General features: G+C 38.4%; 6 protein-coding genes across 15 annotated transcripts; 2 read left to right on the forward strand and 4 right to left on the reverse strand.

The window, feature by feature from the left end:
• Nucleotides 1-17377: 17377 nt before the first annotated feature.
• Nucleotides 17378-37151, reverse strand: MRPL30 (mitochondrial ribosomal protein L30). 3 transcript variants are annotated; one of them, XR_016395337.1, is made up of 7 exons: nt 36904-37036; nt 32320-32397; nt 30807-30887; nt 21162-21308; nt 20880-20953; nt 20618-20801; nt 17378-19963 (listed from the first exon to the last, which is right to left on the reverse strand). XR_016395337.1 is itself a non-coding variant. In XM_022599306.2 (6 exons), exons 2-6 carry the CDS (start codon nt 32368-32370, stop codon nt 20669-20671), a joined length of 486 nt encoding a protein of 161 aa, XP_022455014.1. In that variant the 5' UTR covers nt 32371-32397; nt 37044-37151; the 3' UTR covers nt 20579-20668. The 3 variants fall into 3 exon arrangements, 2 of the variants coding, with proteins under 2 accessions (XP_022455014.1, XP_022455015.1); XM_022599306.2 differs by lacking the exons at nt 17378-19963; nt 36904-37036 and adding an exon at nt 37044-37151 and having other exon boundaries at nt 20579-20801; XM_022599307.3 differs by lacking the exon at nt 17378-19963 and having other exon boundaries at nt 20579-20801.
• Nucleotides 37152-37260: 109 nt separating this feature from the next.
• Nucleotides 37261-47761, forward strand: MITD1 (microtubule interacting and trafficking domain containing 1). 2 transcript variants are annotated; one of them, XM_022599007.3, is made up of 7 exons: nt 37261-37450; nt 43462-43563; nt 45176-45312; nt 45396-45482; nt 46535-46650; nt 47402-47462; nt 47564-47761. In XM_022599007.3, the coding sequence occupies exons 1-7, from the start codon at nt 37300-37302 to the stop codon at nt 47657-47659; spliced, it is 750 nt and encodes a 249-aa protein (XP_022454715.1). In that variant the 5' UTR covers nt 37261-37299; the 3' UTR covers nt 47660-47761. The 2 variants fall into 2 exon arrangements, with proteins under 2 accessions (XP_022454715.1, XP_089778791.1); XM_089922665.1 differs by lacking the exon at nt 37261-37450 and adding an exon at nt 39938-39995.
• A 6871-nt stretch (nt 47762-54632) lies between these two features.
• LIPT1 (lipoyltransferase 1) lies at nt 54633-60959 on the reverse strand. Its single transcript, XM_022599006.2, has 2 exons — nt 60851-60959; nt 54633-55857 (listed from the first exon to the last, which is right to left on the reverse strand). The coding sequence occupies exon 2, from the start codon at nt 55854-55856 to the stop codon at nt 54735-54737; it is 1122 nt and encodes a 373-aa protein (XP_022454714.1). The 5' UTR covers nt 55857; nt 60851-60959; the 3' UTR covers nt 54633-54734.
• A 2486-nt stretch (nt 60960-63445) lies between these two features.
• On the reverse strand, nt 63446-79992 carry C13H2orf15 (chromosome 13 C2orf15 homolog). 2 transcript variants are annotated; one of them, XM_089922668.1, is made up of 2 exons: nt 78752-79992; nt 63446-66563 (listed from the first exon to the last, which is right to left on the reverse strand). In XM_089922668.1, the coding sequence occupies exon 2, from the start codon at nt 66491-66493 to the stop codon at nt 66218-66220; it is 276 nt and encodes a 91-aa protein (XP_089778794.1). In that variant the 5' UTR covers nt 66494-66563; nt 78752-79992; the 3' UTR covers nt 63446-66217. The 2 variants fall into 2 exon arrangements, with proteins under 2 accessions (XP_089778794.1, XP_089778793.1); XM_089922667.1 differs by having other exon boundaries at nt 63447-66560; nt 78752-79990.
• TSGA10 (testis specific 10) lies at nt 79927-184340 on the forward strand. 6 transcript variants are annotated; one of them, XM_022598999.3, is made up of 20 exons: nt 79927-80031; nt 92187-92315; nt 101988-102203; nt 109403-109468; nt 110493-110660; nt 111236-111391; nt 117571-117741; nt 117825-117902; nt 119075-119226; nt 138940-139055; nt 141727-141881; nt 145833-145888; nt 147013-147181; nt 150768-150878; nt 154469-154654; nt 162638-162847; nt 174885-175087; nt 177000-177104; nt 177282-177431; nt 181898-184340. In XM_022598999.3, the coding sequence occupies exons 5-20, from the start codon at nt 110610-110612 to the stop codon at nt 181920-181922; spliced, it is 2094 nt and encodes a 697-aa protein (XP_022454707.1). In that variant the 5' UTR covers nt 79927-80031; nt 92187-92315; nt 101988-102203; nt 109403-109468; nt 110493-110609; the 3' UTR covers nt 181923-184340. The 6 variants fall into 6 exon arrangements, with proteins under 6 accessions (XP_022454707.1, XP_022454703.1, XP_089778789.1 ...); XM_022598995.3 differs by lacking the exon at nt 79927-80031 and adding an exon at nt 80108-80291; XM_089922663.1 differs by lacking the exons at nt 79927-80031; nt 162638-162847 and adding an exon at nt 88267-88980.
• On the reverse strand, nt 85895-86561 carry LOC111187383 (large ribosomal subunit protein uL13-like). The gene has a single exon (XM_089922666.1). It carries the CDS (start codon nt 86536-86538, stop codon nt 86185-86187), a length of 354 nt encoding a protein of 117 aa, XP_089778792.1. The 5' UTR covers nt 86539-86561; the 3' UTR covers nt 85895-86184.
• Nucleotides 184341-216432: the final 32092 nt, after the last annotated feature.

Below are 216432 nucleotides of genomic sequence, written 5' to 3' on the forward strand. Positions count from 1 at the left end.
CACGTTCTCCTAGAAGGTGTGGTTTACCCACTGCCAGGGAGCTGGGAAAGTCACTTGACTCCGGGCCTCTGTCTTCCCTGTCTCCTGCTCAGTCTCCCTCACATCTCTGTTCACTTGGTGGATGAGTGGAAGGACGGGTATAGTCATGGAAATTTCTCACACTGCTGGTAGGACCCGTGTCAGATTCCCTCCTCCCCTCTGGGAAATGCGCTTTGCCCATTTCGAAAATATCTCTTCCACTTCCTGTTTCTGGAGCTGCACAATGTGCTCCGTCTCTTCCTTTAGACAGAAGTTTGAAGACAGTCCATCCTGGAAGAAATTTTCCTCCTTGGCCAAATCCTTTTTTCCCATTTCCTCAGGAAGTTTGGGAAACTGGCACCCATGTTCCCAGTCCCTGGCTTCGCACTGACCTCCCAAGAGCAGGCAGACACTCTTGGATCTGCTTGTCAGAGGCAGAAGTGGAGCAAGGAGCCAAGGTCACCCATTGAGATCACGTGACATGTTGCTATGGGAATCATGTGAGAGTGGAATGAAGAACAAAGAACAGAAGGCTCAGCGTTGCAGGCAAACAACCAATCCAGGAAGGGCAGCTGCTAGTATTTCCTGTTTATTTATCTTTTTTAGACTAAGTATCTGTTTCTTGTTCTCAAATTTAGAAGCTGTTTGCCTAGCACAATTTTAGATACCCAGAAACAGTCCGCCAAATATATGCCTCCAGTACACCTTGGGGGTTCATTAGATTAATTAATAGTGGTTAATATATGCTTTGAAATCCTTTTATTAAAAGGGCCACCTAAATCCCAAGTACCATTATAATCAGGCCTAATGAGGTCAGTGGTTTAAAGAGGGTTTTAAAGCATATATAAAGCTCCTCCCAGATCAGTGGTACAGCATGAAGGTGAGAAGAGGCAGGTGAGTCTGCATGCTGGCATTTAAAAGGTCCTCCACAGCGGGAGAGCCACACTGAAGGCAGCAGATTGAAGCCAGGTGCTCGGAGATCTGTTAATGGATTCTCAAACTTAAACCTATGTTTTAGGAATAAGGCCACCACTTTGTAAAATCCTGACAGGTTGCTGCTGAGTTCGGAATACCTTCTGGTGAGCCATTCTGGGGGTCTTGGGGAGGGGCTTGGGGAGGATTAAGCCTATGGCTTTGCCGTTGGTTGAGTGATGTTCATGACAGCAACTCCGAGCAGTATTTTCTCGCAGGCTTCATGTGAGTGATCATTGTGCCCCGCGGGCACTTCTAGGGGCTCACGCTCCTTCAGCCTTTCAATGAACCCTCGCCTGCGTTCCCGCCTGTACCATGGTTGCTATGGTGCCATCGTGACCATGGAGACCTCTGGTGCTACCTGTGATATCACAGGGTGATTGCCGGCAGTGAGTGTGAAGCCAGGCAAGCATTTGGCTAGCCCCCTTTCATCATTTTCAGATTCTTTCTTAGGAAGGAGCTTAATCCTGAGAAGTTCATTATTACAGTAGTAATATCAAAATTAAAAATGAGAGAAAACCAGAATCCTGACTCCCCCATCAAGCTGCTTCTTTTCACTTTCCCTTCATCCTTTCCAAACCTGGTTGAGAGGTGTTTATTTCTACATATTGAAATGATTGCTTAATTAAAATATCAAATTCTGGCTTTGTTTTTTCGTTTGTTGTTGTGTCGACTTCAGGTTACAGCGTGAGCATTTTAAGCAACGCTCTCTGTACGTCCTCTCTTGTGTAATTCTGTTCCGAAGTCTTCTTCATGTTGTCTCAGTATTAGCATATCAGAGCTGGAAGCAACTACAAGGTCAATCTAATCCTACCTTCCCAATTGACAGATCAGACAACTGAGGCTCAGCAAGGAGGAGAGACTTCCCGAGGGCCCAGGGCTAGGTAGTGTCAGACCAAACTCAAACATAGGTTGGCTGACTTCTAGTCCAAGACTTTTCCCAATGCACCAGATGTGGCAGAAAAGAGAACAAGAAAGAAAGCAGAAGTGGTATCCATCTGGGGCTGAGGACCTTTCTGGGTTTATGCGATCAGAGACCAAAAAATGTCCTAAGGGGCTTCCCTGGTGGCGCAGTGGTTGAGAGTCGGCCTGCCGATGCAGAGGACACGGGTTCGTGCCCCGGTCCGGGAAGATCCCGCGTGCCGCGGAGCGGCTGGGCCCGTGAGCCATGGCCGCTGAGCCTGCGCGTCCGGAGCCTGTGCTCCGCAACGGGAGAGGCCACAACAGTAAGAAAAACCGCAAAAAAAGTTCCTAAAATGGTTGTCCCAAGCCTGTGGGCCACAGTCAGACCTGTGGCTAACGTATTAAACTTTGAAAAAGGGGTCTCTTCTGGAGTGGAGGAAACAGTTTATTTTCTATTGGTGTAGGCATCCGTGGTTTTGAAATGTTTGCTGAGATGGATTTGAAGGTCTTCAAGTCTTACAAATTCTAATCAAAGAAGCCAGGCACTGCATGGACCCTGCTCTCACTGCAGCCATCATTTCCAGAGAAAGCCACGGCGGAACCATCCGGCAAGACGGCTGGGACCACAAAGGACTTAAATTTGGCTTGATGCAGGTACTCAGCTAGAAACTTTCAATCGGCCCCACTTCATCCTTCCTCACAGAAGCTAACCCAAACTGGAAATCTATCTGCATTTATCCTAGGCTTCAAAACACGGGTACTTGCATAATTTCCACTGGGATTTCTGTAACATGTCAAGATATACCAGTTATTGGATATCTTTTTTTAAGTATCTTATGAGTTTTGCAATTACAATTTATAATTGATATTATGCAATGTACTTAAATTGAGAAAATCTTATAAAGGGTACTATTACAGGTATCCCTTTGAGGTTCATGAAATAGTAAATTTAATCTGCGTAGATCAAAACATTATAATGAAACCCTACTTGAACCAACTTGTCCTTTAGGCAAATTGGAGGAAGGGGACCCAAATTATCAGGATATTTGCTTCCAGGTTTTCCCCTATTCTATTCTATTCTATTCTATTCCATGCCACACGGCTTGAGGGATCTTAGTTCCCCCACTAGGGATTGAACCCAGGCCCCGGCAGTGAAAGCACTGAGTCCCAACCACTGGACCGCCAGGGAACTCCCCCAGGCTTTATTTTAAATTGTCTGAGAAACCGAGACTTCTAGCCTTCCAATTATTTTTGACTGCAAATATCTAGACTTTGGGTGCTCATTATTTGTTTTGAAACAACTTTTTTTTTTTGTGAGTGCTTAACTAAAACTATGCTACATCCACTTCTCCCAAATCTTACTGTATTTCTCTGATTCTCTTTTCTGTGAAAGGACTTGTAGAATTGATTCTGTGGGAATAAAGAAAAGGGATAAGGCCAGTGTCTATGACCTTGAACATAAGGAGGAGAAATCAGGACAGCAGAAAAATGTGTTGCTCCATCCAGATGTTGACATTCTTACCTGAATTTTCTAGCTTGATAAAAAAAATCCATCAGCCTGTTGGTACCTGGGGCAGCAAAGCACACCTTTTGCAGGCTGTTGGGATTCTCACAGACAGAATTAAGGCAAACCAGAAAAAATTCCCCACGTGGAGTGTGGCTCAATACCTCAAAGGTAGGCCAGTGCTTTGTTTAGAAGAGCAGTGAGTGAGAGCCCAGAAGGCCGGGTGTACCTTGGGGCTCCCTGGGCCTGTGCCCATAGGGTCAGCAGTGGGCCTGGGAGGACCCCTAGTGCTCTCTGAAGCACTGAGTTCCTTGGAGTGTCCTTCGTGCCCAGTTTCCATTCCCCTTCTGCCAGATGGTGGGGGTTCTTGTTACATCTCATTGGTTATTGAGCCATTGAGTGATACCTTGAGAGTTAGTGTGATTGTTTAAAAGAATATGTTTGCCTTCCTCTGATGGGTTTTTTTTCCCTGGTGCAAGAAGCTTTTACCCACTTTCTGAATTTTTTGAACACATTTTCACTCTCTGAGCATCCTCAGTGACACCAGGGCTTTAGGTACCATGATGTGTCCAGGTGGAAATCCCTGCTAGGCTGATCACAGACCCCCTCAGGTTCAGCACCTCCCAGACTGAACTAACTCACTAGCCTCTCACTATAAACTTGCTTTTTCTTCTGTATTTTCTGCCTCTGTGAAAGGCACTATAACATACCCAGTCATTCCAGCCAGAAAAAAACATATTTTTTTCTTAGGTTCTCTGGTTCCTTCTCCCTTCGCATCCAGCCATACCAATTCTTATTAAGTCTGCCTCCTATAGGCCCATGGTATGTATATACCTCTCTCCTTTTATGGCCTTAATTTCAAATAAACAGTTTTACATTTTATGGCCTTAATTTCAAATAAACAGTTTCTATTTTCTATTTCAAGGTCCTTGAAGGCAGGGATCAGGACCAGGGGTCTTTATCTCTAGACATCCGAGCAGAGCACAATTATGGTAAACACATGAGTAACTACTGAAGATTAACCTTCTAGGGGATAATACACATATGCTCAAACATGCATATTGCACACATACACCTACAAAGGAATGAGTATGTCTTGAGCATCATTGTGCACTGTGCGCTCAGTGTGGCACACATCCTGGTCCACAGTAGGTGCTTAAAACATTTTATTGAATGAATGAATGAGTGAATAAATGAGTGAGTTCTTGAATGACTGAGAGAATGTTACAAGCAGTTTTAGACTGAAGATTTACTGGGGATCTAGTTTTGCCAGGCCTGCACTAAATAAGAAGCAAATCTGACTTTTGCAGCAAGAAAAACAAAAGTCTTCAGAAAAAGAGAGAGAGAAGGAAAGCAATCTGGAAGTTTTTCAGTGATTCTTGAGGAGATGGATCCTTTCAGGAGGAGAGGAAGGGGGGAAAGAGGATCTGGGACTGTCTGCTTTGGAAGATTTCCCTGGAGGGCTGACATCCCGGGAATGCTCATATCTTATTTCTGCTGAAAGTTAATCTTTCAATCTGAACCTCTGGTTTCATTTCAGGTGGTTTCTCAGCCTTCAAGTCAGGAACTGAAGCCACTGCCACCCCCGCGGACATAGACTGACGTCATCAGTGATATTATAGCTCGAGCTAAATTCTATAAGAGACACGGCTTCTAGGCAAAGCTCTGTGGGTGGGCCAGGTTGGCAGGTGCTTAGATGGCCCCTCTTTGAGGGTTTGATATGGTTGTGTTGTACCCAACACTGGCAAAGGAATGGTCGCACTTACGACAGAAAATTCATTTCTCACTTTTCTTCATGCAAATAAGCATAAAAAAAGGAAAATCCACCCAGTTCACATTACGGTTCCCATGAAATATGCATAAACATACGCATAATTATTGTGCAGTAAATGTAAATGTCATAGTAAGTGACATATTCTTACCATATTCTTAAGAATAAGTCCACATATTGCAGCAAGGCCTCATTTTAGTCCATGATTTCTTTTCTTTACTTTTTTTTTTTTTTCTTGGTTATACCACATGGCATGCGGGATCTTAGTTCCCCAACCAGGGATCAAACCCATACCCCCCTGCAGTGGAAGCGTGGAGTCTTAACCACTGGACTTCCAGGGAAGTCCTAGCCCATGATTTCAATGCCCACCTACTCCCTGTCTTACCAGAATTGCTAACAGGAAGAGAGCCTGACCTGAGCCTTTGTCCTTTTCCTAGTAGCTGCTCAAGCTACTAGGGCTTTGCTTGTGAGGAATGCCTGACTCCCAAGCTGGTCAACCTGGGAGGCCATGGAGAAACCAGGCTGGAATTCTAGCTCCCTGGGTACCTGAGAGCCAACTGTGGTGAAGCGGATCTTCCTCAAGGGACGTACACCGTGTCCCTCAGGCCCACACCTACCTCTTGTGCCTTCTTCCTCTTGTTTGCTGAAGATCCAGGGACTGGCTTCTTTTCTTCCCTTTTCAGTAGTTGCTGCCACACGATCTTCCAAGAGGTCCATTCTCCACCAAACATGGCTGAAGATAAGCATATAGGAGCCAATTTTGTTATTGTTCTTTAGGTGTAAGTAAAATTAACCAGTTCTGGAAATTTTAAGCAGTAAAAGGAAATTACCAAAAGGCTATCAAAAGGCTCCCAGAGCCAATGAAAGGCTCAAGAACAAGAAGAGTAACCAGGCAGCTCTGGGGTCTAGGTAGCAGGAAGCAGTTGACCATACTTTATAGCATCCCTACTGCATGAATGAATTAGCACTCTCACTGCGTAAATGAACTCCAACGACCTTTTCTCCCATTCTTTCATCATTCTGCTTCACTTTTATAGTTCCAGGAGAGACTGATGGACTTACCTTGGATCATATACACACCTACAGGCTGGCTGCTTTGCCTTTTGGTCTTGCCCAGACCACCCACAATGGAGAAGAGACATTCTTCCAGAAGGAAACCTGATGCGGTTTGTGGCTTTACTTCCATACTCAGAAGAAAACACAAATAATATGTTGGAATGTAAAGCTCTCAAAGTCCCTGCCGATGTGGCCCCTGCTGGGCCTTTAGCTCCCTTCAGAGATGTTCAATAAATGTTTCTACACATCACTTCTTTTTCTGAGGAGGAATCAAAATCATACCCACCTACCTCTGAGCCCCCTTGGAGAAAGCCAAGTAAACCCTTCTCTGCTCAATGACCTCTCAAGCCTACCTGCAGATTTCACCCAGGCAGAACTGGGACCCCTGTGTTTCACTGGGCAGAGCCTATGGTCAGCTGGTGAGGCAGCCCTGCAGCATGTAGACCAGCATCTTTTATGATTGGTTGAGGACCATGCTGTACCAGTTAAATACTTTGATTATTATCTCTGCATGTGGGCAATCCAGGACATTTTTAGATGTTCACTTTGCTCAAGAATGATTTCTTCTGTGGGAGAAATCACAGCATGTACTCCATCTAATTGCCAACTCCTTCAATGTCACCACTAAAGCAAAAAAGTACACCCAGGTGAGATAATTTCCAAATAATTTGAAAAACAAGAAATAGTATGATGACTCATACTCTGAATCTATTCCCCCAGTATTCTTTTTATGACTGAGATACCAGATGTTCTAGAGGAGAGTCAGTATTTAAGGTGTCTTAGTTTGGTGCCCATAGAAACAGACCCTGAAACAACTTCAGGTGCAGGTGGTTTATTTGAGAGGTTCAGGGAATGCTGATATGAAGTGGCTGGGGGATACAGGGAAGGGAAGAAAGCCAATAAAATGTGTGTCGTCAAGCCGGCTACCACAGTGGGCACTGGAGCTCAATCCTCCAAGCAAACGCTGAGGGATTGTGCAAAATACACTGCAGAATTATTATACACAAGGGCCAAGAAGCTGGGGTATTTATACATCAACTTCTAAGAGCCATTGACTGGGGTATCTGCCTGTTGGGAGGAGAGCAGCTTAATTCTTTGCTCCTCTGGTCTTCCATGCAAATAGGTGGCACACTTTTCAGAACTTCCAAGGGAATGAGACCGTTGACACCGAGATGCAGATCCTGGCAGATGGAAATCAGCTGAGCATCCTGAAATGTCTAGGGATGTAGGAAGGCCCCTGCTTGGGGGTGGGGTGCAGAGCCTCTCTTTTCTCCACTCTTCAAAACACTTCTCTTCCCTCCCTCTAGCCTAATACCCCTTAATAACTTCACGCTTTTAAAAACAAATACCTGGAACAGAGGCTGACCTCAGTCAAAGGAACACAAAGGAAGGCCTGGCCAATGAGGGAGAGAAAACGCAAAAAACAAAACACAAATTAAAGTCTCAAAGGAATTATCATGCCACGTGGACATTCCTGCTGCTTGGGTTCACTCAGTAGGTTCCTCAAAAAAGCTATGCTGTTTACTTTTAGTAAGATGAAAAGTTAAAACTTGGATGAAGCTTTGAAAATGTGAAGGGCAGAAAGGGATGGGAGAGGCGTGGTTTCTGACTGTGGCTTTGAACTTGAAGCACCTGCCTGACCCCCAGGCTCTGGCGTCCTGAGATGAGCTGCACACAGGGAGCGAGCGGAGTCTGGGTATGGACGGTTTGCTGCTCATTTCTGTTCCACCTGCTTGTCTTTCTTTGCTGGTTGTCTGGGGGTGAATGCCTACTTGACTGACAAGCTCTAATTTAAGGGCAGCAAAGAGTAGCAACCCCACTCCAGGGCTTGGCTTTGCCAAATCCATTTTGAATGTAGGAAAAATAGCTTTTCTCATTTTTAAAGAATGAAGTAAGTCGCTGTAGGCTGTTCGCTGTAATTTGAAACTGGCCAAACTATATGGAGTGTTCTAGGAGCCACGACTGTGAGCATGTCGTCTCACCTGTTTGATCACACCAAGTCGATGCCATGAAAAGCTATGGGTTTGGCTTCTCTTCGTGGCTCTACATGGCTCCATTCCTAACCACATCCTCTTCTATCCTGCCTAAATTTCTCTCCAACTATGTCCTTCACTCTGTCTCTCACACCCTGGTCCTTCCTTCTGCAGGATCTATGCTCCCCCACCTGTTCCCCAGGTCATCTGCCCCTTCTGAATTCTTGGGTCTACACCAACCTCTCCATTGCTAAGGCTCTGCCATGGGCTTGGCGTCCCCTCTCGCTGCCTCCATTTCCCAGCCTTCTGTCACTACTTCCTGTCTCTTTCCCGCACTGGATTCTAAAATGAAGACAAAGATGTTTTACAAAGTGAACTCTTAGTTAAGTTATCGTTATTATGTGTTATTTCCAACTTAAGGAATTGGAGCCAGAGAATCTGGATTAGCATTTTCACAAGTAAAGAACAAAAATTCCTTATTACTTACATCTTTGAGGATTGTTTGAAGTTCTCTCTAAAGAGAAGAGTCCCCTGCTCAGGTGTCCTTTGAGCTTTGTGTCCACTGATCTAAAATAAAAATGATCAGATAGAACAATGTGTTTCAATATGTGTCCTTATACTTTATGAAAGTTATAAAAGCATAATAATTAGGTTAAATTTGATGATGTACATACATTTTTACTTTGATTTTCTTGCAAGAATATAATGAACTGATCTTGGGGTTGTCCTGGATTCTAGAATGTTTTGTCAGAGTATCTTAGGGGAAGAAGATACAACTTAAACGCAATACAGTTCTGAAGGTATTGTTGTGGGGTTTGTGGGTGAAGAAAACACAGCTTTCCTTACAGCTGCTCAACACCATGGTGCTTACAAAGACTTTCCCCTAGGTGCAGTGCATGGGTTGTTTTAGTTTTTTTTTTTTTTTTTTTTTTTTGCGGTATGCGGGCTTCTCACTGTTGTGGCCTCGCCCGTTGCGGAGCACAGGCTCCGGACGCACAGGCTCAGCGGCCATGGCTCACGGGCCCAGCCGCTCCGCGGCATGTGGGATCTTCCCGGACCAGGGCACGAACCCGTGTCCCCTGCATCGGTAGGCGGACTCTCAACCACTGCCCCACCAGGGAAGCCCGGTTGTTTTAGTTTTTATCTATCTGTCTATGCTCTTATTTACAGAGTAGTGCTAAGAGGTAGGGTCTGTTCTCATTTCATCTCATTCTCAGCATACTTTGAAGACAGGTGAGGATCATGAGGCTGTGGAGTCTGTGGATGGTTCTGGGTCTTGGGGTCTTCTTGAGGGATCTGGGGAGAGTGTCCACTCTGGAGATCTCAGGACGTCTTGACTGTCATCACCAGCGAAGACCTCTGAAAGGTCCTGAGGTCCAGTACCCACAGTGAGAGCAGAGTTGGAGGGGGAAGTTGTGAGAGCCACAGGTATCTTCAGAGTATGGAAGATGCATTCTGAGAGGAGAGAAGCCTTCTGCTCAAAGAAAAGCCAAGAGCTGAAGGTTCACCCGAGAGTGCGTGCTCTGTGGGAGGTAGCTCAGCACGGGGGTGGGGGTGTGGTCAGAAGGACATGAATTAGACCAGAGTATGGAGTACATCCATTAGGGAATAAGATTAATTTACCAACATTGATCAATATTCAATGAGTGAATCCGCCTGCATACCTTTACTGATAAGACCCCTTTGCACGCAAAGCTGCTGTTGAAACAACAGGAGAGACCGATAGAGGACCTCCTTAATGGCAAAGTACATTCAATTATTAAAACTCACGATGATGAAGAAAACTGAGCCATAGCTGCTGTAGGTACGATATGGACCATTTCGCTTAGACATTCTTTGTTCTGTGTGCAGCTTCTTCCCTTTTCTGGGCCTGGCCTCAAAGTCTTGGCCTGTTCCCTTCCGGTGCAATGTGGGGGCCTGGAGCTGGGTCCGGAAACCTCCATGTGACCACTTTGCCGGAATTCCCAGTAGGCAAGTTCGGCCCTGAGGAGAGTAACTCTGCCCCGGCCAACACACACTCTCATTTCTCTGCCTAATTTTCAGCTGGTGTTTGAGAAGGAGGGAACTGGATGGGTGTTTTGGTGATCTACACAAGTTCGAGATTAAGGGAGCATCAGTGATAACCTCCCAAAGAGGGAAAAATGATCTCAGGTGTGAATAGCAACTATCGTGTTTGCACAGGGGCATAAACATTTTAGGCACCGGACACCCCAAGTCAGCTCACAGATATGAGTCCACTTCGCAAAATTTTTAAATCAAGTCTTTCCCGTGAGATCAAATTCTTACGGACATGGCAGGGTTATGGATCTAATTCAATTGCATAATCGCTCAGGAATTGAGCCCTACTCTGGGGGCAAGCCCAGTGCTAGCAGGTGTCGTCTGCCTCCCAGGTGCTAATAGTCTGGAGAGTAAGGAGGCCCACTTCCCAAACTAGGACGTCAAGGAATCTTAAAATTCATTGCCTTCCTCAACACTTTGGCAAAAGTAGGGGCCAGTCCAAGGTTCACCCCAGCAGCCTGGATTCACTGACAGCCTGGGCCTTAATATGCTAGGGGCAGAGGTCAAATGGTATAAAAAGGTTAAGTGACTGTGTTCATTTCTGAAGGAAACATACTATCACCATTACTAGCAATAAAAACAGTGATAGCTACTATCTCTGGGTACTGAATCAGTTGCTTTATATTTATTTCATTTAATTCCCATGATAAAAGTGCTATTATCATCCTCATTTAATGGATGAGAAAACGGATAAGACACAGCAAAATTAAATTACTTGCCAAGTTCCCACAGCCAGTACTAGGGTTTGAACCCAGGGATGCCAGGCTCAGTAGCATGTGCCCTTAATCCCCGTGATGTCCTATGTGTGTAGTAACAGTGTTATGTCTGCATCATGGATTCCCCAATTCCCACCTCTGCCCTCACAATTTCTAGTTGACCCCATAAGGTACGTACGTGGCTGATTAAATGTCTGCAGTAACGCAAGGGATCAATCAAATGTTGGTTGGAAATTATTTCTTTCTCTGAATCTTTTCTTCCCTCGTACGCCTCCTTCATTTTGTATGTAAAACAAAGGCCTACTCAGTTTCAGACATGTATAATGTTGTGGCTAATTCTGAAATGTAAAATACAACAGCTTATAAACCCAAAGAAACCTTGTCCTCCCCCAACCCCTTCGATCAGTCACCCTGGAAATTTCCAGCATAATTTAAAACATTCTTCTTTTGGAATTGCCTAGGAACCAATTTTAAATTATCACCCAGGAAGGCAGATTACCTGTGAAGGTAGATGTGATATCTGGAAACCCCCAAAAGTTCTTTGGAGTCACATGTTGCAAAAAGCTAACACACAAAGCACCAGGTGATTAACCCGGGCAAGGTTGTTTTCATTCAAATGTAGAGGTTTAATGAGCCTGATTTAACTCAGATGGACACCACACTGGCCCAAAGGAAGCATTTCCAACCTGGTGGACTAGGTAGGATCCTTCCCAGGGTGGTGACTCTGAAGAAAACATACTGAACTTTTATCATGGGAGCTGAATGAGGAAATAAATAGAAAGCAACTGATTCAGTGCCCAGAAACAGTAGCTATCATTGTTTTTATTGCTAGTAATGGTGACAGTATGTTTCCTTCAGTGCCCTCATGCAGATGGGCTCTTTAAAACAGATGACATAGAGCACATCCATCAAAACTTTCTTAATTGCACATCGCTACTAGTGAAGAATTTTTTAAGGATACCCGAATATATTTGTTCATTTTACAAATTTCCTGTATCCTGATATTTTACATATATTATGAAATATTACAAAAATATAAATTTGAAGGATTCGATGAGAAAACAAATGGAAACAGAATTTCCAGTACTTATTTCCCTCACCCCAGTGTACCACGCTCTCTCCCTTGGGTATGCAAGCTCCATTTTGGAGACAGCACCCTCTCTCTTCTCCTGTCCTCAGGGGTCACTGCCTCCGAAAAGACTGAAGCAAAGGATCTTGGAAGGATGTTAGCCAACAAAGCCAGCATCCAAGAAGCTGGGAAATGGTTTTGTGTGGACTCAACGACCATTGCGGCCATGACCTCCTGGGAGAGCCATGCTGGGCGGGTCCTCAGAGATGCCTGGGGAGAGACAGGAAACGGATTTGGATTCGGGCTGATGCAGGTAGGACAGCAAAGCCGTGCAGCCTGGTTCAGTTGGCTGTTGGATTTTGGCTGTAAAACATCACAGGAGGTTAAGGGACTGTTTTATTTTATAGCACAAAAATGATCCCAACTCATACTCTGTGGCAAGTTTTAAGTGGGCAAAATGTGCCTTTCCAGGTCCCCTCTTTCAGGGCCTCTACCCTGCACCTCTTCTACCCAATCCCAGCTCCCTCCCTGGGGCACCACCTCCCTCTGTGCTCCAGACAGGCTGTTGCTCCCTGAGAACCATCACTTTCCCACTTGCTTCCCCCATCAGACTGAACTGATAACCTGAGGAGAGCAGAGAGTGGCTTGGAGGTAACTTTTCTGAACAGCTGCCCCTTCCCTGAGTATTCCTGAAGACTCAAGGCCTTAATTCGATGACTGCATTTCTTTTTTTCTTTTATTCATTTTAGTTGTTTTTTTTCCAGTTTTATTAAGATACAATTGACATACAACACTGTATGTTTAAGGTGTACAGCATGATTTGACTTACACATACTGTGGAATGATTAAAAAGTTTATTTAACATCCATGATCTCACACGGATGCACATACACAAAAAAGAATTTAACGTGATGAGAATTTTTAGGATCTACTTTCTTACCAACTTTCAAAATACATCAACAGCAGTGTTAACTATAGTCATCACATTGTACATTACTTCCCTAGTACTTGTCTTACAACTGGAAGTTTAGGCCTTTTGACCACTTTCATCCCATTCCCACTCCCCCACCTCTTGCCTATGGTAACAACAAATCTGGTCTCTTTTTCTATGACGTTTCTTTTTAGATTCCACATATGAGTGAGATCATATAGTATTAGTCTTGGTCTGACTTATTTCACTTAGCAAAATGCTGTCAAGGTCCATTCATGGTGTTGGAAATGACAGAATTTCCTTCTTTTTATGGCTGAATAATATATATATATTGAATATATATATAATGTACGTATGTATATATATATATCTATGCTACATTTGGTTTATCCATTCATCCATTGATAGACACTTAGGTTGTTTCCATGTCTTGGCTATTGTTAAATAATGCTGTTATGAACGTGGGGTTACAGAATAGGCCCCCAGAGACAAAGTGGTGTCTAGTTGGGGAACAAGAGTGTGCTCTGGTGGGAGCTGGGGAGATGGTCCACTAGGACTGTGGTCCAGGGGCCAGAGGGCTCTGGCGTCAGAAAGAAGCCCAACGTTGATGGTGAACAAGGGGGAAGTGGGGAGGAGGTGGGTCTAAGGACAGAGAAGACCCCGGTAGCCAAGACGAAGAAGCCGGTGGGGATGAGTGGGAGTGAAAGAGGACAAGTGACAAGTATGAGGACACAGTGGCCAGGGGACTCCGGAGCAAAGTGGTAAGGCCAGCTGTGGGGGTGGGAATGCCAGTGAGAATGGAGGGGCCTTGGCAGAGACGGCCCTGGCGGCAGAACAAGAGCCAGTGATGCGGTGGAAAAGTGTGGTGGGGGGCAGGGCCCGATGGTGAGGAGGGAGACAGTGAGGGAGACCTGCCCGGAGCCTGGATGGCAGCAGTGAAGGGAAACGGGCCTGTGAAAGGCACTCCAGCAGAGGCTGGGAGACCTTGTAGTGCCCTCTGAGAAGGTGGAGGCTGGGGTTATGGGGGCTCAGAAAGAGGACAGTGAATGCTGAAGTGGGCACAGAGGATGCAGTATCTTCTCCAAGCTCCCCAAATAGCAGAATGCCAGCTTTGGAAGACAACCTGTATGTACATATATGAAAACACCTCACAGCCAGGATAACGACACACAGTTGCTGACAGTTGCCCTTATCAAGGAGCTTGCCCGGAACTCCCTGGGGCTGCAGGAGACAGGGTACAAGCCTCAGTTAGGGCGGAACAGGGGCAAGGTGTCCTGGCAGGGGTAGCGGCACCTGACGGTTTCTCCTGTCCTGTTTCCTGCACCCCATTTCTCACCAAGGCTTTATCCCACATTCTCTTCCCTAGAGATTCCCCTGACACGTCAGGCCAAGCTGTCCTGAGGCCCTGGAATTTTACCAGCCTTCCTGGGAAAAAGGAACACAGAAAGCAGGGAAGTGATGGACCTCCTGCACAGAAGAGAAAGCAGGACTGGCGCCACTTGTTTTTTTTTTTTACATCTTTATTGGAGTATAATTGCTTTACAGTGGTGTGTTAGTTTCTGCTTTATAACAAATCCACTTGAGTTTTTTTCTGGCAAGCTCTCCAGGCTGGGAAAACAGAAGACTGGGTTACCTGTGGTGAAGGAAGGAGCAAAGAGATACTCTAAGGAGGTCGAGGCTGAGTAGAATGATCCTTAGCAGCTTAGACCCGAGAGCCACAAGAATTAGTATCGGGAGTGCAGGCTGGCCACAGACCACCAGACACACCTGGAGCTGGATAAGTTCCCTTTATTGCATCTCAGGAAAAGTCCTTTGGGAAGGACTTTAAAGGATCTGGGCTCTTATTAGATGATTTTGATGAGTGTTCAAAGCATGGTTTGCTCTGGATTGGATGCTGTCAGGAAAAGAGAGATGGCTCTATGATTGGTGTCTTCATGAATCTCATCTAGAAGGTGAGAGGCATGAAGCGAGGCTAAAGCTGTGTGATGAGAAGCAGCAGGCCCCACATTACCCAGAATAGGGGATGTGCCTCATTTTTCCGGCTTGAACAATGCTTGTGTTTTCGTCTGGGCTCGGATGTGATTAGGGAGTGAGCTTGTTTTCGCCTTGATCCATCAGTTACAGAGCAGCTTCATCTGATGTTGGTGACCTGTGAAATTGCTTACGTTCAATAGGAAACACCTGTCAGTGCTGGGCCGGCTCCTAGACACACGGAGGCTTTCCAGGCCAGCTCCTGGCTGTCACAGCTGCTCTTCTCTAATGCCCCTCTTCAGCCAAGGGCAGACAAAGTCAGACCACAAGGCATCAATCCACGACGTCCGGATTTTTACTGGTCAAGATTTTGTCAGTTAAGACCAGGAGGATGTCCAGAGGCCATAGTCTTTGTTGGACTAGGGCCAGTTGTAGGATGAGTTGTTGAGTCATCTGATGTGCCGACGGCTGCACGGCAGCATTTAAGTTTTTGGACAGGATGAACTGAGCAACTGTAACACAGGCAATGACCAGAAGCAAAAGGATCATGAGTTTTGTGACAAGACTTAGAGCCAGGGTCCCAGATTATAAAACCCAGGCAATGAAAACATGTCCCAGAATCCAGCTGGCTCTTTTAGAGAATCGGATGGATTTTTTGTTTATCCTAATATCCACAGTTGTGCTTGCCCTGTAGTTCATAAATGCAGCAAGAAGTACAAACCACCCTCCACCAGCTTAGAGGAAATCAAGGTGTTCAAAGGGGCCTTGAGCATCCTGTCCAGTCTTGTCAGAATCTTGTCAGGATTGTGTTGTTGGCAGGTAGGACGTGCAGTGGAAAAATCCTCAGTGGTATCTTGAAAATTACCCTACTAATGCTGGTTCAATACTGTTGCCAATTTTTCTCTGCTTTATGGGTAATATCACTACTTTTTGATATTTTTAATATCACAATATTTGCTAAATTTCACTTTTTATCACGGTCACCTCCTTACATATAGAAAAGCATGTCAAAGCTCTTTAATTCACTGTCAATGTTACAGGGGCTCCTGTGATGGGCATTTGTTTCTAAAGCATTTCAATGTCATGGACTATCTCCAAATCATCTACCTATCCTATCAGTATATTTACTTTTGTGATTTGGCAGATCTGGGAGAGGCACTGAATGGACACAGTTTTTGAGAAAAGCTTATAATTCAAGGGTAAATTTGAGTCTGATGACACTTTTAATTTTACTTTCTAAGTATGAATAATCTACATACACAATTAAATCAGAGTTATCCAAGGGAGTCTTCAGAAGGTCAGTGCAGGGTATACATAGTTCCCTGAGGCAAGCAATTATGGGCTGTTCCTTTGTGGGAGAGGGAAGGAGGTGGCTGGGTTTAGAGAGGGGCAGTGATGCGTGATGGAAAAGCACCAGTACTTCCTAGGTTAGGTGACTAGCTGAAAGATGCTGAGAGCTTACTGTCAATGGAAGAATCTATACAGCACAGCATGGGAAACCATTAAGATGAGTGGAGACCCTAGAACTAAACCAGCTGAAGTTTTCACACTTTTGTTGTCACTGCTGTGGTTCTTAGACAAGATGGATATATATATGTTTTGGCTACTGGAGCTAAAGAAAGACTGAAATAAGCAAAGGGCCTCTGGTGATTTCCATTTAACTGAAGCAGTTCCCTAGTGCCTGTTCAGATTTATAATAAAAGGAAAGGGGGTGGGGCAAGGGGAGGATCTGTGAATCCAGAACAATGGAGGAAACATTTGGAAGATAGTTTTATTGTACCAGTCTTTGTGTCCAAGGACTATGTTTCTTTTAACTTGAAAAACATATTCATTGAAAGATATTTAATAGACCTTACTTATATATAACTAACCTAGGAAGATCAACTCCTTTTTTAATTTGTCAGGATTGTTTTAACAGTAAGGTTGGTAGGGACTTCCCTGGTGGCGCAGTGGTTAAGAATCTGCCTGCCAACGCAGGGGACAGTTCGAGTCCTGGTCCCGGAAGATCCCACATGCCGCGGAGCAACTAAGCCCGTGCACCACAACTACTGAGCCTGCACTCTAGAGCTCGTGACCCACAACTACTGAGCACATGTGCCACAACTACTGAAGTCCGTGCGACTAGAGCCCGTGCTCCACAACAAGAGAAGCCACCGCAATGAGAAGCCCACACACCACAATGAAGAGTAGCCCCTGCTCGCCGCACCTGGAGGAAGGCCGCATGCAGCAACGAAGACCCAACGCAGCCAAAGTATAAATTAATTAATTAATTAAAAGAAAATAAGCTTGGTAGACAAAACTTCTCGCAATAGAATTGAAGTTTGGAGAACCTTTGGACAACCATTCCTATTGCCCTTACTTTTATGTGGTTAACAGCGAATCTTTATTTATGCCATTGAACGGCCACTTTAGAAAATCCACAGATAATGCAGGCATAAAATTCATCCTAACAATTTTATTATTTTGAATCTAGGTATGATTTTGGGAAAGGCAAAATGAAGACTAGTTTTTATAGAAGACAAGATATGTGATAAGTACCCCAAAATAGGAAATAATTTGATGAAAACTACCTTAGTTTACCCAAATTCTATTTTTACTTTTATTTTACATTATTCATGCACAGATTGTAGTAATTACTAATATACCTTTATATGCAAGTATTTAGGCATGTGTAAATATATTTAAGACATTTAAAGCTTATATTGAATACCTATAGATTTAAAACATAATTTATCAGTGTATTAAATACAAAATGTACATATCACTAAATTTACCATGTTAATAAGCAGAAAATCATATCCATTATGTTAAATACATATTTGTATTTCTCTGTAATTACTGTGCCTGGTATAATTAACTGTTTATATTCTCTTGAAGTGATCAACTATTTTTTTTTTCTCCAGAAAATTAGAGAACAGAAAATGAATTGTTTGGCTATTTTTTTCTCCATGAGCACTCATTTCATATCATTTTAATAATTTTGAGGGAAAAAGAAACATAAATAATATTATTCAAAGGCATTTTCATCATTTGTTAATGGATTGCCATTCTGAGAAATAAGGGTAAAAGTTTTATTTAGTGACTAATGTTTTGTATCAGTTTCTTATTTAGAAACTGTCCAGACTTCCAGTTTTAATTAATTCATTGTTTACCAAGGTCTTAAAGCTGAGAAAAGCTTAAATGTATAAAACAGATTTTGACACATATACATAAAAAGAGAGCGACAGATGGTTTAGACAGTAACTTGGACCCTTGATATTTTTATCAAGCTGTGTGATCAAAAAGCCAGTACTTAATACTCCTCAAAGTATAGAAAGGAAGGAGAGTATATTAAATATTCTCTATATTAAATAAAATGGTCTTTTTTTTTTAAAGACAAATAATGTCTTCATGGAGGTTTCTTCACTGTTTGTTCTTTTTTGTTCTAAAGTACCTCCCAAACATACAATCTTGCTCGTGTCAAAAGCCCCCTAAAATGGCCAGTGCAATTCCAAATTGTCCTTGGTGAAACTGTGACAGAATGATAAGCATACTAGTTAGTACTGTTAACAAGAAAAGATGAATATAATATGTGTTTGGCCTGAAAGAGGCACCATTTAGATTGAGAAGACCTTGAGAACTGGAATGGCCCTTAAAAAGAGTGCTTGGGTAACTTTTGTCTCCCCTGAGCCTGACCAAAGGCCAATGGTCACCAAGGAGTGGCCAGAAAAACCTTCTGAAATAGAGCAATTCTCTGAGACACAAGGACAGGACAGAAGAAGTCCTTGTAAGGTTTGAAATGATGGGAGGCAAAGGAGTACCATTCTGGGGAATCCCCTGGGTGCAACTTAAGGATGGACTGACTGGGTTTGGCAGGTCGACTTTATAGAGGCCTCCCTGATCCTGTCCCCTGGTGGTCACACCTTTGTGGAATTCCCCTCTTCCTTGAGTGTGAGCTGGACCTGTGACTTGCTTCCAACCAATGGAATGCAACAGAGGAGACAGAATCTAGGCCACTGCATTTATATGATTACCTAAGAGGGTAGCACCCATCTTGCTAAAGTCTCTCACTCCAGTGTTGGTTTTAAAGAAGCAACTTGCCATGAATTTTATAACCACAAGGAGATGACTTCTGCCAACAAGCTGGGAGAGCTTGGAAGCAGATACCTGCCCTGTCAAGGATCTGAGGAGAACCCAGCTTTGGCTGATGCCTTTTTTGAAGCCTTGTGAGACCCTAAGCAGATTAGCGGGCTAAGCTGTGCCCAGAGTCCTGACCGAGAGAAACAGCAGGGTGATGAGCATGTGTGGTTTTAAGCGGCTGAGACTGTGGTAATACGTTACGTGACAACAGAAAACAAATGCCCTAGCCTATGCTCATCTCCCTACAGGCTTTTCCTCTTCTGGGCAATTTCATTTCTAAATATCCAACTTATCATTCAGATATTTTCCTCTAGTCATGAGCAGCAGAGGTTAAAATTACTTACCAAAGCTTTATTAGACTCTTTGGGTAAAAATTAACCAATGGTCTTTTCCCCATTTTAAACATTAATATTAGTCTAGTAAAAGAGGCAGAAAAACATTAGCAGGGGCTGCTTTTATCAATATTTATACAGCTGGCCTCAATCCAACTCCAGCAAGGACAGCTTCTGTTGAGGCATACAGGTCTCTCTCCAGTTAGACCCAGCCCTTCGAAGTTAGTGTCCTTCTGCTTTATATCCTCTCCAGGCCGTACATATACTGGATATTCAATAATTGTGGAATTGAAAGTGTGATTATCCTGAAGCTTATTCATTAATGATATCTGGCTTCACTTCACACAGCACTTCTACTTGATGCCAAAACTCTATGACAGGACAGATGCTGGGACCATAGGCAGTGAGTATGCCAATGTCACTGCTGCCTGAGTCAAATTTTACGAGACAAGGAAAATAAAGGGCAACTAGAATTCTGAGTCCTCAGCACCAACTTCAGTTAGCTGCCACAGAATTTCCCGGTACTGAACCTCTCTTAAAATTCTTACTTCTCCCCACCACTCCAGGTACCTGAAATAGAATAAAAGGAAATAAAACAACTTTCCCTAAATGATTTTTCCCTTCTCTTTTTTCTTTTAAATAGCAACGTCAACTGTTGGCAGAGGTTTCTAGGAATTCAAGGAACATCAATAAAGTTTAGGGCAAATGAGATTTATAATTAGAAAACAGATACTATTTTGGGTATTAAATTTAAGGATAAAATGAAGCCAAGTCCACATACGTATTTATAGACACCACAGCACAGAGCAGCCGGTCCAGCTGCACCCAGTGTCTAATGCTTCTGGCTGTATCTCTGTTCTCCAGGGGAACAGACTAAGCTCCTTTAGGGCAGGGACCACATTCTGGTCAGCTCTGGATTTCTCCAACACATAACACACTCTTCACTCAAAGGGCCACTCGTAGAATGTGTTGAATTCAATTAAACGAGAAAACAATTTTTTTAAAAAGTTAACGACGATTGCTAAGGTGACATCTGAACCCACATGTTCAAACATTGCCATCCTTACCCATTTTCCAGTGAAACTACTGGAGGGAAAGGGGACAGAATTAAACCAATTAATAGCACTAAAACCTCCAAGCCTACACCAAGGAAGAATCACACCATGTTTAGCCAGTGAAAATGACTAGAATTTAAAACATATTTTAATGAGAACACTTTCTCACCATCTTGAAATAGAAATGACTTGCACTTTTTACTCTGAAGCCGCGAGGCCATCAGGACTTATTCACTTCCTGGTCCGTGGGGTTCTGAAGCCACCCCACCACCAGCTCTCCAGTGCTCTTGAGGCACGTGCTGGACATGTCCTCCTCTCTTGGGAGACCTTGTGGCAGCTTCAGGGGCTTGATTCTGTGACATAAGGGAATGCTTTTAGAGTTATACTAGGTAACACGTTTTAAGAAACTGCTGGAATAACAAACAACAAACCTTATCAAATGTTTAACCACTTTCAGTTTTGCATTCACCGAAGGGATATTCTTGTGAACTTGAGGAGTATGTGCCTACAAACAAAGGAAACAATGTTATGGATCAATTTCAAAAGCACAGATGGTCCCATGTTACAGGAAAAGGTTAAGGTGTAGGCTCATTCTGTCTAAATCAAACTTCCAGGTATATTACGTGAAATCATACATTTAAACAGAAGTTTTACAAGTGGAAAATTTAAAGCAAATTTAAACAACACTAAAGATGACTAAAATAGTTACATACTTTTTGTAACCCAAGCATCTTTATTATATCTTTCTCCCAATATGGACGTCTTTTTGTACTTTTTATTCTGGTAACAATATGCAGTTTATGAGGCTGCTGTGGATCCCCACCATATTTTTCATGATCTTCAGGTGAAGGTTGAAAAACCTGGAAAGGAAGAATTATAAACGGTATATTTTCAATTTACACAGCTTCTATGTGCCTCCTTTATTTTTTTTTCCTTAAAAAAACTTCAAACAACTACATAATGATTTCATCCCTAATAGTTCTATAATCCTCACCCTCAAATTGAACATTTCTACCAGTCTGATTACTCAGATAGATGGAATCTAAGAATTTCATACTCTAAGAAAAATACCACACAGGCAAGGGTTTGTTTTGTTTTGCTTTTATTAAGAGAAAAGCAGGAGCAACCAGATGACACTAAAGAGTTCAAATGTCAAGAGAATATGTTGCATTATATGAGCTGGGCCTTGGGCTGCATCCCCTCCCCCATTCAAGTAGGGGGACAAACAAAAACTTACAATAACACATGAGTATTATAAAAAGTACGTATTCGCTGCAACCCCGAATAAGGATGTATGTACAACACTATTTGTAATACTGAAATTTTTTTTTTTTGTGGTACGCGGGCCTCTCACTGTTGTGGCCTCTCCCGTTGCGGAGCACAGGCTCTGGACGTGCAGGCTCAGCGGCCATGGCTCACAAGCCCAGCCGCTCCGCGGCACGTGGGATCTTCCTGGACCGGGGCACAAACCCGTGTCCCCTGCATCGGCAGGCGGACTCTCAACCACTGTGCCACCAGGGAAGCCCAATACTGAAAATTTTAAAGGCCACATCTATATTCCTCAAGAGAATAGCTAAATAAATTATGAGGCATACATTCTAAATAAAACTAAAAATAATATAACTAAATAAGATATGATGCAAATAAATTATGATGAATCCTACTGGCTATAAGGCTACCGTTAAAACAAAGTTTACTATCTTTGTAAGTACTAACATTGAAGGATGGTCATAATATATTGAGCAAAAAAACCAAATTTCCACACCACTGTGTAACAGGATCTTGTATTTGTTTCATCTACACCATGATGAGTGTGTATATATGATATATTCTGTAACTACTAATTCTAAGAATATGATCCTAAATTCTATTTTTTCTTTTTCACATCTTTATTGGAGTATAATTGCTTTACAATGGTGTGTTAGTTTCTGCTTTATAAGAAAGTGAATCACCTATACATATACATATATCCCCATATCTATTCCCTCTTGCGTCTCCCTCCCACCTTCCCTATCCCACCCATCTAGGTGGTCACAAGGCACTGAGCTGATCTCCCTGTGCTATGCAGCTGCTTCCCACTAGCTATCTATTTTACATTTGGTAGTGTATATATGTCCATGCCACTCACTTCATCTCAGCTTACCCCTTCCCATCTCCGCAACTTCAAGTCCATTCTCTATGTCTGCGTAGTTATTCCTGTCCTGCCCCTAGGTTCTTCAAAACCTTTTTTCTTTTTAGATTCCATATATATGTGTTAGCATACGGTATTTGTTTATCTCTTTCTGACTTACTTCACTCTGCATGACAGTCTCTAGGTCCATCCACCTCACTACAAATAACTCAATTTTGTTTCTTTTTATGGCTAATATTCCATTGCATATATGTGCCACATCTTCTTTACCCATTCACCTATTGATGGATACTTAGGTTGTGTCAATGTCCTGGCTATTTTAAATAGAGCTGCAATGAACATTCTGGTACATGACTCTTTTTGCATTATGGTTTTCTCAGGTTATATGCCCAGTAGTGGGATTGCTGGATCATATGGTAATTCTATTTTTAGTTTTTTAAGGAACCTCCATACTGTTCTGCACAGTGACTGTATCAATTTACATTCCCACCAACAGCACAAGATGGTTCCCTTTCCTCCACACTCTCTCCAGCATTTATTGTTTGTAGATTATTTGATGATGGCCATTCTGACTGGTGTGAGGTGATACCTCATTGTAGTTTTGATTTGCATTTCTCTAATGATTAGTGATGCTGAGCATTCTTTCATGTGTGTGTTGGCAATCTGTATATCTTCTTTGGTCGACTTAGGCCTTCTGCCCATTTTTGGATTGGATTGTTTTTTTGATATTGCGCTGCATGAGCTGCTTGTATATTTTGGAGATTAATCCTTTGTCAGCTGCTTCATTTGCAAGTATTTTCTCCCATTCTGAGGGCTGCCTTTTCATCTTGTTTATATTTTCCTTTGCTGTGCAAAAGCTTTTAAGTTTCATTAGGTCCTATTTGTTTAGTTTTGTTTTTATGTCCATTTCTCTAGGAGCTGGGTCAAAAAGGATCTTGCTGTGATTTATGTCATAGACTGTTCTGTCTATGTTTTCCTGTAAGAGTTTTATAGTGTCTGGCCTTACATTTAGGTGTTTAATCCATTTTGAGTTTATTTTTGTGTATGGTATTAGGGAGTATTCTAGTTTCATTCTTTTACATGTAGCTGTCCAGTTTTCCCAGCACCACTTATTGAAGAGGCTGTCTTTTCTCCATTGTATAGTCTCGCTTCCTTTATCAAAAATAAGGTGACCATATGTGTGTGGGTTTATCTCTGGGCTTTCTATCCTGTGCCGTTGATCTATATTTCTGTTTTTGTGCCAGTACCATATTGTCTTGATTACTGTAGCTTTGTAGTATAGTCTGAGGCCCAGGAGCCTGATTCCTCCAGCTCCGTTTTTCTTTCTCATGACTGCTTTGGCTACTCGGGGTCTTTTGTGTTTCCATACAACTTGTGAAATTTTTTGTTCTACTTCTGTGAAAAATGCCAGTGGTAGTTTGATAGGGATTGCATTGAATCTGTAGATTCTGTTGAGTAGTACAGTCATTTTCACAATATTGATTCTTCCATTCCAAGAACATGGTATATCTCTCCATCTGTTTGTATCATCTTTAAATTCTTTCAACAGTGTCTTATAGTTTTCTGCGTACAGGTCTTTTGTCTCCTTAGGTAGGTTTATTCCATGGTATTTTATTCGTTTTGTTGCAATGGTAAATGGGGGTGTTTCCTTAATTTCTCTTTCTGATTTTTCATCATTAGTGTACAGGAATGCCAGAAATTTCTGTGCATTAATTTTGTATCCTGCTACTCCACCAAATTCATTGATTAGCTCTAGTAGTTTTCTGGTAGCATGTTTAGGATTCTCTATGTATAGTATCATGTCATCTGCAAACAGTGACAGCTTTACTTCTTTTACATTTGGATTCCTTTTATTTCTTTTTCTTCTCTGATTGCTGTGGCTAAAACTTCCAAAACTATGTTGAATAATAGTGGTGAGAGTGGACAACCTTGTCTTGTTCCTGATCTTAGGGGAAATGGTTTCAGTTTTTCACCACTGAGAACGATGTTGGCTGTGGGCTTGTCATATATGGCCTTTATTATGTTGAGGTAAGTTCCCTCTATGCCTACTTACTGGAGGCTTTTTATCATAAATGGGTGTTGAATTTTGTCAAAAGCTTTTTCTGCATCTATGGAGATGAGCATATGATCTTTATCCTTCAATTAGTTAATATGGTGTATCACACTGGTTGATTTACATATATTGAAGAATTCTTGCATTCCCGGGATAAACCCCACTTGATCATGGTGTATGATCCTTTTAATGTACTGTTGGATTCTGTTTGCTAGTATTTTGTTGAGGATTTTTGCATCTATGTTCATCAGTGATATTGGTCTTTAACTTTCTTTTTTTGTAGTATCTTTGTCTGGTTTTGGTATCAGGGTGATGGTGGCCTCATGGAATGAATTTGGGAATGTTCCTTCCTCCACAACTTTTGGAAGAGTTTGAGAAGGATAGGTGTTAGCTCTTCTCTAAATGTTTGATAGAATTCGCCTGTGAAGCCATCTGGTCCTGGACTTTTGTTTGTTGGAAGATTTAATCACAGTTTCAATTTCATTACTTGTGGTTGGTCTGTTCATATTTTCTATTTCTTCCTGGTTCAGTCTTGGAAGGTTATACCTTGCTAAGAATTTGTCCATTTCTTCCAGGTTGTCCATTTTATTGGCATATAGTTGCTTGTAGCAATCTCTCATGATCCTTTGTATTTCTGCAGTGTCAGTTGTTACTTCTTTTTCATTTCTAATTCTGTTGATTTGAGTCTTCTCCCTTTTTTTCTTGATGAGTCTGGCTAATGGTTAATCAATTTTGTTTATCTTCTCAAAGAACCAGCTTTTAGTTTTACTGACATTTGCTACTGTTTCCTTCATTTCTTTTTCATTTATTTCTGATCTGATCTTTATGATTTCTTTTCTTCTGCTAACGTTGGGGTTTTTTTGTTCTTCTTTCTCTAATTGCTTTACGTGTAAGGTTAGGTTGTTTATTTGAGATGTTTCTTGTTTCTTGAGGTAGGACTGTACTGCTATAAACTTCCCTCTTAGAACCTCTTTTGCTGCATCCCATAGGTTTTGGGTCGTGTTTTCATTATCGTTTGTTTCTAGGTATTTTTTGATTTCCTCTTTAATTTCTTCAGTGATCTCTTGGTTATTAAGTAGTGTAATGTTTAGCCTCCAAGTGTTCGTATTTTTTAGATTTCTTCTTGTAACTGATATCTACTCTCAAAGCTTTGTGGTTAGAAAAGATACTGATACAATTTCAATTTTCTTAAATTTACCAAGGCTTGATTTGTGACCCAATATACGATCTATCCTGGAGAATGTGCCATGAGCACTTGAGAAGAAAGTGTATTCTGTTGTTTTTGGATGGAATGTCCTATAAATATCAACTAAGTCCATCTTGTTTAATGTATCATTTAAAGCTTGTGTTTTCTTATTTATTTTCATTTTGGATGATCTGTCCATTGGTGAAAGTGGGGTGTTAAAGTCCCCTACTATGATTGTGTTACTGTCGATTTCCCCTTTTATGGCTGTTACTATTTGCTTTATGTATTGAGGTGCTCCTATGTTGGGTGCATAAATATTTACACTTGTTATATCTTCTTCTTGGATTGATCCGTTGATCATTATGTAGTGTTCTTCTTTGTCTCTTATAATAGTCTTTATTTTAAAGTCTATTTTGTCTGATATGAGAATTGCTACTCCAGCTTTCTTTTGATTTCCATTTGCATGGAATATCTTTTTCCATCCCCTCACTTTCAATCTGTATGTGTCCCTAGGTCTCAAGTGGGTCTCTTGTAGACAGCATATATACAGGTCTTGTTTCTGTAACCATTCAGCCAGTCTGTGTCTTTTGGTTGGAGCATTTAATCCATTTACATTTAAGATAGTTATTGATATGTATGTTCCTATTCCCATTTTCTTAATTGTTTGGGGTTTGTTATTGTAAGTCTTTTTCTTTTCTTGTGTTTCCTGCCTAGAGAAGTTCCTTTAGCATTTGCTGTAAAGCTGGTTTGGTGGTGCTGAATTCTCTTAGCTTTTGCTTGTCTGTAAAGGCTTTAATTTCTCTGTCGAATCTTAATGAGATCCTTGCTGGATAGAATAATTTTGGTTGTAGGTTTTTCCCTTTCATCACTTTAAATATATCCTGCCAGTCCCTTCTGGCTTGCAGAGTTTCTGCTGAAAGATCAGCTGTTAACCTTATGGGGATTCCCTTGTATGTTATTTGTTGTTTTTCCCTTGCTACTTTTTTTTTCTTTGTATTTAATTTTTGATATTTTGATTAATTTGTGTCTTGACAGGTTTCTCCGTGGATTTATCCTGTATGGGACCCTCTGTGCTTCCTGGAGTTGACTGACTATTTCCTTTCCCATATTAGGGAAGTTTTCAACTATAATCTCTTCAAATATTTTCTCAGTCCCTTTCTTTTTCTCTTGTTCTTCTGGGACCCCTATAATTTGAATGTTGGTGAGTTTAATGTTGTCCCAGAGGTCTCTGAGACTGTCCTCAATTCTTTTCATCCTTTTTTCTTTATTCTGCTCTGCAGTAGTTATTTCCACTATTTTATCTTCGAGGTCACTTATCTGTTCTTCTGCCTCAGTTATTGTGCTATTGATTCCTTCTAGAGAATTTTTAATTTCATTTATTGTGCTGTTCATCTTGTTTGTTTGCTCTTTAGTTCTTCCAGGTCCTTGTTAAATGTTTCTTGTATTTTCTCTATTCTACTTCCAAGATTTTGGATCATCTTTACTATCATTACTGTGAATTCTTTTTCAGGCAGACTGCCTATTTCCTCTTCATTTGTTTGGTCTGGTGGGTTTTCACCTTGCTCCTTCATCTGCTGTGTGTTTCTCTGTCTTCTAATTTTGCTTAACTTACTGTGTTTGGGGTTTCCTTTTTGCAGGCTACAGGTTAGTAGTTCCCGTTGTTTTTGGTGTCTGCCCCCAGTGGCTAAGGTTGGTTCAGTGGGTTGTGTAGGCTTCCTGGTGGAGGGGACTGTTGCCTGTGTTCTGATGGATGAGGCTGGATCTTGTCTTTCTGAAGGGCAGGACCATGTCTGGTGGTGTGTTTTGGGGTGTCTGTGACCTTATTATGATTTTAGGCAGCCTCTCTGCTAATGGGTGCAGTTGTGTTCCTGTCTTGCTAGTTATTTGGCATAGGGTGTCCAGCACTGTAGCTTGCTGGTTGTTGAGTGGAGCTGGGTGTTAGGTTTGAGACAGAGATCTCTGGGAGAGCTCTTGCCGCTTGATATTACATGGAGCCGGGAGGTCTCTGGTGGACCAATGTCCTGAACTCGGCTCTCCCAACTCAGAGGTACAGGCCTGACACCTGGCCAGAGCACGAAGGCCCTGTCAGCCACCCGGCCAGTTACGTGGGGAGTTTCTTGCCTTTTGGGAAGTCTGAGGTCTTCTGCCAGCATTCAGTAGGTGTTCTGTAGGAGTTGTTCCACATGTAGATGTATTTCTGATGTATTTGTGGGGAGGAAGGTGATCTCCACGTGTTACTCCTCCACCATCTTGAAGGTCTCTCCCCTAAATTCTAAATATGATTCTAACAATTATATATACATGTGTGTGTATTTTATATATATATATATATTTATCCTTATTTGTACAAAGGTGTCAAAAACATTAGGTCAAGAGTCATACCTCTGGGGAATCAGACTGAGGAAGGCCAAAAAAAAAGATGGTACTTTAATCAAAAAGGATATTATTCAATCATTAACTTATCCACAGAGGGTTCACATTACATTGCTAAATGATGAAAGCAGCTGGAGAAGCATTATAGGCAAGATGATGCACATCTTCAAAAATATTTAACAGAAAAGTATGTGGAGGGTGTTAGCAGTATTTGCCTCCAGGTGGGTAGGATGAAGGGTATTTTTCTAGAGATTTTGATGGTGTAGGTGCACCAAAGAAAAGGAGAGAAGAATTAAAGAAATGGTGTGAGGAGCATGAAATATTCAGGAAAAGTAAGTGGTTCTGTGTGACTAAGGTAGAAAAAAATAGGAAAAGCAATGCAGGGCGAGAAGTTAAACTAAGCTTAACTATGCTTAGTCTTTAGAAATTCCCAGAATGGATATAAGGTTATTGGAGGTTTGAAGCAAAATGACATTTCAAAAATAGATTCAGAAAGAAAACTTTTTCAAATGAACTGGAGGTGGAGACAGATACAAGGAAACTCAGGAAGCACTTAGAGCCATGGTTTAAGAGTCTGAATTACAGCAGCTGTAACAGAAAGAGGCTGATTTGGGGACTTTAGGTAATAAAATAGATGGATTTGTGGTGGGTGAGGGAGAAGATAGGGTTGAGATTGACTTAGAGCTTTCTAGTCTGGGAAATCAGGTAGAGGATGGTAGCATTAACTGACATCACTAATACAGGACAAGCACCCTCTTTTAGTTTGGTTGTCTGGAGGACAACCTCATTTGTAAGACAATGAGTCTAATTTTGGATAACTTGAAATACCTACAGGTTATCTAAGCAGCAAGGTCTAGAAACTACAGGAGAATATAGGAGTAAGTTCAGAAGATAGGCAAAGGGGCTGGAGATGCAAATCTCAGGGTCATTTCTATAAAGTTTAAAAGTTTTCATGCTCACTACAACCAGTGATCAAAATCACTCCCCCCACATTTTAAACAAATGCTAACATCTGTATCTATCATTTCTTCCAGAAGTTTACAGTCTAAGAAACATGAAAACATATAAGACAATGCAGTTGTGGACCATGACTTGAAAAAAAAGAGATTTCTGATAAAAGAACATCAAGCACATTAAAGGTATCTAAATAGTCAATGGTAATATTAGTTTAGCTTTTAAAAAAATCAGTGGAGAATGGTGGTTACCAGGGACTAGGGGGAGAAGGTATGAGGAGTTACTGTTTAATGAGTACAGAGGTCCAGTTTTGCAAGATGAAGCATTCTGGAGATGGTGGCTGTGATGGTCACATGACAATATGAATGTACTTAATACCACTGAAATGTACACTTAAAAATGTTTAAATTTTATGTTGCATGTATTTTACCACAGTACAAAAAAATTGGAGAAATCAAAATAAAACAGAAATCTACTGAGGGCTTAGTCAGTGTTCTCTAAAAGAATCATAGGTAGACACAAATCCAGCAGAGAAGAAGATCCAAATTAGCAATGGCTGATAGAGAAAGTGAAAACCAAGAGCCACACAGACAGTCTGAGCAGGAGGAAGAAACACTGTTTTCTCAGGACAATGGTGATATGAAAACACAAAGTATCAAGGGAAAAAGCCATAAGCAGGAATAAACAGATTCTGAGACCAAAACCCAGTACTTAAAAGGTCAGTGGCACATATTTATTTTAAATAATCATTTACATAAATCCTACTATGTTTAATTTAAAAAAAATTTTTTATTTTTAAACTTTTTATTGGAGTACAGTTGATTTACAATGTTGTGTTAATATCACGTGCACAGCAAAGTGAGTCAGTTATACATATACATATAGCCACCTCTTTTTTTAGATTCTTTTCCCATATAGGCCATTATAGAGTATTAAGTAGAGTTCCCTGTGTTATGCAGTAGGTTCTTATTAGTTATCTATTTTATATATAGTAGTGTGTATATGTCAACCCCAATCTTCCAATTTATCCCTCCCACATAAATCCTATATTTTAAACTCTACACTTCTACCTATACCCACAAATAATTTAACATGAAAGTTTTCAATATTACAAAAAGCGGTACCTTCAAAACATAATGTAACAGGGAAGAGAGAATTCTGACTCCATGTTGGTTCTGTTTCTTTTACTTTAACCTTTGCTTTTCGTTGCTTTTGTTATAGCTGTAAGCATAGATAATGGCCTGGCACAAGGAACCCTGCCCCTCTGCTTGATAAACTAAAAGGCCTTTGTTCAGCTCACAGACAGACATTCTGACCCTGACCACCTGTGAATGGCTACAGAAAAGAAGAAATTAACACATCCCTTCCCCATGCAGGCCGAGGGAGGAGATTTTGCAACACAAATGGCCTTTTTACTTTACTTCCTCACCTCCTCCCCCTGTCTGTTCTATAAAAGAAACTGGCATCCTGACCCCAATAAGATGGTTTTTGGGTACACTAGTCCGCCATCTTCTCGGTCTGCTGACTTTCCAAATAAGAGTCGCTATTCCTTGCCTCAACACCTCATCTCCCGATTTATTGGCCTGCCCTGCGGTGAGCAGAATGAGCTTGGACCCGGTAACAGTAACATGTTTTTCAAAAACAGTAACGTAAAAACTTACTTTATCTGGAATTCTTGACTTTGTAAATTTGTGACGAATCCAATCTGTACAAACAAGGGGCTCCACACCTTTTGTCACCATCTAAAATATGCCATAAAACATTTGATTTTTAGAACTCTATCTAGTGCAGAAATCATAATCTACCAATTTTTAGGTGACAAAATCTGTTCTCACCTAACCTGTAATTATTAAACATTTATCTCAGCCCCCTAGCTGAATGAATACATCTCATCTTACCACTAACATGAAGAAAAAACACATTAAATATAAACTTCTAGACCAGCAGTTGGCAATATTTTTCTGTAAAGAACCAGACAGTAAATATTTCCAGCTCTGGGGCTACACAGTTTCTGCAGCCAAGTCTCAGCTCTGCCACAGCAGGGCGAAAGCAGTTGTTGACAATATGTAAACAAATCGGTGTGGCTATGTTTCAATAAAACTTTTACAAAAATAGGTGGTGGGCTGAATTTGGCTTGTAGGTTATAGTTTGTCAGTGTGCTCTAGACAACATACGATAATTCAGCTTCAGCAATACAGTGTAAAAGAAAGCCAAAATGAGTTTCCAGTTTTCTTTCTAGTCCCAAGAATGCCATCAACTCCTGTTTCCTGTCTCTTGTTCCCTTTCTACAATCTTCCAGTCGTGTTTCTCTCAGGCTGCATAAGAAAAAGGATTCACTGCTAATCCTTCATACCAGGAAACTCCTGTGGGTGGAAAATAATCATTCCCTTCATGCCCTCCCTGTACTGCAGAGATGGTATAAACAATGGGAGAATAAGCAGGAGGGAATTGGGGGTTAGGGGGAGACTGGTGAAGGACATGGGCTTTGACATACCAGGAACATTGGGCCTCTAATCCTGCTCTGTACTTACCAGCTGTGACATATGAGATACTTATCCTCTCAGAGGGTCGGTTTCCTCAGCTATAAAAAGGAAATAATACTTACCACGCAGGATTAATCTGAGGTTAAGGTAAGTGTGTAAAGCACCTGGCATTATTATTATCTAAAGGCAGCAGCAGGTCCTATCTAGACTCTGGACCTCATGAATAGATTAGGCTGCACCACTGAAATTTCTAAAAGAAAGACTGGAAGGAAATATATGAAAGTACAAACATTAATGGCCTCTGGGAAACTGTTTCTCTTCTTTCTGCTTTTCTACATTTTTCTAATTTTCTATTACTGAGAATGGACTCTTCATAACTGAAGGAAAAAAAAAATCTAAAACTTTCAAAAGATTAAGGTGGGCCATGGGGAATCAACACTAGCCATTTTTTACCAGCATTTTCTCCAGAAAAAGGTCTTTTGTGATTTCAGATCTTTAGGGATAAAACAGCAGATAAACCACAAATAAAATTAACGTTCAACATTAAAAAAGTATATATATATATATATATATATATATAAAGAAACTTAAAATTTTAACTTGCCTGTATGTTTTGTTAATTAGAAAAGAGAGAAAAAGTTCTTAAGGAATAGGAAAAAAAAAAAGATCATTCTTGAAAAGAAATACTTACTTGTAGTCTGCCTGGGGGCCTCTGAACTATTGAGCGCAAAATCCCTGCCATGAGTGTGGTGACTGTTTTCCTTAGGGGCTGTGAGAAGTAGAAAACAGATCTGTGGTCAGGTATGTCTTAGAAATGGATAGCTCAAACTGAAAAACTGGATGAAGTTTAACAGCAAAATCTTGATTGTTTCAATACACTAAGGACAAGAATTAAGTTACAATAGATGTTTTATTCAGAGTTCAAGAAAACCACAGGAAGTAGTTATACATTAACCATATCCCATTTTCACCAGAGTTAAATTACACCCTAGGCTGATTCAACAAAAATAGGCAATGGAGGTTACTATCATTTAAAAAATCTTCAACAGCAAGGGCAGATATAAAGAATGCTTTGCTATAGAATCAAAAAAAAAAAATTAAAGAGCTGGAAGGGACCGAAGAAATCCAAACTCCTAATTAGGACTGACAACGCTCTTACTTTATTTATGAGGAAAATGAATCCCAGAGAGTTCAATCATTTACCGAAGGGCATCCAGCTTTCAAGAGAGTATATGGTCTGGAACCCAAACCTCCTAATACCTAGTCCAGCATATTTTCACTAAGTCATAACACCCTTCTGTTAAATAAAGCAGAATGTTCTTTTTTGCTTATTTATATTTGTAGACTATTCTTAACGAACATGCATTGCATTTATAAACTAAAGGTCATGTTTATTTAGACACAAAACAATTATAGCCTACCGACTTAAACTGAATGCAGAAAGATTAAGTTCATGAACTACATGTATATTTTGGACAGGTTACTTAATTTGTACGTTTCAATTTTTCCCCCCAAAGAATAGAAAAAAAAAAATACCTATCTTGCAAATGAATTACTCTGAAAACACCTAAAACAGTACTTGGCACATAAGAAGCCCTCAATAAATGGTAGTTTTTACTATTATAATATCATTCAATTATTACAAAGCTATAATAAGAATACCCTAACATGCCAAAATAGGGCAAGTACTGTATTTCAGTGCCCACCAGATTCTGGCTCACTCGAGCTCTGCAGGTCTTTCCTGTGGTGTGGACAAAGCAGTGAAGCTACTGGGATCAATGCGAGATGTCCCATTAGAAGGGCCTGACTTCAGAAAAAGTCTCAGCAACCGAACCAGTCTCTCAAAACTAATTACGTATCAGTTTTAGAAGAGTTAACTACTATATCCTTATGCCCCGAAAACAAGAATTTTGTTTTGTTCATCTTCTACTCTCAACATCTGGCACACCATCTGATGGACAGTAGGCACCCGTGTTTGTTGATGAATGTCTGAATCAGTTAATGGGTTAGATCCATGGTCCGCTCAACTCAGAATTCAGAAGTACATCAGAATTTCATAACTGCCATTCGGACTTCAGACCTCAAACATTACAATACAGCAGAGCAATTTCTAGTTCACATCATCCAGTTTGCTTGGCTGGTTGTTTAGATCCTTTGTATCAAGGCTTCTTTAGAAGAGACGCTTAATCCTCCGGCCCTCCCATCAAATAGACAATGCTAAATTATTTTCTCTACCATACTCATTCCTCCCAAGTTAAGCGTTAGGTACTAACCCAATTTATTTAGCTTCACTCTTTGTTAAATCTTTCTCTTATCCCTTAGATTTCAACAAGAGCCTCCTAACTGGCCTTCCTGCTTCTATTCTAACTTCCCCAAGGTCTTTTCTCCACAGCAGCAATCATCTCATTAAGTCCGAAATCAGATAATGTCAACTCCTCCGCTCAAAACCTTCCAATGAGCCAGGTTTCTCATTATCAGAGTAGGAGGTTACACACAGGCCAGAGAGGAAGGCTACAATGATCCATGTGATCCAGTGACAGAGGATTAGTGTTGGAACTCATGTTTAGCTTAATACAGATATGATGCATATAGAAATAATTATAGATACATATACACACATGGGTTAGCTGTTAGCCGAGAGGACCTAAAGGCAATGGCATCCCAGTAGCGATGAGCTCGCCCAGTGCCCAGATCTTAGTTTCTAATGGCATTCTCTAAAAAAAAGAACCAGGACTCCTTGGAGAAATGGCTGATTATATGGCTGTAGCAGGGAATATATAATGATGAGTCTGGAGCACCTAGTGCTAGAAAGGAACTACTCAAAAAATCAAAATGATGGGGGTATGTCAAAGGGACCAGAAGCCAAATGAAAGAGCTCCCAGTGGCTACAGCTGAAATAATATGAGCAACAAAATAAGTAACAAAGTATTGGCTTATAATCCAAAACATAAACTAACCATGAGTCCATACTGATATAAATAGATGAATAAATTAATGAGGGAGAAGAACAAATCTCCCTTACAGAAGAATTTCAAATAATTTATGTAGACACTCCCCTCTCAAAGAGGTGGAGGAAAGCTATCAACCCTGAGGCACGGGCTATGCTTAAACACTTGCTATCAGAATATAGCATAGAAAGGGGGGAAAATACCGTTACATTAGAGGAACCTAACAAATACTATGTCATCGAGGTGATCAAGATTAACATCAATTGTGATAAAAGTCAAGCTGATAGCATGTATCCTTGATATGATGGAATGAGAATGGCCCTTCACCTCTATGTCTTCCTTCCAAAAACCCCTAACACTTCTCTAACAGAAAAATATCAGACAAACTCCAATTGAAGGACATTGTACAAAATACTTGACCAGTACCTCCTCAAATACCTGACTGCCTCGAAACTGTCAAGGTCATCAAAACCAAGGAAAGTCATAGTCAAACTGTCATAGTCAGGAGGAGCATTTGACAACTAAACACAATGTGGTATCTTGGATGGTATTCTGGAACAGTAAAAGGACATCAGGTAAAAACTAACAAAATCTGAATGAAGTATGACCTTTAGTTGATAACGTATCAATATTGGCTCATCAATTATAACGAATGTACCATACTAATGTAAGATGTTAGTAAAAGGGGAAACTTGGTGTGGGGGGTATGTAGGAACTCCATACTATTTTCATAACGTTTCCATAAATCTAGTTATTCCAAAATTAAAAGTTTATTTATTACAAGACTAAAAAGCTCCAATGCCTCTCCATTTCAATCAGAGTGACAGCCAGTGCTAAACCCCCGCCTTGAGGACACCACCTCCATACTCTTGGTCAATCGCTACACACACTGGCCCCGTTGCAGGTCCTGGAACCTGCCATGCAGGTATACTCCCCTGACTGGCTGTTCCCTCTCCTGGAATGCCCCTGATATCCATATAGTTAACTCTCTTACATCCTTCAATTTCTGGCCTAATTCTCATCTTCTCAATGAGTTCTACCCTGATTCCATTATTTAACATTTTGACCCACACTACAATTGTCAGCACTCCCAATCTCTCTTACTCTCCTTGATTTTCTTTCCATAGCATTTAACATCTTCTAACATAATTTAATTTTTTGTTAGGTTTGTGGTTTATTGTCTGTTCCCATCCAACAGCATGTTGCTTCCACAAGCACAAAGATTTTTAAATTTTCTTTTGTTTTAGGCTTGCTCTGTCTATTCACAGATGTATCCCAAGCATCTACCTAAAGCAGCACTGCCATGTAGCAGCCACTCAGTTAATTTTTGCTGAATGAATGAAGTGTCATTTACATACTTCAGAATGTGTGACAGTCAAAAGTTGTAAGTTTCAATAAAGGTTATTCTTAATAATTAGGCACATAACTCTTGGACCTTGAAGCAATTATACTGTCTTTCACCGTACAATTAAGTTTCTCTTGCAAAGACACAAAAGCAGGAAAATAAATGCACCATATGAGAAGGATGATCCCATTTCCATTAATTAAAAAAAAAAAAAGATGTCTGTGAATGTGTGTGTAAACAGAGAAAAACTCCGGAAGGCTATCAGAGAAACGTTAGCATACCCAGGGAGAGGAGAGCTGGCTACCAGGGCTATTTCCGCCCCTCCCCGACGTCCCACACCCCCCGTAATGTCTGATAGGTTTGTTGTTGCTCTTTTACAATGACCATGCGTGTAACTGTTGTTTAAAAAAAACTAATTCCTTTTCTAAAGAGACATAATGGTAAATGGGGGGGGGCACTACTGAAAATGCAGAACATAGGATTTCCCTTTCAATAAATCGACATCTCTGAAGGCAAGAAATGTCTCTTGAACTCCTAATGCCTTCTAGGCAGACGTCCGAAGTGCCTCTTGGAATAAACAAAACTAAACAAAAAACCGCGGAAAAAGCAGCTCTGGGTAGGTGGCGATCAAAACGCGGTTGCAAAATCACGGCTTTTAGTAAAACGGTAAATATTTTAACTGCCAACTTCAGAGGATTTACGTTCTAAAACGCGGCAATTTTTAAATTAGGCAATTTTGTATCTCCATCAACAATTCAAGTTAGGCTGACCCCAGAGGAAAGCCGAAGTTATGCATAAAGCAGAAGCACAGAAAATGTTAAAACATACTTGAATTCCCTTTCCCCCCAGACTGCCCAGCCAAGCCGAGCTCTGTCCTCGAGCTCCAGCAGGCGGGGCTCCACATGCCGCGTCCCGGGATTCCACAAACTGGGAAACGGGATCCAGCCGGCCAGTGGCTTTTCGGGAGCCCAAGGGACAGTACCTGGACGTAGTTCCATTCAGGTTACTGTGACCCGTAAACACAGAACCGAATGGAGAAAATCAATCCGCATCTGCATAGGGTTCCCAGATATGTACTCCTGGCAAAAATGCACTACTTCCGGCCACTCATTCCCCACTCACCAGCAATTCCTAAATGTCTTTCAGCCTGAAGCTCACCACTCAGGGGAACCGGAACAGAGAAAGGACCCAGAGTGCCACACTCAAATCCGGCCTTCACAGCGCACACACCCTGGCATTTTAGTTCCGGCCGAGTCCCTCCCACTCAGGCATCATAAAAAGAGAGCGCAGGCGCATTGGAGTCACGTGACCGCTCCCGGCAGCGCTGCAGACCCGACAGCCTAGGGGGAGGTTGGGGCGGAAGGGAGTTGCTGGCATTATGGCGGGGTCTCTCCTGGGCCAGGACTCTGGAAGCTCAGCTGCAGTTACTGTGATAAAGCGGGCGTTGGAACTAGAGTCCGAGTCCCGGTACCCGCAGGCTCTGGTGTGTTACCAGGAGGGAATTGATATGCTCCTGCAGGTTCTGAAAGGTGAGCAGTGAGCCGGGGAGGGAGGACTAGAGGAAAAGGAGCTGCAATCTGCTGTGTCTGGGCGGGAGTGAAAGATTAAAACGCTTACTGTGCACAGCGAGAAAGCCTTAAAATACAGAACGTAGGGTAGTTTACAGGACAGGTGGACTGATTTCTTTGATATCTTTAGTAGATTGATGTTGTCAATAAAAGAGGGATTACTATCCTAGAATTTTAAGAGACATAACCAAATGTAATAGATAAGCCTTGAAAGGATTTGGGTTTGAATGAACTGTAAAAGACGTTTTGGGATCAAGTTGGAAAGGTTGAATATGGATTGGGTAGCATTAAAATTAACTTTGTTAGGTAGTATGGTATTTTTCGAAATCTGTTCTTAATTTTAGAGATGAAGCCTGAAGAAGTGTTTGGGGAAGAATTGTCATGATGTCTGAATTTGATTTTACTTTAAAAGAAAGTTGAAGCAAATATGGCAAAATGCTAACAATTTTTAAATCTAGGTGGTGGGTAATAAGGGTGTTCGTTACACCCTTTTCCTTACTTTTCTCATTAAACATTTTAATTAAAAAAAATTTTTTTTTTTGTCCGTGACCCGCAGCATGTGGGATCTTAGTTCCCAGACCAGGGATCTAACCCGCGCTCCTGTATTGGAAGCGCGGAGTCTTAACTACTGGACCGCCAGGGAAGTCCCTTCATTAAAAGTTTAAAAAAATATTTTTTTAAAATTAGAAATGGGTATACTGACATTCGGTGTGAGAAATGTATAGGATTGTGAGAGGAGACAGTTAAGACTTTCTGTTACATGGTTATTCAATGTTGAGAGGTACACAGATAACCCTTAACACCCAGTACAATCCCTGGTAGGTAGTAAACACCTAGTAATTATGTATTAAATTGACTTAAGGCCAGCCCCTGCTCCCCAGCCCCTGGGGCTGTTAGTCTGGCCTCAGATCTCCTCTCTGTGCTTTTTAGCCTGAGTGTTTCTGATTTGTTTCAGAAGCTTTGAGATAGTAGAGGCTGCTTTTCAATGTTCAGCACTGTTCTCAGAATGGTAAACCTCTACCTTGGGCAGGGACCATATGATGACGATGATGACGGTGATGATAATGAGAGTAACATCATTTGTAAGTGCTGAGTGCCAGGCCGTGTGCAGAGCACGTTAAAAGCATGATCTCAATTCATTCTTACAATTGCCTTATGAAGTAGGTGATGTTATCCTCATTTTACAGCATAAAAAATAAAGTTTGCTTTCCAGTTCTGCCACAATTGGTAGAGTCACAGCTGAAACCCAAGGCTTTAAAGACTCTACTGACTCTCAGAAAGAGAGATGGTGTACATTGTTCGACTCTGAAGCAGCAGCATCACAGCGGTTCTGCTCCTCTGTGCTCCACTGATCCTGTGGGGCTTAGAGAGACAGTGACGTGATCTTGCAGGTTAAGATGTAAATGCAAATAACTCTAATACAGGGAAGAAGTGCCAGGAGCCATATGGACAAGTGCAACGAGGATTTAAACAGTTAACAGTCATTGGGGGATGGAAAGGTGTGGGTGGCTTTTGATAGGGGTTTTGGAGGGATGAGTAGAATTTCAGAAATTCAGCTGAAAGTGTTCCAATTCTGTCTGTACTGTTTTACCAAACAAGTGGCATAGGTCTGTAGAGAAAGAGTGAGAAGTAGAGATTAAAGGTAGACTGGGGCTTGGAGCACACTGCAGATGGCCTTGGCTGCCAGGAGATTTTAACTCATTCCGTTGACAAGGAGAAGCCATTTAAAGTTTTTACAAAGGAGTGATGTAATTAAAGTTGCATTTCAGGGCTTGGCTCTCTTAGGAATATGCTTTTCTCCCAAGTATTTGCATGACCTACTCCCGCTCCTCTTCCAGGTCTTTACACAAATACCACCTTATTTGTGAGGACATTCTCTGACCCCCAGTGTAAAATTACAACCCCCATCCCAGGACTCCCTTATCCTTCTTCCTTGCTTTATTTTATTTAATAGCACTTACCACAATCTAACATACGTGTTTTACCAATTTATTTATTTATTTTAAATCCATTCATCTGTCAGTGAACACTTAGATTGCTTCTACCTTTTGACTATTGTGAATTTCCCATTGCTTATTTATTTATTTGGCTGCGTTGGGTCTTTGCTACTGCGCATGGGCTTTCTCTAGTTGCGACGAGCAGGGGCTATTCTTTGTTACAGCGCGCGGGCTTCTCATTGCGGTGGCTTCTCTTGTTGTGGAGCACGGCCTCTAGGCATGTGGGCTTCAGTAGTTGTGGCACGCGGGCTCAGTAGTTGTGACTCACGGGCTCTAGAGCGCAGGCTCGGTAGTTGTGGCGCATGGGCTTAGTTGCTCCGTGGCATGTGGGATCTTCCCGGGCCAGGGATTGAACCCATGTTTCCCTGCATGGCAGGCCCCCCTGCATCCCATGTGCCACCAGGGAAGTCCTACCAATTTATTTTTATTGTTGTCTTTCCTCTCATTTGAATGATAGGGGAGGACTTAACTGCTACGTCTCCAGTGCTTAGAACAATGCCTGGCATGTGGTAAGTTCTCAGTAAATATTTCTTGAATAAATGAGTGAATATGGCAAGAGCGTAGGAGAGTCATTAACCTGAAGATACTGAAGTCAAGCAGACCAACTAAGGAGCTCCTGCAGAAGTCAAGATGAGAGGTGATAAGGGCCTGAATGAACCAGGGGGGCGACACCAGTATTAGGAAAGGGAGGGAACAGTCTGGACATTGAATTACTGGCACTGGCACGTGATTAGATGTTGGAATGGGAATTGAAGATGGCTGTATGATTTCAAGCCTGGAAAACCAAGGCATGTTTGAAGAATGGGTCTATAGTATCAAACTCTGATCAAGGATGATTAAGAAAGGAGTACTATATTTGTAGAGGACAGGGAAAATAGAGTATATTTATAGGCAGGAGCAAAGTAACAGTAGAGCTTAAGAAAAGAGATGTTAGATAAAATGTTCTAAAGGAATCTGAGAGGGAGGCGTATGGAAAAAATTATGTAGGTGATAATCATATTGACATTTATTGAGTATTTCCTACACGCAGGTCTCTTCCATAATTAATCATCTCCACAACTCTCTAAGGTACTGTTACTCCTTCTGTGCTACCGATGAGGTTGCAGAGAGGTTGAATAACTGGCCAAGGTCACACAGGCAAAAGTGACAAAGCAAGTTTTGAACTAGAACAGCCTGACTCCAGATGCTTTGCTGTTAACCACTTTTCATACTGCCTCTTTGTAAAGAGTCTGTAAAATGCTGAATCCTGACGAAAAGTTCAAAGTCTTTGAGTTTAGAGGAACATATATCAACGTAGTGGAAGAGTATGAGTTCTCATATCACCTTAGGACAAAAAACAGGATTCTCCACAAGAGATTTATGGATGATATATGGGTATATTAGGATTTTCTTATGCTACTGTAGTATAAGCATGAGAAAGTGGGGATCTAAATGATATTAATTTTGGCAGTAGAAGAACTTGAAAGGGAAGGATTTCAGTAATTATATGGATATCAACAAAGGGTTGGAAATAACTTAAATACCCCTGGGTAGGAGAGTGGTTGCATAAACCATGGTACAGCCAAACAATGGAGTACTATACTGCTGTAAAGAGGGTTGAGCAAAATCTTTGTGAAGTGATATGGAGTGATTCCCAGGATATATTGTTTGGTGAAAACTGCGAAGGACGAAGAGTAGCTATAGTATGGTAACCTGCATGTAAAAACAAAGATATAAAAAGATTTTCATATGTCTCCTCATTTTTTGAAAAGAAACACAGGAAGGATAAAACCAGAAACTAATGAAATTAATTAATATGCGGTGGGTGGGAAAGAGGTGGAAAGAAAGGAGAAATGGGTGTAGGGTAGCAGGATGAGGAGGGAGTGAATAACTTCTCTAAGTTATTCAATTGTTATACATAAGGGAGAGCGAAAGAAACAGGTAACCTAAGCATCTTTGGAAAATAGTATTTTGGCTGTATTCTGTAAAGTTAAAGACAAAGTGAACAGTATACAAACATTGTATTATTTTAATTGGTAAATTATTTTCTCACAACGGTATGGGTTAGGAATTCTCAAACTACTTTATGTCTATACTAGGCTTGAACAAGCCAGTAAATATATTGTGGATAATAAAAGAAGTTACAGGTAAGGAAAGGAGGAAGGCTAGAATGAACCCTATGGGATCAAAGTAATCAGCATGAATTCATGGTTTTTAATATAGATACAGATGGACAGACATAGAAATAGAGTTGTACGTGTGTGTTAGTAAACCTCCACGTACTTTCTACCTGCATTGACGGAAAGGGTCTAGAGGTAGTGATAAGACTCCCTGAGTAGCAGTGAGCAAGTTAGTACCCAAAATATGATTTCTTGATACCATTCTCCAATAAAAGGAACCAGGGCTCCTTGGAGAAATGGTTGATTCCAGGGCTGGGGCAAGGAAAATAAAACATTTTGCACCAAAAAGTAAGGAAGTGCTCAAAAAATGATGGGTTATGTCAAAAGGACAAAGGAGCCAACATGATGGAACTCTTAACGCCAACACTGATAAAATTTGAGCAAGAAAGTATTGATAGTATTGGGTTACAACCCATAGAATAAAAGATATATCCATGAGTCCATATTGATATAAATCAATAGTTGAATAAGTAAGTAGATGGGAGAGCAGAGACAGCTCTTCCTTACAGTGGAATTCCAATTAATAAATTAAAGAGGAATGATGGGAATAGAAAATCACCATTTGGCAAACACTGCAGTAATAATCATCGCAGGCAAAGACCATCAACGGGTGCTAAAATTAGCGGATGAAGAGTGGAGAGAGACAGGATATCTTCCCACAAGATAGCGATTCCATACAAAAGAGAAAATAGTGATTTTTGCAGTGGAGAAATCTGTGAACTCCACCTTAACCAAGTGACCAAAGTCAGCGTCACCAGGAATAAGACACATCAACATCGTGTACCCACTGAGAAGGGCGCAACACTTCTGTGATTTCCTTGCTAAAAAAATGCATAACCTCAGTCTGTCTGATCATGAGAAAACATGACAGCGCCAAATGAGAGACATTCTACAAAATAACTGACCATGTACTCTTCCTAAATGTCAAGGTCATAAAAGGCAGAGACACACTAAAGGAACTGTTACAGATCGTAGGAGGCTAAAGAGACATAACAACTACATGGTATGTGGGATCCTGGACCAGAAAACGAACTTTCCCACTAACTTTCTTTAGGTTTGTAGATGAGCTAATAGTGTCGTGTCAATGTTAAGTTACTTACTCTGATAATTGTACCATGGTTGTGTGATATGTTAATACTAGGGGCATCTGGGTGAAGGGATTCTGTGCCATTTTTGTAGCTTTTCCATAAATGTATAGTTAATTCAAAATAAAATGTTTTAAAACTCAGGGTTTAAAAATAAAATTATAATGGAAAATAAAAGCAATATTAAAAGGGAGGAAGGAAGGAGCCAGGAATTGATTTGGTGACTGATTGGGGGTGGGGCTTGCAGTAAGACTTTATTGATAATGTATATTCAAAAATACCTTCCATTTTTGGGGTGGCTGGGAAAATGATTCAGCATAAACCATAAAGGGGAAGTCTGGAACAGATGCTGGTTTTGTGGAAGAAAGATATTGTTTGCTCTCTTTTGATTATGCTTAGATTTCAAACTTATGGGTAATTAGGACAAAATAGTGCTCAGACTCAGTGACATGTAATAAGCCACCTTTGTTTCCTCACCAGAGTTGAAGTCTCAGCAGTGAGACATGGTGTCTGAGTCCCCACTCCTAAATAAAGCTGCTTCAAGTGCTTAGTGAAAAAGATGAAGGCCCTACATAATCAAGCTAAATTTGGGCCTATTATTTGTGCATTTTAGGACCAAGACAGACCATGCCAAAGAACAGGAAAGCCGTGGAAAATGGGAAATACTGCTTGTACCAAATAGGAAGCCTGTTTTGAAACTTGAAAGTGTATTTTTTGTTTTTAATTTGTAGGCACCAAAGATGTAACAAAGAAATGTAATCTCAGAAAAAGAATTTCTGACTACATGGATAGAGCAGAAAACATAAAGAAATACTTGGATCAAGAAAAAGAAGGTAAAGAGGCTGTTTTGGAGAGTATGTGTATGTGCTCTTGTGATAAAGCCCATTTCACCCAGTGTTTCTGGCTGTGCCCTTTGGAGCTTGCAGGTCTACTCTGCATTTCCATTCGTCTGTACACGAGCTGTTCTTAACCTTTTTCTTCCCTGGTGGGGGGAAGGTGGGGGTCAGATACCCTCCTGAGAATCTGAGGACAGCTCGACGTACTGCAGAACTTTGCATGCCATTTTAAGGAGTTCATAGATCCCCGTGAAGCTTATGTGTAGACTCCAGTTTAAATAATACTACAGAGGAATACTGAATATAAATCCTGTATTTTATTTGTATTTCCCTTTATAAAATGACCGAAATATTAAAGTAGCTCAAGAAACTCCTGGGACTTCTTTGAGATTTTCGTTGTGAGTCAAAACATTTCAGGAGTTAGGTATTCCTAATGATTAGAGGTGCAGGAGGTATGGTTCCCTATTTATAATCGGTTCTCTACTCATGAGGATCCGGTTTACAAACATATAGAAACGAATGGCCATTGCCACCTGAAGTGCACGGCTGCTGCTTTCTACAGTCAGTGGAACTACTGCCCTCAAAAAACCCAGTGCCCCCAGCCCTCAGCTGCTCTTTACTCCAGCCCTCTCCCCACCTCTTCCTGGTATTCTGTACTAGTGCACACTCTGACTACCCCCATTGAGGACCTCTGCTGAGTGGGAATAAAATTGTTTCCTTCACCCCAAATTGAAATCTACAATGCAGTTTCCCTCTAAAACGTGGATGAAATATAGTACCATCAGCATTGTGGTTTGAATACTGTCGGTTAATTAACCTGTGTGGCTAGCTTGGCTTGAAAACCGATGCACGGTTGGTAACGTTCTATCTTTGGAAATATTAGGAACAGAATCCAAACTACTGGTTTTCAAACAAGGTTTAAAAGTGCAACCACCATATAAATTAGGAACTGCCATTAAGGGTCATATTTTTAAAAAAAAGGTCTTCGATAACTTATTCAATAATTAGCCATTTTGGATAAACACAAACAATGGAACTACCCTGCTGACGCTGTGGCATTCTAGGCTTTGGCTTGGGTTATTAAGAAGTACTATAAATTTTTGCTTAACACAGTCTCTACAAGTTCTAAGAAAGACTCCTAGGCTCCATACTATTTTGCATTTATATATTTAATACTTCAGCTATTCAGTTGCAAGACATAAAAAGACTTAAATCTGAAGAGAAGGACCAGATGGCCACTGACTCATAGCTTGTGGTTCTACTCATGGTGGCAGGAATATTAGATATCTTTGTACATATGGTTCCCTCTTGAATAAACTGCCTGGTCTATAGGATTTAGTTCAAGAACCTGTTCCAAGAAATCCCTGGACTTTCCCACTTGCCTGGCCTCCATGAAGGCAAAAAATCCCACATGGAATTTACCTTTGCGGGTGTAGCATCTTGCAATGTGCCTGGCATGGAGTAGGCATTCAAAAATGTTTGCTGACTGCACAAGTTAAAAAAAAATTAACTTGTATCTGATGCTGATTTATTACTGGATGCAAATATAGTATGTATAAAAAGAAAGGAAGTAGTCCCTGGTTTTATTATGGAAGCTTGTGTTTTGTAGCTGGAAAATATCACAAGCAAATTAAAATAGAAGAGAACGCAACAGGTTTCAGTTATGAGTCACTTTTTCAAGAATACCTGAATGAAACAGTTACGGAAGTTTGGATAGAAGATCCTTACATTAGACACACTCATCAGGTAGGTGAAATGTACTCCCGTACGATGAAACGTTATTGTTTTAAATGTACGAGTTAGTAATAACGCCTCCTAATGTCTTTCAGCTGTATAACTTCCTTCGATTTTGTGAGATGCTGGTTAAGAGACCATGTAAGATAAAAACTATTCATCTCCTCACCTCTCTGGATGAAGTAGGTATCTGAAGGCATTTACTGTCTCTTAACGTCATGAACTTTACTCAGTTGCAGGGTGTAGTTCGAGGCAAACCTGGACGTCATGCTTCAGCTAGAGCTGTTTCACTGGGAATGAACTTATTCTCTTAACAACCGGCATAAAACACCTTGGGAAAAATGCTGTTGATTTCAGTATGTCATATCTTGTATTTGGCCACTTTGCTAAACTCTCTTGTTCAAGTAGTTTCTCAGTTTCTTGGATATTCTATGAGGCAATTACACTGTCTGCATTATTGACAATTTCTGTCATCTTGATTTTGATTTAAATAGGAATGCTTCTAAAGAATTCATATTTCTAGGATTAATTTGAGAAGAAGGAAGCCCCATCTGAATAACGAAACAGCACCATTAAAATACATTTTATTTATTCTTTAATTGAATATAGGTTTATTCACTTTCACTTCCTTTTACAGAAAAACTAAAGATATCTGGGTTTATTAGTAAACGAGTCCTGTGCCATGCTGAGAAATTTACTATGAAAAAACATGCATCTCTAGAAATTATAAAAAATATTTACAGGGCGCTTCCCTGGTGGCGCAGTGGTTGAGAGTCTGCCTGCCTATGCAGGGGACACGGGTTCGTGCCCCGGTCCGGGAAGATCCCACATGCCGCGGAGCGGCTGGGCCCGTAAGCCATGGCCGCTGAGCCTGTGCGTCCGGAGCCTGTGCTCCGCAACGGGAGAGACCACGACAGTGAGAGGCCCGCGTACCGCAAAAAAAAAAAATAGTTACAGATTTGCCAAGCCACAGAATGCTAATGTAATAAAATACATTTTAGCAGATAGGACAGAGTTGTGTTATGTTCACGTTAGAGGAAAAAACAATTATTTTGATAAAAACAGTTGCTCTTAAACTACTTCATCTTCTTCGGTTGCTTGTTTGCAATAATGGACAATGAAACTAGTATAGAATCTTTTCATTTTAATTCACCTATGATACACATTGCATAGTTTAGGAATAATTTAAAATATTAGTAACTGAGGCAAAAAGTTGTATTTTTCCTATTAACAGGGCAGTGGGAAAGAACAGCAAAGTAGTGGCCTGGAAGAAATAAGAGAGTCACTCAGGAATCATGGAGTGCAGTTGGAATTAGAATACTCTTCTGTGATACACGACCGGGAAATTAGGTTAGTGTATGGTAATATTTTAATTTTTATGCAGTTGAAAAATACTTATTTTTATTTCTCATAATAAGTTATATATAATTACAAATAATATTCAATTTAAATATTAAAGATTTAAATAAAGCTCAGTTTTCATATCTTTTCACTTTTGAAGAAAAACAAAACCTGGCTTATTTTGTCCTGTATGTGAGTTTCCTACTTCCTAATGGAATAAAATTTACATGTTCTGTGTCATGTGAGAAGAGGAAGTACTTTTCTGTCATTCAGCTATACACAGTGTTATGGCATTGGGATAATTTCCTTTTCTAGTGATACTAATATTTATTTAATGTGGTTTTACTTCTCATGCTCTTTTAAATATTCTAGTAGACATGACAGGACGTTGTGTCATGCCTGCCAGGGCTCCCCCTGCTTATGTCCCCCACCTCAAGGCAGGGAAACCCCTGAAACATCACCACAGTCTGCCTGAGTACACTTGGAAGCCACTTCTTAGCAGAACTGGGAAGCTTTATCAGCAAGGTGAAATTCAGGAGGAAGGTTTAATTGAATTGTTAAACTCTTTATCAGCTAATGGATGTTTTGTTTCACTGTAGACACAGCCCATAGGTAAACCCAGGTTTGGTTCAACTCTTGCCACTGGAGGAAGTGATTTTATTTGTTAGGGGGAAATTTAGCTGACACTTAATACATTATAGCTTTGGTCATTGTCTGACTTAAATGTCTGGAATGTAATACTATATACTAATTTCAATAGGTTCAACAATGGATGGATGATTAAGATCGGAAGGGGACTTGATTATTTTAAGAAACCACAGGTAGGATATAGTCTTATGAGTGACTGTGTAGCACTCTTTTTATTTTAACAAAATGGCTTTGGTCCTTTTTGTTAAAAAAATTTCTTTTCTTCTCTTCTTAGAGTCGTTTTTCCCTTGGATATTGTGATTTTGATTTAAGACCATGTCATGAAACAACAGTGGACATTTTTCATAATAAGCACACACAAAAAATATGATGGGTAGTAGCTTAATTTACATTATATATTTCTATTTTAGATGAATATTGGATTTTTCCTATAACGTAAGAGTTTAACAATAAACTTTTACATTTCTACTAATTTATGGATTCATTGTTCAGTTGTGTGACCAAATCCTAAGTATTTTTATAAATACATTACTCAGTAGAGTTATAGTGTTTCAAGTCATATGGTTAATTTAAACATTTTACCAGATTTTCTCTATTTGACTGTTGGAGAGTGAATCAACACGTAATGAGCACCTATTAAGAAGATGAATTGGATGCTTTAATCTTGCCCCTGGGAATGTAGGGTCCAGGAAGAAAAATCATGAATTAGAGTACTCTTAAGAGACAGATGGGCTTGTGGGTCTAACAACCAGAAAAAAATAACCACCGATAATTTTGTTACAATTAAGTGTCTTTAGCAGACATTTACCTATTTACATATATATATATATATATATAAATAAATGTTTGGGCATAAGAATGGACAAATAAGTCACTGGGACAGAATAAGGAATCCAGAAACACACCTGAGAGAAAGTGGATGTGTGTATGCGCACATAATAGATAATAAAGGTCTTTCAAATTAGTGGGAAACAAGTAGACTGCCAATAAAAATTTGCAAAAGGTAACATTAGATCTCTACCTTATGCCACATAGAGAAATTATTCTAAATGGCTTAAAGAGCTAATGAAATGAAATATTCAAACACTTTTTTTTTTTAAACTCCACTGAATGTATTAAGCATAACACAAAACCCAGGAATTATCAAGGAAAGTAAAGAGCACATGATCATATAAATATTTAAAACTTGAATAAAGGGAACCATAAAAAAGTTAAAAACATATGAGATCAAATTTACAACATATAGGAAGAGGGTTAATAGTCCTAACATACAAGGAAGATTGCCACATTTTCAGCAAGTTTGACCTGACCAAGGATTTGGTCCTTTGAGCAATCTCTCTCTACTGGGTTGTTCCTGCGGTACATACATTCCCATCCAGATACACCCTGTTTCTTTGTTCTTCATGAACAAATTTCTTGGAGTTCTCTATACAGTTTTTTCCCCTTTCCTCACCACCTATTCACACTTCAATTCACTTCTATCCGACTACCCAGTCACTCCACTGAAATTGTTCTTATCAAGGTCAGCAGTGACCTCCATACCACCATATCCAATGGACACTTTTTAACCCTCGTGTTACTTGTTTCGGGAGGATTAGACCTAGCTGGCCACTCCCTTTTTTTTTTTTATAATTTTTTTTTATCATTGTGTTCTGAATTCACAGCATTTTAAAATTTATTTATATTTCATTTTATTTATTTTTGGCTGCATTGGGTCTTCGTTGCTACACATGGGCTTTCTTTAGTTACGGCGAGTGGGGGCTACTCTTCGTTGCGGCGAGCGGGCTTCTCATTGCGGTGGCTTCTCTTGTTGTGGAGCATGGGCTCTAGGCACACGGGCTTCAGTAGTTGTGGCTCGTGGGCTCTAGAGCACAGGCTCAGTAGTTGTGGCGCACACTTAGGTGCTCCACAGCATGTGGAATCTTCCCGGACCAGGGCTCGAACCCATGTCCCCTGCATTGGCAGGCAGATTCGTAACCACTGCGCGACCAAGAAAGTCCCTGGCCACTCCCTTCTTGAATCTCAACTTCCATGTAACACACTTTGCTTCTCCTCCACCCTACCTTTTAAATATTGGAGTTCTCCTAAACTAGGTACTAGGCAGTAAGGCCACGGCATTGGGAGGCCCGTGTACCACAAAAAAAAAAAAAAAAAAAAAGAATTAACATTGTGGAAAAAAAAAATTAATAAATAAATAAAAAAGAATTACACTTGTGGCCTGATAATTAGATGTTAACGTGGCTGCAGCTTTAGGAACTTGACCTAGTTGTGTGTACCTTCCATGTTGGCTGGGGGAGGAAGCACTATCAGGTGTGAGGAGATGGACGGGGCAGGATCTGCCAGACCAGGACTCCCACCTTCTCCCCTTTTTCAAAGGTGTGTGTTCTGTTCCAGGTGTAGTACCTGGATGGGTCTGGTTTGCAGCAGGACATCAGCATCCCAGTGGAGAATGAGTCATTCCTCCTCATACAGGGATGCAAAGTAACTCACCCATCTTGGTGGGACCTCCCTTTACAAATCCCATTGCAAACTCCCCTGCCAGGTGTGATGGGGCTTGGTGTTCCCGGCAGCATAGCGCGTAGATCCACAGTGAGAGGGAAATGGCTGTCTCCTGCAATTTCCATACCTCACTGTGGGTATTGTGTGTCTAAGCAAGGGTCTCCCATCTGGCCTGTGGGGCAGCAGGCCCTACTGGTTGATCACTCAAATGTCTTAAAGCCTGGGATAGTACTTTAGTCCATCTGGCCAAGGTGGTTTTTACCTGTTAGTAATTCAATCTGCTGCTTTAATGTTTCATTCTTCCTTTCTACCAACTCTGCTGGTTGGAGAGACAGAACCTCCTTCAGTGTCATGTTCCTTCACCCAATCTTATGTTGACTGAAAGAAAAAGGCACAACATAAGAGTTGTTAGTTTCAGTTTTATTCGGAAAACTTAGTGAGGACTATAGCCTGGGAAACAGCCTCTTGGTAGCCCAGAGGGGACTGCTCCCCAAGACACAGGGGAAGAAGCCAGTATATATGTGATTTTGGCTGGGGAAACCGTGCAGTGAAGTATACTTCTCAGTAAAAGGTTAGTGCTGGTCGTGAGGAACAGATATATTAGTTAATGATGTTAGTGCTTTTTCTATGTGTGCAAAGATGCAAGAATCTGGGTTCTCTAAAAATCTTCCTGAGATATATCTATCTAAGGGGCCCGTTTTTCCAAAGCATATATGTTCTCATCCTGTTTTTCATCCTGAATTCCTTTCAGGGTGCACCGTCAGTCAGCGACTGCAGTGGCTAATGACTTGATCCTTGTAGAGCTGGATGGTGGGCAACATTCTTTGTTCTACACTTGCATATCATGACCTTTAAAATGTGACTGCCCAGTCACTGTCTATTGGACAAGGGTATCCATAAATGGTACTCAGCTTCTCTAATGCCCTTACGGTGGCAGCCTGCTTTGCATGGCAACAGGGGAAAGCTTGAGTGAAGCCAGACCTGGTGGCCTCCTGGTACAGGAACAGTGGGCAGAACATACATTCAAAGGACAGGGGAGGAGGTTAGGAGCCTCTGATTGCCTGGGTCCAGTTTGAAGGACAACTGGCGGTCACATCCTCTTGATGGCCTCCTCCAAAAGGTGGGCTCCACCTCCCACCAAGATTTGTAAGTTGGAGGATTCCCCAAACGTAGGGGACTTGGATGCTAAACACTTTAAACACTTTAAACTTTAGATGCTAAACACTTTAGACTTGGATGCTAAACACTTTAAACTTTAGATGCTAAAACACTTTAAACTTTAAATTACACAAGTCCACAGTTATCCATTTTCATGATATACGATACTATCTATATGCTGTCAACTCCTATTAAGCTAAGACTTCTCCCTGGAATTCTAATCTCACATATTCAGCTGCCTATTTGGCATTTCACCTGGCATCTCAGAAACACACAAGCATTTCAAACGTAACAGGCCCCAACTGAACTTGATACACACTCCCCCACTGCTCCCGTGTACCCCCATCCATCCAGTTGCTTAAGTAAGAAATCTAGGCGTCATTCTTAATTCCTCCCTCCCCTTCATCCTCATATGCAGACACGCAGAAAGTTCTGCAGAATCGACCTGCAAAACATGCCTTTAATCCATGTGTTCCAGGAATGCTCGTCAGATTTCCCTTTTAGAACCTGAAGCCCTTAACAGCCTTCACCTGATGTCATCCTCTCTCTCGAGAAACAAAGGGTATCAGAAAATCATGGCTGCTTTATTGCACCAAGCACATCATGTCAGGATTTTTATACCTTTCTTAGAAAATAATTTTCAGTTGTTGTGACACATGTAGTGCTTAAAAACGGGCCCATGAACAACCCCTTCAAAATTGTGTTTACTTGGTATTTAATATTGCAAAAGAACAACGGGGCCTGCCCGTGAAACCTGCCTCAAATGAAGAACATTCAGCCTGGCACCTGTGTTTGTCCCAGAGGCAACTTGAAAAATCCCCTTCCCTTACCCTGCTCCCATTTTGAGATAACCAGCTGCAGCAAAACCCTGTGTGTCCACCTCCGCTCCCCACAACCCCTCAGAAACAAGGATGGGGTCTGGATCCACTGAGGTACATGAAAGGAGAAGATCTCCTAAGAGGACTGAAATTAATGTGATAGCCAAACACTGGGTTACGTTGTTTCAGGCGAAGATGTCTGAAGGTCTCTGAGTCCTGAAACCCCTGTTATGGGTTGAATTGTGCAAACCGCAGCCCCCCCTACCCCCCCACAAGAAATTCACACGTTGAAATCCCAGCCCCTGGTACCTCAGAATGTAACCATATTTGGAAATAAGGTCTTCAAAGAAATAAGTTAAAATGATGTCTTTAGGGTGGCCCTAATGCAATATGACTGGTGTCCTTATAAGAAATGGACATCTGGACACAGGTACGCACACAGAGGAAAGACTATGTGAGGGCATAGCAAGAAGGTGCCACCTGTAAGCCAAGGAGACAGGCCTCAGAAGAAATCAAACCTGGGAATTCCCTATCGGTCCAGTGGTTAGGACTTGGTGCTTTCACTGTTGGGGCCCGGGTTCAATTCCTGGTCAGGGAGCTAGGATCCCACAAGCTGCCAGGTGTGGCCAAATTAAAAAATAATTTTTTAAAAAAAGAAGACGACTTTTTTTTTTCTCAAATTCCATATATATGTGTTAGCATACGGTACTTATCTTTCTCTTTCTGACTTACTTCACTCTGTATGACAGACTCTAGGTCTATCCACCTCATTACAAATAGCTCAATTTCGTTTCTTTTTATGGCTGAGTAATATTCCATTGTATATATGTACCACATCTTTTTTATCCATTCATCTGATGATGGACACTTAGGTTGTTTCCATCTCCGGGCTATTATAAATAGAGCTGCAAGAACCTAGGGGTAAGACAGGAATAAAGACACAGACCTACTAGAGAATGGACTTGAGGATATGGTGAGGGGGAAGGGTAAGCTGTGACAAAGTGAGAGAGAGGCATGGACATATATACACTACCAAACGTAAGGTAGATAGCTAGTGGGAAGCAGCCACATAGCACAGGGAGATCAGCTAGGTGCTTTGTGACCGCCTGGAGGGGTGGGATAAGGAGGGTGGGAGGGAGGGAGACGCAAGAGGGAAGAGATATGAGAACATATGTATAACTGATTCACTTTGTTATAAAGCAGAAACTAACACACCATTGTAAAGCAATTATACTCCAATAAAGATGTAAAAAAAAAAAAAGAAGAAACCAAACCTGCTGTCACCTTGATCTTGGACTGAATAAATGACTGTTGTTGTTTTAAGCTACCAAGTTTTGGAGTGGTTTGTTATGTAGCAATAGATAACCTGTGAATCCGGATTACTCTCCTCCCTGCTCCACTTCTCATTCCTCAGGGCTCAGCTTCAATGTCAGGTCCCTGATCGCTCTAGCTAGGGAGCCCGTATTGTCTAACTGCCTGGACTTTTCTTTCATACTTTTCTCATTTTGTAAGCATTTACTGATTTCTTTCCCTAGTTTTAAAAAACTCAAGTCTTGACCTATTAATGGGTCATAAAGTCAATTTTTAAAAGAAATAAAATTGAATATAAAATATAAGTAAGTAGTAAAGGATAAGCATCGTATTGTGAAACTTGTTAGGTATAGGCAACATATGTGTGTGCTGGTGCACAATATAAAATACATTTTTTTACTCCAGTTTTTAAAAAGTTTGAAACCACTGCTCTAAACTGTCAGTTCTTAAGCTCAGTGAGCATGTCGCTTTCACTCACCATGAACATCCAACAACTAGCAAAGTACCTGGCACAGAGTAGGCACTCAATAAACATGTAGGAACTACTGTAGAAATAAGAGGAGTATGTGAGTGAACTGTAGAGACAGGAAATGGTTGGCAGTGGTGGTACCCTTTGAAGAAGTCTGACAATGAAGTGATGGAGATAAACAGAGTAAAGCCTTGAGCAGGAGTCTTCGGGAAAGGGGAGACATGAGCGTGTCTATTCACTAAGGCTAAAGATCCAGTAAAAGTCGAGAGAGACTTAGGCAAGATAAAGGAGATAAATAACTGATAGTACAATACAAAGCACAAACAGGCTGGAGAGGAAAAAGCCACCAGCCAATTCTCGAGCCAATTCTTTGAGATTGAATGAAATGAGAAAAGTTGAAGTAGAGAACACAGGGGCGCTGAAGGAGCTCATTTCTGAAAGCCTCCACTCTCAAATTATAAATCAAGGTTTGTGACCAGATTAAGAGTAATGGAATTCTGAGCTTAGGAAGAGTGGGAATATTTACGAATAAGGCCTCTGAAGAATGAGGGGGAGTCAACGGGTGAGTCGAATCTGGTACCAACAGAACAAAGAAATACAAGTTGAAAACGATGTGAATTTTCTTCTAGCATTGCCTGCCATCTGGTTATAAGAGTGGAAATCAATTGTTGGAAAAAAAAATAGGGTGGCTATGATAGGTCAAGAGAAACAAATGAGAATGCTGTTAAGAAATGGAATTGAAGCAAGAGACTGAGGAAAAGTTATTGGCTTAGAAAAGTGCAATAAGCTTGATTTAATGGGAGAGGATGGAAGGATAAGGAAACAATGAAACGGGAGAATTTTAGAGTTTAAGGTATCAGAGGTGGCAAGAAGCTGGGGTTATATTCCCTAGAGGTAAGAAAGAGAATGAACTCTGAGGTCAGAGTGTCCCATATGGTATACAACCCCAAGATGGTAACAGAGGAAGGAGGTGAAATACAAATGCAGCCAGGTATTAAAATCAATAAAGACAGAGAGAGAATCTTAGACATCAATGGAAAATATGGACTAGGATAGGTGATAGACAATTTCAAATAGGGAGAAGTTACTGAAGGAGACTAGATCTTTTTTATTTTAAGAGACAGACAATGTACTGTAAACATTTTTAATTCTGTCATTGAAACTGTCACTATTAAGAAATTTACTTGGAATCACATTATTCCCTTAATTTTTTCACAGAGCATATTCCATTTACTGTGTAGTTCATCATCTTCTGGACATGTTCTATGTAATATACTTGTAAGCATAGTCGTTTCAATTGGGCAAAATTTACTACCAATAAAACCTGAATTTAACTTGTCACGTATTTCCAGCGGCAACCAATGGTCAGGTGTTTCAATATTACAGATTTCAATTTTTCCATTCTTTATGTCTATGAATACTTTAATTTCCAAGTGTGAATGTTCATATAACACATTGAAGGAAGTGTTTACACTGAACTTTGGAGTTTTGCCATATATCCACTCCCAGGTCTGTAGTTCTTTGGCTATGCTGTTTATTCCAGGAAACAGCGTCTCGTCTGTTGGGTTTATTAGGTGAATGTGATTATCGATTTGATGAGATGTAGCGTACTCTGTGGCAATAGCATTTATCACTACTTCGCAGGTCAGGGTGGGATCTTTTTCCATAAGATTTTTTACTAAGGCAGGTGTGCTCGCAGTGGCAGTACTCCTGACCCCTTGATAAGGGCTCTTCAACAAAGATGACAAGAAGGTCCCATCGGTACTGCATAGCAAAGTGCAGTGGTGATAAGCAGCGGTCTGGCCAATCTTGGAAGCTGTTCCTGAGATTTTAAACTGTCCATCAAGTAAAAGGTCAAACCTTTCGGTAGCCCGCACATCCAGCTGCGGCTGGACAGCCTTCAGAGCTTTAACAACTAATTTTAGATTTTCCATCCTATCGTACTTTTTTTTGGTTGTAAAAAAAGTCAAGTTGATGTTACCCATATCATGGTAGACTGTTCCTCCTCCACTTCTCCTCCGAGCTAGTTTTACACCTTCTTCTCTCATCAGATTCAGGTTACATTCCTGCCAAGGGTTCTGATGCCGACCAATTACAACAGAGGGAGAATTCCTCCAAAAGAAAAGAACCGGCTTGGCTTCTAGATTCATATGGTCATGGATCCAGTCTTCTACAGCCAGGTTTTGGTAAACATCATTGGAAACTGACTGTAAAATGAGCCCACTTTTAACTGCGTCTTTAAAACCAGCTGCTGGGACCTTGAGGTTACAAAGTAACTGGAAGCAATTCTTCATTGAAAATGGGATCAGCATGCTTTTAAAAATGGAAGACAAACAAATTAATGATGGAGAAAAAGAAAATTAAATTCTAGTTTGTAGCTATCAGTTCTTGGTTATTTAATCCAAACTTATTTAAGTATCCGGTCTGGTTGCTTTTCTTGCCTTTTAGCCTTATCATTAGTCTTTAGCAAAAATTGTACAACAGAGTACTCAAAGGAAATAAATGATACAAACCTCAAATTGTTTTAGTTGAAATGGAATAAGGGCACAGATTTTTCCAATAACAAAGCTGAAAATACATTATGTAATATATCTCAAAGACAAATTATTTTGAATTCACAGGTAATAAACATTATTTGAGAAAAATGAGAAAATACAGACAAGCAAAAAGAGCAAAATAAAAGAAACCATAACATGACCACCCGGAGATAATCCCAATTAACACTTTAGTGTGTACCCATTTTTTTATGTACATGTGTAAAATACACACACACACTTTTCCCCACCAAAAGTGGAACGATACTCTTATTTCATTCAATGTTAAACCCATTTTTACATCAGTTTTAATGTTGTGTTACATTCCATTGTCAAGATACACCACCGTTTACTCAACCAATCTCTTAGTTTGTAAGTTTAGACTGTCTCTAGTTTTTCTATGTTATCAACAATGTACTCATGAACATCTGTCTGGAAAGCTTTAATTATGTCCTTGTAGTACTTTAAAAATAATTCCTATTTAATTTTGAGATACATGTTTACTGGCAGCCTGTTTTATTTAGATCAATATTAAATTAGGATGGACCCCCTGAAGTCAGGGGAGAGGTGGTCAGAGTAGCAAGGTTAAATAGAAAGGCTAGGAACAATTTTATTATGTTTTGGCACTTTACACATTATTTGTGTTAGCAGTGCTGACGAAAAGGCTGAAAATACTAGCTGTAATAATGAAGTATTTTGACTAGTTATGGTTGTAAAGAAACCATTCTATTCCAATTTCGTTTCTTAGAATGGTCATAATTTTCCTTTAGGTTAAAGACCTGGGAAGGACTGGGTTATTAAAGCCCAGAACTAGGCCCCATTCTTTTGTAGTTACATCCTAGATGCACAATTCCTAGGGTAACAAGTCTTCGTATTTTCATCACTCTTGATATATCTTGATAAGTTATGCTACAGAAAAGCTGAACCAATTTACACTCTTTCTATCTAGAAAGGTCAGGAGAGGTGTAACAGAGGAAGGGATACTTGAACTGGGTCTCGAAATCTGATGGTTTTTACCACGTTGATGGGAGTAGCATGTTCCAGGCAAATGCAAAGACAGAGAGTCCTCCAACAGTAAGGCATGTCTTGGGGACTCCCTCCTCAAAGGAGTTCCACTACCAGTCTTCCAGTTCCACTGAAACCTTGGGCTGTGCTGTCCTAGGAAGCCTCTGCAGCCAGATGCCGTTTCTTTGGTTAAACTCTTTGTTCCTGGTTCTGTTTGACCAAATTTGATATCAGTCCCTCCTTCACTGAACAAATGTTTATGGAGTGCCTACTAGGCACAAGGTAGAATAAAGAAGGGGAGGAGACAAATTCATGTAATTCTAAAGCATTTGGCCTTTTTCTAAAAGCAGCTGGATCTAGTGAGGTGTTTTAAGTAGGAAAGTGTTAAGTCAGCCATTATACAAAACTGCTTCTGCTGGCAGTGTTGAGCATGGATTAAAAACAGATAGACTAGGGGCAGGGAGACGGTTTAACCGACCCACGCAGTTGTCCCAGTTAGAGATAATGAGGGCCTGAACGAGGGTAGCAGACACTGAGAAGGGATGGACATGAGGACATTAAGGTCACAGACTGGTCCTTGCCTTCAAGGAACTCACTATCTAGTGGGAGACACTAAAAAGCAAGGAAGGTGATAGTTAAAATACAGTGTCAGGGCTTCCCTGGTGGCGCAGTGGTTGGGAGTCCGCCTGCCGATGCAGGAGACATGGGTTCGTGCCCCGGTCCAGGAAGATCCCACATGCCACGGAGCGGCTGGGCCCATGAGCCATGGCTGCTGGGCCTGTGCGTCCGGAGCCTGTGCTCTGCAACGGGAGAGGCCACAACAGTGAGAGGCCCACGTACCACAAAAAAAAAAATACGGTGTCATAAGTGCTATGACAGGGTAAGTACATTAGAAGGCCATTTAACCCTCTCATCATTGGAAGTGACATTGAAGTTGAGACATAGAAGGGGTAAGGAAAAGTATTCCAACAAAGTACAGTAGCTTGGAGGAGAAGAAGACCCATTCAAAGAATTCGAAGAATTTAATTCAATTGGCTGGTATTTAAGAGTGCAGGAATGGGGAGCTGCAAGAGATAAGGAGTTAGAAGTAGAGATCAGATTATGAAGAGACTTAAAATCCAGTTAGGGACTTCCCTGGCGGTCCAGTGGTTAGGACTCTGTGCTTTCACTGCAGGGGGCACGGGTTTGATCCCTGGTCGGGGAACTAAGATCCCACAAGCCTCGGGCCTAAATAAAAAAAAAATCCACGTTAAATACTTGAACTTCACCCTAAGGGTGATGAGGAGGTGCTGAAGAGTTTTACAGATTTACACTTCAGAGACTTCACCTAGAGATTTAAGCAGGGAGAATCTTGATATCTGGTAATTGGTTCAGTGAGGGTGAGAGAAAGAAGTCAAGGGTCCTTTATGGTATGATTACAAACCAGCATTCAAATCCCAACTCTGTCTCTTCCCAGCTAAGGCAGATTAGTTGACTTTTCTGTGCCGCAGATCCCTTATCTGTAATATGTGGGTAACGACAGGACTCATATCAGGATTAAATGAACTAATACATGTAAAGTGCTTATAAGAGTGCCTGGCACATAGAAAGTACACAGGATGTTAGCTCTTTTATTAATTTTATGCATACCCTGACTTCTGGCCTGGGAAATGGGTGGAAAGAGGTGACATTTCCTAGGACAGATTTCATAGGAAGAGGAGATACGGGATGAAGATAACTGGTCCGTTTTGACTGCATTGAACTTAAGAGTCTTTGGCTACCAGCAGCCAATGGCTCAGAGCTGAAGAGATGGTAACTAAGGGCTCCAGAATTGATCCAACTAATGTATTAATAGTGCTCAAAATATCTGTATTCATCCAGGCATTGTGGATACGGTGTGAGTGAAACACAGTAAAGATATTAATTCAAGAGATCTTGCATCTACTATGCAACAGGCATTGTTCTTGGCACTTGGGATTCATCAGTGAACCAAATCAAGGAAGGTGATGAGGACCATATGAAAAAGGAAAGGGAACATAGGAAACGTGTATGTGAGAGGAATTGGGCTGCTATTTAATTTAGTTTATTATGTATTTATTTATTCATTCATTTATTTTGGCCACGAGGCATGCGGGATCTTTGCTCCCCTACAAGGGATCGAACCCATGCCCCCTGCAGTGGAAGCACCAAGCCTTAACCACTGAACTGCCAGGGAAGTCCCCAGGCTGCAATTTCACATAGGGTTGTCAGGCTAGGCTTCATCAAAAAAGTGACCAAAAAAGCAGACTAAGTCAGAAAGAGAAAAACAAATATCATATATTAACGTATATATGTGGAATCTAGAAAAATGGTACAGATGACCTTATTTGCAAAGCAGAAATAGCAACAGAGATGTAGAGAACAAACGTATGGACACCAAGGGGGAAAGAGGGGGGTGGGATAGATTGGGACTGACATATATACACTACTATGTATAAAACAGATAACTAATGAGAACCAACTGTATAGCACAGGGAACTCTACTCAATGCTCTTTGGTGACCTAAATGGGAAGGAAATCCAAAAAAGAGGGGATATATGTATACGTATAGCTGATTCACTTTTCTGTACAGCACAGACTAACACAACATTGTAAAGCAACTATACTCCAATTAAAAAAAAAAAAGAAAAGCAGACTGAAAGTCAAGGGAGTTAGGCTGAGTGCCTACTATGTGCCAGAAACTGTTCTAGGCACCTGAACACATAAACAAATAGGACCCTGTGAGGATGTAACATTTCCACTGAGCCTCGTAGGACAAGAAAGAATCACACAAAGAGTGAGAAAAAGTGGGAACACAGGGATGTCTGAGAAAACCTGAATGCCAATTTATTAAATTACAAAGAGAACTATAGGCTATCAACCGGATATTCAGATCTGCCTGTCCAACTACTCTCTCATCATAAGTTTGCTTGGTGAATACTGAATCCGGACAAAAGGATGGAGTTATATGACTTCAATGTCTGGTGGAATGAGCCTTGAGGAAAGCGCCTCTCAGCCCCTGGGCTCTGGAGAGATCCCACTGTTAACGCCAGGACACCCTGTCTCTCCCAGAGGAGGCCTGGATTCATCCGGTCAGGGGGACCTCTCTTTTACTCTATGCTTCAAAAACAGATCAGACCGCCAGCTGCGTGATGTAGTCTTTTTTTAGTTGTCAGGATACTGTCAAGTTCTGAAGGCCTGATAAAATTTTGTCTCTTTAACTTTGCATATCTCTACTCTTACCTTTTAATTATTAATTTTTTATCGTTTTTTAATCAGAGGACAATCATATTTCCATGTTCTGGGAGGGACACTTTGCTACCACCACTTTGAATTTACCAAACCTGCTTCTCCATCATCGAACAGAAAGCAAAAAATAACAGGATCCCACCTACCCTCCTAGGCAGGAGGCTCCTTCAAAAAATCCTCCCCAAGTTTTATCTTGCCATCTTGCCACCTGTCTTAATACATAACTTATCCAGTCTCAGGACAGCCGTGTGCCTGTTTGATTTCGCCTTTTTGGTTCTCGGTGGGCGCGCACGGGGCTGGCACCCAACATGTCTAATTTTTTGACCCTCCCGTGTTGCGGATAATCCGTTCCTAACCGTGGAGTTACGTCTTCCCAAGCTCTGACCGGACACTTCAGGGCCTGCAGCGCCAGCCGTGTGCACCGCCCCAGGGTCTCAGGTCCCCGCCAGCTGTCTGTCCTCGGGGGCCCACGCTGCCTGCCCTGCCCCGCCCCGCCTTGCCACGCCTCCGGTTTCACGCACCTGAGGCTTCCGGTCGCGGCCAAGCAGCGCGCGGGCCCGTGGGGGAAGGACGCGTGCGACCCGGAGTCCCGTCCTGCTGCGCACGCAGCCGCCCCGCCCGTCGCCCCGGCCCGCGGGGGGCGGGGCACCGGAAGCGCTGCGTGGGGGCGGGGTCGGGGGGGTTCCGGAAGGTCTTTACGACCCGCCGAGCTGGCGCCAAATCAGAGGAGAGGCAGGGACGCCGCCCACGTTCGAATAATAGTATCAATAATATCGAAAGTCCTAGAGCCCCAGGGCAGATGGAGGTTCCCCGCGTGACAGCCCAGAGCGTTAGCGGGGAACAGGTAGGAGCGGGGTTGAGTCAGCCTGGAGGGGAGCCCGCCTCGTACCCAGAGCAGTCGGGTCGGATGTTCTTTACTGAACATCCAGGCATTGCGCGGGGCTTTGCACGTCTCATAGTCTAAAGGGCAGGCAACTCCACTTGGAAGGGGACGAAACTAAAATCGGTTTTAAAAGATAAATGGCATTTAAAGGAATAAACGCTGGTATTCCCAATACAGAGACGGTAACAGGTAGGAAGGAGTGGGTCAGAGAACAAACACACTGAGGGCAATGAACGTTACCACTTGGGGTGTCCCTCGGTGCAGCTGGCAAGAAAATCCTTGTGGCTTAGCCAGATGGGAAATTCCCCCGTCAGGCAAAGTTCCAGGTAACTATAACTGCGTAACAAACTGCCTCAAACGCCAGTGGCTTAACACAACGATTTATTCTAACATTTATAGGGTCAAGGCTTGCTCACGTGGCTTTCTTCATTCAGCACAGGTTGGCTGAGCGGGGAGGTCCAGGACGGCCTTATTCACGCCTTTGGCGGCTGGTGCTGGCTGGCTGATGGGGCACCTCCGTTCAGGGCTAGCCTTGGAAGGAGCACTTTGGCCACATTCTGTTGACCAAAGCACCAGCAAAGGCAGCCCAGAGTCAGGGGGTGGAGAAATGGACCCCACCTCTTGATGAGAGGAGCCCAAATAATTTGTGGTCATCTGTTTCAGGCTTCCACAGAAATCAAGCTCTCTTTTGGCTTAGAATAGAAACCATCAAGACTTGCATCTTGGAGTAAGAAGCATCCAGTGTTCACAATTTGGTGATGCCGATACAATGACCAGGGCTCCATATAAAGCTACAATAAAGACACAGTGGCTCCTTATTTATTTACTATTACCCTCTTGAAGTTGCTCTAATTAGTCTTTCTTGGATTATGCAGGTGGGAATGGATTCTGTGCAGTTAGTCCCAGTAGTTTTCCAAGTTATCATTAAAAAGAGCCACGCAATTCTCTTGCCCTTTGCTTATAGTACATCTTTCTAAATTCCATTTCTCTGGAATCTGAGGTGGTACAATTTTTCCCCCCCTAATTTCCGACCGAAGTGTTTTTTCAAGAATGGATCCATCCTCCCTGCTCCTAGACTTCCACCCTGTTGTTATCTTAACCCCTCTCCTACTTCTTCGGCTTCTCCACTGGATCCTTCTTCTGCTGACACTCAAACACGACCTCCATCTCATCTTCCATCTCTCATGCTGTCTACTCCCCTTCAGAGTTGAGCTTCTTTGTGGAGTTGCTACACATCCAGTATCCACTTCCTCACTTCCCATTTGTTTTTTAACCTACTCCAACATGGATTCTGTTCTGTTGTTCCATCAAAAGTGCTTTTTGCAGGGTGAGCAAAATGGGTGAAGATGACCAAAATGTACAAACTTCCAGTTATAAGATAAGTAAGTCCTGGAGATGTAAATGTACAGCATGGTGACTATAAAAATACCGTACTGTATACTCGAAAGTTGCTAAGTGAATATATCTTAAAAGTTCTCATCACAAGGAAAAAAAAATAACTATGTGTTGATAGATGTTAACTTCTTACAGTGATCACTTTGCAATATATACGAAATCATTATGTTGCACACCTGGAACTAATATAATGGCATATGTCAATTATATATCAATTTTTAAAATTTATTTTAAAAATAATAAAATTCTTTAAATCATTAAAAAACTATTCAGGGATGATGGAGAATTAGGTCAGCTACTTACTCTCAAATGGTTGGGAGGAGAGGGAAAGGCCTTTGTACCATGCTTGCGACTTTGCTGTAAATTTGAGATTGTTTCAAAATAAAAGGAAAATAATATATGTTAGGTGTCTGGCATTGTAATAAAGACTGTGAGCACCCCACCCAGGTCCCCTTTACCCTTAATTCATCATCCATTCTCCAGCTGGTGTGAATGAAGGAGCTAGCAGGCACAGGCACACCAGAGTGATTCACCCTGCATCCCTGCCCACCAGCCTCCCCACTTTGGCTTGGAGGTGGCAACCGATGCCTGACTGGCCTAGCGCTGCAATAGTCCCACCCCTTGCCTCAAAGTGGGACAGTGGTACAACTCTGCAGTATGATCCCTCCAGAGCACCCTGTGAGTCAGGCCATGAATTTATCTGAGTGCTCATTCTTCATTGATTCCTCCTGCTTCCCTGACTCCCTTACAGGCTTACCTTAAAGAGCACACTCTCAAAAATCATGTGCATCTGGGTCCTTGTCTCAAGCAGCTTCTAGGGAATCTCAACTAAGCCAGTTACACAACAGCTCAGTAAATGATAACTATTATTACTGGCATCAATGACAACACCATTAGATGCAATACCAATGCATGTATTATAGGTCTTATAGGTATGTTGAATCTAAGGTCTCCTAACATCCTTATTTCTCCTGAACTATATTATTTTTATATGGAAAGTTTCTCATCAGAAACAACGGCAGAACTCTGAAAAATGTTCACTTTAGGATTCTGCTTGTAGAATTCTTCCATAAAACAAATAAACACCTAAGTGAGGCTGTTGTTCTGATTAAACTTATTCCATTCTACCCCTTCCAGGAAGTATTTGTGGATTTCCATTCCCAGGTGTGCTGCTAAAACTATGGCTTCGCTTGGATTTTGGGATTCCAATTCTCTGATGTCTTAGCAGCAATAGTTCTCAATCAGAGTAATTAATGCTTGCATTTGTTATCATCTCAATGACTGGATTGTGCTACAACATTTGACATCCTGCAATGCCTGGGGCATCACATACAATGAAGGACATCCCAAATTCAGTGTCCAACACACTATCAAATGTCCTGTTGGACATTCATGGAGGTGAAAAACCGGTCTGTAAATATTTGAGCCAAGTCCCTATTAAAGAAAAAAGTGGTTTTGCTAAGGTCACTAGTGCCATTCATGTTGCTAGATCCAGTGGACCTTTCAAGTCCTCATCTACCATTTCAGTTGACTGCCTCCACCTTAAAGACTTTTGTGGGCAATCTTGACATTATCCTGTCTTGGTTTTCCACCAACCCTGCCAACTCTTCAGTCCCCTTAGCCAGCTCCCCCTGCGCTGCCCAGCTCCTAAGTGTTGTAGTTGCTTTATCTCACACTATACATCCACCATAAGCAACCTCTTTCGTTCCCATAGCTTTAGATACCATTCTGTATACAACTTCACAATTTGTATTTTTTCATTCCATACATAGGACTGTCTGCCTTAGAAAAAGGTATGCCCAAAACCCATGCTCCCAAGCTCTTTCCCCCAGGGAACCTCCATGCATCTAGCTTTTTTGTTTGTTTGTTTGTTTTTACTAGAAATCCTTTCATTTTCCTCATTTCCCACTTTAAGACCATCAGTCTGCCCTGCCAAACTTCACCTGGACTCTGTCCCCTTCTCGATATACCTCGACCATCACCATCACCTCACTTGGACAACCATGTCCCTGCAAAAGCTATACATGTCACGTCCTCAGAGAAGCCTTCCTAGTTCCCACAATTAAAAATCAAGTGTAGGGCTTCCCTGGTGGTGCAGTGGTTGAGAGTCCGCCTGCCGATGCAGGGGACACGGGTTCGTGCCCCGGTCCGGGAAGATCCCACATGCCACGGAGCGGCTGGGCCCGTGAGCCATGGCCGCTGAGCCTGCGCGTCCGGAGCCTGTGCTCCGCAACGGGAGAGGCCACAACAGTGAGAGGCCCGCGTACCATAAAAAAAAAAAAAAAAAAATTAAGTGTATGTGTTATGTCTCCTCTTCTGTCTCTCTGAAATTTAACTTTTTCTTCATGGCACATCACAATTTGTATCATATAATTACTGTCTGATGTTCTACCTTCCCTGGTAGACAGTAAGCACTATGAAGGTAGTGGTAATTTATTCACCACTGTATCCTGAGCACCAAGCACAGTGCCAGGCTAGGTGAACAAATGAATGATTTGTGTATTTTTTCTCTCCCAAAGAATTATATTCTATAAATGATAAAGAGCATTATCTTAGTGGCTTACATCCCATTCAATGTTATTTTTTTTTTAACTCTACAAATATGTGACATCTGTTTGGTTTTTTCTGATTTACAAAATATTTCTTCTCCTAAAAGAAGATGCCTTTTCCTCTTTGAATATGCCTTTTTCCTTTATGAATATTAAGGAGATTACTCAATTGAGCATTAGAGATCACCAGTAAATATTAAAGTACAGGAAAATGTTCAAACCATACATAATAGAAATATTTATAGGTCACTGTTTGTCCAGACACAAATGGTTTTTAACTTCAGCTTACATTACTTGGGACAATACTGCTGTTTCAAACTACTAGATGTTTTAATAAGAATGGTAAACTGATACATACAAAACAAGAATTTTTTTTAACAACTAGGCTGTTTTATTATATTAAATATTGGTGGTATAAAATGGTAACATCTGCAAGATAAATTATTACACTTAGAAAAAACTATTTTGTGAACTCTGAAATGAATTCCACGTGGGTGAAAAAAAAGTTTTAAAAGGATGATTTGAAATGTGAAATGCTTCTCAAGGTATGTAATTTACTGGTCTTTGAGTTTAGCTGCCAGTGATCTTTAACAGAACAGACATGAAAAAATGCAAGAAGATAAAGTATTCTAAAGCAAAATCCCTAACTGGAATTTCAACATACAAAATCAGTACACCAGAAATCATGTGAAATACTGATGTCAAATTGTTTGGGCACTGTTTTTTGGGTTTTTGATCACTTGTTAGAGAAATACATTATAATTAAAATGTTTTGGTGCCATTTAAATACTGTTACACAAAAACTCTGATTTTTTGACAAGGACAGAATATAATACCAGAGAAACCTTCTTTGAATTTTGGAAAGCTTCTTCTCTCTAAAGCAACTTTTCTGAATATGTATCATCAAAAAGTGCAATCTACAGTGATTCATAAATAGTGAAAAATAAGCAATCGTCTTCCTTCATTTTGTTAGGTTTTCATAATAAGGTTAAGTTCTCATTCAACAGGCCCTCTTAGTCAAAAGCAACTTTTGGTTTCTTTGGTAACATACACAAATAACTTCATTCCACATCTATCATTTCTATTCCATCACTTTCTTTAACATACACCACTGAACCCAAGGCTTTCTCTGAAAGAGATCCTGTGCCAGTATCTTTGCTCCTTGTAAAGTTTTCTTGGTTTGTGTCTTCTAATCTTATTTTCTTGGTGTTTTGAAATAACTGAGTCACTGGTTCCAATTTGCTTTTCTCAGTCCCTTGCATTAAGTGATCATCCACTTTTGAATCCATACGCATAGCAGATATCTGAGTAGCAGATTTACTAAGAGAAAATCCCATTGGAACAGCTGAATAAAAATAGTTTGCAGGTCCCTCTTTAAGTAGTGGAGACGTTTCTTCAACTTGACTGCTTGGGGAAAAAATTGTTACAAGTGAATACAGCGGGAATTTCAACTAACTTCATGGCATTGTTTGTTTTAATGAAATTTCATGGTGATGATGCCAAAAATATAAAGTAAAATCGCCTTCCACCTCTCAGTGTTTACATTTTCTTTGTGGAAGGGTTTGCAGGTTCTACAGATTCTCCGAAAGTCTTTTTATTAAAAGGAATTTACTAGATGTTACCTTTCATCACCTTGCAGAAAATAATAGAACTTCTCTACTTAGTCCTGCCTATCATTCTTATTATCAAAAACTTTTAATTTATTATTAATGGATTAAAGAAATAATTACGGAAGGCCAAACACTCTGCTAGGTGTTCTGGAAAAAAAAAAAAGCTGCCCAAACAACTGTAACCGTTTACACACGTAATAATACACTATCAAAATAATGAAGGAAAAACTGACAGAAATGAAGGGAGAAATAGACAGTTCTACAATAATAGTTGGAGATTTCAAAACTGAACTGTCAATAATGGAGAGAACAACCAGACAGGACACAAGTAAGGAAACAGAGGATTTAAACAACACAATAAACTGACTAGAGCTAACAAACACATGCAGAACACTCCACCCAACAACAACAGGATACATATTCTTCTCAAGGGGACATTTTCCAGGATAGACCATATGTTAGGCCACAAATTAAGTCTCAGTAGATTTAAAAAGATGGATATCATACAAAGTATGGATATCATACAAAGTATCTTCTCTGACCACAATGGGATGAAGTCAGAAATCAACAACAGAAGTAAAACAGGAAAATTCATATATTTGTGGAAATTAAACAGTATACTCTTAAACAACCAATGGATCAAAGAAATCACAAGGGAAATTTTAAAAAATACTTAGAGATGAAGATAAACAAAAACACAACATATCAAACTTACAGGATGAAGCAAAATCAGTACTAAGGGGGGAATTTATAGTTATAAATGCTTGCATTAAAAAAACAAGAAAGATCTCAAATCAGCAAACTTTACAGCTTAATGAACTAGAAAAAGAAGAAGAAACTAAACCCATTACTAGCAGAAGGAAGGAAACAATAAAGACTAGAGCAGAGATAAATGGAGTAGAGAACAGAAAAGCAATAGAGGATAATCAATTAAACCAAAAGTAGTTTTTGAAAAGAGCAACAAAATTGACAAACTACCTCGATGGACTGAGAAAACTCAAATTACTAAATCAGAAATGAAAGGGGACATTACTACTGATTCTACAGAAATAAAAAGTATTATAAGAGAGTGCTATGAACAATTGTATGCCAACAAATTGGATATCCTAGCTGAATGGACAAATTCCTAGAAACGCAAAACCTACCAAGACTAAGTCAATAAGAAACGAAAATCTGAATAGACCTATGACTGCTCAGACCATTCAGTGGGGGAAAGGGCCCCCTTTTCAACAAAATGTGCTGGGAAAACTGGATATCCACACGCAGAAGAATGAAGTTGGACCCTTACCTAATACCATATACAAAAACTAACGCAAGATGGATCAAAGACCTAAATGTAAGACCTAAAGCTCTAACTCTTAAAAGAAAACATAAGGCAAAAGCTTCCTGATGGGTTTGCAATGATTTGAATACACCACCAAAGGCAGAGGCAAAAAAAGAAAAAATAGACAAGTTGGAACTTATGAGAATATATAAATTTTGTGCATTAATAGACACGAGACTATAAAGGCAACCCACAGAAGGAGAAAATATTTGCAAACCATATATATGATAAGGGACTAATACCCAGAATATACAGAGAACTGAAACGCAACAACAACAAAATAATCCAATTCAAAATTTGGCAAAGGACTTGAATAGCCATTTCTCCAGAGAAGATATATGAATGGCCAACAATTACATGAAAAAATGCTCACCATCACTAATATTTAGGGAAATTCAGATCACAGCTACCAATTAGATACAGCCTCACAACCATTAGGATAGCTACTATTAAAAAAAAAACAGAAAATAACAAGTGTTGTTGACAATGTGGAGAAATTCAAACCTTTTTTTAAAAAAATTAATTATTTTTGGCTGCATTGGGTCTTCATTGCTGCGCACGGGCTTTCTCTAGTTGCAGCGAGTGGGGGCTACTCTTCGTTGTGGTGCACGGGCTTCTCATTGTGGTGGCTTCTCTTGTTGCAGAGCACAGGCTCTAGGCACGCAGCCTTCAGTAGTTGTGGCTTGTGGGTTCTAGAGCACAGGCTCAGGAGCTGTGGTGCATGGGCTTAGTTGTCCCGCGGCACGTGGGATCTTCCCAGACCAGGGCTTGAACCCGTGTCCCCTGCATTGGCAGGCGGATTCTTAACCACTGCGCCACCAGGGAAGCCCAAAATTCAAACCTTTATGCACTATTGGTGGGAATGTTCAATGGTACAGCTGCTGTGGAAAACAGTGTGGCAGTTCCTCAAATAATTAAAAATAGAATTACCATACGATCCAGCAAACCAACTTCTGGGTCTTGAAGACATATTTGTACACCCATGTACAAATAACAAGCTATTATTCACAATAGCTAAAATGTGGAAGCAACTCAAGTGTCCAACGATGGATCATAGGTAAGCAAAATGTTGTATATAAATATGATGAATAATATTTATATATATAATATATATTATATATTATTTATTATTTAATATATAAATAATATTTTATATAATATAAATATTATATAAATATATACTATATATTATTATATAATATAAATTATATTATTTTTATTATATAATATAAATATATATTTATTATAATATATAATATAATAATAATATATTTATTATTATATAATATAAATATATATTTTTATATAATATAAATATTATATAAATATATAATATAAATATTATTATATATTATTTAATATATAATAATAAAAAGGAGGAAATTCTGCAATATGCTACAACGTGATGAACCTTGAACACATTATGCTAAGTGAAATAACTCATAAAGACAAATACTGTATGACTCTACTTACATGAGGTAGCTAGAAGTCAAAATCATAGATACAGAAAGTAGAATGATGGTTGCCATGGGGAGGTGTCGTTTAAGGGGTATAGACTTTCAATTTTACAAGATGAAAAGAGTCCTGGAGATAAATCGTGGTGATGACAGCACAAAATTATGAATATATTTAATACACTGAACTATACACCTAAGAATGTCTAAGATGCTACATTTTATGTTACATGTATTTTACCACAATACAAAAAACTAAAGAAAAAAAAAAGATGTCCAATACAGAAACAGTACCTTTTATTACCAATGCCCAATCTGCTTAGAGAGATGAGCATGCAACATGGAGGGAGGGGCTTGGAAAGGTTGTGAAAGGAGGGGGCCTACGTCAGGGTTGGGCTTTGAAAGATGGTCAGGAATTTGGTAAGCAGAGTTGACCAGGATGGCAGAAGGGACCAGAGCTTGTTACAGAACAGTGATCTACTGAAGAAGCTCTAGCAGCAACTTGAGATCTGGAACCCACTCCACGGCTGTGAATGAAAGCACTTACTCACCTTTTAGAATGTATTTCTTTAATATTTAGGTACTGGAGTTATCTTTTATGAGTTTACAATTCCATCCCCATCAAGCCCTAATCATTTACTGACAGAAGATTTCTAAAGATATCATCTTGAAACCTTGTTTATCCATATTCGTGATTGAATATCAGTGTTTAATCTGTAACAGAACAGAGTCCAGGGTCTACAGTAGTATCCTAAACATAGTAGTTAATCAAATGTTGTTAGTATAACAAATACCTGTTTCTTAGATTTGGAAATTGAAGATGAATTTTTTTCTCATCAAGTGAATATCCAATACTACCTTCAAATGAGTAAAAGTGAGTTTATTCTGTTATTTGGTTCCTCCTCTTTGATTATTTAAAAAGGAAACATTCCTCTCAAAAATGCATAAGTAAGGGGCTTCCCTGGTGGCGCAGTGGTTGAGAGTCCGCCTGCCAATGCAGGGGACACGGGTTCGTGCCCGGGTCCGGGAAGATCCCACATGCCGTGGAGCGGCTGGGCCCGTGAGCCATGGCTGCTGAGCCTGCGCGTCCGGAGCCTGTGCTCTGCAATGGGAGAGGCCACAACAGTGAGAGGCCCGCGTACCGCAAAAAAAAAAAAAAAAAAAAAAAAAGCATAAGTTGAATCTAATCATGAGGAAACAATCAGATAAACCCAAATTGAGAGACATTATATAAAATAAATAACCTGTACTCAAAAATGTCAATGTATGAAAGACAAAGAGAAGTTGAGGAACTGCTCCAGATTAAAGGATACTAAAGAGACATGATTTCCAAATGTAGTCAATGATCCTGAATTGGGAGGTGGGGTGGGCTGGAACGTGGAGGAAATGTACTACAAAGGCCATTTCTTGGACAACTGGACAATTTGAATATGGATGGTTTATTAGATAATAATGTTGCATCACTGTTAAATCCCCTGATTGGGATAATTGTATTGTGGTTATATTAGTGAATGTCCTTGGTCTCAGGAGATAACATGCTGACATAGGGGTAAAGGATCATATCTACAACTTGCTTTCGAATTATCTAGCGAGAGATAGATACAGAGAGAAAGTAACATATGCAAAATGTTAATGACTCTAGGTGGGAAAGGATAAAAAATTCTTCAGTATATTATTTTTGCTAAACTTCCATATGTTTAAAACTTTTTCAAAATACAAAGTTAAAAAAAAATTAAAGGGACTTCCCTGGTGGTGCAGTGGTTAAGACTCCGCACTCCCAATGCAGGGGGCCCGGGTTCAATCCCTGGTCAGGGAACTAGATCCCACGTGCTTGCTGCAACTAACAGTTCACATGCCACAACTAAGGAGCCCATGTAACACAACTAAGGAGCCCGCCTGCCACAACTAAGACGTGGTGCAACCAAATTAAAAAAAAAATTAAAAAGAAAATACGAACAAAACTATAAAACATACCACATTTGAAATTGACAGAGGGTAAAATAATGGTAATGTATATAATTACCCACTAGCACATTAAACATCACTCTAACAGAGGGACTGAGAAGGAATGAAATGCAATAGGTTAGATTTGGCCCTATGAGTCTCACCTTAACTTCTCTGGGATTTTGAGGACAGGAAGGGAGAAGAAGTCTATTGGGGGCCTCTTTGACCTAGTATTTCAGTTGCCATTCAAAGGAAATCTTTTATGCATATGGAAGAATAAAGATCTATAAAGAGCTAAATAAATTTGGACATACACACACAAAAAGCACAGAGACTTGCCTTACCAGATTTTAAGATATGCCACAGGGCCTTCCCTGGTGGCTCAGTGGTTGAGAGTCTGCCTACTGATGCAGGGCACACAGGTACGTGCCCTGGTCCAGGAATATCCCACATGCCGCGGAGCAGCTGGGCCCTTGAGCCTTGGCCGCTGAACCTGCACGTCCGGAGCCTGTGCTCCGCAACGGGAGAGGCCACAACAGTGAGAGGCCCGCATACCGCAAAAAAAAAAAAAAAAATCTTCCAACAAACAAAAGTCCAGGACCAGATGGCTTCACAGGTGAATTCTATCAAACATTTAGAGAAGAGCTAACACCTATCCTTCTCAAACTCTTCCAAAAATTGCAGAGGAAGGAACATTCCCAAACTCATTCCATGAGGCCACCATCACCCTGATACCAAAACCAGACAAAGATACTACAAAAAAAGAAAAGTAAAGACCAATATCACTGATGAACATAGATGCAAAAATCCTCAACAAAATACTAGCAAACAGAATCCAACAGTACATTAAAAGGATCATACACCATGATCAAGTGGGGTTTATCCCAGGGATGCAAGGATTCTTCAATATATGCAAATCAACCAGTGTGATACACCATATTAACTAATTGAAGGATTAAGACCATATGCTCATCTCAATAGATGCAGAAAAAGCTTTTGACAAAATTCAACACCCATTTTTGATAAAAACTCCAGAAAGTGGGCATAGCGGGAACCTACCTCAACATAATAAGGGCCGTATATGACAAACCCAGAGCAAACATCATTCTCAATGGTGAAAAACTGAAAGCATTTCCTCTAAGATCAGAAACAAGAAAAGGATGTCCACTCTCACTACGATTCAACATAGTTTTGGACGTCCTAGCCACAGCAATCAGAGAAGAAAAAGAAATGAGAGGAATACAAATTGGAAAAGAAGAAGTAAAACTGTCACTGTTTGCAGATGACATGATACTATACGTAGAGAATCCTAAAGATGTTACTAGAGCTAATCAATGAATTAGGTAAAGTTGCAGGATACAAAATTAATGCACAGAAATCTCTTGCATTCCTATACACGAATGATGAAAAATCTGAAAGAGAAATTAAGGAAACACTCCCATTTACCGCTGCAACAAAAAGAATAAAATACCTAGGAATAAACCTACCTTGTGAGACAAAAGACCTGTATGCGGAAAACTATAAGACACTGATGAAAGAAATTAAAGATGATACCAACAGATGGAGAGATATACCATGTTCTTGGATTGGAAGAATCAATATTGTGAAAATGACTATACTACCCAAAGCAATCTATAGATTCAATGCAATCCTTATCAAATTACCAGTGGCATTTTTTATGGAACTAGAACAAAAAATCTTAAAATTTGTATGGAGACACAAAAGACCCTGAATAGCCAAATCAGTCTTGAGGGAAAAAAACTAAGCTGGAGGAATCAAACTCCCTGACTTCAGACTATACTACAAAGCTACAGTAATCAAGACAATATGGTACTGGCACAAAAACAGAAATAGAGATCAATGGAACAGGATAGAAAGCCCAGAGATAAACCCACGCTCCTATGGTCAACTAATCTATGACAAAGGAGGCAAGGATATACAATGGAGAAAAGACAGTCTCTTAAATAAGTGGTGCTGGGAAAACTGGACAGCTACATGTACAAGAATGAAATTAGAACACTCCATAACACCATACACAAAAATAAACTGAAAGTGGATTAGAGACCTAAATGTAAGACCAGACACTATAAAACTCTTAAAGGAAAACATAGGAAGAACACTCTTTGACATCACAGCAAGATCTTTTTTGATCCACCTCCTAGAGAAATGGAAATAAAAACAAAAAATAAACAAATGGGACCTAATGAAACTTCAAAGCTTTTGCACAGCAAAGGAAAACATAAATAAGATGAAAAGACAACCCTCAGAATGGGAGAAAATATTTGCAAATGAATCAACGGACAAAGGATTAATCTCCAAAATATATAAACAGCTCATGCAGCTCAATATTAAAAAAACAAACAACCTATCCAAAAATGGGCACAAGACCTAAATAGACATGTCTCCAAAAAGACATACAGATGGCCAAGAAGCACACGAAAAGGTGCTCAACGTCACTACTTATTAGAGAAATGCAAATCAAAACTACAATGAGGTATCACCTCACACCAGTCAGAATGGCCATCATCAGGAAATCTACAAACAACAAATGCTGTAGAGGGTGTGGAGAAAAGGGAACACTCTTGCACTGTTGGTGGGAATGTAAATCGATACAGCCACTATGGAGAACAGTATGGAGGTTCCTTAAAAAACTAAAAATAGAATTACCATATGATCCAGCAATCCCACTACTGGGCATATACCCAGAGAAAACCATAATTCAAAAAGACACATGCACCCCAATGTTCATTGCAGCACTATTTACAATAGGCAGGTCATGGAAGCAACCTAAATGCCCATCAACAGATGAATGGATAAAGAAGATGTGGTACATATATACAATGGAATCTTACTGAGCTATAAAAAGGAACGAAATTGGGTCATTTGTTGAGACGTGGTTGGATCTAGAGACTGTCCTACAGAGTGAAGTAAGTCAGAAAGAGAAAAACAAATATCGTATATTAACGCATATATGTGGAGCCTAGAAATATGGTACAGGTGAACTGGTTTGCAGGGCAGAAATTGAGACAGAGATGTAGAGAACAAACATATGGAAACCAAGGGGGAAAGCGGCGGGGCGGTGGCAGTGGTGGTGTGATGAATTGAGCGATTGGGATTGACATGTATACACTGATGTGTATGAAACTGATGACTAATAAGAACCTGCTGTATAAAAAAATAAATAAAATAAAATTCAAAAATAAAAAAAGAAATCGTAAACAAAGTTCAGAAGACGGAGAAAGGACTGGAAGATGTGCTGTCCAAGCTGACAAGGGATTTATAGCTAAAATATAACAAGAACAACTATGAATTAACAAGGAAAAAGGAAACCCATTAGAAAAATGGGCAAAGGATACAGAGACATAATTCACCGATTGGAGAATCCCCAAAAGATAACGTGTGCATAAAGCGATCCTCAAACTTATTAGAAATCAGAGAAATGCAAGTTTGCTACCATCAGAATGGCAGATAGGTGGGTAGCACTGAATATTTAGTAGAATGCAGGAAACCTTGTGCATTGCTGATGGAGTAATTTTTAATTCCTACCTCACATTCCACATCCAATCCTTCAGTGAATCCTGTTTCTGTTTCTACCCTTGCCTATGCCTCCCCTCTGTTTGTTCTTCTAACTGTATCTGGAATGAGCCTTTTAAAACATAAGCCAGATCACATCCATCCTCTGCTCAACACGCTCTAGTTACTTCCCATCACAGAGTAAAGCCAAATTCTCTACCTAACAAGTCTCCAGCTGTGGTAGGCAGAAGAATGGTTCCCAAAGAAGTCCACATCCTAATCCCCACAACCTGCGAACGTTCTGTTACATGGCAAGGGGGCATTAAGGTTGCCAATCAACCTACCTTGAGGTGGGGAGATAACCCTGGGGTAATTGGTGGCTACGAATATAATCACAAGGGTCTTTATAAGTGAGGGAGAGGGGAACTCCCTGGCCGTCCAGTGGTTAGGACTTGGCACTCTCACTGCCAAGGGCCTGGGTTCAATCCCTGGTTGGGGAACTAAGATCTCAGAAGCCACTCAGTGCAGCAAAAAAAGAAAAAAGAAGAAAAAGTGAGGGAGAGACAGGAATGTCACTGTTAGAGTGATGACTGGCCATCGCTGGCTTTGAAGATAGAAGGGGAACACACGCTAATAAGCAAAGCGGGCAGCCTGTAGCAGCTGGAAAGGCAAGAAAACAGATGCTCCCCTAGAACCTCCAGAAGGAATGCAGCCCTGCTGACATCTCAGTATTAGCCCAGTGAGATCCGTTTTGGGTTCTAACCTCCAGGACTGTAAGATAATAAATTGGTGTTGCTTAAAGCTACCACATTTGTGCCAAACTGTTACAGCAGCAATAGGAAACAGATACACCAGTAACATTCTGTCATCCCAAGCTCTTCTCCTCTCCACTCTGCCCCCCGCCCCATGACCTCATCACTGTTCCTCCAGGACATGCTTCAGGGACCTCTTCTGCTTCAGGGCCCAGGCACTGACAGTTCCCTCAGGCTGAAGCAATTTCTGAATTGCAAACCACTTCTGATGGGGATGATTAGTGGAGATAGCTGACTTCTGCTTCTGTCCAGGATGGAGTAACATGGACCAGATTTATCCTCATGTCTTAAACATCTTAAAAACAGACAAAACACACGAAGCAATGGTTTTTAGATACTGGACAATGGGTAGTACAGGAGAGTGATCCCTAAGAGAAAGGAGATAAGGTTAAGTCTTATGAGTGCTTAGGGCCTGGAAATTTTAGGCTTCATCACAAGGAAGGGGAATCCAAATTGAGTCTGGCCACTTCAGTGAACTGTGAAGACAGACTTCAGAGTTTGCAGAGGCCAAGATGGCTAGAATTTGTGGAGAGAGGGGAGAGGTGCAGTGAGAGAGCGAGCTCCAGAGATCTGCAGAAGATTCCCCACAATTCTTTGGCTGAATACTGATCAGTGTATGTGTGTAAAAAAACTATTGAGCCCTGGGGAAAAAAACACCAAAAAGGAGAAGGAAGAATAGTTCTTAGAGCCTACACAGGGCCAAGAATAGAGTTCTCACCAGTCAGAGTAGAAAGAACTCTTAATACACTGGTCATTGAATAGAGTCCTCAGAAAGGTATTGCCTCAGTAATGGGGTCAAATTAGCCCTAAATAAAGACTATTTTGGACCTAACAAAGCTTAAAAGCAAGCTTCTAAAGCAGGTCTGTCCAACAGGACTTTTTGCAATGATGGAAATATCCTGTATGGATTGTCTAATATAGTAGCCACTAGCCACGTGTGGATGTTGGCAGGCGAGAATTCTAATACTGAACGATCGATGCAAGCTGGATGTTGGAATTTGAAATATACAGAATATAAATGAGGAACTAAACTTTAAATTTTATTTAATTTTATGAATATAAATTCAAATAGCCACATGTAGCTAGTGGTTACTATTTTCAACAGGGCAGCTCTAAAGGATCAAACTGTTTCCAAGTAAACTTGTTGCATCTCAGAAAAAAGCCTAAATATATTTAAAGAAAAACCAAAACCAAAACCTCCAGCACCCAACAATGTCAAATCTGCAACACCTGGCAGCCAATAAAAACTCACCAGGCATGAAAACGAGCAGAAGAATGTGACGCATAACCAGGAGGAAAAAAATCAGTTAATAGAAACAATGCCAAGAATGAGACAGATGATAGAATTAGTATACAACAGCTATTTTAAATATATTCCATATTTCCCAAAGCATGGGCATGATGAAGTGAGAAATGAAAGACATTTAAAAAAAATCAAACTGGAATCCAGAGATGAAAAATACAAATCGGACATGAAAAATATCGTGGATGGGAATAACACTGCCAAAGGAAAGAACAGTGAGCTTGAAAATATATCAATACAAACTATCCAATTAAAAAAAAATGAACAGAGCATCAGTTAGCTGCAGAACAGCAAAAAGCAGCTTAACATGTGTATAATTTTTTTTTAAGGGGACCAGGGAGGTACCGAGGAAGAAAAAAGGGGAAATAGAGGTTTTTGAAGTGAAGTTTGTGAAATGGAGAAACCTGATCTCAGACTTGCACAGGAGTATCTATTACAAGGGAGATAGCTCAGGTGCTATAAAAGGATTAGGTGGGGCAGGAGGGGGCACTCAGCACTCTTTGGGTTTCCACAGAGGGAGGAAATTTTTCACTTTCTTGGGCTGAGGAAGGAAGTCAACAGTCCTTGATAGTAAAAGAAAGGAAACTCTTCACGCCCTGGTCTAGCTTTAAAATGATCTTTTCCCTACATTCTTTTTTTTTTTGCGGTACGCGGGCCTCTCACTATTGCGGCCTCTCCCGTTGCGGAGCACAGGCTCCGGACGCGCAGGCTTAGCGGCCATGGCTCACGGGCCCAGCCGCTTCGCGGCCTGCGGGATCCTCCCAGAAAGGGGCCAGGGAAGCCCTTCCCTACATTCTTTCCAAAGACTCTTTAGTAACATCTACGTGGCGTACATAAATGCTTAAACTCTTCTAATTTTTTCCCTAAAGGAAGTACTTTCCTACCTCCTATATTAACAATCCCCTTCTCCCCACAAGCCTTCAACTCCATCTTAGAGTTTTGAGGTTTGTACATTTTTCCCCATTTCTTTTCAATAATGCTAGATCATGAGAACATTTTATTCAAAATAATCTTAGTATTTTAAGAGGAAATGAGATTATACTTTGTTTTCCCTAAAATAACTTTTCAGGATGGTCTTTGAGAGCTCATGCTTCTTTGTAACTTATTTTATCAGTTAGGTATAATTATATTTCACAGGAAATGTATCTCTTGGGACCTCTGACTTCTTTATCTAAAATAACAGGGACACGATTTAATTTTTTAGTATCTAGCTATACTTACAAAGTATATGATATCTGAAAATATGAGAAAATGTACTGGCACAAATAACAAATAAAATGTACTAGCATAAAAAAATCAGAGCAGGGCTTCCCTGGTGGCGCAGTGGTTGAGAGTCCTCCTGCCGATGCAGGGGACACGGGATCGTGCCCCGGTCCGGGAAGATCCCACATGCTGCGGAGCGGCTGGGCCCGTGAGCCATGGCCGCTGAGCCTGCGCGTCCAGAGCCTGTGGTCTGCAACGGGAGAGGCCACAGCAGTGGGAGGCCCGCGTACCGCAAAAAAAAAAAAAAAAAATCAGAGCAGAGATTGGAAAAACATATGGCACATATTTAAATGCACTTCTGTGAAATTCGTTCTAACATAAAATTTATTTATGCCTGTCAAAATACATTGTGGGGAAAAAATGAGTACTCACCTGGCAAAAACAGGAAGTGTTAGTCTCTTGAAATGTGAGATTACTTCTGAAAGACACAGGCGAATACTATACCAAGATCATCAGAGAACAGCTATGAAAACCTAGTTTATTTCATCTGTAGGAAAAGACAGGGAGATAAAGCCACCATTAGAGTTCAGAAGCCCTTGGCTTACTTAAGAAAAGTGGAACATGTTAAACATTAAGAAATGTTTAAAGGACAATATTTCTTTTCCAGCTGAGCTCCAAAAATTTGGCAGAATAATGCAATTCTCATTCTCTTTCCCTAAAAAGTTCATTTCTTCATTTTTAGGTAATGTGGTCAATATTAACATAGCTGGATGGCAAAAAATATTACACCTGGTTAACTTAAATGAGTGTTCCCAGACTGAAGGCTCCTATTTGAGAGGACAAATTTAAACGGTATTAAACAGGAGCAGAATCTGTACAATATTAAATATCAAGTGATATTTCTGTTAACCATGATCAGTTTTTCTTCAAAGGGGACTTGGAGAAGGCCTGCCTTGTGGAGAAGGCATACCGGTCAGGAACCTGCGCTGTCATCACTAGTTCTGTCACTCCCAGATTCAACCCAGACTGGATGGTGCCTGGCGGACGGGGCTCGGGGTCCGCAGGCTCCCCAGCTGCGGGCGCTTACCGCAACAGGACGGTCTCTCCCCCGAGGCTGCAAGCAGCAGCACCTGACCCGGGAGTCTCCCCGCAAACACGCCCCTGACTGCGGACCGAGAGCGCACCACCCTCCCAGCGCCCAAAGAGCAACTCTGCGGAGTAACGAATTCACTGAACGTGGGTCCAGAATGGTACCCGATCCCTGGGGAAAATAGCACAAAAAAGCGGCAGCAAAGCAGCAGGTGTCCGAAAGCTAACTGAAGGCAGCCGGAGAGAGTGGAACCCGCGCATGCGCATTCCACTCAGGTGCGGCCACCGCCCCCAGGGAGTAAGGAAAAAGTCTTGGAAAAAGGGATAGCGGCTGGTTACTAGGAGACGGGACTCTCGGAGGGGTAGTCTAGACGCTGCGTGGGCGTGCGCCTGCGCGGCGCGCATGAACCAGGAAGAGGCCTTATCCTCAAGCGTCCTGTCCAAGCGTCCTGTAAGGCGGACAGGAGGACGTAGGCGTCGCTACGTGCGTGGATGTGCGCGCGCGGCTTGTAGTCCCCGCGAGAGGGAGGGTCGAGCCAGGTACGCGTGCGCACAGGGACTTGGGGCGCGCTGGACGGAAGCGGAGCAAAGGCGCCGGGGAGGTGGAGGACGAGTCCCCTCAGGTACAGAGCGTGAGGGCGGGGCCGACGGCGGCGGAGGCCGGCGCTAACCGTCCCCGCCTCCTTCCTGCCGGGTCCCGCCTCCCTCCGATCCCCGGGGCAGGGCCAGGTCGATTTGGGATGGGAAGGGAGAGGAAAGGGGCGGAGGATGGAGACCTCTAGGGACCTGGATCCCTGATGGAAGCGAAGTCCTGGCAGTCGCCAGAATGAGCTCCGGGGAGGACGGCAGGCCGAGAAGCCCGGGGAGGGACCCGCAGCCCCAGGTAGAAGCGCGGGGATGCGCCGTGTTGGGGTAAAAAGCATCTCCTGGGCCAGAAGGCCTCTGAGAGGGCAGCTGCAGGGGGCGGGTGTGGTGGGTGTTCGGGGCTGAGGGCGACCCCTGAGGTGGGTATTGGCTGCTGGAGCCGCTGTTAGGGGCGGTAGCCGGCGGAGTTGCGGTCCAGGGAAGCCCGCCAGGAGCAAACTTTGCCCCTGTTGTCGTTTCTCGGGAGCTTAGGGTTGAGCCCAGTTCCTATGGTGACCGCCTCGCTGCCTACCGCGGCTCTCCGCTTGGTCGTTGCGGGGATTGTTCTGTTTAGAAACGCTCTGGAGTTGAGCTGAGGAATTTGGAAGCCAGAGATTTGGGAGTTCAACCTGGCTCTTCCTGACTCCCAGCCTCTCACTTCTAAGCCACTTTATAGACTTGGCGAGGTGAAGGGCCGAGATTACGTAGTCAATTGCATGAAAATCTCATATAATTACAGTAGAAAGTATACACCATAAAGGCAGGGTACGCTGGCTTTCCTTGGAAAAAGTACTTGAGGTTTAAATTGAATAACTGCGGCGATCAGGGAGCTGATACCTAAACACGCATAGGAATACACTTTTTTTTTTTCTTTAAATAAAGTCAAGGATAGCGATTTCAGGAAACGTTACATAGATGACACAGGGTCTCTGTGTTTGTTTTCCTTTTTCCATTTAAGGCCATTATATCTCACGATATTCGTTGTTTTAAATTTCCTCTAGTGGTTTTCAAAATTTCAAGCACATTTTTTTTGTTTTTTCCTAACCTGTAAGGAAATAAATAGAAGAATAATCGGGTTGCAACTAGAAGAAAATAGTTTAGTTATAACTATGAAAGGAAAGGGTTATATTACTCAGATCTGCCTCCAGGATAAAACTGATTTTTGTTTGTATGTTAATTGATGAATGAGCTAAGCCATTTAGTCTTAATTAGTGGGTAGTAACTAGGAAGATACATTAATGATATATTTATTTTAAACAGTATACAGTTTAGCATTATTTAATGGCAGCTTCCAAAATAAATCTTGTTTACCTTCTGAAAAAAATCACTGCTTATGGCCCAACAGATGTAGACGCTGTCTGGCCTCTCTGTCTTCTTCTTCAGGTGCTTCTTTTTCCATTTGTTTTAGGATTATTTGTTTTTGTTGTTTTTTTTTTTTTTTGCCGTACGCGGGCCTCTCACTGCTGTGGCCTCTCCCGTTGCGGAGCACAGGCTCCGGACGCGCAGGCCCAGCGGCTATGGCTCACGGGCCCAGCTGCTCCGTGGCATGTGGGATCTTCCCGGATCGGGGCATGAACCCCTGTCCCCTGCATCAGCAGGCGGACTCTCAACCACTGCGCCACCAGGGAAGCCCTACGATCATTTGCTTTTAAAGTACTCCACATACAGAGGCAGTTAGAGCAGGTGTTGTTATTCATTCCCTTTTCCCATCACATGCTCCTCCTTGTTCCCTTTCATGACTTCTATGATAGCCACTTCCTTGCTTTTCCTTGTAGTTTCACCATCTTTGTATGTGACCATGCACTTCCTAGTTTGGCTTGTATTTGAACTTTAGGTAGATGGGATTGTACTAAGTTTTCCTTTGTATTTTGCAAAGTTTGCTCTTGTAACAATGTTACTCAACATTGTTTTTACGATTGATCCTTTTTATTGCTTGTAGTTAGTTTGTTGTTTGGTGTTCCATTGTAAGAGTATACCACAATTTACCTACTGTTGGTGGACACTAGGGTTTCTATGTTTTTTGGTGAATATGAGGAACACTGCTGTGAATTTTCTTGTACACATACCCCATGATAATCTCTTGAAGTGTGCTGGTTAGTAAGGTAGTTCTGTTTGTCTTAGTTATGCTATTTATGTCGGTCTGTATTAAATTCCTTTGGTTCTGAAAAGCCTCTTGACAACAACTCTTTGACACCCTTCTTATGTTTCCAAGAGGAACTGATAAATGATTCTTCTCCTAAGGCCATTGTTTTATGCTCCTTAAAAAGGGCAAGTTATTTCTTCACAGTACAGTCTGGATTGAAGAGAACTGAGGAGCTTGGGTTTGGATGGAGTGACTGGAGACATTATTTCTTTTTAAGAAAGGTTAAACAAGTGACCTTACTGTTTTGTTTGAAGTGAATTTCCAAAACATATATTCACTTATTTTTTATAAATACAGAACCCACCTCAAAATTATTCATAAAATTTTATGTGGTTTTCTACATCCTTCTCTTAGTGAAGCTATTCCCTCCTACTTCAAAGTGTCTTTCAGTCTAAACTTTTGGAGACAGTTTTCTAAAAAGAAAACAAGTTGACCTTTTGTGGAACCAGATTTCAAAATCCTATATAAGATACTCCAGTATTTTCAATTATTCTATCAAAATATTCAGTAGATGTTTGTTGAGCACATATTATATTTTGCTCAGCACTGATGATACTTTTTAGCATGTGATCTCAACTCCTGTTTCACTGAAAAATTAAAATTCTGCCAGGCAGGAACTTCTTCAGATTTCTACCCCTTCTTATCTAAATCGTTACCTGACCTTGCTTTTTTCTGTCTTGTCTCAAAGGACAGTGCGCACCCTTTACCTGGGTTTTCTCTTACTAGCTTATTGGCCTTTCTCCTTTAGTTAACATTAACCCATGTCTTAGGAATCGTCATTGTGTTTATACTGGTAAGAATTCTTAACCTGGAGTACAAGAAATTTGGGGAGTTCTTGAACCCCCTGGAATTGTTTTTAAAGTTTTGTATGTGTTTGCATTTTCCTGGGGTAACGACCTAGGGCTTTTGCTTAATTCTGAAAGGGGTCCTTGATATAGAGGAAATTAAGAAGCAAGTTTTTCTCCTCTTCTGTTGGCCCTTCAACAACCCTGGTCTTTTCCCAAAGTTTGTTCTTTCTTCTCACAATCATTCTTTGTAAAAGAAATCTACACTTTCTATTTCTTTTTCTTTACTACTCATTCATTTGTTCGTCCTCCTACCATTGAAACTACCTTGTTTGAATCATCAAAATTCATTATTTGGGAAATGTTTTATTGAGTACCAGCTTTGTGCTGGGCACTCTTCTAGGCATTAGGGATATAACAGTGACTGGACAAGAGCCTAGATCACTTGGAGCTTACATTTGGTGGGGGGTGACAAACAATAAACAAATGAAGAAATAAGTGATATAATTTCAAATAGTGTTAAGTGTGATAACCTAATGGGCGAGTGAGTAGGAGAGAGGCTACTTTAGGTAAGAGGTTGGGGAGGACGCTCTGATATTTCAGCCAAATTGCCAAGGGTAAGAAGGAGCCATTCGTGTCAAGGGCTTGGGGGTGAGAATGTTCCTGATGGAGGGAAAGCAAGGGAGGAGGCCTCAGAGTGGAATGAGATTGGCACTGTAGAGGAACAGAAAGAAAACCAATAAAGCTGGGGGGTGAACAAAGAAGAGAGTAGTAGGTCTATTTAGGGAAGTGAAGGCAGGGGCCAAATCATGTAGGACCTTAAAAAGTTTGACTTTTTTTAAGAAAATTGAAATCGTATCAAGTATCTCTTCCGAGCACAATGCTATCAGACTACATATCAATTACAGGAAAAAAAACTGTAAGAAATACAAACACATGGAGGCTAAACAATGCACTACTAAATAACCAAGAGATTACTGCAGAAACCAAAGAGGAAATCAAAAAAATACCTAGAAACAAATGACAATGAAAACACAACAACCCAAAACCTATGGGAGGCAGCAAAAGCAGTTCTAAGAGGGAAGTTTATAGCAATACAATCCTACCTCAAGAGACAAGAAACATCTCAAATAAACAACCTAACATTACACCTAGAGCAATTAGAGAAAGAAGAACAAAAAAACCCCCAAAGTTAGCAGAAGGAAAGAAATCATAAAGATCAGATCAGAAATAAATGAATAAGAAATGAAGGAAACAATAGCAAAGATCAGTAAAACTAAAAGCTGGTTCTTTGAGAAGATAAACAAAATTGATAAAACATTAGCCAGACTCATCAAGAAAAAGAGGGAGAGGACTCAAATCAATAGAATTAGAAATGAAAAAGGAGAAGTTACAACAGACACTGAAGAAATACAAAGCATCCTAAGAGACTACTACAAGCAATTCTATGCCAGTAAAATGGACAACCTGGAAGAAATGGACAAATTCTTAGCAAGGTATAGCCTTTTAAGACTGAACCAGGAAGAAATAGAAAATATGAACAGACCAATCACAAGTAATGAAATTGAAACTGTGATTAAAAATCTTCCAACAAACAAAAGTCCAGGACCAGATGGCTTTACAGGTGAATTCTATCAAACATTTAGAGAAGAGCTAACACGGATCCTTCTCAAACTGTTCCAAAATATAGCAGAGGGAGGAACACTCCCAAACTCATTCTACAAGACCACCGTCACCGTGATATCAAAACCAGACAAAGATGTCATAAAAAAAGAAAATTACAGGCCAATATCACTGATCAACATAGATGCAAAAGTTCACAACAAAATACTAGCAAACAGAATCCAACAGCACATTAAAAGGTTCATACACCATGATCAAGTGGGGTTTATCCCAGGAATGCAAGGGTTCTTCAATATATGCAAATCATTCAACGTGATACACCATATTAACATACGGTTAAAGGATAAAAACCATACGATAATCTCAATAGATGTAGAAAAAGCTTTTGACAAAATTCAACACCCATTTATGATAAAAACTGCAGAAAGTAGGCATAGAGGGAACCTATCTAAACATATAATAAGGCCACATATGACAAACCCACAGTCAACATCATTCTCAATGGTGAAAAACTGAAAGCATTCCCTTTAAGATCAGGAACAAGACAAGGTTGCCCACTCTCACCACTGTTATTCAACATAGTTTTGGAAGTTTTAGCCACAGCAATCAAAGAAGAAAAAGAAGTAAACGGAATCCAAATTGGAAAAGAAGAAGTAAAACTGTCACTGTTTGCAGAAGACATGATACTATAAATAGAGAATCAAAAAGGTGCTACCAGAAAACTACTAGAGCTAATCAATGAATTTGGTAGAGTAGCAGGATACAAAATTAATGCACAGAAATCTCTTGCATTCCTATAAACTAATGATGAAAAATCTGAAAAAGAAATTAAGGAAACACTCCCATTTACCATTGCAACAAAAAGATAAAATACCTAGGAATAGACCTACCTACGGAGACAAAAGACCTGTATGCAGAAAACTATAAGACACTGACGAGAGAAATTAAAGATGATACCAACAGATGGAGAGTTATACCGTGTTCTTGGATTGGAAGATTCAACATTGTGAAAAAGACTATACTACCCAAAGCAATCTGCAGATTCATTGCAATCCCTGTCAAACTACCAAAGTCATTTTTCACAGAATTAGAACAAAAAAATTTCACAATTTGTATGGAAACACAAAAGACCCCAAATAGCCAGAGCAATCTTGAGAAAGAAAAACAGAGCTGGAGGAGTCAGGCTCCCAGACTTCAGACTATACTACAAAGCTACAGTAATCAAGACAGTATGGTTCTGGCACAAAAACAGAAATAGAGATCAATCGAACAGGATAGAAAGCCCAGAGATAAACCCATGCACGTATGGTCACCTCATCTTTGATAAAGGAGGCAAGAGTATACAATGGAGGAAAGACTGCCTCTTCAATAAGTGGTGCTGGGAAAACTGGACAGCTACATGTAAAAGAATGAAATTAGAACACTTCCTAACACCATACACAAAAATAAACTCAAAATGGATTAAAGACCTAAGTGTAAGACCAGACACTATAAAACTCTTAGAGGAAAACATAGGCAGAACACTCTGACATAAATCACAGCAAGATTCTTTTTCTTCTTTTTTTTTTAAAATTAAGAATAAACAGTCAATTTTATTGGGCTCAGACTAAGAATCCATGGGTTTTGAGGACCTCTGTGAATTTGTCAATTTTCTTCTCTGTGTTCTTTTCGGCCTGCTTCCATAGCCTCGTGAGCTGCTTCTTTTTCCAGTAGTGGATCTTGGCCTTCTCTTTTCTCTTCTCCTCAAGGGTGGCTGTTACTGCCTGGTACTTCCAGCCAACCTGATGAGCCAGGGACCCTAGGTAGGCAAACTTCCACATAGGCTTCAGATGCACAACCTTGAGGGCGGTAGGAACCACCATCCTCTTTTTCTTGTCATAGGGTGGCAGGATCCCATCAAACGCCTTGAGGCAGTTTAGAGCGGCCTGGCCTTGATTGGTCTTATGGGACAGCATGCCTTGCACTGTCTGCCAGAAGATGCGGCTGGGGGCTCAGAAGTGGTAGGGGGCTGTGGGAGGGATTGGTGTTCATCCGCTTGCAGAGGAATGCCAGGTACTTCAACTTGTTTCTGTAGAAATTGCCAGAAATGTTGATGCCCTCACAGCGCATAACCACCACCTTTTGACCCAGAAGCACCTGCTCGGCCATCATGGCCACCAGGCAGCCCAGGAGATGGCCTTGGCCATCGAGAACCAGGACCTGCCCCTCCGCCATCTTTGGCAGCTGCCTCCAAGATGCTTTTTGACCCACCTCCTAGAGAAATGGAAATAAAAACAAAAATAAACAAATGGGACCTAATGAAGCCTAAAAGCTTTTGCACAGCAAAGGAAAACAAAAACAAGATGAAAAGACAACCCTCAGAATGGGAGAAAATATTTGCAAATGAAGCAGCTGACAAAGGATTAATCTCCAAAATATACAAGCAGCGCAATATCAAAAAAACAAACAACCCAATCCAAAAATGGGCAGAAGACCAAAATAGACATTTCTCCAAAGAAGAAATACAGATTGCCAACAAACACATGAAAAGATGCTCAACATCACTAATCATTAGAGAAATGCAAATCAAAACTACAATGAGGTATCACCTCACACCGGTCAGAATGGCCATCATCAAGAAATCTACAAAAAATAAATGCTGGAGAGGGTGTGGAGAAAAGGGAACCACCGTCTTGCAGTGTTGGTGGGAATGTAAATTGATACAGCCACTATGGAGAACAGTATGGAGGTTCCTTGAAAAACTAAAAATAGAACTACCATATGACCCAGCAATCCCACTACTGGGTATGTACCCTGAGAAAACCATAATTCAAAAGAATCATGTACCACAACATTCATTACAGTACTACTTACAATAGCCAGGACATGGAAGCAACCCAAGTGTCCATCGACAGATGAATGGATAAAGAAGATGTGGCACATATATACAGTGGAATATTAGTCAGCCATAAAAAGAAACAAAACTGAGTTATTTGTAGTAAAGTGGATGGACCTAGAGACTGTCATACAGAGTGAAGTAAGTCAGAAAGAGAAAAACAAATACCGTATGCTAACACATATATATGGAACCTAAAAAAAAAAAATGGTTTTGATGAACCTAGGGGCAGGACAGAAATAACTACGCAGACATAGAGAATGGACTTGAGGATGTGGGGATGGGGAAGGGTAAGCTGAGATGAAGTGAGTGGCATGGACATACATACACTACCAAATGAAAAATAGATAGCTACTGGGAAGCAGCTGCATAGCACAGGGAGATCAGCTCGGTGTTTTGTGATCACCTAGAGGGGAGGGATAAGGAGGGTGGGAGGGAGAAGCAAAAGGGAGGGGATATGAGGATATAAGTATGCATATAGCTGATTCACTTTGTTATACAGCAGAAACTAACACAACGCTGTAAAGCAATTATACTCCAATAAAGATGTTAAAGGAAAAAAGAAAAAAAAATATGAGCCACTTTTGTAGGCTAGAGATTAAAGTAAAAAAAAAAGTTTGACTTTTATTCTGATTTCAGTGGGAAGCCATTGGAGTGTTTTGAGCAGGATCTCATTATTTTAAAATGATTGTTTTGATTTCAGTTTGGAAAACAGGTTGCAGGGAGCAGCAGTAGAAGCAAAAAGACCAGTTAGGAGACAATTGCAGTAATCCATGTGGGAGATGATGGTGACTTGAACCAAGTAGGTGATAATAAAAGTGTACAGAAGTGGATGATGGATTGGGGATATATTTTGGAGGTAGATCCAAAGGGCTTGTTGATGGATTTGATGAGGTTCAGGAAAAGAGGAAACAAAGACAACGCCTTGGTTTTTGACTTTGATCACTGCACAAATGACAGTGCCACGTGACATGGGAAAGACTGGGAAGGAACATGGTGGAGGCAGGGTTGAGAGTAGAAGTGCAGGTGGGGGAATTGAGGTCTGTTTTTTTTTTTTTTTTTTTTGCGGTACGCGGGCCTCTCACTGTTGTGGCCTCTCCCATTGCGGAGCACAGGCTCCGGACGCGTAGGCTCAGCGGCCGTGGCTCACGGGCCTAGCCGCTCCGCAGCATGTGGGATCCTCCCGGACCGGGGCACGAACCCGTGTCCCCTGCATCAGCAGGTGGACTCTCAACCACTGCGCCACCAGGGAAGCCCAAGAGGTCTGTTTTAACATGTTAAGTTGTGATGGCTTTGGACATCCAATAAACAATATAATGTGTTAAGTGCTCCAGTAGGGATATGTTCATAGTTTGGAGGGAACATGGAAAATATATGCTAAGTCTTTGGGGGGAAGTAGAAGTCAGAAATACTTTTTTGTAGTCCTGTATTCCCTTAGCATACATGTATGTGGCACGAATCATACTGTACTGTAATTTCTGATTTGTTTTGGACTTCCCTAGATTCATTGAAGCTTGAAATTGTAAGTTTTTTGTTTTAATTTAATTTAATTTTATTTATTTTATATTGGCTGCATTGAGTCTTTGTTGCTGCACGCGGGCTTTTCTCTGGTTGCGGTGAGTGGGGGCTACTCTTCGTTGTGGTGCACAGGCTTCTTGTTGTGGTGGCTTCTCTTGTTGGGAACACAGGCTCTACGTGCGCAGGCTTCAGTAGTTGTGGCACACGGGCTCAGTAGTTGTGGCTCGTGGGCTCTAGAATGCAGGCTCAGTAGTTGTGGCGCACGGGCTTAGTTGCTCCGCAGCATGTGGGATCTTCCTGGACCAGGGCTCGAGCCTGTGTCTCCTGCATTGGCAGGTGGATTCTTAACCACTGTGCCACCAGGGAAGCCCCTTGAAATTGTTGAGTTTTTATTTGTTTTCTATCTTTCTAGCTCCCTAATCTAATATTGGTTCATCCTTATCCTAACTGTTTATAAATTTGTTTGGTAAGTGAATAAATGTTACAATCTGATAGTATGAGCTGAAACAGTGATAGTAGTGATGGAAGAAATGTGTTTGAGAGAGATTTTAGTGAAAAGATCAGTAGGACATGACGGCCAGTTAAATAAGTTGAGTCAGTGAGAGGAATTAGTAATAATAGTAATTGTAAATAATAATAATATATATTTAGCAGCTATTATATATTGCCAGGCACTGTTCTAAGTGCTTTACATATAATAACTCATTTAATCCTCACAACAGCTCTATGAGGCAAGTACTGTTTTCATCTCTATTTTAGAGATGAGGAAGCCATGGCCAGAGAAGTAACTTGCCTGTGGTCATGCAGCTAAGAAGCGGCAGAACAGGCATTATGAACGGAAGCAGTCTGAGGCTAAAGAACATGCTCTTAACCACTATGCTCTGTTGCTTCCCCGTTGAGAATGATTGTGATTCTAGCTTGGGTGTTTATGATGACAATTTGCTGCTTACAAAGTACTTTACTTGCGTTCTCTGAGATCTGTACAGGAACACAAGTTCCATTCAAAGCTCCATCTAGAGATCACTGGAAGGTGGAAGATATTCAGGTAGCCTGAGGTGGAGAAACTGGCATGCCAGGCATGGGCATTTCAGATACACTGATTTCCCTCCCTTTTTATTGCCTCCAAAGTCAGTGTAGGGAAAGTCGCAGCTCTAATATGATGGCTCACAATTGTCAGGTAGACTCTTGGTCTCTTTATACTTCTGATTTCTAGACTAGACTGATAGTAAACTTGACTGTTCATTTTACCAAAAAGAAGAGGGAAGATTCCATTTTATCTGCTTTAGTACACTGCTTCATTATCAACCTCTACAAAATTGTATTGACACCTTCCTGTTAGCCAAAGAACTGTGCAGATTGATGGAATACAGAGAGCTCTAGGATATTATTTGTTAAGATTCTAATAACTGTGTGAGGAAGACATATCCAGAAAAAGTAAATAGCTACATAAATTGTTCTATTACCAAGATATTTGGATGTCTCAATGAAGAGGTGATCACCGTTCGATGGAGAAGACAGAGAAAACCTCCTAGAGAATATGGAATTCAAGCTGAGCCTTAGAAGTGTCTTTACTTCAGTGGAGAAAAGAGTGAGGGCAAAGCTCATGAACAAAAGATAATATGTTTCTGAATGTATGTATAAAGAAGGTGTAGAATAGTTTGTCTTTAATAGAGGGGTTCTTGGAGGTGTCAAGTAGGAGGTAAATTTGAAGAAGTAGGAAGGGACCAAATTATGAAGAACTCTGTATGCTAGGCAGGTTTAGATTTTAGGTCCTTGTTATTCAAGGTGTAGTCTGTGTGCTAGCCAAATAGGGATTGCTGAGCAGCTTTTTAGAAATGCAGTATTTCAGACCTACTGTGAGTAATAATCTCATTTTAACAAGATTCCCAAATGACTCGTATGTTTACTAAAATTTGAAAAGTACTGCTATAGTGAGGAGTCATTTGATTCAGTTATACTTAGTCACATGTTTATAACTAGGAACACATTTTTCAACAGAAACTATGTAAGAAATGGTAGTTAGGATTTCAGCCTAACCCATAAAGGCCTAAAACGATTCATAATTAGAAATGCTTTGTGAGATCTAATGCTGAAGTTCCAGGAGAGGCAGGAACTGCTGGACTGGAGAACAGAAAAAGCAGATTTGTGTCTTGTTTAGGGAAAGGGAAAAAGGGAAATAAACCTGTCAGACTGCTAAGGGCTGGGTTGTACAGGGCGTTAACACAAGGTCAGTGACTGGGGAATCCTGAGCCTGTAATTTCCCAAGTACTAGATTTTGGAGCATAGCATCTGTGTTGCTTTGCTTGTAGCAAATTCTCTCTTAACATAATGGTAGCCTTGATTCAGAGAAAGAAAAATTATTTCCTTAAATTATACAGTTTCTAAGATACATAGTCAAGTAAAAAAAGCACAGTGAAGAGTAGTATGTGTAGTATGCTAAAGTGAGAAATCTTTTAACACTGTTATTTTGCACATGTGCAAATATGTATGTAGAAAAATTCTGAGAAATGGAATTATTTGTAAAGAAGCTATGTGCATTTGTAATGTTGCTAGATTTTACCCAGTTGTTCTCCATAAATACTGTGTCAATTTACACTGCCACAGAATGCTAATTTATATATCCAACTTTATGATTTTGCCAATGTGATGGTTAAAAAATGGTATCCCAGTGTTGTTTTAATTTGTATTCCTCTAAATGGTGAGATTGAATATCTTTAAATCTATTTAAAAGCCATTTCTGTGAAATATCCATATTCTTGGCCAATTTTTATATTAGGGTATTTCTTTTCCTTTTTTTAATTATAGGAATTATTTATATATTAGGGAAATTAGCCCTTTGTGATATGGGTAGCAAACCTTTTTGTTAATATACAAAAATAACAATAAACAGGTAGCTAGTGAACATCATAGCCCTGGAAGTAGACCACTTAATTTGCTGCTGACCCATATTCCCTTAGATAGAGTGGAGTATGTCTTTTTTGAAAAGCATGTTCAATACTATAGTTTCATATTTGGAAAACACACAGAAGAAGTTTTATAATATAAAGTTTTAAGAAAGTAAATGTTGATGAAGTCCTTTAGCTGGTGGAACAGTTTAAAAACAATTTTTTAATTGAATGTTGTTAATTTTCAAAATTATGATTTTTGTGGGAAATCACAAAGCTGTTTTAAACCTGACTGTCTCTATATTATTCCCATTCCTTCCACTAGGTTACCACCAAAGAACATGATTTTGATCTAGGGGCTCCAGTTTCTGAAGCTGAAAAACACCAGAATATTCTCCAGCTAGAACAAGAAGTGAGAAATCAAGACAAATTCATTTCTTCACTGAAGTTACAGGTTACATTTAATTTCTCTGCATATTTCCCTAAATTAATTTGGGATGGGGGCCTATATTAAAATAAGATAGAGAATAAATACCAATTCAGTGCTCATTTAAATTGTATGGGTCTAAAATCATTCCATTTTTATCTTAACCATTTTGAAACACATAGATTCAGAGTTAGTGAGTGAAAACTATATCCCAGGTGTTGTATCAGATGCTTTCAAGTACATAATCTTACTTAATCATCCCAACTTTGTGAAATTGTGATGTTATTTCCATTTTACCAATGTGGAAGCCCAAGTTCCAAGAGTCTAAAGAATTATGATATTTGACTAATGAGTGACAGAGCTAGGATTTCTCTGAACTCCCACGTTCATTATTGTTTCTGTTCTCCTGGTGTCTGACCTGTGGTATAGCTATTAATAAAGGCTATTAAAAGAAACTTCCTCTTCTAGGAAAATGGAGTAGACTTACTTTTCCTTACTCTTCCCACTAAGTACAGCTAAAAACCCTGAATATTATGTATAAAACAAGCATAAGAACACTCTGAAAGGTGGGAGGAAGGAAGACTGGCTAGAGACCTCAGCACACAATGAATGTAGGACATGTTAGGGAGTTCCTGGTTTTTCTTTTTGTTCCATATATCCCAGGCAGAGTACTGGAAAAACTGGCAACCAGAAATCATGGGTGCAGATTTATAAAGGTCTCAGAAAAGCCATCCCTTTCTAGCTGAAGGACTAGGAATTGGGCAATCTAGCAAGGCAGATTACTCTTAGACAAGAACTGCCCACTTTAAGCAGACACCAAGGAAAAAAACTAGCTCCATTCCTGCCAGCAAAGGCTAAGAGCCCAGACATCCACCCTTCTCATGATATAACAAAGAACCCCATCCTTCCCTCATCCCCCTACCCCGCCCCACAAGGCCCCCATCCCACCAGCGTGGTATCAAAGAAGAAGGCTGAGTGGGGAACCAAGACTTTTGTGTCATTCAGGAAGTAAGGAAGTCCCCAACCCCGTATTGTCACCGGAGACCACATTGGGAGCCAAAAGTCCACTGCCACCTGGTAGTAAGAGGTGCCCCATTTCCTCTTTGCTGGGATGATATCAGAAGAGACCTAATGCGGAGTCAGAACCTTTACCACCCTCCAACAGTAACAAGTCCACACACCCACAGTGGCAGTGGAGGATACATGGGAGCGGTAATAAGGAGCCTCCATTCTTCCAGCTCTGGTGATATCAACAGAGGCCTGGTGGGGAGCCCGAATTCCCATCCCTGCCTAGCCGTAACGAGGAGCCCCACCCTTCCCAGGTGTCAAAGGAGGCCTAGTGGAGAAATTGGGCTTTTACTCCCATCCAACAGTAACAAGGCAGTGTCCCCCTTTTCTTGCTGGAGCGGTGTCACAGGAAGCCTACTGAAAGATAAGAGTCGGTGTCTTAGACTATGAGGTCTTAATAAAAAAAAGAAAAAAACACTCCTCATCCCAAAAATCAGGAAGATCTCAACCTCTATGAGAAAAGACAATCAAGAGATGCCAACACAGAGATAAATCAAATATGACAATTATCTGACAAGGATTTTAAATTAGCAATCATATAAATGCTTCAACAAGTAATTTTGACCATGCTTGAAACAAACAGAAAATCTTATCAAAGAAATAAAAGATATAAAGTACAGCCAAGTGGAATTTTGGTAGCAAACAGGCTGTTCGAAATAAAAGATATAAAGTAGAGGCAAGTGGAATTTTGGTAGCAAACAAGCTGTTCTTCAGTAGGTGAATAGAATAAACAAACTGTGGTATATAATAGAATATTATTCACTGATAAAAAGACATGAGCTATCAAGCCATAAAAAGACATGAAGGAACCTTGAAAGGATATTGTGAGGTGAAAAAAGCCAATCTGAAAAGGTTACATACTCTGTGATTCCAACTATACGACCTTCTGGGAAAGACAAAACATGGAGACATTAGAAGATCCCTGGTTGCCAGGGATTTGGAGGGAGGAAGGGGTGAATGGAGCACAGGAAATTTTTAGGGCAGTGAAACTATCCTGTATACAGTAATGATGGATACATGTCACTGTACATTTGTAAAAACCCACAGAATCAACAACCCTAAGAGTGAACCCTAATTAAACTCTGGATTTTAGTTAATAATAATGTATAATGTTGGCTCATCAGTTGTGACCAATGTACCACACTAAAACAAGATGTAAATAAGGGGAAACTGGGGTGAGTTGGAGTGGGGAGAAGGGGTATGTGGGAACTCTCTGTACTTACTGGTCAATTTTTCTGTAAACCTAAAACTGCTCTAAAAAAAAGTAAGGTCTATTAAAAAAAATACATGGGAGAAAATACTTCCAAATTATGTATCTGATAAGGGATTAATATCCAGAATATATAAAGAAGTTCTATAACTCAACAACAAAAAACCCCAAAACAACGCAATTCAAAAATGGGCAAAAAACTTGAATAGATGTTTCTCCAGAGAAGATATACAGATGGCCAATAAACATGAAAAGATGCTTAACATCACCAGTCATTAAGGAAATGCAAATCCAAACCACAATGAGATATAACTTCACACCAGTCAGGACCACTATTATCAAAAAGCAGAAAATAACAAGTGTTGGTGAGGATGTGGAGAATCTGGAACTCTTGTGCATTGCTAATGTAAAATGGTTTAAGCATAGTACAAAAAAGTTTGACAATTCCTCAAAAAGTTAAGTATAGAATTACCATGTGATCCAGCTATTCCACTCCTAGGAATATCCCCCAAAGATTAAAAGCAGGGACTCAAACAGATACTTGTACACCAATGTTCATAACAGCATTATTTATGATAGCCAAGAGGTGGAAACAACGCAGATTCCATCGATAGATGAATGGATAAACAAAATGGGGTACGTACAAACAATGGAACATTATTCAACCTTAATTCTGAAAGGAGACTACAAGATGGAAGAGCCCTGAAAACAGTGTGCTAATTGAAATAAGCCGGGCACAGAAGGACAAATATTGTATGATTCCACTTATATGAGGTAGGAAAATTCATAGATAATTATTTAATGGGTACAGAGTTTCAGTTTGTGATGATGAAAAAGTTCTGGAAATGGATATGGGATGGTTGCGCAATGTTGTGAGTGAACTTAATGCCATTGAATTTTACATTTAAAAATGGTTAGAGTGGTAAATTTTATGATGTTCTATTTTAGCACAATAAAAAAGTTTAAAAAAATACAGTAACTGAAATTAAAAACTCGGTGTTCTCAAACAAAAACATGAAGAGGAGGAGAAAAGAATGAATCAGTGAACATGAAGATAGAAGTAAAGAAATTACCTGATCTGAACAATAGAGAGAAAATAGATTGAAAAAATGTGAACAGAGGCTCAGGGACAGGTGGGAATATAACAAAAGATCTACATTTGGATCGTTGGAGTCCCAGAAAGAGAGGGAAGAGAAGGTGGGGCTGAAAAAATATTCAAAGAAATAATGGCTAAATAGTCCCCAAATTTGGCAGAAGACATAAACAAATGAAAGAAGGTGAGTGAAAAGCTACCAGGAGTCTCCCAAAGAAATCTACACTGAGACACTCCGTATTCAAACTGAAAACTAAAGACAAAAAAAATCCTGGAAGAAACGAGAGAAACAATTCATTATTTATAGGGGAGCACCAATTCAAATGGCAGCAGGTCTGGAAACATGGAGATCAGAAGGAAGTGGCACAACATCTTTCAAGTGTTGGAAGAAAAGAACTGTCAACCCAGTGCATATTCTGTATTTAGAAAAGTATGAAGGGAAAAGTAAGAAATGAAGGGAAAATTAAGATATTCTCAGATGAAGAAAACTGAGAATTTGTTGCCAGCAAAGCTACCCTAAAAGAATATCTAAAGGAATTTCTCTAACAAGGAAGGAAGTGATAAAAGGAGTAGTCTTGGAAGAATAGGAAGGAAGGAGGAACAACATATAGAGCAAAAATATGGGTAAACGTGATCAAATTTCCTTTTCTACTTTTCTAAATTATGTTTGTCGAATGTAGTTCTCAGTGCATGTAGAGAAAATATTTAAGAATTATTAATAAAGGAGGGTAGAGAGACGTAAAGGGAGGTAAGGTCTCTGCACTTCACTTGAACTGGTAAAATGTAGGCTGTGATAACTTATGAACATATAATGAAACACCTAGAGCAACCACTAAAAATCTGTAAAAAGAGTTATACTCAGAATTGCTATGGATACCTCAAACTGGAATTCTAAAAAATGTTCAAGTAACCCAGAGGAAAGTGGATAAAACAAAACAGAAAGAAAAATTAAAAAAAAAAACAACAGAGAAAACAACAGAAAAGTCACACTTGAATCTTAACATAAAAGTAAGTACGTTAAATATATGTAATCTAAATACACCAATTAGAAGCTAGAAATTGGCAGAGTGGATTAAAAAACCATGACCTAGCATTATGCTGTCTATAAGAAATTCACTTCAAATATAATGATATAGCTAGGTTGAAAGGCATTCAGACCCAAATGAAGAAATAAAACTATCCCTGTTTATAGATGACATGATCTTCTTCCTGGAAAATCTCATAACGTCTACAGTGTAAAAACTAGAACTAATAAATGAGTTCAAAAGGTCAGAATACAACACAAACATACTGTATTTTTTTTTAATGTATTTATTTATTTTTTGGCTGCATTGGGTCTTTGTTGCTGTGTGCAGGCTTTCTCTAGTTGCAGTGAGCGGGGGCTATTCTTCGTTGCAGTGCACGGGCTTCTCATTGCAATGGCTTCTCTTGTTGCAGAGCATGGGCTCTAGGTGCCTGGGCTTCAGGAGTTGTGGCTCGCGGGCTCTGGAGCGCAGGCTCAGTAGTTGTGGCACACGGGCTTAGTTGCTCCGCGGCATGTGGGATCTTCCCGGATCAGGGCTCAAACCCGTGTCCCCTGCACTGGCAGGCAGATTCTTAACCACTGCACCACCAGGGAAGCCCTGTATTTTTGTATATTATCAATTAACCTGTGGAAATCTAAATTAAAAATTACATACCATTTACAATCACTCAAATAGAAAATGGAATCCTTAGATGTAAATCTAACAAAATAAGTATGAATTCACATTCTGAAAACTACAAAATGCTAATAAGAGAAATCTAAGAAGATCTAAACAAATATTCAGGGATTGGTAGCCTCAACATAGTAAGATATCAATTCTCTCCAAATCTATATCCAAGTTTAATACAATTCCCATCGAAATCCCAGCAAAGAACAATTTTGAAAAAGACCAAAGTGGAAAGAGTCATTCTCTTTGATTTAAAAACTTAATATATAGCTACAGTAATCATGACTGTATGGTATTGCTAGAGGGACAGACATAGATCAGTGATACAGAATAGAGAGTCCAGAAATAGCCTTACACGAATACAGCCAAATGATTGACAGAGGTGCAAATGCAATCTGATGAAGAAAGGTAGTCTTTTCAACAAAATGTGCTGGAGCAATTTGATATCTTTTAGGAACAAGAATGAGCCTAGACCTAAACCTCACACCTTATACAAAAATTAACTCAGAATAGATCATAGATTTAAATGTAAAACATAAAACTATGAAAGTTTGAAAAGGTAACATAGGGACAAATCTTCAGGACCTTGGGCTTGCTGAAGAGTTCTTAGACATGACAGCAAAAGTGTGATTCATAAAAGAAAAAATTGATAATTTGAACTTCATCAAGATTTAAGTCTTTTGCTTTGTGAAAGACCCTGTTAATAGGATGAAAAGATAAGCTACAACCCCTGTTTCTGTCAAAGGAATCGTATCTAGAACATGTGGAGAACTCTCACAACTCAACAGTAAAAAGCAAACAATCCAGTTAGAAAATGAACAAAGGATATAAAGACATATTTCACAGGAGGATGTATTGTTGACAAATAAAAAGATGTTCATCTTTTCTAAACATCAGGGAAATACAAATTAAGACCATGATGAGATAACAATGCACACTGTTAAGAACAGTTAAAATAAAAAATAGTCATGATACCAAATGCTGGCAAGGATGAGGAGAAACTGGATCACTGATACATTCCTGGTGGGAATGGGGAATGGTACAGCTACTCTGGAAAATAGTTTAGTTCTTAAAAAACTAAACATACATTTACCATACAGCCCAGCAATTGCACTCTTGGGAATTTATTCCAGAGAAATGAAAACTATGTCCACTCAAAAACCTGTATACAGTTATACAGTTGTTCATAGCAGCTTTATTTATTATAGTCCCAAACTGGAAACATCTAAAACTTCCCTTAATTGGTGAATTATTAAACAAACCGTGGTAATCCATACCATGAAATATTATTCAGCAATAAGAAGGAATGAACTGTTGATCCACGTAACAACTTAGATGTCAGGGGCACTGTGCTGAGTGAAAAAGCCACCGTCAACAGATAGCATACTGTGATCTCTATCACATGATTCTGTTTATGTAACATTCTCAAAATGGCAAAATTATTATAGAGATCAGTGGTTGCTAAGAATTAAGGATGGGGAGGGAAGGCTGTGACTATACAGGAGTAACGGGAGGGTGATCTTTGTGGTGATGGAGTAGTTCTGTGTCTTATTGAGGTGGTAGTTACAGCAATTTACACGTGATAAAATGGTATAGAACAATAGGCACACGTTGTACCAATGTCAAATCTCTGGGTTTGATATTTTACTGTAATTATTTAAGATGTAACTGTTTGGGGAAACCAGGTTAAAGGCACATGAACCTCTGTACTACGTTTTCAACTTCCTGTGAACCTTTAGTTATTTCAAAATAAAAAGTTTGTGAGTTTTTTTTGCAAAAGTTTTTTTTTTAATAAAAGCTACTTTTTGAGTACCTATTATCTGCCAAAAATTTTACTTGAACTTTTATATCTCTCTAACTACACCCTGAAAATTGTAGATATTCTCTCCATTTAACAGATGAAACTCAAGAAGCTTCCATTTATTTTTTTCTGAAGTCAGATGCATCTCTTAGGATCAAGAAAATATGGTAAATTGTCCGAGGTTAAGTGACTGGTGAGGAACTGCAGCAGGATTTAAACCTGTCTGCCTCAGTCCAAAGCCCACATCCTTTGTAACCTCCTCTTCTAAAGTACTTGTGTCTTGGAATTAAGTAAAAGTGGGGCTTGATGTCAAGGTGAGGGAAGTGTTCATTTATTTATTTATAATGTATTTGTTTTATTCATTTAATAATTGAGCATCATGTGCTAGATATATAATAAATGATACAGAAATGAGAGGTATGTTGATACAGAAATTAGAGACATGATCCCTTTAAAGTCACTTAGAACTTAGTGGAAGGGACAGGGAAACAAATAATTATAACACATCTTATAAAATACTAAGATAAAAATATATAAGAAGCTGTATGGGAGCCCAGAGAGGAAAAGCATGTAACCTTTCCTGGTGGGAGGTCAGGAAACATTTTTAGCGTGTTCTTGTTGCTCAGAGATGTGGCACTGTTGAAGCCATGAACAAAGACAAAAAGATAGATAAATTGAAGTTTGTTTATCCCTATAGTTAAAAAAAAATGCTAGTAATGAAAAGAGGTAATAAGAGTGCGGGAAAGTAAAGAAACAGTGAAAGCATGGATAAGAAGAGCAAACAGGAAATCATTGCATGGTTTCTGTACTAGTTGCTAGAGGTGAGCTGCAGATTTCTTTAAAATTACTAGAGGCAAAACAACAAGAAAATTGTAAAGTAATTCACGGTCCAAAGAATAAAAACAAACCAGGTATACAAAAGAAGCACATGTTTTCCTGAAATTGAGACCTGAGCGAAGTTTTCCCTGAGGATTCTTTTTTTTTTTTTTTTTTGTGGTACGCGGGCCTCTCACTGTTGTGGCCTCTCCTGCTGCAGAGCACAGGCTCCGGGCGCGCAGGCTCAGTGGCCATGGCTCACGGGCCTAGCCGCTCCGCGGCATGTGGGATCCTCCCGGACCGGGGCACGAACCCGTGTCCCCTGCATCGGCAGGCGGATTCTCAACCACTGCGCCACCAGGGAAGCCCCCTGAGGATTCTTATAGAGAGGGTTCTGTGATATAGTATATAACATTTTCAATAAATTCCCTAACAGAGGTTTTAAAATGAGTTTAGCAAGTTTCTTACAGCATGTCTAGAGCTTAGGTGTATATTGGAGATGGTGGAGAGGGCTTGGACAGGGCAGTAGGCCTGGGACCACAAATGGTATTTGTTCATCTTATTCTCAGTGTAATGAAGCACCATAAGGCTACAGGAATTACTTCAAATTTGCATTTTCAAAGAATTTTTAGCTGTAGTTGGGAGAATGCCAAAAAAGAAGAGAGTAAGAGGTATTGCTGAAATTCAGCCTGGTTGTGATAAAAGGCTCAACTACAGAAATAAGTGCATTTACAGTTTGCCTTTTTGCTTTTTAAATTCTTCAAGTTTTTTTTGTCTCCTGGTTTTGACAATTTAAACTCTTTTCCTGTAAATCTCACAAGTTAGTGTGCCTTACAAAATACCAAAGTGAGAATTGGATTAAAATAATGGCCTTTATTGTGCTTCTTGAGTATAATAAATGTCATTGTGGTATAGTTATATATAATTCATGACCTTTAGGATATTTCCTTATATAGTGACAAATAATAAAGTTTATATTTTTAAAGAAAACTTTGTTGATTTTGATGGTTTGGAAAGAGCTCTCTCTAGTTATTTGAAAAGGGCAAGGTTACAGCAAAAATAATGTTAGAACTAAGAATAATGTTACATAAGAGATTTAGCAATTTTAGATGCTCTTTAAAGACCAAGACTGTTTTTTTCTTCTGTCTTTTCACATCTTGCACACACAGTGCCTTGAATATAGTAGGTGCTCAATAAATATTTGTTAAATATACAGTGAGAGACAAATCCTGTGGAAAAGGACTTTGTGCCACCCCTTTATCTCAGATATTTCTCTTACGGCACTTAACATGCTGTATATGTATTTCCACAAGTAATACATTCTCTGAGGCAGATAGCTAACCTATCTTTGTATCTGTTGAATTTAACATAGTTCTTGACATATTATCATTATTCAATGGGTATAACATATCTTTTTTCCTTTAAAGGCATTTGGATACCTTTGTGATAGAAAAGGCCCTTTTCTTCATCCATTGATGGTTTGATAGTGGGCTGGGAAAGAAAGCTGTGGTCCTCCACATAAGTCAGCAAATACTTGATTGATTTGGTATTTAGCTTAGTCAAGTAAGCTACTGATATGTTCAAAAGGACTTTTCTAAAGAGTTAACATATTTTGATGACAGTAGTTAGAAACTTAATTCTAAAGAATGCCTAATTGATGATATTAATTATTAAAATTAAATAATTTCAAGACTGGTTTCTTTTCTGCAGATATAAATATTTGGCAATTTTTCTAATAGTTTTGTTAAATATCAACACTAAGTGGTTTTTTTTGTTATTAAGCTGTAAATTGTTTTGAGAATTATAGCTGTAAACCTTTAAATTTTCACTTAGTATATTTTTTTCAGATAGGTAATACAGTCACATGGTACAAAATTCAGAAAGTAAAAAAAGATATATAGTTAAGTCTCCTTGCCAGGGAAGCAAACCTCCCTTCCTGAATCCAGTCACCTAGTTGTTCTCCTCAGAGGGAAGCTAAGGAAATAGTTTAATTTGATTATTTTCTTTCTACTTATAACAGATTGAAGATCTCAAACAGACAAATCATGGCTTGGAAGAATGTGTTAGGAAACTCTTGGATGGTAAGGAGGTGGTAAGCAGTCAAGTAGAGGATTTAACCAGCCACAATGAGCATCTTTGTCAAGAATTGATTAAAATTGACCAACTAGCAGAGCAACTAGAAAAAGAGAAAAAGTTTGTGGTGGATACTGCCAACAAGGAACTTGAAGAAGCAAAGGTATTAGATTGATCACTGATCAAGTTTTTTTTTTAACTGAGGTATAATTGACATATAACATTATATTAGTTTCAGGTATACAACATAATGATTCAATATTTGTATGTATTGTGAAATGATCACCACAAGTCTAGGTAACATCCAACTACTGATCAGGATTTTAATTCTACTTTAAACATCATATAGTTATTAATGCAGTGGAAAAAGTGGCATTCTCATTTACATCATTTGAAAGTTTTTTAGATTTGACATTGTAATTAAATGTCTATTCTAAGGATTAAATTGTTTTGTGTCTCACATTTTATTTCTTTTAAAAATTTTTACTCAAAAATTTTCCTAAGTAATATGTAGTCATAGTAAAAACTCAAAGCAATGGGAATGTTCTGTATATAGAACATTTCTCTTTCTCCCTAATCCTTTTTTCCTCTGCAGAGGTATCTACCAACAAGTATATATATATATATATATATATATATATATTTCCATTCTTCTTTTCTGTTTTCACACATACACAATTTATTTCACACTTTAAAAGTGGGTTTTTTTTAACCAAAGCTTTTAAATTTCTATGTAGTCAAATTTGTCAATCTTTACTGAATTCTGAGTTTTGATCTTTTATTTTTCTGAGGTCCCACCCCCTTTTAAAACATTTGAATGAGACTTCCCTGGTGGCGCAGTGGTTAAAAATCCACCTGCCAATGCAGGGGACACAGGTTTGATCCCTGGTCCGGGAAGATCCCATATGCTGCAGAGCAACTAAGCCTGTGCGCCACAACTACTGAGCCTGCGCTCTAGAGCCCAGGAGCCACACTACTGAGCCCGTGTGCCACAACTACTGAAGCCCTCGGGCCTAGAGCCTGTGCTCCGCAACAAGAGAAGCCACTGCACTGAGAAACCTGCACACCGCAATGAAGAGTAGCCCCTGCTCACCGCAACTAGAGAAAGCCCACACGCGCAGCAACAAAGACCCAATGCAGCAAAAATAAATAAAATAAATAAAAATTTAAAAATATATATTTGAATAGACTTTATTATTTTAGAGCAGTTTTAGGTTCATAACAACGTGAAGCAGAAGGTAACAGAGATTTCCCATATACTCCCTGCCCCCACACATGCCTAGTCTCCCCCATTATCCGCAATCCCCCACCAAAGTGGCACATTTGTTACATTTTATGATAAAGAATTGACATATTGGGGCTTCCCTGGTGGCACAGTGGTTAAGAATCCGCCTGCCAATGCAGGGGACATGGGTTCGAGCCCTGGTCTGGGAAGATCCCACATGCTGTGGAGCAACTAAGCCCATGCATCACAACTACTGAGCCTCTACTCTAGAGCCTGCAAGCCACAACTACTGAGCCCATGTGCCACAACTACTGAAGCCTGTGTGCCTAGAGGCCATGCTCCACAACAAGAGAAGCCACTGCAATGAGAAGCCCGCACACAGCAACGAAGACCCAACGCAGCCAAAAATAAATAAATAGATAAATTTATTTAAAAAAAGAATTGACATATCATGATCACCCAGAGTCCATAGTTTACATTAGGGTTCACTCTTGGTGTTGTACATGCTATGGATTTGAACAAATGTAAAATGACATGTATCTACCATTATAGTATCAAACAGTAATTTCACTGCCCTAAAAACCCTCTATCTCCACCTAAGGTTTTTTTTTTTTTTTTTTTTTGGAGGGGGGTACGCGGGCCTCTCACTGTTGTGGCCTCTCCCGTTGCGGAACACAGGCTCCAGACGTGCAGGCTCAGCGACCGTGGCTCACGGGCCCAGCCGCTCCGCAGCATGTGGGATCTTCCTGGACCAGGGCACGAACCTGTGTCCCCTGCATCGGCAGGCGGACTCTCAACCACTGCGCCACCAGGGAAGCCCTCTCCACCTAGTTTTGAACCTTGTTTAGGAAGGCCTTCTCACCTCAAGAGCTACAAGAATATTTTCTACAGTTTTCTTTAAAGAATTCTTAATATGTATATTTAAAGTTTTAATCCTTCTGGAATTTCTTTTTGTTCTAGTATGAGGTATGGTTGAATAGTCCTTTCTTCAGTCACTGATTTAAAGTGCCATTTTAACAGCTACTGAATTCTTATATGTGCATGGATATGTTTCTGGACGATTTGGTTTCATTGATTCATTTGCCATCTTCTATGCCACTACCATATTATTTTAATAACTATAGCTTTATGATATTTTGATAAACATTTTATTTCTTGATTAAATTTTAGTACCCTACCATGACCTTTAGAAACTAGGAATTTAAACACTACTATAAAATGAAGACAGTTTGATTTCTCATTGTTGTCTAATGGCTTACAGGCAAGACACATGGTATATCTGAAAGCCAGAAAACAACCTGTTGAATTTTTAAGTGATAATGTGCTTATTCATCTTGATTTTATTAATCACCAAATTAGTAAATTGTGTCTGTAAGATGGTAGTTTCCCAAAGCTAATTGTTATTACATGTTATTTCATACACATCCTTTTAATATACTCTTGGTAGCATATATAATAAAGCATATATTATTATATAATATAATAAAAAATAATTATATTATTATTTATTATAATAACATAATAAAGCATATTATATGGTACTCTTGGTAGCATATGATAAAGCACTTAAATAAATGATCAGGCTATAAACATAAGTGTTATTGAAGACATTATTTGTTACAGTAATTTGAAATCTAAGAGCCTAGTTAATGAACACTAGGATGGTATTTGTTTACATACAGTAGCCTCACTTATTTAGAGTGTGTACAGGATAAGTCTGTATTAGTGAAAAGTCTGAATAATGGAATATTTAAATACATGAAGTTTATTACTTTAATATAAGGACACAATCTTCTTGAACAATGTTGCCGGGAGGAGGTCCTTAGGAGAACTATTTGAGAGAGTAGATAAGAATGATTTGTTTTTAACTTGCAAATTATTTATCTTGTAATAGTTGCTACCAAAGTATTTGAAGGATATTTAAAAGTAACGTAACTATTTTAAACATTCTCAACAAACTTTTTTGTTTGTATTGTTTCTTTTTTAATAATAGTTATCATTCATTCACAGTTTAATGGTAAATTGAGTTCAGTCTTAATTATAAAAATTGTCAAAAAACACTGGATTGATGTTTTATTATGTCTTTCTTGTTTTCTTCTTCAAATTTAAAATTAACAGCACTCCTTCCCAGACTGTGGGAAGCCTAGTTGGCCAAATTCCCATAAAGAGAATGCCTGGTTTAGAAGTCATCAATTTTAAAGGGTTGTTAGGGTCTGTGTTCTAGAGAGACAGTGAGTACTCTTTGAGGGTGAATCCTCTGCTATCAAAAGGAAGAATTTCAGGAATGCAGAACATCTAAAATAAAAGAGTTAGGATTTACCTAAAACTGAAAATATTAAATTCATAGACGGAAATTCTGCCTAGCTCAGAAAAGAGTGTTTCTAGGAAATAGATATCCATATATATATGATGTGGAATGTTTGGTGTATTCGAGAATTGGAAAGCTATTTGTAGAAGAGGTGGACTGTAGTCTTAGGGTAGAGATAACATTGCTGATGCAGGGAAAACATTGGAAAGTTAATAAAGAGAGGACAAAATGGAAATAGGTCCTTTGTGTTGGTAAAATGCCCTGAAATGAAAACACCAACCTCAGTAAGGGGATGTTCCAGGTAGAATGGGGATTAGAAAGATGCATGAAAGGTGCTGGGAATGTGAATACCAATGTGTGTTGTTATCATCATGAAGTCATTGGGTGTACAGTTTAGGCGTCTAGTCACTGGGGAGAGATTCCTTGTCTGATTTGTGAGATGAGACTTGAAACAAGAGAATTTCTAATTTGAGAGCTGAGAATGTTTGGGTCCCTGTACTATTTGAGATTATTCTTTAGATATGTGGAGGTAGAGTCTGAGGCTAAAACTGCTGTTTGTCTAGAATTGAGATAGTATTAAATTTATTTACTCAGAAGAGTTTACTTTTAGTCATATTTTTAAAGTCCACTGAGTAACTTCTTCCATCATTCATTCCATGAACATGTTTTGAGGATTTGCTATTGTATTATCTATCACTATGTAACAAGTTACCCCTAAATCTTAATGACTTCAAACAACAAACATTTATATCTCACAGTTTTAAGTGCAGCTTAACTAAGTAGTTCTAGTTCATGGTTTCTCAGGAAATTGTAATCGAGGTGATGGCCAGGCTGCAGTCATGGCTTGATTGGTACTGGAGGATTTGCCGTTAAGATGACTTATTCAGATGGCTCTTGGCTTTTGACAGGAAGCTTAGTTCCTTGACATGTGAACCTCTCCCTAGGTTGTTTGATATACCCTTTTTTTAAAAATATAAGTTTATTTATTTATTTATTTACTTTTGTTTGCATTGGGTCTTCGTTGCTGCGCGTGGGCTTTCTCTAGTTGCGGTGAGCGGGGGCTACTCTTCATTGCAGTGCGTGGACTTCTCATTGAGGTGGTTTCTCTTGTGGAGCACGGGCTCTAGGCACGCGGGCTTCAGTAGTTGTGGCACGCGGGCTCAGTAGTTGTGGTTCTCAGGCTCTAGAGTGCAGGCTCAGTAGTTGTAGCTCGTGGGCTCTAGAGTGCAGGCTCAGTAGTTGTAGTGCACAGGCTTCAGTAGTTGTGGCACGCGGGCTCAGTAGTTGTGGCTTGCAGGCTGTAGAACGCAGGCTCAGTAGTTGTGGTGCATGGGCTTAGTTGCTCTGCGGCATGTGGGATCTTCCCAGACCAGGGCTCAAACCCGTGTCCCCTGCATTGGCAGGCGGATTCTTAACCACTGCGCCACCAGGGAAGTCTCTTGATATATTCTTTATGGCATCTGGCTTCCCATTGGAGCCAGTGATCCAAAAGAGACAACAAGGAAGAATTTCCAGTGCCTGTTATGATCCAGTCTCAAGAGTTACATACCGTCACTTCCACCATATCCTGTTCTTTAGAAGTGAGTCACTAAGTATAGACCACACTTAAGGGGCAGAGAAATTAAGCTCCATCTTTTGAAGGAAAGAGTATCAGAATTTTGGGACATATTTTAAAGCTCCCACAACCGTAAGCCTTCTTTGATCTTTTCTTCTTGAGTTGTTATCATTCATGACTTAATGCAGTGTTTCCCAGATTACTGAACACAAGTTTGTGAAATATGAAGAAACAGAGTTGCAATTTTACCATTACTATTTCTTCATACAGTTTATATTTTTAATTAACATGCGGCCATTATTGGACTGGATCTCTGGTAGCTCTTGTCATTACTATTACTTTGTATGTGATTCGGTCAAAAATGCTTCAGAACCTACTATGAGGAAGACAAGGCGTAAAGCCTGTATCAGTTTCTGACCTACACCCCCAACCACACATGCTTATTCCCTCTCTCTCTCCCTGATTCATTTTTCTCTAGCACTTTCCTACTACTTTCCTCCTCCTTCCCTCTGCTGCAGCCACACTGACCTCCTTACTATTCCTTGGAATTTAGCAGACAATCTTTTGCCTTTTGCTATAGCTGAATGTTCTGCCTGGAATATTCTCCCGAATTTTTACATGGTTGACTCCCGCAGTGAGGACTTCCCTGATCACCCCCTTTAAAATTCCAGCCTATTCCTTCATAAACACTCCCAATATTCTTAAGGATATTGCTCTTTTTTTCAAATATAGTATGTAATTTATTCGTTGGGTTTATTTTTTGTTGTCTATCCAGCTGGAATGTAAGCTGTCCAAAGGCAAGGATCTTTGTCTATTTTATTCCCTTTTTAAAAATCTTAAGTATAGAACAGATGTGAGTACTCATTATATATTTTTGAATGACACAATGACTATCTGATATATACTTTACCTATTATCTTTTATTTTTCTCTTTTCAACGAGAATGTAAGTTCCATGAGGGTAGAGGTTTCTGTCTGTTTTATTCACTGCTATAGCCAGCAAATAACACAATGTCAGACACATAGTAGACCCTCATTAAACAGTTGTCAAATAAATGAAAGCACTGGGCTGGCATCTTTTCATTTGAGCCAGTTATAAGTTTGTTTTTCAGAGTGGAATAAGCATTAATGTTTTTATCTTTATAAAAGTAATACATATTTTTTTAATAGAAGAGTATAATGAAGAAAATAATATGTACTGTTAATCACACCTTGCTATACCTAGACATAATCTATCTTGCACAATTTACTTATTGGTTATGTTCCATCTGTATCTAGGATATGTGTGTATAAATTTATTTTTTACAAGAATGTGTCATACTAGATAAAATTTTTGGCAGTGTGAGTTTTTATACTTAATATATATGGACATCTTTGCACATAATTCAGTATAGATCCATTTTTTTAGTGTCTACATAGTAGTACACAGTAAAGCATTGAAAAATTATCAAAATTATCCAAAACTATATATAACCTTATCCAAACTGTATGTAAGTTATATTCTATACCATAACACCCCTTAGTATATCATAAACTAAAATATAACTGCCAGAGAAATCTTAGAACTTTGGTCTCAAGAACAAATGGGAAGGGATAATTGCAGAAAATTCAAATTTAAAATATAACAGGAGACATTTGTGATTAGAATAACAAGGGGGAGGTTTATGGATTGAGAAATCCATTAAGCTAATATGCCAACTTTTAACAAAGAGATTTACAGCTTTACATAAAAACATAGTCACTATCCTCCAGGAACGTACAATCTAGTCATAGACTAGATATATGATTGCAGGTGGCTGGCTATACTGTAAGACTTTTAAGACAATGTTATAAAACTGATAAAATAAGTATTTTGTGGGTTGGATTGAACTAAACTATTAAAAGAATTCAGAGGAAAGAGCAATCACTTCTGACTATGGTGACTTGGGAAAACTTATTCTAGTCATTCTTTTGACTCTTCCGCATTATCATCTTCAAAATTATAATTAGTATTAACAGTTTGTTCCAGTTTATGAGGAGCAATTTGACAAAATAAAATCAATTAGTATTTTATACAAAACATTAGACAATTTAAAGGAACTGCTTCATTTCATTCTAGGTTCTTTTACCATCAAAAGTAGGTAAACATAAGAGTGGATTATCTTTTCTTTCATAAAGTATTCACTGTCTGCATGTTTTTATTTTTAAGCAGCTCCTGTTTTTGATGCTCTCTTTCCAATGAAATCAGTTTAAACATTTTACACCAAATAACAATTTTTTCTGGCTTGTTTTTCAGATTGAACTCATTTGCCAGCAAAATAATATAATAGTATTGGAAGATACAATAAAAAGACTCAGATCTGTAAGTACATTTTTCATAAATATATATTAAGGAATCATTTTTATTCTGTTAGTAGGACAGCAAAAATTGTACATATGTTTTGGCTCTCATGCATTTTGTGAACAGTAAAAAATGTTTGTTTTCTAAAATCAGCACTCTCTGGTTGATGCCCAGGGGTACTCCCATCCGTAAGAGTGATGCTATTCTTGCTCTATTTCATCATTACTCCTTTCTTTCCTAGAGCTGGAGAGAACTTTTGGTTGGTTTTATTAATGCTCTTAGCTGTTACTTGATTAAAATGACGGCTGTGAGTAATTTAATTCTCAAAATGTAAGATGTATTTGTGTACACATTTATTCCTCTTAATAATATTTTAAAGTCAAATGTTGTTACTTAGTTCTGAGTAATATGTTCTCTTTAACAATGTGAAATGAAAATTGCTCTGATTAGACATTTTAGTGTTATCATTTAAAATACTTGAAACATCCTCTCTAAAATATCTGTACTTTTTTCCCAATAAAGTATTGGTAAAATAAATGTTGTAAAACAAATGTTTCTAAATATATTAAAGTGAATGGAAATGCACTTGAAAGTATATACAAGTATAGAATATCCAGCATTCATTTAATTTATTCATTCATTGAACGATTATTGAGCAAAACTTGAATGCTATGAACAGGTGCTTTAATAGTAGCATACAAGTTTCTCTAAGCAAATTAATTCCATTTTTAGGATTTGTTACTAGATCTGATATAAGAAACAATTCTGGCCTCTCTGAAATTTCTTTACTATTTTTTCTTCAAAGTTATTGAGTAAATGTAGGGACATTTTCAGTGAAATAGAAATACACTACATTCAGAAATGCTGGAAAAGAAAGGTATCTAACTGCTTTTTAAAAAGTATTGATGAATTATTATTTTTTTAATTATTTTCAAAATACCAAATTTATTATTTTTAAGGATCCTGTTTGCTTTCAGCTTTCATTTAGAAAATGATGCTATAGTTTAGCTTGAAATAATGGCCTAATTTTTTCCTCCTTGGCAAGATAATTTTAGAGACTGAAAAAGCACAAAATAAATCTCCTTCCAGACTTGATTCCTTTGTCAAAACTTTAGAAGCAGACAGAGAATACTACAAGAGAGAAGCTCAAAATTTGAGAAAGATGATCAGAAGTAGATCTAAAAGCCCAAGACGCCCATCTCCATCTTCCCGGGTAGGTTTTGGAAACTTATAAATACTTTAGAGTTTGTTGCTCAGTGACTTTTATTCTTTGATTTATCTAATCTGGAAATAATTCCTTTTAATTTGGCATGAATTGGTATACCAACGAGGATGGGAGACAGAGCTCTCTTTGATAGCACAGTGGATTGTTGAAATTGGCCTTTATCCACAGCATTAGTCGTGGTTGGGGGTAATCATACAAATGTGGAGCAATTTGGGATGAAGTTGTTTAAAAGAGAGGCGATTTTTAAACTTTTTTCATCATTCCATTATATCGTCATGTTTGCTTAACTAGAGATCGTGTGCTGCCATCAGTAGCACCTTTCTATCAGTAACACATGTCAAAGAATAATTTCAGATTTCTTTTTTAAAAAATTTTATTGAAGTATAGTTGATTTACAATGTTCTGTTTAATTTCTGCTGTATAGCAAAGTGACTCAGTTATACATATGTATTCTTTTTCATATTCTTTTCCATTTTGGTTTATCACAGGATACTGAATATAGTTCCCTGTGCTCTACAGAAGGACCTTGTTGTTTATTCAGATTTCTTATGTAATAATTGTAGGGTACAAAGTGTGATGTAGAGCTTTTGAAGACAACAAGAGACCGTGAAGAGCTCAAATGCATGCTGGAAAAATATGAGCGTCATTTGGCAGAAATTCAGGGTAATGTCAAGGTTCTCACATCTGAGAGAGACAAGACCTTTTTTCTGTATGAGCAGGTAAACTTATTTATAAGTAAACAAAATACATAAATACTAACAATTCTACAGATAGGTAATTCTTTAAGTTCTATGAGAATGCTTAAATCTGTCAATCAAATTAATCTAACATTTGGGAATTACCTTTGTTCTTATGATATTCTTAATGAAATGTAATGTATTTGTGTATGTGTACACACACACACACACACACACACACACACACACACACACGTTATCCCCGTATCCGAAAAAGCTCATATGCATGCATTGGAATAGTCTGATTTTTGGAATAAGAAATGGGGAAAGTGTTAAATGATAGGGTGTGGTGAGTTCAAGGTAAAAAATTTGGACTTGGGGGTTAAAAAATACAAACACATCACTTTGATGTACTGTCAATCACTTTAGGAATTGCCATATAATTTAATATAGAGAGTAAAATCAGTTTGTAATTTATCTCTATTTTTAGCTTAAGATTATATAACCCTTATTAATCAAATGGCTTCTTGACTCAACAAATAAACCCCATACATCACCAATATAATTTATTTTTAAAATGTCAAATTTTATTAAGAATTACAGCTACTAAGTGCAGGGTTCTGGACTTGCTACTCTAAGAGATAGAAAAAATAAACCAGACACTGTTTTATATGTTTGCAATCTAGTTGGGGAGATAAAATATATTATCTTGTATTTACTTTTTGTTACTTTAGCATAAGTAGTCTAGAAGATACTGTAAGAAATAAAAGAGGTGAGTACTTTTAGTTATGGTTATCAAGATCTTTGCTAGACGATGTGGAGTTTGAGCCCTTAAGGATGAATGGGGTTTCTTTTATCTTGAAAGGGGTAAGAAAGAACATTCCAGACTAAAGGAATGGTATGAAGCAAAGGATAAAGGTGGGAAAGTCAGTACATAAATGGATCAGTTTATGACTAGAATAAAAGTATATGTCAGTGGAGTAAGGGCTTGAGAGGTAGACTAGACTAGAGCAGGAGTCTGAAAACATTTTCTGTAAAGGCCCAGATAAGAAATAGCTTGGGCTTTGCAGGCCATGTGACTTCTGACACAGCTATTCAACTCTATTGTTGTAGTGTGAAAGCAGCTATAGATAATATACAAATGAATGAGTTTGGCTGTATTCCAGTATAATTTATTTATGAACACTGAAATTTGAGTTTCATATTCTTTTTACCTGTTGTGAAATATTCACCTTGTTTTGATTTTTTTTTAACCATTTAAAAATATAAAAAACATTTTCAGTTTACAGAGTTACAAAAATAGGCAGGCTGGATTTGGCCTGTGAACTATATATAGTTTGCCAATTTCTAGACTACATGGTAGGAGCTGTTCAGAGGGCCCTATAGGAGGTTTATACTTTGCTTTCTTATAAGCAATGGACAGTCTGTTTTTTTTTTAAAGTGGAAGAAATATGATGAAATCTACATTTTTACAATTTTAATCTGGTAACAGTTCTTTATTATCTCTTATGTAATCTTTCTATGTTATCATCTTATATAACAATTTCTCCTTCAGGAGATTTGGAGGAGGGGGAAACCATGGACTCTTTTTTTTTTTAATTAATTAATTTATTTGTTTATAGTTTTGGCTGCATTGGGTCTTTGTTGCTGAGCGCGGGCTTTCTCTAGTTGCGGTGAGCGGGAGCTACTCTTCATTGCAGTGTGTGGGCTTCTCATTGCTGTGGCTTCTCTTGTTGCTGAGCACGGGCTCTAGGCGCGTGGGCTTCAGTACGTGTGGCATGCAGGCTCAGTAGTTGTGGTCCACGGGATTAGTTGCTCTGTGGCATGTGGGATCTTCCCAGACCAGGGCTCAAACCCGTGTCGCCTGCATTGGCAGGTGGATTCTTAACCACTGCACCACCAGGGAAGTCCCCATGGACTCTTCTTTTTTTTTTTTTAAACATCTTTATTGGGGTATAATTGCTTTACAATGGTGTGTTAGTTTCTGCTTTATAACAAAGTGAATCAGTTATACATATACATATGTTCCCATATGTCTTCCCTCTTGCGTCTTCCTCCCTATCCCACCCCTCCAGGCTGTCACAAAGCACCGAGCCAATATCCCTGTGCCATGCGGCTGCTTCCCACTAGCTATCTACCTCACGTTTGTTAGTGTATATATGTCCATGACTCTCTCTCGCCCTGTCACAGCTCACCCTTCCCCCTCCCCATATCCTCAAGTCCGTTCTCCAGTAGGTCTGCGTCTTTATTCCTGTCTCACCCCTAGGTTCTTCATGACATTTTTTTTTCTTAAATTCCATATATATGTGTTAGCATACGGTATTTGTCTTTTTCTTTCTGACTTACTTCACTCTGTATGACAGACTCTAGGATAAAGAAGATGTGGCACATATATACAATGGAATATTACTCAGCCATAAAAAAAGAAACGAAATTGAGCTATTTGTAATGAGGTGGATAGACCTAGAGTCTGTCATGGACTCTTTAGAAGGCTGTTAACAGTAGTCCATGCATGAAGCATTAAGGGACTAATCTAGGGTGCGATCAGTGGAAATAAAGATAGGGACAGATGCAAAAGACACTGAAAAGGAAGACTTAACAAGATTTGATTTCAGCACAAAGGAGGGACAAATGGAGATCACTGAAGTTCTGTTTTGAATGACTGAAGAATTGTGGTAATAGAAAAAGAAACAGGAAAGTCATCAGTGGTTTGAGAGAAAAGATGTGTTTGGTTTGAGGGAGATAGAGTAAGATGATGGTGGTACATCAGGTAGTAACTGCCATCAGGCAGTAAGAAATGTGGGACTGGAGTGGGGAGAGAGGCAAAAGCTGAGTATGTAGATTGAGAAGTCGTCTGTTTTGAGCCTTCAGAATGGATGAAGTTTCTGAATGAGAAAGCTATAAATAGAGTAACAGAGAAGTCAAGATGGAATCTTGGGAAGTTTTATTCAATTGGTAGAGGAACCTTTGAAAGAGATAAAGAAGACAGGAAACTAAGGCAGAACAGTGTTACACGCCCAAGGAAGGAAGGAATCTCAAGGAGAGTGCTGAAGGCAATGGCAAGTGTTGCCGAAATATCAAGAACAGGAACTGAGAAGAGGCCATTAGATTTGGTGAGCTCATTAGGTGAAATTCTGCAGAGTGGTGGGTGTGGGAGCCAGGTTAGCCTGGGGAGAGAGAGTGGGAGGTAAGGAACAGGCAAGATGTACAATCCATGGCACTAAAAAAAAAAAGCCTGTCAAAGGAAAAAGAGACATTTGATGGTAAATGGGGCAGCAGGATTTAGTGACAGTTTTTCAAGATATGGGAGTTGTGTGCATGGTTGAAGAAGTAGAGAAAGAGCCAGTGGAGAGGATGATATTCAAAAAAAAGTAGGATGTGAAACAAAAGTAGGATTCAAAAAGTAGGATATGAAATCATCTGTAGATATAGAATAGATTTGGAACCCGAGGATGGTTGTTGAACAAGTGTGTAAAGAGTTTGTTGGGTTGTCAGTAAGGATTGATGGGCCCTTCTGTCAGGGTAAAAGTAGCCAGGACATGGAAATGGCATATACATTTTGGAGAGAAAGACTGGAACGCTATGATATTTTTTAAACCAGTATTCTACCTGAGTTGTGCTGAATTCAAATTTATCACAAAATGGATGGAGTAAACCCACAGCCAACATCATTCTCAATGGTGAAAAACTGAAAGCATTTCCTCTAAGATCAGGAACGAGACAAGGTTGCCCACCCTCGCCACTGTCTTTCAACATGGTTTTGGAAGTTTCAGCCACGGCAATCAGAGAAGAAAAAGAAATAAAAGGAATCCAAATCAGAAAAGCAGAGATAAAACTGTCACTGTTTGCAGATGACGTGATACTGTACGTAGAGAATCCTAAAGATGCTACCAGAAAACTACTAGAGCTAATCAATGAATTTGGTAAAGTAGCACGATACAAAGTTAATGCACAGAAATCTCTTGCATTCCTATACACTAATGATGAAAAATCTGAAAGAGAAGTTAAGGAAACACTCCCATTTACCATTGCAACAAAAAGATAAAACACCTAGGAATAAACCTACCTACGGAGACAAAAGACCTGTATGCAGAAAACTGTAAGACACTGGTGAAAGAAATTAAAGATGATACAAATAGATGGAGAGATATACTATGTTCTTGGATTGGAAGAATCAGCACTGTGAAAATGACTATACTACCCAAAGCAATCTACAGATTCAATGCAACCCCTATTAAACTACCAGTGGCATTTTTCACAGAACTAGAACAAAAAATTTCACAATTTGTATGGAAACACAAAAGACAACAGCTAAAGCAATCTTGAGAAAGAAAAATGGAGCTGGAGGAATCAGGCTTCTGGACTTCAGACTATACTACAAAGCTAAAGTAATCAAGACAGTATGGTACTGGCACAAAAACAGAAATATAGATCAATGGAACAGGATAGAAAGCCCAGAGATAAACCCATGCACATATGGTCACCTTATCTTTGATAAAGGAGACAAGACTATACAGCGGAGAAAAGACAGCCTCTTCAGTAAGTGGTGCTGGGAAAACTGGACAGCTACATGTACAAGAATGAAATTAGAACAGTTCCTAAAACCATGCACAAAAATAAACTCAAAATGGATTAAAGGCCTAAATGTAAGGCCAGACATTATAAAACTCTTAGAGGAAAACATAAGCAGAACACTCTATGACGTAAATCACAGCAAGATCCTTTTTGACCCACATCCTAGAGAAATGGAAATAACATAAAAGTAAACAAATGGCACCTAATGAAGGTTTTGCACAGCAAAGGAAACCATAAGCAAGACGAAAAGACAACTCTCAGGATGGGAGAGAATATTTGCCAACGAAGCAACTGACAGAGGATTAATCTCCAAAATATACAAGCAGCTCATGCAGATCAATATCAAAAAAAAAACCAAAACAACCCAATCCAAAAATTGGCAAAAGACCTAAGTAGACATTTCTCCAAAGAAGATATCCAGATGGCCAACAAACACATGAAAGGATGCTCAACATCACTAATCATTAGAGAAATGCAAATCAAAACTACAATGAGGTATCACCTCACACCAGTCAGAATGGCCATCATCAAAAAATCTACAAACAATAAATGCTGGAGAGGGTGTGGAGGAAAGGGAACCCTCTTGCACTGTTGGTGGGAATGTAAATTGATACAGCCACTATGGAGAACAGTGTGGAGGTTCCTTAAAAATCTAAAAGTAGAACTGCCATATGACCCAGCAATCCCACTACTGAGAAAACCATAATTCAAAAAGAGACATGGTTCATTGCAACACTATTTATGATAGCCAGGACATGGAAGCAACCTAAGTGTCCACTGACAGGTGAATGGATAAAGAAGATGTGTCACATATACACAATGGAATGTTACTCAGCCATAGAAAGAAATGAAATTGCGTTATTTGTAGTGAGGTGGATGGACCTAGAGTTTGTCATACAGAGTGAAGTAAGTCAGAAAGAGAAAAAGAAATACCGTATGCTAACACATATATATGGAATCTTAAAAAAAAATTGTTCTGAAGAACCTTGGGACAGGACAGGAATAAAGATGCAGATGTAGAGAATGGACTTGAGGACATGGGGAGGCAGAAGGGTAAGCTGGGACAAAGTGAGAGTGGCATGGACATATATACACTAAAATGTAAAATAGATAGCTAGTGGGAAGCAGCTGCATAGCACAGGGAGATCAGTTCAGTGCTTTGTGACCACCTAGAAGGGTGGGATAGGGAGGGTGGGACGGAGACGCAAGAGGGAGGGGATATGGGGATATATGTATACATATAGCTGTTTCACTTTGTTATACAGCAGAAACTGACACAACGTTGTAAAGCAATTATCCTCCAAATAAAGATGTTAAAAAAAAAAGTCTAAAAAAAAAAATAGATGGAGTACCATATATATTTCTTAGTAAAACACTGTCTCTTTCATTGACTGCTTCCAAATTAATTTGTTTTTTAATTTTTGGCAAAGACATTGTAAACCAAGCTTCTATTTGTAGACATTCATTTACATATGGGGGAATCATTTGCATTTATATGTGTAAACTCATTAAAGAATTATACCATTATCCTGCCGCATGCATATTAATATAGGTTTGCATTTTAACTGGCTGGATATAAGATAGCTGTATTTATTTCTGTTCTAAAGCTTGTTAAATAAAAGTCTATCTGTGTATTTAAATAATAGGCACAGGAAGAAATTGCCCGACTTCGACGAGAAATGATGAAAAGCTGTAAATCTCCTAAATCAACAACAGCACATGCCATCCTCCGGCGAGTGGAGACTGAGAGAGATGTGGCCTTCACTGATTTACGAAGAATGACCACAGAACGAGATAGTCTAAGGGAAAGGCTGAAGGTTTGAAAGAATTTTATCTATACAAGCATTTGTGAGACACCATGCAGTGACATTGAAAGCGCTCTGTTTTGTTTTTTAAACAGATTGCCCAAGAGACAGCATTTAATGAGAAGGCTCACTTGGAACAAAGGATAGAGGAGCTGGAGTGTACAGTTCATAATGTAAAGAAAAATCACTTTTGCACTTTCGGCTATAAACTCTCAGCGGTTCCCCCCTTTCCCCCTTTTCTGTGTTCAGAGAAGTTGGTTTTTTGTTTTTTGTTTTTGTTTTTTTGTGGTACACGGGCCTCTCACTGTTGTGGCCTTTTCTGTTGCGGAGCAAGGCTCCGGACACGCAGGCTCAGCGGCCATGGCTCACAGGCCCAGCTGCTCCGTGGCATGTGGGATCTTCCCAGACCGGGGCACGAACCCATGTCCCCTGCATTGGCAGGCGGACTCTCAACCACTGCGCCACCAGGGAAGCCCCGAGAAGTTGGTTTTTTATGATAGTGTTTGTAATCCTAATATATTTATGGTAGTATGTATGGTGTAAATGGTCACTTTTTCATTATTTATTTCTTTCTAAAAAATGTGAGTGAAGTCTTTTTTTGTGTTAGGTTGCAAAGTGTGTTCTTTTAAATAAACCATTAGGGATGCATTCTAAGGGATTTTAGCAACTTTTTCATCTCCCTGTTTCATTAACAATAACATTGCCAGGGATAGAAAAACTGGCTTATTCTACCTAAAGAGTAGCTAGGGTAGAGAAAATTATAATGAAATGGCAATTAATGAAATGTATTTAAACTGAATTTAATTGTGAAGCATCACCTTTTTACTAATCAAGGATTTGAGATGCTATGAATATATATTTGAAATGTTTTTACTATATAAACAGAATTAAGGGAATTCAACTTTCTGTTAACCAAATTTAACTGATTATATTTCTGAATTCATCTGTTTTATGTTGTTATAATGAGTTTTAGAAAAAGCAGTAGACAGGAGAAAAACATTATTTTTCATAATCCCACTTTATATATGTAATTTGTTAATGCTGAGCAACAAATAAGAAATCCTTTTGCAAATAAGCTGTGTGTGCTATAGTCCAGCTGAACCAGACTGAAAATATAGATGCGTATACTGTGATAGGCTTTATGGAAAAGCTGTGCAGTGGCTTGTCTGAGTTCCTGCTCCACGGTCGCCTTGTCCGTACAGCCTCCTGCAACGTTTAAGTCTAATCTGATCATCTCATTGTGTGAATCTTATATACCGGTTTGTACAAAGAGAGGATGTCTCTTTAGGAAGATTACTGAAACATTTTTAGTGATGGCAGTAACTTTGTCATTCTGCTTGTATAGCTCGATGATGAACGTATGGAACAAATGTCAAATATGACTTTGATGAAGGAAACCATAACCACTGTGGAAAAAGAAATGAAATCACTAGCAAGAAAGGCAATGGATACCGAAAGTGAACTTGGCAGACAAAAAGTAGAGAATAATTCTTTGAGGTAAACTCAATTACCATTAAACAACTAATAGTTTAACTATAAATAATAGCTCTGCTTTTTGTAGTGTATTTTATAGTGATAATTAAGTTATTTGTTGACTTTATTTTCTGAGAGGATTATTATGAAGCAGTCATAGACACCTTAGCAGACATTAAATGATTTCCTGAAGGTCAGTCACAGACTGGAATGCCACACTTAACTAGTAATCTTAATCTTATATTTGCAGAAAGCCTCAATGTTTAGCTGAAATAGCTTTTACACAGCCCTTCTGTGTAAAGAGCATATTTGACTTTGGTATTTCACTGCTTAATTTATTTTTTATTTTATTTATTTATTTTTGGCTGCATTGGGTCTTTGTTGCTGAACGCAGGCTTTCTCTAGTTGCAGCGAGCGGTAGCTACTCTTCGTTGCGGTGCGTGGGCTTCTCATTGTGGTGGCTTCTCTTGTTGTGGAGCATGGGCTCTAGGGCATGCGGGCTTCAGTAGTTGTGGCGCGCGGACTCAGTAGTTGTGGGGCACAGGCTTAGTTGCTCTGCGGCATGTGGGATCTTCCCAGACCAGGCCTCGAACCCATGTTCCCTGTATTGGCAGGTGGATTCCTAACCACTGCACCACGAGGGAAGCCCTCACTGTTTAATTTACCTTGTAACTTTAGTTATGTTCTGGGGTCTGAACGATGTAAGAAAGCACAAAGCACCGGTTTGATAGTAGCTTAGGAAAGGGGTAGTTTAGCATGTAATAAAAGCCATAGCAGAGAAATAGGAATATGTAATAAAACTTCTATTAATTGAATGCCACGTACTGTGCTTAGCACGTCTACATATTGCAGAAAGGTAGCAGAAGATATTCCAATTGAAGCAACCTACAGGCAATGACGTAGGGGAATAAGTGTTTGAAGACCTCCATGTTAGTGCTTTACTTGTAGTATCTATTGATGTGAGAAATAGACATTCTACAGATTCAGTAAGGTTGAATTTCAGTGCATCTATGAACATATGAAATATAATAGTTCATATGAGTATGAAGTATATTATTAAATATTATTAAATCTACAGATAATACTTGGTTCATATGTGAATTCCCAGAATCCCCTCTTTGGTCTTTCACGGGTCTGTGGTGCATATATTGGAATCACTTGTCAGGACAGAGAGTCACTTAAATTTTTTCCCTTCATTTATTTTTTACTTTCCTGCTTAAAAGGATATTGCAAGCTCAGGTAAAATAAAATAGTAATAAAATAAGAAGGACAACAAAGAAAACTTTGGAAAATAGAGAAAAGCATACAGGAAATTTAAATCACCCATGATTCCATAACCCAGGGAAAACTATTATTAATATAGATCATTTTTCTTACCAGAAATAGATCTATCTGTGTGTATAAAAGCTTTCTATGTAATTGATATCATCCTATATTAAGTTATATATTTGGCCAATTTCACTTAATTGTATACCATAAACATTTACACATGTCATTAGAAATTCTTTGAAAGCATTATCGTGGTTTATTAAAATATTCTAACAGATAAATGTACAATAAGTTAGAGGTTGTTTTGTATACGGTTATTTTAACAGTATTATTCAAGTTTAATTGATATATGTACAGTAAACTACACATATTTGAAGTATTCAGTGTGGTAAGTTTTGACATGTGTGTGTACCTGTAAAACCATCACCACCCTCAAGATAGTGGCCCTATCTATCACTCCACAATGTCTTCTCGTACTCCTCTAACCTCTCCCCTACCCTGCCCTCCCCAGGCAACCACTGATTTGGCTTCTGTCATAGAGATTTGTTTGGATTTTCTAAAATGTTGTATAAGTGAAATCATATAGTATATATTCTTTTGTTGGGCTACTTTCACTCAGCATCATTATTCTGAGATTTATCCATGTTGTCACGTATAATCAATAGTTTATTCCTTTTTATTACTGAGTAGTATTCCATTGTATGAATATACCACATAAATATTTCAGTTGCTTCCAGTTTAGGGCTATAACAAATAAAACTGTTATGAGTATTCTTATATGGGTCTTTGTATGGACATATGCTTTTATTTCTCTTGGGTAAATACCTAAGACTGAGTCATATGATGGATATATGTTTAACTTTTGAAGAAACCATTAAACTGTTTTCCAGAGTGGTTGTATTATTTTATTTTACATTTGCACCAGCAGTGTGTGAGTGCTAGTTGTTACATATCCTCACCAGCACTTGGTATGCAGTATCTTTATAGTTTTAGCCATCCTAATAGGTACGTATTATGGTTTTGATTTGCCTTCTCTAATAACTAGTAATTTTGAGCATCCGTTCATGTCCTTATGTGCCATACATATATCTTCTTCAGTGTCTGTTCAGAACTTTTGCACACTTTTATTGAGTTTTTTATAGTATTAAGTCATAAACATCCTCTCTATATTCTAGATAAAAGTCCTTTGTTAGGTACATATATGTTTGGCAAATATTTTTTTCCCAGTCTATGGCCTGCCTTTTTATTTTCTTAAGTGTCTTTTAAAGAGGAAATGTTTTTGATTTTTGATTAAGCAAAACTTATTGATTTTTAAAAATTTATATCCAGCTTTTGTGTTCTTTTAAAGAAATGGTTGTCAAGCCTAAGATGAGATTTTTCTCCTGTGTTTTCTTCTAGCAGTTTTATAGTTTCAGTTCTTAAATTTAAATCTATGCAAGTTAATTTTTGTATATAGTACAAGGTGTAGCTCAAAGTTCAGTTTTTTTGCATATGGATATCCAATTGTTCCAGCACCATTTGTTGAAAAACTTTCCTTACTTGTCTACACTGAATTGTTTTGTACCTTTGTAGTAAGTCAATTGTCCATATATGTTTAGGTCTGTTTCTTGATTATCTATTTTGTTTGGTGGATCTATATATATCTTGATGCCAATACAACATTCCTGATTCCTTTTTTTTTTTTAAATCCTCAAATTAGGTAATGTTAGTCCTCCAACTTTGTTCTTTCTCAAAGTTGTTTTGGCTATTCTGGTTCCTTTGCATTTTATTTTAATTTTAGAATTAGCTTCATAGTGTAAACACAAAAGCCTCCTTGGGGATTTGATTGGAATTTGGGAAAAACTCCCACTCATGAACACTTTCCATTTCTTTATTTAGGTCTTTAATTTCCCTCTGCAATGTTTTATACATATAGATCTCTCATTTCTTTTGTAAGATTTATCCCTAAGTATTTTCCATTTTTTGATGCTGTTGTAAGTGGAATTTTAGAATTTCACTGTCTGATTGTTTATTGCTTGTATATGAAAATATCAATACGATTGTTTTTAAAAAATAAACTTTGTATTATATCACAGTTTTAGATTTACAGAAAAATTGTGAAGATAGTGAAAAGTTCCTACGTACCTCACACCCAATTTCCTCTGTTAATAACATCTTACATTAGTATGGTACATTTGTTAAAATTAATGACTCAACATTGATACACTATAATTAACTAAAGTCTGTAATTTATTCAGATTTCCTTAGTTTTTCCCTAATGTCCTTTTTCTGTTCCAGGATCCCATCCAGGATACCACATTATATTTAGTTGTCATGTCTCCTTAGGCTTCTCTTGGCAGTCTCAGACTTTCCTTGTTTTTGATGACCTTGACAGTTTTGAGGAGTACTGATCAGGTATTTTGTAGAATATCTCTCAGTTGGGGTTTGTCTGATGGTTTTCTCATGATTAGGTTGGGTAATGTTTTTGAGAGAAAGGTCACAGAATTAAAGATCACAGAATTTTAGTATACACAGATACCCAGGGTGTCATGAGTACATCTTATTGATATGATTCATTACTGTTGATTTTGACTTTGGTCGCCTGGCTGAGGTAATGTTTGCCTTATCCAGAATGTCATATAATTGAAATCATACAGCACATAGCCTTTTCAGACTGGCTTCTTTCACTTAGTAATGTGCATTTAAGGTTCATCCATGTCTTTTCATACCTTGATACCTCATTTCTTCCCATCGAATAATATTCAATCATATGTATGTACCACATTGTGTTTATCCATGCACCTATTGAAGGTCGTCTTGGTTGCTTCCAGTTTTTGGCAGTTGTGAATAAAGCTGCTATAAACTTTCATGTGCAGGTTTTTGTGTGGACAGAAGTTTTCAGATCAGTTCAGGAAATACCTAGGAACACAATTGCTGAATCATATATAGAAAAACTTATTTAGCTTTGTAAGAAACTGCCAAATTCTCTTCCAAAGTGACTGTAAAATTTTGCATTCCCATCAGCAGTGAAGGAGACTTTCTGTTGCTCCACATCCTTGTCGGCATTTGGTATTGTCAGACTTTTGTTTTTTAGCCATTATAAGTGTGTAGTGATATCTCATTGTTTTAATTTGCAATTCTCTAATGACAAGTAATGTGGAACATCTTTTCATATTGCTATTTGCCATCTGTATATCTTTGATGAAGTGTTTATTGTTTAAATGCTCTTAACCAATTATAATTCTAGTGACTTCTGCTTTAGATAAGCAGATCTCAGTTGTAAGTCTCCTAATTTGCCATACTTTTCAGTTTTTGGGCTGGTGATTTGTCTTGCAACTCACTACTCTGATATGTCCATGAAAAGTCTTTGATTCTCAGCTTTTTCATCTTTATTTCCCCCATAACAATGGGAATGATGGCTCCTAAGCTCTTTACATGTCAGGGCTAAAACCAAAAGTCCTACAATTTATTTTTATTTATCCAGTATTCTACAACCGTGCTAAATATACCTTTTAGTTCTAGTAGTCTTTTTATAGATTCCATTCAATTTTCTACATAGATAATTAGATCATCTGCAAATAAAGACCTTTTTACTTGTTCAAGCTGCATGCTTTTTTTCCCTTTATTTTTCTTGCCTTATTGCACTGGCTAGAACATCCAGTGATTTGTTGAATGGAATCAGTGGAGTGGACATCCTTGTCTTGTTCCACATCTTAGGGGAAGCATTCAGACTCTCAATAGTTGGTATGATGTTAGCTTCATGTTTTTCCCAGATGTTTTCTATCATAATGAAGAGGTTTCCTTCTATTTGTGGATTACTGAGAGTGTTTTTTCAGGAATGGATGTGCTTTGTCAAATTGGTCAGGGTATATTATACTTTTTATAAATTTCTGGTCTCATTTAACTAATGCTTTGTTTAAAATATTTTTCAACTCTGTTTTTATAAATGAGATTGGCTAATAATTTGCCAGTCTTGGGGGTTTTTTAAATCAGATTTTGGTATCAAGGTAATATAAACTTTATAATAACCTTTCCAATTCATTTTGTCTTCTTTCATTATCTGGAATAATTTATTACTTCCCAGTGAAGCCAATTAGGTCTCAATTTTTCTTTGAGGGAAGCTTTTATTTTATTTGTTTAATGGAAAAAGGGACAATCAGAAATTTCTTCTTATGCCTTTCAAAATATATATTTTTGTGGCATTTGCCCATTTTCCCTAAATTTTAAAACATTTTTAGAATAATGTTGTATACAATATTCTATCAACATTTTACTGTCCACAGAATCAGTAGTGATTTGCTCTTTTTCTAGTCTGTTATTAGTCTTTTCAAAGGACCAGTTTCCCTATTGTTTGTCTTATTAGTTCATTAACTTCTGTTCTTTATTATTTCCTTTCTTCTATTTTCTTTAAATTTATTTTCTATTTTTTAATTTAAGGTGGATGCTTACATTTATTACTTTTAAGTCTTTTTTCTCATATAAACATTTAAGGCCATATATTCTCAAAATACTTCTTTTAATGTAAGCTATAAGTTTTGGTATGTACTTCTTTCTTTATAAAATATTTTCTAATTTCCATTATGACTTTTTATTTGATCCACTGGTTATTTATAAGTGTGATTTTAAATATCCAAAAAACATAATGAATTTTCCCTTTGTGATTGATTTCTTGCTTAATTACATTGTTTTGTTAACATACTGTTAGATTTAAAATTTCTGAAATTTGTTGTTCTCTATTTTATGGTCAGTTTTTGGTAGTGATCTGTGTATACTTGAGAAATTATAAATTCTGAAAGAGTTGGTGCATTGTTTTTGTATTTGTCACTTTGTAATCAGATTTGTAATCATGTTATTCAGATGTCCTATATTTGTACTAAATCTTGTGTCTCATTTACAGGAATTTCACTGAAAGAGTTGCCTGAACTTCTGGCTCCAATGTCTCACTTCTTGTTTTCTCTTGAACCTACTATAATCTGCCTTTTTCCCTCACCATCCTATCAAAACTTCTTTTCAAGGTAATATTTACTTTCATGTTGCTCAATCCAGTGGTCAGTTATCAGTCTTCATTCTATTTGACCTATCGGCAACATTTGACAAAGTTGATCACTTACGTTCTCTTTCTCTGCTCCTTTAAACACTTGTTCATTTGGCTTCTGAGATACCATGCTCATTTGATTTTCTTTTTATCTCTTGGGTTGTCCTATTCAGTCTTTCCTGATAGTTCTTCCTCATCTCCTTACCTCCAAATGTTGGAAGTGTCCCTGAGTTCAGTCCTTAGACTGCTTCTTTTTTATATCTATACTCATCCCTAGGTGATCTCATTCACTCTCATGTATTTACTCTTGACTCTCAAATGTATATCTGTAGCCTGGACTTCTCTGTTGAACTGTAAACTTGAGTGTCCAACCACCTTCTTGTCATCTTCACTAGGATGTCTAATAGGCCTCTCAAAATTAACATTTCCAAACCTGAGTTTCTCCACCCTTCCCCCTCTGACACACACAAACCCAAACCCGCTCTTTCAGTCTTCTCATCTCAGTCAATGGAAACTCCATTCATACGGAAACCTTGAAGTGATCCATGATTTCTCTTTCATATACCCATATACAATCCAGTTGATTTTGTCTTCAAAATGTAAAAAAAAAAAACAAAACAAAAAACAAAATGTATCCAAAAGCTGAGTGTTTCTCACTACCTCTATTGCAACCTTACTGTACTGAAGGATATTTTTGCTAGGTAGAGAATTCTACAGTTTGGGAATTATTTTTATTTTAACACTTTGATGATATCCTACTGTCTTCTGACTTAAATTATTTCTGCTGAGAAGTCAGCTGTCCATTTATTTTAATAGGTCAGTGTCTTTATAACGCACTCACATTTATCATAGATTTCATATATATGTGTACAAAAGGCAAAGAATTATAATGAACCTATGCATAGTTAAAATACCACTGTCTCTGTTTTCCATTTTGTCAGTTCATGAGAAAAATTTTAAGTTTATCCCACATGTGAACTCCACTCGTTAGAAGTTAAGTCCTGAGCACAGTTCAGCACATGCTTAGGTTTCTATAACTCTAAACTGAGGTTCCATAGTGTTCAGGTTGAACCAGTCAGAAAGAAATGTATCTGTTGCTGTTTATGTTTCACTGCTAGTGAAAAAAAAAAAATCTCCAGGTTTCAAAACCAATACTTATTTTCTGTGTTTCTATACTGCTTACACGAACTTTTCTTTCTAAACAGGTATATTTTAGTAGTAGAAGTTCTTCTGTTTGGATTTCGATGTCAGATAAATCAACACTTCTAAAAAGCTGGAGTGTTGTCAGAATATTTCCTAGAAGCATATCATTTTGAAAAAAAGGTCTCTATGTCTGCATTTGTACATCAAACATCTCTAGGCCCAAGAAGTTAGAATATCCCATGGAGTTGAATGATCGATAAGAGTTATCTGTTACTAAAAAGTTAGTTTGGGTCTCCGTGTCCAGTGATTCCAAAACTGGTTTGGTTTGAATTTGGATATTTGAAGCTAAAAATATTTCAATATTAAATTCTAATCTAGATGACATGATATCCTAGAAAATCCAAAAGAATCAACAAAAAAATCTGGAACTAATAAACATTTATAACAAGGTTGCAGGATACAAGGTTAATATACAAAGTCAGTTGCTTCCCTATTTATTAGCAGTGAAGAAGTGGAATTTGAAATTAAAAGCACATTTATATGAGCACCCCCTCCAAAAGAAATACTTAAGTTAAATCTAGTAAACTTTGTGTAAAATTTATATGAGGAAAACTACAAAACTGGTGAATGAAATCAAAGAAGAACTAAATAACTGAAGAGATATTCCATATTCATGGAAAGTAAAACTCAATATTGTCAAGATGTCAGCTCTTCCCAGCTTGGTCTATAGATTCAGTGCAATTCTGATCAAAATTGCAGCAAATTATTTTGTGTATATTAACAAATGGATTCTACAGTTTATATGGAGAGGTAAAGAATTAAAAGATACTGAAGAAACACAATTGGAGTACTGACACTACCTGACTTAGGACTTACTATAAGCCTACAGTAATCAAGACAGTGTGATATTGGCAAAAGAACAGACAAACCAATGCAACAGAATAGAGATCCCAGAAATAGATCCAGATAAATATAGTCAAGTGATCTTTGATAAAGGCGAAGGCAATACAATAAAGCAAAGACAGTCTTTTCAACAAATGGTACTGGAAAAACTGGACATCCATGTGCAAAAAAACCAAAACACAACAACAACAACAACAAAAAACCCCGAAACAAACAAAACCCCACCCATACACAAAGAAACAAATAATCTAGACAGAGTCATTACACCTTTCATATTAACGCAAAATGAATCATAGTCCTAAATGTAAAATGCAGAACTATGAAACCTCTAGAATATAACATAGAAGAAAACGTAGATGACCTTGGGTATGGTGATTACTTTTTAGATACAGCCCTTAAGCACAATCCAAGAAATAAATAATTGATAAACTGTACTTCATTAAAATTAAAGACTTCTACTCCACACAACACAATGTCAAGTAGGTGAGAAGACAAGCCAGAGACTGGAAGAAAGTATTTGCAAAAGACACATCTGGGGCTTCCCTGGTGGCACAGTGGTTGAGAGTCCGCCTGCCGATGCAGGGGACACGGGTTCGTGCCCTGGTCTGGGAAGATCCCATGTGCTGTGGAGCGGCTGGGCCCGTGAGCCATGGCCACTGAGCCTGTGCATCTGGAGCCTGTGCTCTGCAACGGGAGAGGCCACGACAGTGAGAGGCCTGTGTACCGCAAAAGAAAAAAAAAAACAAAAGACACCTCTGATAAAAACTGCTATCCACAACTCAATTTTAAAAAGACAACTCAATTTAAAAATGGTCAGAAGAATTGAATAGACATTTTTCCAAAGAAGACATACAGATGGCTAACAGGCACATGAAAAGATGCTCAACATCACTAATCATCAGAGAAATGCAAATTAAAACCACAATGAGAGATCAGCTCACACCTGTCAGAATGGTCATCATCCAAAAGACCACAAATAACAAATGTTGGGGAGGATGTGGAGAAAAGGGAACCCTCGTGCACTGGAAATGGAAATTGATGCAGCCACTATGGAAAACAGTATAGAGGTTTCTCAAAAAACTATTGATAAAAATGGAACTACCATATGACCCAGCAATTCCACTCCTGGGTATTTATCTGAAGAAAATGAAAATAGTAATTTGAAAAGATGCAGGGGCTTCCCTGGTGGTGCAGTGGTTAAGAATCCGCCTGCCAATGCAGGGAACACGGGTTTGAGCCCTGGTCTGGGAAGATCCCACATGCCGTGGAGCAACAAAGCCCGTGTGCCACATCTACTGAGCCTGTGCTCTAGAGCCCGCGTAACCCAAATACTGAAGCCCACGCACCTAGAGCCCGTGCTTCGCAACAAGAGAAGCCACCACAATGAGAAGCCCTCACACTGCAACAAAGAGTAGCCCCCGCTCATCGCAACTAAAGAAAGACCACATGCAGCAATGAGGGCCCAACACAGCCATAAATAAATAAATAAATAAATAAAATTAAAAAAATAAAAAGAATGACTATAAATCAAAAAAAAAAAAGATACATGCAGCCCAGTGTTCCTAGAATCATTATTTACAGTTGCCAAGATACGGAGAAAACCTGTGTCCATCAACAGGTGAATAGATAAAGAAGATGTGGTATATATATGTCTGTGTGTATATATATGTATGGGAATATATACATATATATATTCATGAATATGAATATACAATATATGAAATTTTGCCATTTTGCCCTTTGTAACGACATGGATGGACGTGGAGGGTATTATGCTAAGTGAAATAAATCAGACTATAAATGGCATAAACCTTTAAAAATTGTGAATCACTATGTTACACACATGAAACTTATATAATATTGTACATCAACTGTACCTTAATAATAGATGATAGATAGATAGATAGGTTTTCCAAAATATACAAAGAACTTTTAAAAAACTCAACAATAAGAAATAACCCACTTAAAAAATGGGCCAAAGACTTTTACAGACATCTCACCAAAGAAGTTATACAGATGGAAAATAAGCATATAAAAAGATGTGCCACATCATATGTCATCTGGAAATGCAAATTAAAAACAACGATGAGATACCAATACATATCTATTAGAATGGCCAAAATCGGAAACACAACAAATGCTGGTGAGGATGTGGGTCAACAGTTCTTATTCATTGCTGGTGGGAATTCAAAATGGTGCAGTCACTCTGTAAGGCTGTTTGGCAGTTTCATACAAAACTAAACATACTCTTATCATATAATCCAGCAATCATGCTTGTTGGTATTTATCCAAAGGAGTTGAAAATGTATGCCCACACAAAAACCTACATGCGGTGTTTATAGCAGCTTTAGCCATAATTGCCCCAATTTGGAAACAACCAAAATCTATTCTAGGACTCTGAGCTGGAGATGACAACTGTATGTCAGATCCCATATTAATGTCATACTGAGAACCCTCACTACCTGATTTCTGGCCAGACAAATCACCTGATAACACGTTTTCCAAAATTGCTTTAAAAATCTATGATTTGGTCCTGATTCTGTCATTTTGTGAAGGAAGCATTCTGTGCAGTGAGGTTTATCATAAGTGCAGATTTCTCATCTTGAATTTTAAGTCTTAGAATCATTCTGAGGTAACAAAGCATGAATTTCAGCCTCTGCTAATCAAACTGTTGCTTGTAATATTATTTGTTAAAATGCTGAGTGGAAACTATAAAAAAACTATCACCATACATTACAGCTTGGTTTATCAGGGCTGTCATCTGTAGAGTTTTCTATTTCACTGGTTTGAGTTTCTCTGGAGAGTCTACTTGATTATAACCAACTATATGTAAAAGCATTATTTTGAGTGTCTCTGAATGAGTGTCTCCCTTAGAAATGGACAAAAGTGTATACATCTGAGTTCTAATGGAGAGTGCAACTTGAGAACCAAATGGTAATTTGTTTTGAGAATAAGACCATACAGAGAAATCAGGGGAATCGCACTCCATGGCAGAACCCTGATTTTTAACACCTCCTACTAAGGCTGCACAGAGGGTTGGTTTTAAGCCCCAAAATAGGCATTTGATAAAAACCATGTTAGATAGCTTAACCAAAGCCCCTTTGGGCTTTGGTAAAAGCAACTCCTAAACATATCTTGAACAAGTTTTCTGAGTGCCTGTTTTCTCATATTGGAGTTAGAAGAGTCTGCAAAAGAAGCTACCAGCTTTATTTCTAAAGCTTCTATTTCTTGAATGTCTGTTATCGGTGTGGGTTTATTGGTCAGTGATTTAAAGGTCTGATCTGAGAACTTCGGATTATGAATGTAGTTTTCCATTTTTCCTTTTTCTTATTAGGTATATTCTTGTGTTGTGCAGGGGTCTTATGTCTATTTGGGAAGATATGTGGCTGCAGTGCAGTTTAACAGGATAAGGATGGCCACAGTGTACACCGGAAGGTTTTGCCACATCCTCCGCTTGTCTTTTCTGGACTCCTTCATTATCATATGCATTGATAAACTTATTATTGCAATATATTTATGGCTCTTATATTAGCATCCATTTTTTAAAGAATTTTTTAATGGAGTTGATTTACAGTATTGTGTTAGTTTCAGGTGTACAGCACAGTGAATCAGTTATATACATATACATATATATATTCCTTTTCAGATTCTTTTCCCTTATAGGTTATTACAAAATATTGAGTATAATACCCTGTGCTATACAGTATGTCCTTGTTGGTTATCTATTTTATACATAGTAGTGTGTATATGTTAATCCCAACCTCCTAATTTATCCTTTCTCCCACCCCTCTTTCCCCTTTGGTAACCATAAGTTTGTTTTCTATGTCTGTGAATCTCTTTCTGTTTTGTAAATAAGTTCATTTGATCATTTTTTTTAGATTCCACATACAAGCGACATCATATATTTGTCTTTGTCTGGCTTACTTCACTTAATATGCTGATCTCTAGGTCCATCTATGTTGCTGCAAATCGCATTATTTCATTCTTTTTTATGGCTGAGTAATATTCCATTGTATATATGTACCACATCTTCTTTATCCATTCATCTGTCAATGGACAATTAGGTTGCTTCCATGTCTTGGCTATTGTAAAGAGTGTGCCAGTGATCATTGGGGTACATGTATCTTTTCACAGTACAGTTTTCTCCAGATATATGTCCAGGAGTAGGATTTCAGTATCATACTGTAGCTCTATTTTTAGTTTTTTAAGGAACCGCCATTCTATTCTCCATAGGGGCTATACCAATTTACATTCCCACCAACAGTGTAGGAGTGTTCCTCTTTCTCCACACCCTCTCCAGCATTAATTATTTGTAGACATTTTGATGATGGCCATTCTGACTGGTGTGAGGTGATACCTCATTGTAGTTTTGATTTGCATTTCTTTAATAATTAGCGACGTTGAGCATCTTTTAATGTTCCTGTTGGCCATCTGTATGTCTTTGGAGAAGTGTCTATTTAGATCTTCTTCCCATTTTTTGATTGTGTTGTTTATTTTTTTGATATTGAGCAGTATGATTAGCATGCATTTTAAAAGTGTTTTACAAGAAGAAAGCTAAGAAAATAATCCGTCAGGGCATTTGAAGTGATTCTTCTTGGACTACAGTAGAATTTAACTATATTTTAAAATATTTTATTACTGTTGATTTACTATGCATTGGTGCTTTTTTCCCCAGATGCATACTGAATGAGGGTTATCAGGTAAGATCTTGTAACAGTCGAGTATAGTGCACAGAATGTTGGTCTCCGTTGTCAAGGGCAGCTCTCCACCAAAAGCCAGATAAGTACCACTGTAAATCCTTGCTGCCCTGCTCCTATAACCCAAGGACACAGTGGTGGTTCCCCTGATAGCTTCCAGGGCAGCCAAACTGTCTTCCAAAATTGTTTTACCATTTTATATTCCCACCAGCCGTGCATGAGAGTGCCAGTTGCGTTATATCCTGATCAACATTTGATATCATCTGTCTTTGTACTTTAGTTATACTAGTGGGTGTGTAGTATCTGAGTGTAGTTTTAATTTGCTTTTCCCTAATGATCAGTGATATTGATTATCTGTTCATTTACTTATTTGCCATTCATATATCTTCTTTAGTGAAATATCTGTTCAAGTGTTTCCCCATTTTTTATTGGTTTGTTTATCTCTTTATCATTAACTTATAAAAGTCCTTTATAGGGTCTAGATACAAATTTTTTGTCAGATACATGTTTTGCAAATATCTTGCCCCAGTATAGAGCTTGCCTTTTTATTTTGTTATCAGTGTCTTTTGATGAGCAAAGACTTTAAATTTTGATGAAGCACAATTGAAATTATTTTTCATTTGTATCATGCTTTTTGTGTTCTATTTAAGAAATCTTTGCCAAACCTAAGGTCACTAAAAATTTTTGCTGTGTTTGCTTCTAGCAGTTTTATAGTTCTACCTCTTACATAAATGTAAGGTCTGTAATCCTTTTTGAATTAATTTTTGTGTAAAATATGAGATAAAAAGTAGAGGTAGTTTTTTTCTTTGTTTTTTGTATATGGGTATCCATTAGTTATTTGTTAAGATTATCCATTCATCCACTGAATTGCCTTGGCATCTTAGTGAAAAAATTGGTTGACCACATATGTGAGTCTGTTTCGGGACTCTATTCCATCGATCTATTTTTCCATCTTTATGCTAGTATCACTCTGTCTTGATAATTGAAGCTGCATAATTAGTCTTGAAATCAAGTACTGTTAAGTCCTTCAACTTAGTTCGTTTTCAAAGTTGTTTTGGCTGTCCTAGATCCTTCACATTTTCATATAAATTTTAGGATCATCTTGTCAACATACACAAATTATTATTGGGATTTTGCTTAGAATTATGTGGAATCTACAGATCAGTTTTGGAAAATTAACTATGAACAATATTGAGCCTTTTGATCCATAAACAGAAACTCTCTCTCCATTTATTTAGATCTTTTAAAATTTCTCTCAACAGTGTTTTATATTTTTTCATTGTACAAATCTTGTACACCCTTTGTCATATTTATACCTAAGTATTTCACATTCTTTATGCTATTATAAATGCTTTTTAAATTTCAGTTTCCTATTGTTTTTTTGCTAGTACAAGCAGACCTTGGAAATATTGCATGTTTTGTTTCAGACCACTGCAATAAAGCAAATATCACAATAAAGCAAATCACATAAATTGTTTGGCTTCTTAGTACATATAAAAGTTACGTTTACACTATACTGTAGTCTCTTAAGTGTGCAGTACCATATGTCTAAAAAAAAATGTACACACCTCAATTTAAAAAGACTTTATTGGACTTCCCTGGTGGCACAGTGGTTAAGAATCCGCCTACCAATGCAGGGGACATGGGTTCAAGCCCTGGTCCGGGAAGATCCCACATGCTGTGGAGCACTTAAGCCCATGCACCACAACTACTGAGCCTGCATTCTAGAGCCCGTGAGCCACAACTACTGAGCCCGCATGCTGCAACTACTGAAGCCTGTGTGCCTAGAGCCCGTGCTCCGCAACAAGAGAAGCCACTGCAATGAGAAGCCCGTGCATTGCAACAAAGAGTAGCCCCCACTCACCGCAACTAGAGAAAGCCCGCACACAGCAATGAAGACCCAACGCAGCCATAAATAAATAAATAAAATAAAAATACTTTATTGCTAAAAAATGCTAACTATCATTTGAGCCTTTAGCAAGTCAATCTTTTTGCTGGTGGAGGGTTTGAAATATTTTGAAAATTACCAAGATGTGACACAGAGACATGAAGTGAGCAAACGCTGTTAGAAAAATGGTGTTAATAGATTTGTATGATGCAGGGTTGCCACAAACCTTCAATTTGTAAAAAAAAAAAAAAAGCAATATCTGCAAAGTGCAGTAAAGCAAAATGCAATGAAATGAGGTATACCTGTGTAAGAAACAAAATTGATTTTTGTGTACTTTTCTTGTATTTTGCAATCTTGCTAAAACTCACTTGTTAAGATAGTTTTTTTTGGTAGATTCAGTAGGATTTTCTACATAGATTATCATGTTGTCTGTGAATAGAGAGCTTTGCTTCTTCTTTTCCAATCTGAATGCCTGTTTCTTTTTCTTGCCTTATTTCTCTGGCTAGAACCTCTAGTATAATGTTGAATAGAAGGATGAGAACAGTCATCCTTGTTTTATTCTTAACCTTAGTGGGAAAGCATTCAACCGTTCACCATTGTGATGTTTGCTGTAGGCTCTTTGTAGGTGCCTATTATCAGATTGAAAAAGTTCTATTCCTAATTTGCTGAGAGTTCATATGAAGAGTGGATATTGAATTTTGTCAGATGTCTATTTTGCATCGATTAATATGGTCATATGGCTTTTTTCTCTTTTTTTTAGGGTGTTAATATGGTGAATAACATTAAATAACTTTAGATTGTAAACCAACCTTGCATTCCTGAGTTAACTCCACTTGGACATGATGTATTATAGTTTTTCTATATCCTTGGATTTGATTTACTAAAATTGGTTAAAACTTCTTATGTGTATGTTTGTGATTTCTCTCAAAAGCATTATATTGATAGCTTTAGCTTTTATATTATGTCTTTTGTATGTGGTGTGATGTAGGGGTCAAGATTCAGTTGATGGCAATTCAGTTGTTCCAATACCAATTGTTTCTTTTCCCCATTATATTGATTTTTGTTGAAAATTAATTGACTGAATAAATGTGAGCCTATTTCTGGGCTCTCTATTATGGTTTCTATAGTAAGTCTTAAAGTCAGGTTTGGTAAGTCTTCTAACTTTTCATCTCATGTTTTCAATTTTTTTTTTTTTTTTTTGTGGTACACGGACCTCTCACTGTTGTGGCCTCTCCCATTGCGGAGCATAGGCTCCGGACGTGCAGGCTCAGCGGCCATGGCTCACGGGTCCAGCCGCTCAGCGGCATGTGGGATCTTCCCGGACCGGGGCACGAACCTGTGTCCCCTGCATCGGCAGGTGGACTCTCAACCACTGCGCCACCAGGGGAGCCCTCATGTTTTCAATTTATTTGTCCTTTTATACTTCATTCTGAGAAATATCCTCAATTTGGTCTTTCAGTTTGCTAACTCATTGATCAGCTATATTCATTCTGCTATTTACACCATCTGTTTTTTTTTTCTTTTAATTTCATCTACTACATTTCTCATACTTGTCACATCTGTTTTTCCCCTTGGTTGTTTTTTCATATTGCTGATATCTTTCTTTTAATATGTTTATTAGTCTAATTAAAAATTTTTGATCTGTTTCTTCTAATATATCTGATATTGCTGGATTCTGTAATCAGTATATTTTGTTTCTTTTGAAATGACTTGTTTTTTCAAATGTCTTGTCATTTTGGTCTGTGAGTACATTTTTCCATCGAGATATAAGTTATTATGTCATACAGTCCTTTGGGGGGAACAGCCTCATTGGGTTCACACTATGGGGGATGGAAGAGTCCTAAGATGGGAGAGACACCATAAAATTGCAATAACATTTTGTCTTACATAACATCTGCTTTGTCAGTTTTTCACCTTTTGCTCCCCTGGGTGAAGCAGCAGTAGGAGGCACTCCTTAACAACCTTGGCTGCATATTGAAATCAAATAAGGAACTTTAAAAAAAATAGTGATTCCTAATTCCCACCCTGAGATTTTGTTTGTTTGTTTGTTTGTTTGTTTTGCGGTGTGTGGGCTTCTCACTGTTGTGGCCTCTCCCGTTGCAGAGCACAGGCTCTGGACGTGCAGGCTCAGCAGCCATGGCTCACAGGCCCAGCCACTCTGCAGCATGTGGGATCTTCCCGGATCGGGGCATGAACCCGTGTCCCCTGCATCGGCAGGTGGACTCTCAACCACTGCGCCACCAGGGAAGTCCCCCCACCCTGAGATTTTTATTTATTTATTTTAGTTGTGCAGGTTGGATTTGAGAATTTGTTTTACTTCTTAAATTTAAAATAATTTAGGGTGAAAGGAAGTTGCAGAAATACAGAGAGATTCCTTCACCCAGTTTCTCCCAGCTGTTACATTTTATATAACTATAGTACAATATCAGAAGCAGAAATTGTCACTAGTTCAATGTGTATGTATAGTTTTATGTATTTTTATCATTGTATTCCATGGTATGGATGTACCACAGTTTAACCATTCATCTATTGAGGGACGTTTTGATTGTTTCTAGTGTTTAGCTAACACAAATAAGGTAGACCTTATGTATTTAATGTAATTATTATATGTTAGGGCTCAAGTCTCCTGTTTTATTTGTTTTTTTGTTTGTTTCTTCCCTTTGTTTTTCTTATCTCTGTTTTCTTTTTCCCACCTTTCTGTGGGTTACTTGAACATTTTTAAGTATTTCATTTGGATCTATCTTTAATACTTTTGAGTATCTCTATGTAGATGTTTTCATTTGTTGCTCTAGGTATTACATTATACACACAGCCTACTGGTGTCACATTTTATCAGTTTAAATGTAGAAATCTTGTGTCCTTTTAAATGCTTTTACCCTCCTCCATTTATAATTGTCTTAATAGATACAGCTTTTTTTTTGGCTCTACCCATGATTTACATTCCCTCAAAGTTGCTGTTTATGTTTTTCATTGATGTTTCTTTAGTTTAAGATTTCATGTATTATATGAGCCATTGTTTCTTTGAATATTATGTTTATTCTCTTGTGGAATTTTATTAGGTGAATATTGGACCTTCTCATTCTATTCTTTATGTCTCTTAAACTTTCTTTTGTATTTTTTCTATCTTTTTTTCTGTGCTCTATTATAGGTAATTTCCTCTGATCTGGCTTTTTTTTTTCTTTCTATCTTACTAATTGTCTCTTTAGCTGTGTCTATTTTGTTCTTAAACTTGTCATTTGATGTTGTCCTTTTAAAAGTTTTATTTCAGTGACTTCAGTTTAATTTCCTGAAGTTCTCTTTGGTTCTTTTAAAAATCTGCTGGTTCTTTTTTCTTTTCATTGTGTATTCTATTACTTATGTATGTCTTAGTATTTAAAACTATTTTTAAATTGCTATTTAATAATGCTATAATCTGAAGTTCGTTGGGATTTAATTTAGTTTGTGTGTATTTTGACTCCCACTACGTTTGGGTTGTTTCTTAATGTGTTTTTAAGATTGAATTGTGAGCTCATTTTCAACAGACCTTTGTCTGAGGTTTAGTTTGTGCCTGAGTTAAGGGCATGTCCCTCCAGAGAACTTTTATTTCCACTGAGTGTTCTAGATTATATGACCATCCTGGAACCAGATTTTATTTTGATTTCTTATCTTGAGGTTCAGAATTCCCAATGAAGACTTTTAGTTATTTTTATTACCCTGGCCCTAGCAATGTTTGGCAAGCTGATTTCTTCTAGTCCTCTCCAGTAATAGTGTAGCCCTTAGTGGCCTTATGGTAGAGGATCTTAATTCTTTTTTTTTTTCTTTTTTGGCCATGCCACATGGCTTGTGCGATCTTAATTCCCCAACCAGGGATCAAACCTGGGCCCTCAGCAGTGAGAACACAGAGTCCTAACCACTGGACCACCAGGGAATTCCTGGACCTTAGTTCTAATACTTGTGTTGCAGCCATCTCTGTGGCCTCATCTTCTGTTTCTGAGTTAAAAGGCAAGACTCTAGGCCACAGAGACAGGCAAACCCCAACTGTATCTAACATAACATCAGTTCATTGTCTTATTGCTCTGATTTGGCTCCAGGGGACTTCCCTTACAAATCCTTCTAAGTTTTGCTGTACGTTTAAAAGGATGCTTCTTACATCATATTTAGTATGTGTAAGTGTTTTGTGGTGAGAGGACTTTCAGATTATCTAGCTTCCATATTTCCAGAAATTATAGTCTGTTTACTTATTAATATTTGTTTGTTGACTGTGAACTCCATGAGACCAGGGCCACTGCCCACCTAGTTCACCATAGCTTCCTCAACACCTAGTGCCTGGTACATACTAGACACATAATAAATGTTTGTGGACTCAATGAAATGCTATTCATTACAGATTTATTTATAATAGTGAAAACCTGAAATGAACCTAAATGTCTAATATTAGGGGAGTACTTAAGTAAATGGTTACTGTTCATATAAGGTTTTTCAGCCAGAAAATGATAATTTGGAGGGCTGAATAATAAGATTAAAAAATATTAAAGATTAAGTGTAGGTGGAAAAAATCAGGATTCAGTTTTGAATTTAGAATATGGTAACTTTAAAATATGTGTAGCCAAAAAAATACAAACTAATGAACACCAAATTGCTAATAGTTGCTTATGTTGGAGTGGTAGATTGAGGATCCCTTTTTATCCTTTATATTTCAAACCTCCTATAATGTGTTTTAATAATGAAAATACTAAGAAGAAAAAAATGTACATTAATATTCTTAAAAGTTTTTAGATTTAAATACATTAAAAAGTTGATAAAACAAAATTTCAGAATTAGTTTTATTATTAAAATGTTTACAGACTTTTATATGAAAACACAGAAAAAGATCTTTCTGATACTCAACGACACCTTGCTAAGAAAAAATATGAGCTACAGCTTACTCAGGAGAAAATTATGTGCTTGGATGAAAAAATTGGTGAGTTGTTTTTTTTTTCCCTGATGTTACTTTTTTTAAAAGTCTGGTTTAAAAAAAGTTTTCTTCTCTTCAGTTATAACATAGATAAACTTAGAAATATGCCCTTAAATTAAAGTTTTTTAGTCAGAAATCATGGGAAAATATATTTTTCTTTGATAATAATAATTTTTATTTAAATTTAGGACCATAAATACTTAGACATGGCTTCATATTTTTCAATGAAGAAATAGCTAAACAAAGCAGCAATACTTTGTAAATTTATGATGATCAATTTTGAATTTATAAGTTTTTGTATTATATGTCATGCCCATAGCTGTTGTAATGAAATACATTACATATATTACTATTTTTGATGGAAAGTGTACATATATTTGGCTATATCTATGCTATCACTTGAGTTTATAAAGATTATTTTTATAAAGTCTCCTATTATTGTTTCTTACCAGTGATCTTTATGAAAATATGGTTATAACTTTAAAGTAAAATTTTGGTCAAGACTATAAAAGAGCCCATTTTAAAACAATAAATATTTTTAAGATTTACTATTATGCAGTTCAAAAATATCTGACATAAGCAATTAGGTGGGTGGAGGTGCTGTTTATTGAGACAGGAAGTATTGAAAGAAAATATAAAAGGGGAAGATTGAAGAACTCATTTCTGGATATTTTAAGTTCAAGTAAAAAGGTAGGGTAAGCAGGTAAATAGATAAGTTTGTATCTCAGATGAGAAATCTAAGCTATAGATATACATTTGGGACACATCAGCATATAAATGATATTTTAAAACCATGAAATCACCTAGGGGAAATATAGAGAATGAGGAGAAGAGGATCCAGGACTGAGTAAGAAGAAGCCAAAGACATAGGAAGAAAACCCAGAAGTGAGTGTCATTTTGGGAAGCAAGAGAGCAACATGTTTTAAAAAGGAGGATATGATCAAGTGTCAGATACTTTCAAGAAGCAAAATAAGATGAGAATGAAAAAACATTGATTGGATTGGCACATTGGAGGTTTTGGTAGCACTGACCCCCCCAAAAAGTTTGAGTTACAGTGTTAGATGTGGAAGATGGAGTAGGTTGACGAATGATTGGGAAGTGAGGAGGTAGAGACAGGAGAGAATAGAAGTCTTAAGAAGTTTGGCTATTAAGAGTAGTAGAAAAATGGGGTGGTAGCTTAAGTGGGATGTGGGGTTGAGGATTTTTTTAAGCTAGGATATACTAGTTGTTTTAGAGTTTATTTTATGCCAATGGGAATGAACTCAGATAACAGAACACCCAAAACATGTGGTTTGCCTGGAAAAGGGATGTGACATATTATATAAATCATCCTCTTGGCATATGAGATTACATCTCTTAGTGCTGCACTGGGTGGCCCTTGGCGGGCATTTACTTAGAGGTCTAGTCACACAGAGCTTCCTTGGTAGAGCTCTAGACCAGTGGTTCTCAAACTTCAGTCTTTACCTGGAGAGCTAAACCTCACTGAGCTGGGCTCCTCGAAGTAGGATACGGCCAGGGCTTTTGTATCCTTACCAATTTCCTCAAGTGGTTCTCAAACTTTATTGTGCATTAGAATCACTTGGGAGGGGTGCTTGTTAAAACACAAATTGGTCTGCCCACTCAGAATTTCTAATCAGTAGGTCTAGGATGGGACCTAAGAATTTGTATTTCTCACAAGTTCCCAGGTGCTGCCAATGGTGCTGGTTGAGAAACCACAATTTAGAAACCACTATTCTACACCATCTTTCAGTCCTTCAACAGTGACATTGGCTTGCCAGCGTTCTTACAAATCAAATCAGACTTCCTGGGATGATTTTTTTTCTAGGAATTTTTATAGCACTACTTTAGAAAAACCAAAATACTAGAAGATATTTGACTCTGAAGATGACTTAACTGGATATTTTATTAAGATCTGTTAGTTACCAGCTTACATCCAACAGTGATGCTAAGCTAGAGGGAGGTGAAATTAGAGGGGGGAGAATTGATAGTCCACGTGCTTCATCCACACACCCTCCCCTACCCCACCACACATTCTACTTTGAGGACTTGTTATAAAGAACTTTCCTTTGCTATTCTTTTTTTAAAAAATATACTTCATTGAAGTATAGTTGATTTCCAATGTTGTGTTAATTTCTGCTGTACAGCAAAGTGATTCAGTTATACATATATATATACATTCTTTATCATATTCTTTTCCGTTATGTTCTTTTTTGAATTTATTTTATTTTTTTTTTATACAGCAGATTCTTATTAGTTATCTATTTTATACATATTAGTGTATATATGTCAATCCCAATCTCCCAATTCATCCCACCACCTCCCCCCACACCTCTTTCCCTCGTTGGTGTCCATATGTTTGTTCTTTACATCTGTGTCTCTATTTCTTCCTTGCAAACCGGTTCATCTGTACCATCTTTCGAGATTGCACATATATCCTTTGCTGTTCTAATTCAAATGTATTAATTGTGCTTTTACATTTATATCATTTAGAATTTCATGATTAACCTTCATTTTTAATCACTAACAACAAAAGCCATTATTTATTTGGGATACAGTACTTTATATTTAGTCATTGAATATAATATAGGAGAATTTTCTTTGAAAAGTATTTCACTCTGCTTGAACTAGAAAAAAATTTATCTTGATTAAAACAATGCCTTTATGATTACACATTTAGATAATTTTACAAGACAAAGTATTGCCCAGCGAGAAGAAATCAGCATTCTCGGTGCAACCCTCAATGATCTGGCTAAAGAAAAGGAATGCCTGCAAGCATGTTTGGATAAAAAATCTGAGAATATTGCATCCCTTGGAGAGAGTTTGGCAATGAAAGTATGTTCTGACAACCGTGGTTTAAAAGAAATGTTTGAACTTGAATCTGAATAAAATAATAGGATTTTCTCAATTTTTTCCTAGAGAGCTAAAACTTTAAAATCTGATTTTGAAATATTTCAAGATAGTCTTAGGAAATATGTGTTCAAATTCACTAGCTAATATTTTGAAATAGATTTTTCTTTCATCACTTTATGATCAACATTCACTAACAATAACTAATTCAAATATCAAAATGTAAAGCATAATTTTAAAAAAAAGCAGTGAGACTGATTTCTTTTTAAAAGCACACCAGAACTTATGTTTTCAGGTAGCCACCTTGGGAGGCAATATGTGTATTTCATTAAAACCACCTTTGTAATTGTATTCAGAACAGGGGCACGTTGTTACATCATCCTTAGCCTTGAGAGTGGATCACATGGAACTGGTGAATAAAGTTAGATGATAAGCTTCATCCCACACTTCTGTTGTTCAAACAACAACAACAACAACAAAAAGGTGTTCTCAAAAAGGCAGGGATATATTGACCCCCTTTTCTAGCTCATAAACTGATTCTGAAGGCAATTCCTAAACTGTTTTCGACAAATGTCTTAAGCAAAGGCAGCATCTCTGGCATAAGGTCTTTCCCCTCTCTAAGGGAACTAATTCATTCATTTATCCAGCCATCCATCCATTCAACAAACATTTATTGACGTGTACCAGGAATTATGTTAGAAACTGAGGTTGAGTGGGCATACCTTCCAAAGGCCTATGGTATAATTCAGAGAAAGATAAAGAAAGAGGCTGTTATGATAGAATGTGCTAGGTACCATAATGACGTATGCACAATGTATGAGTGAAGTTTGTCAGAAACATACCTGATTCAGCCTGGGGGTTGGATTAGGGGAGGGAGAAGATCTAGGAAGCCTTCCACGCAGTGATGGTGCCTACACTGCCCTGAAAGATGACTAGGAATTAGCCAAGAAAAGATTTAGAGAAAGGGGACAGTGAGAGAAAGAGTGATCCAGACAGGTAGAGCAGTTTTTAGAGAAAGGGTGATCCAAACAAGTAGAGCAGATTATATGAAAGCCCAGTGGCTCTCATGAGATTTCTTGATAGTTTAATATGTCCAGAGAATAGAGTGCGAAGAGGTGAGTACGGGGGGATGAGGGGGGCGGTGGTGAAAGATGAGGTGGGATAGATAAGCAACAAGTCAGAACTACACATGATGTTGAGTTTAGTTCCCATCATCATGGATATAGGGGAGCACTGAAATAATGAAAATGAAATGTTACAATTAGATCATTAAAACATTACCCTAGCCCTTGTTAATCTACATAAAAGTGGATTGTAGGGAAATGAGAGTACTGACAAGGACACTAGTTAGGAGTAAAATGATAAGAACTGTATTAGGAGAGTGGCAGTATCCATGAGAGAAATAGACAACTGTAGGAAGTAAGACTGACAATATGTGCTTTCTGACTTCGGAACCAAATGAATAGTTCCTATGTGTGAAGTAGGAAACACAGGACACAGAACAAGCTTAGAGAGGAAGATTATTGACATGCCTTTGGGACATGTAGTGAAATATTCATAGGCTCTTGGATTTTAAGGTTTGGAGAGAAAATTGAAGTTAATAGATTTGGGAATCATGAGCACAATTGAAGTTATCAAAATACATGAGGTAGTAAATTTTGGCTTTTAACTTGTTGAAAAGTCTGACTCATTATAGTTAATACCTTTTAATATTTTTGAAATTTTATGGTATTTTGGGGGGTGGGATTTTGTTTCTCATTATATTCAAACCACTTTTTGAATAGTTAAACATGATTTTCTTTAGAAACATTAATATTTAGAAACAAATTACTCAATTCTTTCTGAATATCTGTTCCCTCTGTTATATCTTGTATTTCACATTTCTTCCATTCTACTAACTGTACCAATATTATCTTTTCCTTCACAAAGAATATTGAGTTGCAAGTCTATTTCAAAATTAAGAGTTTTGTATAGGATTATGAATGTAAACGCATCCATCCTATGAAAGGAAAATAACTTTTTAAAGCAGTGTTAGACATTCAAAAGAGGAAATTTCTCTAGAGTGATATTTCAGAGCTGAATTTATAATGCCTTTCAGTGAAAAGCAGTAGTTTTATAGTTTAATCTGGAGATTACAGAAATAAATTACTATGGAAAAGTCTATATTATAGTGAATAAGGTGAATTTTTACTGGTAATCATAGTTTTAAAAGATGTTCTACTACTTGCTACCAATTAAAGTTAGAAAATTCAATAGCCAGTTCACAGATTTTTGAATCATAAAAGCCAGAATTATTTGTGTAAAATTTTAGTTTGTTTCTTTTTTTCTGAGTAGATTTATGACCATCCTGTCCAGGTTGAATTTTTAACAATTAACTTGAATCTATGTCACTGGTTGGACAGACGTATTGAGATTGTACAAGGAATATCAAATTGATAATGATGGCATAAATTTCAACAATTTAAGAAATAGTACTATTTGGGTCATATTAAGAGAAAAATAGGCTAAGAGGATATATTATTGGATTCTATACAGTAATTTTGTTGCCCTGGATACTTTACAGTGTTCTTAGAGAGTCTTTCAAGATGAATTTCTATTGATAAAGGAAAGTCCTTTTTAGGCTTATAAGCCATGTTTAAATTTTAACCAAGGAACTTCTGTCAGAAACACTAGAAGTTCAATGAGCTTTTCAGAATTTATTTAGAAGTGTATTAAGTTATATTTCGAAAGCATGTGTAAATATTCCATTTTAAGTGGTATTGTCTCTTTGAGTTTTTCTTCCATTGGCTTGTGCTTCTTAAAGGGGTTTAACAGTTTTGCTAATGGATATTTTAACCATACTTCAATGCCCATTACTGCCAGATGTGGAATCTGTACCATTCTACCAGAAAGCAGAATGGGAAACCAGAGATAAAAATACCCTAGAGAGGAGCACGTGAATAAAGGAAGATCACGCACACACACACACACACGCACACACACACACACACACACACACCCCTGTCTCTCTGATGAAAAAAACAGCACTAGTTGGGAAATACAGATTTAGTTTTTCATCTTGCTACTTGGTTACTAAGGATTTGAAAATTTAAAGGGCAAAGTGAAATCTAGGTATTTAGTGAAAGAATAATTTTCCTTTTTTAGGACTAATGTTAGTGCTAAGAACCTATGTAAAGTATCTGTAACTAGTTCAGGATCAGCGAGTTTTTAAAGGAGGAGGTGTGGGAATGGTATTGATGCCCTTAAGATATTCCCCCTCATTTCAGTCTTGATTGACTCCATTAATTCTACTTCCTCACTATACCCTTGAAAAGGAAGAATAGCAATTTATTTTTTTATACCTTTGCTCTAGGCCTAATGCTTACCTCCTTGTTAACTCACACCTAAAATTAATCATATACTTTTATAAGTAATTCCATTGGAACAGCTTTTTGAAGATGATGTTGATGACATATATATATTATACTTGGTTGAAGTTATTATTCTTAATAACTAAATTCAGTTTTACATGATTCACTTTCCTGGGTTTTATAGCATGAAGAAGTGAGGAAGTAAATCAGTCCTATTCCCAGTATAGAACACTACAATGCCAAACCATTGGTTTCCTTCCAAAAACAGGGTGCTTAAGGGGTTCTTGTGTTGCTGGATAACTGCTCAAAACATCTTTTAACAGTATTTGATATAATGATATCATATCAATATACCTAAGTATAGTCTTTGCTTAAATGAGCATAATCTATTGTTTTTGTCCAGTACATGTACTCACACTGATATATTAGGCTTTAGTTTTAAAGGGTAGCAAAGAAAAATAGAATATAAATGTTTAAAACCAAATGGAAATCCAAAAGGGAGGGGAAATTCTTTTAGTTTATTCAGTTTTAACAGAAATAACAGTTTAAGATAATTTTTTATTTAATACTTATATTACTTTTCAAGGAAAAGACCATTTCAGGCATGAAGAATATCATTGCTGAGATGGAACAGGCATCAAGGTAAGTCACTTATTCAACAAAAATGTGAGCACTTATTGGGGGCAAAGTACTATGTTAGGTATTGTACAAAGATAGTAAGAAACAAGGAGCTTAATGTTATATGTAAGGTGATAACTCTCTAATGTTGAAAGGAGGCCTAAGTCTGTTTAGGGAAGTAAAGGGAGGATATGCTGTTTGCCAAGGAAAGGAAAGAGAAGGCATTCAAGGTAGAAAGAATAACAAAGCCACAAAGAACCACAGATCATGTTCAAGAGCCTCTTGAATGACAAGTAGGTGAGTGTGTTGGAACCCAAAGTGTAAGGGGAGAAATGAAGGAGAAGAGGCTAGGTAGGCAGGCAGAGGCCTGTGTTACAGACAAATGAGTCTGTGGGCAATAAGAAATCATTAAAGAATTTTGAGATTTTTATGCCAGAAAGATGAGCTAGGCTGCAGAGGTGATGATAAATTGGGGTTGGGAGTTTGGAGGACAGGAGTGTGGTGTTTGTAAAGGAGAAAATCTAGGAAAATGCCAGGTTCCTGTCTGGGGATGAATACTGGACATGATGAACCTACATGAGAAAAGATTTTTCTTTGAAGAGCTTTTGAGATGTCCTTATAAGTATGTCTAGTTAGCAGTTAAATATAAGGGTCTAGAGTGTGAGGGAGAGACTGAGGCTGAGGTGATCATTTCAGAGTCATCTGGGTGTACACAGGGTTGGGAGCCACGGATATGAATAGGAATTGTCTGAGAGAAGGGGTAGCGGGAGAAGAATCAGGAGGCTAAGGGTTAAGCGCTGAGAACCATTGATTTTTAAGAGGGCAGGAGAAGAGGAGCCTGCAGAGGAGACTAAGCCATAGCAGCTAGAGGTAGGATGAAGGCTTTCTTATACTTGAATGTCAGAAGTTTTGAAATGCTTAACAAATCATTGACTACTGTGTATATTTGGCATCCTTGTTTATAGTGAAATGTTGGCAACACAGAGGAACTTCAGTGCACTATCTCTGCAGTGTTTCTTCCTACACATTTAAATGTATTTAAAACTTCTTCAAATGTTTTCATGCTGTCTATCTTCTGTCTTGTGAAAATTTGTTATTCTGTTCTGGTAAAATGTCTCTTCTTATGTACTATTTGATTTGTGGAATAGACAGTCTACTGAAGCCCTAATTATGTGTGAACAAGACATTTCCAGAATGCGTCGGCAATTGGATGAAACAAATGATGAGCTGTCTCAAATTGCCAGGGAAAGGGATATCTTGGCTCATGAGAATGACAATCTCCAAGAACAGTTTTCTAAAGCTAAACAAGAAAACCAGGTATACTTGTTCCTACTATCTTTTTCTCCAAGAAAAATAGGTATTTCTTCTGAGACATAGCCCTCATTTCATTTTGTAGAAAAGCTCAGGCTTTGGAACTAGCCATTTTTTACCTTTATTACACAGAATATGCCACATAATTTCTAAGTGAAATTTTCAGACATATAGTTTAAATATCAGAGAAAAGAGGGAACGGGGGTATAATAGATTTGCATTAAACCTTAGGAAATACTTCCTTAGTGAAGGATAAATATTTGAATAAACCAACAAATGAAGATAACCTTCCGAAATTTTTAAGAAAAGCATAGATTTATTTGATGGACTGTTACTCCGTTTGAATATGAGTATACAGACCATGGTACATTATTTGGTCCTCTTTAGCACTGTGATTCTTTTTAGGAAAATTTCTCTTTTAATTACTTCCTCTCTAAGCCAGTACAGTTCAGCTTTATCCAGAGCTCTCATTACCAATATCACTTTTAATTTTAACATTAAAAAATTCTACTTGGGGCTTCCCTGGTGGTGCAGTGGTTGAGAGTCCGCCTGCCGATGCAGGGGATACAGGTTCGTGCCCTGGTCCGGGAAGATCCCACGTGCCGCGGAGCGGCTGGGCCCGTGAGCCGTGGCCGCTGAGCCTGCGCGTCCAGAGCCTGTGCTCCACAACGGGAGAGGCCACAACGGTGAGAGGCCCGCGTACCACAAAAAAAAAAAGAAAAAGAAAAAAAAATTCTACTTGGAAACTTTCTTCCCCCTTTAAAATTTTTGGTCCAAATAATTTCCCTTGCTTTGCTATCACTCTCAATGTGTTCAGTTTGCATCATAAAAGTCTGTATTTTTTAAACTGTTAAATATTTTAATTTACATAATCAGATATAAAGATGCAAAACTTGATTAATTATTAAAAAGTTGCCTGAGGTGTTAAAGTACTTTGTTAAAAAATTAATGAATAATGGGATCCTGGAACAGAAAAAGGACATTATGTAAAAATGGAAGAAATCTGAATAAAATATGGACTTTAGTCAATAATGTATCAATATTGGTTCATGAATTGTGACAAATTTACCACACTAATATAAGATGTTAATAATAGAGGAAGCTAAGTGTAGGGTATATGGGCACTGTCTATACTATTTTAATAACTCTTCTATAAGTCTAAAACTATTTTAAAAGAAAGTTTATTTTTTAAAAGTTAATAGCAATAAAAACAAGAGATGTGAATTTATAGGATCTACTTTGTGTGCTCTATTTATAGCTAAAGCAAATAGGCTAAAGGTAAATATAACTTATATTTATGAAAATTAGATTAAAAACTCTCATATTTACCACCCAGAGTTACCCACTGTTAATGTATTTTTTACTGATTTTCAATGTACTTAAAAAATTTTTATACTATCTTTTACATGAACTTTTTAATGTAGCTGGGATAAAACGACATAGCACTTTATATCATGCTTTGTTCTACATGAGAAGACAATAGAGTGGAGTGTTTAAGACCCACATGAGTTCAAGTCCCCTGCCTGGCTGTGTGATCCTATCATTTAACTTCTCTCAGTTTATCAACTGTAAAAATGGAGAGTAGATGAGAATATGCCTGGCAAGAATGTAGAGTGTCTCACATAATCACTAGATAAATATTTTTTAACAGTTATTAGCTTACTGTAACATCATAGTTGTTTGTTACACCTTCATAAACATCTTTTATAATCAGAAGAAGAAAATTAGTATCATAACAATATACAAATGTTCAAGAATAGTTTTTTCCTTTGTTTGGGTCAGAGGGCCCAAGAGTAGAAGATGGATCCCTCTGTGGACTGCAGGTTGTTTAAAAACTCATATCATATTGCCAACAAACACATGAAAGGATGCTCAACATCACTAATCATTAGAGAAATGCAAATCAGAACTACAATGAGGTATCACCTCACACTGGTCAGAATGGCCATCATCAAAAAATCTACAAACAATAAATGCTGGAGAGAGTGTGGAGAAAAGGGAACCCTCTTGCACTGTTGGTGGGAATGCAAATTGATACAGCCACTATGGAGAACAACATGGACGTTCCTTAAAAAACTAAAAATAGAACTCCCATATGACCCAGCAATCCCACTACTGGGCATATACCCTGAGAAAACCAGAATTCAAAAAGAGTCATGTACCACAATGTTCACTGCAGCTCTATTTACAATAGCCAGGATATGGAAGCAACCTAAGTGTCCATTGACAGATGAATGGATAAAGAAGATGTGGCACATATATACAATGGAATATTACTCAGCCATAAAAAGAAACGAAAATGAGTTATTTGTAGTGAGGTGGATGGACCTAGAGTCTGTCATACAGAATGAAGTAAGTCAGAAAGAGAAAAACAAATACTGTATGCTAACACATATATATGGAATCTAAAAAAAAAATGGTTCTGATGAACCTAGGGGCAGGACAGGCATAAAGACACAGACGTAGAGAGTGGACTTGAGGACACAGGGAGGGGGAAGGGTAAGCTGGGGCGAAGTGAGAGAGTAGCATTGACATATATACACTACCAAATGTAAAATAGATAGCTAGTGGGAAGCAGCCGCATAGCACAGGGAGATCAGCTCGCAGCTTTGTGACCACCGAGAAGGGTGGGATAGGGAGGGTGGGAGGGAGACGCAAAAGGGAGGGGATTTGGGGATATATGTATATGTATAGCTGATTCACTTCGTTATACAGCAGAAACTAACACAACATTGTAAAGCAATTGTACTCCAATAAAGATGTTAAAAAAAAGAAAAAAACCCATATCATAAAAGATTTGGAAAGCAGAAACCTTAAAAAAATTTCTTCCTCAATACCACGATTTTAAACAAATTGAGTTGTTTTTAGTGTTTTATCCTGATTTTTTTCAAATATACATTAACATTTTTCTCTGTTATTAAAAATTATTCCAAACATTTCTCATGAATTCATAGTATTCTGTGTGGTTTTACCACTATGTAGATACTATTATGTACTGCATAATTCACCTAATGTGAATAAATATTGTCACATAGCAAATAATGCCTTAATAAACATTCTTTTTCATTAAATTTTATAGATTTAGTTTCAAATTGAATCAAACGCTTATGAGGTTTCTTTTTTAAATTAAAAAACCTTCTAAGTGGACATGGGTATCGTGAATACCCAAGTATCCATCTCCCACCTTTAACAAAAAGTAACATTTTTGTCTTACTTGTTTTTATGAGCTTTTAAAAATGTCTCATGTCATCACCAGGTAGCAGATCACAGATTTGCTTTTCTCAAATTTACGTTTACTCTAATAATACATGGAAACGCCCATTCCTTACCATATCTTTGATTACTAGTAAATTTTAACTTTTTTCAAGTATTATCCACTTATGCTTCCTTTTTGTGAATTGTGTTTGGGTTCTTTGCCCATTTACTGTTTGGACTCTTGTGTTTTCTCACTGTCTTTATATGAGCTTTATATATTAGGTGTATTAATTTTTATTTATCATATTTACTGTAAATATTTAAAAATTTATGGTAGTTTTGACATAGAGCAATTTTTAATTTTTTGTAGTCAGATCTAACTGTCTTTTTCTTATAGGCACTGTCTAAAAAACTGAATGATACTCATAATGAGCTTAGTGACATTAAACAGAAGGTTCAAGACACTAATTTGGAGGTTAATAAACTGAAGAATATATTAAAGTCCGAAGTACGTATATATATATTTCCACCTTGGCTCGAGACACTTGAGTTTTCACTAAAGCTGTTGGTTGATTGCACTCATAGGGACAGCTGAATCAAGTGCATTTCTTTAAGGCATAACCTATTTTGATGTTGACAATTACGTGTTAACTATATATTTAGAATGTCACCAATGTCCAGAAGGGTAACTCAAGGATACACCCCTTTTATTTGCCACTTAGCCATTTTAGATAAGCAGAATCCTCCTAACTGGATGAAGAACAAGGGGCCAGAATCAAGTTGGGCTCACTTATACTTGGAAATGGTAGTTTACAGTTACAAACCTTTGACAAAAGAGGCTCCACCTGATTGTGTAGCAGGTCAGAATTGATCTCTCTGTTGTGGAGCCACCTGTTTCCCAGGACCAGATGGCTCTCTTCTCCATTTCTCTGTTAGTAACCAGTCAACTAGATACACGTCAACTGGTATGTCTGATATCAGATGATTCCCAATAAATTTGGGCACATGTGTGACAACCCTGGAATAAAGAGACAGCTAGACCAAGGATGTTAGGTATGTCCATTTGATAAACTATTATATAAAATAGTGTTGGATTGACTCCTGTAATAGGTGTGGTGTTACCTACTTACATAACAATCAAACCATTAATAGGAATTCCTCCCCCAAACAGTTTTCCTCATTGTATTTAACATTTCATTTAATTTCAGTCCATAAACATATCTTGAGCATTTATTTATGGTGTACATAAGACCACAGGACTTTGCGAGGTGAGAGATTCTAAGGACTCCTGAATTGCAACCCTTGTTTTCAGGCAGTAAGGCAGCAGCCTCATGTTGCCAAATCAGGTGATTTCCTACCCTTCTTGAGTTGAAGGTGCTAGCGATGTAATGTCATAAATGGACAGAAGCTTTGGAGTCAGGTAGGTCTGACTCTTCCTCTCACTAATGCCATGGACTTCTGTAGGCCACTCAACCTCCCTCAGTCTCAGTGTGCCATCAGTAATTGGGAAGAGCACCCAAGTGAGTAAGATACGTCTAGCACAGTGAGCCATCTAAGTCTATTCTGGAATAGGGCAGAATATAAATAAAAGACTATCTGAACAACGTTTAGCGTAGTAAGTTTTCAGTCAGTGTTAGACACTTTTTCTCCCTAGCCCATCGCATTACCTGAAATTACACCATTAGGGATTGGGGCTTTTAGATTCTGGAATTGTATTTTCAGACATCACACATCAAACTCCTCTCTGCTTTTAGCATCCTCATGTGAGTTCTATTTTGAGACTCCGTTTCACAACATAGCTGGATGGATCCAGGCACTCCCCTGAGAGAAAGGATCACGGGTCCATTTTGGTAGGGAGGTCCATTAAGGATTGTCGAGTACTTTATTCATCACCCATCCATTCAGTGTGCAGTATGCTGGGGGCTGAGGTGACAGAGTTGAAAAACTGCGAGGAAACAGAATGGCACCCCCGGCAGTGGGGACAACAAGTAGAGGGGGGAAAAGTAGCTCCTGTAGCTAGAGTGGAATGTGAAAGTGGGTGGTAATAAAGAGGTAAGAAGGATATGTCTGAACTGTATTTTTAGGAAGATTTCATTACAACATACACAGAAGTTATTTGAAGAATTGCCTTTTAGAAAGATTGTTCAGGAAATGTTGGAAAAAGAATAAATCAGAAGGGTAACAAAAGAGGGGGAAGAGCAGTTAGGAGAGGCTGTATCCATAATTCAGACAGGAAGTGCAAAGGATTCCAGCTGAGGCAGCAGCTTTGCCTTTGCCCTGGTGGAGGGATGTAAAGAGCCCAGTGGTCAACCAGAGGGAACTGGTGGGGAAGCACCAGAAAGAGGGAAAGAGATCTGCAAAGGGAGAACTGGAGAATACCAAAGATCAGTTGCACTTTCTTTATAATGTTGCCCATCTTGCACCCCACGCTGCTCTGGCTGCTTTGGGCAGGTACAAAAAAGGGTAAACTGTGGTTGCCGGCTGCTGGGAGGGAGGGCACTAAGTGGTTAGAGGGCAGAGAGATGTTTTAATGCAGTCTTTTTCGCTGCTTAAACTTGGAACCATATATTAACTAGTCACAAAGCCAAATTTAATATAAAAATGATTCCTACCTTAGAAAACTGAATTCAACATAAAAATTGTTCCTATCTTTGAGGAATCTGAGGGGTTACTGGGGAGATGGTACGTCCACAGCTAACTACATAAAGCTATAAGGCACTTTTAAGAGAATGACACACACAATAAGTGCTACAGAAAGTTAAAGAGGGTAAAAATTAGTGTGGGTAAAATTCAGTTTATGTATATTATATCATGTAACTCCCAAGTACATACTCTGTACACAACTGTTGTTTTTAGTACAATAATAGAAAACACACATCAGATTCCTACTGGCACATTTGGAATATCTGAATCTTAAAAGCCAATACAGTAGTTTAGTATGTTAACTTGTTAATCAACAGACTTGGCAAAGATCCTTCATATTGGTCAAGGTACAACCAGACCACAAGGTGGCAATATTAACTGAATTTCAACCAGTCTCATGATTAATCATATTTATGAGAAAAATCTGATTTGAAAGCTTTATACAATGCGATGTTGTTTATTGTAATTTGGCTTATACAATTAGATGTTGCTTATTCCAGTGTTTCTGAACTGTTTATTAACAGGTAGGAGGCGAAGAGATCTAGTGCCTTTTTAATGAATTACGAAAATTATAAATGACTTTTTAGAATGAGTTGGCCATACCATACTACTAAAATAATATTTTTAAAAGTAGCTTCATAATTATTACTCCGTATAATATATTATTTGAGGAGCTGATTGTTTTCCTTTAGAAATGGGATCCTACTTTAGTCAGTCCATCATGATAGAACTTTATCATGATAGGTTCTAACAGTGGTTCTATACTGTATGCCCAGTATATACATGAATGTATATTTATGAGTAGTGTTTATTGGCATAGGTTCCATATTTTACTTCTGAGCAACTTCAGGCAAGTTATTAGAACAGTGAGCAAAAGTGAATTATAGAACAGTCCATGATCGAGGAAATTAAGGCTGGGGTTATGAATGAAAGGCAGGAACCAGATAGGAAACATGCCAAACCAAGAGAATTATCAGAAGCTGACGCTTAAGATGTGCAAGCAGGCAGAAGCTCTATAGCCGTAGTACAACCCAGAAGAGCAGTCAGGAACAAGGGAATTACACAGATACAAAAGGTCAGGTCGAGGCAGAAGCTCGGAAACCAGACCAGCAAGTAGTCAGTAAGCAGCTATGTGGAGGCAATGAGGATTTTGTTTGAACAAAAGCAAATAGAAGAACATGTTCATTGAGGTCTTGAAGATAAGAGTGAAAACTCTACTAGATGAGTGAGTGTGACTCAGGAGCCAGGGCAGATCCTGCTCCCATTCCCTTCTGTTAATTACAGGATGACCAATTTTCTAAACTGAGAGTAGAGATAGATAGGAGTCCTTGAGATTGTGGTACAGTCGGTCATCGTGGCAAGTAGATTCCCAGTGGCCTGGCAAATAATGTTTAATTTGCATCACATGTTTAACATTTTACTCTCCTAAAGTAATACCTAAGATTTGCTTTGTAGGAATCTGAGAACCGGCAAATGATGGACCAACTCCGAAAAGCCAGTGAAGATGCTGAAAACTGGGAAAATAAGTCCCGTCAAGCAGAGGCAGATAACAGTACCCTCAAATTAGAACTTATCACTGCTGAGGCAGAGGGTAACAGATTAAAAGAAAAGGTAGATGCCCTCAACAGAGAGGTCGAGCAGGTAAGTTTGGTAAAATATGCTTGTAGTACATCCTGTATCATATTTAAAAGAGTTTTGTTTGGCTTTCCGTAAATTAAGTGTATAAACAAACACTTAAGTTATTTAAATATACTGTGAATTGTAGTCTGTTAACTGTCCTCCGCTCTGGTTCTCTAATCTCTTACCTACTCTACAACTCGAATAATCTTTAGCATTTTTAAAAATTAGAAACTATTTCAAGCATACAAAAACAGTGCCCTCCCCAAAAGTAATATAAAAGACCCACATATGCCCATCTCCAAAGTTGAAGGGTGCTAACATTTTGCCATATTTATAAAGAATATATTTATTATTTAAATAAAGTCTCTCTTTATTTAAAAAAACAAAACATTGCAGATACAACTCCTCATCCTTTCTTCTCCTCCCTCCCTAATGGTTGGTATGTAGAACTTTCATGTCAGTTGTATAACTCTTTGTCATATGTTTGTACTTTTTCTACATATCTGTCACCCACAAATGATGTATAATGTTTTGTGTGCTTTAAGTTTTTTTAAGTGATAATATACTGTAGGTATCTATTTGCAATTTGCCTTTTTTGCTCAATATTATAATTTTGAAATGTATCTATTTTAATACATAGAGTATACATTTAAACAGTTGCTTCTATAGTCATTGAATAAAATATTTTATTTTTAAAATTCATTCCCATACTAAAGGACATTTAACTGTCTTCACTTTTTCTATAATAAAATGCTGCAACAAGTAGCATTTGGTAAAAGTTACTGAGGTAAATAGGCCTTTACTGTGAAGTTTTGTGTTTATCTGTCTATGAGTTAGGCTATGATTACTGTTTACTGTAGCCGTGCATGTCAGAGAGGCTAAAATTCCTTCTGGTGTCCTTCTTTGTCTCCTCTATTGTCTTTGGGTTCACTTAAGAGACTCCTTAAATAGAGTCTGAACCTTGTAGTTCTTTCAACCGTGACCTCCTATTATTATACAGGAGCCCTGTTGATGTGGTAGTGAAGTGTAGGTGGAGGAGACGTGTTCTATTATCCTACGATTAGGTCTTAGTCTTTTAGTGGGCATGTGCCCCTGGGATGCGACCTTCACAAGTGTTTCTGTTTTTTTTCTCCCTTAGATGAGGTAGAAAGGCTTGAGAGACTCTGCGTTAGGTACTACCATCCCTCCACATTGGTTAGGCTCTGGTACAACCATGTTGGTTATGCTGTCACAAAATCATCTCCTTTGAGGGCAGACCTTTGTCAAGAAGGACAGAATTCTGTGGGATTATTCAAAATGGTTACTTTTCCCCTCCCCCTGCTAGAAGCATGAGGGGATTTTTCTCAGATATTAATCCTGAAAACCCAGTGGGCTGCAGGAGGTAAAACTAATAAAAATGTGGGGTTCTCCTCAGGCTGGGATCCTGGGAGGATGTATCTCTCAAGCTAGTTCATGCTCAGTCTCTAGCAGGTGGTCAATTACCCTTTAAGTGTCGCTACCGGTTGCTAGCTCCAATGGCAGTTTCTCCTCCTGGTAAGCTGCAATTCTCTGTATTTACCTTTCTCTATATTTTGGGTGCAGTGATTCATTTTATGTCTTCAATTCTCTGACAGATCAAAGAGGAGTTGTTTATTGTCATATTTTCTGCTTTTTTTGTATTGTGAGCATGGGAGTGATGATCTCTAAGCTGTTTACATGTTGGAACAGAAACTGGAAGGCTGCTTGTTTACATGATTAGAGACTGGCTGGATTATTTAGTGAAATCTCTTTCTCCCCTTTCCCCTTGAAGGGTGAAGCCTCTGATGTTTCTCCTCAGAGGTGCGGCCTTGAATGCGTCCACAGTTACCCTGCAATGACAGTGGCTTTGGGAGGGCCTTTTTTGACTCTCTTCCTTTACTACACTCAGCTGTTAAGCCCAACTAATCTCTGGCTGTTTGCTTTATTGTTTTCAACAGTGCCCTCAAGCACAAATTGCTTCATAGACTGATTCAATTAAATTTGGGTTGTTTTACAGGGATAGCTTTTGAGGTCAATGTTTGAGTTTTTTCTGAACCCGAGAACATTCTTCTTAGCAGTCTCTTCCCCTAATTTTCACTGGTAAACTAGCTGACCTATGGTGGAGCTTGTATCTCTTAAGGAGTTTACCATTCTTTTTTAAATTTCTTTTCAACATAGCCTCGAAGTATTTTCGCTGTACCTTCCATTGTTCTTGAGAGTGCCTTAGACTTGAATTTTCCTATAGTCAGTTGTAAATGAAGTAAAGTTCCTTTGGAAGAATTTAGGAGCTTCCTGCTTTAAGGCCTCTCTCTCTCCCTGGGCAAAATCTCTGAGCCCTGGCTCTAAAGCTGGTATGGGGACAGTGGGGCAGTTCTCTTGCAGTGACGTGCCCACTTTAGGATCTGGGCACTTGGAGGGGATGGTGGGTATATGGCTGTAGCCTCTGGCCTTCTCAGCATGCCTCTCCAGGTATAGAACCTCTTCCTTATGAATAACCTGTGTCAAGGAGAATCAGAGCCACAGTGTTCTCAGTATGCCACAAACAAGATAGAACCTGCATCCCATGTGGAGAGGCTGGTCAGAAGAAGGGAGCCCCCATCTCCCAGACATTGTTGCCAGAAACTTGGCCTCTGAAATAAGTAGCTGTTGGAGTGGCATGAGAAATGCTGATAGCCTGCCTCTCCTGGGAATACACTATAGTTCTTGACTGGGTATTGAGGGGAGAGGGAGCATTGTTTTTAGCTGCACCCACCTGGAGTGGAATTTCCATCGTGCTGAGCTGGGTGTGGGGAGAGAGGGTCATACTTCAGATGCCACAGACTTTTCCTGTTTTCTCCCAGTTTTAGTTGGTTTTCTTAAAAGTGTTTCTTCATTTACTGTATGTTCTTAAGACCATTTCCAGAGACTATTTAAAGACCATTTAAGGTTGCTTTTTTATAGTTTTCACTACTTTCATTGGTTCTATGGAGCTGCTCACACTGCCGTGCCAGAAATGGAACCTTATTCTACACAGTTGATATGTTTTCATTTTATTTTATGTCAAAATAATTTTCTGATTACCCTTATATTATTTTGTGGTATTGTTTAATTTTCAGTATTTGGAGATTTAAAAAAAATACCTTTCTAGTTATTGATTTTTCAGTCTTTTACATTTATTGAGACTGTATGGCTAGCATATGGTCATCTTTCTGCGTTTTCCATGTACACATGAATATAACGTGTATTATTTTGTTGTTGGGTAAAATGTTCTATAAATGTCTATTGGGTCAAGTTCATCAATAGTGTTTTTCAATTCCTATCATTACTGAGTTTCTGTTTACTTGTTCTACCAATTATTGAGAGAAGAGTGTTGAAATCTCCAAACATATTTGTGTATTTTTTCTTTCAGTTCTGTCATGTTACTTCATGTATTTGAATCTGTGTTATATTACTTCTTAATGAATTCATCTCTTTATCCATTTTAATGCTTCTCATTCTGTAGTATACTTTGTAAGGTATTAATATAGCTACTTCAGACTTCTTTTTATTATTGTTTGTATGGTATATCTTTTTCCATGCTTTTGTTTTTAATCTTTCTATGTCTTTATGTTTAAAATAGTATTCCTTTAGACAGCATATTGTTGGATCTTGCTTTTTTATCCTGTCTTACATCTGTCTTTTAGTTGTCTTTGGGCCATTTATGTTTAATGGAATTATTAATATAGTTGTGTGTAAATCTACCATGTTATTGTTTTCTATTTGTCCCACTTATTTTTTGTTTCCTTTTCACTCTTTTTCTGCCTTCTTTTGAGTATTTTTTTTTAGTATTCCATTCTATCTCTATTATGGCCTTATGAGCTGTACATCATTATTTTTTTCTGCTGATTATTCTGGAGTATAGACCATGTATCTTTTAATTGTCACGGTCTACCTTCAAATAATAGATTACTTCTTAGTACCCCTTTACTTCCCCCTCCCATTCTTTATCCTGCTGTTCCTCCATTTTTCTTCTACATATATTGTAAACCCCATAGTACATTATTATTTTAACTTTAAATAGTTATCTTTAAAGAAATTAAAATATGAAAGACTTTTTTATTCACCCACATATTTACTATTTCTCATGCTCTTCATTCCTTTGGGGAGATCCAAGTTTTCATCTACTATAATTTTCTTTTTGCTAGAAGAAGTTCCTTTAAACATTTCTTCTAAATAAAGTAACAAATAGAAAAAAAGTTAACAAAAAGTAAGTAAAATAAAATAAAGTGGTAAGAGCTAAGTTCTTTTCAACTGAGGGGGAAAAAACCGTTTCTTGTAGTACATTGGCATTGAATTTTCTCACGTATTGTTTGTTTTAAAGAGTACTTATTTCACCCTCATTTCTGAAGAACCTCCTTTTTTTATATGTCTTTTATGTGTTTCTTTTCTTTACACACTTCCTACCCCACTGCTGATTGGTTTGGAAGTTATATGTTCTCAATCTCTTCTTTTGGTAGTTAAAATTTTAATATGCATACTTAACAAAGTCTGTTGTTAGTATCTCCAGCCTTCCTCCTAAACAATAATATATGGTCCTGAGAAAATTTGAATACTGAGCATAAAACTACTGCTTACTAGATCTTGTGCCCTCTCTCTTATTTTCTGTTTCACACACACACACATACACCAATCTTTTATGATACTGTTGTGTACTATTTTAGTTCCACCTTGTTTTTATATTCTTAAAAATAAATCATTACTATTGTTCTTATTCTTTGTCAATCCTTATTTGTATCTACGCATATGTTTACAGAATTCTTCATTCATCGTTGCTTCTTTTTTTTGTCAGGAATATATTAAAATCATCTGCTTTAATCACTGTAAATAACTCTTTGCTCAAAGAACCTTATAACTAATTGGTATGCTTGTTTCAATATCAGTGTTGTTTGTTTTTGTCATTGTTATATGACAATACTGCTATCCTTGATCCTAAAACCTTGTGATCACATCCAGGAGCGTTGACTTTAGGTGATATGAAGGGCAATAGTGATCAGGGCCAAGAGTTTGGTATAAAACATGCTCAACCCAATTCTAAAAATCCAGTTCTCTGCAGAACTTTGGTAAAATATACTTAGCAGAATATATGTTACTGAAATTTGAGATTTCCTAAGGATACGTTTTTCACTTTTTCTAAAAGGAAAACATTTTTGAAGACATTTAATATGTGTTCACATGTCTGAGTAAATTCATTTATATATTAAAACTTGTTCAAGTGTAAGGAAAAGAGATCTACTCCAGCTAGTTCAAGAAAACAGGAGTTATTGTAAAAACACAAGTGGAACATGTGGGAGAAAGGATTTCATGGGAACTCTTAAGTCCTAAATCTGCCAGGAATGGAGACTAGAGGATCGTTTTGTGATAGAGAGTAGCTCTCAAGACCTCCACAACCCAGACAGAGAACGTTCATCTTTCCTGTTGTGCTTCACTATGAATTTCAGGGAGGTGCATCTGCTTCTACAAAAGGACTCTGAGTTATCATAGGCATGGAACAAACATTATGTTAAAGTTTAGAATTGGGTATGGCAGGGTAAAGTCAGACTCCAAAATTGGGTGAAGCCAGACCAAAGTTTTCAGCTTCTTACAGAAGACATTTTTTTTCCTTATCCAGAGACTAGGTCAAGATAAACTTTTGGTTGTCTCTCTGTGAGGTTGAGTGGATTTTCTTTTCCTGGAGTCTCCTTTCAAGGGTCCCAGATTATATGGAGATCTCAATTCCAACTCTCCATTAGTCCTAAATTCTTGTCTCCTAGTCTTACCTGAGTGTGTTAAGCCATTTGCCATTACTGGGTCTTCCAACCCCCAGCTCTTAGCTTCAGACCTGCTCATTTGCTCCTTGCTCTGGTTTTGTTTTCTCTGTTTTGGCATGTGAGAATTTCTCTTTCTTACCTGCAAGTTCAACTATGAACTGCAAAAATAATTTTTTATTCTATTTTATCCAGATTTTCCTCTTAGCTTAATCAGCTATTTTACTAGAACCTGAAACGTCCAAAGCATTCTTCTCAAAACACAAAACCGATCACATAACCTACTCTGTAAGATCTGTCAATTGTAATAAAGGTAATAAAGACCTAAATTTTACATGGCTTACTAGGCTCTATTTTGTAAATTATATACCTTTTCAACTGCACCTCCTATCACTCTTCCCTGTAGTCTCTGAGCTCTAGCCATACTAGCCTTCTCTCTGCTCTTGCTTTGCACTTAGCATCCTCTGATTTGAAAAGCCACCCTCCCCCTCTGATTTGAAAAGCCACCCTCCCCCAACACACTGTATATCTACTCACTCTTCAGATCTCAGTTCAAGTGTCATTTACTTAGAGAAGACTTTCCTGATTTCCCCGATCCCATCAGTCTAGGTCACTTTCCTGTGTTCTACACTTTTTTCTCTAGAAATATTTGCTTAATATATATTTACATATTCATGTGTATGATTATTTTATTAATGCATGATTCCCCCATAGTCTGGAAACTTCATGAGAGCAGAGACCATTTTGCTTATCATTGGATATGCATCAAGGCACATTGACTGGAACATAGAATATACTCAATAAGTATGGAATGGATGGGCGGGTGGGTGGATGGATGGATAGAAGGTTGTTTGAAGAATGAGTGAGAAATTGAGTGAGTGAGGAAGGAAGGGAGGCAGAAAGGTAGGAGTGAATTGTGGCCAAATAACTTATTCCAGGAGCAATATTTTGTGCATTGTACTTGTAAAAATGCTTGTAAAAGCAGAAACATTTCTTTGTCTCTCAGTTCTGTTAGTCTCACATGATAGCAAGTACTCTGTAGGTGGCAGTGCACTTACATAAGACATTTTTCTGAAAAAAAAGGGGCGGTGTGTGGAATTATCTTGAACATTTGAAAGCATTTATATAACTTGACTCTCATATTACAGTTTTAAAGACATGCTCTTATTTTCCATAATGTGGACGTGTTCTTGATTTATACTTGCCCGGAGTCTTTTTCCCTCAGAGGTATTAGTAAGTGCTAGAGAGTTATCAGCTCTCATTTTATGATATTATGATCCATATCAGCATGCCATTCAAGAATTAGAAAATGGGTATTGTGAATGAAACAGTAGATAATGTTTTGTCTTTAACAATAGTAATATTTATACTGTAGAATAATTGGAACTATGGCAAATATAGACAGAACTACAGGCCAAACGTGTATATCTCAACTAACTTTGGGGATGAGACTTTTAAATTGTTTTCTAAATACATTGAAAAGAATGACCAGGGATGTCTCTGGTGGCATAGTGGTTAAGAATCTGCCTGCCGGGCTTCCCTGGTGGTGCAGTGGTTGAGAGTCCGCCTGCCGATGTGGGGGACACGGGTTCGTGCCCCGGTCCGGGAAGATCCCACATGCCGCGGGGCGGCTGTGCCCGTGAGCCATGGCCGCTGAGCCTGCGCGTCCGGAGCCTGTGCTCCGCAAGGGGAGAGGCCACAACAGTGAGAGGCCCGCGTACTGCAAAAAAAAAAGAAGAATCTGCCTGCCAATACAGGGGACACGGGTTCAATCCCTGGTCCTGGAAGATCCCACATGCCGCGGAGCAACTAAGCCCGTGCGCCACAACTACTGAGCCGGTGTGCTGCAACTACTGAAGCCCGTGTGCCTAGAGCCCGTGCTCCGCAACAAGAGAAGCCCGCGCCCTGCAATGAAGAGTAGCCCCCTCTCGCCACAACTAGAGAAAGCCCGTGTGCAGCAACAAAGACCCAACGCAGCCAAAAATAAATAAATAAATAAATTTATTTTTAAAAAAAAAAGAACGACCAGTTGACCACTTTACTCCTGGATTTTATATATAGAAATTTGAAGCCCAAATTTATCCTTCCCAGAATGTTTTGTGCATACTATTGCCACCTATATCATCTAAAGTTCCTTATAATCTAAAAGTATTATCATTAAAATATTTGCCCCACTTTGTTTTCCATGCTGTAGGTTTTTTTCAAGTTAAAAAAATACATATATATAATAATTTTGTCCTTGCAGCACTTAAATGCAGAACGGTCTTACAAGTCCCAGATTGCTACTTTACATAAGTCTGTTGTAAAGATGGAAGAGGAGCTTCAGAAGGTTCAGTTTGAAAAAGTGTCTGCCCTTGCAGACTTGTCTTCCACAAGGGAACTTTGCATTAAACTTGACTCAGGCAAAGAACTTCTTAATCGACAGCTGGTTGCTAAAGATCAAGAAATAGAAATGGTATGTATTATGTTTTTAAATGGTTCTTTTAATATTACTATAAAATTACCACCATTTTCAAAAAATGAACTATTTTTTAATAAAATATTACATCAAGCCATGCCTTTCAACTTTAGATTTTATTTTTAAAGTCCAAGAAATTAATTTATGCTGTGTTCCAAACAACTCAAGACCATAACAGAAGCTCTTCCTTTGAGTGTGTAATTTGCATTTACTTTTAGCCAAAAGAAGTATAAAACACATTGACATATCAATCAGCAAAGAACCATGAGGCTGAGGTTTATCTAGCAAAATAATAACTTCAATGATATCCTTTTAAGCAAAATTTACTATTTGGCTGAGTTCTTTTAAACTGTTATTCACTTGACTGTGTCTACCATGTGCCTGACATTGTGCTTGCCACTGTGAATATAATGTTCAAAAGATACAGCCCCCTGCCCTCAAGGGCCTCCTGGTATTGACATACAAATTATTTGGGGTGAATATTTTACTAGTAAGGAATACTCAAGTTTTCAGAGAGGAAATTCCTTTTTGGCCTATGGGTGTCAGAGAGGAGTTCACAAGGGCACACTACTGAACTCAGAAGTGATGAGGCATCCCATTCAGAGGGAACAACCACTTAGGCAATGGTCTGAAGTTATAAGTAAATTCTTGAGTGAGTAGTAAGTCATTTGCAATGGCCAGGTGGCTGAGATGCATCTGGAAAAATAGATGGAGGCTGAATCCTGAAGGGATATGTATTCAAGTTGCATAGTATAATTGAAATATCAACACATTTTGGTTATATGTTGATACACATACACAAATACACCATAACCAAAAGGATTAGTAATCTTTAAGCTTTAAAATTATTACCCTTAGCAGAACTAAATATAAAATCGATAATGATTTATATTTATTTTTTAATCTTTTAAGGATGTTTACTACAGGTTTTGTTGCTTACTTACTAGTCTTTAAATATTTTTTCTCTTATTGTGTTAAAATACATATAACCTTTACCATCTTAACCATTTTAAAGTTCAGTGGTTTTCACATTGTTTTGCAGCCATCACCACCGTCCATGACCATAACTTCTTTCATCTTATAAATCTGAAACTCTATACCTATTAAACAATAACTCCCCATTCTCTCCTCCCTGCAGCCCCTGGCAACCACCATTATATTTTCTGTCTTGATGATTTTGACTACTCTGAGTAACTCACATAAGTGGAATCATACGTATTTGTCTTTGGGAGGCTGACTTATTTCACTTAGCATAATGTCCTTAAGGTTCATCTATGTTGTAGCATATTGCAGAATTTCTTTCCTTTTTTTTTAATAGATCTTTATTGCAGTGTAATTGCTTCACAATACTGTGTAAGTTTCTGTTGCACAGCAAAGCGAATCAGCCATATGCATACACATGTCCCCATATACCCTCCCTCTTGAGCCTCCTTCCCATCCTCCCTATCCCAACCCTCTAGGTCATCGCAAATCACCGAGCCAATCTCCCTGTGCTATGCTGCTGCTTCCCGCCAGCCAACTATTGTACATTCCGTAGTGTATATACGTCGATGCTACTCTCACTTCGCCCCAGCTTCGCCCTCCCACCCCATGTCGTCAAGTCCATTCTCTATGTCTGCCTCTTTTTTCCTTCCCTGAAACTAGGTTCATCAGTACCATTTTATTTTATTTTTTTAGATTCCATATATATGCGTTAGCGTATGGTATTTGTTTTTCTTTCTGACTTACTTCACTCTGTATGACAGACTCTAGGTCCATCCATCTCACTACAAATAACTCATTTTCATTTCTTTTTATGGCTGAGTAATATTCCATTGTATATATGTGTCACATCTTCTTTATCCATTCATCTGTTGATGGACCCTTAGGCTGGTTCCATGTCCTGGCTATTGTAAATAGAGCTGCAGTGAACATTGTGGTACATGACTCTTTTTGAATTCTGGTTTTCTCAGGGTATATGCCCAGTAGTGGGATTGCTGGGTCATATGGTAGTTCTACTTTTAGTTTTTTAAGGAACCTCCATATTGTTCTCCATAGTGGTTGTATCAGTTTACATTCCCACCAACAGTGCAGGAGGGTTCCCTTTTCACCACACCCTTTCCAGCATTTATTGTTTCTAGATTTCTTGATAATGGCCATTCTGACCCATGTGAGGAGATACCTCATAGTGGTTTTGATTTGCATTTCTCTAATAATTAGTGATGTTGAGCATCTTTTCATGTGCCTCTTGGCCATCTGTATGTTTTCCTTGGTGAAATGTCTATTTAGTTGTTCTGCCCATTTTTTAACTGGACTGTTTGTTTTTTTGATATTGAGCTGCATGAGCTATTTGTATATTTTGGAGATTAATCCTTTGTCTGTTGTTTCATTTGCAAATATTTTCTCCCATTCTGAGGGTTGTCTTTTTGTCTTGTTTATGGTTTCCTTTGCTTTCTAAATCTTTTAAGTTTAATTAAGTCCCATTTGTTTATTTTTGTTTTTATTTCTGTTACTCTAGGAGGTGGGATAAAAAAGATCTTGCTGTGGTTTATGTCAAAGAGTGTTTTTCCTATGTTTTCCTCTAAGAGTTTTATAGTGTCTGGTCTTACATTTAGGTCTTTAATCCATTCGGAGTTTATTTTTGTGTATGGTGTTAGGGAGTGTTCTAATTTCATCCTTTTACATGTAGCTGTCCAGTTTTCCCAGCACCACTTATTGAAGAGGCTGTCTTTTCTCCATTGTATGTTCTTGCCTCCTTTGTCGTAAATTAGGTGACCATATGTGCATGGGTTTATCTCTGGGCATTCTATCCTGTACCATTGATCTATATTTCTGTTTTTGTGCCAGTACCATAGTGTCTTGATTACTGTAGTTTTGTGGTATAGTTTGAAGTTGGGGAGCCTGATTCCTCCAACTCCGTTTTTCTTTCTCAAGATTGCTTTGGCTATTCAAGGTCTTTTGTTTTTCCATATGAATTGTAAAATTTTTTGTTCTAATTCTGTGAAGAATGCCATTGGTAGTTTGATAGGGATTGCATTGAATCTGTAGATTGCTTTGGGTAGTTTAGTCATTTTCACAATATTGATTCTTCCAATCCAAGAACATGGTATATTTCTCCATCTGTTTATGTTATCTTTGATTTCTTTCATTGGTGTTTTACAGTTTTCTGAGTACAAGTCTTTCACCTCCTTAGGGAGGTTTATTCCTAGGTATTTTATTCTTTTTGTTGCAATGGTAAATGGGAGTGTTTCCTTAATTTCTCTTTCTGATTTTTCGTTGTTGGTGTATAGGAGTGCCAGAGATTTCTGTGTGTTAATTTTGTATCCTGCAACCTTACCAAATACATTGATTACTTCTAGTAGTTTTCTGGTGGCATCTCTAGGATTTTCTATGTATAGTATCATATCATCAGCAAACAGTGACAGTTTTAATTCTTCTTTTTCCAATTTGTATTCCTTTTATTTCTTTTTCTTCTCTGATTGCTGTAGCTAGGACTTCCAAAACTATGTTGAATAAGAGTAGTGAGAGTGGACATCCTTGTCTTTTTCCTGATCTTAGTGGAAATGCTTTCAGTTTTTCACCATTGAGTATGATGCTTGCTGTGTGTTTGTCACATATGGCCTTTATTATGTTGAGGTAGTTTCCCTCTATGCCCATTTTCTGGAGAGTTTTTATCATAAATGGGTGTTGAGTTTTGTCAAAAGCTTTTTCTGCATCTATTGAGATGATCATATGGTTTTATTCCTTAATTTGTTATTGTGGTATATCACATTGATTGATTTGCGTATATTGAAGAATCCTTGCATCCCTGGGATAAATCCCACTTGATCATGGTATATGATCCTTTTAATGTGCTGTTGGATTCTGTTTGCTAGTATTTTGTTCAAGATTTTTGCATCTATGTTCATCAGTGATATTGGTCTATAATTTTCTTTTTTTATGATATCTTTTTCTGGTTTTGGTATCAGGGTGATGGTGGCTTCATAGAATGAATTTGGGAGTGTTTCTCCTTCTGCAATTTTTTGGAAGAGTTTGAGAAGGATGGGTGTTAGCTCTTCTCTAAATGTTTGATAGAATTTGCCTGTGAAGCCCCCTGGTCCTGGACTTTTGTTTGTTGGAAGATTTTTAATCACAGTTTCAATTTCATTACTTGTGATAGGTCTGCTTTTGTTTTCTAATTCTTCCTGGTTCAGTCTTGGAAAATTGTACCTTTCCAAGAATTTGTCCATTTCTTCATGGCTGTCCATTTTATTGGCATATAGTTGTTTGTAATAATCTCTTATAATCCTTTGTACTTCTGCAGTGTCAGTTGTGATTTCTCCTCTTTCATTTCTAATTTTATCTGTTTGTGTCCTCACCCTTTTTTTCTTGATGTGTCTGGCTAAGGGTTTATCAATTTTGTTTTTCTTCTCAAAGAACCAGCTTTTAGTTTTATTGATCTTTGCTATTGTTTTCTTTGTTTCTATTTCATTTATTTCTGCTCTGATCTTTATGATTTCTTTCCTGCCACTGATTTGGGTTTTCTTTGTTTTTTTTTCTCTAGTTGTTTCAAGTGTAGGGTTAGATTGTTTATTTGAGATTTTTCTTGTTTCTTGAGGTGAGATTGAATTGCTATAAACTTCCCTTTTAGAATTGCTTTTGCTGCATCCCATAGGTTTTGGGTCGTCATGTTTTCATTGTCATTTGTTTCTATGTATTTTTTATTTCTTCTTCGATTTCTTCAGTGATCTCTTGGTTATTTAGTAGCGCACTGTTTAGCCTCATGTATTTGTGTTTTTTTACAGATTTTTTTCTGTAATTGATTTCCAATCTCATAGCATTGTGGTCAGAAAAAGATGCTTGATACAATTTCAGTTTTCTTTAATTTTCTGAGGCTTGATTTGTGACCCAAGATGTGATCTATCCTGGAGAATGTTCCATGTGCACTTGAGAAGAAAGTGTATTCTGCTACTTTGGGGTGGAATGTTCTATAAATATCAGTGAGATCTATCTGGGCTATTGTGTTATTTAAAGCTTGTGTTTCCTTATTTATTTTCATTTTGGATGATCTGTCCATTGGTGTAAGTGGGGTGTTAATGTCCCCTACTATTACTGTGTTACTGTCGATTTCTCCTTTCATGGTTGTTTGCATTTGCCTTATGTATTGAGGTGCTCCTATGTTGGGTGCATAAACATTTATAATTGTTATATCTTCTTCTTGGATTGATCCTTTGATCATTATGTAGTGCCCCTCCTTATCTCCTGTAACAGTCTTTATTTTAAAATCTACTTTATCTGATATGAGTATTGCTACTCCAGCTTTCTTTTGATTTCCATTTGCATGGAATATCTTTTTCCATGTGTTCACTTTCAGTCTGTATGTGTCCCTAGGTTTGAAGTGGGTCTCTTGTAGACAGCATATATATGGGTCTTGTTTTTGTATCCATTCAGCCAGTCTGTGTCTTTTAGTTGGGGCATTTATTCCATTTACATTCAAGGTTATCATCGATATGTATGTTCCTATTAACATTTTCTTAATTGTTTTTTTGTGGGTTTTTTTCTTCTCTTGTGTTTTCCGCCTGGAGAAGTTTCTTTAGCATTCGTTTTAAAGCTGGTTTTGTGGTGCTGAATTCTCTTAGCTTTTGCTTGTCTGAAAAGCTTTTGACTTCTCCATCGAATCTGAATGAGATCCTTGCTGGGTAGAGTAATCTTGGTTGTAGGTTTTTCTCTTTCATCACTTTAAATATATCCTGCCACTCCCTTCTGGCCTGCAGAATTTCTGCTGAAAAATCAGCTGATAACCTTATGGGGATTCCTTTGTATGTTATTTTTTGTTTTTCCCTTGCTGCTTTTAATATTTTTTCTTTGAATTTAATTTTTGTTAGTTTGATTAACATGTGTCTTGGTGTGTTTTTCCTAGGGTTTATCCTGTAGGGGACTCTCTGTGCTTCCTGGACTTTGGTGACTATTTCCTTTCCCATGTTAGGGAAGTTTTCGACTATAATCTCTTCAAATATTTTCTCAGACCCTTTCTTTTTGTCTTCTTCTGGGACCCCTATAATTCAAATGTTGGTGTGTTTAGTGTTGTCCCAGAGGTCTCTGAGACTGTCCTCAATTCTTTTCATTCTTTTTTCTTTATTCAGCTCCTCTGCAGTTATTTCTACCATTTTGTCATCCAGCTCACTTATTCATTCTTCTGCCTCTGTTATTCTGTTATTGATTCCTTCTAGTGTATTTTTCATTTCAGTTATTGTATTGTTCATCTCTGTTTGTTTGTTCTTTAGTTCTTCTAGATCTTTGTTAAACATTTCTTGTATTTTCTCGATCCATGCCTCCATTCTACTTCTGAGATTCTGGATCATCTTTACTATCATTACTCTGAATTCTTTTTCAGGTAGATTGCCTATTTCCTCTTCATTTATTTGGTCTTGTAGGTTTTTACCTTGCTGCTTCATCTGTGACATATTTTTTGCTGTCTGATTTTTTTTTTTTTAATGAGTGGGATTGTATTCCTGTCTTACTGGTTATTTGGCCTGAGGCTCCCAACGCTGGGGTTTGTAGGCTGGGTCTTGGTGCTGAGATGAGGAACTCTGTGAGACCTCACTCTGATGAATATTCCCTGGGGTCTGAGGTTCTCTGTTAGTCCAGTGGTTCAGACTCGGAGCTCCCACCACAGGAGCTTCAGCCTTACCCTGGGCTCGTGAACAAGATCCCTCAAGCCACATGGGGCAGCAAAAAAAAAAAAAAAAAAAAAAGATAGAGAACAATAACAAAGTAAAAAATTAAATTAGACTAGGAAACTAACAGATAGGTTAGAAAGAATATAAAAATAAAAATATAGATGAATCAACAACCAGAAGGTACATCAGTACCCCAATAGTAAAAAAAAAAGGAGGGAAAAGCAAAAAAAAGGGGTGGGGGGAAGACCTTGGCTGTGGAGGGCAGGGCCTAAGCAAGGGCGAGGTTTGGGCAGTGGGCGGGGCCTATGCTTAGGACCCACAGGGCTGGAAAAGACCCTGGGGGCTGTAGGGGGTTGGGGCTTAGGCTCTAGGAACAGAAGAGGCCCAGGCATGTCCCCCACCCCTGGTCTTAGAAGGCAGGAAACCTTACCTGACAGCCCAGCAGGCTTCCTGGGCTTGAGGGGGTAGGGCAGATGCCCTCCTCTCCTCTCCTGCTCCTCCCGTCTGGGAGGGCCCCTTCCACCTGCCTCTCCTGGTCTCCCCGGCCTCCCTCCTATGTCCCCAGGACCAATGAGGGGTGGGTGGCCTTGGAGGGCAGGGGACCGGCCTGGGAGCTCAGCAGGCTCCCTGGGCCCGAGTGGGCAGGGCAATCATCCTCCACTCCTCTCCTGCTCCTCCTGGATGGCCTCTCCCACCTGCATCTCCTGATCTCTCCGGCCTCCCTGCTATGCCCCCAAGGACGCATGTGGCCTGGATCGGGCTTTGGATAGGGGAAACCGGCTTGGGAGCTCAGCAGGCTCCCCGGCCCTAGTGGGCCAGGCGATGGCCCTCCGCTCCTCTCCCTCTCTTCTGGGAGAGTCCCCCCCACCTGCCTCTCCTGATCTCCCTGGCCTTAGGGGGCACAGATCCTGTCTGGCCTCCACTTCTCCTCCCCCCTCAGTCACCCTACATCCTACTGGTTCACTTTGGGGTTCCTCCCATCTCCTTGGGTGTCAAGAGTCCCCCACCAGCGGCCAGCAGGCACCCTAGTTGTGGGGAGAAGCTAACTCCACGCCTTCCCACACTGCCATCTTGACTCCTCCCTCTCTTTCCTTTTTAAGGCTGAACAATATTCCATTGTGTGAATATACCACAGTTTGCTTATTTATTTGTCAGTTTGTGGACACTTGGGTTGCTTCCATGTTTTAGCTATTGTGAATAATGCTGCTATAAACATGGGTGTATAAATCTCTCTTCAAGATGCTGCTTTCATTTTGTTTGGGTCTCTACCCAGAAGTTGGATTTCTGGATCATATGGTAATTCTATTTTTAATTTTTTGAGGAATCTCCATACTGTTTTCCAAAGCAGCTGTACCATTTTACATTCCCACTGACAGTGCACAAGTGTTCCAATTTTTCTACATCCTTGCCAACACTTGTTTTTCAGCCATTCTTTCTCTCTTTCTCTTTCTTTCTTTCTTTCTCTCTCTCTCTACCCCCCTCCCTCCCTCCCTTCTTCCCCCAACCTCTCTCTCTCTTTTGCTAATAACTATCCAGATGGGTGTGAAGTCATCAGGCTAATTCTCATAGTATTTTTAAATACTCCTGACATAAATTTTTTTGCCTTAGAATTTAGTTATTTATATATTTATGTTTATCCCCATAATAAGCTGTATTTCAAGTGCAAGAACTATCTTATTTATCTTTGTATTTCTTCAGCTGTACTATGCATATAAGGGACAGTCAAATAATTTTTCTAAGTTAAACTTTTGATTTTGAGATAATTGTAGATTCACATGGAATTATAAGAAACTATACAAAGAAATGTTGTGTCTCCTTTACCTGGCCTCCCCCAATGGTAACATCTTGCAAAACCGTAGTATAGTATCTCAATCAGGCTTTTGACATTGTTTCAGGCAAGATATGGAACATTTCTATCACAGGACCCATCATGTTGCCGTTTTTTAGCGCTATCTACTCCCCTCCTATCCACAACCTCTCCTTAACCCCTGGAAACAAACAGCTAATCTGTTCTCCACTTGTAAATTTTGTCACTTCAAGAATGTTATATAGATAGAATCATACGATATGTAAACTTTGGGGATTGGATTTTCTCACTCAGCATAATTCTCTGAAGATTCATCCAGGTTGTTGCATATGTTAGTGGTTCATTCCTGTAACATAGTTTGTTTAATCATTCATCCTTTGAAGGACATCTGTTACTTCCAGTTTGGAGAAAGAGAGAGAGAAAGACAGAGAGAGAGAGAGAAATTAAAGACCCAAATAAAAGGAAAGACATCCCACATCCATGGATCAGAAGACTTAACACTGTTAAAATGGCAGTACTACCCCAGATTGGTCTACAAATTCAATACAATGCCTATTAGAATGCCAGCTGGCTTCCTCATTGAAACTGACAAGATGACATAAAATTAATATGGAAGTGCAAGTGACCCAGAATAGCCAAAACAATCTTGAAAAAGAAGAACAAAGTCAGAGCACTTCCCAATGTCAAAACTGTCTGTAGTAATCAAGACAGTGTAGTACTAGCATAAGGAAAGATATATAGGTCAGTGGAACAGAATTGAGAGTCCAGAAATAAACTCTTACATTTGTGGTGAAATGATTTCCAAAAAATTGGTAGCAATAAAATTTAATGGGGGAAGAATAGTCTTTTCAACAAATGCTACTGGGACAACTAAACATCTACATGGAGAAGAATGAAGTTGGATTCCTATCACATACCATATACAAAAATTAACTTCAAATGTTTTATAGGCCTATATGTAAGAGTTAAAATTATAAAACTCTTAAGAAGAGAACATACAAATAAATCTGTGTGACCTTGGGTTAGGTAATGCTTTTTTAGAGTCACATCAAAAGTACAACAGAAGAAAAAATAGATTAGAAGGACTTCATCGAAATAAAAAACTTTTGTGCTGCAAATGATATCAACAAAGTAAAAAGACAATGCACAGAATGGGGAGAACATTTGCAAATCATATATCTAATAAGAGATTTGTATCCAGAGTATATAAAGGACTCTTGCAACTTAGTAATAACCCAACTCAAAAAATGGGGAAAGGATCTCAATAGACATTTCTCTATAGACATTACATAAATGGGCAAAAAGCACATGAAAAGATGCTCAACATCATTAATAATCAGAGAAATGCAAAACAAAACTATACCATTTCATAACCACTAGGATGGCTATAATTTACAAAAGACAATAGCAAATGTTGGCAAAGATGTAGAAAACTTGGAACCCTCATACATTGCTGGTGGGAATGTAAAATAGGCCTCTTTGGAAAACATCTTGACAGCTCCTCAAAATGTGAAAAAATAGGATTACCGTAAAGTCCAGAAATCCCACTCCTATTTATCAAAGAAGAATGAAAACATAGGTCCATGTAAAAACGTATACACAAATGTTCTTATCAGCATTATTTGTAATAGCCAAAAAGTGTACATAACTCAAATATTCCTACATCTATGCAAGGGAATATTATTTGGCAATAGAAGTAATGAAGTTCTGATACCTGCTAAAACATGGATGACTCTTGAAAACATTACACTAAGTGAAGGAAGGCAGTCCCATAAGACCACACACACATTGTATGATTCCATTTATATGAAATGTTTAAAATAGATCATAGAGATAGAAAATAGATTAGGGATTGTCTGGGGCTAGTGCTGGGGTAGGAGTGGGGGAATGACTGCTAATGTGTGCTGGGTTTCATTTTGGGATGATGAAAAAGTTCTCACAATAGGTTGTGAGATTGTGGTATGATCATACAACTCTGTTAATGTACTAGAAACCATTGACTTGTACAATTTAAATGGGCAAGTTGTATGGTATGTGAGTTATATTCCAATAAAGCTGTTACCAAAAATGTGATGCTCCATTTTATATTCCTGCCAGCAAGGTATATGAGATTGCCATTGCCCATTTTAATGTGAATCAACACAAAAACTAAGAAATTTGCCAGTTTGATAAACTACGACATTGGTTCACCTGAAAGAGATTTTGCTCCCCAGGAAACACTTAGCAATGTCTGTAGACATTTTTGACTGTTACAACCAGGGTTGGGGGATGCTATGGATCTCTGGTAAGTAGAGGCCAGGGATGCCACTAAACATCCTGTAATGCATAGGGCACTCCCTACACCAAATAAATGTCCAACCCAAAAGATCAGTAGTGTCAAAGTTAAGAAATCCTGGACTAGAAATACCGTCTTGATTTAATTTCTATTTCTTTGATTGTTAGTAAGGGTAAGTTATTCTATATGTTTACTAATTAGCTGTATTTTGTACATTTTCTGTTAACATCATTAGTTCATATTTCTCCGCAGTTTGTTCATCTTCCTTATATTAATAAGATATTAACTATTTACTGAGTTTATTTTCATCTGGTTTTTTTCCTCATAAATTTTGTTTCTTTATAATGAGTATAAATATGTTTGTTTTTTCTACAGTCAGACATAATTTTTTAATTGTATCTAGTCTAAAAAGTTCTTCCCCTACCTGCCCGCCCCTTTCCTAATAATTTCATTTTTATTTAACTTTTTTTTCTTAGGGTTTTATCTTTTTACATTTAACTTTTTTTTTTTTTTTTTTTTTTGCGTAACGCGGGCCTCTCACTGTTGTGGCCTCTCCCGTTGCAGAGCACAGGCTCCGGATGCACAGGCCCAGCTGCCATGGCTCACGGGCCTAGCCGCTCCGTGGCATGTGGGATCTTCCCGGACCGGGGCATGAACCCACGTCCCCTGCATCGGCAGGCGGACTCTCAACCACTGCGCCACCAGGGAAGCCCAACATTTAACATTTTTAATGCATATGTAAATTATTATAATATGTATTATGAGATAAGGAATAATTTTTTTCTAAATAATGTCTGGTTTTTCTCCTTTTGAAGAAACGTTTGGCTTATAGAACGTATTTTAGGCTCAAGATAACCTTCAAAAAGTGAAGTTTTCCACAGGATCATGCAAGAGAGGGAATGTGCAATTACTCCTTATCTTTCTTAACTATGGAGTGTGATGACGTTCTGTCAGGAAATTAGGTGTTTATAATTCACCCAACTCAGGACAAAGCAGTAGTTATAGATACTACCATGTCAGTCTTGCAGAAATAAGAAATATCAAAGCTGGAAATGGAAATTGTTTGAAGTTTGAGATTAATAACTCTTTACTTAAATTAATGAACTTTCTGATATTATCAGAGAGTTGGGGAAAGTGATACTCAGTGTGTGTGCGTGTGTGTATCTGGTAAGAAGGAGGACACAATTCCTAATCAAGAAATTAAAAGTGGTTGTCAGTTTATAACATAATACAGACATTTTATGAGTCTCTGATAATACATCAGTTAAGTGAACGAATAGGAATAAGTATAGGTATCTTCCTATTATTGTACAGATGGAGAATGAGTTGGATTCTGCTCGTTCTGAAATAGAACTCCTCAGGAGTCAGATGACAAATGAGAGAATCTCCATGCAGAATCTAGAAGCTTTGCTGGTGGCCAATCGAGACAAAGAATATCAGTCTCAGATAGCACTTCAAGAAAAAGAATCTGAAATTCAGCTTCTTAAAGAACACCTTTGTTTGGCAGAAAGTAAAATGTGAGTTGGTTAGCAATATGATAACAAAAAGTCATATTTCTAAAGTTTTGGTACTTTATAGATTAATAGAATTTTAAAGCTGGCGTTTAGACAATTCAGTGTCATAATTTGCTATTAATTAAACTGAGGACCCCAAATATTGTGATTTGTCTAAGATTTAGTACTTATTTCTATTATATGTTTATCTAAATTTATCTAAATTTAAGTTTAACCATCTTTGTTGATTGTTTGGGTATAAATGAACACCTATTGATCTAACATATTGCCTTTAGGAAATAACCAGATTAGAAGAAATTAAGCACTTCTGAAACCAGAAGAATTTTTCTATTTATGGACCCACCTGGTAGTGCTACCATCTTTCCATTTGCCACATAATATTTCCCTATGTACCTGTAAGTGTGTACTGGTTACCTGGAAGAACTACTGCATTTACAGAATGCTGAAGACTTCCCCCAGAGCATTGATTTTGACTTTTTTTTTTTTTTTTGCGGTACGCGGGCCTCTCACTGTCGTGGCCTCTCCCGTTGCGGAGCACAGCCTCCGGACGCACAGTCTCAGCGGTCATGGCTCACGGGCCCAGCCGCTCCGTGGCATGTGGGATCTTCCCAGACTGGGGCACGAACCCATGTCCCCTGCATCGGCAGGAGGACTCTCAACCACTGCGCCACCAGGGAAACCCTGATTTTGACTTTTTATTTTAAGAATCCCTAATACCGTTAGCACCTTATTTACAAGACTGGAGGATTAGGTGGAAATGCCTGCCTGCATAGTGAATATTTTATTATTAAAATATTAAACTAATATTTTATTATTGAACTTATTATTTTATTATTAAACTCACCTCTCACAAAACTTCATGGGGACTCTTAGCCTCTGTTCTTATCTGTCCCATCTATAACACTTTTTCATCCAGCCTCAACTCTGCCCTCCCATCCGAGCAGGGGGCGTGGGGAAGGACAGGAATCATGGTCTCAGGAATCAGCTACTTGTAGGAGCCCCGACTAAGCAAAGGCTGCAAAGCCAGGGCCTGTTTCCTTCAGAAACTGATTTTAGGTTTTGGCAGCTGTGATTGAGTCATTCTTTTCAATCACTGCATCTGGGCTTTTGGGGTACCTTCAACCAGTTCTGCAGGATCATTTCCTCAAGCCGTAGGTGGAAATTGCCTCAGTGAAATGTGCCGACACTCCCACCTTAAGGGGTACATTCTGTTTTAGACTGGCTGGTGAGTAGTATCAAGTAAGCTTGATAAAGTTGTGTGTTCTTAGTCTCTAAAGTTTAGACTCCAGCAGTCTGTAATGCAGTCCTGAAAGCCAGCAGATAGGATAGAATGTTCTGTGCAAGCAGCATTCACCTCTGTCATCTGCCTCGTGGTAGTGTGCCTTATCACAGGGTTTTTGAGGCAGTGTTTAGCCCTAAGGAAGATCCTGTTAAATTGAAGAGATTTTGTTTTTAACAGTAGATATATGAAATTTCATTGCAAGTATATATAAGACATTTGGTCAATTAAATGTACATATATACACACACATTCATCATGGTGCTAGTGAATTCCAGTATTATATGCACTGGAATATGCACCTAATACCTTAAAGTACGCTTGTAAAAATGATCTGCAGTAAATAAGTAATATAGGTAGATAATAGATAATAGTACCCCTCTAAACATAGAGAAACTGAGACAGAAAAGGTTTAACTAATTGAATGGGGCTGGGAGAGTGTAGGCTTTTAGTAGGCTACTTTGCACATTTACTACATCTAAAGCTGGCATATTTTAGATGCACTAATACATCTATGAAAATGACAATTTTGCTTGGATCCAGCTGAGAAACCATTGCCAACATGGTTTCATGTACTCTAGGAGTCCTAGCCATATTTTACCTGTAATTAACTGTCACTCACATTCTTTTGCACAGGGCCATCCAGAGTAGAGACTTGGCCCAGTTCAGGAACGTCATAATGCAGTTGGAAGCTGATTTAGACATTACCAAGAGACAACTAGGGACAGAGCGCTTTGAAAGGTAAGTGTGTCTCTATGCCACGTTCAGCCTGGAAAGCATTGTTCCTTGGATAACCACAGATTTTGGTTATTTCATGATGCTTAGATTTTAAAGCATGATTTGAACTATAGTTCTACGACAGTGTTAATAATGTCGCTGGATATAAAGTTTAGTAAAAGTCTCACTGTTTTGCTTTAGGGAAAGAGCTGTGCAAGAACTTCGCCGCCAGAATTACTCAAGTAGTGCTTATCATTTGAGTTCCACAATAAAGCCAAATACAAAATGTCACTCACCAGAACGTTCTCACCATCGATCTCCTGACCGAGGCCTGGATCGATCATTAGAAGAGTAAGTGGTTTAAGGATCCATTCTTCGGGAACCATATAGCAATAAAAACTGAATATCTGAGAGGGTAAGAAAACTCCGTAACAGTCTACCATTAATAGTGCTATTTAAACATCATTACATAATTAGATATGTAGACATAAAAATAAAGTATTTTGATAATTAGTTTTATATAAATATGTTAAAGAAAGTCTATTTTATCTAATGTCTACATAAATTATATTTTTAAAATCTGATTTTCTTTCTACATCATACAGTTTTTTCATATACTTTCATTGACAAAATATTGGCAAATTATTACAGCACCATAAAATACATATACTTCAGGAAAATAATAGGCTAATTTTTCAGAGGAAAATATTTTAGATATATTCCTGTATGTCACAAATTTCGTAAAAACATTTTTATTTAGAAATAATTTCAAAGTTACAAGAAGTTAACAAAAATAAAATAATACAAAGAACATCTGTGCAACCCTTTACCCATACTCACTATTATTAAAATTTTACCGCATTTGCTTTTTCTGTGTTTATGAGACAACACATGCTGTCTCATGCACTCACATTCTTGCACTTGTTCCTCCCTCTCTCTCTTCTATCACATTATCTTGCTAAATTCTTTTACTTTTTCATTAAGTTTTGTAATTGAATCTTTAGGGGTTTCCAGATATACTGTCATGTCATCTGCAAAAAGAGATAATTTTATTTCTTCTTTTCCTATATGTATCTCTTGAATTGTATTCTCTAGTTGACTGCATTTGCCAGTATCATCAGAATAATGATAAATAGCTGTAGCAAAAGTGGACATTCTTGGGGCTTCCCTGGTGGCACAGTGGTTGAGAGTCCGCCTGCCGATGCAGGGGACACGGGTTCGTGCCCCGGTCCGGGAAGATCCCACATGCCACAGAGCGGCTGGGCCCGTGAGCCATGGCTGCTGAGCCTGTGCGTCCGGAGCCTGTGCTCCGCAACGGGAGAGGCCACAACAGTGAGAGGCCCGCGTACTGAAGTGGACATTCTTGTTTTAATTCTGACCTGTGGTGGGAATGCCAGTGGGGTTTGCCCATTAAGTAAGATACTGGCTTTAGGATTGCGGTTTATATGTTTTATGATATTAAGGAAATACTACTCATTACTATTTTTTCAAGACTTTTTATTAGGAAAGGATGTTTTTGTCAAGGGCCTTTTTATCATCTATGAAGATATGGTTTTTCTCTTTAGAACTATTAATATGTGAATTATATTAATAGATTTTCAAGTACTGAACCATCTTTGAATTTCTGGCATAGCCCCTACTTGGTCATAGTATATTATTTTCTTGGTGTTCACTACTATTTCATTTATTTGAGATCTGTGTATCAATATTCGTAAGTGATATTGGTCTGTAATTTTCTCTCTGTGCTATTTTTATCAACTTTAGATATAAATGTTATATTTGTTTCAAAAAAAGAATTTGAAAATTTTTTGTTTACCATGCTTTGAAACAAGTTATATAGTTGGGGATTATTTGATCTCTAAAGATTTGGGTGAGTTTACCTGTCAAACCATGTAGCCTTGGTTCTTTTTTTTTGTGGCGTGTACTTCCTTAATAACTTTTTCTATGCTTTTTTTTTTTTAAAGCCTTGACACGACTTTTTTTTTTAATTTATTAATTAATTTATTTTTGGCTGCGTTGGGTCTTCATTGCTGCACGCAGGCTTTCTCTAGCTGCGGTGAGAAGGGTCTACTTTGTTGCGGTGTGCGGATTTCTCATTGCTGTGGCTTCTCTTGTTGCAGAGCATGTGCACTACGTGTGTGGGCTTCACTAGTTGTGGCACACAGGCTCAGTAGTTGTGGCTTGTGGGCTCTAGAGCACAGGTTCAGTAGTTGTGGCGCACGGGCTTAGTTGCTCCACGGCATGTGGGATCTTCCCGGACCAGGGCTCGAACCCGTGTCCCCTGCATTGACAGGCGGATTCTTAACCACTGCACCACCAGGGAAGTCCTCTATTGCTTCTTTGGAAATTGGTCTTTTTAAGCTTTCTATCTCTATTTGCCTAAAAGTTATCTAGGCTTTCAGTTATCTAGGTTTTCAAATTTATTTGCACAGAAGTAACCAATGCAATATCTTATAAATTTTAAAATTTCTTCTGTATCAATAGTTACATCCTTTGTCATTTCTTATTTGTATATGTATGTTTCTTCCTTTTTTTGTTGATTACCTTAGCCTATGGTTTGTTTACTTTGTTCATTGCTTCAAAGAACCAGCATTTTGATTTATTGATTTAATCCGTTTTTCTTTCTTATTAATTTCTGTTTTTATTTATATTATTTCCTTCCTTGTGCTTTTTCATTTACTTTGTTGGGTTTTTTTCCCTAGAGTTTTGAGTTAGAAATTTAATTCATTTATTACCATCCTTTCACTTTTATTGATGTAGATATTCAGAGCTATGAATTTTTCTGTGATCACTGCTTTAAATATATCCCATAGATTCTGATATATAGTGTTTTTGTGATCATTATTTTTCATAAATTCTGTAATTTCTGTTTGTATTTTCACTTTTACCCAAGAGCTATTTGATAGAAAATCTTTTAATTTTCAATGAGAAGAGCTTTTTTGTTTGTTTGTTTTGGTTTCATTTTTAATTCCGAGTGTTATTGCATTGTGATCAGAGACTATTGTCTATAATATTTCTATTTTATGGACACTACTGATGTTTTTTTGTACTTTACTGCATGATCAATTTTTGTGAACAGTTCATGTGCACTTGAGAAGATACATTCTTTCTTATCAGAGTATAGTGTAATATATCTAAAAGATTTGCCTTTTTAATTTTATTTAGTTCTTTTATAATGTCGTTTAATTTTTGTTCACTTGTTTTACTAAGAATGGTGTTTTAAAACCTATTATTAGTATGTTTTTATTTCTTATGTCTCCTATAAATTTGTTTTGTATAGGTGGTTTGCTGTTTTATTTGTGGCATAGATATTCTGAACTGTCATATCTTTATTGTGAATATGGCTTTTATGAAGTGTTATTTTCTGATGCGTTTAATTTTTTTGGAAGGAAGAAGGACTTGATGCCTACTTTGTCTGGTGTTAGAGTTACAACTCCTGTTTCCTTATTGTCTCCATTTGCCTGGTAGATCTTGGTCCATCACTTTATTTTTAACTTTTTTGAATCACTGCATTTTAAGTGTCTCACTTTTATATAGTATGGATTTGAGTTTTGCTTTATGAATCATTTTGAAATTTTTTTAAAGCAGGTGAGTTAAGCTCCTTCATATTATTGATATAACTTAAATTTGGCCTCAACTCTGTCATATCATCTTATGATAACCACATTTACTATGTGATATTTACTCTGTTTGATTATTCTTCTTTGCTTGTGAACATTTCTTTTGATATTCAAGAAGTTTTGTGTTTCATTATAATGGTTACCTTTCTATTAATACTTTTAATAGTACCCTTAAAGTACCCTTTTCTTTAAATTTTAACTTTTTGCTGTTAGTTTTAAATGGTATCCTTTGACTGCCACCTATTATCCAGACAACAGTCAATGTACTTAATTTACTTTCCCCGAACCACTGATCTGTTTCTTGTTCCTATAGTGTTGCCTTTTCAAGTTGTCATATAAATGGAATCATGTGTTATGTAGTCTGTAGTGGCTGACTTTCACTCAGCACTACATATTTGAGATTTATCCGGCTTGTTGTATGTATCAGATATTATTGGATATTCCTTTTAACTGCTGAGTAATATTCCATTGTGTGACTGTAACACAGTTTTGTTTTGCTTTGTTTTACTTTTTATTATTTTGAAATCATTACAGCAGTCTCACAGGTAGTTGCAAAAATAGTACAGATAGTCCCACGTATCCTTCCCCCAGCTTCCCCAATGGCAAGCCAGGAAACTGACATTGGCATAATTAACCAGTCTATAGGCCTTATTCAGTTTTCACTAGTTTTTACACGTGCTTGTGTGTGTGTGCAGTTTTTTTACACAGAGAACATATGACATCACCACAGTCAATGTTCTGAATTGTTCCATCAGCCCCGAGGAACTCATTCCTTCATGATACCCTTTTATGGTCACAGTCCTCTCGTTCTCCTCCCTATTCCTGAGCAAACACTAATTTCTTCTCCAGCTCTATTATTCTGTCCTTTTGAGAATGTTGTATACATGAAATCACACATGGGATGTAAGTTTTTGAGACTGGTTTTTCTCTCTTAGCACAGTGCCCAGGAGATCCATCCAAGTTGTGTGTGTCAATAGTTCATTCTTTTTTATTGTTGAATCCATAGTATTCCATGATATGGATGTATCACAGCTTGTGAAAACTGAGTGAAAAAATACATTGTATCTGTTTTCTTACACAGAAGCTGAGGGAAAAATCCTAAGTCTTACCAAAGTAATATTAGAACACATTTTTTTATTCATCATGAAATCATTGAGTTGAAAATATTAATCTACATAATTTTTTTCTCTCTTATAGGAATCTTTGCTATAGAGATTTCTGACACGTGAAAAGATTCTTCATATCCTTGGGAGAGGTCAAAGTTTCAAACTGATTTTTTTTTTGCTATATGATTGCATTTATCTTTTGAATGCTTGACAATGTTAAATGAATTTATTAACGTTGTGCCTCTGAATCTCTGTTTTCATGTGCCATATCGCAGTGATCTGAGATGACTCATATAAAACAAAAATGCATATGTCTCTTTCTATCCATACAGTAATAGTGAGTGTAAAATCTGCTTACTTCACTATTGAACACTGTTATGTTAACTATCCGGAGTAAATAAAGAAGATTATAAAAAGGGGGAAAAGTGTTTTTACAAAACTGATTTTTTCTTTGTGATTTATGCTTTCATGGCTGGACAAGTTGTGCCGCAATAGGTGCAGTTTACCAATACTGGCCTGGGACCCCATATTCCATTTTGGAACCAACGTGACATTAACTCTAGGCCATAATCTAACTCCAAAGCAGTAGATAGTACGAGTGTGTCAGGATTTTTAAATACATAGTGTTGTACCACTAATTAACATACATTTTCTACAGTTGTTTACCCTTACTATTTTTAGAAAGGTAGGTGATGCTATATCTGTCAAGAATGTAAAAATTTTTTAAAAGTCTGTATTTTTAATATGTTTTTCTTTAAAATATTAAAATACTGCAGTCAACTTAATTGCCATTTTATTTATTTATTTTTTTGCCTGTGGCAGCTGTCTATAATGTAGAGTACCAAGTTCAGTGGTGTTTCCTTATTTATACCCTAAAATCTCCTAAATCTCTTACCGTTTCTGTCCATAGACTTTGATTTAATGTTGATATTACAGTCTGAACACTACTGGTAAAAGCTATTTGTACTCTTGCCATTTTAATAATTTTTAAAAAGCCCTGTCATTAATAGTATTCATATGATGCAGACAGTTTCTCATTTTATAGAGTCACTATTCATTATGACTACAGTAATGTAGGATAGTGCCCTGATTTAGGTCTTGTTTATGCATTAGCTCTCTAATGTTTTTCACCATAAATTTATGCTCTATATTCACTTTACTTTGATTTTTAAAACGCTTGAGGTTTACACAGCTAGTTCAGGACAGTTATTACAGATTGGTTTTAAAAACTGAATAATTAAAAATAAGATGTCTTTTTATAAACATGTTACAGAATAATATACAAAAAGTTTTTCTTGCTGGTATTAAATAATATACCAATAGATATGCAAAATTAACCTCTGCTAGGTAGCAAAGCATCACAATATTCATTTTAGCCTCTCCACCTCCTAGAAGAGCTGATAAGGAGCTGAGTGTCACCTGTTGCGTACACTTAACATATATTGGGGTTTTTAAAATTAATTTTTATTGGAGTATAGTTGCTTTACAATGTTGTGTTAGCTGCTACTGCACAGCAAAATGAATCAGCCATACATTATACATATATCCCCTCCCTTTTGGATTTCCTTCCCATTTAGGACACCACAGTGCATTAAGTAGAGTTCCCTGTGCTATACAGTATGTTCCCCTCAATTGTCTACTTTATACATAGTATCAGTACTGCGTATGTGTCAATCCCAATCTCCCAGTTCCTCCCACCCCATCCCTTTCCCCCTTGTTATTTGTTCTCTACCTCTGTGTCTCTATTTCTGCTTTGCAAATAAGGTCATCTATACCAATTCTCTAGATTCCAAATATATGCATTAATATACAATATTTGTTTTTCTCTTTCTGACTTACTTCACCCTGTATGACTCTCTTTGATATTGTAAGTGGAGAGGGCAGTATGAGGGAGGGGGGCGTGACAGAAATAGAAATGAAGTATGTCAGAAAGTATTTCCATACTTGATTAAAAGTATACTGTACTTGACTTGTGCCATTAATTGCAGAATACTTAAAAGGAAAATTATATGGTAAGTATAAAGGGGCCAACATTATCCAAAGGTAGGGAAACGTTAAGTATATTCTATGCTAAAATTCAAAGAAAAGATGATTTCTTATGGTAATATATATTTTTAATTAATTAATTTGGCTGCATTGGGTCTTCGTTGCTGCACGTGGGCTTTCTCTAGCTGCGGCAAGTGGGGGCTACTCTTTGTTGCAGAGCACGGGCTCTAGGCATGTGGGCTTCAGTAGTTGTGGCACACAGGCTCAGTAGTTGTAGCTTGAGAGCTCTAGGGTGAAGGCTCAGTAGTTGTGGTGCACGGGCTTAGTTGCTCCATAGCATGTGGGATCTTTCCTGCACCAGGGCTCGAACCTGTGTTCCCTGCATTGGCAGGCGGATTCTTAACCACTGCGCCACCAGGGAAGTCCTTATGGTAATATTTAAGAGCATTTATGGTTTTATTTTTTTTTTGTTAGTTTCTGCTTTAGAACAAAGTGAATCAGTTATACATATACATATATCCCAATATCTCTTCCCTCTTGCGTCTCCCTCCCTCCCACCCTCCCTATCCTACCCCTCTAGGTGGTCACAAAGCACCGAGCTGATCTCCCAGTGCTATGTGGCTGCTTCCCACTAGCTATCTATTTTACATTTGGTAGTGTATTTATGTCCATGCCACTCTCTCACTTTGTCCCAGCTTACCCTTCCCCCTCCCCATATCCTCAAGTCCATTCTTTAGTAGTTCTGCATCTTTATTCCCGTCTTCCCCCTAGGTTCTTCATGACCATTTTTTTTCTTAGGTTCCATATACATGTGTTAGCATACGGTATTTGTTTTTCTCTTACTGACTTACTTCACTCTGTATGACAGACTCTAGGTCCATCCACCTCTCTACAAATAACTCAGTTTCGTTTCTTTTTATAGCTGAGTAATATTCCATTGTATATATGTGCCATATCTTCTTTATCCATTCATCTGTTGATGGACACTTAGGTTGCTTCCATGTCCCGGCTATTGTAAATAGAGATGCAATGAACATTATGGTGCATGACTCTTTTTGAATTCTGGTTTTCTCAGGGTATATGCCCAGTAGTGGGATTCCTGGGTCATATGGTAGCTCTATTTTTAGTTTTTTAAGGAACGTCCATGCTGTTCTCCATAGTGGCTGTATCAATTTATATTCCCACCAACAGTGCAAGAGGGTTCCCTTTTCTCCACACCCTCTCCAGCATTTATTGTTTCTAGATTTTTTGATGATGGCCTTTCTGACTGGTGTGAGATGATATCTCATTGTAGTTTTGATTTGCATTTCTCTAATGATTAATGATGTTGAGCATTCTTTCATGTGTTTGTTGGCAATCTGTATATCTTCTCTGGAGAAATGTCTATTTAGGTCTTCTGCCCATCTTTGGATTGGGTTGTTTTTTTTTTTGATATTGAGCTGCATGAGCTGCTTGTAAATTTTGGAGATTAATCCTCTGTCAGTTGCTTCATTTGCAAATATTTTCTCCCATTCTGAGGGTTGTCTTTTCATCTTGTTTATGGTTTCCTTTGCTGTGCAAAAGCTTTTAAGTTTCATTAGGTCGCTTTTGTTTATTTTTGTTTTTATTTCCATTTGTCTAGGAGGTGGGTCAAAGAGGATCTTGCTGTGATTTATGTCATGGAGTGTTCTGCCTATGTTTTCTTCTAAAAGTTTAATAGTGTCTGGCCTTACATTTAGGCATTTAATCCATTTTGAGTTTATTTTTGTGTATGGTGTTAGGGAGTGTTCTAATTTCATTCTTTTACATGTAGCTGTCCAGTTTTCCCAGCACCACTTATTGAAGAAGCTGTCTTTTCTCCACTGTATATTCCTACCTTCTTTATCAAAGATAAGGTGACTATATGTGCGTGGGTTTATCTCTGGGCTTTCTATCCTGTTCCACTGATCTATATTTCTGTTTTTGTACCAGTACCATACTTCTTGATTACTGTAGCTTTGTAGTATAGTCTGAAGTCAGGGAGCCTGATTCCTCCAGTTCCAGTTTTCTTTCTCAAGATTGCTTTGGCTATTCGGGGTATTTTGTGTTTCCATGCAAATTGTGAGATTTTTTTTTTGTTCTAGTTCTGTGAAAAATGCCAGTGGTAGTTTGATAGGGATTGCATTGAATCTGTAGACTGCTTTGGGTAGTATAGTCATTTTCACAATGTCGATTCTTCCAATCCAAGAACATGGTATATCTCTCCATCTATTTGTATCATGTTTAATTTCTTTCATCAGTGTCTTATAGTTTTTTGCATACAGGTCTTTTGTCTCCTTAGGTAGGTTTATTCCTAGATATTTTATTCTTGTTGCAGTCGTAAATGCAAGTGTTTTCTTAATTTCACTTGCACATTTTTCATAATTAGTGTATAGGAATGCAAGAGATTTCTGTGCATTAATTTTGTATCCTGCTACTTTACCAAATTCATTGATTAGCTCTAGTTGTTTTCTGGTAGCATCCTTAGGATTCTCTATGTGTAGTATCATGTCATCTGCAAACAGTGACAGCTTTACTTCTTCTTTTCCGATTTGGATTCCTTTTATTTCTTTTTCTTCTCTGATTGCTGTGGCTAAAACTTCCAAAATTATGTTGAATAATAGTGGTGAGAATGGGCAACCTTGTCTTGTTCCTGATAGTAGTGGAAATGATTTCAATTTTTCACCATTGAGGACAGCGTTGGCTGTGGGTTTGTCATATATGGCCTTTATTATGTTGAGTTAAGTTCCCTCTATGCCTACTTTCTGGAGGGTTTTTATCATAAATGGGTGTTGAATTTTTTCAAAAGATTTCTCTGCATCTATTGAGGTGATCATATGGTTTTTCTCCTTCAATTTGTTAATATAGTGTATGACATTGATTGATTTGCATATATTGAAGAATCCTTGCATTCCTGGGATAAACCCCACTTGCTCGTGGTGTATGATATTTTCTTTACTTTTTTTTGTGTTACGTGGGCCTCTCAGTGTTGTGGTCTCTCCCGTTGCGAAGCACAGGCTCCAGATGCGCAGGTTCAGCGGCCATGGCTCACGGGCCCAGCTGCTCTACAGCATGTGGGATCTTCCCGGACCGGGGCACGAGCCTGTGTCCCCTGCATCGGCAGGCGGACTCTCAACCACTGTGCTACCAGGGAGGCCCGGTGTATGATCCTTTTAATGTGCTCTTGGATTCTGTTTGCCAGTATTTTGTTGAGGATTTTTGCATCTATGTTCATCAGTGATATTGGCCTGTAGTTTTCTTTCTTTGTGACATCTTTGTCTGGTTATGGTATCAGGGTGATGGTGGCCTTGTAGAAAGAGTTTGGGAGTATTCCTCCCTCTGCTATATTTTGGAAGAGTTTGAGAAGGATAGGTGTTAGCTCTTCTCTAAATGTTTGATAGAATTCGTCTGTGAAGCCATCTGGTCCTGGGCTTTTGTTTGTTAGAAGATTTTTAATCACAGTTTCAATTTCAGTGCTTGTGATTGGTCTGTTCGTATTTTCTATTTCTTCCTGGTTCAGTCTCAGAAGGTTTTGCATTTCTAAGAATTTGTCCATTTCTTCCAGGTTGTCCATTTTATTGGCATATAGTTGCTTGTAGTAATCTCTCACGATCCTTTGTATTTCTGCAGTGTCAGTCGTTACTTCTCCTTTTTCATTTCTAATTCTATTGATTTGAGTCATCTCCCTTTTTTTCTTGATGGGTCTGGCTAATGTTTCATCAATTTTGTTTATCTTCTCAAAGAACCAGCTTTTAGTTTTATTGATCTTTGCTATTGTTTCCTTCATTTATTTCTGATCTGATGTTTATGATTTCTTTCCTTCTGCTAACTTTGGGGTTTTTTGTTCTTCTTTCTCTAATTGCTTTAGGTGTAAGGTTAGTTTGTTTTTTTGAGATGTTTCTTGTTTCTTAAGGTAGGATTGTATTGCTGTAAACTTCCCTCCTAGAACTGCTTTTGTTGCATCCCATAGGTTTTGGGTCGTCGTGTTTTCATTGTCATTTGCTTCTAGGTATTTTTTGATTTCCTCTTTAATTTCTTCAGTGATCTCTTGGTTATTAAGTAGTGTATTGTTTAGCCGCCATGTGTTTGTATTTTTTACAGATTTTTTCCTGTAATTGATATCTAGTCTCATAGCATTGTGGTTGGAAAAGATACTTGATACGATTTCAATTTTCTTAAATTTACCAAGGCTTGATTTGTGACCCAACATGTGATCTATCCTGGAGAATGTTCCATGAGCACTTGAGAAGAAAGTGTATTCTCTTGTTTTTGGATGGAATGTCCTATAAGTATCAATTAAGTCCATCTTGTTTAATGTATCATTTAAAGCTTGTGTTTCCTTATTTATTTTCATTCTGGAATGATCTGTCCATTGGTGAAATTGGGGTGTTAAAGTTCCCTACTATGATTGTGTTAGTGTCGATTTCCCCTTTTATGGCTGTTAGTATTTGCCTTATGTATCGAAGTGCTCCTATGTTGGGTGCATTAAATATTTAAAATTGTTATATCTTCTTCTTGGATTGATCCCTTGATCATTATGTAGTGTCCTTGTTTGTCTCTTGTAATTGTCTTTGTTTTAAAGTCTATTTTGTCTGATATGAGAATTGTTCCTCCAGCTTTCTTTTGATTTCCATTTGCATGGAATATCTTTTTCCATCTGTTCACTTTCAATCTGTATGTTTCCCTGGGTCTGAAGTGGGTCTCTTGTAGACAGCATATATCTGGGTCTTGTTTTTGTATCCATTCAGCCAGTCTGTGTCTTTTGGTTGGAGCCTTTAATCCATTTACATTTAAGGTAATTATCGATATGCATGTTCCTTTGACCATTTTCTTAATTGTTTTGGGTTTGTTATTCTAGGTCTTTTCCTTCTCTTGTGTTTCCTGCCTAGAGAAGTTCCTTTAGCATTTGTTGTAAAGCTGGTTTGGTGGTGCTGCATTCTCTTAGCTTTTGCTTGTCTGTAAAGATTTTAATTTCTCCGTCAAATCTGAATGAGATGCTTGCTGGGTAGAGTAATCTTGGTTATAGGTTTTTCCCCTTCATCACTTTAAATATGTCCTGCCACTCCCTTCTGGCTTGCAGAGTTTCTGCTGAAAGATCAGCTGTTAACCTTATGGGGATTCCCTTGTATGTTATTTGTTGTTTTTCCCTTGCTGCTTTTAATAATTTTTCTTTGTATTTAATTTTTGATAGTTTGATTAATATGTGTCTTGACAGGTTTCTCCTTGGATTTATCCTGTATAGGACTCTCTGTGCTTCCTGGACTTAATTAACAATTTCCTTTCCCATATTAGGGAGGTTTTCAACTATAATCTCTTCAAATATTTTCTCAGTCCCTTTCCTTTTCTCTTCTTCTTCTGGAACCCCTATAATTCGAATGTTGGTGCATTTAATGTTGTCCCAGAGGTCTCTGAGACTGTCCTCAATTCTTTTCATCCTTTTTTCTTTATTCTGCTCTGCAGTAGTTATTTCCACTATTTTATCTTCCAGGTCACTTATCCATTCTTCTGCCTCAGTTATTCTGCTATTGATCCCTTCTAGAGAATTTTTAATTTCATTTATTGTGTTGTTCATCACTGTTTGTTTGCTCTTTAGTTCTTGTAGGTCCTTGTTAAATGTTTCTTGTATTTTCTCCATTCTATTTTCAGGATTTTGGATCATCTTTACTATCATTATTCTGAATTGTTTTTCAGGTAGACTGCCTATTTCATCTTCATTTGTTAGGTCTGGTGGGTTTTTACCTTGCTTCTTCATCTGCTGTGTGTTTCTCTGTCTTCTCGTTTTGCTTAACTTACTGTGTTTGGGGTCTCCTTTTCTCAGGCTGCAGGTTCGTAGTTCCCATTGTTTTTGGTGTCTGCCCCAGTGGCTAAGGTTGGTTCAGTGAGCTGTGTAGGCTTCCTGGTGGAGGGGACTGTTGCCTGTGTTCTGGTGGATGAGGCTGGATCTTGTCTGGCAGGTCCACATCTGGTGGTGTGTTTTGGGGTGTCTGTGACCTTATTATGATTTTAGGCAGCCTCTCTGCTAATGGGAGGGGTTGTGTTCCTGTCTTGCTTGTTGTTTGGTATAGTGTGTCCAGCACTGTAGCTTGCTGGTCATTGAGTGGAGCTGGGTCTTGGCACTGAGATGGAGATCTCTGGGAGATTTTTGCCATTTGATATTATGTGGAGCTGGGAGGTCTCTTGTGGACCAATGTCCTGAAGTTGGCTCTCCCACCTCAGAGGCACACAGCCCTGATGCCTGGCTGGAGCACCAAGAGCCTGTTATCCACACGGCTTTTGCACCACCCTAGTCTCAAAGCTCCCGCCCCTGCTCCTCAGGCTGGGGGCCCATCGCATTTATTGTTTTAAATGAGATTCTAATTGCTTGAGGTAAATGTGTAATAGCCTATTGATATGGTAAAGACACAATAGAAAAAATGCAATAAAATACAGAATGCAAAAACTATACCAAACATATTCTTTCTTTGATGACAAAGAAACCTGAAAAAGAGCTCTCAGTTTTGAAAAGTCATGTTTAGTACAAAGCATCCACTCTTGCTGAGGTACGCGTGTTTTAAAAGAGGATTATTAACCCTCTGAGTTAAATATCTCATAGGCACTGAGTCTTGTTACGTCTAAACTCAATTCAACAATGTTTCCTCCTTGTAGTCTCTACCCTGGTTTCCTACCGTGGAGTGCCACACCAGCCACTAAGTCAGACACCTGAACCCTGAGGCCAGATGCCACACCAGGTCACTCCCTTCCCTTCTCACTCCACACATTCTGTCAACTTAAATGTCACTTCCTACTATGCAATATTGCTGAAAAAATTAAAGACCTAAATATGTGGAAAGACATCCTGCATTCATGGATTGGGAGGCTTAATATTCTTAAGAAGAAATATTCTCCCAAACCATCTTCTGATTAAATACAATCCTTATCAAAACCCCAATGGAGTTTATTATTATTATTTTTTTTTTGCAGAAATGGAAAAGCCAGTCCTAAAATTCTTATGGAATTACAAGGGACCCAGAATAGCCCAAGCAGTCTTGAAACAGAAGAACAAAGTTAGAGGATTCACGTTTCCCAATTTCAAAACTTACTGCAAAGCTGCAGTAATCAAAATAGTGTAGTACTGGCATACAGACAGACAAAAGGATCAATAGAATAGAATTGGTTTATTCTATTAGCACAGAAATAAACCCATACATCTATGGTCAATTGATTTTTGACAGGGGTTCCAAGACCATTCAATGCGGAAAGAACAGTCTCTTCAACAAGTGGTGCTGGGGGCTTCCCTGGTGGTGCAGTGGTTAAGAATCTGCCTGCCAATGCAGGGGACACGGGTTTGAGCCCTGGTCCGGGAAGATCCCACAGGCCGTGGAGCAACTAAGCCCATACGCCACAACTATGGAGCCTGCACTCTAGAGCCCACGTGCCACAACTACTGAAGCCTGTGTGCCTAGAGCCTGTGCTCGGCAACAAGAGAAGCCACCGCAATGAGAAGCCCACACACCACAACAAAAAGTAGCCCCCACTCGCCGTAACTAGAGAGCCCACGCACAGCAATGAAGACCCAACGCAGCCAAAAATAAAATGTAAATAAAATAAATAAATTTATTTAAAAAAAAAGAAAAGAAGTGGTGCTGGGACAACTGGATGACCACATGCAAAAGCATGAAGTTGGATCCTGCCACACACCACATGCAAAAATCAACTCAAAATGGAACATATACTTAAGTTTAAGTGCTAAAGCTATAGAACTCTTTGAAGGAAACATAAAAGCAAACCTTCATGACCTTGCATTTCACAAGGTTTCTTAAATATTACTAAATGACAAACAACAAAAATAGATAAATTGGACTTCATCAGAATTACAAAACCTTGTACATCAAAGGACAGTATCACGAAAATGAAAAGCAGCCCAAGTAATTTGAGAAAATATTTGCAAATCATATATCTGATAAAGATGTCATATCCAGAATATATATAGAATTTTTACAACTCAACAACAAAAAACAGGTATGCTTTCATACTTCCATCTAATCCATTCTTCACACTGTAATCAAGAAAGTTTTAAAACACAAATATGCTTACTTCTCTCTCGCCGCACACGCACGCTGTGAGTACCAAATTTATCATTAGACTAAAGTCCAATCTCTTCAACGTTGCCTTTACAGACCTCTCTGTTTTGTTTTTTTTTAACCTCTTCAACTTCATACCTCACCCCCCTACCTTACAATTATATATTATAGTTATTCTGAATTGCTTTCAGTACCTTGAACAGTTTATGCTCTTTTATCTCTTGGCCTTTGCACATGCTGTTTCCTGCCTGGATCACTCCTTTTCCTTGCTCCTATTCCCCTCCCAGCCTGGAAAATTCTTGTTTGTCTTAACATTGTGTCCTCAGCACCTAGCACAGTGCCTGGCACTGATGTGTGCTCAATATTTATTTCTAAAAATGAAATCCTTTTTATTTCTTGCTAATTTCTGTGTATTCTTCTATTCACTATTAATTTCACTTATCCCATGTGCTCCATTGCATTCTTTTTTTTTAACATCTTTATTGGAGTATCCATTGCATTCTTATTGTATCTTCTTGTTTGTGTGTCATACCTGCTAGACTGTGAGCTCCATGAAGGCAAGAATAGTCTGATTTATTTATCATGGTACAGACCATGCCAGACTCATGGTGGTTTCCAGTTGATATATATTTACTGAAAGAGTATAAAGTATAGGTGGTTATGATCATAGGTTCTTAAGTCCCACTGCTTGACTTTACGTCATGTTTCTACATAGCTGTGTACTTGGGCAAGTTAGCACTTTCTAAAGTGCTAACTTTTTATTTTCCTTATCTGTAAAAGGTATATTTATAATAGTACCTAACCCAAAATAGAATCATGTGGTTTAACTGAGATAATATATCTAAAGTGCTTAGTTTCAGTACAATGCCAGATGTACAGTAGGTGGTCAGTTGATGTTTTTATGATTTGTTGAATTAATAAAGAAATCTATAAGTTTCAGTATCAAGAGAGAAAACTTGCCTGGGGAAAGAGATTTGTTAGTCCTTAACAGGTAAGAGATAGGAGATCAAATGAATGAAAAACAAGATAGGGAAAACGAAAAGCAGTTTAGGAAGGGAAAGATTAATCATGGTTTACCAGGTGGCTCAATTGCAAATAGTACTTCGCAGACATAATAGTGTAAACACTGAATATAAATCTAAACAAAATGAATTAATGAGAGAATGAAGGAATGGGAAAGAAGCAATGTGTAATGAAGGCCTTGGAAAGAAATAAAGCTAAATTCTCTTCTTTTGTGGTGGTAAGTCAATAGCTAATGCCTAAAACTGAAAAGTCAAGAAATAGTGATACAAGTTTGTTATTTAGAGAAAGGGATACCAAAACAATCAGCTAAAAGAGGTAAAACTGGTGGCCTCTGGGAGGGGAAAATGCACAGGTGGAAAAAAGGCTGGCTGGAGACTTTTGTCTTAATAACCTTGTGGAACTATCTGAATCTTTTATAATTTTGATTAAAATTAAAACAGAATGTGTAAGTGTTAAGTTTTTGTTTTGTTTTAAGAGAGAAGGTGAGAAACAGATCAATAGCTAGAAGGCTTTTGAAGTCTTCTCTAATCCCATCAGCCCTAGATTAGTTTGCCCTTCTCTGACCTCCCCTTAAAATGTTTACCTTTTTTAGGACTGTATCACATAATGCCTTATATTACACCTATTTGAGTAGATGTTTTATAATAGACTTTGAATATTTTGAGGGAAGGGAACATAGTTTCACCCACTTTTATCTTTATCCCCAGCCTTCTCCTGCTCAAAACAGTCCTTTGTACAGGTAGTTTTTAAATATATGTTGAATGGGTTAAAGTGTATTTAGCTAGGTTCCCACTTCATGTGTTTTTGCTTTGTTTCATCAAATACAATACTAGGATCCGGTTTTTAAGTTTTTCCATCTCTAACCATGCTGAAAATGTAAGTGGGTACTTAATAAATGCTAGGATGATTCACAGGTGCAGTATCAGATCTCTAGATTTTGAACAAGGTAAGATTGATCAGTATGCCAAAACTAATTTTCCAAAACAACCTATGTTGTTCTAATGTGCTAGAAACATAAACCGGAATGCACACCCTCTATACAGTCTATTTAGTTATCTTCATTTACTTAATGTCCTTTCCTTTATTTGTACACACCAGGGTCTATTTGTTTGTAGTGTTTTCTGGTGCTGAGAATATACACATTTTGTTCCAGTCCCTCAAAATATTTCCTTTGAGTCAAAGCTCTAGTTCCTCCATCCCCCCTCCCTTCTTCCCTTGCTCCCTCCCTCCCTTTATCCTTCCTTTTAATAGCTTCATTGAGATATTTACATGCCATACAATTCACCTATTTAAAGTATATAATTCGATGGTTTTCAGTATATTCACAGAGTTGTGTCACCATCGTCACAATCTAATTTTAGAACATTTTTGTCACCCAAAAAGAAACAGCATTCCCATTAGCAATCACTCATTCCCCATTCTCCTCCACACACTCAACCCCCTGCCCTAGGCAACCACTAATCATCTTTCCACTTCTATGATTTGCCTGTTCCAGACATTTCACATAAAAGGAACCATACAAACGTGGTCTTTTGTGACTGGCTTCTTTCACATAGCATATTTTCAGGGGCTTCCTATGCTATAGCAGGTATTGGTGCTTCTTTAATTTTTATTGCTGAATTATGTTCCATTGCATGAATACACTGTATCTTATTTATCCACTCATGAATTAATGAACACTTTGATTGTTTCCACATTTTGGCTATTATGATAATACAATGAACATTCATGTACAAGTCTTTGTGTGGATATGTGTTTTCTAACCTCACGGGTAGGTACCTAGGAGAGAACTTTCTAGGTCATATAGTAATTAAGGAATTACCAGTCTGTTTTCCAAGCAGCTGCACTACTTTACATTCCCATCAGCAATGTATGAGGGTTTCAGTTTCTCCACATCCTCACCAACACTTGTTATTATCAGCCTTTTTTTTAAAATAGCCATCCTAATGGTTGTGAAATGGTATTGTTTTGACTTACATTTCCCTAATGGCTACTGATACTGAATATCTTTTCATGTGTTTATTTGCCATTTGTCTGTCTCCTTTGGAGAAGTGTCTATTCAGATCCACTTCCCATTTATTAATTGTGTTATCTTTTTATTATTGTTGTAAGTTTTCTTTATTCTATATCAGACCCTGATCAGATGTATGGTTTGTAAATATTTCTCCCATTCTTTAGGCTGTCTTTTCACTCTCTTGATGGTATCACTTGTAGTACTAGTTTTTAATTGATCAAGTCCAATTTATGTATTGTTTCCTTTTGTTAGGTTTACTTTTTGGTGTTGTATCTAAGAAAACGTTGCCTAACTCAAGGTCATGAATATTGATTCCTATTTTTTTTCTGAGAGTTTTATAGCTTTAGCTCTTAAGTTTAATTCTATGATTCAGTTTGAATTACTTTTATGTACAGTGTGAGGAAGGGGTTTGGGTTCATTCTTTCACTTGTGGATATCCAGTTGTCTGGGCAACATTTGTTATAAAGACCATTCTTTCCCCATCAAATTCCCTTTGCATCCTGATGAAAATAAATTAAACATAAATGTGAAGGTTTATTTTTGGACTCTCAATTCTGTTCTATTGACCTCTATGTCTCTCTTTATGCCGGTGCCACCCTGTCACAATTACTGTAACTTTGTAGTCAATTCTGAAACCAGGAAGTGTGAGTCCTGCAACTTAGTTCTTCTTTTTCAAGATAGCTTTAGTTACTTTAAGTTGCTTTTATTTCCATATGAATTTTAGGATCAGCTTCTCAACATCTGTAAAGGAGAGTACCTGGTTTTGATAGGAAGTGCATTGAATCTATAGGTCACTTTGGGGAGTATGGCCATCTTAACAATATTAAATCTTCTGATCCATGAATATGGGATATGGATTCTTTAATTTCTTTTGACAATGTTTTGCAGTTTTCAGTGCACCTCTTTTGATAAATTTATTCCAGTTTTTTTCCAGTTTTATTGAGAAATAATTGACATGTATCACTGTATAAGTTTAAGTTATACAGCAAGATGGTTTGATTTATGTATATTGTGAAACGATTACCAAAATAGGTTTAGTTAACATCCCTCATCTCAGATAGGTACAATAAAAAGAAAAAAAATATCTCCCGGGGCTTCTCTGGTGGCACAGTGGTTGAGAGTCCGCCTGCCGATGCAGAGGATGTGGGTTTGTGCCCCGGTCCGGGAGCATCCCACGTGCCGTGGAGCGGCTGGGCCCGTGAGCCGTGGCCGTTGAGCCTGCACGTCCAGAGCCTGTGCTCCGCAACAGGAGAGGCCACAACAGTGAGAGGCCCGCGTACCACACACACACACAAAATCTCCCTGTGAGGAGAACTCTTAAGATGTACTCTTAGCAATTTTCCTATATATCATGTGGAAGTGTTAACTACAGTCATCATGTTGTACGTTACATCCTTAGTGTTTAAAATCTTATAACTAGAAGTTTATACCTTTTGATTACCTTTCCTCATTTCCCCCTCCCCCAACCCTTACCTCTGGTAACCACAAATCTGACCAATTTTTCTATAAATTTGTTGGGGGAGGTTGGGGTTTTTGGTTTTTTGTTTTGGTGTTTTTTAGATTCCACATATAAGTGAGATCATTCAGTATTTGTCTTTCTCTGTCTGACTTATTTCACTTAGCACAATGCCTTCAAGGTCCACCCATGTTGTCAAAAATGGTAGAATTTGCTCATTTTTTTAAATGTTTGAATGTTATTCCATTGTACATACATACCACACTTCTTTATCCATTCATCCGTTAATGGACACGTAGGTTGTTTCCATGTCTTGACTTTTGTAAATAATGCTGCTATGAACATGGTGCAGATCTTTCTGAGTTAATGTTTTCATTTGAATATATTCCCAGAAGTAGAATCACTGGATCTTATGGGAGTTCTATTTTTAGCGATAAACTTTCAGAGTATTTCAAAGGAGATTTTTCTTTTATTTCCTCTTTTTTTAAAAAAGGACATTTTGCTGTATCTACTAATGAAAATAGAAGAATGAAATGATGGTGAGTTTAGTCTATTGATGAGGAGTGAAAAGGATTAGGTCTTTGAAAAGAACATGCACTTGATGGGCACCCAGATTCAAGGATAATAAGAGTTCCTTTCTTTGGACTGTGATTGGAGAGCTCACCTTTATTACTTTCAGTTAAGGTGGGCAGAGATGTGGCAGAGAGAGTCAAACAAGGAGCTAGTGGAGCCAAGGAGAGAAATTTTAGAGGCCCTGATGCACAGGGAAGCTCTCCTTATGAGAAAGGTCAGCTTTTCAGCTGGGAAACATGCTCCTGGTATCCTTTCTGAGCCCCTTCTCTTTCTATAAGTCTATGATTTAATGTTGGGGAAAACCTACTATCCTTTTTTTAAAAATGTAGGTATAATTGACATATAATGTTATATTAGTTTCAGGTATACAATATACTGATTCAGTATTTGTCTACATTGTGAAATGATTAACACGGTAAGTCTAGTTAACATCCATCACCATACCTAATTTCTTATGATGAGAGCTTTAAAGATTTACTCTTAGCAATTTTCAAATATGCAATACAGTATTATTAACTGTAGTCACCATGCTGTATATTACATCCCCATGACTTATTTATTTTACAACTAGAAGTTTGTACTCTTTGACCCCCTTCATTTAGTTTGCCCACTTCCTCCCCAGCCCACTGCCTCTGGCAACCACCAATATGTTCTCTGTATCTACGAGCTCATTCTTTTGTTTTTGTTTTGTTTTAGTGAGATGATACAGTATCAGTCTTTCTCTGTCTGACTTATTTCACTTAGCATAATGCACTCAAGACCTATCCATACTGTTGCAAATGGCAAGATTTCCTTCCTTTTTACTGCTAAATAATATCCCATTGTATATACATGCCACAACATCTTTATCCATTCATCCGTCAGTGGACACTTAGGTTGTTTCCATATCTTGGCTACTGTAAATATTGCTGAAATGAATATGGGGGTTCATTTTCATTTCATTTTCTTTGGATAAATACCCAGAAGTAGAATTGCTGGATCATATGGTACTTCTATTCTTAATTTTTTGAGGAACCTCCATATTGTTTTCCATAGTAGCTGCACCAATTTACATTCCCACCAGCAGTGCACATTCCTTCCTTTTGTCCACATCCTCTCCAACACTTGTTATCACTTGTCTTTTTTTTGTTTTGGAAGATTTTTAATCACAGTTTCAATTTCATTACTTGTGATTGGTCTGTTCATATTTTCTATTTCTTCCTGGTTCAGTCTTGGAAGGTTATACCTTTCTAAGAATTCTCCATTTCTTCCAGGTTGTCCATTTTATTGGCATAGAGTTGCTTGTAGTAGTCTCTTAGGATGCTTTGTATTTCTGCAGTGTCTGTTGTAACTTCTCCTTTTCCATTTCTAATTTTATTGATTTGAGTCCTCTCCCTCTTTTTCATGATGAGTCTGGCTAATGGTTTACCAATTTTGTTTATCTTCTCAAAGAACAAACTTTTAGTTTTATTGATCTTTGCTATTGTTTTCCTTGTTTCTGTTTCATTTATTTCTGCTCTGATCTTGGTCATTTCTTTCCTTCTGCTAACTTTGGGTTTTGTTTGTTCTTCTTTCTCTAGTTCCTTTGGGTGTAAGGTTAGATTGTTCATTTGAGATTTTTCTTGTTTCTTGAGATAGGCTTGTATAGCTATAAACTTCCCTCTTAGAACTGCTTTTGTTGCATCCCATAGGTTTTGGATTGTCGTGTTTTCATTGTCATTTGTCTCTAGGTATTTTTGGATTTCCTCTTTGATTTCTTCAGTGATCTCTTGGTTATTTAGTAACGTATTGTTTAACCTCCATATGTTTGTGTTTTTTACGTTTTTTTCTCTGTAATTCATTTCTAATCTCATAGTATTGTGGTCAGAAAAGATGCTTGATGTGATTTCAATTTTCTTAAATTTACTGAGGCTTGATTTGTGACCCAAGATATGATCTATCCTGGAGAATGTTCCGTGCACACTTGAGAAGAAAGTGTAATCTGCTGTTTTTGGATGGAATGTCCTATAAATATCAATTAAATCTGTCTGGTCTATTATGTCATTTAAAGCTTCTGTTTCCTTATTTATTTTTATTTTGGATGATCTGTCCATTAGTGTAAGTGAGGTGTTAAAGTCCCCCAGTATTGTGTTACAGTTGATTTCCTCTTTTATAGCTGTTAGCAGTTACCTTATATATTGAGGTGCTCCTATGTTGGGTGCATATATATTTATAATTGTTATGTCTTCTTCTTGGATTGATCCCTTGATCATTATGTAGTGTCCTTCCTTGTCTCTTATAACATGCTTTATTTTAAGGTCTATCTTATCTGATATGAGTATTGCTACTCCAGCTTTCTTTTTTTTTTTTTTTTGCGGTACGCAGGCATCTCACTGTTGTGGCCTCTCCCGTTGCAGAGCACAGGCTCCGGATGTGCAGGCTCAGCGGCCATGGCTTACGGGCCTAGCCACTCTGTGGCATGTGGGATCTTCCCAGACCAGGGCATGAACCCATGTCCCCTGCATCGGCAGGTGGACTCTCAACTACTGCGCCACCAGAGAAGCCCCCAGCTTTCTTTTGATTTCCATTTACATGGAATATCTTTTTCCATCCCCTCACTTTCAGTCTGTATGTGTCCCTAGGTCTGAAGTGGGTCTCTTGTAGACAGCATATATATGGGTCTTGTTTTTGTATCCATTCAGCAAGCCTGTGTCTTTTGGTTGGAGCATTTAATCCATTCATGTTTAAGGTAATTATCGATATGTATGTTCCTATGACCATTTTCTTAATTGTTTTGGGTTTGTTTTTGTAGGTCCTTTTCTTCTCTTGTGTTTCCCACTTAGAGAAGTTCCCTTAGCATTTGTTGTAGAGCTGGTTTGGTGGTGCTGAATTCTCTTAGCTTTTGCTTGTCTGTAAAGCTTTTGATTTCTCCATCGAATCTGAATGAGATCCTTGCCGGGTAGAGTAATCTTGGTTGTAGGTTCTTCCCTTTCATCACTTTAAGTATATCATGCTGCTCCCTTCTGGCTTGTAGAGTTTCTGCTGAGAAATCAGCTGTTAACCTTTTGTGAGTTCCCTTGTATGTTATTTGTCGTTTTTCCCTTGCTGCTTTCAATAATTTTTCTTTGTCTTTAATTTTTGCCAAATTGATTACTATGTGTCTCAGCGTGTTTCTCCTTGGGTTTATCCTGTATGGGATTCGCTGCACTTCCTGGACTTGGGTGGCTATTTCCTTTCCCATGTTAGGGAAGTTTTCGACTATAATCTCTTCAAATATTTTCTCGGGTCCTTTCTCTCTCTCTTCTCCTTCTGGGACCCCTATAATGCGAATGTTGTTGCATTTAATGTTGTCCCAGAGGTCTCTTAGGCTGTCTTCATTTCTTTTCATTCTTTTTTCTTTATTCTGTTCCATGGCAGTGAATTCTGCCATTCTGTCTTCCAGGTCATTTATCCGTTCTTCTGCCTCAGTATTCTGCTATTGATTCCTTCTAGTGTAGTCTTCATTTCAGTTATTGTATTGTTCATCTCTGTTTGTTTGTTATTTAATTCTTCTAGGTCTTTGTTAAACATCTCTTGCATCTCCTCGATCTTTGCCTCCATTCTTTTTCTGAGGTCCTGGATCATCTTCACTATCGTTATTCTGAATTCTTTTTCTGGAAGGTTGCCTATCTAGACTTCATTTAGTTGTTTTTCTGGGGTTTTATCTTGTTCCTTCATCTGCTACATAGCTCTCTGCCTTTTCATCTTGTCTGTCTTTCTGTGAATGTGTTTTTTGTTCCACAAGCTGCAGGATTGTAGTTCTTCTTGCTTCTGCTGTCTGCCCTCTGGTGCACTTGTCTTTTTGATAATAGCCATTCTGACGGGTGTGAGGTGATATCTCATTGTGGTTTTGATTTGCATTTCCCTGATGGTTAGTGATGTTAAGTATCTTTTCGTGTACTTGTTCATCATCTGTATGTCTTCTATGGAAAAATACCTATTCAAATCTTCTGCCCATTTTTTAATCCAATTTTTTGTTTTTGCTATTGAGTTGTATGAGTTCTTTGTGTATTTTGCATACTAATCCCGTATCAGAGATAGGATTTGCAAATATTTTCTCCCGTTTGGTAGGTTGCCTTTTCATTTTGTTAATGGTTTCCTTGGCCGTGCAAAAGCTTTCTGTGTTCTAAATTTCTTCTTGCTGCACTTCCAGGAAATTTTGCATCTTACACTTACACATTTAGTAAAATGAAGACCAAATTTCATAAAGGCGCAACAAACAAGAGAAGATAAAATATAGAAAATATCCCATTTTGTCCCTAGGATGAAGAATTATTCTCTTATGTTTATTTAGCTTTTGGAGGTGAGGTTAATTACAGGTAAGGTAACATGAGCTGTTATCTATTAAGACAAATACAGTGTCCTGTTTTAGGTTTAAGGGGAAAAAAATCTATCTTCTGCTTGCTGCCTCTTTATAAGTGTTTTGTTGAGCTGGACTTAAACCAGTTTTATCTCAGTAGGAAACAGACATTATAGTAATTATTAATACATTTGCATCATCTCTTAGGCTATAGCATCTGATATAATAGAGAGGCCATTTTGCAATATTCTGAAAGAGAAGACTTCAGACTCCTTGATATGGCAGAAATCTCTTCTGCTTCCTCAGTTTTCTTAACAGGCTATGGAATCTCAGGGATTGCTATTAAAAGACCAGTTTCTTTAATGATGTTTGCATCAAAGTCAAGGCAATTGGAAGTACGCCTAGCTCAAGGGCAGCTAATTAACTCCATCTGTGCATGTCTGTACTTCAGGATAACAGCCTCTAGACAAATAGACCTATGGTTTGGCTTCCTACTAATGAGAGTGATGGAGAGAATCAGGAATATGCCTCACGGTCATCTTGTTTTCAGAGGAAAGTGTTTTTATCTGTATTTAAGTGTAACCTTCATTTGATATTTACTTTCATATAGTTCTTCCTATTTTTCTTTCATTGTACTGTTGCAGCATTTTTCGCCAATTCACACTCAAGTACCAGTGACTTTGATAGAGTAGATGTTCAATAAATATTTGCTGAATGAACAAATGAGTGAAACCTACTTTTTATATTCATCAGGAGAAAGGTTTGCCTCAGTACTTCCCTGTAGCTCCAAGAATTCACTGGAACTGCGCTCCAGTGCAGGCAGCCTTAATATGTTTCCCTCACTGCAGCCAAATGGCTGGTAAAGACTCTGCTCGGCTGAGGGATCCTCTTCAACTGCATTTACATTTTTGAAACATGGCCCACTTCTCTCCACCTTCTAAAAATTTCTAGCTAAACAAAACATAGCTTTAATACATTTATGTAGTTATTTATAATAATAATTTCCTCAGAAAAAAGCAGACAGTGGGTCTTTGCAGAAGCAAGTTAAAGGCAGATCTGAAGAAGATGGTCACAGGTGGGAAGAAAATTCAAGATCTCTTCCTTAGCAGCCCAGAGTTGTAAAATTCAATAATCAAGTTAATCGATGATGAAACAAGTCCCTTTGACCATTTTCAGGACTTCCGTTTGGAAGTAGACAGTTAATCCTGGGCTTTGTAGGCATTAGTACAAGGACTTGATTGCCTCTATTAGAAAAAAGCTGTATTGAATGACTTAAAAAAAAACCCTTAATAACTACACAGACTAGTGAAAACTTTTTATAATAAGTAATTGAAAGTTATGGGTTTATGTATAAACTCACCTAAACTTATACATTATGTGTCCATGTAAGCCCAGGACTTTCAATTTCCTATTGCAAAAAAATTTCCATGTGTTAAAAAGTTCTAAACTGTGTTTATGATCAGAATTTTACACTTGCTGTAGATAAAAAAAAGATTTTTTTCTTCCAATTCTGTACCTTGATTGAATTTTGGCTACTGCTATAACTGATCTACATTTGATTATTGCAGCCCCCATTGTAGCATCTTTCAAATCCCTCTGCTTACCTACAAACCTCAGTCACTTGTGAAGTTTGAATTGTTCAGAGACAAGGATTTTCTGCAAGTAGATCAAAGATAAATGACTTCAGGTTTCACTAAGCTCCCATCTGGCAGTAGGTTAGCCTTTAAAGGTTTTGAAATAAACACCTTCACTGGGGCAAGTGGTTAATTCATACATGAAGCAATAGAACAGTATCTCCCTTTATAGCAGTGAATGGCAGATTGACACAGGTAAATTCTGATGAGAAAGAATGAATAGGAATCGTCCATTTGAGGAGTTTCCACAGATCATCAGAACCAGACAGGGTAGACTGTTGTCCCTCTGTGTGTTTCTCTGTGCTTCTCTCTTTGTGCTCTGTTGTTCATTGTCTCAGAGCTCTCTGGGGTAAAATAGAGCAGACATCTCTGGATTCTACAACGAGGAGTAGACTTTTTCTTTTCTGGCAAAATGTCTTTGTGACCATGATCTTATAGGATCATAAACCTGATATTCTGATATGCCAGATACACAGAGAAAGGCTAGAAAATGTCACCTATAGGGATAAGGGAAGTATTTGATCCCAATTTTCTGTATTTCATTATTAGAAAAATCTAATAATAAAAAAATAAAATCTTAGCAGTACTTCATAGAGTGCATTTTTGGTGGTAAAGTATAACCACGTAGAAGAGCACAATGAATTATCACAAATACCTATAAAACCACTGTCTGGCTGGGTCAAGATCCAGGACATTTCCAGCATCTCAGCAGTTTCCCTGGTACCCTGTCCCAATCACTCTTCCTGTCTTGCCAAATAACCAGAGTCCTGATTTCTAAGACAAATAGTTCAGTTTTACCTATTTGGAAACTTTTTATAAATGGAATCCTAGGGTATGTATTGTTATTTCCTTTTTTTTCACTCAATATTTTGTTTCTGAAATTTACCCATGTTGCTAAATGTAATAATAGTTTCAGGGTTTTTTCATTTTCATTGTTGTGTATTATTCCATTTTACAAACATGAGACTATTTATTTATTATTTGGGCTGCTGGGACTTCCCTGGTGGCGTAGTGGTTAAGAATCTGCCTGCCAGTGCAGGGGACACAGTTTCGAGCCATGGTCCGGGAAGATCCCACATGCTGTGGAGCAACTAAGCCCGTGCGCCACAACTACTGAGCTCGCACGCCTCAAGGAGAGAGCCCACATACTGCAAACTACAGAGCCCACACGCTCTGAAGCCCACGTGCCACGACTAGAGAGAAGCCCACATGCCACAACGAAGACCCCATGCCGCAACTAAGACCTGACGCAGCCAAAAAATAATAATAATAAATAAATATAAAAAATAAAATAATGTCCAATATATCAGTAATTTCCTCTATGGATGTTCATTTTTTTCTGTCCTATTTAAGAAACTTTTTCCTACCTGAAGTTTGCAATCGTGTCTCATATTTTCATCTATAAACATTATTTCTTGTTAATTTTACAACAGTCCATCTGGAATTGACTTTTGTGTAGAATTGAGGAAAGTGTTGAGATTTTAAAAATTTCATAAAGATTTCCAATTAACTCAGCACTATGTGTTGAAAAGACTGTTGTTTTTTTAACATCTTTATTGGAGTATAATTGCTTTACAATGGTGTGTTAGTTTCTGCTGTATAAAAAAGTGAATCAGCTATACATATACATATATCCTCATATCTCCTCCCTCTCGTGTCTCCCTCCCACCCTCCCTATCCCACACCTCTAGGTGGTCACAAAGCGCTGAGCTGATCTCCCTGTGCTATGCAGCTGCTTCCCACTAGCTATCTATTTTACATTTGGTAGTGTATATATGTCCATGCCACTCTCTCACTTCGTCCCAGCTTACCCTTCCCCCTCCCCGTGTCCTCAAGTCCATTCTCTATGTCTGCGTCTTTATTCCTGTCCTGCCCCTACGTTCTTCAGAACCTTTTTTTTTTTTTAGATTATGTATGTGTTAGCATACAGTATTTGTTTTTCTCTTTCTGACTTACTTCACTCTGTATGACAGACTCTAGGTCCACCCACCTCTCTACAAATAACTCAATTTCGTTTCTTTTTACGGCTGAGTAATATTCCATTGTATATATGTGCCACATCTTCTTTATCCATTCGTCTGTCAATGGACACTTAGGTTGCTTCTATGTCCTGGCTATTGTAAATAGAGCTGCAATGAACAATGTGGTACATGACTCTTTTTGAATTATGGTTTTCTCAGGGTATATGCCCAGTAGTGGGATTGCTGGGTCATATGGTAGTTCTATTTTTAGTTTTTTAAGGAACCTCCATACTGTTCTCCATAGAGGCTGTATCAATTTACATTCCCACCAACAGTGCAAGACGGTTCCCTTTTCTCCACACCCTCTCCAGCATTTATTGTTTGTAGATTTTTCTGATGATGGCCATTCTGACTGGTGTGAGGTCATACCTCATTGTAGTTTTGATTTACATTTCTCTAATGATTAGTGATGTTGAGCATTCCTCAGAATGGGAGAAAATATTTGCCAATGAAGCAACAGACAAAGGATTAATCTTCAAAATTTACAAGCAGCTCATGCAGCTCAATATCAAAAAAGCAAAAAACCCAATCCAAAAATGGGCCGAAGACCTAAATAGACATTTCTCCAAAGACAATATACAGATTGCCAATAAACACATGAAAAAACTGTCTTTTCCCCATGGGTTTGCATTACTACTTTGTCCTATGAAGTGCCAAAATATGTGTGTCTTTGTTTTGGGGCTCTCTATACTATTTCATGGGTCTATTTTTCTATCTGACAAATACCTCATTGTTTTAATTACTGTATCTTTACAATAAAGTCTTGCTATCCACTATAGCAGATCCTATCATGTTATTGTTCTTCTTCAAAAGTATCTTGACTCTTTTTCTTGTGTATTTCCATATAATTTAAAAATCATTTAGTGAAGTTCCATAAAACTTGTTATGATTTTTAACGTACTATTTACATCAAATTATGGATACATTTGGGGAGAACTGACATCTTTCTAATACTGAGTCTTCTAGTCCATGAACATATATTTTTCTATTTATTTAATTTTTCTTGGTAATATTTCATAGTTTTCTGTGTGAAGGTGTTGATACACTAATTTTAAAATATTGTCACTAGGTATTTGAATTTTTTGATGCTTTTATACATGAATATGTATCATTTTTAAATTCTTGCTGATGTATAAAACTTATTTGAATTTTGTATTTTGACCTTGTACTGATTTAGCAACCTTGCTAAAAGTCATTTATTCCTTCTAATAATTTAGCTGTAAATTCTTTAGGACCCTACATATTCAATCATATCATCTGTGGAAAAAAACATTTTTATTGTCACAATACCTGTACTTCTAATTTTTTCTTGATTTAGTGCACTGGCTAAGACCACCTATTTGAAGCTGAACAGAAGTGGTGATAATGGATATTTTTGTCTTCTTTATAATCACAAAGGGAAAGTTTTCAGCATTTCACCATTAAGTATGATACTTGCTATGGGTTAGTGTCCTTCTTTTTTTCTTCAAAGATACTATTTATCAGATTAACAAAGTTAATTACAGTTCCTAATTTGAGAGATTTAATCCTTGAATGGATGTTGAACACTATCAAATGTTTTTCTGCATCTATTTTGATTATCATATTACTTTCTCCTTTATTATGTTGACTGATTTTCAAATATTAATTTAACCTTGTTCTCCTGGAATAAAGTCAACTTGGGTTTCACATGGAACCTTTTTATATACAGCTAGATTTGATTTGCTAATATTTTATTTGATAAAATAAAACTGAATGAAATTGAGTTGTGTAAAATTTCATCCTCATAATGGCCTTATCAGGTTTTGGTATTAAGATTAAGTCAGCCTCAAAGAATAAATTAGGAACTTTGTATTTTCTGGAAGAGCGTTATAAGAGTGAAATGATTTCTTCCTTAAATGTTTAGTAGAATTACATTGGTGAAGCCCCTGGGCCTGTAGTTTCCATTGTGGGAAGGTTTTCAATTACAAATTCATCTTCTTTAGTAGTAATAGGACTCTTCAGATATCATTCTTCTTAAGTCAGTTTTAGTTATTTGAATTCTTTTTTTAGGAATTTGTCCATTTAAACAAATTTTTAGATATAATATTGTTCATAAAATCCTGCAATTATCTCTTTCATGTAACAGGATCTACATACCCCGTTTTTCATTCCTGATGTTGACTATTTTTGCCTTCTTTCTCTTGTTTTTTTCAAAGTCAGTCTCACCGGGAATATATCAGTTTTATTAATCTTTTCAATTTCTGGCCTTGTAGATCCTTTCTACTGTGCTTTTTGTTTTCTATTTCACTAATTTCTTCTCTTTTTTTCTATTTTCCATTTTGGGTATAATTTGCTACTATTTTGCCTAGATTTTTTTAAAAAATATTTTATGAGCATGGCTTTTAATTTATTTTATTTTTGGGTGTGTTGGGTCTTCGTTTCTGTGCGAGGGCTTTCTCTAGTTGCGTCGAGTGGGGGCCACTCTTCATCGCGGTGCGCGGGCCTCTCACTGTTGCGGCCTCTCTTGTTGCAGAGCACAAGCTCCAGATGCGCAGGCTCGGTAGTTGTGGCTCATGGGCCTAGTTGCTCCGCGGCATGTGGGATCTTCCCAGACCAGGGCTTGAACCTGTGTCCCCTGCATTGGCAGGCAGATTCTCAACCACTCTGCCACCAGGGAAGCCCTGCCTAGATTCTTGAGTGTGGATGCTCAAATTGTGTTTTCAGTCTTTCTTCTTTTCTAACATATGTGTTTTGAACAAGTAATACTTTTCCACTAAGGCGAAGTATTTAGGTGTATCTCACAAGTTTTGATATGTCATATTTTCATTCATGACTGGTTAAAAATGTTTTCTAACTTCCATTGTGATTCCACTTTGACCCACAGATTATTTTAATTATATTTCTTAATTACCAAATATTTAGGGATTTTTTTATTATACACATTCTTGTGTGTGTCTAGTGGCTTTGATTTGCATTTCCCAAATATAAAATTTGCAAATATTTTGGTTGCCTTTCTATTTTCCTTTTCTTTAATTTATTGGGATTCTAATGTCAGTTTACTGAACAGAGGTCTGGTGACATCTATGATATGCTATGAAATTCTGATATGAAGAGGTAGTTTTGGAAGCAAATTCAGTGGTCTAGCTGTTTAGTGGCTAACACTTCCAGAAAATCCTTTTATGCAATATTTATGTAACCTTTTGTATCCAGGAACTAAAGGAGCATACTTTATATGTATTCATACAGTTCTATTAAAACATATCTGCTACAGTGGTTTCTGTACAATATGGTACAAAGAATAAGCTATATTTTTAAAGACTTTTTACATATTTTACTTTTAAGTAAAAGTTACTTAAAAGTGTAACATTTATCACTTTTTACTTTCTTGATGGTGTACTTGGAAACATTCAAGTTTATAATTTTGATGAATTCCAACTTCTCTTTTATCACTTGTGCCTTCAGGTGTCATATATAAGAAATCAATCCTGAAATCAAGGTCACAAAGATTTACCCCTGTGTTTTCTGCTAAGAGTTTTATAGTTTTTTTTTTTTTAACATCTTTATTGGGGTGTAATTGCTTTACAATGGTGTGTTAGTTTCTGCTTTATAACAAAGTGAATCAGTTATACATATACATATGTTCCCATATCTCTTCCCTCTTGTGTCTCCCTCCCTCCCACCTTCCCTATCCCACCCCTCCAGGCGGTCACAAAGCACCGAGCTGATATCCCTGTGCCATGCGGCTGCTTCCCATCAGCTATCTACCTTACGTTTGTTAGTGTATATATGTCCATGACTCTCTCTCGCTCTGTCACAGCTCACCCTTCCCCCTCCCCATATCCTCAAGTCCGTTCTCCAGTAGGTCTGTGTCTTTATTCTTGTCTTACCCCTAGGTTCTTCATGACATTTTTTTTTCTTAAATTCCATATATATGTGTTAGCATACGGTATTTGTCTTTTTCTTTCTGACTTACTTCACTCTGTATGACAGACTCTAGGTCTATCCACCTCATTACAAATAGCTCAATTTCGTTTCTTTTTATGGCTGAGTAATATTCCATTGTGTATATGTGCCACATCTTCTTTATCCATTCATCTGTCGATGGACACTTAGGTTGCTTCCATGTCCTGGCTATTGTAAATAGAGCTGCAGTGAACATTGTGGTACATGACTCTTTTTGAATTATGTTTTTATGTCTATCATTCATGTGAGCTAATTATTGAGTACCACACTGTCTTGATTTCTGTAGCTTTGCAGTAACTTTTGAAACTGGGAAGTGTGAGTTCTCCATCTTTTTCAAGATTGTTTTGGCTGCCCTGGGTTGCTTGTATTTCCATATGAATTTTAGGATCAGCTTGTCCTGCTGTAAAAAAAAAGCAAGCTGCGTTTCTGATAGGCACTGCATTAAATTTGTAACTCAATTTGGAGAGTGTTTACATGTTAAAGATACTAAGTCTTCTGATCCATGATCATGGGCTATCTCTCCATTTACTTAGGTCTCAATTTCTTCCAGTGATGTTTTTCAGTTTTCAGTGTACAAGTCTATGCTTCTTTTGTTAAATTTATTTCAATGTATTTCATTACTTTTAATGCTATTGTAAATGAATTGTTTTCTTAATGTCATTTCAGTGACATTTTGTTGCTAGTGTATAGAAATACAATTGATTTTTGTATATCGATCTTGTATAGTTCAACATTTCCTGAATTTTTTTTTATTTACAATAATTTTTAGTGAATTCCTTAGGATTTTCTATCTACAGGATCATGTCATCTGCAAACAGAGATTGTTTTACTCTTCCTTTCAAATCTGGATGTCTTTTATTTCTTTTATTTGCCAATTGCCCTGGCTAGTACTTCTAGTACAGTGTTGAATAGAAGTGGTGAGAATAGATATTTTTGTTCCTGATTTTAAGGGGAAAGCATTTAGTCTTTAATTGTGTAGTATGATATTAGCTTTAGGTTTGTTACCGATGCCCTTTATCCAGTTGAGAAAGTTCTATTCCATTCCTAGTTAAGTGTTTTTATCATGAAAAAGTCCTGAATTTTGTCAAATACTTTTCTTTCTACTGAGATGCTCATGTGGTATCTGTCCTTTATTCCATTAACATGGGTTATCGCATTGATCAATTTTTGTAAGTTCAACCAACCTTGCATTTCTGGGTAAATCCCACTTAGTCATGGTATATAATCCTTTTGATATGTTGCTGGATTAATTTTGCTAGTATTTCATTGAAAACTTTTGTAGAATTACACATACCCCTGTGAAATGGTGATAGAGGCAGGAAAACCGTAAGCAATACTAGCCACTGACATCCTTGAAGGGATTAGTTTACAAGCATGTTGGTTTATTAGCGGAGGTGTATAGAAGGGGTACCTTTGAAGGGGGTGGGGTAAAATTGGGCCTTGTCTGCAGAAGGCAGGCCCGGGGCATCTGCAGGATAGGTCTCTGAGCTGGAAGAGGACTCAAAGTGCACAAAAAACAAGCTTCACCTACATCACAACTTCGCATGGGTCAGCATTTCAGCACCCTTTATGCCATTTTCTATAGAAGCAACATAGATCAAACAATAGGCAACTAGATATAAAAATACAGTCAATAAAAATTTCATATATACATGACATAAATCAGACTCACAGACATTTAGAATGGGAAGAGATCGTAGAGATGAAAGTGAAATGCGGAACAGCTGTTTAGAGAGCTATCATGGCAGCAGAGACCCTCCCATTTCTTTGAAGGACATCTCCAGATCTACCTAAGGCCTCAAAAGGCCATACGTCATTCCCACTTTCCTACTTTTCCATGGAAACAATGAAGAAATTATTCCTCATCCTACTTTCACTCCAAACACTATTTTTAGTGTTACCATTTGCTACAGAAACATTCCCTTCATTCTTTCACCTGAATGTCATATCATTTCACTGACAGAGCCACGGAAGAGCTGCTCCAGCAGTTAGCACAAGAGGGTGTATGCTTCGGGTACCAAACTGCCTTATGAACATGTTTTTGTTCATAACTCAGGCAGAAAATAAGGAGCTGCCCAAACGGTGTCAATAAGAAAACCTTTCTGTGATTAAAAAAACCCCTACATTTCCTTTTTTACTGTTTGCTTATTTATACTATATTTGTTATTTACAGTCTATCAAATGAATAAGATGCTGCACTCCTATCAAGTGAATAGGAGTGTTGCTCATTTGTTCTACTAAGAAGATAAGTTTTCCATCAGAATCTTCTGGTGATTTTCAGAGACTGGGAGACTGCAGAATCAGTGAGAGGTGAGCAGATGCTATAACACACCTGCCTTTCGCAAAGCTCAGCCAACAGCGTGTAACCTTGGGCTACTCACTTTCTAGTCCCCCATAACATGAGGTTGGAGACTCTGATCTTTAAGATCCTGGACAGATCTCACCTTCCAAGCTGGAATTCCAGTCACGTAGCACACTGTGCTGGGGAGGCAAGACAAGCCCCAGGAAGCTTCATCTAAATGAAAGTCGTGAACTGCATTGGGTACTCAGAAACACAGCAGTGTGTTCATTGGCAGAGCTGATCACTCTTATTCAGTGCCTTGCATTTATACTCCCACATTTGTTCTCCTTGCTTCTAAATTAGTCAGTGTAAAGACTTTCAAAAGATTAGCTGGTTTAAAGCCACATTTGCAAAAGGAGCTATGTGGGCCAGCCCATAAATCGGATCCATGCTTGTTTTATCTCTGGGATAAAACCAAAAGAAAAGAAAAGTAGAGGTTTAGACTTTATAAGTGTAATGAAAGTTCTCATTTCTCTTACTGAAAATATTATTCCATATAAACACAAAATCAGCATTGTTACGGGTATTGTTCCAGAATAATCTTCCAGCTTCATCCCCAGTCAGGAAGCTGATGTTTTTGGATAAGAAATTCTTGTTAGGTTAGAGGAAGGGTTAAGTATGAAAGCGCAGGATTTTATGGAAAATAACATTACTGCTGATAAGAAAACCAACAAAACTATGATTTTTAGATGGTGTAACAAGAGAATGCACTTTTTTTAAAAAGAGGGAATAATTAAAAATAAATCTTACAAAATTGGGGCAGGTTAAAATAAAACTGAAAGCATTTTTGAGTTCTCAGAAGATACTGTTGTGGACATTCCTGAAAGGTCTATAAATTGCCGAAGGGTATTTAAATGGCTGCCCAAGGCTCTAAAATTTCAGACTGTCAGTGTCTGGCATTTGTCCAAAAAAAAAAAAAAAAAAAAAGTGCCTGGGAGAGCCTTAGTTAAGAATCTGAATCCTACATTGAATGATAATTTCCATTTAAAATATTAAGCTTATTCAGCTAGGATTGAGCCAAGGCATGTCTAATGGGGTCTCTGCTATAGACTGTGCCAGTGAGTGGGCATGGAGAAATAGACTTTCCAGCTATAAGTCAAGGGAATTCTAAAATAAATTCCGTATTCATTTCCTATTGTTGCAGTAACAGATTACCACAAACTTAGTGCTTTAAACAACACAGTTTAATGTTCTCACAGGTCTGGAGGGCAGAAGTCTGCTATATGTCTCATTAAGCTAAAAATCAAGGTGTTGGAAGGATTATGTCCCTTCTGGATCCTTGAGGGGAGAATCCATTTCCTTGCCTTTTCGAGCTTCTAGAATCTGCCCACTTTCCGTGGCTTGTGGCCCCTCCCTCCACCTTCAAATTCAGCACTACTGAGCTGAGCCCATCTCATGCCACCACGTCTCTGGTCTTCAGCTGCTTCCCTCTTCCCTTTTAAGCACCCTTGTGATTACACTAGACCCACCCAGATAATCCAGGAAAATCTCCCTATTTTAAGGTCAGCTGCTTAGCAGACTTATTTCCATGCCCAGTAACTTTAATTTTCTATGAAAAAAAGGAAGCAGACCATCTGTTTGGAAGAGTGTGATGGGGGCTGAGAACACGTGGTGCATGAGAGCAGTAAGGGCTAGTTGCTGTTGGGAATGGGAGAAGAAGCTGCCCAGAGATGAATGAAAGTATTATCCAATTGTGTCATTAGGGCCTTACAACCTAAGAAGCCTTCATACCCTGTGATTAATAGAGCCTCTGACTCATTCACAGCCATTGACCCAGGAACTCCTCTCTGGATCTGTCCTAAAGATATAATTATGAATGCAGACACACTATGGACACAGATATTGGTCAAAGAATTTTGTATCATACTTTCAAAGGAAAACAATGCAGTAGAGAGATGGTATTTGGTAGTAAGTACTAAAGTTAAACTTACATATATATGTCCTATGACCCAGGATTCCACTCTTGGATAAAACTGAGTGCTTATGCCCACCAAAAAGCATATATGAGAATGTTCATAGCAGATATATTATAATATCCCAAACTTGGAAAGAATCCAAATGCCTAAGAAGAGTAGAAGGGGTAAGTTATGGTATATCTATGCAGTGGAATACTACACAGCAATACAAAAGGAATGACCTGATACACAGAACATGGATAAATCTCACAGACACTGTGTTGAATAACAGAAGTCAGATACAAAAGAAGACATACTGTATCAGTCTACATATGCCTATTCATGAGACTTAACAACACAGATCACTAATCTATGGTAACAGTGTGGAATAGTGGTTAGCTTGGGTATATGCACTGACTACCCAAGAAAGCTTCCTGGGATGCTAAGAATGTTCTAGATCTTGATGTGGATGATGGTTGCATGAGAGAAATGATATGTAACTGAAAATTCAAGCTGAACACAGAGATGTGTGTCCTTTAGGTCAGTTATACCTCAGAAAACAAAAACCAAACCAAGTCTTGTAATCAACAACAACAAAAACCACTGCCAAGATTTAACCCACCCTGAAACCCTAAGATTTTATGAAATTTATCAACCATGATAAACTTCTAGCAGAACTGTGACCTCCCAGCCCCAGCCAACACTAAGCCAGAATTACTGAATATCCCTACCTCACTAAACCTAAAATACCTTCCTACAGATCAATAAACTGGCCCAAAAGGATAAATAGTTTCTAACTTAGGAAAAAACATTCCATCAAGGAAGACAGAGTGCCCTGAACTTGTTCTGAACATAAGTCCAGTCTTTCAATCAGACATCTATTTTACAAAAAAATTAAGATCGTAAAGATTTATGAGAAAACATTCAGAACCACTGAAATAAAGGTGTGATCTCAATGCAGAGCCTCGTGACCCTTGTGACGGTCTTGAAAATAGTTAATCACTAGTTAGAGCAAAAATGCACAAGCTGCTTAATTGTGTGGACAAAAATGTACCTGCCTGGGTGTGTGGTGGCAGACGAGGCCATGTAAACAGAAGACAAGGAAGGAGGACCTCTGACAGTGAGGCAGCTCAATTCCACTTCTGTCACCAAGGCTCACCTGGGCAACGGGCCTGCTGTCATGAGAAGGTTGACATCTTTTTTTTCCTAGTTGGTTCCTGGCTGGTCCTTGGATGAAATCCTCTGCCCAGGTAGGGATACCTATGCCTGATGGGGTCTGTATTTTTGGAACCCAACGGAATACAGGCAGGCTGAGAGTCTTATGAAGACCCAAGAGCAGAAGACTGGGATGAAGCCCTGTCCTGCAGAAGGGTCTCCTGGGTACCAGCCTGGGCTAGTGAGCCTGGTACCTTTGGCGAACCCCTCTTCAACCCATCAATGACAGCCCTCTGGTCTGACTAAATGATGATTCAGGAGAGAGGAGACTAGACTTAAATACTTTTGTTTTCTGAGATCCCAGAAGGTGCCTCTTCCTGAGTGTGGGCGAGGGTGATTCTCCTTCCCTTTTTAAGCTAAAAGGTGTTTTCAGTTTGCAGCGTTAGATGCCACTTGTAGAAAGGCAGCCTGTTCAGTGCCGAGAGTGCAGACTGTGGGTTCAATCCCTGGCTCTGCCACTTCCTTCCTGCCTGACCTTGGGCACCTCATTCCTCCACAACAGGGAGACGATGGCAGTGCCTTATCTGTAAAATGGGATAATAGCAGGTCTTAGCTCAGGGCTCTCCTGGGGACTGAATGGTTTGTGTTCCCTGATCAGGTGCAGTATATTTAGAGGTAGCACAGACTTTTCCTTTTGCTTTGGCGGTGAGGTTCTCCTTCCCTGGGAGGAGGTGTTCAGGGATAGATGAGAGAGATTTTCTGGAGTTCCAGAAAAAACAAACAAACAAAACCAAAATCCAATCCTATGCTCGTAGCTTTATGGTTGTCTGTGCAGGCTTCCAGAAACTCCATGTGGGGACTATTTCCTTGGAACCTTTGGCAAAACTTCACTTTAGCCATTTCTCAACCTGGCTTCAAGGTTTGGTCCAAGAGGCATTATGGAGGTGAAGAGCTCCCTTGAAGGCTGTGTGGAGGAGCCCTGGGGACTGGGTGTGGGGAAGGGATATTCTTCCTTTCAACACTTTTAAAGCATGAAGGTGCTTGCTCTACCAGAAGCGGGTAACTTCCCATTTTCCTAACCTATTCACAAAGCTCCTCACCACTTTCTATTGTGGGTGTTGACACCGTGTTCTTTCCCAGCCTTAACTAATCACCAAGAACTTTCGGTTTTGTCCCCTCAAAACTTCCAGGAACTTCAAAAGCCCCCCACAGCACACACAAATAAAGCCAGAGGTTTAAGATACTCTGGAAACAAATGAAATTCTTAGTTAGAAAGGGAATTTATGAAGTCAATAAATATTTAGTTATAACAAAAAATAAATGTGATTTTGAGGAGCAAGAAACAGAGGCTCAAGGTGGGAGAGGAGAGAAAGGAGTGTAGATTTGTTGGTAGTTGTTCAGTTTAGTCTGACGGTTCTGAAAAAAGCAAACACACACCCCTAACAAAGTCATTGTCTCTGGCTGTCACGAGTCACCTGTCCATCGTGAGGGCAGGTTGTTAACTTGGGGGGCTGTAGACTGATCCACAATATATTTTTTGTTCCTTTCACACAGGGAATTTCAAGCATTTAAGGGCAAAGGGGGATTTTAAGAGAATGGCTTGTACCAAAGGGATTATACGAAAAAAAAATTTTTTTTGAGTAAACCTCTCTTTATGTGCTCAAGTAAATGAGATCTGTCCTTAGCCTCTTTTCCCTGCCTTTGATTCTTCTGTTTGCGATTTTGATCCCCTTTAAAGCCAGGGGTGGGGAGAGCCCCTTCCAGGCTTCCACCTGGCTCTGCTGCGGAGAGTGGTACAAACGCAGGCTTCTCCAGTCCTCAGCGTACGCAGGGAAAATCCCCAAACCCACCACCCCAAGATGTGGCGCGGATTCCGGGCGTGTCCCCATATAACGGCGCCGAGATAGCTGATGATTCAGACGTCGGCTATCACTCGAGGGTTACTCCGTGATGCTAGCATGAGCTCTTCCAGCTGGCATGGAAGTTTCTCAAGGGTCAGCTGTCGTGGTCTCGGTCTCCTGCGGGTCACAGTTCACGTGCGTCTTCCCTCCCTGCCGGGAAAGCTCCCTGCTCTGGGGGCACATGGTTGGAGTGGAGGTGTCCCGGGCTGTGCGGTCCGCAGGCCCAGGCTTAAGGGCCGGCTCTCTAGTTGACTCGCTGAGCGACCACCCGAGCCCACGTTAACTAAGACGCCCTCCTTACCTGGACCAGCCCGTCTCTAAAAGAAGCAAAGGGGAGCCAGCGAGGCTG

The sequence above is a fragment of the Delphinapterus leucas genome, chromosome 13 (genome assembly GCF_059928025.1).
Source record: "Delphinapterus leucas isolate spDelLeu-1000000601 "Yukka" chromosome 13, BTC_Dleu_Yukka2, whole genome shotgun sequence".
Taxonomy (NCBI): domain Eukaryota; kingdom Metazoa; phylum Chordata; class Mammalia; order Artiodactyla; family Monodontidae; genus Delphinapterus; species Delphinapterus leucas.

Excerpts from the sequence above, each read along its gene's own strand:
- MRPL30 (XM_022599306.2), bottom strand. The coding sequence starts at position 32,370 with ATGGCAGGGATTTTGCGCTCAATAGTTCAGAGGCCCCCAGGCAGACTA. Across the intron at positions 30,888-32,319 it reads GGCCCCCAGGCAGACTACAA|ATGGTGACAAAAGGTGTGGA; the intron begins GTAAGTATTTCT and ends GGCATATTTTAG. Across the intron at positions 20,802-20,879 it reads GTGGTTAAACATTTGATAAG|AATCAAGCCCCTGAAGCTGC; the intron begins GTTTGTTGTTTG and ends CTTATGTCACAG.
- MITD1 (XM_022599007.3), top strand. The coding sequence starts at position 37,300 with ATGGCGGGGTCTCTCCTGGGCCAGGACTCTGGAAGCTCAGCTGCAGTT. Across the intron at positions 37,451-43,461 it reads GCTCCTGCAGGTTCTGAAAG|GCACCAAAGATGTAACAAAG; the intron begins GTGAGCAGTGAG and ends TTTAATTTGTAG. Across the intron at positions 45,483-46,534 it reads TCCTCACCTCTCTGGATGAA|GGCAGTGGGAAAGAACAGCA; the intron begins GTAGGTATCTGA and ends TCCTATTAACAG.
- LIPT1 (XM_022599006.2), bottom strand. The coding sequence starts at position 55,856 with ATGCTGATCCCATTTTCAATGAAGAATTGCTTCCAGTTACTTTGTAAC.
- C13H2orf15 (XM_089922668.1), bottom strand. The coding sequence starts at position 66,493 with ATGGGATTTTCTCTTAGTAAATCTGCTACTCAGATATCTGCTATGCGT.
- TSGA10 (XM_022598995.3), top strand. The coding sequence starts at position 80,235 with ATGAGCTCCGGGGAGGACGGCAGGCCGAGAAGCCCGGGGAGGGACCCG. Across the intron at positions 80,292-92,186 it reads GGAGGGACCCGCAGCCCCAG|GTTACCACCAAAGAACATGA; the intron begins GTAGAAGCGCGG and ends TCCTTCCACTAG. Across the intron at positions 177,432-181,897 it reads CTGGATCGATCATTAGAAGA|GAATCTTTGCTATAGAGATT; the intron begins GTAAGTGGTTTA and ends TCTCTCTTATAG.
- LOC111187383 (XM_089922666.1), bottom strand. The coding sequence starts at position 86,538 with ATGCTGTCCCATAAGACCAATCAAGGCCAGGCCGCTCTAAACTGCCTC.